The following is a 266,980-nucleotide window of genomic DNA, read 5'->3' as shown; positions in this document are numbered from 1 at the left end:
GGGTGCTGACGAGTTGATGGGTGCAGCACACCAACATGGCACATGTATACATATGTAACCTGCATGTTATGCACATGTACCCTAGAACTTAAAGTATAATAAAAAAAAAAAATTATATTATTTACAATTAAAGACAGTTTTACTATCTCCTTTTGAAAAAAAAAAAAAAAAAAAAAAAGGATATAGTTAGAAAATGAGAATTGCTGGATATGCTGTTTTCCAAGAACTGGTCATAGAATTTCCAGCAGAAAATGACAATATGTTTATTATTTATTCAATTGATATTTATTAAGTGTCTACAACTGTAACCTTTTATGTACAGTTTCTTCTTTGCTGTGATATAGGAGTGAGCAGTAGCTAAAACTCAAATTCAAACCCCTTGCCCTGGTGGAGTGGTTTATGAATGCTTCTTGTGACTTTTAGAATGTCCTCACTGAAGCCACATGTGGTTGTTTCTGTAATTCTGAATTCTCTAATTCATCTGAGGGCCCTGCTGCTGACACCACAACATCACGGTCACAGCTGTCCTATTGGTCCCATTTCCTCTGCCTATACACACACTGACTCCACACACTTTATCCCTCGGTCCCTCACGACACTCATACAAGCTGACTGCTATGGCTTGGATTTGTCATGTTCTCTTTGGTATCATGCCCGTATTCTCGTGCTTGTCAATACTTTCTCTTTTCCATCACTTTCATCTTCAGCTTAGGTAAGAAATAGCCTTCTTCTCTCCAATGAAGTAATTCCTAACCAGCTCCCAAATAGTATGCCTTGCAATTTTCCAGAGATAAAAACACTTTATTAGGCTTAGTTTTTAAAAATTCTTCACCCGAGGCTTCTAAAGGCATTGTTGAGTGCTGGTATTTTCACTATTGTTTGATTCCTTGAGTTCATCCCTGACATACTTCTGCTACTGCCCCAGTACAGTCCTAGTTCTTCCACACTGCTCACTCAGGTCCATCTCAAGACCTCACTCCCTACAGAGTGGGAGGTTTGTTTGATACTATATTTGTTCAAGGGTCTCAGAAACTTCTCTCAAGTGGGCTTTTTGAGTTTGCATGCAACTAGAATCTTCCAAGTTCTTGTCTTTTATTCCTTGATATGTTGGAAATTTACAGTGGATATACATTTTGGGCTTTGTCTGATGCCCATGCTGCATAGCTATAATATAAAACAGAATGAAATAAGATCAAAACCAAAAGAATACAGAGAAGGTCAAGGGAATGCAGGGTAAGGACTAACTGATTCCAACTGTGGAAATCAGATAACAATTTTAAGAAGAGTTGATACTTGAGCTGAGCTTTGAAGGGTGGGTTGGATTTTGATTGGGGGTATGGAAACACTTCAGACTGAGAGACTGACATAGATAGAGAGTTGTGACATCCATGGCCAGTTTGGGGAATAAAATTGCATGGTCACAGAACTTTTAGGGAACAAAGTGTATTCCTAAAGATCCTTTAAAATGTTCCCTTTCAAAGTGGCTCCTAATACTATTCAAAATGCTTTTTTGTTATAAAATGAATGAAAGGAAAAGATTATTGAATCCCATACATGAATACTGAAGAGTTCAGCCTTAATTGGGAGCAAGTAAGCAATATTTTCTTTTCTGGGTTTTATTGTTTGTTTGTTTGTTTTTGTTTTTGAGACGGAGTCTCACTTTTGTCACCCAGGCTGAAGCGCAGTGGTGTGATCATGGCTTACTGCAGCCTCGACATCCTGACCTCAGGGATTCTCCCACCTCAGCCTCCCGAGTAGCTGAGACTACAGGCCTGGCTAATTTTCTTTGAATTTTTGTACAGATGCATTTTTACCATGTTGCCCAGGCTGGTCTCGAACTCCTGGGTTCAACTCCTGCCCACCTTGGCCTCTCAATATGCTGGGATTACAGACGTGAGTCACCGTGCCTCACCTGGAGGCAATATTTTCCAAAAAAAATATTGACAGCAATGAAAATGTTGCATAAAGAGCTGCTAGACTGGGGATGAGGAGACCATCCAAGAAGCTACTGCAAATTAAGAGGAAAACAGTTGGTTAAACAGGCTGAATTCAAAGAGAACTGATCAGAAAATAATTTTGGAGGTCAGTGGGAGGAAAATGACTGCTGTTTGACGGAAGCTGCTGTTGTTATCTGGCTGCTGGGGCCTTCTGTAGGGCAGATGCCCAAATGCTGCTCTTTCTTTGATGCAGGCTCTTTTTGGACTATCTCTGAGACACACATCCAAAGGCTGTGGGGACTTCTACATTACCATTCTCTGTCATAGGTGATACTCTCTCTACCTTACTTTGCAGGGCAACCTTCAATTTTTCAGGCCTCTGTCTTGGAGGTAGACCCTACAAAACCTTTCTCTCTTGGCCCCCCCATTCAGACTGTTCCACGTGAGAGCCACATACCTAGACCGTCTGCTCTCCAAACTCCATGGATTTATTAGGTTCTCTCAAAGACCATCAAGCTTCATTCTTGAAATAGCCTTGGATGATCCAAATAGTTTATGAAGCTTAGAAAGAATCCAGCTAGAGAATGAGATGCCATCTGAATTTTCCAACCAATCTATCCAAAGATTCCCCTTTGCTCTCTATCACTGGAGATGCATCCTGCAAATTCCCTTAGAAGGAACTTCTCTCCAAAGAATCTTAGGTGATTGCTTGTCACGTAGTAACATTTTGCAACCACTACTTTTTCTGTGTTTAGTATTCTTTGCAGTTCTTCGTGTGTGGTGGTGTTTGCTCCTTATTCCTTTCATATTATAATATTGGGGAATAATGAAGAGTATTAAGAATTAATAATTTCTCCCAAATATCAGAGTTAAAAATATATTCTCTACCTAAGTGATATCTGCACTCTCATGTATATTGCATTGCTATTCACAATGGCCAAGATCTGGAAGCAACCTGTGTCCATCAACAGATGAATGGTTAAATAAAATGTTGCACTTATACACAATGGAGTACTATTCATCCATAAAAAGGAATGAGATTCAGTCATTTGCAACAACAGGGACAGAACTGGAGGTCATTATGTTACATGAAATAAATCATCCTTTTACTGACTGGATGTCTCTCTTTTTGCCCAAGACTAGTCCATTTACCACTTCACAGGTTACCATCCTTACTCCTGTTTCGTTTCTGAAACTTCAACTGCTCCCTCTCTACTTGTTCTATTCCATTGGCTTTTAAATATTCTCAAGACACTTTTATCTTTAAAAAGTTCTTCAACCATATGTCTCCCAGAGCTCATGCTCTCACCATAACTCAGTAACTGAAATATGTGTCTGTGCTCATTGTATCAACTGCGTAGCTTCCCGGTGCATAATCTACTCATTTCGCACTAAAGGGTCCACTAACGTCATGGATGACTCTCTTTTTGTGAAATCCAGTAGATATTATCACTCTTCATTTTATTTTACCTCTTCCCCATTATTAGTTGACTAATGTTGTCCTTTCAGAAATACTCTGGCTCTTAAGTAATCCAATTTTAACTCCTATTTTAACCTTTTCCCTGAGTTTTTAAAGATAGCATCTTAAAATGAACCATCCTAGCAGCTTTAATGAAACAACAAACTGGAAGAATTTTTTTTCCATATTCCGGTGTGATAAACCAATCCCACAGAGCTGGGTATATCCTCATACGTGTTCCCATATTTAAAACAAAGAGAGAGAGAGAAACAGGGAGAAAGAGCGGAAGGGGGGATCACAAATAGATATCCTCAATATGCTTCATTTAGGAGGTGCTCTGGAAAAAACAAAACCCTGACTACCGTATGAAATCAAAATAGAGACACAGTAAGAGAGAGAGGATTTAAGTAAATTCACATGTGGGATTTTGTAACAAAAATTGCAGAATCATGGCTGCTGATTCTTACTGACAGATGTGGTTTGGGCTCTCTACTCCTCCTACCTTCACTATAGCTTACATTAGATGAGAAAAAGCACAAATAAGAATAATCAGTAAATATTTTGATGCAGCGAGGTCTGATCCAGAATCATGGTGAGCCACTCTAAAATAGATGACTGAGCCTGCCGCTCCTTATCTTGTATTTATTCAAGGAAACGGGAATCTAGGTATTTTCAATGTTTACAAGTTTATACGGCCCAAGCTCAATGTGTCTGTGAAAACTTCTGTTTTCTTCTGGAAGAATCAAGAAAAGATAATTTGAGAGATGATAATATCTGGTCTGCGCTGAAGCAACATTTCTATGTTGTGTACAAACAATCGTTGTGTATTATTCGTAGCATCATCTCAAAGGACAGGGAAATTTACAATAGCACTTATTCATAAAAAACCATGAAAGTAGGCTTCCCTCAGGCCCGCCCCTCCCCCGCGCTTGGGCCCAGACGAGCCGACCCGCCTGGCTCCCCTCCCCGGCACCGAAGGGTCGAAGGGTGGGCGGAGTGCCCTGAGGAGGCGGGGATGGGAGGGCTGGGCCGGCCTGCCGGCGGGCTAAGATGCCAAACTTGGGCGCTGCCCTCAACTGCACGCGGAGGAGCACACAGTCCGACCTGGCCTTCTTCAGGTTCCGGCGGGACCCGGCCAGATGCCAGAAGTGGGTGGTGAGTTGTAGGAGTGCAGACTTAGAAGATAAAACACCTGATCAGCTTAATAAACATTATCGATGGTGTGCCAAACATTTTGCGACCTCTATGATCTGTAGAACGAGTCCTTATAGGACAGTTCTTTGAGATAATGCAATACCAACAATATTCGATCTTACCAGTCATTTGAACAACCCACATAGTAGACACAGAAAACAAATAAAAGAACTGAGTGAAGACGAAATCAGGACACTGAAACAGAAAAAAATTGATGAAACTTCTGAGCAGGAATAAAAACATAAAGAAACCAACAATAGCAATGCTCAGAACCCCAGTGAAGAAGGGGGTGAAGGGCAAGATGAGGACATTTTACCTCTAACCCTTGAAGAGAAGGAAAACAAAGAATACCTAAAATCTCTATTTGAAATCTTGATTCTGATGGGAAAGCAAAACATACTTCTGGATGGACATGAGGTTGGTGAAATCCCAGAAGGTCTCTTTACTCCAGAAAACTTTCAAGCACTGCTGGAGTGCCGGATAAATTCTGGTGAAGAGGTTCTGAGAAAGCAGTTTGAGACAACAGCAGTTAAAACGCTGTTTTGTTCAAAAACACAGCAGAGGCAGTTCCAGAGATCTGTGAGAGCTGTATTCGAGAAGAAACTCAGAGAAGTGAGAGACTCACACTTCTTTTCCATGATCATTGACGACGTAGTGGACATAGCAGGGGAAGAGCACCTACCTGTGTTGGTGAGGTTTGTTGATGAATCTCATAACCTAAGAGAGGAATTTGTAGGCTTCCTGCCTTATGAAGCTGAAGCAGACATTTTGGCTGTGAAATTTCACACTATGATAACTGAGAAGTGAGGATTAAATATGAAGTATTGCCGTAACCAGGCTTACATTGTGTCTAGTGGATTTTCTTCCAAAATGAAAATTGTTGCTTCCAGACTTTTAGAGAAATATCCCCAAGCTACCTACACAATCTGCGCTTCCTGTGCCAAATATGTGGTTGGCAAAATCAGTACCTGTTATGGGAGTATCTGTTGCATTAGGAACAATTGAGGAAGTGTGTTTTTTTCATCGATCACCACAATTACTTTTTTTTTTTTCCAGAGCAGTAAAGAAAGGGGTAAAGAACTGAAGGAAATCTGCCATTATCAGTGGACAGGCAGGCATGATGCTTTTGAAATTTTAGTGGAACTCCTGCAAGCACTTGTTTTAGGTTTAGATGGTATAAATAGTGACACAAATATTAGATGGAATAACTGTATAGCTGGCCGACCATTTGTACTCTGTAGTGCAGTAACAGATTTTGATTTCATTGTTACTATTGTTGTTCCTAAAAATGTCCTATTTTTTACAAGAGCCTTTGGGAAAAACCTCCAGGGGCAAACCTCCGATGTCTTCTTTGCAGCCGGTGGCTTGACTGCAGTATTGGATTCACTCAACGAAGTGATGGAAAATATTGAAGTTTATCATGAATTTTGGTTTGAGGAAGCCACAAGTTTGGCAACCAAACTTGATATTCAAATGAAACTCCCTGGGAAATTCTGCAGAGCTCACCAGGGTACTTGGAATCTCAGCTAACCTCTGAGAGTTACTATAAAGAAACCCTAAGTGTCCCAACAGTGGAGCACATTATTCAGGAACTTAAAGATATATTCTCAGAACAGCACCTTAAAGCTCTTAAATGCTTATCTCTGGTACCCTCAGTCATGTGACAACTCAAATTCAATACGTTGGAGGAACACCATGCTGACCTGTATAGTAGTGACTTACCCAATCCTGACACGCTCTCAGCCTAGCTTCGTTGCTGGAGAATCAAATGGAAACACAGGAGGCAAAATAGGTATGAAAATGAATGAAAGCGTCTTAAAGCCTATTTGGGGAACACTTTGACAGACTAAAGATCAAGTAACTTGGCTTTGCTTAACATAAATTTTGATATAAAACACGACCTGGATTTAATGGTGGACACATACGTTAAACTCTATACAAATAAGTCAGAGCTTCCCATAGATAATTCAGAAACCTTGGAAAATACCTGAGAGACTTTTAAAAATAGGTTTTCTTGGCTGGATGCGGTGGCCTCTGGATAATCTACCTGTTTAAATGGCCCCTGTTTGAACTCTCATGCTTTGAGGACCTATCTGTTCTTCCAGAAGAGAACATTGAAAGTCCCATGTTTCCTTCTGCGTGATCTCTGCTGGTGGCACTCTGGAATTGTTTTAGTTAAGTCATTTTAGACATAGCATTTATTATCATTGTGAATCTCTACTTGTTGGGTCTTATGAATTCTTTGAAGAAATATATTTTGAAGAGGTATGGGAGGTGGGAATACATTTTATAAAAGGTTGTAGTGAAGCCCACAATTGACCTTTGACTAATAGGAGTTTTAAGTATGTTAAAAATCTATACTGGACAGTTACAAGAAATTACCAGAGAAAAGCTTGTGAGCTCATCAAACAAGGACTTCAGTGTAGATTTTGTCTTTCTCAAATGAGCTTAAAGGAAAAAACAAAAATTAAAGTTTGAATGGAAGAGCCTGTTGTTTTTCCACATCTCATTGTTGCTGTTTACATTCCTTTGTGGAGCCTACATATTCCTAAGCTTTTTAGCAGGTATATGTTGAACACTTGTGTTTCATGCTGAAGACAGAATCGGAGGCCATGGATACTGACAATTGGTTTGTCTGGTTTTTTTTCCTGTCTTTTTCCATGACTCTTATCTACTGCCTCATCTTGATTTATAATCAAAACCTGGAAAACCTACAAAAATAAGTGTTGAAGTTTATCTAGAAAAATATGGAAAATATTGCTGTTGTTTTTGGTGAAGAAAATCTATTTTGTATGGTTTATTTCAATCTAAATAAAATGTGACTTTTGTTTAAAAACAAACAAACAAAAACCATGAAAGTAAAGAAATACTATGTAAGGCATCTCTTTGGCTGATATATTGTATTTTCAAAGTAATTCTTGTGAATTTGAATTTTTTTATCTCAATTTATTTATTGGAATTTATCTTATTTTAATTTTCTGTAAAAAGTACATTCCTTTACATAAAATGCAATTTTGGTCTCAATTTGTGTGGGTGAGAATATTCAGTAATAGAAACCCTGCACTTTGATAAGTTCATTTCAGTTTTTTAAATGACCTTAATACTTAAGTCTCTATATATGTGTGCAGTGTAAAATGTTGGAACAAAAGAAGTCAGTGTGCATAATCTACAAAATTTCTCAAAAGAAACCATGTAATGCACCCTTTTCTCTCTAAGCTGTTTGTAAAGCTTTATTGACTACATGTAATTCATTTGAGCTTAGTAGGCCTCTTTTGGATATGAAAATATTGATTTCAACTTTTTATTTCCACCTTACTTTGTCTCATCAATGAACAAGGTATTTCTTGAAGCTGCTATATCCCAAAGGGCAACATCTATTTTTAGCTACCCTCCCTTCATAATGAAGATTCAATATTCATATTGTCCTTCTTTAGCCTGCAACCTCTTCCCTTCCCGGGTGGTCTTGTATATTTTATACTTTATTCTAAATCATAAAATTATAGAAAAATAAAATGTTGGATGTGTAAATGGTCACAGAAATTACCCAGTTCAATCTTCTCATTTTATAGGTAAGAGAACAGAGACCTTAAAAGGAGAAGAGGTTTGACATACATGTTCTTTGGTGTGACAATGTCTTGAGCATCACTCTTACTAGGCCATATTGGTTATAAATAGTTATTATTTTGGAAAAAATGTGAAGTATACTGGAATGAAAAAGCCTGTATGAATTTTTGCTCAGAGTCAACAAATCCCTGCTCCTTAGTACAGGCATTTACTTTGCTCTTTGCAAACATATTAGAGAGTCTTATATTTAAACCATTCAATCATTATCATGTTAGCCTGATGGATTTCCAGGCACCTCCCCAGCTAGAACAGAGTTGCAGTTTTAGCTCCTCCCATTGCTTCCAGAGTTTTGTAATTTAAACTGGATAGGGAGAGAGCAGCTGCTTTCTTCTTCTATCCTTGGAACAATGCCTTCCCTTCCTTCATCGGCTTGCTAAAGTCTCCTTGCCTTTTTTTCTCCCTGTGCTGGTGGTGTTCCACCTTATCTGTCATTCAGTCAGGTCAGTGGGGCAAACTCCAAGACTGGCTCCTGTGTTCTCTCTAATCTTCTGCCATTTTTTTTCTTTCCTGGCAAAAGCCTCTACTGGTTAAATGCCACATAATGTCGATTTTTTGTTTAACACTTCCTTAAAATACAATTAGTTTTGCTTTTCCTCAATACAATATATCTTTGCCTTAGTGTAGAATTAAAAAATGTCTTAGTGGTAATAATTCTTTTAACCTTTTCTACCACTAACAGACTGCTAAAATTTTGTCTCATTAGCAAATTGAAATGCAGAATATACTACTTGAATACTTTGTGTAGAAGGAAGCACTTTACTTATATGACTCTTAAACCATAGATAACAAGAACTTATTTTCCAGAACATTTTGCCAAAAGACCAGTTTTCAGGAGCAAGACACATCAGTTCATTATGCTTTGTACAATTGCAATATAATGACCATTTAAGCAGAAACAATGTTATAATTGTTTAGAAAAACATATTTCCTTTAAAGCAGTTGACTGTTCCACTTACATTTCATGTTTCCTGGACTAGAAACATCACTCTATGTAGAAGTCAATTGATGTATTTTGTGTGAATCCATTGTGTCAGAAAAAATACTTCTACTAAATAATCCTATAATACTGTAAAACAGGATATAGACCTTAATATGCAAAATGGTATAAAAGGTCAAGAAGTTTCAAATAAAGTAGAAAATGATGATTAGACTCATCAGGAGTCTACATTCTCTTGAGTAAACTTAGCAGCACTACATATTTCAAAAGAAAACTAATGAATCATTCATGAATCCCTCAAAATCAAGGGAAAGTTATTAATTTCCATTTTTCTTTATTTTTCTTTCTTTATTTTTTAACTCATGAGTTAAGTGCCATGTCGTTGACAATGTATTTTAATTAAATGCAAATATGTTCTTTGGAGGAAATATAAAGAAAAGTTGAATATATTATTAAGTGACTCATAAATAGCAATAGATCATATTTTTGTCAGAATTTTCCTGATATTTTTGGCTTGTGAGAGTCTAGTTATAGGCTCCAAATTTGTTTTAAATTGTGTCTAGAAATAAATATTTACCCTCAAAGATTATTTTAATGTTCAATTACCTGAGGTTCCTTTAAGCTTTTCCCATATGGTAAAAAAAAGTGTTTTCAATATTAACATATTAAATAAAAATACAGTATTACATACCCACACAAAGAAAAATGAACGTAGGAGTGTAGACGTATAAACTTTCACAAAACAACCCACCTGTACAACTAAAGTCCAGATCAAGAAACAGAATGCTTCTACCATCTTAGAAATTCTCTCAATTTCACTCTAATCTCTATTCTTTGCATCCCAAGGGTTAGCCAGTACCTGGACTTCTAATGACATAGAATAGTTTTTTCTGTTCTTGCGTATTGTACAGATATGGAATCATGCAATATATATCCTTTTTTGTGGGGTCTGGGTCTCTCTCTAAACAGTTTCTTTGTGAATTCATTTATATTGTTGCATGTAACTGCAGATTTTGCGTTTTCATTCTGTCTAGTATTCCATTGTGCTCATATACCATAAAATTTGTTGATCTTTTCGACTGATGATTGGCTTTTGGGTAGTTTTTAGGTTTGAGCTAAACCTAAAAACTGTGGTTGTAGCAATTTGCATCCCCACTCAGCAGTGTCTGAGAGCTCCAGTTGCACCATGTCGTTGCCACCATTTGATATTATCCATCTTTTAAACTTATTCAGCCTGTGAGTATGTGCTTTTTTATTTGCATTATCTTGATTAATGATTTTGAGTAAATTTTCCAATGTTTATTTGCATTTTATATCCTGTTTGTGAAATGTCTTTTAGTCTTTTGACTATACTTATTGTTTGGTTGTCTTTTATTTAATGTAGAGTAGCCTTTACTAACATGTTCTGGATACAAATCTTTGTTAGATAAATGTGTCTCCCACACTTTTCACTCTCCTGACAGTGACTTAAATAGTTCTTAATTTTCTTATAATCCCATGTATTATTTTTGCTTTAGAAATCCCATGTCTTATTTTTTCCTTTGTTTCTCTATTTAGAAACAAGTTCTTTGTCATTTTATATAATTACAAATAATTTCTCCAACATACTTCTCTCTCTCTAAATGATATCTTTTGGATGCACAGAGGTTCTTAATTTTGCTGTAATCTAGTTTATCATTTTTGGTTGACAGTTTTGAATCTTTCTAAATAAATTTTTACCTATTCCAAAGGCCCATATGTTATCTTACATTTCCTTAAAAGCTCTATTGCTTTTTCTTTCACATATAAATCTGCAATCCATCTGGAATTGATTTCTGGGTATGCTGTGAAGTAGGGAATCATATCTTAATTTTTATTACATAAAGAATACATATTCATTGTAGAGAGAGCAGAAAATAGAGATTACTTATGTTCTACCACCCAAGACTATCACTCTGACACTGTGATTTGTATATTTCTACACACTGCTATTGTTATTACTTTTTAGTTTTGTTACATAATGATATTGATGTAAAAGATATTCTTTTTTTTCTCTCTCAGATATATAAACTAAGACTGAGAAGCCTAGTTCTTTTTCTTAAAAAGCCACCCTCATGGTCCATGATAAAAAACAAAATGAAAAGAAACAAAATGTCTCTAAGTTAATGTGAATGCCTTCTTATTTATATTTCACATTTTTTGTTTGTTTGTTTAAGACAGAGTGTCACTCTGTTGCCCAGGCTGGAGTACATTGGTGTGATCTTGGGTCACTGCAATCTCCATCTCCCGGGTTCAAACGATTCTCCTCCCTCAGCCTCCCTGAGTAGCTGGGATTACAGGCGTCCGCCACTATGCCCAGCTAAATTTTGTATTTTTACTAGAGATGGGGTTTTGCCATGTTGGCCAGGCTGGTCTTGAACTCCTGAACTCTGGTAATCCACCTGTCTTGGCCTCCCAAAGTGCTGGGATTACAGGTATGAGCCACTGCACCTGGCCTGTTTCACATATTACAGGCTAACTTCTCAAGCAGACTTTTGAGTTTTCCTTCTCCTATGGCAAATTTGCCCATCAAAATCAGTTAAACACATTATCTTCAGAATCATGAGGGCCTGTAGTTTATTTTCTAACTCTTTCATTTTTTGCTTGTGTCTTTATTAATTCCTGTATTCTGTTTTACATGATTTTTTAACCAACATTTTGGTTACTGGATGAATTCATTTTTCATTCCTTTTAAAAATTGATCTAAAAATTTAAGGTGATAAATTTTCTTTTGAGTCCGGTTGTATCTCTATCCCATTTGTTCTGATGTGTAGCTTTTCATTATTGCTGATATTTTTTTCTTTTCTTATTTTATTTTATTTTTTTGTGATGGACTTTTGCTCTTGTCGCCCAGGCTAGAGTACAGTAGCCTGATCTCGGCTCACTGCAACCTCCGCTTCCCAGGTTCAAGTGATTCTCCTGCCTCAGCCTCCTGAGTAGCTGAGATTACAGGTGCGTACCACCACGCCCAGCTAATTTTTGTATTTTTAGTAGAGATGGGGTTTCACCATGTTGGCCAGGGTGGTCTTGAACTCCTGACCTCAAGCAATCCATGTGCCTTGGCCTCCTAAAGTGCTGGAATTACAGGCATGAGCCACCGTGGCTGGCCTATTGATGATTTTCTAAAACAATGTTCAAAATATGCATCTAAACATGCACATAGATACAATGCAAATACAAATGCTTGCATTTTCTACTTGACTCAATTTGTTTTAAAACTCCCTCTGAGGCCGGGTGTCGTGGCTTATGCCTGTAATCCCAGAACTTTGGGAGGCCAAGGTGGGCGGATCATGAGGTCAGGAGTTTGAGACCAGCCTGACCAACATGGTGAAACCCTGTCTCCACTAAACACACAAAGATTAGTTGGGGGCGGTGGTACACACCTGTAATCACAGCTACTCAGGAGGCTGAGGCAGGAGAATCACTTGGACCCGGGAAGCAGAGGTTGCAGTGAGTCGAGATCGGGCCACTGCACTCTAGCCTGGGCGACAGAGCGAGACTCTGTCTCAAAAAACAAACAAACAAACAACAACAAAAAACTCCCTCTGAAGAAAACCTTTAGTTTTCCTGCTTTGTTTTTTTAGTTTATTACACTGTAATCAGAGAATGTTAGCTAAACTAGTTCTACTTTTTGGAGTTTATGAATGTTAAGCAAAAAGTCTAGACACAACTATTTTATTAGTTATACCATAAAGGTTATTTACATTCTCATTCATATTCTTGCCCTTTTACCCTGTCATGAAATGGTATGTATGAATTAAAAACTCCTACTACTAGTCTATTCTTTCCTATATTTCCTTATAATGCTTGCAATTTTTGCTGTATGGAGGTGGTTACTATGCTATGCACTTATATACATACTCATAACTGCCATATAGTTATGAATTTTTCATTTCGTTCTGTAACATTTGGATTGGTTCAGTACCCAACATTGATTTCAGTCTTAGCTCTAAGTTAAAATGTTTCAAAACTGTTTATCATTCCTTTTGCCCTCATTTACCCATTCTTTGGTTGGTTGCTTTTTGGCCTTCAGGAAAATATTCTCTGAGTTCTTGCAGATTCAAAACTGTTTGTCTATAGTCTGTATTTAAAAGACAGTTTTGCTGGATAGAATCCTCAACTCATATTTCTTTCCTTGATATACATTAAAGGTTGTACCCTTAATACACAATAAGAATCTTGTTTGGATGCTGAATGCCTTCCGATGTCTTCTGCTGTTGAATGTTGCTGTGAAGAAATATGAATATGACCTATGGTTTTTTTCCTCATAAATAACATTTATCTTTCCTGGCTAGGAAAAAAATTAATCTTTATTTTAAAGCCCAGTAGCTTTACTAGGAAATGCCTTAGCTTTACTAGGAAATGTCTTTATGTTAACCATTCTTAGTCAATTTCTTTCTACCCAGTGTGTTTGTCAAATATGAAAATTTAAGTCTTTCATTTTAACAAAAGAACTCTTGAATTATACCTTAAATTTGTTCTGTTAATTTCTTTTTTTTCTTCAGTGACTTCTCCCAACATGTATATGTGGATCTCCAATGTACATCTTTTATTTATATTTATCTCCCTATCTCCCTAGTCTGTCCCTCTCTCCCCCTCCCTTCTTCTCTCCCTTACCGTTCCCCTCCCCTCCCCTTCCTTTCCATTTCCTTGTTCCCTCCTCTGTTTATTTTCATTTCAATGTGGTCAGTTTCCCATTTTCTCCATATTCCTTGTTGTGTTTTTCATATTGCCTATTTTCCCTCGTGCAAGTTTCAATTTATTTTGTTAGGATACTTTCCCCTCTCTACTTCTTTTCTGAGTTGTTCCAGATCATATTTCATTTCTTTCTGTTGTCTCTCTATATCTTCCCAGAGTTCTTATGTTTCTACTTTGAGGTCTTTACTTCAAAAGTAGTCTCTTCATTAATTTTTAAAAAATCTGTGGCAAAATGTTTGGTGACGACTTTTATTTGCTCCATTGCAACATGTTTGCAGTGTTCTTTCATCTGTAGGTAAGTTTTGATGCTCTTTCCCATGTTTGTTTCTTATAATCCGTTTTTATTTATTAAATGCAATCCTTAAAAAATAAAGCATCCTTCTTTCAGCCAGAACCACCATCTTCCAGTAATTCACCAAAATGATGAACACAAAGGGAAAGGGGAGAGGCATCTGATACACATTCTCTAGACCTTTTAGAAAACATGGAGTTGTTCCTTTGGCCACATATATGCGAATCTATAAGAAAGGTGATATTGTCGACATCAACGGAATGGATACTGTTCAAAAAGGAATGCCCCACAAGGGTTACCATGGCAAAACTGGAAGAGTCTACAATGTCATGCAGCATGCTGTTGGCATTGCTGTGAACAAACAAGTCAAGGGCAAGATTCTTGCCAAGAGAATGAATGTGCGTATTGAATACATTAAGCACTCTAAGAGCTGAGATAGCTTCCCAAAATGCGTGAAGGAAAATGATCAGAAAAAGGAGGAAGTCAAGGAGAAATTTACCTGGGTTCAACTGAAGCGCCAGCCTGCTCCATTCAAAGAAGCACGCTTTGTGGGAACCAATGGAAAGGAGCCTGAGCTGCTGGAACCTATTCCCTTGATTAATGGTTCCCTATGAATTATTCCCTATGAATTCATGGCATAATAGGTGGTACAAAAATACCTCCGGACTGTAAAAATGTTTCTCTTCATTGAGTAAAAGTGTGGTGTCCTCCTTCCCTGAAAAAACATTTAAAGCAAAATTTAATTGTGTCCTAATTCATTGTGTAATGTCTTTACTATTCAAATTTAATGTACTTCTTGCTGAAAGATGTGAGGTGGCTTATTGTGCAACAAATTACTCAATTGGTTAGAAAACAGTCAGATACTATTTATGAAACATTTATACTGGTTTGAAGATAGTCCCTCTAAATCATCATAGAACAAATAAAATAATTTATAAAATAAAATAAAACATCCTTGATTTAACTGGATTTTCTTGGACTAGCCTTCTAGCCTCTGTAGTTCTCTGCTGTTACAGAGACAGATTGTTTCTTCCAGCTCTGGCTCCTCTTTGTTATTATTTGCATAGCTCACTTCCTCTGCTTTTCTGGACAAAATTTGGTCCAAGAGGACTTCTGCTGGCAGTGTGCTCGCGTGCTCAATCTCTGATATTCCACAGATAGAATATAGCTTTCACAAAACAAGGTTAACACTCACCTTCAGCAAATACATTTTTTTTTTTTTTTTTCTGGTGTAACTTGACATCTGTCTCTGCTAAGTCTCCTTGCTCCTCTGGATAGTTTACTTCTCAATATGATTTCTACCTCATTTGTTTATGGTAACTGTTATGTGATCTAGGAGTTATCCCTCTTCTTAAAAAAAAAAAAAAAAAAAAAAAAAAAAGCAGTTCCAGGAGGTGAAAGTGAACTATTCTGGTATATATAATAATATTCATCTTTTAAATTAATTTCTTTATATTTCATCTATATGAAGTATTACCATCTTAAAAAATAGTGCACATGCACATGAAGCAACTGTGGAAGAACAGGGAAAGAATCACCCAGAAGAATTAGAGGTAACAATGCCTCTGGCTCTTACAAAGCCAGAAACAGTCTGTTTTTGCTAACTACAATGGGAAGCCTTTTGATTCATGGGCATTGAATAGAGTACAAAGAGGGTCTTGCCTTAGTAGTAGAAGATAATTAGCCCTAGACTGAGCTCTACTTTACTCTTGCTTAACAAATGTTAAAAGTAAGACCAGAGGTGACTTGTTTCCAAGCAACTTAACTGCATCCAGAGAAAAGTTCAAGAATAATTATAGTAATTCAAAAATATCCAGTACCGCAAAATGCAAAATTAACTGTGTATGACATCCAATAAAACCATCATCAGGCATCCAGGAAGTAGGAAAATATGACCAATAATAAGGGAAAAATCAGTTCACTTAAATTCACCTAAACTGAGCACTGACCCTAATGTTAGAATGGACATCAAATGAATTATAACTGCATTTCATATGTTCAAAAAGTTAAGTAGAGGTATGTAAGATACAAAATAAGATTCAAGTTAAAGTTCTAGAGATATAAATGACAGCATGTGAAATGAAAGGTACATTGAATAGGATTAATGGCAGAATAGAGAAGGCAGAAAAAAAGATTAGTAAACTTGAAGATACGGCAATAAAATTATCAAAAATGAAACACAAAAAGAAAGATAATTTAAAAAAGTAAACGGAGCTTCAGAGAGTTGTGGGACTTCATGCAAACTGATATACGTTTAACTGGAGTCCTTGAAAGAAAAGAGAGAGAGGAAACAGAAAAAGTTTTGACCCTAAAGATTCTTCCAGAAAGCTCCTAGAACTGATAAAAGAATTAAGCAAAGTTTCCAGATACAAAATTAGCATACATGAATCAGTACCTCTTCTATATGCCAAAAGTGATCAAGCTGAGAATCAAAGCAAGAACTCAACCCCATTTACAACAGCTGCAAAAAAAAAAAAAAAAAAAAAATACTTAAACACAGAACTACAAAACATTGCTGGAAGAAATCATAGATGACACAAACAAATAGAAACATATCCCATACTCGTGGATGGGTCGAATCAATATTGTGAAAATGATCACACTGCCAAAAGTGATCTACAAATTCAGTGCAATTCCCATCAAAATAACACCATCATTCTTCACAGAATTAGAAAAAACCATTCTAAAATTCATACGGAACCAAAAAAGAGCCAGCATAGCCAAAGCAAGACTAAGCAAAAAGAACAAATATGGAGGCATCACATTACCTGATTTCAAACTATACTATAAGGCCATAGTCACCAAAACAGCATGGTACTGGCATAAAAATAGGCACATAGACCAATGGAACAGGATAGAGAATTCAGAAATAAACCCAAATACTTACAGCAACTGATATTCAACAAAGTAAACAAAAATAAAGTGGGGGAAAGGACACCCTTTTCAACAAATGGTGCTGGGATAATTGGCTAGCCACATGTAAGAGAATGAAACTGGATCTTCATCGCTCACCTTATACAAAAATCAACTCAAGATGGATTAAGGACTTAAATCTAAAACCTGAAACTATAAAAATTCTGGAAAACAACACTGGAAAAACCCTTCTAGACATTGGCTTAGGCAAGGATTTCATGACCAAGAACCCCAAAGCAAATGCAATAAAAACAAAAATAAATAGCTGGGACTTAATTAAACTGAAGAGCTTTTGCATGGCAAAAGGAACAGCCAGCAGAGTAAACAGACAACCCACAGAGTGGGAGAAAATCTTCACAATCTATACATCTGACAAAGGACTAATATCCAGGATTTACAATGAACTAGAACAAATCAGCAATAAAAAACCAAACAATCCCACCGAAAAGTGGGCGAAGGACATGAATAGATAATTCTCAAAAGAAGATATACAAATGGCCAATAAACATATAAAAAATGCTAACTATCACTAATAATCAGGGAAATGCAAATGAAAACCACAATGTGATACCACCTTATTCCTGCAAGAATGGCCATAATCAAAAAATTAAAAAATAATAGATGTTGGTATGGGTGTGGTAAACAGGGAACACTTCTACAGTGCTGGTGGGAATGTAAACTAGTACAACCACTATGGAAAACAGTGTGGAGATTCCTTAAAGATCTAAAAGTAGAACTACCATTTGATCCAGCAATTCCACTACTGTGTATCTACCCAGAGGAAAAGAACTCATTATATGAAAAAGATACTTGCATGCATATGTTTATAGCAGCACAATTCATAATTGCAAAAACATGAAACCAACCCAAATGCCCATCAATCAATGAGTTGATAAAGAAACTGTGGTATACGCATATGATGAAGAAATGTTTTCTTCAGCTATAAAAAATGAATTAATGACATTTATAGTGACCTGGACGAATTTGGAGGCTATTATTCTAAGTGAAGTAACTCAGGAATGGAAAACCAAACATCACATGTTCTCACTCATAAGTGGGAGCTAAGCTATGAGGATGCAAAGGCATAAGAATGAGAAAATGGACGTTGGGGACTCAGGGGGAAAGGGGGGGAAATTCTTGTGGGATAAAATACTACAATAGGGTGCAGTGTATACTGCTTGGGTGATGGGTGCACCAAAATCTCACAAATCAACACTAAAGAACTTATTCATGTAACAAAACACCACCTGTTCCACAATGAACTATGGAAATAAAAAAATCTAAATAATAATAGTTGTACTATAGTTATATATGTTATATGTGGACATTAGAGAACACAGGATTAAAGGTATACAGAAATTCTCTTTAAAAAAGAAAAAGTTTTGAAAAAATAATAACTTCAAATTATGCAAATTTGATGAAAATAAATTTGGGAACCCACAGTTCCCAAAAAACTCAATGAACTCCAAGCACAGGAAGCATTAAGAAAATCACATCAAGTCTTATTGTAATCAATTTGCACAAAACTAGTGACAGAAAAATCTTAAAAGGGTTCACAACAAAAAGATACCCTATTGCAGAAGATGAATATAACAGATTTTTCATTCATGACATATTTTTTGTCAGAAAAAAAACTAGAAAAAAGCAAGAAGACAATTAATCAATGTCTTCAAACTACTAAAAGGAAACCCACAGCTTTCAGCATGGAATTCCATACCCAGAAAAAAATAGGCTTAAAAAATAAAGATGAAATCAATACTTTTTAAGACATACAAAAGATGAGAGAATTTGTTATCAGCATCCTTACACTATAAGAAATGCTAAAGGAAGCTTTTCAGGGAAAAGAAAATTGATGTTAGATGAAAGCAACTGTTTAAATAAAAATTGCAACAATGCAATATGGGATTTATAATACATGAAAAAGTAAAAATTAAAAAGATTGGAAGAAAGAAATTGAATTGGCATACTATTACTTGAAGATAGAGATAAGCTAAATATGTATACTATAAATCCTGAAGTAATCACTTATATAACAAAACAAGGAGTGGAGTAGTAAAGGAGATTAAATAGAATAAAAAACATATTAATTTAACCCAAAAGGAGACAGATGATGAAGAAAAAAGGAATGAATAATGATAGTATGGATAGAAAACAATTAACAAGATGATAGACTTGAATGTAACTATATAAATTATTACATTAAATGTAAATGGTATAAATATTTCAATTAAAAGACAGAGATGATAAGATTGGCTGATAGTAGGCCCAACTGTCCCTAGGTTATATACATTTTATTATTTGTATTTATTCATTTAATGAATATTTAATTTATTTCTATTTCATAGGGGGAACAGAACTTGGTGCTGGTGATACATATGACACATAATTTAGTATTAAATGCAGGTAAGTAAATATGCAATTAATACAGAGTGTAATAAGTGGCTGGGTAGAAGAGTTTGATTTTTCTCTGCATTCCTGGAAACAATGACAATGTTTTAAAATTATTAACAAAATGACCACAGCTTGCACTGCTTTAATTACACTGCTGGATAATTTTCATACCCATTAGAATATATGAAGAGTTTCTACTAAGCAATTGGCTATTCATAATTACAAATGAAGCATTATCTGTGGAGTCTTCTACAAAACCCACTTTGCATTTACTATTTATCTGTTTTCTTCCTGTACTAGAGCAGAGGTTTTCAACTGGGGCCAATTTTGCCCTCGAGGGAGATTTGGCAATATCTGGAAATATTTTTGTTTGTACAACAAGGGTGGGGTACTACTGGCATCTAGTGGGTGGAGGCCAGGGATACTGCTAAACATACTACAAAGCACAGCATAGCCTCCAATAACAAAGAATTATCCAGCCCCAAAAGTCAATAGGGCTTTGCTTGAGAAACCTTGGACTTCAGTGGCCAACTAATCCTAGTTTTCAAAAGACTTCCCAGGTTTCAGCACTGAAAATCTTGCATCTTAGGAAATTCCCCAGTCTCAGGTAAATCATGAAGTTGACCACCCTAATTCCTACCTATTAATATTAGAAAAGCAGTATATATTCAAAGAGTTGTTCCTTTTAGTATGAACATTCAATATTCCATAATCAGCATGAATATGCATTGAGAACATAGTTTGTTCAGTATTATGTCAAGAATGTTACCCGTATTATCCTTTTAATCATCTTAACAATTGCATGAGATTATTATTATTAACTATTTTAGAACTGAGAAAAAGTAGGCTTACATTAGGTAAATTGTTCAACATTATACAGCTGCTTACAGTAGAATTAGGATTATAAAACAAGGTCTATTAACCCCTAAATACAGTGAGAATATATTTTCTCCACATTGTGCCAAAAACTGGTTGCATGGCTTCTGTTTATAATGATTAATGTCTCAATTATAAATCAAACTACATTTTATTAATTATTATATTATTATTTTTAGAGACGGGATCTCACTCTGTTGACCAGACTGGAGTGGTAGTGTGATGATAGCTCACTGTAACCTTGAGCTCCTGGGCTCAGGAATGATCCTTCTGCCTCAGTCTCTCAGTCTCCCCAGTAGCTAGTTCAACAAGCAAGTGCCCTATGCCTGATTAATGTTTTTTTTTTTTTTTTTTTTTTTTTTTTTTTTTTTTTTTTTTTTTTTTAGAAACGGAGGTCTCACTGTGTTGCCCAAGCTGGTCTCAAGCTCCTGGCCTACATGATTTTCCTACCTCTGGCTCTCAAAGCACTGGGATAAGGTACCACTTATGGAATTCCTCTGACGTACCATTTAACTTACCTATTACCTCCATGAAGCTCAGAGAGATTGCATAATTCACTCTGGATTAGCATCAAGTTAGACCCAAATCTCTGGTTTCAAATTTCATACAGTTCAAAGAATTCCATAAGTGATAGTTCTAATTATCAATGTGAGGAAATAGGTTGAATTAAATGGCATAGATTAGCTTATTCATGACATTTTCACTAGCAGAGTAGGAAGAAAAAAGAGAGATAATGTGAACATCATAACATTTATAGCTCATTATAACAAAAAAGTATTTGCAGTCAGAAAGGATTAGTAAAAATCCAGCTTAGATACTGTATGACAGTGTAGCGTCTATCTTCTATGAAATGAAGAAAACAATACTTTTTACTGAACATTGCAAAGATAATAATGATATAGAATACACATCCCACATACCTTTTCATTTATTTAAAAAATGGTGCCGGGCACGATGGCTCTCGTCTGTAATCCCAGCACTTTGGGAGGTTGAGGAGGGTGGATCCTCTGTGGTCAAGAGTGCGAGACCTGCCTGACCGATGTGGTGAAACCTTGTCTCTATTAAAAATACAAAAATTAGCCAGGCGTGGTGGTGAGTGCCTGTAGTTCCAGCTACTCGGGAGGCTGAGACAGGAGAATTGCTTAAACCCAGGAGGTGGTGGAGGGTGCAGTGAGCCGAAATCATGCCACTGCCCTCCAGCCTGGGCGACAGAGCGAGACTCTGCCTCAAACAAAAACAAAAATAAAAACAAAAACAAACAAACAAAATTCCCTCGCCCCATTCTTAGAGCAAGCTGAAAAGCAAACGCTTGATTGTAAATACTGCCCTGAGTTACAAACATTCAGTGATGGAAATGAAATATCAAATTTTCCCTGTAGTCAGCAATGAGATCGCCAATTAAACAGGTGCAGTTCTATTTTCTGGTATTTGTAGGAGAGAAGATATGGCTCCTAACGTGAAGACACATTCAGAACTGCCATGTAATTAAAATGACTCAATTATAATGTACTGAAGGTAACCACTAAATAGACAGGTGTGAGTAAAGTCCATTTTTGTTTTGTTGAGAATAATAGTATGTTTACCTTAGGAAAAACATCCCACCAGAAGTCTGTAATTCTTTGGTGAATGAAATATCACTTTGTGAGAAAAGAGTACAAAAGAAGGGGAATGATTACGAAAGAATTACTATCACCAAGCTGGGTGATTTCCCTGGGAGACGTAAGATTAAACCCTCTTTCAATGAACAAGATTGTTCCACATTTGTGGTGAACAACAGATGACCAAGTGTATGCCATAAAAGTGCACAGGCATGCCATCAGAGGTCAATTCAAACAGTGCAGCATTTTCATTGTTGAGAGCTCAGAGGAGGTACTAAATTAAAAGTGTTTTCCATTGTATGTGTGAAGATTTACTCACATACTCCTTTACTTTTTTTCTCATATTCTTTCTCTCCCCTGGTTGGATTTCAAGACAATCTGACTACTCCCTCCCGCTTTGCTTTCATACTGGGTATAGAGAAAAGTAATTATGTAACCAGCAAATCAAATAGGTGGATTTGAGAAATGAGAAATCGTACTAAAATAATTGATTTCGGCTACCACTGAGGTGTATTCAATTTAACAGACACCTGGGGACAACTGGATTCAGAGCCACAGTAATTGTTAAGGAGGATAGTTGTGAATACATGGGGTTATTTGTATGTTATAAACAAAGGGTATATGAATACTGTGGAACTAACAGCAAAAACTCTCGCAGGCAGGGCAGATCCAAGTTCTATGGGTCTTGACGTTTATAAAATTTTGGAGGGCTCTTGATACAAAATTAAGTACAAATACGAATATTAGAAAGCAGGAAAAAAACAACAACACAGTAAGTTACTAAAACTTTGGAGACTCAGATCCTTTTCTTGAATTTATTTCGGCAATTGCCAGAAGTGCTTGTGTGCAAACTCGGCTTCCTCGCCCCACCTATGGCACTCATCAACTCCCAGCAACTCCCAGCACACACAGGGGCCAATGCAAGTGAGGACCGGTCACTGAGCTTCATTGGTAGCATCCCCTGCCTACAAGAACTTCCGCTGTAGCTTATTTTATTTTGTTTGAGAAGCCTAAAAGTACCGTGAAACATATAAAACAGAAACTTTCTATCTGATGCTTGTCATTTCATCTAAGAGCTCAAAACCTCAGGCAACTTTCACGTACGCCGGTGCTTGCATCTCGCTGGGTTTCAGAGGTCCCGAGTTGGTGCCCAGCCGGGCCTTGGAGCTACTCAGCAAGTTGAGCGCCCGCTGGGGCAGCAGGAGGGGACCGCACTCCCCTTGCGGCTGGGTGGAGAAGGGAGGGGGCTGCGCGGGGGAGGGCGATTCGGGGCCGCGCCTCCAGTTGATTGGCCAGGAACAGCCCATAGGGGCGGGCTCTCCCCGGCGCTAGCCGGTCCGGGGTGGCTATATTGGCACCATTCCTGCTAGGTCGAGTTGCTTCCCCGCGCTGAGCTGAACCTGAGCAGAGAGTTTCTGAGGGCGGTGCGGGGGCAGGAAGGGGTGTGAGGCTGCAGTGCTATGAAACAGCGGCTCAGCGAGTGAGACAGGCGGTGTGGCTAGACGAGCCGGCCCAGGGCCCGCGCTGCTGTTCCCTAAGCTGCTGAAGCGCGGAGAGCGGCGGGCGAGAGGGAGGAGAGGGATCTGAGCGCGAGGGAAGCCCGCTCGGCGGCCGGCGGCTCTGGTGGGCCTCCCCGATCGGGGTCCCCTGGGTGGAACCATGTGGGTGGCCAAGTGGCTGACTGGGCTGCTCTGCCATCTCTCGCTCTTCATCACCAGGTCTTGGGAAGTTCACTTCCACCCCAGGCAAGGTAAAGTCACCGCGAGACGCCTTCAGCGGCGAAGTGGGGGCGCGGGGCCCGAGTGGGACATGCAGGTCGAGGGGACGAGAGGCTCATCCCGTTGGGTAACGCTGGCCCTGATGGGGTTCCCGGGACTCCCGGACCAGTCAACCCGAGAGGTCGCGACTGTGCCGGGTTTCGAGGAATTGCGCGCGCCGGAGTCGCATCGCACTCCCGGGACCACGCGGCGGGGGCGCAAGGGGCAGGGGGACGCGTGCACCCGGAGGGAAGGAGTTGGCGGCTGCGGGGAGGTTAGGAGGTACTGGGGAAGGAAGTGGGTTGCTTAGGGCCATTAGTAGGGCCTTTGCTTGGGGAGGGTAGGGCAAGTCGGGGGTGTGGGAAAGCAGAGCACTAACAGCCCCAGTGCACGTGTGTGTGTGTGTGTGCGTGCGCATCAGCATGTGTGCATTTGTCATGCCCCTGGCTGTACTGGGACCTGGGACCTTTAGCGGGGACGTTTGGTGGAAGAAGTTTAGAGTTGGACAAAGAAGAATGCCTGGGAGCTCACTGGTCCTGTCGCTGTGGTTGCAGAAGCCCTCGTGAGGACCCTGACCTCCTACGAAGTAGTGATCCCCGAGCGGGTCAATGAGTTTGGAGAAGTGTTCCCTCAGAGCCACCACTTCAGCCGGCAGAAACGCAGCTCCAAGGCGCTGGAACCCATGCCATTCAGAACCCACTATCGCGTCACTGCCTATGGACAGCTCTTCCAGCTGAACCTGACCGCCGATGCATCCTTTCTTGCCTCCGGCTACACCGAAGTGCACTTGGGAGCCCCGGAACGCGGGGCCTGGGAGAGCGACGCAGGGCCCTCAGACCTGCGCCACTGCTTCTACCGCGGCCAGGTTAACTCGCAGGAGGATTACAAGGCCGTCGTAAGCTTATGTGGAGGCCTGGTAAGCGTCCTCGGGTCCCTTGGCATTTTCTTGGGATCCAGGCAAGGGCTACATTCACGGAACGGGGCCTCGGGTTTTCCAGTTGGTGGCTGATGACCCTAGAGTTCAGGTTGAGCTACCAGAAGGATTAACACCAAGCCAGAGGCAACTCCTTAGGAAGGCTCTGGTGGCAGGATGAGCAGGTCTCTGCCTGCTGGGCAAAACCGACCCTCTGTGCAACGCTGATGAAAGATGCTCTTTCAAGCATTTTCCTGAAAGTGTCAGACGCTGGAGTGGTGCTCAGGGAGTGGCAGGTGGGACCGCTGTTACAAGCGGAGTGTGGCTTCCAACTGGAGGGCAGGCTGTTTGACTCAGATGTACCCTTTCGTGGTCCTATTGAGGCAGAATCCCCTGGATTTACTTAAATAAGTTTGTTTCTGGAATGTGATAGAAGGAAAGGAGAATGAATATACATAAAATGAAATGGCTCTCACTGGCAAGGCCTGAATAGGAAAAGTTTGTTTTGCTGATGGTATGGCGATGGCATGTGAAGTAGAGTAGGGAAGAGGTTGAATCTGTTCAAAATGCATCATACTTGAAAACAGTCTATCTACAAAGATCTGTTGGTTATGTCTATTATATTTTTGTGGTGGTAATCAGTTGACACATAGCTACACCAACCATAATGTGATATAAAAGTATCATCTTATTGGTAACAAAGCCACAATGTCTGTGGTTTCACCTACAATCATACTTGAAGGAAATGTTGCAGTATCAGAGGTTAGTGATAATAAAGATATAACTTTTTTCCATCCAAGTTTATGGAACCCCAGGGTAAGGACAGTTGTTTTAAAACATATATAGGCTCACTTCATCAGTAACTCCTCTGACAAATACATATTCAGGAAAAAACAAGAATTAGGAATTTGGTTACAGGATTCTACAGTTCCTAAGTATCTAGCTTTTGTTTAGCAGATACACACTTTTACAAAATATACTTCTGGAAAGGTTTTCAAAGATGTTTTTAGAACATCAACACTGTTTATTCTTTGATTAAATAAAAATCTGATAACATTTCTCTGCAGTTCAAATGTAATACTCCTTTGGCTTAATTGATTTAAGATGCCTTCCTGGATGTGAGCTCTTTTTCAAGTGTTTATCTTGAGTTGTTTTTTCATGAAATGGCTAGAACCTTTTCCTTTTTTATTCCATGTAAAATACTTGCAACATCACAATGACAGAATCACACTCTAATATTTACATAGCCACCTATACTTCAAGGGACAAAAAAAATCTCCTTTCTAAAACCTCACATAGCCACCTAAACTTCAAAGGACAAAAACATTCTCCTTTCTAAAACCTTTCTAAACTAATGTTTAGTTTGTCTGGAAAATCCCAGACTTGCTACCACAAATTTGTCATGGGCAATATGTTTTCTCATGGAAAAGCATTCCAGATGGGAAGGCATTATTGGGAATGCTGTTCCTGCTCATTTTGATTCGTAATGTTGATGTAGTTAAATGATTATTCAGTATCTTTTTTAAAACATTTTTAATTTTTGTGGGTACATAGTAGGTACATGTATTTATGATCAATATCCTCTTTTTGAATTCCGAAAGCAGTCAAAGATTTTTGAGTCATAACTTTCTAGTCACTGTGTCAGTTTGGATACAGTTGCCCAAGTCATCATCATACTTTTTTTGTTTTATTACCTAGTTCATTTTATTAACATATCTAAAAATTAATATTAATATTTTTATAATGTTAAGTGTGAAGATTTTTATTTCCTCATTTATGTGGATAATTTAATGTATTATATAATATATTATCTGAAAGTTAATCAGCAATGTTTACCTTCTTTAGCAATGTACTTATTAATCAAAAATGAAATCAATCATTTGTGTTATATTAATTTTATAATAAAACATTCAGAACAAAATTATTTAATTTAGTTGAGGGATTACTAGGAATTACAAACAAGTAAAATGATTTGTTCTGAATGTTCTTTTACTGAATTTTTGAAGAGGAAAAATCATCTATAGTAGTCATACTTTCGATGGCAAGTAAATAATCCCATATATGTACTCTGCTTTTGATTAATTTATTAATATTATCAGAAGTTGTTGATTAAACATTTAAACATTTCTTTTCATATCTCCATAAGTCAGCTTTATTTTACATAATTTCTCTGTATTGTCTAAGGCTTAGTTGCATACTTCAATCATTATAGAGAAAGAAATTTTTCAGTAACATTGGAAATAACTAGAGGTACCAATATCTCCATTTTTTTCAGTAGTGTGATCATAACCAATTGTAAGTCTAAATTAATGATGAGATTAGTGACTTTTTAAAAATTTTGCATTTTTTAATATTAGCACTAAAATGGATATTAGCTACGTATTTATGATTATATATATTTATTTCTACCTTGACTCTATGATTAAATTTCTTTGGATTAATAGTTTCAACAAACAGTAGAACCTGGTAGATTTTAGAATCCATTTGTAATTATACCAGATTCCTCCTTTTAGTCTCAGATCAGGCTTTAGTTTTTGTATCTAGGTAAACTGTAGTTTCTGAAGCCTGGACCAGCTGAGTTGTTTGCAGATCAATGTGGATACAAAGCTTGGGAATTCAATAATGCTAACCTGATGGCCCTGCTCCTACTTGCTTCCTAATTTATCTTTGTCACTTTGTGTACTTGATAATCTGGCTTTGGTCTCTCAGTCCATGAAACATTAAGGTTGAAGTTTGCTGAAGGATTCTCAGAGCCAGTCTTATTAGTTTAGAGATGTTCTATTCTTTTTCTAGTTGCTTTTTGCTTTACTTTAGTTTTGCTTTTAATCATGAATGGATGTTGTATTTTATTAAATGCTTTTCCTGAATATATTGAAATGAGCATTCAATCTCATTTTTTTTTTTTCTGCTAATGGGTATTGTTTTATATATTGGTGGATTCAAGAGTTCATTGAACATTGATGGAAACTGACTATATACAGGGTCATAACGTGTTATGAGGTCTTTGTATTGTTTGGGAGAGGGGTGAGGAAATTGTACCATCCTTCAGTTCCTCAAGTGACTGGTGATGTTCTTTGTGCTATAGTTTCATTGTACTTTTCTATTAACAGCAGCTGATTTCTGGGCCTGAGAACTTATGGCCTTTTTTCTCCTTGCTCAGTGGGAGCTCACTGGTCTTGACTCATCCTCCTCTGGACTCTCACTAGTGCTGTATATTCCTCTGAATTCAGGCTGTAATATCCATTTGATTTCTTGTCTCAGTAATTCATTGTGCAGCCTTCAAATACAAAGTCTTGCTGCATCACCTTCTCTAGGTAAACTGGTTTGGTGATGCTATTGCTATTCTTGCAGACTCCTCTAAAGGCCTTGAGTCTTCTATGGCATTTGAGAGTCAAGAGGGATTCAGTTCCTCTCTTTGTCAAACTCTTCTACACCTCTAAATTTGATGTGTATAGGGAACCCTTTCAGAGGGTTCCTTCCTTGAGTCCCACGTAGTCAGCACCCTGGAACACCTCTTTGAGCAGTCCCTTTAAACAATGCAATATGCCTTCTGTTTCTGGGATTTTAAACCCCCAGTGGAGAAGTTAATGCGCATACATCTTACCATCTGTTTTCTTTGCCGCCATTGCCCTTTTTTCCCCCCAGTATCTACTGAGTTTCCTTTTCACATCTCATTTAATTGACCTATTGCCTTCAATCTTCCCAACTGAGGTAGAGTCTCTCCTTCCCTTCTCTGGTGGCGGCTGGAGAATGTGGCTTTTAGAGAAAAAGAATGAAAAACAAATCAAATTAATATTTTCAAAATATCTCTGTACAACCGTTTGTTAAGTTGACACCCCAACGTATTTATTGATTCAGTTTAGTTTTCAGTGTTGAATTAACGCCAAACATGTGAACTAGTACTTTCTTCTAATTTCTATATGGTTAAATTTCATCCACTTTTAGAAGTTTTGGTATTTATGTTTTTCTCTGAACCATAACCAGTATTGTTTAATTTTTTTCCTAAGTGTTTTGAGCCCAAGAACCAGAAGAGTCTAAGAGTCTGGCAGAAATTTTCTTTGTTTAACATGTATATAATTCTTGCTTTTCTAATCTTTTCTTTGCTATAATTTTTATTTCCCATAAGCGTATTTATTCATTCCATGATTCAAACATTTCTGAATAGAGATTTATTTATACATTTCCAAGATCTATAAAAGGTATAAAAATGGAATGGAATCATAAAATTATCTATAAGTAATGTAACGGCTAATCAAACTCTCTGTTTTTAATCCATTGATAGGCTACCATAGCATGTATAGTTACCAGGACTTAATATCCCTATATTCAACTCTAAACTTCTTTTTTATGGTCATGTTATTTATCATCTCATAATGTTGATAAATAATCTTGCCAAAGTAGTTAGAGATCAGTATTTAATAAGCTGGCATATACTTCTCAGGGTAGAATGGACAAACTTTACACAGGCTGTTTCTGACAATCCCTTGTGCTTCTGGTAGCCCTTTTCTCATATTACCTAGGGTGTTCACGTCTTCCCAAGGTCCCCAGGAATTAACTCAACTGCCTAGACAGTTAACTTCACTATTTCCTGGTGGGATTTGAGGCAATGCTGTCTTTCTGGTTGAAGGAAACAGTTTCCAGATGTCATAACACCAGACATTGCATCTGACTTATACAGTATTCTCATGGAGTAGCTTGTCATGGCCGTGTGTACTTTTGAAGTTTCTCACATGAACCATTATGCAACACGTCAAGCACTACCTCCCTGATGACTGATTATTGAGTAACTTCTTGTTCAGACAGGAAATAAAAATATAGAAACCATCAATAGTGTTTTTATTGTTTTTTTGTGTGTATTCTGGCAAATTTTTAGTTTTTTTATTTCCAAACTTTCTATTTTCCCAGAACTAATATAGCCATGGATTATTACACATGCCATTCTGTATTCGTATTTTTTCTTATTGGGAAAACTAATAAGAACCTCTTTTGGTATTGACTGCAACACTAGTCAAACAGCAGTATAGAAAATTTCCTATGCTGTTCTTTTAACATTCTAGTGTGTGTTAGTCCAGGTCTTTCAAGAGGCAGATGCAAAGATGAGTGTTTATTTAGGGGAAGTGTCTGTGTTAGAGAAACTAAGGAGAAAGCTGGAGAAAGACTTACATAGGGGAAAAAAAAGGATGAGAATGTTGGATAGTAGCATTCTAGGCTGCTGCGCAGTCCAAGCAAAGTTGAGCAAAGCCATCCTTGAGCCAGACTTGGCCAGAATAAGAGTCCATGGCTCTCAAGAACAGGTCTGCCATGGTATCCCAGTTACTGACAGGGAGAAGCCCTTGGGAGCTATGGCCAGGGTGCAAACACTGTGATGGATTTCAAAGTGCCCTTGCTAAAGTGGATAGCATAAAAAGTGCTGTGTAAACCTTGAGGAATGGAATAATCAAGGAAGGAGTGATTAAGAGAGTTGTGAGAACTGTGCTGAGCAAGACTTCTCAACTGGACTTTGAGGAATGAATAAATGTGGATATGAAAATTCAAGGGCTTCCTGTGGATCTGTGCATCTGAAAAACAGGGTAGTTTGGGTAGTGAGGGTTTAAGGCCAAGGTTGGAATGGGATTATTAAGGTCCTGAAATGCATTGTAAAGGAATGAGGATTTGAACAGTATGTGGTAGGTTTGTTCAATGTGTAAGGAGGCACATCTCCTCTTATGCAACATTGTGCAGCGTACAGGGGAGGCAGTGAGTCACTGGGGGGAAGGAGAAGAGTGGGTACCTATGGAAGGTATGCTACTGCAGACCAGTGTTTCCTTACTGGGAGCAGTTTTGCCCCCCAGAAGATATTTGTCATAGACAATTTTAGTTGTCGCAATTGTGGGTCCATTGAGGTGAGCATGTTACTGGCAGAGCATGGGTAGAGGCCAGCAACATCCCACAATGCACAGCACAGCCCCCTACAACAAAGAATTGTCAAGCTGTCTGTAGTGCTAAAGTGGAGCAGCCTTGCAGGAGACCCCTTAGAATTTTGGAGCATTGGTGAAGGAGACCAGAAAGGTTTAAATGACTCTGGCTTAAATGACTGAATGATCTTGTGGCTGTTAACCAAAAAAGGCAATGACAGAAGTGGCAAGAAAGGTAATTATTCTGGAGACACTTGTTTGATTCTATCACAGATTTACTCTAATCTTCATAATTGCTTGAATTTGTATTTGCTCTTCTTTCTGTATAGAATGTCCTTTCCCTCAACCTCCTACTGATTCTTCCTGATCCATTTTGAGCTGCGTTCCTTTTTCCCTGATCTTCTCTTGGCAAAACTGACCAGGACTTCTTTGGTGTACCAGTTGACGTTTTATGCACGTGTACTCTCATCACATATTAAATTAAAGTTATTTTTCTGCATTTCTATTTCATTTATAGAATTAGAAGGTAGAAAATGATAGTCATATTTCTTTTAGCATATAATATATTTTATGGAATTTCTCAATACATGTATTATGAGTAAGATAAGCAGCTAACTTTTATTTATATATGCCAAATATTTAGCTAGCTCATCTTTACATCAGTCATTTGATTCAGGAAAATTATTTTACCAATTTTAGTTAAAGTGCTTGGGCATATTTGAGAAATTTTGTATTGACTAAACCTTTTCAGATGATACATAAGTTAATCATGTTCCATTTATTAGTCCATTCATTTAAACTCACATCACATCCTTGTTTTTTGTGGCTTTATTTCTGTTGCAATTATTGTAATTACTGTTTAATATGAAATATATTTAAGCTGTCCAACTCATACTAATATGCAGAGGAAGAAACACATTGTTAATTTGTCAATAAATACTTATCAGTCATTTATTATCTAACAGCCACTATTAGGTTTTGGTGGTACAGTTATGTGTTTTCTATTTGAAAAATTCTGTGTTTATTAATTACAAATATGTTTATGAGCTATATAATTTATAACTATAGTAAGAGCGTGGAGAAGGTATACTGGATCTTGACTTTCTCAGCCCAAAGGTGGCACAAACCAAATTTACGTATATTCTCTTGAGGAGAACTAGTTGCCTGGTTCTACCTAGAAGTAAAAGACTGGAAAATGAGGGGCATTGACTTTTCCTAGGAGAAAGAAAGGAACACCCATATTGGTGATCATCAATAGTCTTTACTACAGGCTGCCCTTCTGTTTGCCAAACAGATCATACATCAAACATACTTTTCTTGTCTATAAGGAGAAAACTCAAAGTTCCCACAGGGGCACTGACTCTGGCTCAATGTCCAGGATCTCTGGATAATGCAGTCTTCTCCATAAAGTCAAGTTGTGGCTCTCCGTAGCTTGTAAAAATATGAATTAAAAAGATAAATTATCTTCAGCTACCAGCCAAGTATACAGCATGAACAGCATGACTGCAACCCTAACCTCAACTTGCTACAGAAAGAAGAATAGGAGACACCTAATAATCACTGATATTTAGCAGTTTTTGACTCCTGAAGAGTTGTGGAGACTCACTACTCTGGAAGGAGAGAAGCTCCTCGATTACTTTTCTTTCTTTTTTTCTTTGAGACAAGACCTTGCTCTGTTGCCCAGAATGGAGTGCACTGGCATGATAATAATTTACTGCAGCCTTGAACTCTTGGGTTCAAATACTTCTGATTCAGCCTCCCAAGTGGCTGGGAACTACAGGCACAAGCCCCCACACCTGACCAGTTTTTTTTTTGTTTTGTTTTGTTTTTAATTTTTAGTAGAGATGGTGTTTCCTTATGTTGATCAGACTGGTCTTGAACTCCTGGCCTCAAGCAGCATTCCTGCCTCAGCCTCCCAAAGTGTCGGAATTACAGGCATGAGCTACAGTGCCCGGCCCTTGGTTTTGGCTGGGATTCTTGGACCTCAATTACCCAGGTCCTTGGTTCTGCCTTCTGGAATGGTCTTGTCCGTCTTCCTCCATGGCCTCATCTAAAATGGGGTCTCAGGGGGATTTTGTCTTGGGGGAGCTTCAAGAATGCTGGGTTAATTCTGAAAATTTATAGGTTATTTTACAATGAACTCCATCAAAAGGTTTTTCAGTCCAGGCTAGTGTTTTCTTTGACAGTGTAATCCCTTTAAAACTTTGTTGGCTTCTGACAGCAGATCAAGTTTTGATAATTGCTTCAAGTTAGTTTTCTGTGACAGTTGCCAAAACCTAAAAGGCATTTATTTTAAATCTTTTAATGCCAAGAACTTATTATAGGGAAAAACTAAATTTTGAATTCTCACTTTATTGGTAAACCAAATAAAATTTCAACTCTACTAAAGTAAAAGAAAATGACAGTATATTATAATTTTTAGGTAGGGAAAAATACCAGATATAACAAATGAAAAAAAAATCAATAGATTTGCCCAAATAATAATTGAAGAGTACCATGTCTAAATAATTGTAAAAAAATTTAAAAATAAACTAGGAAAATATATGCCACAAATATTACAGGTGGTCTGGCACATGTATGCCATATGTCCTTCTAGATATTATATGTATTTTTGTGTTTGTTTATAAGTAATATTGCTTTAGAATATTTTAACAATATATCATGAGTATGTTTCCATTATAGACCTACAAAATAGTTTTTAATGATTTCTTATTTTAAATTTCTCATTGTTATGATTTTTGATTTTATATTTTCATGGATATTTTGGAGACAGTTTGGGAGAAGCCATATGAGGGCCACTATGCAGACCCCGCAAGAACAAGGCCATTTCTTTGACAATTCTCTCCTCTTTTTAATTAGTTCATATGACTTCATAACACCTCAGTGCCCACAAGAATGAGAAATATTACAGAATTTACTCCATGTTATCAAGGCTGCTGGGACACACTCCTTGAACTTGTGTCTTTTGGCTACATAAATCTTGCATAGATGAGTCCAGAGTCTTTGTTTTATATTCCTGATTTGAATAGACCAGGACTTGGCAAGAGACCAACCAGTCCGTTTTAAAAAGGTAAGGTACCAGCAACGTATTTATTTCCCTTTTATTGTTTCACTTTTATACTAGAGATCTGGAATTGTCTCAGAATGGGGAAGGTAAATAATGCTTCTAGAGAAGAGAAGAACAACTAATCTTTTTTTTTTTTTTTTTAAAAAAAACAAACCCTTACTATGAATTTTCTGTTTTATGCATCTGGAGGTAATTCTTATGTTTTCTTCATATCATTGATTCATTCATTTATTCATTGTGTGTTTGTGTATGGTACACTATTTCCTAGGCATGATTAATGATGTTATAAGGAGAAACTGTCAGAGAGAGAAAGCTTTTTACATTTTTACTTATCACCAGATAAAAATTAATCTCAGAGTTCATATTTGTGGTCTTTTATTATATAACATTTATACTCTGCCAGTGGTAAAAAGAGTGGCTGTAACATTTGTGTTTTTAGTGGAGAATTTTTCATCTTGCTTCAAAATGCATTCAATTTCAAAACAACTATTGAGCTCCTATGATTAATATTACTTAAACACACATTAACTTTCCTAGGAAATTGGGTACATACAATTATCTCACTTTTGTTTCACAGGCAATGGAACTGAAGGTCAAAGATATAAAGTAACTTACCTAAGATTCTATGAGCACAAACCCAGAACTCAGGCTTTCTTCTTATATATCATCATACTGACTCTCACGATATGATTTGTGATTGAAGATGGAAAAACTAAGTATTTTAGTCAACACTTCAGCAGTACCTTATTTCCAAATGTTCTCCAGTTGACAGTGTTTAATGTGATGACTATAATTGATTTGGGAAAGGAATTCAAAGGATTTGTATTTTGTATTTGTTATTACCCTTTAATGAAATCTGAGAGTACCTTATTGGTTGTAGCAAAAGTACATGTATTTGCTATGTATTTTGAAAAAAATATGGATGAATGCCATGATACTGAAATAAGAACACGTTGGGAAAAAAAATTATATAAAATCTTCTAAACATAAATAATTTTGGCCTATGGGAATAAATTGGAGCCAGTTGTATAGTCACTAAACTGCCTTTCTTTTTTTTTTTTTTTTTTGAGACGGAGTCTCGCTCTGTCGCCCGGGCTGGAGTGCAGTGGCCGGATCTCAGCTCACTGCAAGCTCCGCCTCCCGGGTTTACGCCATTCTCCTGCCTCAGCCTCCCGAGTAGCTGGGACTACAGGCGCCCGCCACCTTGCCCGGCTAGATTTTTTTGTATTTTTTAGTAGAGACGGGGTTTCACCATGTTAGCCAGGATGGTCTCGATCTCCTGACCTCGTGATCCGCCCGTCTCGGCCTCCCAAAGTGCTGGGATTACAGGCTTGAGCCACCGCGCCCGGCCTAAATTGCCTTTCAAAACAGCTTGGCAAATAGAAGATCATTACTCTGAGTAATCAAGAAACTCCTAACCAAGTGAAAACTAGTTTTGCTGCTTTTAATAGTCATTGAAAGAAAGTGTTGGGAATTTGATTGACATTTATCATGAATCAAATTGCAGGGCCCATCTGTAGATAGGCAAGTTGCTAAAAATATTGCATGATCTAAATACAGTTCTATGAACCACCTGTTTTTTTTAGTCCGCTAATTCTTTGCTGGGTTCTTTCCAAGTTAAAAAAAAAAAAAAAAATTAAAGTGCTTCCTTAGGAGCCTTTAGGAAAAGCTCTAATATTTTAATTATTTGAACAAAAAGTCCACTGAAATGGGGTAAGTTATAGAAAAGTCAATGGGAGCAAAATGCTTCTAAGTCTTTCATTAATAAGTAAAAAGGATAAGTATTTATCCTCAGTTTGAGGACAAATATTTGCCAATGTTTTTTAACTTACTGTTTTCAAACATACAAGCTTTCATTTAAGTTTTAAAGGCAATATTTTTTAAAACCTAGAGTGTTCTAGCACAACTTAAAAGGAGGTGCCAATGGCTTCTGGATAGAACTATATTTTCTTCTTACATGGGAACACAGATTGGACCCATGTGCAGTTTTATTGGCACATTGTGATAGTACCTGCCTCCCAGAGTTTGAGCCAAAAGGAGGTTAAAAAAATTCTGTGGTTGGCTAGGCGCGGTGGCTCACGCCTGTAATCCCAGCACTTTGGGAGGCCGAGGCGGGCAGATCACGCGGTCAGGAGATCGAGACCAGCCTGGCCAACATGGTGAAACCCCGTCTCTACTAAAAATACAAAAATCAGCCAGGCATGGTGGTGCTTGCCTGTAGTCCCAGCTACTCGGGAGGCTGAGGCAGGAGAATCACTTGAAACCAGGAGGTGGAGGTTGCAGTGAGCTGAGATCCTGCCACTGCACTCCAGCCTGGCAACAGAGCAAGATTCGGTCTCAAAAAAAAAGAAAGAAAGAAAGAAAAAAAATTCTATGGTTAATAGAATTATTTTCCGTATTGCTTGAAGATAGTGTGATGCTATTTAAAGTGGCTTTGTAGGCACATTTAGTTGAGTAAAAAAGCTGCCTCATGTCTATTAGTATCTTTTGTCAAGATAGTATCACATTTCCCCTCTTCAGCATACTTTTTAAAAAAGGTAGAAAGGGATTTTCCATGGATCCATGTACTCAGGTTTCAAAAACAGTGTCTTTGTTACTTCTCATAAGTATGGGTAAAATTAGTTTTCTAGGAAGGCAGAGAATGCTAGAGTATTGGTGTTTGTTGACAGTAGGTGATTTGCAGTTATCTTTGGAAAATAGACACTGGTAGAATGAGTGAAATATGTTAGGGTATCGGCCCTAGAAAAGTATCCAAGAAATAGATAAGAATTCTTAATATTTATAGCTTTGCCTTTTATTTTATAGACTATAATTATGTCTGATGGAATTTCATTAATTTTTGAACTATTTATAAATGTGTAATCCTTTTTTTTTTTTTTTTTTTTTTTTGAGACGGAGTCTCCCTCTGTCGCCCGGGCTGGAGTGCAGTGGCCCGATCTCAGCTCACTGCAAGCTCCGCCTCCCGGGTTCACGCCATTCCCCTGCCTCAGCCTCCCGAGTAGCTGGGACTACAGGCGCCCGCCACGTCGCCCGGCTAGTTTTTTGTATTTTTTAGTAGAGACGGGGTTTCACAGTGTTAGCCAGGATGGTCTTGATCTCCTGACCTCGTGATCCACCCGTCTCGGCCTCCCAAAGTGCTGGGATTACAGGCTTGAGCCACCGCGCCCGGCATATAAATGTGTAATCCTAACATATTAGCAGACTATATAAGGGTGTCTAAACATTTTACTTTTCAGCATTTAAAGAAAACCATCACACAACTATATCCCATACATGTCTCAAGAGTACCCTAACTTAAGAATGTTCATTAAACGCCGGGTGTGGTGGCTCACGCCTGTAATCCCAGCACTTTGGGAGGCCCAGGCAGGTGAATCACGAGATCAGGAGTTCAAGATGGTGAAACCCCATCTCTACTAAAAATACAAAAATTAGCGCGGTGGCAGACGCCTGTAATCCCAGCTACTTGGGAGGCTGAGGCAGGAGAATTGCTTGAACCCAGGAGGTGGAGGTTGCAGTGAGCCAAGATCACGCCACTGTACTCTAGTCTGTGCGATAGAGTGAGACTCCATCTCAAAAAAAAAAAGGAATGTTCATTCAAAAAATTAAAGAATTACTTACTCAAGGGTATAGGAAGAGAAAAAAACAGGTACTTCACCAGATTTGTTACAAAAATGTTCATTTCTGCAGCTGTGTATGGAGTGCCTGCTGTGTTTCAGGCAATGTTTTAGATGTTGGAACTCTGAAAATAGTAAAGATGTTCTTACCTCTAAGGAGATTTCAATGTAATAATAAATATCAGTGGAAAGAGAACTTTATGGCTATAATTGCCATAATCATTTAAATGACTTTAAGTGTTCGGTTAAAATAGTATTTAAAATATATGTTACTTTAAACTATTAAACTACTACAAGAAAGCACTAGGGAAAATGTTCAGGACATTGGGCTGGGCAAAAATTTTTTGAGCAATACCCCGCAAGCACAGGCAACCGAAGCAAAAATGGACATATGAGATCACATCAAGTTAAAAAGCTTCTGCATAGCAAAGGATACAGTCAACAAAGTGAAGAGACAGTCCACAGAGTGGGAGAAAATATTTGCAAACTACCCATTTGAGAAAGGAGTAATAACCAGAATATATAAGGAGTTCAAACAACTCTATAGGAAAAAAATTGAATAATTTGATCAAAAACTGGGCAAAAGATTTGAACAGACTTTCTTAAAAGCAGACATACAAATGGCAAACAGGCATGTGAAAAGATGCTTAACATCATTGATCATCAGAGAAATGCAAATCAAAACTACAATGAGATATCATCTCACCCCAGCGAAAATGGCTTATATTCAAGACACAGGCAATAACAAATGCTGGTCAGAATGTGTAGAAAAGGGAATGCTTGTGCATTGTAGTGGGAATGTAAATTAGTGCAACCACTCTGGAGAATAGTTTGGAGGGTCCTCAGGAAACTAAAAGTAGAGCTACCATATGATCCAGCAATCCCACTGCTGGGTATACACCCAAATGAAAGGAAATCAGGATATTGAAGAGATATCTGTACTCCCACTGTTTGTTGCAGCAGTGTTCACAATAGCCAAGATTTGGAAGCAGCCTAAGTGTTCATCAACAGACGAATGGATAAAGAAAATGTGGTACATATACTCAATGGAGTACTATTCAGCCATAATAAAGAATGAGATCCAGTAATTTCTAACAACATGGATGGAATTGGAGATCATTATGTTAAATGAAATAAGCCAGGCACATAAAGACGTACACTGCATGTTATTTGTAGGATCTAAAACCCAAAACAGTTGAACTTATGGACATAGAGTGTAGAAGGGATAGTTCAGAGGCTGGGAAGGATAGTGAGAAGGCGGGTGGGGTGGGGAGAGGTGGGGATGGTTAATGGGTATAAAAACATAGAATGACTAAGACCTATTTGCTAGTACAACACGAGACTATAGTCAATAATAATTTAATTGTATATTTTAAAATAACTTAAATAATGTAATTGGATGTTTTGTAACTCGAAAAGCATTTATCAAAAGATAAATGCTTCAGGAGGTGGATATCCCATTCCCCATGATGTGCTTCTTTCACATTGTATGCCTGTATCACCATATCTCATGTACCCCATAAATGTATACACCTACTATGTACCCACAAAAATTAAAAATAAAAGCAAGGGCCGGGTGTGGTGGCTCACGCCTGTTATCCCAGCACTTTGGGAGGCTGAAGTGGGTGGACCACTTGAGCTCAGGAGTTTGGGACCAGCCTGGGCAACATGGTGAAACCCCATCTCTACCAAAAAAAAAAAAAAAAAAAAAAAAAAAAAAAAAAAAATTCCGCCAGTTATGGGAGGCTGAGGTGGGAGGATTGCTTGAGCCTGGAAGGTGGAGGTTGCAGTGAGCCAAGATCATGCCCCTGCACTCCAGCCTTGGTAACAAAAATAAATGAATAAATAAATAAATAAATGAAAAATAAAATAAAATATGCTTTTTATTTGCAGTGGAACTTAAAACAATGATTTCAAAGCATCCCTATATTAAGATATTTGTAATTGAGAAATGGAAATGAAGTCTCATTCACTAAAACTGCATTTATCATACTTCCTGTAATTCAGTAATTCATTTCTGAATTGGGTCTTCATAGAAAGATGCCTTTCTGTGTGGAAAAGTGCAAAGTTTTAAATGTAGGTAAATGTATTTGTGTGATTCTGTGGTGTGAGGAGTGCTTTTTTCTGTCAAGCATAAATAGTGCAACCGGCTTCTGCCTGCCTGGCATCATCTGCTACTCTATCTCCTGGTTGGCACAGCTGCAGCCTCACTGTTCTCTCTGTCACTTTACCTGCTAAGACTTTTTCATCTCTAGGCCTTTCAGTCACTGTTTGGAATATTCCCTTCTATGTGGAATGTCCTCCCAGAATTTTCCACGGCTACCTCCTGATTATTCTAGCCTCAGCCTTGCTGTCCCCTCCTGGAGTGCCTCCCCAGCCTCACCCTCTTTTATTCTCTCTCTCCTTATCTTATTTTTTATTGCACTTATTGCATATTCTATTATGTTTTTATTTATTGTCTGCCTTTTTTCCATAGAAGTATAAATTCTTTGAAGCCAGGAATTTGGTCACATTCACCTCTGTCTCTTTAGCCCCTAGAACGGTTCTTGGCACATAGTAGGTGCCCATTAAATATTTGTTGACTAGTTCATAGAGTCTGTCAAAATTTGCACATGATAATGGGTGCAGTGTAATCAGTTAAGGCGTGAATTGTGAAGCCAGAGTATTTGGGTTCACATCTTGATCCTGCTACCTACTTGGCGTGAGCCTTGGACAAGTGACTTAACCTCTCTGTTAAGTCACTTATGAGACACTTATGAGACAAATGAGACCTCATTTGTCTCACCTGTGAAGTGGGGATAATAATATAATTTACTTTAAATAATTATTATTAGGTTGAAATGAATTATACATTTATATAAAATATGTATATGGATGAATATATATAAATGAATAATGTCTGATCTGTATATTGGAATTAGCTATTAATATTATAAATGCCTCCCTTGGATGACTTACCCTCACCTGACTCAAGAGAGGGATCTATCTATATAAATTGACCATTTTAGGGCTTCTTTCCAACAGAGTGCAAGTTCTTTTATTTCATACCTTGATGGCTAAACATTTACCTTCACTAGTCTTTCCTTAGTTGTACAGTTGTTCAGTCTTTCAAAGTTATTGCTTTGACTCTGCTCCCCGCTCCCACTTTTATTTGAATTCTTCAATAATTCACAAATGAACCCTTCTCAGAATCTCAGTGCACCTAAAATATTAACAAAAATACAAAATAAAACATTTATATTGAAATATGGTTGTCAAGATATTCAAAGAAGTTATGTATATTTTATTAGCACCTTAAATAATAAGATGTATTGGCAGACTAATAACTACCTTAATTTTGAAGTGTTGATAAGCATAAACAATATTTTTAGATATTTCAGACATCATCATGTGATGAAAATTCTGTGCTTTCTATTGACAACCTTACTGGAATTTGTAGCGTACATTCAAATTTAGCATTTCTTTCATGAAGTAGTTTACAGGTTCATTATAATTAGGTTAATGACAATAAGGATGTAATTTTTTTTCTCACCGAAGTTTGTGGACTCTTCTGACAAAAATCCCTGCAAGCAAGAGTCTTTATATTCTAAGTCTAGCCTAAGTTTTCAAATTTATGCCCTACTTTTGCTTAACATAAACTGAGCTTGCAAAGGTAGGAAATAATAGTTTTCATGGTTTAACAAGTATTTACTGCTTACCACATGTGCCTAGATTTCAGATAGTCTATTCAGCAGCAGAAATTTAGGGATAGGTCTCTGCTTATTTAAAGACTTCTGTCTAGTGGGGAAGAATAGTTTTAAATTGCAAACAAACATGTACATGCAACATACAATAAATGTGCTAAAGAAATCAAGCAGATGTAATGTGTTTTCAGGAGTAGGGATGGGTATGTGGTTACCTAGAAAACTGGTCAAGGAAAAACTTTCTGGGTGATTCTTATTTGATCTGAGACTTGAAGGATGAAATAAAGCCAGCCAGACTGAATGTGATGATGCAGAGGTCGAGATGAAAGGTGGGAAGTAGGGAAACATAGAGGGACAGCATATAGGAAGCATGATGCCATACCTAGTTCATCCTACATGCACCCAGTTTCTCCCACTTCTGTCGGCACTGTTTCTAATAATCCTCCTAGAGTTTTTTCAGTAGTAACCAGGCAAATAGAAATATTTAGTTTTTGGGTTTCTTCCTTTATTATACAATAGTAGTGAAGTATACATTCTGTTTTGTAGTTTTTTTGTTTTGATGTAATGATATGTATTGGAGTTCTTTCTATATCACTACACAGAATGTTCATTCTTTTTTTTGTTTGTTTGTTTATAACCTCAAGGGATGCCATTACATAGTTGTGCCAAAGTTTATGTAAACAGACTCTATCAATGGACTTTTGAAGTAGTTCCAATATTTTGCTATTAAAAACAATGTTATGGTTAATAACCTTGTAAGTATATTATTTCACACATGCAAATGTATAGTATACATAGGATAAATTCTCAGAAGGGGAATTGCTGTGTTCAAGGGCAAATACATTGTTAATGTGTTAAACATTGCCAAATTGCTCTGCATACTGATTGTACTGATTTATATTTTCAACACTAATGTATTAAAGTACCCATTTTCCCACAGATCAAAATAGCACAGGCTTTATTATTTATAGACTATTCTAAACACTTTTTCCATTTTGATGCTTTTGTCTATGCTGTTCTTTGTGCCTGGAATGCCTGTCACTTAGCTTGGCCTGTTGGAATAGTATCCAGTCTTCATGATTTTATACATAGGAGTGGAGAGAGAAAAGTGACCCATGGAAGGGAAACTTTTTATGCTCAGATGGTGGTTCTTAGTGAACAGACTCCTTGCTGTTTTGCTTCTGTCTGCTCATTTAACCTGTGGCACTATGTGTTTTTTCTTCTTGGCGACTGTTAGGAAAATTTCATTTTTGTTTCCTTTATTTTCAGACGGGAACATTTAAAGGACATGATGGTGAATATTTCTTAGAACCTATAATGAAGGCAGATGGGAATGAGTATGAAGATGGTCACAACAAGCCACATCTTATATACAGACAAGAATTAAATAACTCTTTTCTGCAGACTCTGAAGTATTGCAATGTGTCAGGTAAACTGTGAAATAAAACTTTTTTCAGCTAAATAGTAATACTATTTAAATCTTTTTATAGGTTATAATTTACATATTCCCTTCAATATTTTATTTATTTTTAATTAATTTTTAAAATTGAGAAATAAAAATTGCATATGTTTAGCATGTACAGCATGTTGGTTTGAAGTATGTATACATTGTGGAATGGTTTAATCAAACTAATTAACATATGCATTAACTCACATCCTTATTTTTCTTTTTTTTTTTTTTGTAGTGAGAACACTTAAAACCTACTCTTAGCAGTTTTCAAGAATACAATACACTACATTGTTATTAAGTATAGTCACCATGCACAGTACAGTGGCCTATTCCTCTTATCTAACTGACGTTTTATGCCCTTTGACCAACATCTTTCCTTACCCCCTGCAACTGCAGCTCTGGTAACCAGCATTCCACTCTTTACATCTATGAGTTCAACTCTTTTAGATTCCACATATAAATGAGGTCATGTGATATTTCTTAAATATTGAAGGACATGGTCTTTTAAACAATATTTTCACCTGTGCAGATGCATTAGAGATTTTTCTGTCTGTAGATAACTTTTTTGTAGTGAACTAAATTTGAATCCCAAAAGTTTTTCAGTATATGAGATTTGTAGCAAATAATCATATAGAAAAATTTTTACTTCAATCTTTTAGTCACATTAGTATTATTTAATTTTTTTTCAGCAGGATTTCAGATGAAAAAATAATTCCTGAACCTAAGTAACAGTAAAAATACATTGCTCAATTTTGCATGGTTTAAACTTTATATGAAATGGAAACATATTGTATATAGTTTTCTGTGACTTATCCTTTTTGCTCAGTATTGTTTCTGGGGTTCATTTATTTTGGTGCATGTAGGAACAGTTCATTTATTTTTATTGTTGTACAACATTCCATTGTTTGAGGGTAACACAGTTCATATATCAATTTTCCTGTTGAGCTTTTGGGCTGTTTGCTGTTTTTTGGTGTTAGAAGCAATGTTTCTGTGAATATTCCTGCCCCCATCTCCTGTTTTTGAGAGTTTCTCCAGGATATATGCATGGATACTAGACAATTCCACACTGTTTTACAAAGTGATTTTTAAATCAATATTATAGTTTCACCAATCTATGAGAGAGGTATATTTTCATCATTTTTTTTCTGTAAAATTTAGACTACTGAAGATCTACAGTAGATTAGAATCTAAGAAGCATAGATTTCTACAGAGTATATCTGTGGATGGTAAAATACTTACATATTGTATAAAAGTTGTATTTATTAAGAGTTGTGTCCATATAGGTTCACGTATCTTCACTATTTGTAGAATGACATGCAATGATATGATGGAGAAAAGGCACCTGCAGTTACCATCAAAGTACAAAATTTAGACAAAAGAGTGGGATTAGCAAGGATTTATTTGAGATCGTAGGTGTCCATAAACTACAGTTCCAAACACTGTGATGCCATCTGTTTTAGGATATAATGATATGTAGGCCTTTGATGGTTTTCCCTGGGAATGCACTTCTTAACCTTTAGAGTGGTTCTCACTGTGTCTAAGGCCATGTTTTAAATCTATTGACATAATAGATGCCTTTCTTATGCTTTTAATATGAGCATAAGGGTTGCATTTTTATGGCTTCAAAGAAAACACAAATGGGTACAGCTTCACAATAGAATTCTGCAGAGGGAGCTTATACTTGTTCTGATCTACGATTCAAGAGCAGCTTGTTTAATGAATTGTTTAGCTTCTTAGGAAGAAAACCACAAAGTAACATTCTGAATACATAAATGCTTCACATAATTTGGAAGATTTTGCATTCACAAACAAGAATATAATTCAAGGAAAGCTAGCCTTTTTTTTGTTAAACTGTTTTATACTAAAGACTTATTAGAAAGCTACAAATAAAAAGCAAATGGAAAGCTATGTGATTTCATTTTCTTTTAATCATAAAATACTTTTTTCCTACAATATTTATCTAATAAAATGTAAAAGGTAGTATCCTTTTCAATTCTTAAATCACCTCCAATTTTAGGTACAATTAGCATATAGATTTTTAATCACTAATAAAGGCAATTAATTAGTGACCTAAAAATTAGCTAATAAATACTCATTTTTTTTTAGTAAAAGTGGAGCATTGCAAATGCAATTAAAATGATCTAAAGCATTTTTTTTCTTCCCTCAGTTCACACATTGTTGTTTAGAAATACTTCGAGGTTTTATATATTCTTTTTAAAAGTTTTAATAGCTTTTGGGGTACTAGTGGTTTTTGGTTACATGGATGATATTTTAGTGCAGTCATCACCCAGGTAGTGTACCTTGTACCTGATATGTAGATTTTTATTCCACACCCACCTTCTACCCTCCCACTTCTGAGTCTCCAAAGTCCATTATATCATCTGTATGCCTTTGCATACTCACAGCGTAGCTCCCACTTACAAGTGAGAACATATGGTATTTGGTTTGTCATTCCTGAATTACTTCACTTAGAATGATGGCCCCCAGCTCCATCCAACTTGCTGCAAAGGACATTATTTGATGCCTTTTTATGGCTGACTGGTATTCCATGGTGTATATATACCACATTTTCTTTATCCGCATGTTGGTTAGCGGGCACATAGGTTGATTTCATATCTTTGCGACTGTGAATTTGACTGCAATAAACATATGTGTGCATGTGTCTTTTTCATATAATGATTTCTTTTCCATTGGGTAGATGTCCAGTCATCATATTTGCTGGATCAATTGGTGGATCTACTTTTAGTTCTTTAAGGAATCTCCATACAGGTTTCTATAGAGGTTGTACTAATTTATATTCCCACCAGAAGTGTATCAGCATTCCCCTTTCACCACATCCATGCCAACATCTATTGTTTTTTGACTTTTTAATAATGGCCATTCTTACAGGAGCAAGGTAGTATCCCATTGTGGTTTTAATTTGCATTTCCCTGATGATTAGTGATGTTAAGCACTTTTCCATATGTTTGACCATTTATATATCTTCTTTTGAGAACTGTCTATTCATGTCCTTTGTACACTTTTTAATGGAAGTATTTGCTTTTTTCTTGCTGATTTATTTTAGTTTCTTGTAGATTTTGGATACCAGTCTTTTGTCAGATCCATAGTTTGCAAATATTTTCTCCCATTCTCTGAGTTGTCTGTTTACTCTGATGATTATTTCTTTTGCTGTGCAGAAGCTTTTAAATTATTAAAGTTCCATTTGTTTTTGTTTTTGTCATGTTTGCTTTTTGGGTCTTAGTCATAAATTCTTTGCCTAGGCTAATGTCCAGAAGAGTTTTCCCTAGGGTTTCTTCTAGGATTTTTATGGTTTCAGGTCTTAGATTTAAGACTTTAATCCAACTTGAGTTGATTTTTGTACGAGGTGAGAGATAGGGATCCAGTTTCATTCTTCTACAGGTGGCTATCCAAGTCTCCCACCATTTATTAAACAGGGTACCCATTTTCCAATTTATGTAGTATGCTTTGTCAAAGATCAGTTAGTTGTAAGTATTTGGCTTTATTTGTAGATTCTCTATTCTGTTCCATTGGTCTATGTGCCTACTTTTATACCAGTACCATACTGTTTTGGTTACTATAACCTTGTAGTATAATTTGAAGTTGGATATATATTGCCTCCAGATTTGTTTTTGTTTGTTTGTTTGTTTTGCTTAGGATTGACTTGGCTATTGGAGTCCTTTTTAGTTCCATATGAATTTTAGGATTTTTTCCTAATTCTTTGAAAAATGATTTTGGTATTTTGATAGGAATTGCATTGTATCTGTAGATTGCTTTTGGCAATATGGTCATTTTCAGGATATTTCCCAGTCCATGAGCATGGGATGTATTTCTGTTTGTTTTTTATTCATCTATGCTTTCTTTCAGCAGTGTTTTGTAGTACCTGTTGAGATCTTTCACCTCCTTGGTTAAGTGTATTTCTAGGTATTTTATTTTATTTTTTGCAGCTATTGTATAAGAGATTGAGTTCTTGATTTGGCTCTCAGCTTGACTGTTTTTGGTGTATAGCAGTACTACTGGTTTGTGTATGTTGATTTTATAACCTCAGACTTTACTGAATTTGTTTATTTTTTATTTTTATTTATTATTTTTTAAAATTTAGATTTCTTTTTTTCACTTTTTTTTTTTTAACACTTTGTGTTCTAGGGTACACGTGCACAATGTGCAAGTTTGTTACATATGTATACATGTGCCATGTTGGTGTGCTGCCCCCATTAATTCGTCATTTACATTAGGTATATCTCCTAATGCCGTCCCTCCCCCCCTCCCCTGACCCCACAACAGGCCCCGGTGTGTGATGTTCCCCTTCCTGTGTCCAAGTGTTCTCATTGTTCAATTCCCACCTATGAGTGAGAACATGCGGTGTTTGTTTTTCCGTTCTTGCGATAGTTTGCTGAGAATGATGGTTTCCAGCTGCATCCATGTCCCTACAAAGGACATGAACTCATCCTTTTTCATGGCTGCATAGTATTCCATGGTGTATATGTGCCACATTTTCTTAATCCAGTCTGTCATTGATGGACATTTATTTGGGTTGGTTCCAAGTCTTGAATTTGTTTATTAAATCTAGGAGTCTTTTGGAGTACTGTTTAGTCTTTTCTAGGTATATGATCATATCATTGGTAAAGAGAGATAGTTTCACTTCCTCTTCCAATTTGGATGCCTTTATTTCTTTCTCTTGCCTGATTGTTTTGCCTAGGATTTCCAGTATTATGTTGAGTAGAAGTGGTAAAAGTGGGCATCCTTGCCTTGTTCCTGTTCTCAGGGGGAATGCTTTCAACTTTTTCCCATTCAGTGTTAGGTTTGCTGTAAGTTTGTTAAATGTGGCTTTTATTATTTTGAGGTATGTTCCTTCTATGCCTAGTTTGTTGAGGGATTTTATCAAAAAGAGATGCTGGATTTTTTCCAAATCCTTTTTCTACATCTATTGAGATCACATGGTTTTTGTTTCTAATTCTGTTTATGTGATATATTACCTTTATTACCTGTGTACATTAAACCATCCCTGGATCGTTGTGATGAAACCCACTTGATTATGGTGTATTATCTTTTTGATGTCTTTTTAGATTTGGTTAGCTAGGACTTTGTTGAGGATTTTTGCTTCTATTTTTATCAGGGATATTGGTCTGTATTTTTTTTGTTGTTGTTGTTATGTCATTTCCTGGTTTTGGTATCAGAGTGATACTGACTTCACAGGATAATTAGGGAGGATTCTCTGTTTCTCAGTCTTTTGAAATAGTTTTAGTAGGATTGGTACCAGTTCTTCTGTGAATATTTGGTAGAATTCAACTGTGAATCTCTCTGGCCCTGGGCTTGTTGTTGTTGTTTGCAATTTTAAAAATTACTGATTCATTCTTTCTGCATGTTATTGGTCTGTGTAGGGTTTTTATTTCTTCCTGATTTACTCTCGGATGGTTGTATGGTTCCAGGAATTTATCTGTTTTCTCTGGGCTTTCTAGTTTGTGTGCATACAGGTATTCATAGTAATCTTGAATGATATTTGTATTTCTGTGGCATCAGTTGTAATGTCCCTAGTTTCATTTCTAATTGAGCTTGTTTGAATCTTCTCTCTTCTTTTCTTGGATAATCTCACTAATGGTCTATCAAGTTTGTTTATCTTTTCAAAGAACCAGCTTTTTGTTTCATTGATTTTTTTGGTATTGTTTTTGTGGTTTCAATTTCATTCGGTTCTGCTCTGAACTTTTTGTTTATTATCTTCTGCTAGCTTTGGATTTAGTTTGTTCTTATTTCTCTAGTTCCTTGAGGTGTATATTAGATTGTTAACTTGTGATCTCTCAGACTTTTTGATGTACAAATTTAGTGCAATAAACATTCCTCTTAGAACTACTTTTGCCCTGTCCCCAAAATTTTGATAACTGTGTCACTATTATCATTCATTTTAAATAGTTTATGAATTTCCGTCTTGATTTCATTGTTAACCTAAAAATCATTCAGGAACAGATTGTTTAATTTCCATGTATTTGTGTAGTTTTGGGGGTTCCTTTTGGAGTTGATTTCTTGTTTTACTTCACTGTGGTCTGAGATGGTATTTGATATGATTCCTTTTTTTTTTTTTTTTTTGAGACGGAGTCTTACTCTGTCACTCAGGCTGGAGTGCAGTAGCACGATCTTGGATCACTGCAAGCTCTGACTCCCGGGTTCATGCCATTCTCTGGCCTCAGCCTCCCAAGTAGCTGGGACTACAGGCACCCACCACCATGCCCAACTAATTTCTTTTTGTATTTTTAGTGGAGACGGGGTTTCACTGTGTTAGCCAGGATGGTCTCGATTTCCTGACCTCGTGATCCACCTGCCTCGGCCTCCCAAAGTGCTGGGATTACAGGCATGAGCCACCGTGCCCAGCCGATACGATTCCTGTTTTTAAAAATTTATTGAGATTTGTTTTGTGGCCTACCATATGGTCTATCTTAGAAAATGTTCCATGTGCTGATGAGAAGAATGTGTCTCCTGCAGTTTTGGGGTAGAATATTCTGTACATATATCTTAGATTCCTTTGTTCTAGAGTGTACTTTAAGCCTAGTGTTTCTGTGTTGACTTACTGTCTTGATGATCTGTCTAGTGCTGTCAGTGGAGTATTGAATTCCCCCATTATTATTATGTTGCTGTCTATCTCATTTCTCAGGTCTAGTAGTAATTGTTTTATGAGTCTGGGAGCTCCAGTGTTAGGTGCATATAATTCACGATTGTAATTTCTTCCTGTTAGATTGATCCTTTTATCATTATATAATGACCTTCTTTGACTTTTTTTCTTTTTTCACTGTTGCTGCTTTAAAATCTGTTTTATCTGATACAAGACTAACAACTGCTCACTTTTGGTTTCCATTTGCATTCAGTGTATTTTTCCACCTCTTTACCTTGAGTTTATATGAATCCTTAGGTGTTAGGTGACTGTCTTGAAGACAGTAGATATTTGGTTTGTGATTTGTAAAAATCCATTCTGTCCATGTGTTTCTTTTAAGTGGAGAATTTAGGCCGTTTACGTTCAGCCGTATTATAGAGATATGAGATACTGTTCCATTCATCATGTTAATTGTTACCTAGATATTTTTTTCATTGTGTAATTTTTTCATAGGCTCTGTGAGTATTATGCTTTCAAGAGATTCTATTTTGGTGCATATAAAGCTTTTGTTTCAAGATTTAGAACTTTCAGCATTCATTGTAAGGATGGTCTGGTAGTAAATTCCTTCAGCATTTGTTTGTCTGAAAATGATTTTATTTCCTCTTCATTTATGAAACTTAATTTTGCTGGATACGAAATTGTTAACTGACAGTTGTCCTGTTTAAAGAGGCTAAAGCTAAAACCTCAAATCCCTTCTTGCTTGCAAGGTTTCTGCTGAGAAGTCTACTGTTAGTCTGATAGGATTTCCTTTATAGGTTCCCAGATGCTTTTGTCTCATAGCTCTTAGAATTCTTTCTTTCATGTTTACTCTAGACAGCCTGATGACTATATGCCCTGATGATGACCTTTTTGCAATAAGTCAGGAGTGCTTTGAGTTTCTTGTATTTGGACATCCAAATCTCTAGTAAGGCCTGGGAAGTTTTCCTCAATTATTTTCTCAAATAAAATTTCAAAAGTTTTTGCTTTCTCTTCTCACTCATAAACACCAATTATTCTTAGGTTTGGCTGTTTTACATAATCCCAGACTTGGATTGTTTAATATAATCTTAGAAGCTTTGTTCATTTCTTTTAATTATTTTTTTGCTTCATTTTTGTCAGATTAGATTATTTTGAAAGCCTTGCCTTTGAGTTCTGAAATACTTCCTTGTAATTGTTCTAGTCGGTTGTTAAAAGTTTCTACTGCATTTTGTAATTCCCTAAGCATGTCTTTCATTTCTAGAAGTCTGATAGGATTTCCTTTATAGGTTCCCAGATGCTTTTGGTTGGTTTTTCTTTGATATCTATCTCTGTAGAATTTTTTCCACTCATATCTTGAATTGTTTTTTAAATTTCTTTATGTTCGTTTTCACCTTTCTCTGGTGTCTTCTTGAGTAGCTAAATAGTTAACATTTTGAATTCTTTATCTGGCGTTTCAAAGATTTTATCTTGATCCGGATCCATTGCTGGTTGGCTAGTGTGTTCTTTTGCGTGTTTTATAGAGCCTTGTTTTGTCATATTACCAGAATTATTTTTCTGGTTCCTTCTCATTTGGGTAGAATATTTCTTCTAATTATTCTTGAATTTATTTTTGATTTGATTGTGTTTTTTTTTTAATTTATTTTTTTCCATCTTAAGTGTGTGACTTCAATGTTTATAGTTTACTGTAGTGCAATTAGGCTCTTGTTGCTTTCAGGGGTGAAGCCTCTGTATGAGTTCCTTGACTATAGAGAGTGATAGCTTTCTCAGATGCTGGTTGTAGCAATGTGCTCAGTGTTTGAACAAGTTCACTGTGTCCTATAGGGTTGGAATGGCAGAGGTCTCTTGAAGCTTATCTTATTCCCCCATGGTGTTTACTTTATTTATTTTTTCCCAGAATTTTATTTACTAGGTTGAATATTCAAGCCAGTAAGGGAAGGGCCCATAAGTAAAAACCAGCTGTGGCTAAAGTAGGTGAGTAAATGCAATATCCAATGGTGGGCAGAGGGCCCATCCTTGACAGATGTGGCTGGGGAAGCTCTCAGTGAAATGCATTGAAGTTTTATCAGACAGAAAGGCCAGAGCCACTTCAGCTCCCCTGCCAGGTCAGCAGGAAAGCTATCCACTTCCCAGACACAATCCTGACCCAGTGTTCCAGCTGTTCAGATTAGGCAGGCAGCTCTTTAATCTGCAGGGATATTGATGTTCCAGGTAGAGAGGAATTTGGACTCTACCTCCCTTGTAAACCTGCACCTGGGGAGTATTCTTCCTCTGGGGATGCAGCCACCCTGAAGAGTTCCAGAAAGGCTGGTTATAGGTGTACTCATGCCAAACTCCTATGGGAAAAGCCTCAGTTGTGACTGCAGTGGTGGATAAGGGGGAAAAGAAATCTCTGTCTTCAAGACCTTTCACAAGCACTAGGGCTACCTGAGGGTTGGGGTAGAGCTGCAGACTTTCCCTGCTAAACCCAATACTGCAACTGTGCCTCTGCTAATATAAACTTGCCACCGGCAGAAAGGTCTGGAACTCAAGACCTGCTATCTGGGTTCTTTTGTCCCATGGGCTGTTCCCTTGATGTGGTGCATTCCCTCTTCCTCTAGGAGTAGGAATCCCTGAGAACCAGATTACTGGGAATGCTGTTGCACCTTTGAGTCTGGCTGCCAATGGGGCTGCAACACTCTCGGCTAGTGCTGGGGAACATCCGCAGTAAATCCAATGGTGTGACCTGTCCTCAAGTCTCCCAGCAGTGGGTACCAGCACCAGCTCTGATGGGAGTGGCAAGGGAGTGACATAGACTGTGAGATTCCTTGGTTGTCGATAGCTTTAATGTGCTGACTTGCTCAAAAGCCAGTTGTGGTAGTAATGAATTGATCCCATTAATTACTGGACTGTTTGGACAGGCTCAGGGCCTCCTGATTAGCCAAGGTACTGCAGACTATGGTGATTTTTGCAGTCATGTGCAAGTTAACTCCTTTCTGGGCACAATGTTTACTTGCAGATGCTGTAACAGACTGTGTCAGTTGGCCTCTAGCCAGGAGGTGGCGCTTGCAGGATAGCACCAGCTACAGTAGCAGTGGTGGGATTTATGCTTGCCTTAAGTTACCCAGGGGAGGTACTCTGGTTTCTCAGGCGATGTATGGGGCCATAAAGCTCCCCAAAGTGTCTGTCCTTTGTGTTAAGCTACCAGGGTGGTGGTGGGGGGAGGGGGATGCTGGGGCATGGGCAAAGCCAGCTGGGGGCTGGGTCAGGCAAGTCCTTGCTCTGACTCTCTGAGTGTGGGGCAAGGAACAACCCCTCTAGGGGTCAAGGGGTAGGTCTCTGGTCACTGAGGAGATGGTCTCATGTTCCAGAGGAGAGCATAGCTGCCTCTGCTGCACAGAAGTGTTCACCCAGGGAGCAGGGAGTAGCAGGCAGCAGTAAGCCCCACCCAGCTCCTGTGCACTTGGCAAAGTAGATCTCAAAGCCACATTTTTTTCTGCTAGCAGCAGCAAGCTAAATTCTAGGGCATCTGAGCTCAGAACTCAACAGCAGCTTTCAAGCCACATCCCTCCTAGGTTGCCTGCACAGCTGGGGTACCCAACTCCTGCACTCTTTCCATTTGCCCCCTATCCCCACCTGGTTCTGACCAAGGGAGTTCTTCCCCGCTTGAGGTTATATCACAAAACTCATTTGGGAACTTTTTTTAACCTATGACCACTGCCTGAGTTAATTGGCAGACTTCCATGAGGTCCCCTGGGAGACAAAATAAGGAATGGCTTCCGCCGTTCTGCATGGAGACTGGGAATGCATGCAAGAGTCTTTCCACTGCCTTTCCTACTTTCATATTCCTTTCCTTAAATCAGTTCCAGCTCTGGGTATGGTTAAGGCCTTGCCCTGTGACCTGGATTCCCAGGTTTCCTGGTGGGGGTGTATTTCCTGTGTCTCCCCCTCGCACACTCTCGGGACCGAATGTCTTATATATTCTAATGGATGAACCTTCAGGAGGTTCACCAGAGAATCCTTTAAATAGGTGGGCCTACAGATTTAGCACATGAGACAAAGTGATTAAATGGAAAAGGAAAAGTGATATCTTTTTCTGATACAGTATTTCTGTTGATAGTTTTAATTCATTATGACCCTAAAATATTACAATTCATGGTGGTTTCAGCCTTGAACAAAATTGTTTCCAAGGTCAAAGTTCACTGTGTGCCTCAAGGTCATACAACTTACATTTGGTAAACCTAGTCACTGTGGATGCCAGGCTCTCAAATGGATGTCAGATATATTCTAAATAAAGTCCTGTGGAAATGGTAAAGGAAGCAAATGAAAAACCCATGAAATGAACAAACACCAACAAAAAACCCCACAAACATCACCATCAAACAAAACTATACAAAATAAATAAACCCAAGTGAGGAAGGACCCTAAAAAGATTCACAGGAATGAAAAAAAGCCTCTGAATTCTGTTACGTGTAGTTCTGCTATGGCTTGTGTCTAAGGGCAGATCACAATCGGTCTGTGTTCCTCTGGAGACCTCATTAGTTTTGCTTCACTTCCTCTATCACCCACTCTGTCCCTCTAATCTCAGTGTCATGGGTTAGGATGCAAAGGATTTGTAGAGCAATAAAACAGATGACTGGATGGAAGTGAAAATGAAATGTCTTTAGATGGTGACATGCTTTGGCTCTGTGTCCCCACCCAAAGCTCACCTTGGCCTGTAATCCCCATAATACCTGTGGGTCAAGGGTGGGACCAGATGGGGGTAATTGGATCATGGAAGTGGTTTCTCTTATGCTGTTCTCATGATAATGAGTGGGTCTCATGAGAACTGATGGTTTTGTAAGTGTCTGGCATTTCCTGTTTGCACTTCTTCCTGCTGCCTTGTGATTAAGGTGCCTTGCTTCCCCACTTCACTTTCTGCCATGATCCTAAGTTTCCTGAGCCATGATGCACTGAGTCAATTAAACCTCTTTCCTTTATAAATTACCCAGCCTCAGGTATTTCTTCATAGCAGCGTGAGAGCAAACTAATACAGCTGGGTTTTAAGATGATGTCAGTCAGCTTTAAATTTCTGTGCTTTTCCTGAAAGTTTTCTAAATTTATTTATTCTTACAGTCTTTGAGTACCTAATGTTACAAAATTTATAAAGATTGGTTAGAACAGGGCTGTAGCCAAGACGGAATGTGGCATTTGTATCTTCTAAGTCCTGCTGCGTGTAGAAAGAGTAACCCATTTACTATATCAGGAGAGTAAGGTGCAGGTGTGTGTGTAGTCTGGGGAGGCTGGCAAGGTGCACAGAGACTAGTTATGAAAGAACTTTAAGGATTTTGTTGCTTATCCCATAGGCATTGGGGAAAGACAAAGAAAATTAAAGCAGAGATATTATCAAAAATATTTTAAAACAGATATTATATAAGTTGCTTTAAAAAATAGTTGTATTAGTTGCTATGGCAGCTTTTAAAAAATATGTAATTTTGGCTTTGAATGATAAGAGACTGAAGGTGGGGAGACTGAATTAAAGAAAAAAGCCACCTTATCAACAAAGGATTTAAGATAATTAAATCCTTTGCTTACATAAAGAAGTAAATTGAAGATAATTTCCTGAAAACATTTTTATCAACTTTGAAGAGACGTTTATATTATTTTTTGTGAGTAAGCTATTTGGAAAATATTTTTGTGAATGCATGAGAACTGCCTTTTTAATAAAATTATATACAGATTATTTCTCCTTACTTTAAATATAATAATTTAATCAATGTTGGTCTGGAGGAAGTCCAATGTTTTTAGTTTCAGCAGAGGTCAGAGTTTGCTTAGTAAGCGAGTTCTGGCTATGCTACTAACTGGCTTTGAGACCTAATGATCTCTGGGTCTTACTCAAAGTAGATAATGAATAGTTAATGAATTTAATTGGTTTCCTATTCAACTAAATGGGAAACTTGCGGATTTTTACCTTATTAACTTTTTAACCTTATAGCTAAAGGGATCAGGCAGTTACCAGAAAGGAGTAAGGTGAGGTGTCATGAAGGAACTGAGCTGTCCATTGGGCACTGGAATATACCTGCTTCTTGCAAAAGATGCTTTGGGAATGTGAGACCAGTATTACCAGATCATTTGTACTTTACAAAGAAGATGAAAATCTAGATTTTTTTTTTTTTATTATTATACTTTAAGTTCTAGGGTACATGTGCATAACATGCAGGTTTGTTATATATGTATATATGTGCCATGTTGGTGTGCTGCACCCATCAACTCGTCAGCACCCGTCAATTCATCATTTATATCAGGTATAACTCCCCAATGCAATCCCTCCCCACTCCCCCCTCCCCATGATAGGTCCCATTGTGTGATGTTCCCCTTCCCGAGTCCAAGTGAACTCATTGTTCAGTTCCCACCTATGAGTGAGAACATGCGGTGTTTGGTTTTCTCTTCTTGTGATAGTTTGCTAAGAATGATGGTTTCCAGCTGCATCCATGTCCCTACAAAGGATGCAAACTCATCGTTTTTTATGGCTGCATAGTATTCCATGGTGTATATGTGCCACATTTTCTTAATCCAGTCTGTCACTGATGGACATTTGGGTTGATTCCAAGTCTTTGCTATTGTGAATAGTGCCGCAATAAACATACAGATTGTACAATCAGATTTTGAAAGTCATAACCTTAATATCACCTTGGTCTTTCTACTTGCAGCCTTCCCATCTCCCAAATAAAAAATCTGAAGAGTGGTCATCAAATAATCCCAGTTTGATAGAATATACACAAAATTTTTAAATGCCATGGCAAAAAAAGAAATGATTTAACAAAAAACTGGGCAGTTTTGCACTGTTTTGCATGTGTCTTTGTAGTAGCATAATTTATAATCCTTTGGGTATATACCCAGTAGTGGGATGGCTGGGTCATATGGTACCTCTAGTTCTAGATCCTTGAGGAATTGCCATACTGTTTTCCATAATGGTTGAACTAGTTTACAATCCCACCAACAGTGTAAAAGTGTTCCTATTTCTCCACATCCTCTCCAACACCTGTTGTTTCCTGATTTTTTAATGATTGCCATTCTAACTGGTGTGAGATGGTATCTCATTGTGGTTTTGATTTGCATTTCTCTGATGGCGAGTGATGATGAGCATTTTTTTTTAAAGTGGAAAAAACCAAAAAGAAACATGAGAGCTGAATTTCATTAGCCATCATTTTGCAATCTTACTTGATTTCTGAAATCCCTACTATTTATAACATTTTATAAATTTGTGAGCAGAGAAGAAGGTGCCATTAATTAATGTAGGGACAGAGGATTTTAAATATGGCCATGCCCATGCCCATTATTGTGTACTATAACATGTTAATGATGTATTAAAGAGTCAGCTTAAGCTTCTAAATCTATGTAGAGATAACTATAGAGATATTATTCTCCTTTCCAACCTTTTACTGGAACTACTCTTTCAAAGATCACTTATGACCTTCTACCTGCCAAAAGCATTAATCTGTCTTGGTCTTACTGTTACAGTTTTGGGGAACCTGTCACACTATCCATCAGCTTATCCTAACTGCATTTTCTTATGTCTTTGGCTTAACTGGCACAGTTTGCTTTCAACTTTGCTTTCTTTCTTTCTTTCTTTCTTTTCTCCCACTTCCCTTGCTGGTTGTCACTGGTTACCCATCTTCTAAGTTAAGCATTAACTTAATGGACCACCATTTTAGATTATCTTTTAATATAGATCATGTATTTTTTCTGCTTTCTTAATTTTAACTATGAATTTAAATGATACATGATGTTAAAACGTTTAACTTAAGTGCTTGTTTTTAGACCAAAACTCAGGTCTATAAACTGCCTGACATGCATGTTTTCTTAGATGTACCAGTGATAGTGTAGATTCAACACAGTTAAGGCTGAAGCCATTCTCTGTCTTTCATCTCTCTCTTCACCTACACCCTCCAAAAGAAGCCTATTTTTTGGTGCCTAATTTATTTTTTACATTTAAAAAAATTTTAACTGAGGTATTAGCAAATATAATACAGGCTGTGGTAAAAGAACAAGAACTAGAAATAGTGCAAAACTGCCCAGTTTTTTGTTAAATCATTTCTTTTTTTGCCATGGCATTTAAAAATTTTGTGTATATTCTATCAAACTGGGATTATTTGATGACCACTCTTCAGATTTTTTATTTGGGAGATGGGAAGGCTGCAAGTAGAAAGACCAAGGTGATATTAAGGTTATGACTTTCAAAATCTGATTGTACAACAGCAAATAAGATAAATTTCTGAATTCGTTATCTGTCTCTTTTGTATACTGACTACTAACCCTGGAGGAATCAGTGCATAGCATTCAGCTGAAAAGAAAAAATGTAGCATAGAGTGAATAAATAAAAAGTTTCTTGCCATGGGGTAGGGATGTGCCAGGAGAAGTAATGAGAAGGAAAACCAGAAGAGCGCAGTGGTAAGACACATACAGGTTTTTCCTGCTCCATGTTAGAATATGAGAGTGGAGTTGGACATTGAATAAGTGAAGAAAAAAGTTGATTGCTAAGAGGAGACTCCTTTTCTTGTCCCACATAAGAACTCTGCAAGATGAGGTGTCACCCTTGCCCTAGCATGGTTTTTTTTTAAAAACTTTGTTCATTGATTCATAAAATATTTACTGAATACCTTCCTCACTGTTGCAGGACTATCCTGTGCAAGTGCAGTGAGGGAGGAAAGAGGGTTGTAGGAAATCAGTAGAAAGAATGGTAGTAGGAGGCCTGATCATGTAGTTATGGGTGGCTCCAGGTTGTGGGATCCTAAAGATTAGACAGTTGGAGGGCTCTTTAATAGAAAATTATGAATACATAATTTCTAGAGACCAAAAGTTTAAGCCTTTTTAGGTTCATGGTGAATCCATCTCTACAGTTAGGACATTTTAAGTCACAGTACTGAATTTGGCTATAACTTTAGCAATGGAAGCCACTGTCAGATATGGAGCATAGTAATGATATAATCAGTCCACATTGTAAAGAGATCACTCAGATGATGTGGGGAAAAAAAAAACTAGGGGAACAAGCAAAAGCAAGGAAACCAATAGGAGGTACTGCAGTATACCGCAATGATTGTGTTGAGAAGCGGTGAGGTGCTGAATTAGGGTGGTAACTATGAAGACAGCGAGAGGTGTCCAGATTTAATGGTCAAGCTGACAGGTAAGTTGTAGGTGAGGGCTGAGAGGAAGAGAGTTGTCAGATTATTCTTTTTGACAGTATTGTAAATGATATCATTTTAAAAATTTTATTTTCTAATTGCTATGTTTATTCTATAGAAAAATGTAGGCATTTAAAAATATTGGCCTTATATTCAGCAACCTTGCTACATTTATGTACTCTAGTGGTTTATTTGTTGATTCTTTTGGATTCTGTACCTTGATAATCATGTAGACAGTTTATTTCTTCCTTTCCAATCTTTCAATATTTTATTTTTCTTGTTTTGTTACATTGGCTAGATTTTCTAGAACTGCCCTTAGAAATAGCAGTAATGAAAATCCTTGCCTCATTGCAAGTTTTAGAATGAAAGCTTTCAACCTTTTCTAATACATACAATGTTTGTGGTAGGTTTTTCTTAGGTACTCTTTATCTGATTAGGGAAGTTCTCCTAAATTTCTAGTTTACTAAGAATTTTTATTATGAATGGATGTTGAATTTTATCAAGTGTTTTCCCTGCATGTACCAAGGTGATTATATAGATATATAAATATATATGTTTCTTTTTATTAAGTTAATGTGATGAATTTGATTAATTGATTCTCAAATGTCACGTCTACCTTATATTTTTGCCGGTCTTGGTTTGATAATGTTATCTTTAGAATTTTTCATCTATGTTCAAGAATAAATTTAGTTTGTAATTTTCTTGTGTTGGATAGAAGAAGAGCAAGGAAGATGAGAGCCTATTGAAGAGAATGATTAAAATAACGGACCATAGGATATAAACTCTGTGAGGACATCATTTTTATTTTATAAGTTGATACTCATTTAGATTTACTCACCAGGTAAAGAAGATAAGCAAAAATAAATAGATTTATAGACAGCAAGATATACAACTTTTTCTATCTAAAATATTAGATCACTAATCAGCATGTAGTTCCTTTTATAGTTTTCCTTTGGTCTAGCAAACACTTAATTGTAAATGCTTAGTGAAGTCAATTTGAATCTTTGGCTCTAGTAGAGAGCTGCTTAGCCACATGATGCTTTGCTTATGAAAAGGAAGCAATAATTCTAATTATCTGCAATTAGAATTGATTCAGAATTGCACTATTCAGAAGCAGCCCTATTTTTAAAGACATTGACACGTCTGACTGGGCTGCATTCACAGAGTATAAATGCAAGGGAAAACTGCAAAAGGAGGATGGTTCATGTTTTTGGCTGGCCCTAGCATGTGTTCAGTACTTTGTAAAGGTCATATGTTGGAGTGAGTTGGACCCATCACCAGGACAGGAAACAAATACACTGTTTCATGTGGAGAGCATTTCAGACTACTGGACCTCAGGACTAATGTTTTCTCCCTTGAAAGAGAGCCAGAAAACTGAAGACGGTGGGGCGGTGGGGTGGGGTGGGGTGGGGTTGGGGGGAACTACTAAAGAAGTTGTCTGCAACTTCTTTTGTACATATTCAGCTGTATCCAGATACTAGATTTTTCTTGGTGTTAAATAAGATCGACAAAACATTCATTTGAAAAATGGTGAATTATTAAATTCTGGGATGTAGCGTAAAATAAAATACCTGCTTGAAAATAAGTGTTCAATCTATAAATAATTTTATTTCATTTTTATTTATTTTTTATTTTTTGAGACGGAGTCTTGCTCTGTCGCCCAGGCTGGAGTGCAGTGGTCAGATCTCAGCTCACTGCAAGCTCCGCCTCCCGGGTTCACGCCATTCTCCTGCCTCAGCCTCCTGAGTAGCTGGGACTACAGGCGCCCGCCACCTCGCCCAGCTAGTTTTTTGTATTTTTAGTAGAGATGGGGTTTCACCGTGTTAGCCAGGATGGTCTCGAACTCCTGACCTCGTGATCCACCCGTCTCGGCCTCCCAAAGTGCTGGGATTACAGGCTTGTAAATAATTTTAAAGTTAGATTTTTTCCTACTTTTGTCAACATCTAAAAATAGTGAATGGGTTAGTAACAGCTGATAAAAAACATGTGAATAAAATTGATTCCATAATAAACATACTAAGTACTATTAATATATCACATAGAATTTTTGTTTCTAACATTTAGTATTCATTTAGTGACCATCTTTTAATTACATCTCTAAGTTTTTCAACATTAGATTTACTTTGGAAAATATCTTTAGTGTTTCTTATTTTACAAAATCTTTTAAGAAAATATAAAAGGTTAGATGGACATTTCATATGATAATTCTGTTGTTTTCAGTCAAAAGCTCTTTCAGAAATTACAGAGCCAGGAGGAGTAAATGTAGAGTAATAAAAAAATTTGCAAGAGTAGCATTAGAATAAAGAATGAGTTAAAGTGTAAACTTAGCTTATATCCTGGATATCTGAATTATGACTTTTTAACAAATATCCATCATAAATTACAGAGTTAATAACATAAAAGGAAAAGTTCATACTAATATTTCATCAAGTTATTTGAAAATGGTGTTGAAAATAGTATTATATCAATACTTGAATTGATGGAGTAAATAGAGAAATTAAAAATTATAAATGGTTACTTTGAATTACCTTTGTATTTTGGGAAGTATTTTAGAATTCTTAGTACTTAAAATTATCTCAAATTATTTCTAGAATGATTTTACACACATGCAGCAGATAGTTAGAGATTGCAGATGATCTAGCTCAGAAACAAGCCATATAAAAATCTGAAAAACAAAAGGGAGTTATTTGTTGTATGCTGTTAAATCATAGTCAGTGGAGATGGCTTGGAAATGGAGTGCCATGAAGGCTCATCTGAAAATAGGAAGATAAGATTAATGTAGTAGAATCATGTATTACTGTCAATTTTAATAGCGTTATGCCATATTCTAATTTCAGCAGCCTCACACATTTGCAAGAGTCACTTAGTAGATATCAATATTCAGCATGAATTCTGAACACATGGTTTTTCTTTGAAGAACAAAATGATACATTTCATTTACATGTTCAAATGCTAGAGTATATATTTAATTCACTGATTAAAAGATTTTCAAAAGCAAATCTTTTCAAGAAATAATAGAGGAAGAGTTTGGAATATCGCATTGTTATATATATAATCATCCATCTAAATTCTGATATTAGGATCCATTGGTTTATTTTAGTCTGACTTCTTTGCTTAGAATTTCTGGTAAATCGCATTTGAAGATGTGGAAAAAGCTTTTTTTTTTTTTTTTTCTTTGAGATAGAGTCTCATTCTGTCTCCAGGCTGGAGTGCAGCAGCAAGATCTTGGCTCATTGCAACCTCTGCCTCCCTGGTTCAAGCTGTTCTCCTGCCTCAGCCTCCTGAGTAACTGGGATTACAGGCATGTACCCCCACACCCAGCTAATTTTTGTAATTTTAGTAGAGATGAGGTTTCCCATGTTGGCAAGGATGGTCTCTATCTTCTGACCTCTTGATCTGCCTGCTTTGGCCTCCCAAAGTGCTGGGATTACAGGCGTGAGCCACCGCGCCTGGCCAGGAAAGCATTTTTTAAAATGAAAAAGGTGAGGCCAGGCATGGGGGCTCATGCCTTTAATACCAGAGCTTTGGGAGGCCGAGGTGGGAAGATTTCTTGAGCCCAGGATTTCGACACCAGCCTGAGCAATGCAGTAAAGAAAAAACAAAACAAAACAAAACAAAAAAACAAAAAACAAACAAAAAACATGCAGAGGGCTGCACAAATGTTCCCCTTGTTTTAATGCTCTTAAAGTGTAGAGGTTACGATGCCAAAAGCTGGAAAGAGGCAGTAGGTGTGCATGTTCCTTTCCATTAAAAAAAAAATCTTAAAGCCTTTGAGTTTGTGAAATTAACGTGTGCCTGTTTTCAGTTTCTGATGTATGCAGGAATCTTTGATGCAGCTTTTAAGGGAAGTGTGTCTTACACTTCTTTAGAACAAGTCTCATGGGTTGATTTCTTGAGAATGCAGAAGAATAAAAAATATTTACTCTGTGACGCTTGACCAGTGTGCTCCATTGTCCTGTTAGCACACATAGTGGGAGGAGGTAGGATTTTCTGCTATCTGTAGGATTAATGGGGGTAATTTGGAGGTTTCTAGTGCCTTCTTTTTTCCTTTAAGGCCACTAGATGAAAGGACATTATCAGATCTGTCTCAGGTTTTTATTCTAAATAGTGCCAAAAGCCTTTATATCCAAATCTTGGCTCAGTTCTATGCTTCTACAATGCAAGAGGGACCTCTGTAATGCATATTTTTGTGAATATGAGTAGCTAGTCTTTTAGGAATCAACATTTGCCAACATGACCCTGGTTACTACATTCTCAACAGTCTTCATATATTACCACATTCAACCTTTAGAAGAGTCATGTGATGTGGAGTTCAGCTGAAATAATTGATACTGAGAAATCTGAATTCATGTCTTTGTTATGCCACTTATTCAGTTGGTGGCTGTTGAAATTTCACCTAATCTGTGTCACATGTCTCTGTGTTTTAAAATGTGCACCATAATAGTAAGTGATTCAGGGATGCGAAGAAGACTGATGGTGTAATGATTTGTTTCAAGTTTCAGCTGGCCACTGATAAGTTCATAATCTTCTGCAAATTTATTATTAGTAGTTAGGGCTCCAGTTATTAACTCGTGAAACTCTTTGAAAAAAGTGCTATGAAATATTTTATAAGCTGCAAGCTATAATTCTAAAGTACTGGTTGAAATTTCTAATAATATTGAGAAATCACAGAGGACTGTAGATTTTCATACACTTTTGTGTTATGAAATACTACTAATTTTTAAAATAAATATATTTCAGGTTTATATTTTATTAGTTATATTACAATAGGCAGTTTAACCTTCCTGTTCCTCACTTTCCTCATATATAATAATAATAACCTCATATATAAAATTATGATGATTATTATCCTCACATAAAATTATTATCCTCATATATAAAATGAGGATATTTTATTTTATTAGTTATATTACAGTAGGCAGTTTAACCTTCCTGTTCCTCACTTTCCTCATATATAATAAAAATATTATCATATATAAAATTATGATTATTATCCTCATATAAAAATTATCCTCATATATAAAATGAGGATAATGATAGTACTTACATCATAGGGTTTTTGTTAATGCTAAATGAGATAACATATATGAAGTGTACTAGTACCTGATATGTAATAAGCACTCAGTATTGTATCTTTATTGTTGTTGATAGTAGTATTAATAAGAAAACGCAATAGTGTGGCAACACAGGACATATAATAGATCCAGAAAACAATTTAAATGATAAGAAAATGTGAGATTTTACAATACATCTGATATGGTCACACTTTATCTCAAGGACCACCCAGGTATTTGATATGTTGCACATTCAGCAAGGTGTTTGAGATGTTAAGTCTAGAATAGGCGTCATTTCATTTTATGTCCTCATTTAAAAAATGGATGGTTGCATGCTAGTGAAGAAGTGTAAAATGTGTTTCCTCATCTGGTCAAATATAGAGCATTACATCAATTCTAGCCTGTGTGTAGACATCAGAATGAATGTTGTACTTAATATTAGGCAAATCAAAGATCACATATCTGTCTTTTAATTGTTCCTATTGTACATCACAATTATTGTTCCTACCCTGAAGATCTGGCCTGATCAACTCTTTTGTCTTGCTTTTCAATATATTCTTTTCCTTCATTTCCCTCTCTCACTGCCTTTCTTCTATTTCCCTCCCCCATTATCCTTCCTTTCTTCATCCTAATCCTTTTTCTTTTTTTCCACGAACATTTACTGAGCACTTATAAAAGGCAGAACATATTGCCTAACAGTGTTCTCAGTCTTTAGGGAATTTATAGTTTGGTGGTGGTGACTGTATTTAGGGGTGGGCTAGTAGGGAGAGGCTTAGACTGTATCTTATGGGCAATGAGGATCCATTATATCTCTTCCTAAATAAGGATGAGATAAAAGGAATGTTTCTAAAAATGAATCGTTTTGGACATAAATGAAGGATGAATGGAAGGGACAAGAGATTGAAGATGGCAGGAACGTTTGGGAGACTCTGTGTCTAATTTTGTATTCATTATTCTAATAATGTTCTGAGGTGAGAAGGACCTGAATGAATGTGGAGGCAAGGACCCTGCAGGAGAAGCAATACAAGGAGCATTTTGAAGGAGAAATGGCCAAACTTCGTGACTAGATACAAAGGGTGAAGGAGGGATAGGAGGAGCCCAATGGTAATGTTCAGTTTTGAATATGAGTTATATGTATTGGGAGGCTATTTCTCACATTAATAGAAAGGGAAACTGTGTATGGGAGAAGAAAATGATGAATTCAGTTTTGTATGTTTAAATATGAGGTGCCAGTAGGACATCCAAGTAGAAATATGGGATTCTAATTATATTATTATTTGACACTAATTTTCTAGTAGTTTATATTCTTATTATTTTAACATCCTCCTTGCATTCTAGAATACACCATGCTGTTATAAGAGATATTCAGTGATTGTAATTTTCAAGTGTTTTATGCTCTAGTGGGCAGATTGTCATTGTTGCATGATAGCGTGATTTTGTATTTTGGTTTGGTTTAAATTAGTTTTGGGTCATAATACACTTGTTATTAATAAAAGGCAACATGTTATTTTAACATTTGACTCAATGAGACCTAAATAGAAAGGGATACATTACATAGAAATGATGTAATTGAACTGGCCAATGTGCTTTGAATAGTGGCCATTTATGTAGGGTATTTGGAAAGGTAATTATATCAACATTTGTAACACCACTTAGGTATAAATACAAAAAAGTAATGAGATTAGATATTTAACCAAGAAAATAGTAATATATGCATTTTTAAAATAATAATTTAAATTTAAAATTACAATAATAAAATAAGCTCATCGTAATAATTTAAAGGGCACTGAGATGTTAAAGAAAGCATGTAATAGTTTTACTGTCTCCCTCTTCTGTCTCACTTATTGTTAAATGTTTGGGGTGTATACCTCTTAGGCTCATTATATACATTTTATGAGTACTTGCATATTTGGAAAATAGTTTGTTTTTACAAAAGTAGGATTAAACTACACACACCATTTATATTTTTACTTAAAAATGCATTCTGGACATCCTTCCATATCAAAACTTATAGACCTAATTCATTCATTTAACAACTGCATAACATTCCATTATTCAACTATTCCTCTATTGAGGATTATTGTCTTAATTGGTTTCTTATTTTGTCTCCTGGGTTTTTCAGTTATGCAAGCCTTTCATCTACAAAATAAAATCAGAACAATAAACTTCTTAATATTCATACTGTTTATATCATTTTATTTTCTTATTGCTTTAGCTAGTATTACCAAAACGATTTTATATGATAGTGATGAGAGCCAGCATATTGCTTTAATAGCAGTCAGTTTGCTATATTACTATTTACTAAGAACTTAGTAATAATATAATACATATTGATGAATATATGACCCAATACAAAATATAGGACCTGGATAACAACCCAAATGCAACCACATAATTTCACTCCCCTCACCCATTTTGTTCACTTGCCCCCCCTTACCTGAAGCAACCAGCATTCTTAATTCCATGTTTGTCATCTCCTTGCTTTCTTCTTCTTATGTGATGCTATTATACCCATATATGGCATATATTTTTATTTTAGTTTTTAACTATATTTTAAAAACCATGTTGGATTTAATTTTCTCACTTTCCTTACTTATAGTGACAAGATTTATTAACACTGTTGTGTGTTCAAGTAAGAAATTATAGATTTCTTCTAAATTGTTCAATTACTTTGCCAAAGAGTTGTGTAGAATATTCTTTTATGGCTTATTCCATTGCTGATGAAATTAAACCCCTGAGATCTGTATTGATAACATTGTATTTATTGTTAAATTTTGATTCTCTTTCCTTTTGTCTTTAAACGTCATTGTCAAGCAGAGTCCTTGTGTCATTCTATTACAAGGATAAATGCACACATACGTTCATTGCAGCACTATTCCCAATAGCAAAGACATGGAATCAACAAATGCCAATCAATGATAGACTGGAAAGGGAAAATGTGGTACATATACACCATGGACTACTATGCAGCCATAAAAAGGAACGAGATCATGTCCTTTGCAGGAACATGGGTAGAGTTGGAAGCCATTATCCTCAGCAAACTAACTCAGGAAGAGAAAACCAAACACCTTATGTTCTCACTCTTTATAAGTGGGAGTTAAACAATGAGAACACATGGACCCAGGGAGGGGAACAACACACTTTGGGACATGTCAGGGTTGGGGGTGGGAGAACATCAGGGAAACTAGCTAATGCATGCTGGTCTTAATACCTAGTTAGATAGAATGAATAAAGTCTAGTACAACAAGGTGACTACAGTCAGCAATAATTTATTGTACATTTCAAAATAACTAAAAGTATAATTGGATTATTTACAACACAAGGAAAGGATAAATGCTTGAAATTATTTGTACCCCACTTACCCTGATGTTATTGTTAGGTAATATATGCCTCTATCAAAATATCTCATGTACCTCATAAATGTATATACCTACTATGTACTCACAAAATATTTTTTAATAGTAAAAAAAATTTTAACTAAAAATAAAACACTCTGAACCAGGTCCCCAGGATTTGAATCCCAGCCATGCTACTGATCAGTTAACATATGGCTAGATTTTGTTTATTAACTGAGTTCTATAAAGTTTTTGTTTTTTGATGGACAAATTCAACCCATTCAGTTTTATCACGATAAATGATCTATTTAGTTTTGTTCCTTTTATTTGTTTTTATTTCTACTTCCATTACTTAGCAAATGTGTATGTGAGTTTCTTAAGCTCTATATGTTGTAGATTCCTCATCTGTAAAATGAGATAAACAATGACACCTATCTTATGTGGTGTTATTAAATGTTTCAATGATAATAATAATAATCTTTAAAAATTTATCCTTTTTTATTGCAGACTTTTTTTCTGGGATCTAATTATCATCTCCTTCGGTGTTCTCATTCCAGATAGAAACTGTTTCTTTCATCATTTTATTTTATTTTATTTTTTAACTTTTATTTTAGGTTTGGGGTACATGTGCCAGTTTGTTATATAGGTAAATCTGTGTCACAGGTGTTCGTTGAACAGATTATTTCATCACCCAGGGACTAAGCCTGGTACCCAATAGTTATTTTTTTTTCTGCTCCTCTCCCTCCTCCCACCCTCCACTCTCAAGTAGGCCCTAGTGTGTGTTGTTCCATTCTTTGTGAACTTGAGTTCTCATCATTTAGCTCCCACTTGTAAGTGAGAACATGCAGTATTTGGTTTTCTGTTCCTGCATTAGATTGTTAAGGATGATGGCCTCCAGCTTCATCCATGTTCCCTAAAAGATATCTCGTTCTTTTTTATGGCTGCATAGAATTTCATGGTGTATATATACCATGTTTTCTTTATCTATTCTGTCATTGATGGGCATTTAGGATTATGAATAATGTGGCAATCTTTCATTATTTTAGTTTGCACTGAAACTATTTATATTCTAGTTTAGTCTCTGTCAGCCTGATTTCTTCAAACCATAGTGCTTTCTTAATTGAATTGTGTTATTTTTTACTTATTATTGTTGGCCAGTGAGATATATAATTTCTTAGCACTCAGGCTAGACAGACTTTTGGAGATTCTTCAGGCAGTGAGATAGTAACAGGCAGTAGAAGATAAGACAGGATTTCTTTTTCTGCTAGAGACAAGTGGTAAATTACTTGACAAGAGGGATGCTTTCTTTTGAGGAGTGTGGAGATGGTTTTTCTCTTCTGAGGTGAGGGCTGCTTGTTGTCCCACATTGCAAATCTTATGCAATGCTGCTACATCAGCTAGCATAGTCAGCCTTTCCCAGAATAGGATGCCATGTACGGATAAGGAAAGCATCTCTTGCTGAAGCTTTGTTCATTATCACTTCCCCCACCCCAGCTTTATTGATGTATAATGGATTGATTAAAAACTGTATATATTCAAGGTATACATCATGATGATTGATATATGTATACATGTGAAACGATTACCACAATTAAATTCATTAACACATCATCACCTCACAGAGTGATGTGTGTGGTGACAACACATAAAAGCTATTCTCTTAGCAAATTTCCATTAAATAAGACAGTATTATTAATTATAGTCACTATGCTGTACATTCAATTCCCAGACGTTATTCATCCTATAACTAAAAGTTTGTGTGTTTGACCAGCATCTCCTCATTTCCTTCACTCCCTAGCTCCTGACAACCACTGTTCTACCCTTTGTGAAGCTTAGTTCTTGTCCTTTCTAGTTTTCTCCTGTGGACAGACATTTGGGTTGTTTCTAGGTTTGATTATTGTGAATAAAAGTGTTATAAACATTCTTTGAAACATTTTTAAATTGTGGTTAAAAAAAAAAAAAAAAGGTCGCCGGGCATGGTGGCTCACGCCTATAATCCCAGCACTTTGGGAGGCCGAGGCAGGCAGATCACAAGGTCACGATATCGAGACCAGCCTGACCAACATGGTGAAATTCTGTCTCTCTAAAAATACAAAAATTAGCTGGGTGTGGTGGCATGCACCTGTAATCCCAACTACTTGGGAGGTTGAGGCAGAAGAATTGCTTGAACCCGAGAAGCAGAGGTTACAGTGAGCTGAGATTGCACCACTGCACTCCAGCCTGGTGATGGAGCGAAACCCCCCCAAAAAAAAAAAAAAAAAAAAAAAAAAGTAACATGAGATTTGCCATCTTAATCCTTTGTACGTGCATACTTCAGTGGTGTTAAGTATATTCACATTGTTATGCAACAGATCTCCACGACTTTTTCATCTTGCAAACTGAGACTATATCCATTCACAACTCCCCATTTTCCCTTTTCTCTATCCCCTGGTAACCACCAGTAGACTTTTTGTTTCAATGAATTTTACTATTTTAAGTATCTCATTTAAGTAATATCATACAGGATTTTTAAAAAACTGGCTTATTTCACTTAGCATAATGACTTCAAGGTTCTTTCATGTTGTCATATGCGACAGCATGTCCTTCCTTTTTGTTGTTGTTGTTGTTTTTGTTTGTTTGTTTTAGAGGTGGAGTCTCATTCTTACCCAAGCTGGAGTGCAGTGGTATATCATAGCTCACTGTAGCCTCAAACTTGGAGGCTCAAGTGATTCTCCCACCTCAGCCTCCAGAGTGCCTGGAACAACAGATGCATGTCACTACACATGCCTTCCTTCCTTTTTTATACTGAATAATATTTCACTGTATGTGTATACTACTACATTTTGTTTAGTCATTCCTTTGTCTTTGGACATTTGGGTTGCTTCTGCTTCTTAGCTATTGTAAATAATACTGCAAAGAACATGGGTGTATAAATAGCTCTTCAAGACCGTGCTTTCATTGCTTTTGGATATTTACCCCAGTAGGATTGCCGGATCATATGGTAGTTCTATTTTTATTTCTTTTTTTTTTTTTGAGACGGGGTCTCGCTCTGTCTCCCAAACTGGAGTGCAGTGGCCGGATCTCAGCTCACTGCAAGCTCCGCCTCCCGGGTTCACGCCATTCCCCTGCCTCAGCCTCCCGAGTAGCTGGGACTACAGGCGCCCGCCACCTCGCCTGGCTAGTTTTTTGTATTTTTTTAATAGAGACGGGGTTTCACCGTGTTAGCTAGGATGGTCTCGATCTCCTGACCTTGTGATCTGCCCATCTCGGCCTCCCAAAGTGCTGGGATTACAGGCTTGAGCCGCCGCGCCCGGCCTCTATTTTTATTTCTTAAGGAAGGTCCATATTGTTTTCCATAGTGATTATACCATTTTACAACCCTACCAACAGTGCATAAGGTTTCCAATTTCTCCACATACTTGCCAACATTTGTTATTCTCTCTTTCTCTCTGTTTCTGTGTGTGTGTTTAATAGTAGCCATTCTTATGAGTGTGATGTGATATTGTGGTTTTGATTTGCATTTATTTAATGATTAATTGTACTGAACATCATTTCATGTATGTGTTGATGATTTGTATAATGTATTTGGGAAAGTGTTTGTGCAAGTCTTTATTCATTTTTAATCAGATTGTTTTCCTGCTGTTGAGTTGTAGGAATTTTTAAAAATATTCTAGATATTAATTCCTTATCAGATACATAGTTTGTAAATATTTTCTCCTAATCCATAAGCTGCTTTTTTGCTTTATTGATTGTGTCCTTTGAATAATATTTTTTAAGTTTGATGTAGTCCCATTTGTCTATTTTTGCTTTTGTTGCCTGTGCTTTTGATGTCGTATCCAATAAATCACTGCCAAATCCAACGTTATGAAACACTTTCTTTATATGGTTTCTTCTAGGAGTTTTAATATTTTGGGTCGTTTAGATTTGTAACTCATTTTGAGTTAGTCTTTGTATATTGAGTGGTCTTGGTACTCTTGTCAAAAATCATTTGATCATATACACAAGGGTTTATATCTGGGGTCTCTATTGTAGTTCATCAGTTTATATATTTGTTTTGCTGTGAACTTATACCAGTTTTCTTGTGAACATATGTTTTCCTTCTCTTAGATAAATACCTAGGAGTGGAACTGCAGGGTCATAGGGCAGATGCATGTCTAATTTAAAATTTGCCAGATAGGTTTTTCAAGTGATTGTACCACTAGGTATTATAGCTCTTTGTAATTTTAGTCATTCTGGTAGTTAGAATCATATTTTTTTTTGTCTCTTGGTTGAATTGGTATTGAAGCACCTAAAGATACCTGAAATTTTATCTTTACTATGTTGTTTATTTTTTGCCTCTTTCAATTAGAGTGTAAGCTTTATGAGGTGCTATTTGCTCCTCAGTATCTAAATGTTTCCTGATATGCATTAGGCATGCAATAAATGTTTCCTTTAAATTAACAAATAAATCAAAGCATAAATATTTATCTTTTCCTTGATTGAGATATCTATATATCAGGTATATCTGGGATCTCCTCTAGGGTCCAGTAATTGATCAAGGATATTTTAGTGGGCAAGTCACTTCAGGAGAAAATGGCAGGAAAAAGTTTTAGGACTGCACAATTTGTCAAATTTCCAGAATTTCCCACTAGGATAAATTTTAAAACCTAGGAACATAGCAATATTAAAAGCTAGATGTTTTTAGGAATTAGAAAAAGAAGTTCATAGACACTTTTCAAAAGAACACATACATGTAGCCAACAAACATATGAAGAAATGCCCAACATCACTAATCATCAGAGAAATGCACATCAGAACCATGATGAGATACCATCTCACACCAGTCAGAATGGCCATTACCAAAAAATAAACAAATAATAGATGCTAATGAGGTTGTGGAGAAAGAGGAATGCTTACACACTGCTGGTGGGAGTGTAAATTAGCTCAGCCATTGTGCAAAGCAGTGTGGTAATTCCTCAAAGAACTAAAAACAGAATTACCATTCATCCCAGCAGTCCCATTATGGGGCATATACCTAAAGGAATATAAATTATTCTATAAACACACATGCATGTGTATGTTCACTGCAGCACTATTTAAAGTAACAAAGACATGGAACCAACCTAAATGCCCATTCGTGGTAGACTAGATAAAGAAAATGGTGGTACATATATACCATGGAATATTATGCAGTCATAAAAAGAACAAGATCATGTTCTTTTCAACAACATGGATGGAGCTAGAGACCATTATCCTTAGCAAACTAATGCAGGAACGGAAAACCAAATACTGCATGTTCTCACTTGCATGTGGGAGCTAAATAACAAGAGTACATAGACACAACAAGTAAAAGACACCTGGGCCTACTTGAGGGTGGAGGGTGGGAGGAGGGAGAGGATCAGAAAAAACAAATATTGGATAACATGCTTAGTACCTGGGTAACTAAATAATCTATGCGCCAAACTCCCATGACATGAGTTTATGTGCAGAACAAACCTGCACATGTACCCCGAACCTAAAATAAAAGTTAAATAGAAAAAAAAAAGAATAAGACAAATAAAATTTTTTATATTAATTAAAAAAAAATTCATCTGTGGAAACTTAATGTCTAAAGTGGTCCATTTCTTTCTTACAGCCATAAGATAACATTCGTGCTTAAAATGAATTATTTTAATAATAATGAAATATGTTTTTATATTTATACCTAATTCTTATAATACAGCCATGTCTTGGTTATTGATTACTTTGGTATTGATTATTTGGCTTATAAACTATCCAGGACCTTGATTTCTTCTCACTTGACTCCTTTGGTCCACTTTTCTATTGAAAATACCACCACTAAACAATTGGCAGAAAAATTAGCCAAGAAAAAGAGGAAGAAGTAAAGAGGAAAGGAGAGGAACAAAATGAAGGGGAGAGAAATAGGACAAGCACCTGTGCAGCCTATGAATTTTTTTCCATTAGGACAATTAATTAAGATTTAAATGCATAGGCATAAATGTGTAAGTTTCATAAGTGCATAGGACTCTAATGAATAGTACTGCACTGTAATAATCTTTAATGATCAATTATTTTTCATGCAGTATTTATATATAAGCAAACATAATAAATCAGGTATTTTATATAATCAAATGTTAAAAAATTTATAGCAACATTTGCCTTTCTGGAGTCAATAGATTCACCCACATATTGTTATTTTGCTTAATTTTCTGTTGTTCTTGGTGCTTTTCACATGTAAAGAAAGTTTGTTTTGTTCTATATTTTATAAAGTTTCACCCTACAAAATGTTACTACTCTGTAAGGAGATTAAATGTCATTGTTGACTTGAAAACCTAATTTACATACTGAGAAAAACATAAGAAGTCCTGGATATTTTTATTTTCTACTTGGTAGTTAATAAATACTTTTGAATTTATTAACTACTTGGTAGTTAATAAATACTTATGACTTAGATCCAATTTCTTGTTGGTAAAATCTAAGAAAATGTGAACTTTTGCAAACTTTTTATTACTATAGAAAGCAATCTTCATGGTAATGCTGTACAATACTATTTTAAATAATAATTTCTCTTTGTCCTTTTATTTTCATGTTGGGAACAGATATGTAAGTATTAAATAATTTTGGCTATTCTATTTTTTGCGATATTTTTGGTCACATCCAATTTAGTGGTTCTACATTATATCCTTTTTTTTCTCCCTAGAAAGTCAAATAAAGGAAACCAGTTTACCCTTTCATTACTACAGAAACATGAATGAAGATCTTAATGTAATGAAAGAAAGAGTTTTAGGACACCCATCAAAAAATGTACCATTGAAAGATGAAAGAAGTCAGTTACATTCCAGGAAAAAACGTCTTATATCATATCCAAGATACGTTGAAATTATGGTTACAGCTGATGCTAAAGTGGTTTCTGCTCATGGATCGAATTTGCAAAACTATATACTGACTCTAATGTCAATTGTAAGTAAACTTAATGTGACTTTTATATTTCCTAAAATGTTTAGCTTAATGAAATTTTAAATGTCTAATTAAAAAAATTTTTTCCAAACTTTTTTGTTTTGTATCTAAGTTTAAGCCAAAAATAAGATTTCATTGAAGTTTAGTTTAGATAGAAGTATAGCAAGTATCCTATTCTGTTACTTGGACACCTTTCTAAAACATTTAAAAATCCACAAAACCACTTATAGAAAATGCTTGAATTATTCTTTACTTCATCACATGAATGGCTTCTGCCCTCTAGTGACAGGAACTGTCCTAGTTCCATTGATCTTTTGCTCTTTGAATCTGAATTTTAAAACCTCACCCTATTTCTGCGCAGAGGGGAGAAGATACTTTTTTTATTATGACTATATTCTCCAAATCAGAAATCTGGACACCTAACATCTTAAGATATACATGTATTTATGGTGATAAAGGGATAGGCTATTACTTATAGAACTGTCCTAACAAATTTGGAATATAAGATCACAATAACTCTCAGGGTCCTTGATCTGATGTTAATACCTTTGTCAAGCAGTGGTAGTTTTAGTATCCATAGAACTGTATTCTAGAGCTGGTGAAGGGTGCCAATTCTGTGTGAGTGGAATCACCCTTCATCCTTACGTGTGTGTGTGTGTGAGAGTATGTGTGTGTGAGTGTGTGTGTGTGTGTGTGTATCTCCCGCCACCACCCTGGGACATTCCTGAATTAGACCTGTTATTTTAGAGTAATCACTAAGGGTAGCCATTTTCATGCTAGTTTAGTTGATGAATTATTGTCCAGGCGTGGTGGCTTACGCTCGTAATCCCACACTTTGGGAGGCTGAGGCGGGAGGATCACCTGAGGTCAGAAGTTCGAGACCAGCCTAGCCAACATAGTGAAACCTCATCTCTACTAAAAATACAAAAAATTAGCCAGGTGTGGTGGTGGGTGCTTATAATCCCAGCTACTCGGGAGGCTGTGGCAGGAGAATTGCTTGAACCTGGGAGGCAGAGGTTGCAGTGAGCTGAGATCATGCCATTGCACTCCAGCCTGGGCAACAAGAGTGAAACTACAATTAAAAAAAAAAAAAAAGAATTACATAGCCACCTATTTATAGATTCAGGGTATTTAGAACATATCTCATGACTGGAAGTACTTCTATTCACATATAGGGAATTCAGGCTCACTTAGTTGAAAAGACTTAGCCAGTGCATATCTATAGGACATTGTAAATTTCTGTTAGCTAGATATTCCCAGTTTATTGTGACACGAAGATCATAAGATACAATAATGTTTCTAAAATATGACATTTTACCTTAAATTCTTATTGTTATACCATAGTCTATGTTGCCTAAACACAGTATCTGATACTGTGGGTACTCAATAAATAGTTACTGAAAGTATGAATGGAAACATGGTTAAAGTATTACTAAAAGTAATATTGTTTTTCAGAATTCAGTGCATTGTGATAAATAAAAACAGAGATATATAAAATAATTTTTTGAAATTGTGTAAAATTGACCCTTATTTTGTTTACTTCAATTGAATTTTTGTAAATGATAACAGAAGTATAGATAGAAATTTATCCTAATTACTTTTTTTTTTTACTTCTGAATTTGAAGTAAAATTACCTACATGTATTACCTAGATGTATAATTATCTAAATGTTAGTATGACAAACTCTAAATTATGAAGGGATTCTAATGAAAACTATGATGTGGAGGATGTCAATTGTTATGTACAAGATTGTATCAGTTATATGGAACACTGGGATATACTTTGCAATAGAAAATGGTTAAAGGAGATGGCATTCATTAAGAAAGTTGGGGCTGGGCTTGGTGGCTCACGCCTGTAATCCCACCACTCTGAGGGGCCGAGGCAGGCAGATTACCTGAAGTTAGGAGTTCAAGACCAGCCTGGCCAACATGGTGAAACCATACCTCTACTAAAAATACAAAAATTAGCCAGGCCTGGTAGCACATGCCTGTAAGCCCAGCTACTCGGGAGGCTGAGGCCGGAGAATCACTTGAGCCCAGGAGACGGAGGTTGCAGTGAACTGAGATCGTGCCACTGTACTCCAGTCTGGCTGACAGAGTGAGACTCTGTCTCAAAATAAATAAATAAATAAATAAATAAATAAATAAATAAATAAGGAAAGAAAGTTGAGTGGGAGAGATACTGAAGGTAAATGTTAGATCTGATAGATTTTTAAAACATGGTAAATGACAGATAACTATTGTCAGTGCTTTGGGCATACTGACTAGAAGGAATAAAGGAATAAACACAGGACTAATTTTGGAATAGTTTCATGCATTTTTGGTGACATCACCACCCTCAGAAAGGTTTTGTTATCTACATTTTTCATAAAAATCAGTATTGGCCAGTCACCATGGCTCACGCCTGTTATCCCAGCACTTTGCGAAGCCAAGGCGAGTGGATCACGAGGTCAAGAGATCAAGACCATCCTGGTCAACATGGTGAACCCCATCTCTACTAAACGCACAAAAATTAGCTGGACATGGTGGCGTGTGCCTATAATTCCAGCTACTTGGGAGGCTGAGGCAGGAGAATCGCTTGAACCTGGGAGGCGGAGGTTGCAATGAGCTGAGATTGTGCCACTGCACTCTAGCCTGGTGACACAGCAAGACTCCATCTCAAAAACAAACAAACAAAAATCAGTATCATCACTGTTAGAAGATATTGTGACACACTTTGAGATAACTACAGTTGTCCATGGAAAGTTTAAAGCCGGAGTTAACTGAAGGGAATGCAGACAGACCTTTTGACTTCATGGAAAGCAAATCTTCATTGAAACAATGCTTGAAACAACAGATCAATGCATGTACTTCTCATTTTCTGGATTTTTAGGCCTACTAGAAGGAGAGCAGCTTTCTGTTGAAGACAGAATTTTTATAGACACAGTCATCTGGTTTGTGTTAAGCTTTTATTCTCAGGGAGATAGATGCAGCAGAATTGAGGAGGAGGTGTGCATTCCAAATAAAGTGGGGTAGGAGGAAAAATTAAGGAGGGTAAGTCTCCCTTTTGAGATACTTAGAGTTTTTGTATATGCTTTCTTTCTTCCTAAGTAACCAAATTTTAGATGACTTCTAAGCTACCTGGGTTTAGTGCTTTTCTTCTCTCTCACTGAAAGACTGTTCAAATGAGGACACGGGAAAATTAGTAGAGCCTATGGTTCTATATACAAATTGTTGCTTTTTTATTGGCTAAAAAACAGTGAGCACAACTATATTTATGGTTGCAAAAATATTAAAGGTGAAAGGGAACTTAAGAGAAAGAGTGACAAACTCTCCCTGTTTTACCTGGAACTAGCTCAGTTTTGGTATTGAGTCTCATGTTCTTGGAAACCCTTTAGTTCTGCGCAAACTGGGACTGTTGATCACACTATGTAGAGATCAAATCTAGTCCAACTTGTTTTATTGCTACTTGTTAAGTCCATTTCAAAAACCGCTTTAAAGAGGTAAGAGAAATGCTATTTGCACATAAGTGTCCACAGATATTTCCAGTTTAGGAAGGAGCTGTTCAGGTTTTGCCTATTTTTTCCAGTTTTTAGAAGGCACTAACTGCGTTTATTCAAACACACACGTGGATTATTGGTGATATTCTGATCACGGTAATTTAGGAAAAGGTCAAGACAATGTGACATAGGCTTGGTATACAATAAAGACAAGTTCAAAGTGATGAAAAAGATTTTTTGTCTGTTGAGCTCCAGATATAATGGGGGAAATAAGGAAATGCTTTCAGGATTAAGCAAATGGGTTATATACACAACTTACATTATCTATCCTTACTCATCCTGCACAAAGTAAACAACTGTGCTGTCTTCTTAAACTTTTTCTTTGCTTTCAACAATTTAACGAAATATCTGAGTGCAGTGATATTGAAATAAAGAATGTGACTTAATTCACTTTTTAGTTGCACTTAACGTTGTCAGAGTAGACTAGAGACCCTTCTTACTCAAAGGGTTTCTGGAATTAACATTAAAATTAGTGGGGAAGGCCGGGCGCGGTGGCTCACGCCTGTAATCCCAGCACTTTGGGAGGCCGAGGTGGGCAGATCACAAGGTCAGGAGATCGAGATCATCCTGACTAACACGGTGAAACCCCGTCTCTACTAAAAAATACAAAAAAATTAGCTGGGCGTGATGGCGGGTGCCTGTAGTCCCAGCTGCTCGGGAGGCTGAGGCAGGAGAATGGCGTGAACCCGGGAGGCGGAGCTTGCAGTGAGCTGAGATTGCGCCACTGCACTCCAGCCGGGGCGACAGAGGGAGACTCTGTCTCAAAAAACAAACAAACAAACAAAAAATTAGTGGGGAAGAACACACTTGTGATGTATAATATATCTAGTGAAATAGTGTTTGTGTTAAATGAGCAGAGATACTCAGCTGCCATTCTAAAATCTTTATCCTTAGGGAATTTGGGTGACAACACCAGGTTAAAATGGCATTTATATATGCATTATCAAGCTACTCAAATGTATGTAAACTAGAGCAACTTTTTCTTCAGTATATTTATTTTGATACTCAATTTATTATTTAATAGACCTTAAATATTTACTAAGTATTAAAAGACTTCCACACTTCATTGTGTTTCTAAAGGTTTTGACTCTATAATATTCACCCTCTTGCAGATTTAATAATGTAAATTTAAGGAGCATCACGTAATCCTCAATAATTAACCCTTTCATTAAAATATGGTTACTAGTATTAGAGGCATGTATCAACTAAAAACCCTCATTTGCATTACATTGACTTTATACCCTTACTTTCAATTTTGTTGGTTGTTTTTACTGATGTTATTAGGATGGGGAAGATTTTTAACTACATTACAATAAAAACTAATGATATGCTTTCATACTTGAGGTATAACCATTTATATTATTTTTCCATTCAATTTATTGCTTTGCATATTCTTAATTATTTGCACATATTTGCTCTGTATGTATGTAGAATTTCATCATTTTCAATTTAAAAATGAAAAGATCTTTCCGATGAAGTTAAGAGTAATGATCTTTGTAAACATTTGTTTGTCAAAATCAGTTTTTTATAGATGACTTTGTACTTCTTAATGAGAGTGGCCTATGAACATACCGTTTATGAATGTTTGCTAAAGCTCTATCTAGAAATTATTTTCAAAATGGTTGGTAAGTTAATGGTGATAGCAATTTGTTTCATGCTTTGTATGAACTATATTTTGCCTAGAATTTTCTTAAAGATTTCAACAATACAATTCATACCATTTCTTCTTCACCTTTCATTAAATATCCATGAAATAATAATATTTACTATTTTATGAAACCTATAAAGAAGTAAGAACTACTTATGCGAAGAAAACTAACATTTAAAGAATAAAAGATTAAATACATTTTAAGTAGGTCAATAAAAATTCTAATACATGGCACTCTAAAATGTAGTGATTAAGGTAATATATTAAAAATATTAAATGGCTTTTAGAATAGGATGATACATTAGAAATCTGGTCTGGTGTTTCCTAAAGTGTAGTCTATGGAATGGAATATTAGTCCTGTGATATGCTCCATGGGGGGCAGTGGGGAGCTAAGGACTGTGGTCATATAGTTGCATGAAATGCTGTATATAATATCTCTGTGTCACAGATTTAATATATATCTGTGTGTGTGTGTGTGTGTGTTAGCCTATTCAAGATTCCATGAAGGTATCTAATTATTTTAGCTCATTTTTCAAACTGTGGAATGATTTTGTTCTTTAAAACAAATGTCTTGCACAACTCTTCCCCAGCAGCACCTGGTTAATATTAATCCAATATGCAAGGGCATTGTGACCACAAGGGTACCCAGTGCCTCTACATGGATATTACGGACATTAAGACAAAAAAAAAAAAAAAAGAATAAACCCATTTTCCAGGGTTGAACAACTAACTTGTAGCTACTAATAGAGCTAGAACTAAAGCCCAGGTCTGCTGACTGCCTAGGGCTTCTCTGAGGCCATGGGCAAGTGACCATAACAGGATAATACCAGTGGCCAGGGGATGTGTTGCAGCAGGGTTTTGAAATGTCTTGAAATGTTTTTACCAAGAACTAATTGGTTCAGAATGCTGAATAAAGATCAGATAAAGTAGTCAGTGCTCTAAAGCCAGACTGTACAGTACAGAATGAAAATTGGGTTCTCTTTGCTACCAGCTGCCGGATCTTCAGTGTCTTACTTAACTTCTCTGTATCTTACTGTTCTTATCTGTAAAATGGACACTATAGTAGCTCCTATCTCATAAGATTTGTTGTGATAATTAAATGAATTAATACATTTAAACTTGAACACATCTGGCACACAATAAACATTGAATAAATATTTTATGTATCATTTAATATTTACTCATTTATTATTTATAGCAAACATAGTATTCTATCATCAAGGAAGTCTAATTTGGGGTGGTGGTTTTAGGAATGAGAGAAGTGCATTGTACACACTGCTTCAAAAATTCTCTGAGTACCAAATGGGCCTTGTGGCTATTCATTGCTTGAATCACAATTTAGCTTTATTGAATAGAGTCATTCAATAACAGTACCTTCAAACATCTAAATATAGTTAAAGGTATACATATATTCTACATGAGCACTTAAATTATAAAGGTCAGTAAAATAATAAGAGATACAATTAGAAAAAATGAGCATGATGACATTCTTAATTATTTAATGAAATATACTATTTTAGTGTAAAAGCAAAATATCATCTCCAGGACTTTCTTTGGGGGAAGTAAAAATTATGTAAATCAAACTGTCTGTTTTCGTATCTTTTACTCCCAGAGGACTGTGAATTAAGGGCAGAGATTATGCCTTGTTTAGCTCTGTATATTTAGTAAGCAACACAGGGTTTGATGGGCAGTAGATATTCAGTAAGTACTAAAAGAGATACTAAAACAATCATGCTTTTGGATACTTTGCTTCCAATTTAGACATACTGTGATAATTAACTTGAAACGTATGTACTAGAACTAATATTATGAATATCTATATCTATAGCTGTATTATGCCTTTTCTTCTGAAAAAGCTTTATAAGTAGCAATAAGAGTAATAGCCACTGTGATTGATCCCTATGATCCTGGCCCTAATCTAAATACTATTTGCATACCATCTCATTTAATCCTTATAGTAGCCTAGAAGTAGGTTTTATCAAATAGCTGTTAGAATTGGAACCTGTGTCTCTTTGCCTTAAATAACTATATTTTATAGCCACTATCCACCTTGCATAGCAATAGTTTGCATTATCTTTTCCCTAGTATTACATTTAAGGATATTTTGCTGTAGTAATATATTTTAAATTATACAGTCAGAATATTGGGACATTTTTTCCAAATTCTAGCTTGCAGATTTATCACTTTTAAATAAACGTGCAGCATCTGTTTCCTTCCAAAATTGGAAATATTTTTGTGGTTATGTATTTTATAGCTGATACTATAACATCCAGATTTTCATTCATAGTCAACATACTTGGGACAATGGATATAGTAGTTAGCCGTGTAGACACTTCATAGTGCATATGCTCTTTTTTCTTGGACTACTGGATATGCATATTATTCTGAGACACAGAAGCCTTCACAGCTGTTTTTCATTTATAGGGGAAAAAGAGCTTTTATAAATCCCTTTGAGGTGTATCTTTTACCTTGTAATTTGGCTTAGAAAAGCATCCATTTTTAAACTGACAGGATCAAGCATAACACCAAAATCATAATTACAGGTGTGCTTTTTTTCCCCCCATGGTAGATGTATTTTAAAACATTGCATGTAAAATGAATATTTATAAATTCAACTGTAAATTCACAGCTCCTATTTTAAAGTGAGAAATACTGCATTGCTAACAGACCTGCTTGAATTTGCCAATCAGCTGACCATCCCTGTCTTAACTTACTGTCAACCTCGCTGGGGCTACCTCCACTCTTGCCAAAACATGCTACTACCAGAGCCAAAGTCATCACTATAGGTTCAGATGACAAACCTGTAAATATTTGAGACTGCACAGCCATAACAGTAGTACAGATGCTGGACTATGTATTTATGCTCATGCTGACCCTACAGTGTCAGCAGCTCTAAAGATGCTTTTGGCTCTAGTTCTGGTAGTAGTCCATTTGGTACAAGAGGCATTGACAGCAGTCATGTTATATGTTGTGGTGAAGCAGCTTTGACTGATAGAGTGAGGGCTCCGGTAGTGATACTTCTAACAAACTGTAAGCTCCACAAGGTCAGGGCCTTTGTTCTCTTCCCCATATCTGCTTCTGTAGCCAACAAAGCAAGGAGTAGATACTGAACATTTATTTATTAAACAAATGAGGGAAGTAGCACACCCTGGAGCAATTGCTGCTTTGACTTAGGCAGTGGCCAACAAGAAGGTGATCTAGGGTTTAGAAGCAGTTTTCATTGCACAGGTAGCCCAGATCCAGAGTGGGATATGTCTCTAATTAACTACCAGGCAGTGGCATTGGCCATGAAAGATGCTCCTACTGCAGTGGCAACCTCTATAATAGCTACAAGGAGAGGATATGAATTAGCGAATGCAATGGCACCTTGATCATGAATCATCAGTGAGCCCATGCAGAGCCCATCCAGAGTGCCTAACATTCTCCAATCCTGGAAAACTGAGGACCAGGTTGCGACTCATGACCTCTTCTAGGGCTGTTTATATGATTCTAGATGGATTTGTCTCTATGGATTCTGGTAATGCTAAACTTTAAAAATAATAATCATATTTGGAGTTGGAAATATACAACTGTGGCTGAAAGATTAGGTGAACTATCAGAAAAGAATAGGTAAAACTTACATATTTTTATGGAATATTGTAGTCATGTCAATTGTGGATTATGACACAGAATGAAGTGAATTTCTTGCTGAATCATCCATAACAGCAGTTCCAAAGTCTAACGTGTTCAGAACACTTGAGATCTTGTTAAAGTGCAGACCGTGAATCATCAATCCAGGGTAGGGCCTGAGATTCTGTTTCATATCAGCTCTAGGTTATGTGAATGCTGCTGATCCATGGATCAGTCTCAGTAGCAAGGTTTAAGATACTCAAATTTTGAGAATCTTTAAGATGCCTAGGTCTCAGTCCTGCAGATTCTGATTTCTTTGGTAAGGGACGTGGTCTGAACGTGAGGATTTGTTAAAGCACTCTAAGAGATTCCAAGATTCCTACATGCAGTGCAATTGGAGAATTGATACTCTGTGACTGATTTCAACTTACTTTTGAGAAGAAATATTCATTTTAAACAACTAATCCTACATTTTTTTACATGCAGGTTGCAACAATCTACAAAGATCCAAGTATTGGAAGTTTTATACACATAGTAGTGGTAAAATTAGTTATGATTCACCATGAGGAGGTAAGAAACAGGTCTAAAATTAGTAACCTTAGTTGTAGTAAGTTTTTAGTGACAATACATAGAGATTATGGAACTCTTATTAGAAATGAGATATTTTTAAAGTTTGCTTTAAAGACTTGTTTTGAAAATGAATGAGATTACCCTTATGTGTTGTGATGGAAATAAAATAGAATGACAGCAGTGTTTAACTGAGCAAAGGAAGTAACAAAAATGAATAAACAAGTCAAAAATAAAAGATTAAAAACCTTAGTATTCATTTTTATAATCCTAATATCAGAGGATTTAAAATATAGTAGTTTTTAAAAGTTTTTCCTAAATATTGGATGGTTATATTAAGAAGATCTAATTAAATTCAGTTTTGATCACGTTTTAGATATTGCTAAAATATGTTGTAGTTAATATATGAAGAAAAGATGCTGTCACTCCTTCATTTGCCTGTGAGAATGCTATTTGATAAATTGTGCAGATGCTGATAAACTTGGAAGGAAAAGAGGACATTAATATTTTGATACAGTATTGCATTGCTTATTTTGCATAGGAAGGGCCAGTCATTAATTTTGATGGTGCTGCCACATTAAATAACTTTTGTTCATGGCAACAAACTCAGAATGACGTTGATGATGTTCACCCTTCCCACCATGACGCTGCTATTCTTATCACTAGGTATGATTATAGAAATAATCTTTCCCATACAATCCTTTATTCTTCCCTCCTGCATGACTGATACTTCTTCTTAATTCTTTGTTAATAATACACAGAAGTGTTCTATGAGAATTTGTACTACAAAAGAAACTATCAAATAAAAGCATTCTTTTGTTCTTTCAAACCAGAATACTAGTTAGTTCTCTAGGAAATTAGCAATGTCAGGTTGCTGAGTAATGGTTTGATCTAAACAAAACAATTTCCTAACGATATTAGTGACAGAATGAGAGAATTAAGAAATTAACAGTTATGGAACTGAGAGGAGGTTTTGTTCATTCCCTTCTTGGTATTTCAGTTGCTTGGAAAGAACAACTTTCTTCTTTCGTTTGTCCACTTTTTGGACTCCCTTTGCTTTTAAAAATCTATTTATCTGTTCCTTGTTTTGATGCTTAATGCCTGCCTTAATTGCCAAACTACCTTTGCTAGGGTTGTTCTCAAACCTACTTATTTATATGAAAAACAGTTTCTGCTATTATAAAATTATTATTCATTTTACAAGGAATACTATACATTGTTAATTCATACGTTTGTTTCAGCAACAGTGATACTACCAGAATATATAAATCCTAGGTTTGATATTTGTTTGACTAACCAAAGAAATCCTTTATTTAGGCATCAAACTCAAATAAATCTCAGCTTTCTGGAATTCTAAAACGAAAAGCTTTAGCCTATGTAAAATAGCTAACATGTAGTTCATGTACAGTTATGTGTTGCTTAATGATGGGGACACATTCCAAGAAATGCATCATTAGGTGATTTAGTCTTTATGCAAACATAATAGAGTGTACTTATGCAAACCTGGATGGTTTAGCCTATTAGACACCTAGGCAATATGGTATAGCCTAGTGGTCCTAGGCTACAAACCTATACAGCATGTTACTGTACTGAATACTACAGGAATTTGTAACACAATGGTAAGCATTTGTGTATCTAAACTTATCTAAACATAGAAAAGGTACAGTGTAAATATGGTATTATGATCTTATAGGACCGATGTCATATATGCAGTCTATTGTTGACTGAAACATGTTATGCAGTGCATGACTGTACTTTAATCTCTTTTCAAAACCAAAGCAGAATTGATTTAATTTTATGCATAGTATTATATTATATATAGTCCATGGTTCTTCCTTGGATTGTAGTTAGAAGCCAAGCAGGAGAGATTGGAAATAGCAGATTAACTATGGGAGGAAGAAAGGGCTATGAGAAAGAGGTGATTAGAAAGGAGACACAAGGACTGTCAAATTGAATGGCCATGGACTAAGTAACGCAGAAGCAAAAAAAATTAAGCAACTTGATAACATCTGAGAACACCATTATTTTGCATGAGAGAATGATAACTGAAGTTCGTGATGACATTGAATCATCATGAGGGTAAATTATATTACATATACTGTGTAAGTTAAAAGCAGAGACATTAAAAATAGAAAGTTTTTCACTGAACTTGGTTAATGATTCAACTATTTACAACACTCATTATATAGTACGTATTGCTTATTGATGTGGGCGAATGGTGTATTACTCTAGGTTTAGACTTTTTGAGAGGTTAATATGAACTAGATTTTAGAAGTTAGCTTGTGGTAGTAGTCATATCATAGTTAAAGCTTCTTTGTTTTTATTTTGGCTTGTTGTAAAAATATTTTCCAAAAATGCTTCAAAATAAATCTTTTATTTTAAGGGAAGACATTTGTTCATCTAAAGAGAAATGTAACATATTAGGTAAGTTATTTTGTCAATTAAGTTTAGCTTATGTAATTGTTTATTGAATTATTTAAAATAATGTTTAGGCTTTTTTCCATTTTCCATTTTAGTGATTTTGATTAAAATTGTCTTGATAAATTATTACACTTGTCACTTATTTCATTTCTGCTGCTGTAAATTTTACAAAATAATAAGAACTAACATTTATTTGCAAATTACTAAATATCAAATGTTGTGCATGAGAAATAATACATAATCACCTATATGCCAGTTTAAAGGGAAATAATAAAATGAATAGCCATGAATTCACCATTAGATTTAAGTTAGAACTTTGCCACTAGTATTGCGTGGTCTATGCTCAGTCATTTTCCATCTCTCTGCTTTTCCCCGTGAGGTAGCCAATAGCATGAATTTTGTATTTACCAATTCCTTCTGTCTCTTGAAAAATAGTTTTATTACATACATGTATGTTCCTAAACAAAAAGTATTTGCTTTTGTTACATATATATGTGTTCCTAAACAAAAATTACTTTGCCTATTTTTGAATTCTGTAGTTGAAGTTCATGCATTTTCACTGTTATATAATATTTCATCTACAGTTTATATATCTATATCATATTAGTGTGTATTTGGGCTGATTCTACTTTCTTGTGTCATGAACTTCACTGGAAGAGCTAGGGTATATCCCTAGGATTAAGATGCCTGTGACATTAAATGAGCTAATATTCACATTTATAAGATATAACAAATTATATTCTAAAGTAGTTATACCAATTTATACATTTATCAATAAATATTCCTTTTGATTATATCTTTATAAATACTGGGTATCTTCAGATTTCTCATTTTTTTTAGTCTAAATGTATATATTTCATTACCATTAGAATTTTCATTTCACTGATTGCTAATGAATTCAAGCATCTTTTCATATATTTGTATTTCTTTTTCTGTAAGGAATGAAATAAATGAAAGAAACATTGCCTATATTTGTGGTGTGGTATTTGTTGCTTTCTTAACTGCTTTTCAGGTATTCTTTATAACTTCCTGACACCAAACCCTTTTTGGTTTATACATATTACAAATACCTTTTAGCAGTTTGTTGTTTTGTTTTCATTCTTTTATGTGTGAAAATATAAAATGTAGCTGAATTTATAAACCTACTCTTTTAGCGTTAGCTTTTTTGTTTCTTCTTTAAGAAACCATTGTGTAACTCAAGGTCTAAACGTATTATCCTGTTTTCTTGTAAATATTTTAAAATTTGTCCTTTAACATTTAAATCTCTAATCCATCGGGGTAATTTTTTTTTGATATCGTATTAGGTATTTAGTTTTATTCCTTTTAAAAATTCAAATAAATATCCTTTATTAAAAAAAAAAAGGAATATTGTTAATCACCAAAATTGTATGCTGTTACTTTGCATGTACAATAAATGAAAGGTGATTGCAGTACTTGGTGTACTGGTACTTAGCTCTGAAGTTATGTATAACAAATAGGAAACACAAAGCAATGCAATATAGAAATTACAATTTAGAAAAGTTGCACTAAAGAGCCAAAGGCAACAGTCAAAACAATTATTGGAGATTTCATAGTATCGCTATAAATGCTTGTTTAGTTTTTTCTTTATACTTTTAATACATTAGAATGTTAAGTATATTTAAGTATTGTAAATTTGCAAGCGTTGGCACTTCCAATACACTATGCACATTATTTATTTAACGTAATGGTGTTAAAGCAATCCTTATAAGCCAAGCACAATGTGCTGCTATTTTGCTTCTACCTTTATAATATTGTACAAAGCTAGTAAATGGTGAATGCCAATAAAATTTTCATTTACCTGGAAATGCTACAAAACATGTCAGTCTTCTTAACTCTAATGGGTATTATTCATGCAAAATGATGTGTAGTGTTGAAGTTTTCCTGAACTCATTATTTCACACTTGGCAAGATATGCAATACACTGAGAAATTCAATAAGGCAGTGGAAATTCTATCAAAGAAGTTCGAAGTCACTGTGTGGGTTGCATCATCTACTCCCACAGATAAAGGGAAAATGCCACCTGTGATTATGGAGACTTCTTAAAACCAATATAATTAGTATTTGGAAAAGCTGGAATAACTTGTTATATCCCTTGATGGTTAACCATATAACACATAGGTTAAAAAAAAGCCAAAAATTTTCCTTGTTAAACCTGAACTCTATAACCACATTCATACCTTTTGTTTTCATCTAAACATTACTTTTTAACATCTTTCCTTCACTCTCTCAACCCCCCAAATTAAACCACTCTTAAAAATCAGTTGTACCTGATTTAAAAAACAACACAGAAACAAAAAAACCCTTCTTCTAACCCTCAAAATAAACAATTGCTTTGAAGTTCACTGTGAAATTATATTCATAATCTTTTTTTATTTGACTAACCAATTTTCCAAGCTATACATTGAAGAATTCCTCTCTTTTTCTGAGAATCTGCAATGTCATATATAAAATTTCAGTATGCACTTGAGTCTGCAACATCATGCCACAATTTTATGGGACCATACTTGCTATTTATCCATGCATCAGTTCTGTAATATTTTCATTTTTATAGTTCTATAATAAATATTAATTAATGGGGTATATACCATCAGCTTATTTTCTTCAAGAATATTTTGGCTATTTTTGGACTTTTGTTCATCTATGGAAGTTTTAGAATCAGCATGTTAAGTTCTCAAAACATTTATCTGTCTGTTTAAGTAAGACTTTTAAAATGTCATTCAATAATTATTTTCTGTCAATGTGTCATGTACAACTTTTGCTAGACTTTAATTTTTTAATTTATTAATTTTTTTATTTCAATAGCTTCAGAGGTGCAAGTGGTTTTTGGTTACATGGATTAATTATATCGTGGTAAAGTCTTAAGATTTTAGTGCACCCATCACTTGAGTAGTGTACATTGTACCTAATAGGCAGTTTTTCACTCAGTTTTTCACTCCTCACCCCCCTCCCACCCTTCCCTCTTGTGAGCTTCCAGTGTCCATTGTACCACTCTGTATGCCTTTGTATACCCATAGCTTAGCTTCCACTTATACGTGAGAACATGCAGTATTTGGTTTTTGATTCTTGAGTAACTTCACTTAGAATAATGCCTCCAGTTCCATCCAAATTGCTACAAAAGACACTATTTCATTCTTTTTGTTTGTGTCTGAGTAGTGGTGTACAATATCTGTTGTTGCCAATGGTATGCCAATATCCATGGTATGCCAATATCTGTTGTTGTTTGACTTTATAAATAATGGTCTTTCTGGTTGGGATAAGATCGTATCTCATTGTAGTTTTAATTTGCATTTTCCTGATGATCAGTAATGTTGAGCATTTTTTCATATATTTGTTGGCCAATTGTATATCTGCTTTGAGAAATATCTGCTCATGTCTTTGCTCACTTTTTAATGGGATTATTTGTTTTCTTGCCGATTTGCTTGAGTTTCTTGTAGATTCTGGATATTAGTCCTTTGTCACATGCATTGTTTGCAAATATTTTCTCCTACTCTGCATTGTCTTTTCACTCTGATGATTATCTCTTTTGCTTTGCAGAAGCTTTTTAATTTAATCAGGTTCAGTATTTATTTTTGTTTTTGTTGCATTTGCTTTTGGGTTCTTAGTCATAAATCTTTGCCTAGGCCAATGTCCTAAAGAGTTTTTCCTTGGTTTTCTTCTTGAATTTTTATGGGTTCAAATCTTAGATTTATGTATTTAATCCATCTTGAGTTGATTTTTGTATAAAGTGAAAGATAGGGATCCGGTTTCATTCTTCTACATGTGGCTATCCAACTTTCCCACCATCATTTATTAAATAGGGTATTCTTTCTCCAATTTATGTTTTTGTATGCTTTGTCAAAAATCAATTAGTTGTAAGTATTTGGCTTTTTTTGTGGGTTTTCTATTCTGTTCCATTGGTCTAGTGTCTGCTTTTATACCAGTACCACACCATTTTGGTTACTATACCCTTGTAGTATAGTTTGAAGTTGTGTATGTGTTGCTTCCAGGTTTGTTCTTTTTGCTTAGGATTGCCTTAGGATTGCCTTAGCTATTGGGCTCCTGTTTTGTTGTATATAAATTTTATAATTGTTGTTTTATAATTCTTTGAAAACTGATATTGATATTTTGATAGAAATGCATTGAATCTGTAGATTTCTTGGCAATATGGTCATTTTCAATGATATTGATTTTTCCAGTCCATGAGCATGGGATGTATGTTTGTTTCATTTATTATTCATCTATGTTTACTTTCAGCAGCGTTTTATAGTTCTACTTGTTGCAATTTTCCACCTCCTTGGTTAAGTATATTCCTAGGTATTTTATTTTTTGCAGTTGTTGTAAAGGATTTGAGTTCTTTTTTTTTTTTTTTTTTATACTTTAAGTTCTAGGGTACATGTGCATAACGTGCAGGTTTGTTACATATGTATACTTGTGCCATGTTGGTGTGCTGCACCCATGTTGGTGTGCTGCACCCATCAACTCGTCAGCACCCATCAATTCGTCATTTATATCAGGTATAACTCCCAATGCAATCCCTCCCCCCTTCCCCACCATAATAGGCCCCGATGTGTGATGTTCCCCTTCCCAAGTACAAGTGGTGTCATTGTTCAGTTCCCACCTATGAGTGAGAACATGCGGTGTTTGGTTTTCTGTTCTTGTGATAGTTTGCTAAGAATGATGGTTTCCAGCTGCATCCATGTCCCTACAAAGGACACAAACTCATCCTTTTTTATGGCTGCATAATATTCCATGGTGTATATGTGCCACATTTTCTTAATCCAGTCTGTCACAGATGGACATTTGGGTTGATTCCAAGTCTTTGCTATTGTGAATAGTGCTGCAATAAACATACATGTGCATGTGTCTTTATAGCAGCATGATTTATAATCCTTTGGGTATATACCCAGTAGTGGGATGGCTGGGTCATATGGTACATCTAGATCTAGATCCTTGAGGAATCGCCATTCTGTTTTCCATAATGGTTGAACTAGTTTACAATCCCACCAACAGTGTAAAAGTGTTCCTATTTCTCCACATCATCTCCAGCACCTGTTGTTTCCTGACTTTTGAATGATTGCCATTCTAACTGGTGTGAGATGGTATCTCATTGTGGTTTTGATTTGCATTTCTCTGATGGCCAGTGATAATGAGCATTTTTTCATGTGTCTGTTGGCTGTATGAATGTCTTCTTTTGAGAAATGTCTGTTCATATCCTTTGCCCACTTTTTGATGGGGTTGTTTGTTTTTTTCTTGTAAATTTGTTGGAGTTCTTTGTAGATTCTGGATATTAGCCCTTTGTCAGATGAGTAGATTGCAAAAATTTTCTCCCATTCTGTAGGTTGCCTGTTCACTCTGATGGTAGTTTCTTTTGCTGTGCAGAAGTTCTTTAGTTTAATTAGATCCCATTTGTCAATTTTGGCTTTTGCTGCTGTTGCTTTTGATGTTTTAGACATGAAGTCCTTGCCCATGCCTATGTCCTGAATGGTACCACCTAGGTTTTCTTCTAGGGTTTTTATGGTATTAGGTCTAACATTTAAGTCTCTAATCCATCTTGAATTAATTTTCGTATAAGGAGTAAGGAAAGGATCCAGTTTCAGCTTTCTACTTATGGCTAGCCAATTTTCCCAGCACCATTTATTAAATAGGGAGTCCTTTCCCCATTTCTTGTTTCTCTCAGGTTTGTCAAAGATCAGATGGCTGTAGATGTGTGGTATTATTTCTGAGGACTCTGTTCTGTTCCATTGGTCTATATCTCTGTTTTGGTACTGGTACCATGCTGTTTTGGTTACTGTAGCCTTGTAGTATAGTTTGAAGTCAGGTAGCGTGATGCCTCCAGCTTTGTTCTTTTGACTTAGGATTGTCTTGGCAATGCAGGCTCTTTTTTGGTTCCATATGAATTTAAAGCAGTTTTTTCCAATTCTGTGAAGAAACTCATTGGTAGCTTGATGGGGATGGCTTTGAATCTATAAATAACTTTGGGCAGTATGGCCATTTTCATGATATTGATTCTTCCTATCCATGAGCATGGTATGTTCTTCCATTTGTTAGTGTCCTCTTTTATTTCACTGAGCAGTGGTTTGTAGTTCTCCTTGAAGAGGTCCTTTACATCCCTTGTAAGTTAGATTCCTAGGTATTTTATTCTCTCTGAAGCAATTGTGAATGGAAGCTCATTCATGATTTGGCTCTCTGTTTGTCTGTTACTGGTGTATAAGAATGCTTGTGATTTTTGCACATTAATTTAGTATCCTGAGACTTTGCTGAGGTTGCTTATCAGCTTAAGGAGATTTTGGGCTGAGACAATGGGGTTTTCTAAATATACAATCATGTCATCTGCAAAGAGGGACAATTTGACTTCTTCTTTTCCTAACTGGATACCCTTGATTTCTTTCTCTTCCCTGATTACCCTAGGCAGAACTTCCAACACTATGTTGAATAGGAGTGGTGAGAGAGGGCATCCCTGTCTTTTCAAAGGGAATTTTTCCAGTTTTTGCCCATTCAGTATGATATTGGCTGTGGGTTTGTCATAAATAGCTCTTATTATTTTGAGGTACGTTCCATCAATACCGAATTTATTGAGCGTTTTTAGCATGAAGGGCTGTTGAAATTTGTCAAAAGCCTTTTCTGCATCTATTGAGATAATCATGTGGTTCTTGTCTTTGGTCCTGTTTATATGCTGGATTACGTTTATTGATTTGCGAATGTTGAACCAGCCTTGCATCCCAGGGATGAAGCCCACTTGATCATGGTGGATAAGTTTTTTGATGTGCTGCTGAATCCATTTTGCCAGTATTTTATTGAGGATTTTTGCATCGATGTTCATCAGGGATATTGGTCTAAAATTTTCTTTTTTTGTTGTGTCTCTGCCAGGCATTGGTATCAGGATGATGTTGGCCTCATAAAATGAGTTAGGGAGGATTCCCTCTTTTTCTATTGATTGGAATAGTTTCAGAAGGAATGGTACCAGCTCCTCTTTGTACCTCTGGTAGAATTCAGCTGTGAATCCATCTGGTCCTGGACTTTTTTTGATTGGTAGGATATTAATTATTGCCTCAATTTCAGAGCCTGCTATTGGTCTATTCAGGGATTCAACTTCTTCCTGGTTTAGTCTTGGAAGAGTGTAAGTGTCCAGGAAATTATCCATTTCTTCTAGATTTTCTAGTTTATTTGCGTAGAGGTGTTTATAGTATTCTCTGATGGTAGTTTGTATTTCTGTGGGGTCGGTGGTGATATCCCCTTTATCATTTTTAATTGCATCTATTTGATTCTTCTCTCTTTTCTTCTTTATTAGTCTTGCTAGCGGTCTGTCAATTTTGTTGATTTTTTCAAAAAACCAACTCCTGGATTCATTGATTTTTTGGAGGGTTTTTTATGTCTCTATCTCCTTCAGTTCTGCTCTGATCTTAGTTATTTCTTGCCTTCTGCTAGCTTTTGAATGTGTTTGCTCTTGCTTCTCTAGTTCTTTTAATTGTGATGTTAGAGTGTCAATTTTAGATCTTTCCTGCTTTCTCTTGTGGGCATTTAGTGCTATAAATTTCCCTCTACACACTGCTTTAAATGTGTCCCAGAGATTCTGGTATGTTGTATCTTTGTTCTCATTGGTTTCAAAGAACATCTTTATTTCTGCTTTCATTTCGTTATGTACCCAGTAGTCATTCAGGAGCAGGTTGTTCAGTTTCCATGTAGTTGAGTGGTTTTGATTGAGTTTCTTAGTCCTGAGTTCTAGTTTGATTGCACTGTGGTCAGAGAGACAGTTTGTTATAATTTCTGTTCTTTTACATTTGCTGAGGAGTGCTTTACTTCCAATTATGTGGTCAATTTTCGAATAAGTGCGATGTGGTGCTGAGAAGAATGTATATTCTGTTGATTTGGGGTGGAGAGTTCTATAGATGTCTATTAGGTCTGCTTGGTGCAGAGATAAGTTCAATTCCTGGATATCCTTGTTAACTTTCTGTCTCGTTGATCTGTCTCATGTTGACAGTGGAGTGTTGAAGTCTCCCATTATTATTGTATGGGAGTCTAAGTCTCTTTGTATGTCTCTAAGGACTTGCATTATGAATTTGGGTGCTCCTGTATTGGGTGCATATATATTTAGGATAGTTAGCTCTTCCTGTTGAATTGATCCCTTTACCATTATGTAATGGCCTTCTTTGTCTCTTTTGATCCTTTATGGTTTAAAGTCTATTTCATCAGAGACTAGGATTGCAACCCCTGCTTTTTTTTGTTGTCCATTTGCTTGGTAGATCTTCCTCCATCCCTTTATTTTGAGCCTATGTATGTCTCTGCACGTGAGATGGGTCTCCTGAATACAGCAGACTGATGGTCTTGACTCTTTATCCAGTTTGCCAGTCTGTGTCTTTTAATTGGAGCATTTAGTCTATTAACATTTAAGGTTAATATTGTTATGTGTGAACTTGCTCCTGCCATTATGATATTAACTGGTTATTTTGCTCATTAGTTGATGCAGTTTCTTCCTAGCCTCGATGGTCTTTACATTTTGTCATGTTTTTGCAATGGCTGGTACCGGTTGTTCCTTTCCATGGAACTGGAAAGGGCTTCCTTCAGGGTCTCTTGTAAGGCTGGCCTGGTGGTGACAAAATCTCTAAGCATTTGCTTATCTGTAAAGGATTTTATTTCTCCTTCACTGATGAAACTTAGTTTGGCTGGATATGAAATTCTGGGTTGAAAATTCTTTTCTTTAAGAACTTTGAATATTGGCCCCCACCCTCTTCTGGCTTGTAGAGTTTCTGCCGAGAGGTCTGCTGTTTGTCTGATGAGCTTCCCTTTGTGTGTAACCCGACCTTTCTCTCTGGCTGCCCTTAAGATTTTTTCCTTCATTTCAACTTTGGTGAATCTGGCAATTATGTGTCTTGGAGTTGCTCTTCTTGAGGAATATCTTTGTGTTGTTCTCTGTATTTCCTGAATTTGAATGTTGGCCTGCCCTACTAGGTTGGGGAAGTTCTCCTGGATGATATCCTGTAGAGTGTTTTCCAACTTGGTTCCATTTTCCCCCTCACTTTCAGGCACCCCCATCAGACGTAGATTTGATCTTTTTACATAATCCCATACTTCTTGCAGGCTTTGTTCATTTCTTTTTCTTCTTTTTTCTTTTGGTTTCTCTTCTCGCTTCATTTCATTTATTTGATCCTCAATTGCTGATACTCTTTCTTCCAGTTGATCAAGTCAGTTACTGAAGCTTCTGGATTTGTCACGTATTTCTCGTGTCATGGTTTTCATCTCTGTCATTTCATTTATGACCTTCTCTGCATTATTTAATCTAGCTATCAATTCTTCCACTCTTTTTTCAACATTTTTAGTTTCTTTGCGCTGGGTACGTAATTCCTCCTTTAGTTCTGAGAAGTTTGATGGACTGAAGCCTTCTTCTCTCATCTCGTCAAAGTCATTCTCTGACCAGCTTTGATCCACTGCTGGCGATGAGCTGCGCTCCTTTGCAGGGGGCATGCGCTCTTATTTTTTGAATTTTCAGCTTTTCTGCCCTGATTCTTCCCCATCTTTTTGGTTTTATCTGCTTCTGGTCTTTGATGATGGTGACATACTGATCGGGTTTTGGTATAGGTGTTCTTCCTGTTTGATAGTTTTCCTTCTAATAGTCAGGACCCTCAGCTGTAGGTCTGTTGGAGATTGCTTGAGGTCCACTCCAGACCCTGTTTGCCTGGGTATCAGCAGCAGAGGTTGCAGAAGATAGAATATTGCTGAACAGCGAGTGTACCTGTCTGATTCTTACTTTGGAAGCTTCCTCTCAGGGGTGAACTCCACCCTGCGAAGTGTGGAGTGTCAGACTGCCCCTAGTGGGGTATGTCTCCCAGTTAGGCTACTCAGGGGTCAGGGACCCACTTGAGCAGGCAGTCTTTCCGTTCTCAGATCTCAACCTCTGTGTTGGGAGATCCACTGCTCTCTTCAAAGCTGTCAGACAGAGTCGTTTGGGTCTGCACTGGCCTCTGCTACTTCCCCTGTTGTTTTTTAGCTGTGCCCTGTCCCCAGAGGTGGAGTCTACAGAGACAGGCAGGTTTCCTTGAGCTGCTGTGAGCTCCACCCAGTTCCAGCTTCCCAGCAGCTTTGTTTACCTACTTAAGCCTCAGCAATGGCGGGCGCCCCTTCCCCAGCCTGCTGCTGCCTTGTAGTTAGATCGCAGACTGCTGTGCTAGCAATGAGGGAGGCTCCGTGGCCGTGGGACCCTCCCTGCTAGGTGTGGGTATAGTATCCTGGTGTGCCCGTTTGCTTAAAGCGCAGTATTGGGGTGGGAATTACCCGATTTTCCAGGTGTTGTGTGTCTCATTTCGCCTGGCTAGGAAAAGGGATTCCCTTCCCCCTTGCGCTTCCCAGGTGAGGCAATGCCTCGCCCTGCTTCAGCTCTGGCTGGTCGGGCTGCAGCAACTGACCAGCACCGATTGTCCGGCACTCCCCAGTGAGATGACCCCAGTACCTCTGTTGAAAGTGCAGAAATCACCCATCTTCTGTGTCGCTCGCGCCGGGAGTTGGAGACTGGAGCTGTTCCTATTAGGCCATCTTGCTCTGCCCTCCGGGTTTGAGTTCTTGATTTGATTCTCTGCTTGGTTGTTTTTGGTGTATAGCAGTGATACCAATTTGTGCATGCTGATTTGGAAACCTAAGACTTTACTGATTTATCAGATCTAGGAGTCTTTTGAAGGAGTCTGTAAGATGGTCTAGGTATACGATCATATAATCAGTGAACAGAGATCGTTTGACTTCCTCTTTTCCAATTTGCATGCCCTTTATTTCTTTCTCTTGCCTGACTGCTCTGGCTAAGACTTCTAGTAATATGTTGAATAGAAGTGGTGAAAGTGGGCATCTTTGTCTTTTTCCACTTCTCAGGGAGATTGCTTTCAGCTTTTCCCTGTTCAATATGATTGAGGCTGTGGGTTTGTCATATATGGCTTTTATTATTTTGAGATATTTTATTTCTATGCCTAGTTTGTTGGGAATTTTTATCATAGAGGGATGCTGGATTTTATCAAGTTCTTTTTCTGAATCTATTGATATGATCATTTGGTTCTTATTTTTAATTCTGTTTATGTGATGAATCACATTTATTGACTTGTGTATGTTGAATCATCCCTGCATTCTTAGAATTAAACCTCTTTGAACATGGTGAGTTATTTTTTTGATACACTCTTCGGTTTGCTAGTATTTTGTTGAGGATTTTCCTACCTATATTTATCAGGGATATTGTTCAGTAGTGGTTTTGTTGTTGTTGTTGTTGTTGTTTTTTGGCTATGTCCTTTCTTGACTGGTATCTGGGCAATACTGGCTTTATGAAATAAGTTAAGGAGGATTTCCTCCTCCATCTTTTGGAATAGTTTTAGTAGAATTGATACTAATTCTTGTTTGAATGTCTGATCGAATTCAGTGGTGAATCTGTCTGGTCTTGGGGTTCTTTCCTATGTGTTGACTTTAGATAGCCTGATGACGGTAAGCCTTGGTGATATCCTTTTTGCAATGATTTTCTCAGGAGTTCTTTGACTTTCTGAATGTCTGAATGTGTCTGAATGCCTAAATCTCTAGCAAGGCCAGGGAAATTTTCCTCAGTTATTCCCAAAATAGATTTTACAAACTTTTTGATTTTTCTTCTCCCTTAGGAACACCTGTAATTCCTAGGTTTGGCCATTTTACATAATCTCATATTTCTTGGAGACTTTGTTCATTTATTTTCATTCTTTTAAAAAAATTTGTCTGATTTGGTTAATTTGAAAGTCTTGTCGTTGAGCTCTGATATTATCCCTTCTAGTCTATTGTTAGACTCCTTCTAGTCTATTGTTAAAATTTGCACTGCATTTTCGAGTTTCCTAAATGTGTCTTTCATTTCCAGAAGTTGATTTTTTTTTATTTAAAATATCTCTTTAGAACATTTTTTATTTATATACTGAATTTTTGAAAAATCCTATGTTGTTTTTCACCTTTCTATTGTATCTCCTTGAGTTACTTAATAATCAACCTTTTGGATTCTTTATCTAGTATTTCAAAGATTTCATTTTGGCTTACACCCACTTCTGGAGAGTTAGTGTGATCCTTTGGGGATGTTATACAACCCTGTTTTTGATATTGCCAGAATTATTTTTCTGGTTCCTTCTCATTTGGGTAGACTATTTCTTCTAATTAATTTTGTATTTATTTTTGATTCAACTGGGTTTTTTTTTTTTTAGAATTTCACTTTTCCCCCATTGAGGATGTGCCCTTAATGTTCATAGTTTATTGTCACCTAACTTTAGTTTTGGGTGCTTTCAGTGGTGGATTCAGTATGAGTTCTTCGGTTACAGAAAATCCATGCAATGGGTTTCTCAGATGCTGGTTGTCATAGTGATCTTGTCGGTCTGTGGGTTCACTGTCTTCTGTGTGGCTGGAATGGAAGAGGTCTTATGACACTTATTTTGTTGCCCCACGGTGTGCACTGTAAAAAGTGTTTTATCCCAATATTTTATTTACTGGATTGAATAGTTCATGCTTCAGGCCAGTAAGAAGTACCAATGGGTAAAAACTGGCTGTGGCTAAAGCAGTTGAGTAAATGCAAGACCCCAGTGTTGGGCAGACATCTCAGCCTTGACAGAGCAGGCTGGAGAAGCTGCCATGAGGTCTTTTCAAGGGGAAGAGAAGGAGCCACCATGACTCTCCTTCCAAGCCAGCAGGAAAGCGATCCACCACCCAGTCACATTCCCGACCCAATGTTCTGGCTATTTAGATCAGACAAACACCTCATTTCATTTTTAGGAATGCTCATGTTCCATTTAGAGAGGGGTTGTGACTCTACTTCTTGTGCAAACCTGGACCTGGAGGGTGCTCCTCCCGATGTTGTCACCCTGAAGCACTTCAGAAAGGCTGTCTACAGATGGCAAGGGGGAGAAGTCCCCTTCTCTAAGACGCTTCATGAGCTCCAGGGCTGCTTGACTCTTGGGGTTGGGCTACAGATTTTCCCCACTGAGCTCAGAACTGTACCTATGCCTCTGCTGAAACTCCCCACAGGTGGAAAATTCAGGGACTCATGGCCTCCAGTCTGGTTTCTTTTGTCCCACGGGGTGCTTCCTTAATATAGTAAACTCCCCTTCCCCCTAGAAGTAGCAGTCCCTGAGAGCCAGGCTTCTGTGAATCCTGCTGCTCCTTTGGGTGTAGCTGCCCAGTGATGCTGCCACACCCCAAGTTGGTGCTGGAGAATGTCTTCAACGGATCCAGAGATGTGGCCTGTCCTCTAGTTTTCCAGTAGCAGGTACCAGTACCAGCTCTGATGGAGGTGGGAGGGGAGTGATGCAGACTCTGAGATTTCCTTCATTATAAGTAGCCTTAGTGTGTTGGGTTTCTCAAATGTCAGCTGTAGTAGTGATGTACTGGCTCATGGACAGACTCAAGATCTCCTGGTTAGCCAGGGTGATGCAGGCACCTTCCTGAGCCAGGAAGGAGAAAATTGGACTTACAGATGTTGTAACTGGCTGTTCAGTTGCACACCAGCTAGGAGATGGTGCTTTCAAAAGTACACCAGTTATGGTGGTAGCAGTGGAATTTGTACTTGCCTTATGTTACCTAGGGGAGGTACTGTGATATCTCAGGCAATGGATGGAGCCATGGAACTCGCAAATGTCCTTGTCTTTTGTGTTATGCTACCAGGGCAGGTGGAGGGGCAAAGCTAGGTTGGGGATGGGTCAGGCAAGTCTGTGCTCTGGCTCCCCACGTGTAGGCACAAGCAGCAGCCCCAGTGGGAAGCAGAGGGCAGTTTCCTGGCTGCTAGAATAATGTTCCAGGGAGGAGCACAGCTGCCTCTGCTACACAAAAGAATCTACACTGGGAGGTGGCAGTAAGCCCCACTCAGCTCCCACACTCTTGCAAGGCAGGTCTTACACCCACAGTGATCTGCTAACAGCAGCTAACTGGGGTTCAGGCAGCTTGTTTCAGAACTCAAAACTGCCCCAGACCATAAGCCTTCCCTATGGAGACAGAGTGGCTTTCAGGCCACATCCTTTCCTGTCTGCCCATGAAGCAAAGGTGTCCAGCTCTTGCCCCTGTGGTGTTAACACACTTCAGGCTTGCTCCTCGGGTCTGGCCAATGAGGTTCGTTCCCACTTGAGATTATATTGCAAACCTCAGTTGGGAGCTTCTCTCAACCTGTTACCACTGCCTGAATTAGCTGGCCAACTTTTGTGAGGTTCCCTGTGAGAAAGGATCAGAAATGGCTTTCTTCCATCCCTGCTGGAGACTGGGAGTACACACATTGATGCTGCTCCTTCTCGTTTATTCCCCACTGCTCACTAAATCAGCTGCAGCACTGGGTAGGGTTAATGCCTTCTCCCCATGGTCTGGATTTCCTGGCTCCTCTGTGGGAGTGTGTCTCACGGTGGCAGGCTCTCCCCTATTCATACTTGGGAGGCTCCATTTTCCGTCTGCTCACAATGTAGGCTGTTGCTCATTGCTTCCTTCAGAGGGTCTGTGGTTTCTTTCCATTTTTCGGTTAAGTTTCTGGGTTGCTCCTCGGAAAAAAGTTCACAGTGTCAGTTCCACACACTATTTTGTCTTTCCAGGTGTGAGAGACATGCCAAAAATACCTCCAGTTAGCCATCTTGGAGGGAAAAAAAAAAAAAGACTTTTATTTTCTATAGTTAAAGTAAATGTTTTATGGTGCTGGTTCATAGAAATGTAACAGATTATTTGGCTTGTTGATTTTTAAATGCAGCCACCTGATTCATCACTTTAATTAATTCTCATATTTTCACTTGTAGGTTCTTTTGGATTGTTATGTGAATAATTATGTTTGTGAATTATGGCAATATATTTCCTGTTTTTAAACCTTATAACGCTTTTCTTGTCTTACTGCAAGATACAAACCTCTTATAGAAAGATGAAGAGACCTTTCTGGATTTTAAAAGGAATATTTTAAGGTTTCACCATTAAGAAAAATATTTGCTATAGGTTCTTAGCAGATAAATTTATTATCCTTGTTTTCTGAGTCTTTTAAACAATGATATATGTTTTATTTTCTTAAGTGTTTTTTCTGCGGATAGTGAAATAATCACATGATTATTTCATCTTAACCCATTTATGTCTAGTGTTCCATTATTGGAACGCTAATTTTGTGGAAGTTATTTATATCCCACTGCTCAAGTTCATCACCAAGGTCTGATTTTTCACACAAAAAAATGTGCAACCTCTTGTATAAATGGGTTAATCTGGTGAATTCCCTCGATTTTTAAAATTAATACTATTTTTAATTGACAAATCATAGTTATATACATTTCTGGGGTAAAATGTGGTGTTTTGATATACGTAGATAATGTGGAATGATTAAATCAAGCTAATTAACATACCTATTATTCTTTTTTTTTGGTGAGACATCTGAAATGTACTTTCTTAGTTATTATAATATATTTTTATAACTATCGTCACCTTCCTGTGGCAATAGATCTCAAAAACGTATTTCTCCTGTCTAACTGTCCTCCTGTCTAACTGAAACGATGTACTTTTTGACTAAGAACTTCTCCATTCCCTACCTTCAATATCTGCCCACACTCCCTCGGCATCCGGAAACCACCATTCTTCTCTCTACCTATCAGAGTTTGACTTTTTTAGATTCCATGTAACTGAGATCATGTGATATTTGTCTTTCTATGCCTGGCTTAATTCACTGAGCATAATGCCCTACAGGTTCATCCATCCTGTTGCAAATGATAGAATGTTCTTTTTTAAAGGCTCAATTGTGTTCCATTATGTGTATATACCACATTTTCTTTATCTACTTATGCAGTGATGTATACTTATGTTGTATACTGTTGCTGGTAAATTATTACAGCCATTATGGAAAAGAGTATGAAGATTTCTCAAAAAGCTGAAAATAGAACTACCATATGATATAGCAATCCCACTCCTGGGTATATAGCGAAAGGAATTGAAATTAGTATGATGAAGAAACATTTGCATTTCCATGTTTATTGCAGCATGGATTTTTCTAATGGTAAACCAACCTTGAACAAGACTTTTCCTTCTCTACGCCCCCCACACTGCTAGATTCCACTTGCTAACTTCATGCATACATTTTCAGGAGTGAAAATGACCTGTAATTTTCCTTTATTTTAGTGTAGTTTTCTAATTTTGATTATAAGGTTTCATTCACCTTATAAAATGAGTTAGGATGTATTACTTTTTTCCCCAAGGTTAGAAGATTTTATGTGCTATTGGAATGATACATCCTTTCAACATTTGAACAGTTGGTATGCCCCACATAGAAAACCATTTGCGTTTACTTGCCATCATATTTATTTGCGGAAGGTTAACCATTTATGGAGATTCTCCAGTGGAAATCAGATTTTATTTATGTCTTCTTAAATATATTTGAGAAGTTATTCTTTCTAGATATTTGACTATGTCTTTTACTAGTAACATTTATTAGCTTAAGTTATTTTCATAACATTTTCTTATTGTTTTAAACTTTCTCCCTCTAGTTGTGTCTCAATTTATTTCTGATATTGTTTGTGCCCCCTTTTTAATAGATCAATTCACTGAAATAGTGTTTATTTCATTTGTCTTTTTAATGAACCAACTATTTGCTTTTTATGTCTTATTTTTATTTCATGAATGTCTGCTCTTTGTTATTTTTCTTGTAGTTTTGTTTTTCAATTTACTCCTGCTGTTCTATTTGTAAGTTGATTGCTTAACTGATTAATGTCCAGGATTTCTTCTTTTATAATTTTGCTATTTAAGTCTATCAACTTACTTCGAAGTATCACTTTTTTGGGTCTCATAAGTTTTTATTAGTATTTTCCATGTCATTAAAAATTCTAAATGTATGTAAAACATATTTAAATTCCATCATGATTTATTTGCTGTTTCATGAATTATTTAAAAATGAATTTAAACATTTCTGAATGTGTGGAGACTTGTTATTTTTGTTTATTGACTTGCAATTTAATTTTATTGTAGCTGGAGAATGTGATCTAGTGATATTCTTTGAAATCTTGATATTTCCTTAATGATCTATTATGTAGCCAATTTAAGAATATACTCCATGTATACTTAAAAAAATGTATATTCTCTGAGCTCTGCATTTGTCTGTTAAATCAAATTTGCTAATTGTGTAATTCAGATCAACTGTGTATTTACTAATTACATTACTAATTGAAACATGAAGTAAATCTCTATCACTTTCTTCACATAATATTACAGTTAGTTACTTCATCTAGCTGAAGACTAACTTATTAGATATATAGTTTAGTGAATAGAACCTTCTACAACTGTGTAGTGACTCTCTTTATCTCTGATAATGTTTTTTAAAGAAAAAATAGAGTTGGTGTGTCTGAGCTGTTGTCACTCACAATAAACATATATGGGTTATTTCCGCACCAACAAGCAGTTCTTCAACTCTCCAGACACTGAGTACTCTACAGTTCAATTCATTTCTGATATTGAATACCTTCAGTTTGCGTCAGATTCTGCAGGTTTAAGCACTCAGTCCTATAAAACTGTCTTTAATTCAGGCACCAGTTGCAAGTATTAGGTGCCCAGGGTACCTACATATCTGTCTGAGTTGGCTGCAACGTCGGGGGTTCTCACAACCCACTCTTTCTGATTCAACAATTTACTAAAATAACTCATAAGTTTCAGTTGTTTCCTGATTTAACAGGCAAATACTCTTATTTTTGAAATATAGGTTTCTAGTTACCAATTCTAGGTTGACAGTTATTTTCTCTCAATATTTTGAATATATGATTGTGTTGTGTCTGCCTTTTGCTATTGAGAAATCTATAGTGGGTTTAGTTGTAGATTTTTTTGGTGATCTGTCTTTTATAAGATCCTCTCTTTGTCTTGAATATAGAGCAGTTTCATTAAAACTTCATCCTAATATAGATATGTTTCTTTTTATTTATCCTGCTTGGGCTATGTTGTGAGTCCTGTATCTACTGTTTATCTTTCAGCAATTTTGGAAAATTTTCATTTTTTTCTTTTGAATTTCATCCTATGATTTTATCTGTTTTCACTGTGGGATTCTACTCCATCTGTATTAGGTCTTCTTATTGTGTTTTCTATGCTTTCACTTCTTTTTCTCTTCCTGCCTCATTCAAGCAGCTTTAATTTCCATTTTACTAATATAAATTAGTATATTTGGCTCTCTCTTTTGCTGTGTCTAATCTGATATTTCACCCAACCTTCATATTTTATATTTTAAAATGTATATATTTTTCAATGTAAAAGATACTACTTAATTCTTATTAAAAACCTACCTGTTCATTTTGTTTACATTTAAAAAATATTTGTTCATGTTTTTAATCGAATTTCATTTTCTTAAACATCTTATGTGGAATAATTTTTATATTATATATCTGAAAATTCACACATCTGAAATACTTGATAGCCATACATCTTATTTCTGCTTTTCCATATGTTCTCTTCTTTATTTATTTGATGGTCTTTGATTTTGAGCTTATATTTATTTAATATTAAGCCATGGGATTGAAAAATTGCTAGCTCAAGAAGTGTGTGCTTTCTTCCAGAGAAGATTTTTATTTCTTGTTGAAATCCAAAGTTCATAACTGGAGTCCCTGGCTTAATGAAGAAAACTCAACATCCACATCCACCTTGAAGCTTCCTCTAGCAAGCTCTTACTCTTTGGATAATATTACTTTTATCAGTATTTGCCCTCAGAATAGCATCTATCCTTATTATTTATTGCTTGCCACTTAGAATTTGAAAAGTATGAATGTGTGTGTATGTGTGTACATATGCCTGCATGCTTGCATATTGAGAGAGAGAGAGAGAGAAAGAGAGAGACAGACATATGTGTGCTAAATCACTGAGGTTTGGACTTGATAGTCCTCACTAGTCATGTGAGCTAGGCATAAATCGAACCTAGTTTTTATTAAATATCTAGTTTATGTTAAGGGATTCTTTAGAAATGCCCGTCTTCCACACTTGTAGAAATAGACACTTGTTGCTCTAATTTTTACAACAGACTGAATTTCTTCCTCCCTACAAACTATTCTCTGACTTTGTTAAGTGTATTTTATGAGATCACTTAACAAGAATCTATTGAATATATTTTTTGCATTATCTATATCCTGTTGTCTCATCTTTATACTTAAGTAGTACAAACTTTTACTGAGTGTCTGTCTTTTCTTACCTTTTTTTTAGTGATTGAATGCTAGACATTCTGGACTATTCCTATAGAAATGGTTGGTCTTCTAGTCCCCAATTATGATTTTATAGCTTTCTGCTACTCCTATGTACATCAATTATAATGACATTCAGAAACATATGATGATGAAAGCATTATTATTCCTTAAGTCAAGAGTAATGATGATAACGACAGTTAAGGTATTTGAATGCTTCCTATTAGATACTATATTAGAACAACTGTTACTTTAATTTTATAGATGAGGATGAATAATTTGCACAAGACCACACAGCTTATATTAATGCAAGTATTAGTATTTTATTTTCTCATCTGAAATATGTAAAAATAACAAACTAAGGAGAGTTCTTAACGATAAACACAAAATGTTGGTAGTAATTACTAGATTTTCCATTATATTTCCATTTACATTTATTGTTGTCTCAGTCCCTGACCATGTTTTGCAAAATACATTGCAGAATGATTTTCATTCTTCAGGATGGCTAGATTGGGTGACTGTATGCAGCTTCTTTTATTTCCAAACACAGGGAACCTGTATCAAGCTTGGGCCCATGCTGCTTTATTCTATCTTTAGACTTTTAGAGAATCCAGAATTAACTGGAACGAGTCTAGACACAAACCATCAACCAGCGGCATGTTTCCATAATATTAACCATTTACTTTGAGTTTTGTTGGTGTTGCCTGCTTACAGGAATATTTGAGCTTGGTCTCTAATCACATTTGATACACATTTTTACAAATCTCTTATTTGACTAAAATGTTCAGTTTAAAATGTATATACCTTTAAGCATGAAACATAAAGTTTGGTTGGTAATGGACTCATTACTGTGTTCCAAATATCTGCACAGCGCTAAAAATGAAAATATTGGAATTGTACAATTTGGCAAATTGAAAATACTAATAAATCCTACTGTAAAATGTCCATGAAAGAAATGTGTTTCCCTTGAACTTATCCTGACAAAAGAAACATATAAAAAGATGATGATTCACTAAAAAACTGAACATGCAAGCATCAATTGTAGAATCTTAAGGAAGCCGGTAATTCCCTCACACTCTACAGAGGAAATAATTTCTCTACAGAGAAATAATTTTTTTGTCCTTTTAATTTTTTTTCCTTGCTTAATTTTAGTCTTCATTGTAAGGAAAAAGCTCGTTTTCTAGAGGGACCTTGCCGAAGCAAGACCTTTTGACGGTGTGGTCAGAAAGAGAGCAAATCTTTCCTTTTTGTTAAAAACTATTGGCTAATGAACTTCATCTTTTGACTTTTCCGCAGCCTATTTGGATTCCTCAGTTTAACTTCCATTTCTCTTAAAGCACAACGAAAAGATTCTAGTTGTTAGGACATCTACCTTAAATGCTAAGAAGATGTTCAAGTTTTTAACTCCTAAGAATAAAAACGACATAGCAGGGAAGAGCTAAACTAGGAGCTAATGGAAGTCGGTTTATTCTATATTAAGAAATTTCTAAATGCAAAAGCTTTATAGCAAGAAACTAATGATCTTATATATGAAAAAATCTTTTTTTTTTTTTGTGAAAGAAGAGTTCTACGAAAGCAGGTAAATTTACAACCACATTGTAGGGTAGTAATAGCAAAATCATGGGATTATGTTAATCTAAAAAATAAGTAAATGAACAAGTAACATGATTGGTGATGAAATATGGATTGTTGTAATGAATATTTATTTTGAGTTTCTTATTCTATACTATTTTTAGAGGACTGCATAAACTATAATTATTGCTGTCTTTGGTGTCCAGCCAGTTCATACCTTCATCTTTCAACAGCACATTTGAGTTGCATGTTATTCTTTATACAGGACTAAACAGATCCTGATTTGCAATACATTTCCTGTTGCGGAAATGTTACAAAATTATTCAGTGACTGCAGTAATGCTTATATTATAAATTCATTTTATTGTATTTAACATATATTAAATGCCAGACACTATTCTGACCACTTACCATATTTTTCACTCATGTCATGTGATAATTGAATATTAGTATACTGCTTTAAACCTTAAAAAATTAAAGAAACTCCATTGATTTGTAGAGTTCTGTACCATTTTCTTCTCTTATTAGCTTTTCTATTACCAATCAACACATTTAATCTCTTTCCTGCTACCCACACTAATGTGTTAAAACACTTCATACTTCCTGCAAATATTCTTTTCTTTTTAAAAAGTTTTTAAAAAAATTTTAAAAAGTTGTTTGCTCACTCTACATTTTTGGATTATTTACTTCAGTAAAAGATTCCAAAAATTTGCAAAGATGACTTCAACTGCAGATAAATCATTCCATTCTCTTTTTTTCACTTTCTAAAATATTCATTCAATATTAACAGCCAATTCTGCATTCTTTTCTAAGTAATAACGTCAATGGTTAAATGCTTCAAAATTAAGTTCTTACTTTATGATTTTGGTAGTGTTTTCCATTTTGATGAAATACAAATGTGAAATTTTTCAGGTTTATCATACTTAGGTACCATATGTGATCCTTTACAAAGCTGCTTTATTAATGAAGAAAAAGGACTCATTTCTGCTTTTACTATAGCCCATGAACTTGGGCACACGTAAGTACCTTCTGTCACCTCCTTAATGTGCATTCTATTTATCTTTGCACAGAATGCCTGAAATTCCATCTTCAGTTGAGTAATTAGCACCTTTTTTTCTTCATAAAATGTTGTTAGTGTAATTTTCTTCCCTGAAATGCTAACTCTGGCTCTTTTGTGATCTATGTTAGGTCAGACAGGCTGCACAGATCAACAGACTAAGCAAAGAACTAGAACTTGGGAATTCTTTTATTTCCTTTACTGTATTGGATACATGACAAGCACTTCTGGCCTCTGTCTCTTGTTATCCTATATATGACCAGGTACTGTCCTCTACCATTTTATGGGAGGGCCTGCATGGGCTCCTGGTTCTGGGGGACTCCCCCAAATATTTGTAATACCAACTCATTTCTTGCTCTCAGTAATGTGCCCCAACAGAGGATATTGCCCATGGGAATTTCTTAGTTACTAAAAGATTTTTTTTTTAAGTTTTCACTTTTTCCATAGTTGCTCATAAAACTTGGGGATTCTCTTACATTTTCCTGCATTACTGAAAAATATGCTGGGGTTCTATGTTGTAAGAATAGAGGCCGTGATTTCTCATGATACCCTTGGAGCTCCCGTGGAAAATCAGAAACCCCTACAAATGTATCCTCTGAAAAAAGATTCTAAATGTACCCCTCAGAACTCCTGGTGTTTCTTTGTTATCTGCTAATAAGGACCTGAGTCTACAGTTGCCTCTGTTAGTTTGACCACATTTAATTTCCTAGTCATGCCTTGAGATATCATTAGAACATTCAAGGGGAATAATAACTTCAAATGGAGATAATTTTTAGTAAACGATCATCTCTTCGGTTCCTTTTTTGCATGGTTATATCTCATAATCATCAACAAGCTACACACTTTATTTTGTAAGTTGTTTATGAAGTGGGGGGATAGGATGAGCAGAATATCTGAGGACAGTAGAAGTAGTGCAGCAACATCTGGGTAGCACTGTGTGCTGGTTTTCAAGGCTGCTGACCAGTAGAAGACTATTTTTGCAGAGAGTACCATCTTAGATATTTGTTTTCTTCCTGAGAAACTCTTTAGGTGTCTCTAGTATATGGGTAAGTTGTCTAATTTAAAAAATGGTTTAAATACAAATTTTAGCAGGCAAGGATCTGAATTAAGTGGTTTCAGTGTTCCTTCTAAACTTGAGCTTATACTTGAGCTCCCCCCAAGATTGTACAGGATCTGCTGCCGACCTGCTAATTACTTAATAATTAAGTCATGAAGATTTGACAGCCCTTTAGGGATGTTTTTATTATTGTAGTTCTGTTGGGCATCACTTAGGAAGTATGGACCTGAAATAGTATTTAGGGTCTTTCAGATAAAATAGATGGATACTGTAGAATGATGAGAATTGGGGATTCACAAAGTTCTTGTGATATTGTAGCCATAGTCAATGGTCTAGAATTTAGTGTGGTATTACCTTTACCTGATCTCTATCCACACACATCTCTATCCACAACATGGGATATCCATGTTGAACCTGCAGGCACTTTTTAAATCAATGCTGTGGTCCATATTGTGATGAGGTGCAACAGAGTCCAAATATTTTGATTGTGTAGATTCAGATGCCAGATCACCAGCCTATAATATTTCTCAGCCATCAGGTACTTCTAAACATGAACATTGTAAGGCCTTATGGATAGATGGAGTTCAAATTATGATATATGCATATTTATCTATATTTTATATTGTATTATAATGTGACTATAAAGGATCTGTTACTAATATTGTATGCATCTTTTGATATTCCTTTTAAGTGTTTATTTTTATTTTTAGACTTGGTGTTGAACATGATGATAGTCCTAGATGTAGAGAAATGAATGTTATGCAATATCATGTAATGGCCCCTGTTTTAAGTTTTCACATGAGTCCTTGGAGCTGGTCAAACTGTAGTCGGAAATACATTACTGAATTCCTAGAGTAAGTAAATTTATGTTACATAATTGAACATGTATTCGATTATAAGATTTGAAATCGATATTTTTAAAGGTAGTCCAATTTCTGTTTAACTTTTTCTTGTTTAAATTTATGTTTACTTTCACTGTACAAATGGATGTTTAAGAACAAAAAGAGTTGTGTGTGTGTGTACATATATATATATAATTTCACTCTTTAAAATTAATATTTTTATTGTAGTTCAGACCTAGCTATTTTTTTTTATTCTGGATTCTTTCTTGTGATGAAAACTATGTTTGATGGGAGACTTATGGGAATTCCAGTTTCCTTATGTGTTTTTGAGGTTTTTCGAAGTGACTAGGCAATATTTTGAGAGAAATTTTTGTGGCTGAAGTTTGAAGTGCCCCTGAAGGACAGAGAATAGCTAAAGTCAAACTATGAATTATTCTGATAGTTCTCTAAAGTCACAGAGATGTCGAGTCTCTAACTTTACATAGTCTTTCGGGAGCTCTTTCTAGCTCTGAAGAGAGGTAGTAGATCCAGGTTTTTCTTGCCTCATTTCTCCACCTTCCTTCAGGTTTCTCTGCTTCCCAATTTCTTTTGTCCAAATGGTGTTTCTTTCTCAGTCACTGAAACTTTTCCAAAAGGCAAGCCTGAGCTCCTTCCCAATAATCTTTTTGTGTAAATGTAACACTACTTCACTTCTTCTACTGATATATTCTAACCATCAATTTAACAGCGTTAGTATTTTCTAGTTCCCTCTCTCTTTATGAAACCTAAGGGAACAAATAAAATCATGCTTTGGAATATATATTTATAAATATATCCTTGAATTATAACCAACAGTGATAATACATACTTCTATGGGAGCTTGACTTAAAAGCACAATTTATACTTGCTGATCTGTACAGAATTGTATATAGCTTTGTTCAGTAGTTAAAAATACTGATATGACATGTAAAAATACCAATGGTATGCTTTTCTTTTTAGAAGAGGGTAGTATTTTGATTTTCTTCAAAGGAAATTTTTAAGGTTACATGTTCATTTAATTGGAAAAGTTATATTTTTCCTTTTAACCAGTAAAATTTTTCAAAAAAAGATTTATTTCAATTATTGCAGTGGGACAAATTGTTGCTCTTAGCCCAATTGGAATAGCTGTATATTTCCACAGAGTTTTCTAAATACTGGACATTGCATGGTAAATTAGGAGTAATATATATATTTCTCATGCTTTTTCCTAAGTCATTCAAACCTATCATGTATTCTGATAGCATGTTAAAAAGATATTACCACTCTCAATTTACAGATGAGGAGACTGTGGTTCAGGGAGATAGGGAGATTAAAAAATTTGTCCATGGCCATGCATCTTGGGAATTGATGGAACCAAAAGATAAGCTCCCAAAACCAGTGATCCATTCTGCTATATTCCCTCCTCGAAAGACCTCTTGAGGTGGAGACAGCATACAACTTTTTGAAGCTTCTTTGTTGTTGTTGTTTAGTACTAGGAATATACTTTCTCAAGTGATTTTAAAACTTGTTTTTCCAACATTTTAACAGTTAGTCATTACACTTGAGGCATTACTATTGGATAGCAAAGTAGACCAAAAGTGTGATATGGATGTATGTTTCATAAATAATGTTCTGATGAATTTCTGTTTATTGCTTATCATTTTTTAAAATTGCCACCTTCAAGGTGGTTGTGGGGATCAAGTGCAAACATGCATATTAAAGGTCCTTTGTAAGCTGTGAGGTCATCCTTATGTGTAGGAACATTGCTATACTGATAGTGATGTGAGTTGGTTTTTTAAGTTATGAATAAATACTGATATTCTCTTTGAAAGTAAAGAACTACAGAAAATGTGATAAAGAATCATACTGGAATGCATCCATTGTATTCGTAATATTTTATTTTCTGTCATTGATACAGTACTGGCTACGGGGAATGTCTTCTTGACAAACCAGATGAAGAAATATATAATCTGCCTTCAGAACTTCCTGGATCACGATATGATGGAAACAAGCAGTGTGAGCTTGCGTTTGGTCCTGGGTCACAAATGTGTCCCCATATAGTAAGAAAAGAAAATTCCTTTATTTTGTTTGAAAGTTACCATAAAGTTATGCTTAGAGTATATTTCAAAATGTGTTTATTCTCTTGAACTAAATATAGCTTTTAAGTCTGATAATTTAGTATTCGTCAAAAAGAGGTTAAGAAAAGGAAAATTAAAACTTATTGACTACTTATTATGTGTCAGGTACTGTTTGGGGTACTTAAAAATTATCTTTGTTAACTCTCACAAATCCCTATGCAGTATTCTCATTTAGAAAATAGGGAAGTTATATAATTTGAAAATTAAAAGCATTGAAATATTAATTTTCAAATGATATTATTTCGAGTTTAAGGAGAAAATACAGGTGTTTTGAATCTGAATTGTTTTAAAGGCACCAGGAATCTAACTAATAGAGTACATTTTCCTTTACATATATTTGAATCCAAAAGAATTAAATTTGGGGCATATTGTTTAGTTTTCATTGAGCTATTATTTTATAATATTTTGAGGATTTTTCATAGACGAGATACTTTTTTCATTGAAATAGTTGATCCTAACACTTTTATTGGATCTATAATTATGATTTTATTTTATATGGGTGTAAATTTAAGATTTAGTTTAGAATAAATGTCACTGCTTTGGTGAATCCATGCTTTACTTTTCCATGTAGAGTACTCATTCAGTTTTCCTTATTCCCTATACATTTTTGCCTAATTGCTTCCCTCCCTACTCGGTTGTGAGGATCATTGGACCAGGAATGTAGACTTACTCAGTCATTAAAATAAATATCTATGTCTATTCCTAGGGTCCAGTTTAGGATTTGTCACACAGTATATGCCACAAAATAAATGCTTATTGAATGTTGAATGAATGGATTGATTAGAGAATGCAGGACAGGCAAAGCTCATTTCACATAGTGACTATTCTTCCTAAAACCTTAAATTTCAATAAGCCTTTAAACATTCATGGTGACGTGGGGAAGATTTACCTTAAAATATCATTATAAAAGATACGTTTCTTTCCAATCTGATTTAAACACTAAATAAATTTTTAATTTAAATTCAAAAAAAGAAATGAATCATATTGGGTATAGCTCGTAAGACCCTCTGTGGACTTTTGTTTTTTTTCGAAAAATTCAGAGTCCTTTGTTCAAATGTTGAAAGTATGCATTATATTCACAAAATAGGAAACTTCAGTATACATTATACATTATTTCAATGTAGATTATTCATACATTCCACCATTGTTTCAAAAGCGGCTTCTGGCAACTTCTTATGAATAACATTTAACAATAAAAAGTTCTTTAGAAAAATATCTTGTAAAGAGAGAAAACTATCTCAAATAATTTTGAAAATTTCCACTCCAATTTATAACTCCTATTCTATGTATGGATAAAGTTTTTTAAAAAAAAAGTTTTAAAGAAAATGTCACAATTTTATGTATTTAGAAGAAAATTAATGACTAGAACTTACTTATTAAAAAAATGTGCTGATTAGTTTCAGCTTCTACCATAGAACCAGTAAATAGATCAATTTATAAACCAACGTGTAGTACTGAATTGAACTAGTGTTGTAGTGTTATCCTTACACTGGCTTGCCTGCCTTTTGTTACTCAGGAGAATATATGCATGCATCTGTGGTGCACAAGTGCAGAAAAGCTTCACAAAGGCTGTTTCACTCAACACGTGCCACCAGCAGATGGAACAGACTGTGGTCCTGGAATGGTAGGTTTTCTTGAAGGGTGAGTTGTATAAAGATATTATCCAAGGATGTGATTGCTCTGCATTTTCACACCCTGTTTGTTATTTGCTGTCAACTTTTCTTCAGCTAGTTGAATTATTATTGCCATGTTTGTTTGATATAGTACATTGTCAACTGAATTAAATTTTTAATTTTACCCTATTTCTAAGCTATGGCAGATGAATAAGTTTTGTATAGTTAGCATATAAATAATTACATGGATATATAGTTGTCTCTGTATATTATAGCATTGTTATTAAAATTGAGGACAGATATAACAGTCCTAATATTTTGGCAAATTCTACAAATTCAGGGATGTTTCTATTTCATGTTTTCTCCCTTGAAACTCAGTTAATACAATTGAAAGTTTTAAGTGGCTTCTTTAGACCTTTATTGTTTCTAAGTGTATTAAGATACATTATACTGCTAAAATCAACCACCTACTGTGCTGCGTCTTTATTATTCCAACAGTCATGAACTTATTTAAAACTGTAAACATGACGTTGAATGATAACGCTTACCATGATAATGAAAAGTGTCTTGTGAGAGGATGAAGTCAGAGTGTACTTTGTGCTCCAGGACCTCAGTGGCCAGGTTGACTACATTAAGTGTTTAGTCTGTCAGCATCTCTGAGCTCCCTCAGTGTAAAAGGAACACTTCTTTGGCAATGGATTGGCTAATTCTGCCTCTTTGTTATCTTCACATTAGCCAAAAAAGATAAACTTCTTAAAAATAAGGTCAATTCAGTAGCTGAACTTGTGCCTTTACCCCCCTTGCTTCATTGAAATATTTATACTAGTTATTGCTTTTCTCGAGTCACTTACATCAAAAGGTGTGTGTTTCCTATGAATATTGCTCACATCACAGATTAATTGGTTACTAATATTGTATTTGAAACGTCAAGTTTTGTAGCAGCTGAAGTACTCATTGAAATCGTCTAACACACTAATAACCTTTTTGCAATTTTAGGATGAATGTTCTAGTGGGCTTTTTCAGTTCAGCTGGCTTTGAATTTTAAAATTTGATCTTTATATTTCTATTTGTTGGATAAGAATTATTTAAACGACTTTATTTTTTTCTCAGTTCTTGTGACTAGTATTAGTAGATAGCTTTTTGAGTAAAAGGTGGCATTTGTGAGAGTAACTACCTGAGGCTGAGCAGAGGAAAAAAAATCTTTTCGAAGTATGAATGCTGGCCTGCTGATATTGGCAAATTTGATGATGTGCTCCAAGATGTTCACCTGATTAAAATCCAGGACTGGCATCTTCCTCTGTTCCTCAGCAAATTTTCAAGTTACTGTATGCCATGAACCTTCAGGATTGATTGCCTGTGGCAAAAGTAGTAATTGATATATTTACAAATATTAAGAGATTTACTATTTATAGCTAATTTATTAATATTCTAAATCCAGTTAGGGCATAAACATGATTTTTTGAAATTAAGGTATATATGTAAGTATAATGCATAGATCTTAGGTATACAATTTGATGAATTTTAACAAATGTGGATGCACATATAGCCAACATCCCAATAAAAATTTCTATCACTTTAAAAAGTTCAGTTGTGGCTGGGTGCGGTGACTCAGGCCTGTAATCCCAGCACTTTGGGAGACCAAGGCAGGCAGATCACCTGAGATCAAGAGTTCAAGACCAACTGGGCCAACATGGCGAAACCCTGTCTCTACAAAAAATACAAAAATTAGCCAGGCATGATGGCAGGCACCTGTAATTCCAGCTACTCAGCAGACTGATTCAGGAGAATCGCTTGTACCTGGGAGGCAGAGGTTGCAGTGAGCCGAGATCACGCCCTTGTACTACTAGGGGACAAGAGTGAGACTTCGTCTCAAAAAAAAAAAAAAAAAAAAAAAAAGAAAACCAACGGCAAAAATTCAGTTGTGCCTCTATCGAGACAACTTCCCTTCCTTCCAGAGAAAACTCCTCTTCTGATTTTTATTTCCAGAGATTCGTTTTTTCTTGTTTTTGTCAAAAAAGAGCATCCTCTTTTTTGAAGGAGTGGAATGGAACAGGCATCTTTTGTTCAACAAATTTTTAAACTTCATCCATATTATCGTGTGCATTAGCAGTTCATTCCTTTATACCACAGTATAATTCAGCTATACAGATGTACTGTAATTTATCAATTCTCCTGTCAATAGATGTTAAATCATTTCTGGTGTTTGGTTATTATGAATAAAACTGCCATGAACATCCCTGTACAAGTATTCTTGTAGACATATGTTTGTGTTTCTCTTGGCATAGAATTGCTGGATGATAGGGTAAGTGTATGTTTAACATCATAAGAAAGTGCCAAACAATTTTCTAAAGTGTGTGCACCATTTTAGACTCCCCCGAGCAATGGAGGAAAGTTCAAATTACTCTGTATTTCTTGCCGACTTTTGATACTGTTAGTCTTTTAAAAATATTTGGCCATTCTACTAGGTATAAAATGGAATCTCATTGTGGTTTTAACTTGTATTTCCATGATTATTATAAACCTTGTGCATTTTTTTCATGTGCTTATTAGCCATTTGAATATTTTCCCATTGAGATGGTAGGATAGGCATGGATTTATTGAGATTCAAGGTAAATGTGATGAAATGCTAAGATTTACTTTACAGCCAATGCAAATTAAAAGCAAAGGTTGTATTTGGGGTAGTATCATGTGGATTATAATAGGTATAAATTCTCTTTCTAAAATTAATAAAACACAGTGAACCCCTATACATTTAGCTGTATTCAGTATTAAATAAACCTTTTATTGAAGGGACATTTGAAACAAATATTCTATAATTTTGCCTTAACATTCTTCTTTATTCTGTTTATCTTGTGACTGCCTAATGAGTCTGTGTGCTGAACACTTTTGCTAGTAAATCAATTTGTGTGAAGCCATGGTGAACCCTTCTGATAATGAGTTAATTTTACTACATGGTGAATAGTAAAATATTATAACATTTTCATGCTCTAGTCTCTCAAATTATTTTTTAAAAAGAGTAAGGATTACTTAAATTGTTCATGCAAGATGCTTACAAAATGCACATGCACATAGCACATTATGATTTTTTTTTCCACTTCTAATACGGCTTTCTTATATTGAATGACTTTTTCTAATGGAGAACACAAAGCATTTTTACTACTATAAGCTTGGCTATAGGATTCATTCAATCAGCAAAGATTTATCAAGGGCCTACTATGTCAGGCACTATTTTAGGTACACTGTTTCTCATTTTCTTCTGTTGCTGTAGGATACATGAGTTAACAAACCGACAATGTTACGGCGAGTCCTTGCTCCCAGAGCCCCCAAGATGGTGGTGGGCCACTTCCAAAATGGTAGCAGGCAGCTTCCAAGATGGTGGCAAGCCTCGTTTTCTCTGACCTGGGGTTCTTGGCCTCATGGATTCCAAGGAATGGAATCTTGGGCCATGCGGTGAGTGTTACAGCTCTATTAGAAGACATGGGTCATGGAAAAGAACCGTGGAACCCAGTGACTAGTGTTCAGCTCGATTGGGATGAACCCAGGCACTTAGCCATGCAGGAACAATGGCAAGCCTTTAGCCCAATCAGGAGTGGCAATGGGCGTCTGGCTGAATCAGGAGCACAGCAGACACCCTGTTGGAGCTGGAGGGATGGAAGTCAGTGGCAGGTCTGAGAGGGCAGCAAACAGCATTGGTAGATGGCCAGTGAAAGCTCAGCTCTAGCCATAACAAACATGGACCAGAAGAGAGTGCAGCTGCAAGATTTAATAGAGTGTAAACAGAGCTCCCATACAAAGGGAGGGGACCCAAAGAGGGTAGCCGTTGCAGGCGCAAATGTCTAGGTTTATATCCGGATCATTGTCCCTCCTGCTGTGCTCTCAGGCGATAGATGATTGGCTATTTCTTTACCTCCTGTGTTTGCCTAATTAGCATTTTAGTGAGCTCTCTTTACTACCTGATTGGTTGGGTGTGAGCTAAGTTGCAAGCCCTGTGTTTAAAGGTGGATGCAGTCACCTTCCCAGATAGGCTTAGGGATTCTTAGTCGGCCTAGGAAATCCAGCTAGTCCTGTCTCTCAACAAGATCTCTGCCCTCATGTAGTTTAAGTTCTAGAGGGAGACTAGAATATTATAAATAATTAATATAATAGTACCATCAAACTGGTTGGTGCCATGGATCAGAAAAATAGAGCAGAAAGCTGATTAGAAGTTTTATGGTAGGAGAGGGCAGACTGCAATTTAAAATATGATGGTTAGGACAGACATTATATGTCTCTTACCAAATTAACTGTCTTAAAGGAGGTGAGAGGGTTAGCTATGAGGATATCTGGGGTAAATGAATTCCCAAGAAAGGGAATAGCTGAGCTCCTAAGTCTGGAGTGTGCCTGGAGTGTTCAAAGAAGAACAAGGAGGACATTTTAGCTAGAGTGAAGTGAAGAGAGAAAGAGACTTATAAGGAGAAGCTGAAGGAAGATTTCATAGGGCACTGCAGGTGTGAAAGAAAAATATCTTAGGACCCTTCAAGCTGGGAAGGTCTCAGGACAAACTTGCTTTCTATTCTATTCAAGTCATCACTTTGCTCACAGAGATAGGTGGATATTCTAATTGCCTCCTTTGGAAATACTTATCAGAAACCCAAAAGAATGCAACCATCTGTCTCTCACTTACCCGTGACCTAGAAGTCCCCAGTGAGGAGTGGGGAGGGGCTTGCTTTGAGCTGTCTCCGCCTTTTTGGAGAGAACTAATGTACTTCTTATGTATTGACTGATGTCTCATCTCTCCCTAAAATGTATAAAAACAAGCTGTGCCCTGACCACCTTTGGTGCATGTCGTCAGAACTTCCTGAGGCTATGTCATGGGCATGTCCTCAACCTTAGCAAAATAAACTTTCTAAATTAACTGGGACCTGTCTTAAATTTTTGGTGTTCGCAAAGGCCATTGTGAGAACTGCGTATTTACTCAAAGTAAAATAATGAAGGATTTGAATGGATTCATACCTGATTTGACTTAGTTTAAAAAGAGATCATTCTAGCAACTGTGTTAAGGCTAACCTATCAGGCACAAGAGTAGAAACGGACATCTACTTAGCTATTTCAGTGATAGAAGCAAGGGATGCTAGTGCTCAAACCAGAGTGATAGTAGTGAGATAATGAAAGGTCAATTTTTGATACATTTTAAAAGGAAGTAGAACATTTATTCTAGCTAATGTATCAGATGTGGAGTGTTCAAAGAAGAAGAAGAGAAATGATGACTAGGCTTTTGGCTGAACAACTTAGATAACTCAGTAGAAGTGGGTTTTGAGTTGGGAGGGCAGGAATTCTCTTTTGGATATGCTGTGCTTGAAATGTCTATTAGACATTCCAGTAAATAGTCATAAGTAAGTAGGCATATATATGAGTCTGGAGTTTAGGAGAGAGATCTGGACTAGAAGTATCTGTTAATAGTAAAGAATTAAAAAACCAAGATATGAGCCAGGAGAGACATTCCAACATTAAGTTGTCACAAAGAAGAAGATAATTTAAGAGAGAGATCTGGACTAGAAGTGACTGTTAACAGAAAAGAATAAAAAAACTGAGATGTGAGCCTGGAGACAACACTAAGTTGTCACACAATAAAGAAGAAACAACAGAAGAAAATGAGAACAATTAATTATGAAGAAAGGAAGAAAACCAAGAGCCCTGGAAATGAAGAGAAAAAAAGTATGTCAAAGAAGAAAAGTGATTAATCGTGCACATGTTGCTGATAAGGAAGACAGAGAATGAGAACTGGCCATTGTTGTCCTATACATTGTTAAATATAGTGAACCCCAAGTTTCTCTTCAAAGAATCAGTATGTCAGTATGTTCAGCTCTCTTATTCTTTGAATCTCCATTTTAAAGTTTAACTTCCTGGCTCTCTTTGCCTCCTTGCCTCTAATTTCAGTAAAGAACTTTCCTGCCATTCCTAAACAGTAGTTCACATCTGTTCCCTTGGTCACCTGTTCTGACCCTAAGTCATCTTTAGTTACCTGTTCCTAATCATCTTTCCTGCCAAACTACTCACCCCTCCATTTCGGCTCATACTCCTGCTCTTTTTAAAATAGCCAGTTGGAATTAGCTTAGACTGTGTGGTCCAACCCTAGCCAGTAGGGGAATGACACAGCAGTAGGGGCTCTCTGTGTCAAGAGTAAGAACTCCTGCCCCTGCCCTGTCTAGATGTGCTCTTGCCATTGTTCCATCTGCGAGGAGTACCCTTTTTGCAGAAAGGGAAAATTTGCCTTGCTGAGAAAATTAATGTTCAAGTGCTATTTCTTTGCAGCACCAGGGAAAAAGCATTTTGCATTTCTAGCAATTTGAACAGATTCATGGAGGAATAGGATATAAAAACCTGGCTGGGGCAGGGTTATGAGAGAATAAACAAGGAGTTAAAGAATGAACATGGCCAGCTCTTTCAAGGAGAAGCAGGGCAGTAACTGGTAAGGGCAGTGAGATATAAGAAAGGTTTTGTTGTTGCTATTGTTTTCTGAAAGTGAGAGAAATAAGAGCTGTGTTCGTATGTTAATGAGAATAATCTAAGGAACTACTTTGCAAATTATCTGTAGTAACAGATTGTCTTCGTTCTTTTGTAAAATTTCTGATTATAAACTGATACTTTTGTACAAAGTAATAAAAATTATTGACTAGGAAAATTAAATGGAAAAAAAAACATTCAAAATATAAGCCAAATTTTTCTATGGGAAACAGTATGGGAAACAGCCATTCCTCATAAGATTAGTAATCGAATTATCATATGATCCGGCTATTCTACTTCTGGATATATACCCAAATAATTGAAAGCAAGATCTCAAAGAGATATTTGTACACTCATGCTCATAGCAGCATTATTCACAATATCTAAAGGTGAAAGCAGGGGTTGAGACCATCCTGGCCAACATGGCAAAACCCTGTCTCTACTAAAAGTACAAAAATTAGCTGGGTGTGGTGGTGTGCACCTGTAGTCACAGCTACTCGGGAGGCTGAGGTAGGAGAATCACATGAACGTGGGAGGTGGAGGTTGCAGTAAGCTGTGATCATGCCACTACTCTCCAGCCTGGGTGACAGAGAGGGACTCTACTTCCAAAAAAAAAAAAAAGATGAAAACAACCCAGTGTCCATTGATGGATGAAAGGATAAATAAAATGTGGTAAATGCATATGCTATGGCTTGAATGTTTGCCCCCTCCCAAACTCATATTGAAATTTAATTGCCCATGTAACAGTATTGGGAGATGGGGCCTGTTTGATAATACTAGGGCATAATGGCTCTTCCTTCCTGGGTGGGTTTAATGCCTTATAAAAGAGCCTTCAGGAGTGAGCTGTCTCGGTCCTTCTGCATTGTGCCCTGTGAGGATCCAGCATTCTCTGCCTCCAGAGGATGCAGTGTGCAAGGTGCTATCTTGGAAGAAGAGAATGGCCTCATCAGACACCAAACCTGCCGGTACCTTGACGTTAGATTTCCCAGATCTCAGACCTGTGGGAAATGAATTTCTGTTATTTATAAATTATCCAATCTTGGGTATTCTTATATAGCGTCACAAAATGGACTGAGACAGCATACAATGGAATATTATTCATTTTTAAAAATGAAGTTCTGACACATGGATGAAGCTTGGGCATATTATGCTAAGTGAAATAAGCCAGTCACATGAAGACTAGTTCTATAGGATTTCAATTATATGAAGTATCTGGAGTAGTCAAATTCATAGAAACAGAAAGTAGAATGGTGGTTACCAGGAGGTAGCAGGGAGGACAAAATGGGAGTTATCGCTTAATGAGCATAGCGCTTCAGTTTTACAAGATGGAAAAGTTCTGGAGATTGGTTGCACAACAATGAATATACACAACACTATTGAACTATATACTTAAACATGGCTAAGATGGTAAATTTTATGTTATGCGTGTTTTGCCGCAATTAAAAATAAACATAAGACAATTTTTAAATTATTTGCTTAGACATAAAATTTCTCTGTAAAAATCTTACAAAAATTTTGAAATGCTTACTCTCAAGTTGTGTTATCTTCTCTCAGTCTGGTAACTAATTCATAGACTGGCATGACTGCATGGTCATACTTGATTAGCTGTCACTGAAATGATGATGTAGAAGAGATGAGAAAATTGTTGGAGTGATGTTTGGTGTAGTGAGAAGGGATGGGATTAAGTGCACAAGCAGAGGGGTTGACTTTGTCTGGGACAGTGAATTTTCCATGTATGCTAACAGGTAGCAGGTCTGAATGTATGAGTACAGATGCTGTTGAATGAGTAGAACAGGTGATGAGAGACTGTGGGTAGATTATTCTGTAAGTTTCCATTTTCTTAATGAAAGTAAAGAAAGAAGGTTGTCATTTGAGACTTTGGATAGGATAAAGTAGAAAGCTTTTTATGAGTGGAAGAGTGAATAGATACTTTGAGTAAAAAAATGGAAGGGTGGAAATATACCATATTAACCTAGTATTTGGTTCTTCTATTCAAAAAATACCCCCCATATTCCATTTTACTATTTAATTTTTCCTTCCTTCCCAGTGACACTAAATCTTAAAGCCAAGAGAAATATTACACTCCTTTTGTATTCCACAGATCTTACTCAGTAGGTAGGAAATATTCATAAAATGGTTTCAAATGTAATCTGAATTAATAACAACTTGCTTCAAATTGTTTAGTTTATTCTTCTATTGATCTTTATGCTGCTATTACAATTTTTGTGATGTTCTAATTAGAGGCACACATCATTTCTTTTTGTGCTTATTATTTTTATAGCATTGCCGTCGTGGGCTATGTGTAAACAAAGAAATGGAAACACGTCCTGTAAATGGTGGATGGGGACCATGGGAACCTTACAGTTCTTGTTCAAGAACATGTGGAGGTGGAATCGAAAGCTCAACCAGGCACTGTAATCGTCCTGAGTATGTCTTTTTTATGTCACTATAAATTAAGATTATCTCAAGGCACCAGAAAGTACACATCAGTTTCACTCACTTCTAAAACTGGAGGTCAGTCCGTAAGTTTCTGAGATTCAGAAAACTTCTGGAACACTTTAAGCCATATTGATTTATATTTTGGTAGATTCAGATATTTAAAAAAAAACCCTAAATAGATTAAATTTTATAATCTGAACTGAGGTCCATGTTCTTCATTTTTTTCTTTTTTAATTTAGTACAAATTTTGAGACATACTTTTAAATATGAATGACAGTTATATAACGGCATTTTCACATTTACCGTATGCCTAGTGAAACATCCTGGCTCCTTTCATTTATGTTTTGGATCTTCTGGACAACATGTATAGTTTGGTTACCGATATTTTTACTGTTTTGTGCAATGTGACGTGTGATATTTTCTTTTCTCTGCTTCTTGTGTTATAGACGCATCATTGTCTTTAGCTGAATAAGTACTAAAGCATATATCCCCCTCATCAAACTATTTAAAAGAGCTTAGATATTGCATTAAGATTTTAAATTAATGTTTCTGTTGTATATATGATATAGAAGTTGGTAAGCAATATGATTCTCTTTACTTAAAGTATTATTAATAAGCATTTTTATTGCAGAAATGTGACTTACTCTGAATAAAATCTTGGTTCATTTAAATTTTAGGACAAATTATACTAGAAGTCTTTATATTCCAAAAATTCTGCAAAAAAATTTTATTTTCTGGCATAAGCCAAAATAACATGGATGTAGATTGATACCATAAAACTCCTTAAATTGAGTGATAAATAAGATATACATGACAAAGATGTGTATGTATTTTCTTTTTATTTAACAAGGCATCTGCCTTTGTTACTGTCTTTGGCTCACGACATGTCTTTTTTTCTTTCCAGAAAATGAGCAAACCCTTTTTTGGAAGTTTAAGAACAAACTTCCATTGCTGGTTTCTTACTGGTTAACCTAGTCAAGAATAAGATATCATTTCTGCCCTCTAGGCTCACTGTCCACGCTAAGGTGGATATTTTAGTGGTTCATTATCCGTAGAATTGCTTAAAACTCATGTTACATACTTCTGTTAAAAAGTGTTAGTGGGACTTCACTGGTTTTCTAGATCCTAGAAAAGATTGGAACTTTTAGAAGTAAGTGGCACAAATAATGTTGTACTGATATGCTTTAAAATGTAATGAATTTGACTAGGCCAAGAAACGGAGGAAATTACTGTGTGGGCCGCAGGATGAAATTTCGATCATGTAATACTGATTCATGTCCAAAAGGCACACAAGACTTTCGAGAGAAGCAATGCTCTGATTTTAATGGCAAACATTTGGACATCAATGGCATTCCCTCTAATGTGAGGTGGCTTCCAAGATACAGTGGCAGTAAGTAAATTATACTGTTTCTTTGATGTAAATTTTTCTGAGACATAAGAACACATAGCTTTATTATTATACATTAAAAAATGTGACCTTTTTCTTTTTTACAGTTGGCACAAAAGATCGTTGTAAACTCTATTGTCAGGTTGCTGGAACCAATGATTTCTACCTATTGAAGTATATGGTTGAAGATGGTACTCCTTGTGGAAATGAAACTCATGACATCTGTGTTCAAGGCCGGTGTATGGTAAGTAAACTGTAAGTTTCTGTTATATTTAAAGTGACTTTAAGAATAATGTTTTTTCTATTTATATAACCAAATATTACTTTTACTATCTCAGTATATGTTCTTATGCATTCCAACAAAGCAACCTTTGTTATCATGCTATCTATAGAAGTATAGTTAGCCTGGTTACTGGGAATTCTCTGTCATCAAAAATGCCTCAACAAAGCATTAAGTTAAATTTTCTGACTTCCTATGGTCTGTTGTACTCATAATCAAAATAGAAATGAGGTCAGCTTCCTAAAAAGATAGAAATTAATAGGATACAAGGATTGTAAAGTGATTTTGCTACTTTAAATGTAACCTTCTACAGTGACGTTTTCCTTGTCCGTTAAAACCATTGATATTCTCCCTTCCTCTTTCCAGCTCTCTGTCACTTACTTTTATGTGCATTCAACAAACATTGATTGAGTAGCTACTAGATGTCAGATACTGTTCAAGTCACCAGGATAAAAGATTGGAGCAGAGAATCCCACTTCCAAGATGATCACAGATTTGTGGGGGAAATAGGCATGTAAACAATTACAATGTAGTGCTATGGGTCATCTGCAAGGTAGCATGGAGTTATTGAGGAAGGAGTGTCTTATTTTATGGGGAGGTGGGTAAAGGATTCAGAGAACCTTTCATGGAGCGCATGAGACTTGTGCCAAGTATCGAAATGAGTAGGTTTTAGGAAGGCGAGGAATTATGGGAGCAGAGTTGGAGTTAGGGACCAGCAGACGGTTGTCAAAAGCACTTTTTTTTTCTTAACTCCTTGGAAACACATAGAAGCATTTGAAGTCAAGGGAGAGATGTGATTCAGTTTGCATATTGGAATCTTCAAAATATTGGGTTTAGAAGATTGGAGACAGGTGGTCCATTTAACAGGGTTCTAGGTCAGAGCTGATGAGATGCTGAGTTAAAGCACAAACATTGCAATGGCAATCTTGAGAATGGATGGCAAGTTTGAGAACTAGGCTAGTGAATGTGGTCTAAAGAATATAGTAAGTGTACTTCTATGAGATCAACTTTTTTAGATTCCACATATAAATGAGATCGTATGGTATTTGTTTTTTGGTGCTTGGCTTCTTTCATTTAACATAATGTCCTCCAGATTGATCCATGTTGTCACAAATGGCAGGGTTTCCTCTTCTTTATGGCTGAATAATATACCATTTTGTATATAAACCACATCATCTAAATCCATGCATCCACTGATGGACACTTAGGTTGATTTCATATTTTGGCTATTGTGAATAGAGCTGTGATAAACATGGGAGTGTAGATCTCTCTTTAATATACTAATATCATTTCCTTTGTATATGTACCCAGTAGTGAGATTGCTGGATCATATGGTAGTTCTATTTTTAGTGGATATGTGCTGTCACCACAAAAATGATAACTACGTGAGGTTATGCATTTGTTAATTAGCTAGATTTAACCATTCCTTAATGTATTGATATTCTTCAGAACATCATGTTGTACATGATAAAAACATACAATGTTATCTGTCAATTTAAAAATAAACAATAAAAAATAATTAAACATATAAGTATAATCTTATGAACTTATTCTTTTGGTTAAAGTGGAACTCTATAGGGCAAACTTAATCTCCCCGTAAACAAGTCTCTATTACCTTATCTGGGTGATAGAGGCCCTTCAGCCAAAGAGCTAATGAGATGTTCAAAGAGAGTTAAAATAATTTAAGTTGGAAACAGCTTAAATACTGAAAAGGTTATTCAGTGGCCTGAAAAAAATTGTGCTTTAAATTAGCAGCTTAAAGTCATATCAAAATGCAAAAGTTATGATGAAGATTATCTGAACATATAGAGACATACTACTTTCAGAAAATATATACTTAAAATTTTGATTTTGAAAACATCTGCCTTGTATATAAAAAAATTCACGAGGCTTAAGAAATTTTCTTTACTGATCACTAAATTTAGAGGGCCATTCCAAATAATGGAAAGAGTTATTGCAATGTATGCAGAGGACAGCTTCTTCATGGAGAGGAGCTGCGTTTGTTTTTTTGAAATTTGTGGAACAAGCCATCTATTTGCATATTCATTCAGTTTTTAAAATAAGCACTGTTATGCTGAGTATTAGTTTTAGAGAAAATGTTGCTTTTAAATATTTATTTGAAACTAAGATTATTTGCAGAGTTCTAAGGTCATGAGTTAAAATAATAACTATGAAAGACATCTTTTTGGAGTATTCTAATGTGTTACTTACATACTCATTCTTTAGTCTCTTTGAATTACATTTATTTTAAGAGCAGTTTTCAAATGACAGTGCCTATTGGAATCAATGTCAGTGTTACAATGCAGATTCCTAGATTTTATTTCCAAGTATAATAATTCAGAAGATCTGGGAATCTGTCTTTTTAAATACCACCCCATGTGATGTTGATGCAGGAGGTCTGTGGATGACCCTTTAATAAACATGACTTTTTAAACCATGTAAATAGATATGTGAAAATATTGACATACAACAAGATGAGTACATATTTTGAAACAATTCTGTTGTACTGAATCTCCTGGTAATTGAAAGGATATTTGTGAAAAGAACTTTGTAAACTTTAAAGTGCCATTCTTATAGTTGGTCATTCTTTTTTTTTTTTTTTTTTTTTTTTAACTTTTATTTTAGGTTCAGGGGTCTATATGCAAGATTTTATACAGGTAAATTCGTGTAATAGGGTTTTGTTGTACAGATTATTTCATCATCTAGATACTAAGCTTAGTATCCAATAGTTACTTTCTCTGATCCTCTCCCTCCTCCCACCCTCCACCCTCAACAGGCCGCAGTGTGTGTTGTTCCCCTCTTTGTGCCCATGTGTTCTCATCGTTTAGCTCCCACTTATAAGTGAGAACATGTAATATTTGGCTTTCTGTTCCTGTATTGGTTTGCTAAGGAGGATGACCTCCAGCTCCATCCATGTTCCTATAAAGGACATAATTTTATTCTTTTCTATGGCTGCATAGTATTCCTTTGTGTATATGTGTCACATTTTCTTTATCCAGGCTACCATTAGTAGACACTTAGGTTCATTTCATTTCTTTGCTATTGTAAATAGTGCTGCAATGAACATATACCTGCATGTGTCTTTATGGTAGAACAAATTATATTCCTTTGGGTGTATATCCAGTAATGGGATTGCTGAGTTGAATAGTAGTTCAGTTTTTAGCTCTTTAAGGAATCTCCACACTGCTTTCCACAGTGGTTGAACCAATTTACACTCCCACCAACAGTGTATAACCGTTATCTTTTCTGTAGTCTTTCCAGCATCTGTTATTTTTTGACTTTTTAATAATAGTCATTCTGACTGGCGTGAGATGCTATCTTATTTTGGTTTTGATTTGCATTTCTCTAATGATCATTGATATTGCACTTTTTCCATATGCTTGTTGGCTGCATGTATGTCTTCTCTTAAAAGATGTTTGTTCATGTTCTTTGATCACTTTTTAATGGGTTTTTTTTTTCCTTGTAAATTTATTTAAGTTCCTTATAGATGCTGGATAAGAGACCTTTGTCAGATGTGTAGTTTGAAGATATTTCCCCCCATTCTGTAGAGTGCCTATTTACTCTGTTGATAGTTTCTTTTGCTGTTCAGAAGCTCTTAAATTTAACTAAATCTCATTTTCCAATTTTTGCTGTTGCAATTGCTTTTGGTGTCTTCATCATGAAATCTTTGCCAGTTCTTATGTCCAGAATGGTATGGCCTAGGTTGTCTTCCAGGGTTTTTATAGTTTGGGGTTTTGCATTGAAGTCTTTAATCCATCATGAGTTGATTTCTTTATACAATGTAAGGAAGGTTTCCAGTTTCAATCTTTTCTGCATATGGTTAACGATTTATCTCAGTACCATTTATTGAATAGGGAGTCCTTTTTCCATTGCTTGTTTTGATCAGCTTTGTTGAAGATCAGATGGTCGTTACTTCTGGTCTCTCTATTCTGCCCCATTGGTATGTGTGTCTGTTTTTGTACCAGTACCATGCTGTTTTGGTTACTGTAGCCCTGTAGTATAGTTTGAAGTTGGATAGCATGATGCCTTCAGCTTCATTCTTTTTGGTTAGGATTGCTTTGGCTATTTAGGCTGTTTTTTTGGTTCCATATGAATTTTAAAATAGTTTTTTCTAGTTCTGTAAAAAATATCAATGGTAGTTTTATAGAAATGGCATTGGATGTATACGTTGCTTTGGGCAGTATGGCCATTTTAATGATATTGATTCTTCGCATCTGTAAGCATAGAATATTTAGAATATTTTCATTTGTTTGTGTCATCTCTATTTCTTTGAGCAGTGTTTTATAATTCTCATTGTAGAGATCTTTCACCTCCCTTGTTAGCTGTATTCCTAGGTATTGTATTCTTTTGGTGGCCATTGTGAAGGGATTGTCTTCCTTATTTGGGTCTCAAGTTGGTTATTATTGGTGTGTAGGAATGGTACTAATTTTTGTACATTGATTTTGTATCTTGCAAATTTGCTGAAGTTGTTTGTCAGGTTAAGGAGTTTTTGGGTCGAGACTGTGGAGTTTCTAGATATATAATCATGTCATCAACCAGCAGGGATTGTTTGATTTCCTCTTTTTCTATTTGGATGCCCTTTCTTTCTTTCTTTTCCCTGATTGTACTGGCCAGGACTTTCAGTACATGTTAAATAGGAGTGGTGAGAGAGTCATCCTTGTCTTGTGCCAGTTTTCAAGGGAAACTCTTCCTGCTTTTCCCAATTCAGTATAATAGCCTTTGTGGGTTTGTCATAGACCACTCTTATTATTTTGAGGTATGTTGCTTCAATGCCTCTTCATGAAGAGCTCTTAACATGAAGGGGTGTTGAATTTTATTGAAAGCGTTTTCTGCATCTGTTGAGATAATAATGTGATTTCTGTATTTTGTTCTGTTTATGTGATGAATTGCATTTGTTGATTTGCGTATGTTGAACCAACTTTGCACCCTGGGGATGAAGTCTACTTGATGGTGGTGGATAAGCTTTTGATTTGCTGCTGGATTTGGTTTGCAAGTATTTTGTTGAAGATTTTTGTATCAGTATTCATCAAGGATAGTAGCCTAAAGTTTGATTTTTTTGTCGTGTGTCTGCCAGGATTTGGTATCAGGATGATGCTGACCTCATAGAACAAGTTAGGGAGGGGTCCCTCCTCCTCAATTTTTAAAATAGTGTCAGTAGGAATGGTACCAGCTCTTGTTTGTACACCTAGTTGAATTCAGCTGGGAATCGTGTGGTCCTGGGCTTTTTTTTGGATGATAGACTACTTATTACTGATTCCATTTCAGAGCTCATTATTGGTCTGTCCAGGGATTCTCTTTCTTCCACCTTCAGTCTTGGGAGGGTGTATGTGTCCAGGAGTTTATCCATTTCTTCTAGGTTTTCTAGTTCATGTGCATAGAGGTGTTCATAGTAGTCTCTGAGAGTTATTTGTATTTCTGTGGGGTCAGTGGTAAATCCCCTTTGTCATTTCTGATTATATGTATTTGGATCTTCTCTCTTTTCTTCATAATTAGTCATTCTTATAATATTGATTGTAATTGTGTCTTGAAGGCAGCTGGTTGTGATCACGTGTTAAACTCCAGTGCCAAGATAGACAAATGTGGAGTGTGTGGTGGGGACAACTCTTCATGCAAGACAATAACAGGTGTCTTCAACAGTTCTCATTATGGTAAGTTGTGTATTTGTTTCTAGTTTTCCCTTTTATTTAGTATAATAATGGAATCTGTAAAGAATGTGTAATAGTAATCCTTTGTTACTGTTTTGTCTACTCTATACCATTAGTCCAAAATGATTGTTAAGGAAAAATTTCCTAAATATAAAAAAATTAAATACTGTATTAGACCAGATGTATCCTTGATTAATGAATTCACCTGCCCCAGGCAAATCTGATTCTTAAAAATGTATTAGGTGCATTTATTAGAGTAAATTCAGTGCTGTTTGACTATGATGTGTGATATGTGAATAATCCTCCCATAATGAAATGCTTTCTTTCCCTATAACCTAAAATGTATATATTTGTGATTTTTTTTTTCCAGGAAACTTGCTTTCAAATATTTTCATTACCTGAATCACTTTCTTTTTTTGGTATGACTTGGCCTGTTACATTTCTTATTAATAGTACATAGAAAATGTTGATTGAAGGTGAAGGTTGAAACCATTAACTTAAATCTTTTTCTGAATTAAATGTTTCAGAATTATTGTCACATTTGATTTTCCAGGCAGTATCTCGATCACATATTGGCCATCATTTAATTTTTCTCCAAAAAATCATGAGAATATGCAAGATATTTTCCATTGTAATGTTTTCTGGGCAAGATTTTTTGTTTTTATGATAATAAAAGCAGATCTTTAAAACCTTCTTTGCAAATTAAATTTATTTCTTACAACCTTATTTATTCATTTATTTATTTAGAGACAGGGTGTTACTCTGTTGGCCAGGCTGCAGTACAGTGGCACAATCATAGCTCATTGCAGCTCTGAACTCCCGGGCTCCAGCAATCTTTCCACCTCCTCATCCCCAGTACCTAGAACTACAGGTGCTCACCACCATACCTAGTTAATTAGTGTGTGTGTGTGTAGAGATGGGTCTCAATGTGTTGCTAGGTTGGTCTCAACTCCTAGCTTCAAGGGATCCTCCCATCCCGGCCTCCCAAAGTCCTGAAATTACAGGCATGAACAACCACACCTAGCCTATTTTTTTTTAACAAGATTTTTTTTTTTTTTTTTTTTTTTGAGATGGTGTCTCACTCTGTCGCCCAGGCTGGAGTGCAGTGGCCAGATCTCAGCTCACTGCAAGCTCCGCCTCCCAGGTTTACGCCATTCTCTTGCCTCAGCCTCCCGAGTAGCTGGGACTACAGGTGCCCACCAGTGCACCCGGCTAATCTTTTATATTTTTTAGTAGAGACGGGGTTACACCATGGTAGCCAGGATGGTCTCGATATCCTGACCTCGTGATCCGCCCGTCTCAAGATATTATTTTTAATTAAATCAATTGACAAAGATTTTGAAGTATCATAATACCTAATATTGGCAAGGATGTACATAACAAGGCACTCTCAAACATTCCTGGAAAGAGTTTGTCTTTGTACCCTTTGACCCGTCAATTCCATTCACCTTTGTCTTCTGTGTTTTCTTCTACATCTTGTAGTTAAAATTGCATTGTAGAATTTTTCCAGTGTTAGCTGTCACTGTAGGATCACTGTTGCTATATTCAAGACATCAGAAAATATCTCTCAGTGAAGTGAGAGCAGTTTATCAACAAAGACCACGCCGTGGCCACTTTATGGGTGCAGATCTTGACAAAACGATTCTCAAGTTCTAGCCTATTTTTTACAGTCTTACTGTTCAGCTTTAAATTGTGTTTATGTGTGCTCAAATGGTTACTTCCATTAAAACAGTGTAATTTATAACTTAATATTTATGTTTTTATGTATATGTAAAACAGTACATTTTATACTCTGATATTTATGAATCTCGGTTACTAGATGATTTGATATATGATTTTTCTAGTTATTTATTGAGAGCTACACACATTTGATTCCCTTATATAATGCATGGCGCATACTTATTACAGTCTGTATTTACTGAAAAATGTTTTTTCCAGGATAAAGCCACATGAACCAAATTAAGATCAAATATGTAATCTTGTGAAAATTGTACTGTGCATTAATCAGTTTGCAAATAGAACAGTGTGTTAAACTTATTTGCAAGGTCTGATTAGCATTTGTCACATTTCTGCCCCCTGGTGGTAGCCTTCATCTTACCACCTTTGCAATGCCTTAGGCTTGCTTTCTCGAAAAAAAAAAAAAAAAAAAAAAAAAATAAGTAGTAAAGACATAAATAGTAAAAGTAGTGGGTGAAAATATTTTATAGTGAAAAGGTGGTTAATTAAAATTATTCTTGTAGGTCTAACCTACAACCAGTATGCAATTAGTGTATACCGAATCATGAAACTATTTACCATCTTACACTAAAAATGTGATGCCTTAGATATAAATAAGGCTGCTCTAAAACACATGCAAGATGGTCTGACATTAGGGTTGTAAATTTAAACTCTTTTTAAATTGTCTTCTTAAGTCAATTCCATATTTATCAAAGGTAGTGTATGAGAAAAATTACTTCTTTTACTCATTAAATAGGGGGAAATCCTAATAAATAAGGAAAAGGAAAAACTTAGAATAATATCCTTAGAGTATAACTAACTGTATATTTAAAAACCTGAGTATTTGGACAACTATGGAATGTGTTTTTAGTTTCATGAAAAACGATTTTTCTTAATATATGTTAGATAAAATGTTTCCTCTTTTGAGCAGTGCCAATGTTGCCAAATTTGGCCTCATAAAATGGAAATACTACATTCGTTTCACTTGAGTAAACTTTTTACTTTTCTCATAACAAATTTATTAGTAGTCTTGTAAAAATAATGTAAAATTTGGGGAATAGATAAAGGGATTCCTGCTTATACTATAAATAAAAGCTCAAGAAAAACTTGAGCTTTAAACTTTTTCTTTTTTATGATTTTTCAATAATGGAACTGAAAAATTTTATTATTTTGCTATTTACTGAGGCTGTGTGAACATATCATAGCAATTACCAATTATTTTAATATCTCCTGGACTTGTGAATTATATTTGAAATTCTCTATTTTTTTCCCAGTATAAAATACAAAAGCATTAACCAAGCTTAAAAGTGAATATGTGAACTAAGTGTCTCAAGAGCTAAAATACTAGCTTTATTCCATTCTATATTAAGAATATTAGAAGTAGGAAAAGATTAGGAAAAGTTAAGAATCTTAAACTCTGTTTCTAGACAACAACCACTTTTTCTCAATCTTCAGCAATTTGTGTAATGTACTGACTCAAAAGGAATAACCACTGTGAAATTTTGTAAAGACACAACAAAATTAAGTCTGACTATGGTATTCATATTTTTCATTAATTCAGCAGTAATAACCTCTGGGTCATCTGCTTTTTGTGAAATTTAACATATGTAAAATTATATTGCAGGTTATAATGTTGTTGTAAAGATTCCCGCAGGAGCAACAAACATTGACATTCGTCAGTACAGCTATTCTGGACAACCAGATGACAGTTACCTTGGTAAACATTTCTCATAAACAACAGCCAGTATGTGGCTCATTGCAATTTCATGGATGTCTGTAGTTTATGTAAATTCTTGGAAGGCAACAAGAGTCCCTTTAGCAAACATGCAATTTCATTTCATACTGAGCTTAGGGCTCCCTATACATATGTTCTTAAGCAGTCCAAAATGTATTACTTAAAAAAAAAACTTAATGAAATTCTGAACAATAATTTGTCTTCAGTTTTTTTCTCATGTAAGTAGTTTAGATAACCAGAAGTTATATTCAATTAGTTGCATGTGTATTTAGAATAAAATACTCTTCTATCATTTTGTCTAACATTAGTTATAGAATTCTTTGGGGTTAAGTGTTTTAAATAATTTTCTTAATTTTTTTTTTTTTTTTTTTTACTATGTAGCTAAAGTATTTAAATACAGTTTTTTAAAAGCTCTTGCATTTAGAAAAGTTAGAAAAAGAACTGTGGTTTCACATTTTTATATGTTAATGAATATAGTCACAGTATATTTTCTGTTAGCTATTTCTAAAGTATAAACTTAATTTATGTTATTTATTTTTAGAAATTAGCTTTCAGGCTTAAAGAATTTCACTTTAGACACAAATAGGAAAAGGATGCTTTAAAAATCTTTTCCTTCTGCCTTGAAATATCTTAATAGTGAGTTATCTATAATTCACCAAGCTGGAGTAGGTAGGTAATGGTGCAGAGCTGATATTGAGAAAGCAGCTGCTGTACATTAATAAGATGCAGACTATTGACTCAAATAATTAACCTATGTAACTGGCAATCTGAATCTATAATGAACAGCCTATCTCAGGAATTGCATTTGGAACTATAAAGTCAAATGTAAAGGGAACAACTCCTTAATGGGTACAAGGTTTCCTTTTGGGGTGAACAGGTTTTGAAACTAGATAGAGGTGATGGTTGTACGTCATTGTGAATACACTAAATGCCATTGAATTGTTCATTTAACGATGGTTAATTTTGTATCAGTTTCACTTCAATAAAAAATGCAAAATATTTTATTAAAATCAAGTGTAAATAGTTAGAATTATTAGCCTTTTACATGTAGTTGAAATTCTTTTCCTCATGCTAAAAATATTACTTCAGTACATATACATAGATATATGCTACCATATTGGAAATAAATAATTTAATAGATATCTCTTAGATTCCAAATGTAGACAAATATATCAATCTGGGACTGGATCACAGGTTCTTCTCAACTTTAAAAGTTAGAAATGTTGGCCGTGCATGGTGGCTCACGCCTGTAATCCCAGCACTTTGGGAGGTCAAGGCAGGCGGATTACCTGAGGTCAGGAGTTTGAGACCAGCCTGACCAACATGGCAAAACACCGTCTCTACTAAAAGTACAAAAATTAGCTGGGCATGGTGGCAGGTGCTTGTAACCCCAGCTACTCGGGAGGCTGAGGCAGGAGAATCGCTTGAATCCAGGGGGTGGAGGTTGCAGTGAGCTGAAATTGTGCCATTACACTCCAGCCTGGGCAACAAGAGCAAAACTCTATCTCAAAAAAAAAAAAAAAAAAAAAAAGAAAGAAATGCTCACCAATAAAGTATCAGTATACTTTTTGAGAGCATTATAAATGGAAATACCTAAGTCGAAGTGAGTAAAATAGACGTGTGATGTGAATAGAAGGAATTTTAAAAACATTTATATTTATGAAGTTTGGTAACTAAAAGTAGGGAAATGTGTAGTTTTTTTTTTTTCTAAGCCAGTAAGGTTTTGTTTATTTCCCTTAGGTTTAACAGAACCAATAATCCCTTAAATAGACCTAGCCACATCTGATAAAGCACAGATTCTTAAATAGAGGAATTTCTATGTCACAGACTAAATATAGAACTTTGTTTGTTCCTCACTGAATTCAGTGTAATTCATAAAGACAGTTATACTAGTCCACATATACACAGAAATACCAAATTTATTTTACAATAATACCTTAAATATTGCTTTTTCAGAGGGGTGTTGTATTTATATTAGGAAGTTTAGCCATAGATAATTGTGTGCTTTCGGTGAGGTTTCCTGGAATGCCAAACAAATGTTTTCTGAAAAGGTTATTCTTCCACTGAAAAGTATAACTTAAGTAAAGCAAACAAAAAAGTATTTGATTAATATGGGGGTTCTTGTAGTGTAAAATTTTAGATATTACACATCCTCTTGAAAATTAAAAATAAATAGCACAGTACTTTACAATTCACATGCCTACAAACATTTTTCAAACTCTATCCTGACTAAAAGACTGAAATAGAAATTTTTATTATTTCTATTACGCAGTTTAGGAAACTGAGTATGAGGTTTGTCCAAGATTACATAGACATTAATTGCAACAACTTAAACTTAAATCCATTGTTTTAACCCCACATTCATTTCTTTTTACTACTGCATGATTGTGGGTGACATGTAATTTTATATTTAAAAAGTAACATTTCTAATACATACTATATAATTGTCTTATTTATTTGTATATATAATACATAAATAAATACACACATATACATATTCTATAGGCATATATTAATGTCTGTCACTGGGAAAAAGAGAACAAGAAGGGGACATGAACAGAGAGGGAAATAGAAGTATTATTCTGAAAAGCAGATATCCACGTAGGTATTAACAGGGATACAGGGCTTTTCTATGAAAGATCTAGACGATTGTGTAGAGAATGGCATAGTCATTGCATGGCCTTCTAGAATGTTGACCCTAGAGTTTTAAAGCTTTGTACCTTTTTTCTAAGATAGGCATAAATGGAATGATGCAGCAGTCTGGCTGCTCCTTCTTTCCCTACCATTGATGACCAGGATGATTGAACTAATCTGTCTGCTGGGATCATGACTTCTTTCTGCTTTCCCACTTCTTGTTCTGAAGCTACATGCCTCATGAAAGAAGATGACCATCTGAGATATAAACGTATAGAGTGAACTTATTTTAATATCTTTGGCTGATATGCTGAAGTTACCCAACTTATTGATAAAATCCCACATTACAGTAAAATAAAGTTTATTTCCTCAACATTAATTTACATTTGCATTCTTTAATTTCAAAAAAGGATTTGAACTTTAAAAGTTAAACAAGTCCAGACTCGGTTGCTCACGCCTGTAATCCTAGCACTTGACAGGCCGAGGCGGGTGGATCACTTGAGGTCAGGAGTTCGAGACCAGCCTGGCCAACATGGCGAAACCCCATCTCTACTAAAAATACAAAAATTAGCTGGGCGTGGTGGTGCATGCCTGTAATCCCAGCTACTGAGGAGGCTGAGGCAAGAGAATTGCTTGAACCCAAGAAGCGGAGGTTGCAGTGAGCCGATATCGTGCCACTGCACTCTAGCCTGGGAGATAGAGCAAGACTCCATCTCAAAAAAAAAAAAAAAGTTAAACAAGTATTTTCTGTATTGTTGATTGGTGTCACTATTTCATTATTCTTTTACAGCATTATCTGACGCTGAAGGGAATTTTCTTTTCAATGGAAATTTTGTTCTAAGTAGATCAAAGAAAGAAGTCAATGTGCAAGGAACAAGAACTATTATTGAATACAGTGGATCAAACAACTCAGTTGAAAGAATTAATAGTACTAATCGACAAGAGAAAGAACTTATTTTGCAGGTAAATTCTCAGTTATCAATAATAACACTTAAATTTAATTATATTAGTAAACTACTGGTTAAATGCTTAACGTTATCAAATACAAAATGATGTCTTAAGAATATTTTTTATGAATTAATTGTACGTTCTTTTGTGTTCTTATTGAGGTGTTATGTGTGGGTAATTTATACAACCCTGATGTACGTTATTCCTTCAATATCCCTTTGGAAGAGAGGAGCGACCTGTTCACATGGGACCCCTATGGACCATGGGAAGGCTGTACCAAAATGTGTCAAGGTACGCTGGCATTCAATAAGGGACAAAAGATTGACTGTGCATTCTGTCGTCATTTTGGGTACTTTTGAGTCTTTGCTGCCTATGGACTCCTCCCCACTGTCCATATGCATATCCCACACTGACATATAAAGGTTTTCAGTCTTGTTTTCCTTTCTACTTTTTTCACTAATTCTTTCTGTTTCTTACACTTAACAGCACTATTTAATGTTACTGTTTTCACCCTTCTCTGTCTATTACTGTTCTTTTACTTTCCCATTCTTGTTCTCTTTTTCACAGCCACAGAAAGTTTCTCTAACTTATATATATCCTGCTTCCTGGTGAAATAGTTGTGTTTTCTTCCACTCCTCTCCACACAGTCTTTCTCAACAACTTGGCTTCCTCTTTTATTGTTGAGATAACAAACATTCTTTCATCTTTTTATTTTCTTTCCCTGACCAGTAGAAAGTATAATTATGTAGATGACATGAAAAATGAAAAGAAAAAGAGTGAGAAAAGGAGCAGAGTGGGAACAGCAGGGCAATTTGTAGAGGGAAAAAAAGTGGGAAGACTAGAGTCTGCAGTCTGTAATTATGAATATTTAATTGTGTAATATTGTGTTCAATGCAGTAAGTATTTATTGAGGGAATACATTCAGATTATCCCAATTCTGCATTCAAGTTTTATTCTAGTGCTTGAAACAGGTGCATGAATATATATGTTAATTTATTAATAAAATGGTAAATATAGTACTATAAATATGCACAGTGTGGACCTAAGAAAAGGTGGAGGGAACAGTTTTTGAGGAGATTGCAGCTGACGAGAGAGAATTTTGTGTAGAATGGAAGAAAAGTCTTCATGAAGAATAGAGAAACAGTTTGGGAATTAGGGCATGAGTGGGTCAGGGCAAAGGAAGCTCAGAACCATGTGGAGATGAGCTTATCATAGAAAGTAGACAGCCAGAGCCGATGACAAAAGATGGTGAGAATGTAAAGAACAGTCTACCATCTGACCTGACGAGGTGCCAAAGGAACTGTGGTGCCCTATTCAAGAAGAGGCACAGTCTTGGTCCTGTGGCATCTAGACAGTGCTTCCCAGAATGATTTCATGGGAACAATTGTTTCTGTTTTAGCAGTGTCTCAGTCGAGGGATACAAGAATATGATGCGACATAGACTGGTATAAATGCTAGAGTAGAAAACACAGAGCTTTGGTTAACATAGAAGGAAGAATTTTCGACAGAAAGGTCCTGCATATCCTTTTAGAAGATAATTGGAATTTGGGGAGCTGGGATCAGCATTCCAACTTGAGTGGGTAAGCTCGTCTGTGACCAAGGATATGGGGAGTTAGAAGGAGAAATTCCAGCAACAGGAGAATGAAAGAACATTTTAAAATGCAGTGAACACACCAAGAATAACAAGATTCAAAATGGAAGTTTGGACAAACGTGGTGAGAGATGATTTGGGAGTCCAAAGCAGGAGAGTTCTCTTAAACAATCATGTGCAGGGGAAAAGCAACTTACTTCTTTTACCACATAGTGAACTATGATTATGTTCCCCTTTTTTGTGTAATTTTTTTAGTTTCTCTGAAGTTAAAGTTAAATTCCCTCCATTTTGTTTGTTTCTGTGTACTGAAAGTTATCGGTCCTTAAACTTTTTGTCAGAACTATACATTTTGTCTTAATATTTTCAAGCATATTATAGAATCTATCAATTTGATTTTTCCTTCACTTTTTCTTTACCTCTGGCTACTGTGGCCCTCTTTTCTCTAATTTGTTCATGTTGCTTTTTAGGCTTGTTTAATGACTGTCATCTTGAGATTTCCCTTCGTTATTGTCCTGGGAATTCTCTTCAGTATTCTGTGTAGATTCCCTATTTTCTAAATCCTATCAATCCCTCTTTTTGATTTACTTCTTTCATTGGGTGGAACATATCCCTCAGTATTTTCTTGAGAAGAAAAGTAGATTTTTGAGACCTTTCATGTCTGAAAATGGCGTAACTATATTCTCATACTCGATCAGTAGTTCAACTGGTATAAATAGAGATTGTTTTTCTTTAGAATTTTGAAAGCCTTGTTTTCTGGCTTGTTTTCCAATTTCCTGTGCTTATACATGGCATGTTGTATTCTGAAAGTTTTGTGGATCCTCTCTTTAATTCTAGTGGTATGAAATTTCAGGACAATGTGCATTGATTTGTTTTTTTTTTTCATCTATTTTTCTAGGTAATTAAGATGCCATTCCAATTTAGAAACATAAATCTTTGTCTTGATAAATTTTATCATGTTCTTAGATGACTTCCTCACATTAATTTTCTCTTTTATCTTTGGGAAACTAGTATTATTTGGGTGTTCACATTCCTAAACTGCTATTAATTTTCTAATTTTTTCTCTCAATTTCATTGTTTTCTTAATGTTTCTTCTCATAACGTCTTGCTTTTGTTTTATGAATGTACTGCCTTCTATCATATCTATGAGTGTATTAATCATAGTCCTTAAGTTTTCTTCTGCTCCCTCACTTACACGCGTTTCATCCTAGTTCTATTTTGTTTTTGTTCATTTTACTTTTTTCGTGTGTGTTAGAGGCTTTCCTAAAATGTCTACTGATCTTGTGCTGTTTGTTCATATTTTAAAAGTACTAAAATTCTGATTGAAAGTCCTCTGTGGGTCACACAAGTTAACTAGAAGTTTCATTATAGAGTAACTTGGTCATTAAGTAGCCCTCTCTTATGTCATTGGAGAGAAATCTCAAATGTTATTGTCAGTTGATCTTTTTTCTTGAGTTAAACAGTCCTGCAAGAGAGGAATTCTCTCATCTTCTGATTGTCATGAGGGTGCTATGGGATAACAGAAGTTGGCATGGTGCCAGCAGGAGATTGCGAACTGAATGGGCTGGGATCACATCATTAAGTGTGGGGAACTTTACTTAGCCACCTTGTTTCAGTAGAGTGTGTTCCCACCTTTTCTCAGCTGTGTCTTATGCCCTCAAATTTGCTTTTTGTAGAGCTATGCTGTGCAATATGGTAGCCAGTAGCCACATGTGGCTAATCTATTGAAATGTGCTTTAAGTGTTAAATACATATTAAATCTGGAAATCTTAGAATGAAAAAAGAATGTAAAATATATTATTAATAATTTTATATTGATATGTTCAAATGATCATATTTTAAATATTTGGGGCTAAACATGAAGGTTACGAAAAATAATTTAGCTTTTTTTTTTTTTTAACATGACTACTAGAAAATATACAGTTCCAGATGTGATTCACATTCTGCTTTCGTTGAACAGTGCTGCTCTCAACTAGGAAGCTAGTAGTCTAACTGTTCTTTTTAAATACTTTTCAATTAATTCTTTATTATTTCAAGCCTACCCCTCACACATTAACCCTGTCAGAGGAACCTGCTATTTTCCATTCCTGGGCCTTTCTTGGGTTCTGTGTCATGAATGATTTGTTTGTTATTTACTTTTCCACTTTGCAGGCTTAGGTTTCATCTTCCTTGGTTCTGTTAAATAGTTATTTCCATCTACTTTTCATATTCAAAATTTCCTTTTCTTGCTGTTTTTTTTCTTTTCTTTTTTTGTTCTTTTAGGTTTGCGCCTTTTCAGAATTTCTCATAGTTATTTCAAAAGATATTTAGGAAGGAGCAGAGATAACATATATGATCATATTTAGTTAAGTGGAAGCACAAAGTTGAACTTTGATAAAACAGAAATTTGTTCATGTCACTGACTGCTTAAACTCTTTACTGTCTCCTCATTGCAGAAAGCATAAAGTTCAAATGAGTCTGGTCAGTTATGACTGCTTCTCTTAGTTTGCTTTTGCTGTAGTTATCCTGCGTGCAAACAACCACCAAATCTTAATGACTTGGAACAATAAAGGTTTATTTATTGCTCATATCATGTTTTGGCTGCTAATTTGCTATGGCTCTACTCCAACTCGGTATCTGTGCCCATGTTTTTTTTTTTTTTTTAAATAGACTTTATTTTTTTAGAGAAGTTATAGGTTTACTGAAAAATTGAGTAGAAAGTACAGAAAGTTTGCATATTTATCCATCTTCCCTCCGCCATTCTCCTCCACACTCCTCTATTATTAACATCTTGCATTAGTGTGGCACATTTGTGCAATTGATGAGCCAATTTTGATGCATTATTATTAACTAAACTCCATAGTTTACATTAAAGTTTACTATTTGTGTAAAAATTCTCTGGGTTTGACAAATGTATAATGACATGTATTCACCAATATAATATCATACATAGTAGTTTCACTGCCCTAAAAATCTCTTGTGCTTCATCTATTTATTCTTCCTTCCTTCCCCCACAACCAGTGACAAACACTGATCTTTTTGTCGTCTATGCCTTTTTCTTTCATGATTCCAGGCAGAAAGATCAGCTCTATCTGGGAAATGGGAGGCAGAGGGTAAAAGGAAAGAGAGCTGGGTGGGACTGGAATAGGTCATATTCCTTTTCAGTCAGTTGATAAAAAGCCTGATGCCGATGGACAGGAAAGAGTTCTTCCCCTACAGGAAGCTACTATAACATTGTAGCAATAGAGATGTGTAATCCTCTTGCAGGGAAAGGGGAGGTAGCTGAGGAAGCTGATGGATGACAGTACTATAGTGTACTGTATAGCAACAGCATTGTCCTCGGCTACTCAATCACCAACAACCACTCTATCCCACTGTAGTGAATTTCTTTTTACTCCAATGCCTGTCCCATCTTCTGTACATCTCTTCATTAAGCAAACTCCTCAGTCATTCAGGATTCAGCTTACTTATTATAAAAAGTCATTCCTCACTAGATTAATATACTGGTATATCCTGTATGTTGCATTGGAGATTTTTACTTGCTTAGCTGACTCCTTTAAGCTATTAGCAGAATTACATAACTATGGAACATCTAACTGTGAATTTTTCTTTCGTTTTTTATTTTCATTTGACTTTGGCCAAGGTCTTCAGCGAAGAAAAATAACTTGCATACATAAGAGTGATCATAGTGTTGTGTCTGATCAAAAATGTGACCAATTGCCACTTCCATCATTTGTTACTCAAAGTTGCAATACAGACTGTGAACTAAGGTAAAAAAGAAATAATATGTAATATAACCAGATTAATAAGTGAGCTAAGATTAAAATGTCTAACACAGTGACTGACACAGAGTGGACATATAATTATTACTCATCATCTGCCCTGCCATGAAAAAATTTCAGGCTCACTAATTTATAGTAAAACTCAGTACATGATGATTTGAATTTTCATTCATAGTATTTTCTGAATACCGGTATATAGGCCTCAACATTTTGTGTAGAAAAAGATTGCAATGTTGTCTGCAAAATAAATACAAGTAAATTGTAATCTGAAAATGGATGATTTAAAGGTCTGAAACAATAAATTTTGTAGCATGATTCGTTATTTTCCACTGAATTAATGAACCAGTAAACTTCTGAAGTTTGGGAATTGGAGAAATCAAATTGATTGATTTCCTTGATATTCTATCAGTATTTTGTCCATTAAACTTCAGGGAAATTGATCCTAGATCATGACAGGAAGCTTATACTTCTAATTTAAATTTCTTGTTATTTGGGTTTTGTGTGTGTGTGTGTGCATGTGTGTGTGTGCATGATTGGTCTTGGAGTGACATGGTATACAATGAGTCCATCTATCATATTTATACATTTATTTTCAGCATTGTAGCAGGTACCTTTTAACATTCAGGTATGGCCAGAACCTCTTTCACTTGATGAGAATTTCTATATATTTATGGTGTTGTTTGACGACATAGCAAAAGCACAGTAGTAGAACTGCCTGTGTAAGTTGGATCCACTACATAGTAGTAAAAGGAAGTACAGTGAAATTCTTGAAATGCAATTAGGGATGGAAATGAATTTCATGAATTCTGTGCTTTGTTATTCGGGTGCCCTCACATTGATGAATGCTAGACTACAATTGGGATAATTTGGCTATAACTAACATTTTTACTTGTGGAAAACATGTTTTCCCTGGAACCATGTCTAAATATAGATTACATGAATTATTGAGAAAGTGTGGTGTACTTTACAAAAATTAGTTAACTTTTTAAATGCTTTATTTTTATCGATGTAGTCAAATTCCTAGACATTCCCTGGTCATAAAATCAAAATACTTATAGAGGTATTTCATAGGGAGAAACTACCTGATTGGGAGTCAGATATATGCAGTTATTGTCTTAAATCTGCTGCTAAGTAATTGGGTAATCAGGATCTAAACCAGTTGTTTTCAAAGGTTTTTGAGGAAGCCTGGGGTTCCTTAGATGCACCTCCAAAGCTGCCACCAAATGCTGGCATGAGGTCAGTAGTATAATGCTGGCTTCCTGGCTCCAGACTGGTTTTGTTTTTTTGGTGGTTTGTCCATCAACTCTCAGAATTTTAAAAACTGAATGCATGAGTGTCTCTGAACCTGTTTTTAATTACATAATATACCTCCTAAGTATAATAATATATTTTTTCAAGGTGGCATATTATTGGCAAAAGTGAATGTTCAACCCAATGTGGTCAAGGATATAGAACCTTGGACATCCATTGCATGAAGTATTCCATTCATAAAGGACAGACTGTTCAAGTGGATGACCACTACTGTGGTGACCAACTTAAACCTCCTACCCGAGAACTATGCCGTGGTAACTGTGTCTTCACAAGATGGCATTTTTCAGAATGGTCTCAGGTACAATAAAAATGATTGCTTAAAAAAAGTTGCCCTTTTTTTCTAATTACATATTTATGTTACTCTAAAGTACAATTTTGTTGAAAATCTGATTTTTTTCCATTAGTTACCACTTTCTTTTTCTAAAATCAGTGTTCCAGGAGTTGTGGAGGAGGGGAAAGGTCTCGAGAATCTTATTGTATGAATAACTTTGGCCATCGTCTTGCTGACAATAAATGCCAAGAACTGTCCCGAGTGACAAGAGAGAATTGCAATGAATTTTCCTGTCCCAGTTGGGCTGCCAGTGAATGGAGTGAGGTACATTAAACACATGAGGCTTGGAACTATTAAAATATGGTGTTAGTACAGCTTTGTAATCTAAGACTTTACAAAATTTAAAAGTGCTTAAATTTATTTCATCATTTTGTAAATAACTATTATCAAAGCAATCAGAAATTTACAAGACAGACCAGGCACACACTACCTCATGCCTGTAATACCAGCACTTTGGGAAGCTGAGGTGGGAAGATTGCTTGAGCTCAGATGTTCGAGACCAGCCTGAGCAACATAGTGAAACTTAGTGGGGTGTGGCAACACCTGTGGTCCCAGCTACTCGGGAGGCTAAGGTGGGAGGATTGCTTGAGTCTGGGAAGTGGAGGTATCAGTGAGCAGAGACCACAGTAAGCTGAAGTAAGCTGAGATTGGCCACTGCACTCCAGCATGGGTGACAGGGGGGAACTATTGAACAAAAAAAAAAAAAAAAAAAAAAAAAAGGAAATGTACAAGATAGTTTGTCATTATACTATTTACTTATACTATTTACAATATCTGACTAACAATAACACTAACTGATATTTAATCTATAACCCTTTGCATAAGAAAGTGCCAGGGTCCACAGCAGCCTGGAATGAATACTTATTGTAAGGTTAGTTTTGCACCTTTGTTTCTAGGATAAATGGATGTTTCAGTGGGAATTAGCAGCAGAAGTTAGGAGCAGGCTGATTTTACCCAATGAATATTTCTGGAGGAGTGAGGGAAAATGCATTTGGGAATGGTTTTTCAACTGTGTTTTCCTATGCAAATTGATCGTTGCATCATTTTAAGGCATTTGTGTTGACTAATGCTACAAATAAATAATGATCAGTTGTCTTCTTAACAGTGCCTTGTTACATGTGGTAAAGGAATAAAGCAGCGGCAGGTATGGTGTCAGCTGAATGAAGATCACTTGAGTGATGGCTTCTGTAACTCAAGTACCAAACCTGAATCTCTGAGTCCATGTGAACTTCATACATGTGCTTCCTGGCAAGTAGGACCATGGGGACCTGTGAGTATATGATACGGGTTTTTCTAATTTGGTCTATCTTTACAGAATAACACAAAAGTTGTGTTATATTTACTCCTCCCTTAGTGGATGCAATGGAATTTGGCTTGATTTATTAAAAAAACAACAACACTGAAATGTGAACCTTTATGTGTAACATGTTGACAGTACTGCTAATTTTGCTGTAATAAATATTTCAGCTTTGCTTATGAACTCCCTTTTGTTAATCAAAATGCTACAGACTTTATGCTTTTATCAGCTTTATTTAGATTATAAATATTTTCATCTCTATGTCTGCATTGATATCTTTATTGTTTTTAGGATAGGCATTGTTTAGATGTTTTGCTGAACAGGCAGCTAGGAGTCTGCAGGATGAGCAATGATCAGGCTGGATGAGGATGGAGTAGCTTATTATTCTGCAGAGGTTGCCACAATTGACAGGAAGCCTTCTCTCATTTTCCCTTTAACTTTATCATATGCTGTTCCTTCTTTGTCTCTTTAAAATTTACTTAGTATATTAAATGACATGCATACACTAGGTGGTGTTTGAAAAGTATTTAGTTTCCTTAAATCATATTGACTGTTTCTAAAAAATCAGGCCTATATTTATATTTTTATATGACAACTTTTTAGGATGCATTAATTGTTGTACAGTTTGGTTAACTTCAATATTTGACTGGCATTTAATAAATTTGAATAAATATGCATATTTATTGACTTTGCTCTTTTTAAGTCTTAAATCTAAAATAAAGGACTGATAAAAAGATTATTGGAAGTATATTATTAACAGGGTATTCGTTAAGAAAATAGAAGTTTATGTAACTTTTGGAAAACAATGTTTTTTAAATATCTATTTATATTCTTTCAGTGCACAACGACATGTGGACATGGGTATCAGATGCGAGATGTTAAATGTGTCAATGAGCTGGTTAGTGCAGTGTTAGAAGACACAGAATGCCATGAAGCTAGTCGCCCCAGCGACAGACAGGTAAAAAGAATCATGGTTTACAAACAAAAAGATTTACGAGACAGAAAGATTGTTGATGTGTTAAACATCAACATTTTAACTTTATACACCATGATTACTGATTTTTTCCCACTTAAACTTGTATGCCTTAAAAATGTGTATGTGAGAGAGAGAGGGAAAAAAATAGAATTTATTGTTCTTGGTTTTGCCAGCTTTGTAGCTTTATTAATGAAATTATTTTTTTACTCTTTATCTGCTGAGGGCTCACTCATTTAACTTGTGAATTTCAATTATTTGAACTAAAGAAGGAGTATATCTAGTATTATAAATATCATAAATTCTTAAAGTATATTGTGCTTTTTAAGGTAGAGTTCTGTGTCCATTCAGAATGTTTCAGCTGAGCAGTATTTTTAAAGGACTGATGCTCTTTTCCTTTTCAGCAATCAGACAGAATGGTCCAAACTTTAGGATTCAGTCATTATCCACTACGGACACTTGACAATACTGTAGTTAGTGCTTTTGAAGATGAAAACATTCATATTACCAATTTGTAATTTAGTATAGAACTGTTCTTGAGACATACAGAAGAAATGCAGTATTAGATTTTATACAAATCAGTCATTAATTAATGTTTTACGATATCCATTTTTCTTCTGAACAGAACTGTGTACTTACACCTTGCCCATTTATTTCTAAACTTAAGACCACTTCATTACCAACTGCTCTCATAGAAAAGATGGCACAATGGCGACATGGTTCTTGGACCCCAGTAAGTGAATTTCTTTAGTAGATACAGTGTTTCTATTATGGAGGCTTTTAGACATCAACAAAATGGTTGCTAGAGATTTCACAAATTAATGTATACATTTATTCTCAGGTATTTTGATGGTAGCAAAGAAGTATAGGGTTTAGAATTAGGAATTAATGGCTAAGTCCTTTGCCTTTCAAGAACTCTGTGTCTCTGGACAAGAAATTGAAGTTTTCTGAGTCTATTTTCTTTTTTTTTTTAAATTATTATACTATAAGTTCTAGGGTACATGTGCACAACGTGCAGGTTTGTTACACATGTATACTTGTGCCATGTTGGTGTGCTGCACCCATCAACTCGTCAGCACCCATCAACTTGTCATTTACATCAGGTATAACTCCCAATGCCATCCCTCCCTCCTTCCCCCTCCACACAATAGGCCCCGGTGTGTGATGTTCCCCTTCCTGTGTCCAAGTGATCTCATTGTTCAATTCCCACCTATGAGTGAGAACATGCGATCTTTGGTTTTCTGTTCTTGCAACAGTTTGCTGAGAATGATGGTTTCCAGCTGCATCCATGTGCCTACAAAGGACACAAACTCATCCTTTTTTATGGCTGCATAGTATTCCATGGTGTATATGTGCCACATTTTCTTTATCCAATCTGTCACTGGTGGACATTTGGATTGATTCCAAGTGTTTGCTATTGTGAGTAGTGCCATACGTGTGCATGTGTCTTTATAGCAGCATGATTTATAATCCTTTGGGTATATACCCAGTAATGGGGTGGCTGGGTCATACAGTATTTCTAGTTCTAGATCCTTGAGGAATCGCCATACTGTTTTCCAGAATGGTTGAACTAGTTTACGTTCCCACCAACAGTGTAAAACTGTTCCTATTTCTCCACATCCTCTCCAGCACCTGTTGTTTCCTGACTTTTTAATGATCACCATTATAACTGGTGTGAGATGGTATCTTGTTGTGGTTTTGATTTGCATTTCTCTGATGGTCAGTGATAATGAGCATTTTTTCATGTGTCTGTTGGCTGTGTGAATGTCTTCTTTTGAGAAATGTCTGTTCATATTATTTGCCCACTTTTTGATGGGGTTGTTTGTTTTTCTCTTGTAAATTTGTTTGAGTTCTTTGTAGGTTCTGGATATTAGCCCTTTGTCAGATGAGTAGATTGCAAAAATTTTCTCCCATTCTGTAGGTTGCCTGTTCACTCTGATGGTAGTTTCTTTTGCTGTGCAGAAGCTCTTCAGTTTAATCATATCCCATTTGTCAATTTTGGCTTTTGCTGCCATTGCTTTTGGTGTTTTAGACATGAAGTCCTTGCCCATGCCTATGTCCTGAATGGTATTACCTAGGTTTTCTTCTAGGGTTTTTATGGTATTAAGTCTCTAATCCATCTTGAATTAATTTTCATATAAGGAGTAAGGAAAGTATCCAGTTTCAGCTTTCTACTTATGGCTAGCCAATTTTCCCAGCACCATTTATTAAATAGGGAATCCTTTCCCCATTTCTTGTTTTTGTCAGGTTTGTCAAAGATCAGATGGCTGTAGATGTGTGGTATTATTTCTGAGGACTCTATTCTGTTCCATTGGTCTATATCTCTGTTTTGGTACCAGTCCCATGCTGTTTTGGTTACTGTAGCCTTGTAGTATAGTTTGAAGTCAGGTAGCGTGATGCCTCCAGCTTTGTTCTTTTGACTTAGGATTGTCTTGGCAATGTGGGCGCTTTTTTGGTTCCATACAAACTTTAAAGCAGTTTTTTCCAATTCTGTGAAGAAAGTCTTTGGTAGGTTGATGGGGATGGCATTGAATTTATAAATTACCTTGGACAGTATGGCCATTTTCACAATATTGATTCTTCCTATCCATGAGCATGGTATGTTCTTCCATTTGTTTGTGTCCTCTTTTATTTCAGTGAGCAGTGGTTTGTAGTTCTCCTTGAAGAGGTCTTTTATATCCTTTGTAAGTTGGATTCCTAGGTATTTTATTCCCTTTGAAGCTATTGTGAATGGGAGTTCATTTATGATTTGGCTCTCTGTCTGTTACTGGTTGGTATATAAGAATGCTTGTGATTTTTGCCCATTGATTTTGTATCCTGAGACTTCGCTGAAGTTGCTTATCACGTTAAGGAGATTCTGGGCTGAGACAATGGGGTTTTCTAAATATACAATCATGTCATCTGCAAACAGGGACAATTTGACTTCTTCTTTTCCTAACTGAATACCCTTGATTTCTTTTTCTTGACTGATTTCCCTGGCCAGAACTTCCAACGCTATGTTGAATAGGAGTGGTGAGAGAGGGCATCCCTGTCTTGTGCCAGTTTTCAAAGGGAATGCTTCCAGTTTTTGCCCATTCAGTATGATATTGGCTGTGGGTTTGTCATAAATAGCTCTTATTATTTTGAGATGCGTTCCATCAATACCGAATTTATTGAGAGTTTTTAGCATGAAGGGCTGTTGAATTTTGTCAAAGACCTTTTCTGCATCTATTGAGATAATCATGTGGTTTTTGTCTTTGGTTCTTGTTTAGATGCTGGATTACATTTATTGATTTGCATGTGTTGAGCCAGCCTTGCATCCCAGGGATGAAGCCCACTTGATCATGGTGGATAAGCTTTTTGATGTGCTGCTGGATCCTGTTTGCCAGTATTTTATTGAGGATTTTTACATCGATGTTTATCAGGGATATTGGTCTAAAATTCTCTTTTTTAGTTGTGTCTCTTCCAGGCTTTGGTATCAGGGTGATGTCGGCCTCATAAAATGAGTTAGGGAGGATTCCCTCTTTTTCTATTGATTGGAATAGTTTCAGAAGGAATGGTACCAGCTCCTCTTTGTACCTCTGGTAGAATTCGACTGTGAATTCATCTTGTCCTGGACTCTTTTTGGTTGATAGGCTATTAATTATTGCCTCAATTTCAGAGCCTGCTATTGGTCTATTCAGGGATTCAATTTCTTCCTGGTTTAGTCTTGGGAGAGTGTAAGTGTCCAGGAAATTATCCATTTCTTCTAGGTTTTCTAATTTATTTGCATAGAGGTGTTTATAGTATTCTCTGATGGTAGTTTGTATTTCTGTGGGGTCGGGGTGATATCCCCTTCATCATTTTTTATTGCGTCTATTTGATTCTTCTCTCTTTTCTTCTTTATTAGTCTTGCTAGCGGTCTATCAGTTTTGTTGATCTTTCCAAAAAACCAGCTCCTGGATTCACTGATTTTTTGGAGAGTTTTTTATGTCTCTGTCTCCTTCAGTTCAGCTCTGATCTTAGTTATTTCTTGCCTTCTGCTAGCTTTTGAATGTGCTTGCTCTTGCTTCTCTAGTTCTTTTAATTGTGATGTTAGGGTGTCAATTTTAGATCTTTCCAGTTTTCTCTTGTGGGCATTTAGTGTTATAAATTTCCCTCTACACACTGCTTTAAATGTGTCCCAGAGATTCTGGTATGTTGTATCTTTGTTCTCATTGGTTTCAAAGAACATCTTTATTTCTGCTCTCATTTCGTTGTGTACCCAGTAGTCATTCAGGAGTGGGTTGTTCAGTTTCCATGTAGTTGAGTGGTTCTGATTGAGTTTCTTAGTCCTGAGTTCCAGTTTGATTGCACTGTGGTCTGAGAGATAGTTTGTTATAATTTTTGCTCTTTTCCATTTGCTGAGGAGTGCTTTACTTCCAACTATGTGGTCAATTTTGGAATAAGTGTGATGTGGTGCTGAGAAGAATGTATATTCTGTTGATTTGGGGTGGAGAGTTCTGTAGATGTCTATTAGGTCCGCTTGGTGCAGAGTTGAGTTCAATTCCTGGATATTCTTGTTAACTTTCTGTCTCGTTGATCTAATGTTGACAGTGGAGTGTTGAAGTCTCCCATTATTATTGTATGGGAGTCTAAGTCTCTTTGTATGTCTCTAAGGACTTGCTTTATGAATCTGGGTGCTCCTGTATTGGGTGCATATATATTGAGGATAGTTAGCTCTTCCTGTTGAATTGATCCCTTTACCATTATGTAATGGCCTTCTTTGTCTCTTTTGATCTTTGATGGTTTAAAGTCTGTTTTATTAGAGACTAGGATTGCAACCCCTGCTTTATTTTGTTTTCCATTTGCTTGGTAGATCTTCCTCCATCCCTTTATTTTGAGCCTATGCGTGTCTCTGCATGTGAGATGGGTCTCCTGAATACAGCAAATTGATGGGTCTTGACTCTATCCAGTTTGCCAGTCTGTGTCTTTTAATTGGACCATTTAGTCCATTTACATTTAAGGTTAATATTGTTATGTGTGAACTTGATCCTGTCATTGTGATATTAGCTGGTTATTTTGCTCGTTAGTTGATGCAGTTTCTTCCTAGCATCGATGGTCTTTACATTTTGGCATGTTTTTGCAATGGCTGGTACCTGTTGTTCCTTTCCATGTTTGGTGATTCCTTCAGGGTCTGTTGTAGAGCAGTCCTGGTGGTGACAAAATCTCTAAGCATTTGCTTCTCTGTAAAGGATTTTATTTCTCCTTCACTTATGAAACTTAGTTTGGCTGGATATGAAATTCTGGGTTGAAAATTCTTTTCTTTAAGAATGTTGAATATTGGCCCCCACTCTCTTCTGGCTGTAGAGTTTCTGCCAAGAGATCTGCTGTTAGTCTGATGGGCTTCCCTTTGTGGGTAACCCAACCTTTCTCTCTGGCTGCCCTTAATATTTTTTCCTTCATTTCAACTTTGGTGAATCTGACAATTATGTGTCTTGGAGTTGCTCTTCTCGAGGAGTATCTTTGTGGTGTTCTCTGTACTTCCTGAATTTAAATGTTGGCCTGCCTTGCTAGGTTGGAGAAGTTCTCTGGATGATATCCTGAAGAGTGTTTTCCAACTTAGTTGCATTTTCCCCCTCACTTTCAGGCACATCAATCAAACGTAGATTTGGTCTTTTCACATAATCCCATATTTCTTGGAGGCTTTGTTCATTTCTTTTTCCTCTTTTTTCTCTAGACTTCTCTTCTCGCTTCATTTCATTCATTCGATCTTCAATCATTGATACTCTTTCTTCCAGTTGATCAAGTTGATTACTGAAGCTTGTGCAGTTGTCATGTAATTCTCGTGTCATGGTTTTTATCTCTATCAGTTCGTTTATGTCCTTCTCTAGTTATCCATTCTTCCACTCTTTATTCAAGATTTTTAGTTTCTTTGCACTGGGTATGTAGTTCCTCCTTTAGCTCTGAGAAGTTTGATCAACCAAAGCCTTATTCTCTCAACTCATCAAAGTCATTCTCCGTCCATCTTTGATCCGTTGCTGGCGATGAGCTGCATTCCTTTGGAGGGGGAGATGTGCTCTGATTTTTTGAATTTCCAGCTTTTCTGCACTGCTTTTTCCCCATCTTTGTGGTTTTATCTGCCTTTGGTCTTTGATGATGGTGACATACTGATGGGGTTTTGGTGTGGGTGTCCTTTCTGTTTGTTAGCTTTCCTTCTAACAGTCAGGACCCTCAGCTGTAGGTCTGTTGGAGTTTGCTTGAGGTCCACTCCAGACCCTGTTTGCCTGGGTATTAGCAGTGGAGGCTGCAGAAGATAGAATATTGCTGAACAGCGAGTGTTGCTGTCTGATTCTTGCTCTGGAAACTTCGTTTCAGAGGTGTGCCCAGCCATGTGAGGTGTGAAGTGTGGGTCTGCACCTTTTGGGGGATGTCTCCCAGTTAGGTTACTCAAGGGTCAGGGACCCACTTGAGCATGCAGTCTGTCCATTCTCAGATCTCAACCTCGATGCTGGGAGACCCACTGCTCTCTTCAAAGCTGTCAGACAGGGTCATTTGCATCTGCAGAGGTTTCTGCTGCTTTTTGTTTAGCTATGCCCTGTCCCCAGAGGTGGAGTCTACAGAGGCAGGCAGGCCTCTTTGAGCTGCGGTGGGCTCCACCCAGTTTGAGCTTCCTGGTGGCTTTGTTTACCTACTTAAGCCTCAGCAATAGAGGGCGCCCCTCCCCCAGCCTTGCTGCTGCCTTGCAGGTAGATCTCAGACTGCTGTGCTAGCAATGAGGAAGGCTCCGTGGGCATGAGACCCTCCGGGCCAGGTGTGGGATATAATATCCTAGTGTGCCATTTGCTAAGACCCTTGGTAAAGCACAGTATTAGGTTGGGAGTTACCCGATTTTCCACGTGTTGTGTGTCTCAGTTTCCCTTGGTTAGGAAAAAGGATTCCCTTCCCCCTTGCACTTCCCAGGTGAGGGGATGCCTCGCCCTGCTTCAGCTCTCGCTGGTCAGGCTGCACCAGCTGTCCGGCACTCCCCAGTGAGATGAACCTGGTACCTCAGTTGAAAATGCAGAAATTGCCCGTCTTCTGTGTCGCTTACTCTGGGAGCTGGAGGCTGGAGCTGTTCCTATTTGGCCAACTTGCTCAGGGACCCATCTGAGTCTATTTTCTAATCTTCAAAATGGGAATAATAATAATAATTATGTCACAGGTTGTTATGAGAAGCAGATATAGTATTAGGCTTTATCAGTTTTTATTTAAACTACAAACATTTTCATGTTGTTTTTCTACATGGAAAGCTTTCATATATGTGGAGTATACGTTGCTAAAATCTTATAGAATATGTATTTTTAAGCTTCACATGTTCTCTGAGTATTTTAATTATGGAATTATATCTATCTGTTACTTAGTAATAGATGTTAGATATCAAAATTATTTTTATTGATATTGTAAGATTCTCGTACCTAAAATATTTTCAGTATCTTAATTTTAGCAAATAACTAAGCATCATTTTAAATCATTATATTTATGTATTATTGAATTATTATACATTATTTGTGAAATTTGTGATCTAAACTGATTGGAATATTCAGTATCCCATCTTTATTTGACTCAGAAGTGATGTCAGGTGATACTATCTATAATAATTTAAATTTTCTCAAGAAATTGAATGTTTTAGAAATGTGAGTAACAGCTATGTATAAGGGACATGGGTGATGTACTACTGTGTAATGCCTGGATACAATTTGATTTCTTAAAAAGTGCTCCGTATCTTGTGGAAGAGGTACTCAAGCCCGCTATGTAAGCTGTCGTGATGCTCTTGATAGAATAGCAGATGAATCATATTGTGCCCACTTGCCCCAACCTGCTGAAATATGGGACTGTTTTACCCCTTGTGGAGAGTGGCAAGCAGGGGATTGGTCACCCGTAAGTATTCTTATGAGAACAAAAGAAAATGAAAAATTTAAATATATTTGATACTAAATATAAATTAATGTTGTATATTACCCTTGGCTAAATTTTTGATCAGTGTTCAGCTTCCTGTGGCCATGGAAAAACAACACGACAAGTTTTATGCATGAACTACCATCAGCCAATTGATGAGAATTACTGTGATCCTGAAGTTCGCCCTTTGATGGAACAGGAATGTAGCCTAGCAGCCTGCCCGCCTGCACACAGCCACTTTCCTAGTTCTGCTGTGCAACCAAGCTATTATCTAAGCACGAATTTGCCATTAACTCACAAACTTGAAGATAATGAAAATCAGGTGGTCCATCCATCAGTCAGAGGAAACCAGTGGAGAACTGGACCATGGGGATCAGTAAGCCATTTTTATTGAATTATATTAGTTCTATAATTTTGTTATATTACATCCTTTTAACAGGTATGTATATGATGCCATCAGTACTTTAAATGCTAAATTTATTTGAAGATCAATAGTTTAAATATTAAAAGGATTAAGCATTTTTGATGCTCATTACAAATGCTAGAGTTCTTATTGAATTATGCACTAAAATGTTATTATGATTACAAAGGAATGTACTGTAAAACAATCTGATTAGAATTCATTATAATAAAAACAAAAGAAAACCCTTTAAGGAATATGACTATAAATGTTTATGAATAAGCCTAAACCCCAAAATTATTATGATAGCAATACAATAAGCTAGTATAAAATCGTGACAAATTACACATGGTATAATTATAGTTCGTATTGTACATGAGATTAATAATACAAAATGAAGAAACACACCAGTGTAAAGTTAAATAATTTAATGCTGTCTTTTATTCATTCCTAGTGAGACCTCAAAACTTCAATTTTTTACTTAACACTTATGATAAAAGTGAAAATTGTTTCCTAATGCAAACTTGAAAGTCCCACCTTTTCATCAACAAATTCTAATGAAGCTCCCAGTAAAACTCAAGTGTTTTGACAGATTTCTCAATTCAAATTGTGATTCCGATGAAGGAGATTCTAATGTAGAGTTTGATTTTGATTGAGTCAGTGCTGATTTTTTTTTTTACCATGTAAATTAATGATGTGGAATCTGCAGTTTGTGCATATTTTGTGTTTTATTCTTGTCAGTGCTCTAGCAGTTGTTCTGGAGGACTTCAGCGTAGGGCTGTGGTCTGCCAGGATGAAAATGGACAAAGTGCTAGTTACTGCGATGCAGCCTCCAAGCCTCCAGAGTTACAGCACTGTGGTCCAGGGCCTTGTCCACAGTGGAATTACGGAAATTGGGGAGAAGTAAGTCATAGTATTTTCTAAACTTGTGAGATTATTACATCTCCGAAGACCAAAAGTAAAAAGCATCCTATACTGTTCGATCATCTTATTTCACTATACTTTGTAGAAAAAGATTTTTTTTTTTTTTTTGAGACAGAGTCTCACTCTGTTGCCCAGGCTGGAATGCAGTGTCGTGATCTCGACTCACTGCAACCTCCCTATCCCGGGCTCAAGTACTCTTCCCACCTCAGCCTCCCAAGTAGCTAAGGCTACAGGTGTGTGCCACCATGCCTGGCTATTTTTTTTTTATTTTTAATAGAGATGGGAATTTCACCATGTTGCCCAGGCTGGTCTCGAACTCCTGGCCTCAAGTGATTCTGCTGACTAGATTTTTTTTTAATTGAGTAATTAAGCCATGTTCTGTTAATAGATGTTCTGTTATGGTTTAGGTCACTCATTCACGATTTAAAAAATGCATATTCTAGATTTTTCAACAGAATCTAATATGCTAGGCAATATGTCTTTGAACTACTAGTATCTTTCTAAAATTGGTTTATTCTCTTAATTTCTTAGACAGTTAGGTTGATATAAAAATAGAAAACTAGAATAAAATATAAACCATGTTTAATCCTATTACTAAGTTATGCATTTGGCAAATCTCTTTCTTTAAGCCAGATAGTTGTCAGTTATTGAGCACTTGCTTCATTCACTTGCACTCTGTAGGCACTGGAAATAAAAAGATAATTTTTTAAAGTCACTTTTAATACTAACCTCCTTCATAATGTGGAATGGGAACAAATAAGAAGACAGTTTTTCTATTAGCTTTGGAAAATTAAAATGAATGACTTAATTAAATTAATCAAATATTTTTGCTTAATGATTTTTAGCACATAATTTCTGTTGACTGGGAGTTTGAAGCCATGTTTTTAAAGTACACTCAGACCAGGTGCTAATACATATCAAGCACATTTTTAACATACACTTTTATTATTTTCCAAAACTAAAGTAACCTCTGTTTCTGAGTTTGCATACACTAGTTTTGAAAATTCAAATTATATGTCCAAATATAAATACAACCTTTTAACAAAATTTGGTATATTTCCTGCCAGGCTTTTGTTCTACATGAGTTTTAGAAATTGGTTCATATTATACAGCTGTTTTATTACTTTCTGTTTTTATATTATATATACTGAACATTTCCTGTTTATAAAATTAGACATACCCTTATTATTAATAGCTTTCATGGTTATTTAGTAACCTGTTGATTGGATATTGTACATTATGTACTTAATGCTCATTACTTAGATAAATAAATTTTTATTCTGGCTTGACCTGCCAACATTTTCTTACAGGTCCTGGATATCTTATTGAAATATATTATGATACTAATCCTCAAAATCTAGTCAACTTTTAAAGTCGTGGAATTGAAACTTTGATTTATTTTTTTTATCTAGGGAGAAATGTTGATAATTATGAAGTAATTATAAACTTAAACTCTACCATTACTAGAGTAACATTACTAGAGTAAACATAATTACTGATTATGTTTAAACATTGAATGAAGCAATACATTATTCTCTTTAAAACCACATAGTTTTGAATTTTCCTATTCTTGTTTTTAGTGTTCACAAACATGTGGAGGAGGAATAAAATCAAGACTTGTAATATGTCAATTTCCCAATGGCCAAATATTAGAAGATCACAACTGTGAAATCGTAAACAAGCCACCTAGTGTAATACAGTGTCATATGCATGCTTGCCCTGCTGATGTGTCATGGCATCAGGAACCATGGACATCGGTATGATAGTATTCTTGCTTGTTAATATGTCATACTTTAAAGTTTGAGTCTGAGTGAGGGAGAGTTCATTTTTTTTCTTTTCCTCAACTTTTATTTTACATTCAGGGGTACATGTGCAGGATGTGCAAGTTTGTTACATAGGTAAATGTGGGCCATGGTGGTTTGCTGCACAGATTATCCTATCACCTAGGTATTAAGCCCAGCATCCATTAGCTATTCTTTCTGATGTTCTCCTTGGCCCTCACACTCCTTCCCCAGCAGGCCTCAGCATGTTGTTCCCCATCATGTGGCCATGTGTTCTCATCATTCAGCTCCCACTTATAAGTGAGAACATGCAGTGTTTGGCTTTCTGTTCCTGTCTTAGTTTGCTGAGGACAATGGCGTCCAATTCTATCCATGTCCCTGCAAAGGACATGATATCATTCCTTATTACAGCTGCATGGTATTCCATGCTGTGTATGATATGATAATATTCTTATTCTTTTTTGTTTTGTTTTGCTTTATTTTGTCTCTTTTGCTTTAATTTATTCTCTTTATAAATTGTGGAATGCATACACTTTATCTTCTCTGATTTCTTTGTAGAGTAAATCATTGACCCTCTTGGTTTGTGTTTTGAAATTTGATATTTGGAAGAAGAATCCATTTAATTTCAAGTAGTGTAACATATATAATGGTATTTTATATATTTATTTTTTAATATGTGAACTTTGGACCATACCACTGTTCTAATGGAAATATTTTTCTCCATTTTATCTTTGGTTTGCTGTCAATTAATCAGGAATATTATATTATTTACATTTATATATAATGTTGACGTTGTGCTTGTAAAAATGGCAAATTAAGGCTGTGTCTTGTTTAAGCATATAATTATGTGTGGCTTTCATCTGTTGATATCCATAATTGATCCAAAAGCCAAATAGTATTCTTTAAAACTTGTTTTTTGTCATTATCTGACTTACTATTTTGTTTGGAAATGTGAAAATATTATGTTTAAAAAAGTAGAGAAATTTACTTCCATAACGTAACTTGTTTACAGTTTTTTACATATGTCATGCAAAAGTTTAATTATGTAATAATTTATATGATTATGCATTTCTCCCACTTTGTGGACTTACTGTGGTTTGGGAATATTTTAATTTTCTGAGTTTTTATTGGAGCCATAGACAAAACTCATAAGCTTTGTTCGTGAATGATTCTTTAGTGGTCTTCAAATATCTTTTTTTTGAGGAGTAATTAATATATAACTATATTGAAATAGACATTTTGATTACCATTGATCTTTTAAATTGTGAATGACCAAGTACATTTCCGTTAACTGAAAAACTGATTTGAGTTTATAATCTATTTGTAATTAAATTTATAAAGCTAAGTGATTCTTTATTTGAAAATTAGTTATAACTCCAGTTTTGTAACCAACACTTGATGCCTGCACTTGTTTTGTTTTGCCCTACTCAAACATCTTTATAATAAGATGCAAACCCAAGTTTCAAGTCATGTTATTTGAAGAGTAGGTCAAGCTCTGGTTCAGGCTGAAATTCATCTTTATAGTCAAAGTGTGACTGGTGATGTTAAACAACAGAACATTTTAACTTTATAGGAGGATCTTAAAGTAAAATTGCTGCCTCAAAGGACCATCATCTTGTGGGATATAATGAAAAACATATTTTACCATGGAAAGCACTCACATATGTGTTTAATAAATGTCATTACCGACCATCTCATATATCCTAGGCACTGTGATCCAGAGATAATTGAAACATATTTCTTATTCTTATGGAGTTTACAGTTTACTTTGGGAGATTTGAAATACTGTAAGAACTCACCATAAAAAGATATTTTTTATTAGCTATGTTAGACCGGAAATCCACTTTCTGCTTACTATGTCTCTGTTGCATCTTCTTTCATTTTATTGGTTATAGTTTAAAGCCTAGTTCTTAAGAAGGCTATGGATTACTTTCTTGGAATTTTTTCCCAATTAGGAAAGCAGAATCCTAACCACTAATGAGACTGAGTTGTAATGGCATTTGTTTCTGAGCACAGATATTTTATTTTCCCTACCCATTCATGCTTTTAATTCACCAAGCATTAAACATTTACTCAGGTCTCATGCTTTATACTAGGTATTGAAACAATGAAAATTAAGTGTTTTTGAGTCAGATTCTCTGTTTTAGAGGTCAGCAAACTGGTCCATGGACCAAATCTGGCTTGTTGCCTATTTTTGTAAATAAGTTCTATTGGAACACAGTCATGCTCATTTGTTTATGTGTTATCTATGGCTGGTTTTGCACTACAGCAGTAGCATCAATTAGTTGCAATAGAAACTCTGTAACCCACAAAGCCTGAACTATTTACTATCTGGCTTTTTCTGGGAAGAGTTTGCTGACTCCTGTTCTATTTAATAAACATTATAATGCTTTTAAGTTTAACATAAAAATCTACTTAGATTTATAGAATATTAAAATTACAAATAATTCATTCCAGGTCAGTTTTAGATGTTTTTGATCCTTTGATATTTTACATTTTAAGGTTTATCAACCTTCTCTACATATCCACTGTGATATTCATGCAATGTTTATGTAAATGTATCTAATACTATATTCCAGTATATTTTTGTTATGCTATTTTTTGTATGTAAATTATGTCACAAGTGAAAAATATGAATGTTCATTAAAGTCCAGTATATAGATGACTTTTCAACCTCACAAAAACAAATGACCAAGAAAACAATAATCACAGATTGCCAAATAGTAAGGCAGATGTGCAGAATTCTTTAGTGTTTATTACATGTATATCCCAAAAGGAGTTCATTGAATAATTCAGTCTTTGCGCTATGAAGAAATGTAATATTTTTATTTTTTTGATAAGTTGAATATATTGAAGTTTTAAAAATCACAATAAATGTTTGTATAGAATTTTTACAAACATAGTTATTTACTTTTTTATATGTATGAAGTACTTACATATCATTAGAATGACTGGATTTCTTTTATTATATGAAGCATATTTATTTGTTAAATTAGCCTTTTATATTAAATGGGTTTAGGAGATCTGAAGTTTTGTTGTCAATACCAAATATAACATTTTACCTCTTTCAGTGTTGATGCATATTAGACAAACTTCAGAATACCTTATTAGCATACCAGAGTAATGTTCTTTCATGGATAACTTTAACTTCAGCAGATCCTATTGACTAAGTAGAAAATGAGGAGTGTGTATGCACGCATGTGTGTGTGTATGAGTGAGTGACATTAAATCTCAGAAACATTTTTCATTTTAAAGCAAATGAAATGTGAAATGTAAAATTATTTAAATTATTATTAGAAAGTTTTAAGATACATTTAAATTTTCTTCATGTTGTAGAAAGTCTTGTGCTGTAATAAAAAAAGGAATAAATAAATTTAACCTTTGTTAATTCAATGGCTACATTTCTGGTGATTAGTCAGCGTGAAATGATTGTGTTTTAACCTGTTTATTAATGAGTATTGTGGCTTTGCGCTTTATGTCATTCATATGTATGTTGTATTTTTACTTCTTGCACTTAAAATGTTCTAAGTCACTGAACAGATCTTGTATTATTAATATAAGGAATGCCTCCTTTCTTTTGATGGTGTTTTCCTTAAATAACAAACTGTTAATTTCTCTTATTAAACATTTAATTGTTGAATAGTATATGTTTTCATAATTGTATTTAGTTTATGTATAAGCTACTGTATTTTTTACATAATATTCCTGTTAGAAACTAACACTGAGATTTAAAAGTATAAGACTTATTTGTTAGCTGTCAATTTTTAAATACTGTGAAGTTTTTATAAATTTTCTTTTTATATATTATAAACAATGAATACAAATTAATAATGTAAGCAAATTTATTTAATAAGTTAAAAATAGATATGCTTATGACCAAAGTAGTCTTTAAAGGGTGAGTAAAAGTTTTACTTTTCTCATTCATATATAGTAAGCGACATTACGTGTAACATAATTCAACTAGCAAATGCTCTTTAAGTAAATTTATATTAATCAACTTATATTTTCTCACTAAGTTTCATTTTAGAAGTTATTTATTTTCTTGGAATGTTTTTATTCCTGACGTAGAATGAAATAATATTTGGTAAACAAATAGAGTGTATTCCAGTGTGCTTTGGGAATGAGGACTGTCCAACAGTAGTGAATAGAATATATATTTTTTTCCTTTTTGCCTTAAAGATTGTTTCTCCTCACACAAAAACATGAGAAAGTTTTTTTTTTTTTTTTTTAAATGAAAGCTTGCTACTTGAACCCTAAATTCTGGTGCATTCACTTGGTGTTTCTTAAAAAAAGTCCTTCTGAAACATTGTGCAGAAAAAAATATATACTGTACTAAATCTATTATATGATATAATGGAATGCAACAAATAGAAGCACTGTCAGAAACGATCGTGTAAACTGGGCGTGGTAGCTCATGCCTGTAATCTCAGCACTTTGGGAAGCTGAGATGGGTGGATCACTTGAGGCCGGGAGTTCGAGACCAGCCCGACCAACATGGTGAAACCCCCGTCTCTACTAAAAATATAAAAATTACCTGGGCCTGTAATCCCAGCTACTCTGGAGGCTGAGGCAGAAGAATCACTTGAACCCGGGAGGTGGAAGTTGCAGTGAACCGAGATGGTGCCACTGCACTCCACCCTGGGTGACAGAACGAGACCCTGTCTCAAAAAAAAAAAAAAAAAAAAGAAGAAGAAGAAGAAGAAGAAGAAGGAGAAGAAATGAGCATGTAGTAACAGCAAACACCAGTAAATCTGATGTTTGTCCGTTTGAAAAGAGCACTGAGGGTCTGAGCAAAGGGTGTTGTGCTCTGACTCCCCCTGTAGCTCCCATTTAAGAGAGATGCACTCAGCAAGAAACTGCCTCTACTGCTCCTAAGGCCAGCAGGAGCCAGGTAATGTGTAGGCAAATAGTTTCAAGAAATTGCCACTTCTTTATGTTGACTTTGTAAAGTGTTTAGTGAAAACATTTATAGGAATTGTTTTCTTAAATTTAAAAAAGATACATAAGTGTAGTAAACAGGTTAGAAATCTATTTTAAAAATAAATTTTATAATACACTTCCCATAACAATATTAAGTATTTAGTATTTCTCCATTTATTATGTTTTCTACTGTATCTTTCTAAAATACATTCCTTGATTCTCCCCAAAAGTGTGAGTATCTACTACATATTAGACATTGTATTGGTCACTAGAAATGAACCAGGCACTGTGGACTAGGTGTTTGCAGTTTAGTAATGCATGTAATTAATAAACAGATGGTCAGAATGCAGGGTGAGGTTCCTAACACATTTCAGTAACAGTCATGTGATTTATCATACTGAAGACCCATAATATTTGGGGCTTACTAGGTTGAGATAACCCAATAATTAGTAATGAAGATTGTATTTAACAATAAAATAATCCGGCAATTGTTCCTTCTACAAAGCCTAAACTAGTAGGCTATTCTATCATAACCTGACAAGAGAGAAGCAGTGTTCTAATTCCCTACCATAAAAGAATAATGTTTTGCATAATTGCAGCATTTACCTTTTCTGCACATATGGATTTCATATGTCACCAAAGAAGGGGATGTAGATGGATGTATAGTTTGTCCTAGATATGATGTTCTGAAAATAATTTTGAAGACAAAATTGGGCCCTGCAGATTTGAAATGTATGGCCTGGGAAAAATTTAAGTGGATACTCTAATTAATGGTGAGATCATAAAAGGGGAGACTGTGTGTACGTGTGTGTGTGTGTGTGTGTGTGTGTGTGTGTGTTATAATGTTGAGTGAAGTTGGAATGTACAGTATAAAATAACCCTAAAAACTCTCAATATGAAATGATTATAGGCCATATTTTTTTTCTGTATGTTTCCATGTTAAAGAAAGTGAAAGTGTCCATGTTTCCACGGCAGTTCTCCTATTTTTCAGGCATAATGCTTCAGGAATGTTTAAGAATCTCAAGAAATTGTTCTTAGTGTTCTACAATATCTATGTGCTATATATTGAGGCTGTTTATAGAAAATATATAAGCATTCTTAATATTAGTGCATTTAGATATCCCAAATTTTTGTTATAGAACCTTTGTGTGTTACCTTCCAATAGTTTGAGAAAATCATATTTTAATTTCTACATTATCACATCACTCAGACATTAACTTTCGTACGTTTATTCCTTATTAGGAATAAACATTTTTAAGTCATTTGATTTTTAATTGTTTGATCATATGTATCATTCTCAGTAGAAAATTTTGAGCATATGCCCTTATATATATGTATTATATAGGCATACATTGCACACATAAACTAACATATGATTATGTGACTTATAGAAGATATACAAGTGTAAATTTAAAAGGGTAAGTTGAATAATTAATGTTAAATATAATTTTTATTTTGTGAATGGTAACTTTTCTCTCACAACTGTTCTAACCATTTAATTTTTTTAAAAGTAGTAGAATATTTTGTTAATTTTGAAAATGTGGGTTCAACACTGTGCTATAGCAGTTTTAAAATATGGTTTATTTCAATATGTGGTTTCAATAACTTCTTTAGCTGAAAAATATAGCTCACAAAATATCTCCAAATAACAAAGTTTATCACTGAATACTCCTGATATATACCAGTAATTGACTTCAAATCCAGTATAAATAATTATTGGGAAAAAATTGAAATTTGTCACTCAAGTTTCTGTTTTCCATGTCGTTCAGTTCTTGAAGTACTACTAAAAGAAGCTGTAGCTTAATATTTTAACAAGAAGCTTTAAAACTCAATGAAACTTTGAAATATTTGGAAGTCATTTAAACAGATTAGAAATTTTTGTTTCAACATTTTAAAAATATACAAGTGGCATATTGTTTCTGAAATTTTTGCTTCAAAGTTTTAAAAATATGCACTAGGCGAGGCCGGGCGCAGTGGCTCATGCCTGTAATCCTAGCATTTTGGGAGACCGAGGAGGGCGGATCACGAGGTCAGTAGACTGAGACCATCCGGGCCAACATGGTGAAACCCTGTTTCTACTAAAAATACAAACATTAGCTGGGCGTGGTGGCGTATGCCTGTAATCCCAGCTACTGGGGAGGCTGAGAGGAGAATCGCTTGAACCCGGGAGGCGGAGGTTGCAGTGAGACAAGATCGCGCCATTGCACTCCAGCCTAGCGACATAACAGGACTCCATTTAAAAAAGAAGAGAAGAGAAGAGAAGAGAGAAAGAGAAGAGAAGAGACTAGAAGAGAAGAGAAGAGAAGAGAAGAGAAGAGAAGAGAAGAGAATGCACTTGGCAAAATCACCTAGCAGGAGAAACGTTTCAAAACATTTCAAAATGTTATCTCCTGAGTAGAAGGCGTTTCCAAAAGTAGTTGCTTTCTCAACTACTGCTAAATGTTTTCTTCATCTTAAAGACTAAATATTAGGTATCACATTTTTCTCATAGGAAAAAATTCAGCAAATTTGGAACAAGCCTCTTTTTGGTAATATAAAAATTGGTAATCCATCTTTATGAGCCCATTCATCATTATGACTTTGAATGTAACCAGCAAAAGTCTGTGTGCTTAAAACTAAAACATAAACCAACCAGCAGCAGCAGTAGTTGCAGTTCCTCCTGGCACTCCTCATCTCACTACAGAGGATTATGAGTTTTTACATATCATAGAGTTCATATATCTTCCTCAGTGGGCATGTATGAGCTGCAGTGAATACACCGAAAGTGGATGACAGAGTGATGGTCTCCTTCTTCTGTCAGGAAACCTAATGAGTTATAAATGTTGTCTGTCAGACTGATATATAGCCCCATGTAGTAAATCTTGCTAATTTTCCTGGAATGTTAGATAAAACAAATATGAGTATATGTCCTAAAAAATAATATTTTGCGCACTCCAGTGAATCACCCTTGCCTCTGAGCAATATATCCTTTTGAAAAGACTGTGACTTAGAAACTTAGATACCTATGGGGAATATATGTTTAATAATATATCTCAAACCTTATAAATTGGAGTCAGTATTGGAATTATGTAATTTGTTTTCATAGCCACTATTGACTGCTTCCTGGTTGTAATCCTCACCCCCTAGATTGTACTTAACCTCATACACTAATTTACCCAAGTCCTAACTACTAGTAGGACATACCTAGGAAGGTACTTTGTTATCACATTATGTTGTAATATGGCCGTTTATGTATTAAAACTCTTCTACATTATTATATGTTTTATATATACTTGTAAGAATTAAGTGAAATATTGCAAAGTTTTTGATAGTTCAGTTATTAGGTCACATAGTAAATCCTTCTGTGTCGGTTAACTGAGCTGAAAAGTGATCCTATTAAACAGCTTTTGATGTTTTGCAGCTGTGACTCAGGGAAACCCAGAGGTCTTAGAAGTAATTATGAAGGGAATCATGGCCATTGCACTGCCAGAATTGCATGTACCTTTCCACTCAAGATTATTGAGATCCCTTATCTACCAGGCACTGGGTTAAGAATTGTGGAAAACAAGATAAATAAGAATGGCATACTCTCCTCAAAGGACTCACAGTCTAGGGAAAATTAAATATACATGCAGATAACTCTAACAAGCCAGAAAGGGATATCATAGGAAGTCAGAAAATATGCGTCTGATTGGAGAAACATGAAAGGATTTATGGGGGAGAAGGTATATGTCTAAGGATTGATGGGCAGATAGGATTTTGAGTGAGAAAAGAGGTATCAGGTAGGAGACCACCTAGAGCAAAACTATAGAGACCAGAAAAAAAGTAGTTCAGTGTGACTTGTTTGTGATGACAAGCCAGTTTGTGAAACTGGTTTGTGAGAACAAGGGGTGGGCATACAATTAGAAATATGAATTAGGGCCATGTCAAAGAGGACCAATGAGGATCATGCCTAAGAAATTTTTAAAATTCTATAGGTATAGAAAAACTTGATTTTTTTTTTGGACTGGGTGTCAGAACTGTATCTTGAGAAGTTTAGTGGACAATTCTTATCATAAAATATCAGCAAACTGAAAAGTGACAGACTGGAGATGAAAAGTCAAGGAGGGAATGTTCCAAAAGCTGAGGATGATTTAGGGGCCATTCGTGCGGCTAGTCATCAGGTGTTTATGGATTACTCACCCATAACACTCAAGTGTCTGTAGGTAGAGAAGAAACCAGTGGAGGAGTGATTGATGGGACACTTTTTGATCCAAGGGTGGGGTGGCATCTGAAGGTGGGAGTAAAAGAAGTATAAGTAAACATCTGAACACAATAAACTTGATAAAAGCCAAGATGGGTAATTTTGAGATCAGGGAAGTTTGGACTTGAGGAGAGTAAAAGTTTTGGCAATGAGTGAAAAAGTCAATTTGAGAGCACTAGGATTACACGTTGCAGTGTGAAGGGCCCTTGTGATGATGCATAACAAGATTTTGTATTAGATAGTCTCATGTAAGAGAATATAATCTGGACTTTACCAAGAGAAATGTGAACTTTCATTTATCAAAAAAGTTTGAAGACATATTATTCCTAAGCCTTGAAATATTAAATATTGAGTCTATCTGAGATCTTGTAAGTAAGAATAAGAGCTGTGGTATTAGAATGCCTCGATTTGACTTCTGTTTTACTCAGTGACCTTTGCCAAGTTACTTAGCATTTCTAACATTTGATTTTCTTAGAATGAAAATAGTAGCTAATTAAGGAGGGTATTTTTTAAGGATAAAATGGAATAGGAAAAGTGGTTGAAATAGGGCCTGTTACATAAAGGCCCGATATATTTTGCTTATTGTTATCACTTATCAAGTAAGTATGTATTATTTTTTCTCAAGGAGTTAAATATCCAAATATGGTAGAAAAGGCTAATTAATAATATATCAAACAACTTGAAACAAGTCTACTTGAGGAAGTTGTACTCTAGTATAAGAGAGGAATCAATTTGGACCATTATTTTGTTCTTTAAAGTAAACTTTTATGGAAATAAGACATCCAGCAAAACTTCAAATCATAATGGTCCAGTTCAATGAATTTTCCAAAGTGAACACACTTATGTAGACAATGCTCAAATGGAGAGCATCAGCACCACAGAAATTCCCCAACATTCCCCCTTGCAGTTACTGTCTTCCCAAAAGGTAAACCCTTTTCTGACATCAAACATAATAGATTCATTTGCCTGCCTTTGAACCTTATACGAATGGAACTTAGAACATTTGTGAGAGTTAGGATATTGTACTTGAGACTCATTTATGTTGCATGTAATTGTAGTTTCTCATTGCAATCTAGTACTGTGTCATATAAGCATATAACTTCTATGACTTTTATGTAACTGGTATGACTTCTATGAATAGATGAATTAATATGATTTGTATTAATATTTATCCTTCAGTTGACAAATATTTGGGATTTTTTTAGTGTGGGACCTATAAACAATGCTGTGATGAACATTTCTCAGACATGTCTTTTGGTGAACATGTATGTCCGTCTCTTTTGGCTAGGTAGCCAGGAGTTGAATTGCAGGATCTTAGTGTATATAGTGTAAACTAGTTTAGTTTTAGTAAATACTATATGACAGTTTTCTAAAGTGGCTGTATGAGAATTCCGGTTGCCCCAAATCCTTGCCAACACTTGATATTATCAGACTTTTAAATTTTAGTAATTCTAGTGAGTATGTAGTGGTATTTCTTTGTGGTTGTAGCTGGCATTTCTCTGATGGCTAAATTGTTTATTCCCAGGGGATATCCTATTTTCTGAAGCACCTATGGAAGTCTTTTGTCCACTTTTCTGTTGGATTTTCTGCATTATCTTATTGATATATGGGAGTTATTTTTGGTTCTGGGTATAAGTACCTTGTTAAATATATGTATTGAAGGACATATCACCTCTTCATTTCAGTCTTTTATGGTCATCCAATCCCAGGAATAGCTACTGAGAAGTAGCAACAGTAAATGAGTTTCTACTTCTTTGCATTAAGTAGATAGACGGGAGGTTCTGAGAGGATTAAAATGAACAAATATGGAGAGAAGAGCAAACTGTTCTGTTTAGAGAATGGATGGCTTGTGTGTATAGCAAAGATTTATTTTAAAATTATTTGAAAGGCAAACTTTTTAGGAGGGAAAACTTGCTACTTTACTCTGCCAGTTTAATTAAGAGAAGAAAGATTAGTCTCCCTGCACTATTTCTCCTTTTTTAAAAAAGCTAAATCCCTAATTTTTAATCTTTATGAATTTCTATTAAGTTTATTTATTCAGTAGATATTTACCTAGCAGTTACTATGTGTTAGATACTAACAGATGTGGAGGATAAAAATACAATTAGATCAGGACATAGGAGAGTTTGTATTACAGCACAATAAGAAATGTTAAAACGAAAGAATATACATATGGTTAGTTCTGTGCACACAATCATGTGAGTGCAGAGGAAAGTGTTTAGGAATGTGGTGGGATATGGGATGGGAAAGATTCCTCAAGGGCTGAAAAGGGAAGAAATGAATTTTCTTCTCCCTGAGTCAAGTTTCATTATTGTTAGCTTTTTCAGGTGTTTTGAATATCAGTTTAATATTTGGTAAAGTATTCTATCTCTGGAAGTTAGAACCCATTCAAAATCAGTAGAAACTTGCAATGAAATTAAATTTGCAGGAAAAAGAGTTTTATAAAATCAATTTGATATGCTTAATCATTAAGTTTAGATAATTGAAATACTTAAACATATGATTGTCAAATTATTTTGAGACAAATATTTCTTTTAAAGTGGTATTTATTAATAGTAAGAATTACTCTAAATTAAAATAGCTCTAAAATATGAATAACAACATACCTAAAATACCAAAGCAAGCAGTCAGATTTCTAGTTTGTTATAATCATTAAAATTGTCAGAAAAAGACTTGCCCGCAGTAGAACTATTTCTATTTCTTTCCTATAACATTTTTCAAGGTGTAAACACAGATTTAGGAAAGTTCATGTCTTTTATTATAGCAGATTTTGCCCATCAGACACAAACCCTATAATATTTGATAGAAAAAAAATCAGAAGACATTTTGTGTCACTGATGTAATCATTCTGTTTGTAATGTCATTAAATATAGTGTGATAATTAAAATGTGTGAATGATAAAGTATAAATGATAATGTGTAAATGATGTGACTATGTTCTCTTTAGGAGAAGGTAAGAAAAAAAGAATTTATACTGATACACTAATAAAAAAATTATTACTGGCTGGGCAAAGTGGCTCATGCCTGTAATCCCAGCACTTTGGGAGGCTGAGGAGGGCAGATCACGAGGTCAGAAGATCGAGACCATCTTGGTCAACATGGTGAAACCCCGTCTAAAATACAAAATACAAAAAATACAAAAAATTAGTGGGAGTGGTGGCGTGCGCCTGTAGTCCCAGCTGCTTGGGAGGCTGAGGCAGGAGAATGGCTTGAACCTGGGAGGCGAAGCTTGCAGTGAGCCGAGATCGTGCCACTGAACTCCAGCCTGGGTGGCACAGCCAGAAACTCTGTCTCAAAAGAAAAAAAAAAGAAAGTTGTCTATTCTATCAACTAGAGAATGTTCATTGTTCTATCTGAGGGCAACCTCTTTATTGTTTATTCGTGGGCCTTAGGAGAGTTTTCACATCTAGAAATCGGGAAGATAATCAGACATGACATATCCCTCACTCCTGGACATTTCTTCTGTGGCAGGGAGCTGGCTCACGGATAGTGGCTCAAATGGGATCCTGTCTCCTTGTCAGCGTTTCTCGTCTAAAATTGGCAAGGTGTCAATCAGTTGAAATCAGGAGAACTTTCTTGTCTCTGTTGATCCACAGGGTATCCCTTAGAGTCAGAACAAAACAACAGAAATCTTGAAAAAGAGATCTATTACGTGCAGCTTTCCTTTCAGGGTTATTTTTGTGGGACTAAAGATCATTCAACCCTGCGCCATTCAGATAAAGTAGATTGCATATTTAAAAGGTCTTTGCTGTACGTATACATTTCAACTTTGTAAAACCGCACCCTTTAAATAAAAATGCTCAGGCGACTGAGTTTTCTCTCTACTGAAGAGTAGCTGTAGAATAGTACATCAGATCTTAACGTTTCTGGAGCAAAAATGTTAGACAATTTGAAGCTTTGTAATGTAAAAAAAGTATAAAAATAATTTGAGTAGAAATACAGAAAGCATATGTAAGCCTGATTATCTCTATATATACAAGCTTGTTCCTATGGCTTTTTTCTACATAGCATCAGTTCATTTTATTCAGTAAACATTTATGGAACTGGTTTCTGCCCTTATTGAGTTTAGAATTCTCATTTATAATGTCAGCATTTTATTCAAATTTCTAGTGCGTTAATAAGGTATTCCATGTATTCATATATGGTAAAGTAGGCGATTTAATATTATGGTATACACTGAGGAGGTACCTTAAGAGATTTCTTTGTATTTTATTAAATGCTCTCTCTAAAGTTTTCTGTGTCACTCTGAAGCTCTGTAAATTTTACATAGTTATTTTTAAAGTCAAAATATGGAGAAAACTGTGATGAATAGTTGCTTATTCTTACAGATTGGAGAAATGTTTTTTATATTTATTTATTTTTCATGCTTAGAAGAATTCTATAAAGGTTTTTAAAAGAGACGTTACTTGGAAAGATGTTTAGCTTATGGTATTAAAAAGCAGATGCTGGGCTGGGCGTGGTGGCACATGCCTGTAATACCAGCACTTTGGGAGGCTGAGGTGGGTGGATCACCTGATGTCAGAAATTCAAGACCAGCCTGGTCAACACGGTGAAACCCCATCTCTACTAAATATACAAAAATTACCCAGGCATGGTGGCAGGTGCCTGTAATCCCAGCTACTTTGGAGGCTGAGGCAGGAGACTTGCTTGAACCGGGGAGGCACAGGTCGCAGTGAGCCAAGATCGTGCCATTGCACTCCAGCCTGGGCAACAAGAGCAAAACTTCATCTGGAAAAAAAAAAAAAAAAGAAAACAAAAAACAGATGCTTTTTGAAAACCGATTTTATCAGAAGCTAAAATTTAAAAGTCTGGGGAAAACTTAAAGGTTTTATTTAGACACCTGATGTCATAGTAAAAGAGGCAATATAAAACTTTGACACTGATTTGATAATTTTGAAGACTAAACGATGGCAGAATCCCTTTCTGTCAAAGGATGCCCCGTAATTCAGGTAGAATTTGCATTTTTCTCATTTGAGTAAACAACAATAATGCAATATGTTTTCATTTGTCCATAAATAATGCATATATCTAAAGAGTTAAATTATTGTGATTCTTGAAATATTTTTAAGATATAATTTTCCCTCTCTTTTTATCATATCTTTAAAATTGGGAAAGGCTTCCAGTTTTCTCTTTCTTATCCCTTCTTATCTACAGAAAGCATAAATTCTTTGAAGACAATTTTCAATTGAAGTGCGTAAAGCTTCAGTTGTGTCCTAGTGAAACTTCCTAAAGTTGGAGGCCATACATAATACAATATAGCCCATTTCTTCTTAGGAAAACTAAACAAACATTTGCTTCCAATTCTCATTCTGCACCCTGAAGTAAGAATCAATCAAATTCCTCCCCTATAGGGCAAATATTTGAAGACAATTGTTTCTCTCTGCTTTCTGTTTTCCAGAAATCCAAGTCTTTCCTCCACTAGAAGTAATCTCTAATCCTTTCATCTGTGTCTTGATATTTACCCTCCATATTGCCAAATAATAGGCTTATTCAGCTGTTTCTAGATATATCCAAACAAATGTACCTGTTGACTCCCTTTTATAGAGGTTGAGAATTCCAAATTAATTCCAAATCGATTTTGATTAAGTCAGCAGTGCTGCTATGTCAGTGTGGAGCCAAGTAGTGTACTGTCCTTTCTTACACAACTCTTAATTTTTCCTGCGGTGGATTGCCTTATTTTAAAATTTGCTTAGTTTTGTTATGTTTTAATCACTGTTTTTTTTTTTTTTTCAAGGGCTTGAACAGGTATGTAAAATATCTATAAATGGTTTTTCTAAACGCTCAGATATTTCCTGTATTTTGGACTCCTTCTAGAGACCCCTCCGCCCTCAATCTGCCTCCTCTGATCTGGCACAGATGACCTTAACCCTGCTTTACCAGTCTCTCATCCTGTGAAGTGTTTTCACTGGTCTTTGGTTTTGATAACTTTTTCTTACATCACATATATTTCTCTTTTTCTGGTTTACCCTCTCATACTAAAACACTTCTTCCTGCCAGTACCTTCCTTAAAAATGAAAAAAATGAGAGGTACAATTTTCCTTCTGTGCAAACCTGGAACTCTCTTTAGTCAATCCTTATATTGGAATAATTGACTACCTATAAAATTCTAGCTTGAAAATAATTTCCCTCAAAAATTTTAAAGCATTGCCTATTTTACTTTAGCATTCTGAGCTATTATTGCAAAGTCCGAATGCATTCTGATTCCTTCCCTGTTGTTATGTGCCCTTGTTTCCATGCCTGTTCCACTGAAGCTTTGGTATTTCCTTTCTGTTTATCCCTGTCATTCTTACAGTTTCTGGTGAAGTGACTTAGTGTTTATGAATGTGCTTAAAATTTAGTTTGCTAGACATTCTTTCTGTAAGCTCTTTCATTAAAAAGATTTGTATTGGGAAAATTGGTTGTATTACACTTTGATAATTGCTATGCAACCTTTTTTTTTTTTTTTTAACTCTTTCTGGTTGAATATTGGGATTCTTGGATTGGTCTTCTAATTTTCTTGTTTTTATCTTCCTATTTCTACTTCTGTCTTTTGATTTTACTTGATGGGAAACTTTATCAATATTTAAACTTTATATTGAATTCTTTATTTTAGTTATATTTTTTAATTATCAAAAGGTTTGTCTGCATTCTTATTGTTTTAGTGTCATAGTATTCGATTTTTGTTTTGTCCATATAGGATTTACATTTCTGTCATAACTACAGTATATTTTTTTGGGGGGATAGTTTATCTTTATTGTCTTTTGATAAACACACACTCAGGATTTGAGAAAGGAAGTAAAAAAAAGGGAATAGAGGTTTAGTATGCTTTTAGATTATTGTGTCAAGAACTATTTCAGGTTTATTCATACATTATCTAATTTAATCTCACAACCACCTTGAGATGTAGGTGTTATTATTATCATAGCTTCTGACAACTGAGATTCAATTGTAGGCCTCTGACACCAAATCTCATCTACTACTAGATTATTATTCCATCTGCTACTCTCCACTAGTGAAAATGATGAAACCCCGACTTAAATATTGATACAAATAATTTTGTGTGATTAAAGGGAAAATCTTAGAAATTAACTTAAATTCATTGAAATATGAAATTAATCTCTAAAACATTCTCCCTCAACTTTTTTACATATGGAAAACAGACATTAATATGTGCAGTGGGTGTGGTCTTTTAATCTCAACTCTGACGTTTCTCTTTTCAAAGCGTGCATAGAACTCATTTATTTCTCATCTCAGAGTACTCTGTGCATATACCTTTTTAGGCCTTTATAACCCTACTTAAAAGCAAACTTCTTGGCTTTATGTCTGTTAACTCCCACAGCTAGCACATAAAACATTTGTGGAAACTTGAAATGGTAAATCCTGCTATTTTGTTGGCACTCGATTTTAAGAATTTGTAAATGTTACCATAGTAAGTAATGCCTTAAAAGACAAAATTTTTTTAAAAGGTATGCTTTAGATATTTTTCTGATCTCTTTATCTTTTTATGGTCTACTCACATTCAATAGTTTTCTACATTTGTCAGTCCAGGAAGGCAGACGGTCATGCTTCTGGATGTAGGCTCCCAGGGGTAAGATGGGAGTGGACTTTCTATAATGGAATGTGGCGCACATTCTTGCAAAAGCAGTGTTTCAGTTGATTTGTGTAAAAACATTAAGAAAAAGTAAATTCGCAATAATGGCCCCAAAGAAATTGTTAAAAATAGACAAGACTTGCATTATTCTCATATTAACCATACCATTTTTCTCCATGTCACCCTATACTTGTAAAGGTTCATGTTACTGGATGAGTCAATCAAAACTCCAAACAGGAACTCTTTAGGTGAGTTCCACTTGCTAAACAGATTTTATAGAGGAGTCCAAAATGTTCATTTCCCCTTTGTAGTGCACACAAACAATATTATTAGAAAGTTAAAAGTATAAATTACAAGTTTTTTTTTTTTTTTTTTTTTGAGGCGGAGTCTCGCTCTGTCGCCCGGACTGGAGTGCAGTGGCCAGATCTCAGCTCACTGCAAGCTCCGCCTCCCGGGTTTACGCCATTCTCCTGCCTCAGCCTCCCGAGTAGGTGGGACTACAGGCACCCGCCACCTCGCCCGGCTAGTTTTTGTATTTTTAGTAGAGACGGGGTTTCACCGTGGTAGCCAGGATGGTCTAGATCTCCTGACCTCGTGATCCACCCGTCTCGGCCTCCCAAAGTGCTGGGATTACAGGCTTGAGCCACCGCGCCCAGCCAAATTACAAGCTTTAAATGAATGGCAGTTTTTCTTGACTATTTTTGCTACAGATAGTACTCACATCTTGAGTTAGACTTACATTTACTCTTGCTTGTACCAAAATAAACTCAAGTTCAAGAACTAATGTTTGTAGGTTTGAAATGATTCTTTATCAAAACTTACTATTGAAGAAAATTAATCCAATCGAGTCCTTTAATTCCCACTCACTAGGATGATTTCTTGTTCTGATTTTCCAATAGTTATTTGTGGAAAATAATATTATAAAATGAGATAAGTGAATATTTCTGTACAAGATACTTGCATAAGTTACTGCAGTTTTCCCTCAGGTTTTATATTTGAAAGGGAAAATAATCACAAAACTTTTCCAAAGTTATAATATAGAAAATATTAATAATTATAGTAAATTATCTTTATTACTTCCAATTGAGTTAGATGAATTTCATGTAAGTTCTCTCATAGTGCATGGATTAGCCAAGAACTGTAAATTCATTATGAGTGTATGTACATATACATATATGCTCAAAATAATATAAAATTACATATGATTATTACAATGATATTAATTTGATGAAAGTCTGCTGGATATATTTGTTGTAAATCATTTGGTTTTTTCCTTTGAGAGTCAAATATATTTGCAAATTAATCTGATTTTTAAATTTTTAAAAGTCTGGAGCTACAAATTTTAAATATGATTAGATGCAATGCAATGGAGTGAAATATTTCAGCGATAAATATTTTTAAAACCAAATGCTGTCTTGGCTTATTAGAGCTGAATAGTCAAAGAACGCCTGTAACAAGTTAAAAAGGACATTTGCAAACTCCATTAAACTTTAAAACTATACGTATAATCTTTCAGGAAGCACTATGAATGGGGTCCCTGTTGATGGATTTAGTGTCTTACTCCCTAGAGCACATGTGCATTGAATTAAAGGAACAGTAGCAGTACTATTTTAGAGTTGACACTCTACTCTTAATATGCATATTTTGTCAATTTTTTTTTTTACTTTAAGCAGAAATACATCCTACTACTCTATTATAGCTACTTTAATGTTTTACTTTGCTACTAACTGAGACACTCAATTTAAAAAATGTTTCTTCATTCTAGGGAATTCCCTTAATTACAAAGTAGTTGTATGAACTCTTATCTAAGATTTTCCTATAGTGGGCTTTTCTCTTGGATCTACAAGTATCATTGGCTTCTGGATTTAGATATCGCCTCTTTGTTTTATTTAAAGAATGTTATTATAGGCTTCTAAAAAAATGAAAGACATATACATGGATGCATACACATGATAGTGTTTTATTTCTCAAAATATCTAATTTGTGGTCTGTTTAGACCTGAAATTCTATCATTTCCTGATTTAATATGTTGTTTCATACACTAATCTTTTATTTCATAATAGTGTTCTAAAGACATTTAATATAATCAAACATCATTTAAAAAATTCTTTAGCAAAAATAGCTATAATGTGTTTTTTACTAAAATATTTTAATTTAACTTTGCTGCAGATGCATAAAATATTTTAATTTTGAAAATAGATAAAAACAGGATAAATAACACATATTCTAATGTTGAAAAGTTCATCGATACATTTGGAATTGCCAAAGACTAAGGAAAACACAACTAATCATCTCAAATTGTTCCAAGAGAGACACTCCAACATCTGATTATCTTCAGCTATTATAATATGTGGATGTTTAAATGAAAACCACTCTATTTTATGTATTGTATGATATATCTTATGAAGTTGCACCTATCTTGATGGAAATGATTTCTGGTTTGTAATGAGAAAGTGGATTTGAATTTGTAATGTATAATATGTGAGTTTCCTTAAGTTTACCTTTACCTAAACAAAAAGGTTGCATGAACCCTCAGCATGCTTTATTTGGTTGTCTGCAGAAATTAGCTAACACCTGGCATAAAATGAGCAATAGGATAGACATGATACCCAGCCATACGGTTATAAGCGCTTACACTTTCAACAATGACTTACGTACCTTGCTGTCAGAAAACAGACAAAGAAAAGTGACATATCTAGTAATAAAGTAAAAATTTGTTTTTATCTGATCATTTGATGACTTCCTAAGGATTGTGTTTTTAAAAAAAATCAGAAAATTTCAAAAGCCAAAGTGAAATTGAATAATGCCACCTCATTTATTTTTATTCAGTTTTGTCTTTTCTTATTGTCATTTTTTGTTTAATAACAACAATAGAGGACTAAAATAAAATGGTTGAGGGAGAAAAATGATAATTATGAAGTTTACGTCTAGTTAGGTTATTTATGGTAGCTTAAAAAATTAAGTGCCATAATTTTTAACCATCCCTAAAGTGGTTTTTGAAAAAGCATATGAAATGTTTACAATTATATTATCAAATTTTGGAATGTTTAATTGAATTTATTTATTGATTATTATTTTAATTTTTATTAGAGAAGAGGTCTCGCTCTATTGCCCGGGCTGCAGTGCAGTGGGGTGATCCTGGCTCACTGCAACCTCCGTCCCCTGGGCTCCAAGGATCATCACACCTCAGTCTCCCAAGTAGCTGGGACCACAGATGTGCATCACCATCACCATGCATGGCTAATTTTTCTTTTGTAGAAATGAAGTCTCATTTTGTTGCCAGGCTGGTCTCAAACTCCTGGGTTCAAGCAATCCTCTGGCCTCAGCCTCCCAAAGTGCTGGGATTACAGGCATGAGCCACCTCACCTGGCCTCTATTTAATTTAAAATATTTTTCTTATCAGCAAATGTGGAGGCATGTTTAAGGAGCAGTAGTTTAGCTGTTGTAAGATACTTCTAGCTCTTACTGATTGACCTGGAATAACTAAACAATCTCTGCTTCAGCAACAGAGTCATTGTCAAATTCACTCATTGAAAGTTTTTTCAGCTGGCAATAATTTAGGCTATGTACAGATTTAGAAAATTTTAAATTATAACACAATAATTTATATGAAGGAAACATGTATGAAGGTAAACTAGGTTTTCTTTGAAGTCTCTCTCAGTAATCAACTTTATCTTAATACTCACTAAAATATTTAGCATAAAACTTACAGTTGATGTCAAAGCCTTTTTCTAATATTGCGTTTCAAAGACTAATTTTTAGCATATTAAAAATTAGTTTTGATACTCTTTTAGAAGTTTAACCAAAGTTTAGATGATTAACATAAAAACAAATATATATATACCTTCATCCATAGATGAAGCTATGCAGTAGCAAATGAAATGGATATTTGCTACTTTTCTAGCCAAGCTTAATTAAAAGATCCAATGGATAAATAATGCTTACTCTTAATTTTAATTTCACTTGATTTTTTATACACCAAACTTCAGGTCTTTTTTTCAAATAGCCAACTAAGGATTTTTGTAGCTAAAATTGAGGATGATCATTACTATGTAAAATAACTATTACATTGGAAATGTACCATCTAAATCAGTTCATGTGGTGCCAGAGGAGTATCTACTATTTCAGATAAACATTGGTCAGTAAATTGATGCAAGATCCTATGGTTCATGCTGCATTGGTATTATTTCCTCCTTGTAAAAGAAAGGTAGAATGATTCGTGACACACTAAATTAAAAACGAGTGATTCTGGGTGCTATTTGTGTGTGCGTGTGCGTGTGCGCGTGTGTGTTGTGCGTGCGTGTGTGCTTCCCTACAATATGTCTGTTCTCAGCAGATTTTATAGTCTGGAAAGGGAAAGAGACATAGAACAGACAATTACAGGTGTACTGAGTATAGCAAAGGAGAAAGTGTGCTAAAAAAAAGTCTGTAAGAACCCTACCTAATCTCGTCTAAATTGGATATCAGACATCCTCCATCAGAGAAGGGAGTTCTGAGAAGGAAATGAGATTTAAACTCACCACTGAAAAGTACGTAGGGATGAAATGGGTGAACGTGTTGGAGTGGGAGAAAATGATATGATGCATGTGCAATGATATGATAACTTGAGCTGTGAATGAACAGAGTATTTTCCAGGAAACAACATTCATAGGTCAACTCTCCATCTCTTCTCTATCTGTTGCATCTTCACTATTCCATTTGCTTTATGGGAGACATTTTCAATCTTGTCCTGAATCTAATCAATGTGATGTTCTGCACTACTCTTTTAGTTCTTTATTGATTTTATTTTATTTTATTTTGCATTTTGCTATAGCATTACAGATGTCTTTAGAGTTTTCTTAGTTTGGCTATTTCTCTCTGTAAAAAAAATGCCTTTCATCTTACCTTTACCCAGAGATGTATATGAAATAAGTATTATTTTACCAATATTACATATGAAAAATGAAGGTCTAGTGAGGTTAAATAACTTACTTATAGTTATCCAGCTTGTAAAATCTATAAAGGGCACAGTTTATGCATGACTACTGTAACAGTTACTTTTCAGGGGTATATAATTACTAGTTAGGGTACATATTAATTCTAACCAGTACCTGTATGTTTCCCCGTACTGTCAGAAAGGATACAGTGCCAGATCAATATAATAGTTTAGGGAAGCCGAAAAAAACAAGACTTCCATCCTAGAACTAAAGCTAAATTAATTTTATTTCCTTATTTTATTTTGTTTTACAATTTAAGTTTCCAGAATTAATCGACAAGACTCCCACAAATTAAGTCAATGCACTCATTCTTCTGTAGTATCCTATATATAAACAAAAAAATCCACAGCTAAAAATGAGAAGTAATCTTATTCTATAATTATGTACAGTTTTCTCTAAAAATAAAAATATACTTGTTCCAAAGTTATCATGTTAGAGGGGACTACATTTTCAGCGCTTGCAAAATTTGCATTTGTTTCAGATTCCCTGTTTTATCTTAGACATCTGTCTTCACCTAATTTATAAGAATTATCAGTTTGGGGCACTTGTATGTTTATTTAGTATCACTACTTCTGAAATGGGTTGTATTGTATCTACTGTTCCATAGTAGTCGTTGGAAAAAAAAAAATCTCAGCAAGAGTTTAAGACTAATTAAGGGAACTAGGGCTGATTGTCAAGAAAAATTCTTTTGATGAGAATGCTAGAAATGAATTACACAGCATTAAATAAAACCTCAGAAGACTATGATGGTGTCAGGGTTATAAAACAGAGGGGAAAAAAACAACAGATTGCTGGGATACCAGAAGAAAACACTGCATCTTTGAATATTCCTACCAAATGGGCTATTTTGTGGAATTCTTACAACTCAGAATGTATTGTGGATTGAAAGGAAGGTATCACTAGTTGTTTACTCTATGGATGCCTCATTCCAACTAAAACATAACTCTTTGCATAACATGTCCTGTTTTACTTTAGAGAAATCCCCAGATGGAATTTCATCAAATATGATAAAATGCTGGGCTTATTCCTCTTTAAATCTCGAGGATAGAATCTGTACTTACCCTCCTCAGATCTTGGAGAAAAAGAGCTTTACTTAAGTATATCTAAAGCATAATTTATTTTGTAATTCTTTGATTTTGTATTTTTTTCTATCATTCCTAGAGGACTTTTGGTTTTTTAACCAATGAATATATTTCATGGAATTTAAAATTTTTAAGTAAATTATTTTAGAGTTTATTAAAAGCAAATTAAAAATTGCTTATACCATTAATCAACGTCCATCAGCTGATAGTTATTACACATGCCACTTTGTATGTGATGTGGGTGATCTATAAGGGCTTGACCTCCAGGAAGCTGGGTAGATGAGGCATGTGACTAAAGTTGAAAATGTAGAAAATGATGAAGTGCTAAAAACAGGGTGGGACTCAGAACAGTTCAGGGAAGTGAAAGATTGATGTGTATTTACTCTAGACATGGGATTGAATTAGGGCTTTAAGGATAATTATTAGAGGAAGTGATTAGTCTAGGTAAATGAAATAATGAGTTAGGCCCCGTGTTTCAGCGAATATGTCACATTAAAGAGAAAGCAATTATGCTTAAAGGGAGCAAAGGTTTGCATGGCAAAAAGCAGCAAAATATAAAGTTGGGAAGGCATGTTGACTAAAATTTGGTGGATCAAGAAAGCAAGGAGTATAAGTTTGACTTGCTATTAAGACAATAAGAGAGCCATTGTCAGCTCTTGAGCAAAAAAAGCATAAAAATATGCTTATAAATTATAAAATAGAAAGGTTGATAAAAATAGATTCATGTTGATTTAAATAACAAAGAAGAGAGAGAAGCAAAGATGACCTAAAGTTATGGAGTAGAAGACTATTCAGTTTCTTGAAAAATAATTCTTAACTTTGGCAGTGTACTATATGTGTGAGTTTGCATTCCACTCATAGATAATGCTTATAGAGGAAATGTATTGCTGAATTCTTAATTAGAATTTGGAATTTAACTTGTCCCCTCTTATGTTACATAACTTGGTAAGTGAATTGGCAATTCTTATCAGAAATATCAACAAGTTACTGTATATTTACTGGCTGATTCTTGGATTCTTGGCATTGTTAAAAGAACTCTGGGAATTTTACAAAACAGACACACCTGGACAATGTCTAGATAAGTCATATCAAACATAGATATAAGACCATTCACCTTTGTCTGTCAACAAACTTACCTCTCCTTCAAGAATGAATTTAAATATTACCTTCTCTTTGAGCACTTACAAATATCCTAGAAAGAAATGGCTACATTTCATGAATGTTTAAATTCCATCACATTTTGTATTGTATCCTTTTAATGGTATTTAGTGTCGTGTAGTGCTTTTGTTTTTCTGATCTTCACTGAGTGCAATATTAAGACCTACACTGGTATAATTCACTTTATAGATGATGTGTATCATTTAGATTATAAGCACTTTGAGGATACATCAAGAGCAAAAGCAAGAGATGCTGTTTAATGAATCTTTGCGTGACTATTCACAATAATTACTACCTTTTAATAAAGTGACTAGCCGAGGGGGTAATCAATGTTTCCTTTGTTCAAAAGGTCACAGTTTAAAAGTATTATTTTGGGGAAAATTATTCTTCCATGTGTGAACATATACATACTCAAAGTAGTCAGCACACTCCCTAGTATATATTTGACACTCAATAATATTTGATTTTTTTTAGTATGTGATAGGTTATACTCTGAAAAGTAAACAATGAAGAAAAGAAACAGGCAAGGAAAGTGTCCAAGATACGTGGTCAGGAACGATAAAGCATATAGGTAGGTCTAGATCAATAGGAGGAAAGAATGTATCTTAATACAACATACAAAGATCCATTAGAGATTTTCACAGAACCAAGTGTGTTCTAAGTGGCATGGAATGACTGTAAGTATTAATGAGGTGGAGGAGAGGTAGAGAACATCTAAGATATGATAATAGTTCTTAATAATCAATGCATTATTGCAGCATATTGCTGCTAATATAAAAAGGTAAATTATCTCCAGACTGTTCATTTTTAAAAAGTTTAAACTATTTGAGTATCAAACAGTCCATATAGTCTAATATTCTAGGAATTCACAATATGCATAAAATGCATAATGTAGTTTCTAAATGAAACCATATGCCAACTGTTGGAATGAGAAAGGTTGTCTGGACTCCATGACTTCTTTGCTTAGCTTTCCCCTGGTACATATACCATGCTAAAATTGTCAATATCTTCTCTGAGACTATATGAAGGAAAATGGTAGAAGAGGAAGCTAAATGTTTACTGAGGATTTACCAAGTGTAATAGGGTCTGGGTTAGACATTTCATATTCTTTATCTCATGTTAAGCTTCATAGCAAGTTTGTAAGGTTGATGTTACTACTCATGTTTTATAAATGAAAAATAAAAATCAAGGCTTGGACAGCTTATGAAATGGGCCTAACGTTACCCAGCTGTAAGTGGCAGAAGTGGTACTCAATGCCAGAGCCCAAGTGCTTTCTACCACATTGCACTGTCCTCACTCATAAAATGAAAACTGACTGACAAACGAAGTGAAATCGTTATTTTACCTATATTTTTAAAAATATTTCAGTTATTTTTTGTTTACTAAATAAATTAGAGGGCCGATGGTAGGGAAAGACATCTTCCAGACTGATGCAAAAAACAACCTGAATTGAAATGATGCTAAAAAAAAATAAATTTTCTGCTTTCTCAATCACAGTTTCCTGCACTGAGAGATTACTAACATGTTTTAATATAGAAAACATACTTTACAGTATAGAAAAGCATATGGAGATAAAAATAAAATGGGTATTGATTCTACAAAATTGAATGCAAGTTTTATTGGATGATAAAAGGAGTTAGTTGAGGATAGTCTAACCTTAAAAGATTTAAAGCATTGGTGTGTCAAAAGAGTACCTGGTATATTGTAGACAATCAACACATTTTTTGTAGAATAAATTATAAAAATGTAATCGTATTACCTTGTAATATTCACATTAATTGATAGTCCAGAGCAGATTGATAAATTTTAACTTTTTGCTAATTAGAAATACCAGAGTATATCTTAATAAAAATATCAAAGCAATTATGTATGGATTGTTACATTTTGTACTTCTTTAAGATAAGCTTAAATTAATCAAGAAGAAAATGAATCAAGTGCATTCATATTTCTTTTCTAGTGCTCAGCTTCTTGTGGTAAAGGTAGAAAGTACCGTGAAGTGTTTTGCATTGACCAATTCCAAAGGAAATTAGAAGACACAAATTGCAGTCAAGTACAGAAACCTCCAACTCACAAAGCCTGTAGATCTGTCAGATGCCCTTCATGGAAAGCCAATAGCTGGAATGAGGTATATGATGTATATTTTATAATTATATATGTATTTTTTGTATTTAAAAAGAAAATCTTAATTCATTCTTATTTTTCATAACCTTTAATGTTTTACTTCTCTAAAATGTATTGTTATGTACTTTTTTGCACTATGCTTTGTTAGTATTAATACTAAACAGTGTTAACACACTTGCTAAGTTTATAGTTAAATAATAAATTAGTCATTTGATTTTTAAAAAAATTAATACAGGGTCTTGCTATGTTGCCCAGGCTATTGTTAAACTCCTGGACTCAAGCAGTCCTCCCATCTTGTCCTCCCAAAGTGCTGGGATTACAGACATGAGCTATTGTGCCCAGATTAGTCATTTGATTTTTTGTGACTATAAACTTAACAAGAAATTGTGTTACTGAATACTAGCAGGGGCTACTGATAATCATAATACTATTCTCTGCAGTCTAACAGAAAAATATATATGATGATACATTTTGTAACTGCCTTGTTTCTACCCCCATAGCTAAGATTGGATCCTGGAGAAGGGACTGGTAAATTCCAGATGGGATTGTAATCAGAGATTGAGAGTTAGGGAGTTGCCAGAGATAGATAGCCTAGGCTGTGCTAGAATGAAAAGACTCACCAAAAATGAAAAGACTCACCAAAAATGAAGTTGATAAATAAATGAGACCCAGGCTGACAATTTAGCCTGCAAAAGAAGGGTAATTGATACCACTTGGCATACTCAGAGAAAAGAGATCAAAATTTAAATTCGGGTAGGCATGCATTTGAAAATGACTGTCAAATACCACCAGCTTGGGAAATATTGAGAAGACAAAAGCCATGAAAGAAGTCAGAAAAGATAGCTGGAATAATTTCCTGAGGACTGATTTCAATGGGGCTAGACTTTCAACGTAGCCATCTGGCTGCTCTCAGCAGTACCTCAGAGAGCTTATCTATTTCTTAAAGGGCCTAGTCCTGCAAAGGGAAAAAGAAAGCTATCTTCTCATCATGGAACTTCCTTATCTCTGTCAGATGTTTGAGTTATGTCTATTGGGGAGCTAGAAGGAAATGGAGTTTCCCCTGGGGTCCAAAGTCATCATCACTCTCTCTTTGCGCTCAGCATGTCAATTCAGGGCACGCAGCTTTGGAGTTCAATTATGTCAGTGCCTCACTGATGCTGAATAAAAGCCTCCAAAATTGAGTAAAAATCTCAAATGTCTTTGTAGAAGAGGCAGCCTCTGTCAAGTGTTAATGTGCTGGGGCTTATGGTCAAGAAAACTAGAGGCTAATGTGTCTGTTTTTTATCCCACAAAAAAAAGATGTATTATTGGGCATTTGCTTCTATATTGAATGTTCATCAAATCAATCAATTATTTTTCATGCTTTACCAGATGTCATGATTTAAAAGATTTCTCTATTAACTTGTTTAATTTAGTAAATGTCACTACTCCCTACTAAGTTGTTCAAGAAAGAAATACTGGATCCATCCTTATCCTTTTTCCTTGCCTCCATAGTTAGTCACTCAACAGATTCTCTGATTTCTCATTCAAGTAGCTCTTGAATCTCCGTTGCACCCACCCCAGTCTAGTTTAATAGCTCATCGTCATCTGTTCCCGAGACTATAATGGCCTCTCTACATACATTTTGACCATTATTTACATTCATATAGTGTGAGCTCAGAACTCAGATATACTTGTGTTGCTTAATATCATCTTGGGTCACTTAATAGCATCTGTGGGTAAGCATTATCTTTAGGGAGTAAGACTAAAACCTAACTCATGCTCACTTGTTCAGAATTATCTCAGACCAGTATCTCTTTTTCTCTTGGCGACAATGGATATTTTGTTTCCTAAGCACCTATCTAAGCTTAATACTTCTTGCTTTGAATACTGTGATCTAATTGCAAAAATACTCACCATCTCTTAAATTATTATGTTTCTCATATTATGGTTTTACTTAAAGTGGAGGTTTGCCTTACTTGATCTGGATAGAGGTGTGGCAGGATAATGGCAAAGTAGCTTTCCCCTAAGAATGTGAAACATTCTAAAGGCACTGAACATGAACGGCCAGAGATCTGTCCAGCAGTTAACTCCCAGTTCCTACATCAGGCAGGAGCCACAGGGGCATGGGAGTGGAAGTGGGAGAGACTTTTTATGTCTTGGCCACCAATGTTCCTGTTGGCCCCAAAGCTTCTGTTGCTGCTGTGCAGCTGCTGTAGCTGCTGTGGCTGGTATTCATGAGAGACACTTTCTGTCTCTGAACCTCCAGCTCCACAATAGTGAATCCATCATCCGTGGTAACAAATTGGCCTTGGCTTACCACCAAATATGAAATTACGTAAGATCTGCTAAAGGAATGTATTTCAGGGCCTTCAAAAATACAAATATGAATGTTTAAGGACTATAAAAAATAGATGCTTTTTTTTTAAACATAATTTGCTTTCTTCTCTTTGAATTGGTTTTCCTTGTCGTAGAAATTAGTTGCATTCACCCACACAGTCCTCAAATCTCTGCCAGAAACAGATGACCACTTGTGAAGTCATTGCCCTTTGATTTATTCTATAAAAAACATCCAGACGAAGTTAACAATTGCAAGCTGTCATTGCACTACATATAATAATGTATTAAACAGAAGTGTACTTTCAGAGGTAGTTACAAGATAATCAGTGGTTGCTGCTTTATTCCAGTTGTATAAATTGTAACATTGCTTTAATATAATCACTTTTAAAATAATTCCATTTTATTACTATTTTACATGATGCCTCAAATGGAAAGACTCATTTGGTAAATTTTGACCACAGAGATGCTCAAATGAGTTTTGAAGGAACACTCTTCATTTGATACTTGTATCTTTTTGTTTAATGAAAGGATTTAGTAATGCATTTTAATGACTGTTGCTAAACAGGAACAAACGTTGCTATGCAGGACCATTTGTCCTCTATGTTCAGATGTATATCCTTAGATGCAAATTAAATAATTGAATCATTTAAAACACACACACACACACACAACCCACCCTCACTTCCTGGAAGCAAGGGGATTTTTTAAATTTAATTTTATCTATTTGGGAATAGCAGCTTCACTTGTAAATTCAAGTTTTTAAAGCTAGTATGGTTCTAGATTCTTCATTGTCTCACGTCCCATCTTCTTACTTAAGTGCCATCCAAATGCACAATCTCTATTTAGGAAAAAAAAATATTCCGAATTCTCACCTCCCCTTAATCATGACAAACCTGCTGGACCATTTAGATACCTAAAGAATCTCACACAACAATATTCAATATAGAATCAGGTCAAATCAACCTCTTGGCTGCTTACACCTTCTTTGAGACCCATCATTTTCTTTTTTTTTTTTAATCTTGAAATTTTTTTTTATTATTATACTTTAAGTTCTAGGGTATATGTGCATAATGTGCAGGTTTGTTACATATGTATACTTGTGCCATGTTGGTGTGCTGCACCCATCAACTCGTCAGCACCCATCAACTCATCATTTACATCAGGTATAACTCCCAATGCAATCCTTCCTCCCTTCCCCCTCCCCATAATAGGCCCCGTTGTGTGATGTTCCCCTTCCCGAGTCCAAGTGATCTCATTGTTCAGTTCCCACCTATGAGTGAGAACATGCGGTGTTTGGTTTTCTGTTCTTGCGATAGTTTGCTGAGAATGATGAAGGATCTAGAACTAGAAGTACCATATGACCCAGCCATCCCATTACTGGGGATATACACAAAGGATTATAAATCATGCTGCTATAAAGACACATGCACATGTATGTTCATTGCAGCACTATTCACAATAGCAAAGACTTGGAATCAACCCAAATGTCCATAAGTGACAGACTGGATTAAGAAAATGTGACACATATACACCATATAATACTATGCAGCCATAAAAAAGGATGAGTTTGTGTCCTTTGTAGAGACATGGATGCAGCTGAGACCCATCATTTTCTTACTTGCATTTTAAGATCAGAGCTGGGACCAAAGGTGATATAAATTCCAAAATCCCACAAATCTGCTGCCCAGTGCTCCCCACCTAAAGCCCCTAATTTGGAAAAAAAAAAAAAAAAAACAAAACAAAACAAAACAAAACAAAACAAAACAAAAAACTGTATGCTAAATGCTAGATGTTTAAGAGATTTTGTATTTCTGTAATTCCATATTGTGTAATTTCAAAAATACGTAAGTATAAATCTTTATTTCTGTATTTTCAGAATTTCTGACATATAAGTATATGTTTTATAATTTGAAAAATAGTAAATGTTAATTTTTTAAGTCCCTAAAGCTCCTAAGAATCTGTGATCCCTTCATTTGTAATGTCAGTGACATTTCTACTAGTGAAGGTAGTCTAGAGTTCAGGGACAGGGAGGATGTCTTCCTGCTTCCGGCACTGGGTAAACTTTGCTTCCTAATTTTTTCTAGCTAGTGAAATTCTGTTTTTCATTTCAATGCTGTCTGTTAATGCTCCTCCTTTATCATCTTTCTTAATATTTAAAGTGGCCTTTCTTGGGGTAGGCTGAAGTGACAAGCACTCTAACGTAAGGCATTTATCGAACTTTTCAAGGCATAAATAGTTGAATCTCCATAACAAAAGTAAAAAAATGAGAAGAAGAAGGGAGCAGCAAGGGACACTTCCTGACACCATATAAGAGTTTTTATTCCCCACAAATGCAGGTATTAATATGCGCATTAGGCAGATGAAGAAACAGCAGCTTATAGAAAGGTTAAGAAGCTTCCATGGAATATTATGCAGCCATAAAAAAGGATGAGTTCATGTCCTTTGTAGGGACATGGATGAAACTGGAAACCATCATTCTCAGCAAACTATCACAAGAACAAAAGACCAAATACCGCATGTTCTCACACATAGGTGGGAATTGAACAATGAGATCACTTGGACATAGGAAGGGGATCATCACATACCAGGTCCTTTTGTGGTGAGGGGGTAGGGGGGAGGGATAGCATTAGGAGATATACCTAATGTAAATGATGAGTAAATGGGTGCAGCACACCAACATGACACATGTATACATATGTAACAAACCTGCACGTTGTGCACATGTACCCTAGAACTTAAAGTATAATAAAAAAAAAGAAAAAAAAAGAAGCTTGTGTAGGTCATAATGCAGGAAATGCTGGGGGCAGGGATTTGAACACAGGTCTATCTGAGCTTTCTCCATTATACTAGTTATCATTATTCCATTATTATCATTATACATTAGCTCATCCTTATATTTCCTTAGCAAATTACTGCCCCTTTGGCCAAGAAGGACACATGAAGTTCACAATTTCAGGCCATCACTGCACTACACATAATAATGTAGTCAATAGAAATGTAATTTCGAAGTTGTGCTGAATTCATTGCAAGTTTTTAATGTAAAAATATCTGTTGCATATATATTTATTTATTTATTTTACAGGTTAAAGGGTAAATAACTGAGGATATAGTTGATCACATATTAAATATAGAGTTGCTTAAATCACTAACATATTAGGTTACATTAACAGAAGGATGATGTTCAAAATGTTGGGCACTAATATATCCTGATCAGATATTTGGAGTAGTGCCTATTCTGGAATACAGATTATAAGAAAAATCTTGACAATTTTCCAGAGAAAAACAATTAAATGGTAGCACCTATACTATGTTGGTTGTCTAGTGTTCTGCTGCTAGTAGTAAGAGTCCTGATTTTATTAGTGGTTTAAACTACAAAGACTTTTCTTGTTTACATAACAAAATCAGAGAGTTGCTGGTTTTAATTTTAATTCAGCAGCTCTACAACATTAGAGTGCTGGATTGGCATTTCTGTGATTCTGTTGTTCAATTCGTAATGGTCATAAAATAGCTGCTACAGTTCCAGTCCTCATGTCTTCATACTTTCTCACATGAAAGTAGGTATATATTTGTTCTACATTTAAAAGGCAGACAGATTCTGGACAGTGCATTAAAGTTTAAAAAATATTCTAGTTTAATGTAAGAGAATATTTGCTAACATTGGAGATTAAAAAAATGCCATGGCTGCTTTCACAATACAGTGAACCTACCCACAATGAAGTTATTTAAGTATGAGTAGGTTTTATGGTCACTTATTCATTATTGTTGTAGAAGGATTTCATAATGAAAGAGAAATTAGGATTACTTATTCCTAGAGTCTCTTTACCTTAAAATACTATACTACTGCTAATTGTACTACTATATTATTGATTCCCTTGAAATAAACCATAGTTGCAAATAAGTGACTGTAATGAAATCAAAACCTTATCCATAATAAAAAAATTATAAACAAAGCATCCAAAGAGAAGACTTCTCTATTTTCATTTTAAATAATTATTTATTAAACAGCAGAGTGAGTCAGCTTTGAACCCGTTTTTGCAATGCACAATCTAATGTTTCCCTATCTCTGCTCTACAATAGCTATAATGGCTACAGTACCTGTGGATTTGCTAAAATTTACCTAATCCATTTCCACTCTCAAGTCTTTAAAGCACTAATGTATGCAGTGCTACATTTGTTCATAAATATGATATTTATGAACTGTCTGGATTGAGTTATGTAATATAGATGAAGTAGTGCGTCCCAATCAGTTAGTTGGTGTTATAATTGCACTTATAGCTTCACAATGCCTTTACATTCATTACCTGGATTTTTTTAAAAGACAAAATTTGACATGCTTATAAATATTAGTTCTATAAAACTGTTAAGGCCGGGTGCAGTGGCTCAGGCCTGTAATCCCAGCACTTTGGGAGGCTGAGGCGGGCGGATCATGAGGTCAGGAGATCGAGACCATCCTGGCTAACACGGTGAAACCCCGTCTGTACTAAAAATGCAAAAAATTAGCTGAGGGTGGTGGTGAGCACCTATAGTCCCAGCTACTCGGGAGGCGGAGGCAGGAGAATGGCGTGAACCTGGGAGGTGGAGCTTGCAGTGAGCCGAGATCGCGCCACTACACTCCAGCCTGGGCAACAAAGCGAGATTCTGTCTAAAAAAAAAAAAAAAAAAAAAAAAAAAAGTTAAAATAATGGGAGTTATAATGTACCTTGGGAAGCCATTCTAGTAAGCCACTTAAGAGTGGATGATAGTGTTTTCCCTGTATTTGCAACCATAGAAGGAAATGGCTTTGGGAAAAGGGAAAGAGTTTTGCCATGGAAATGTTAAATTTTAGGTGCCTTTGACGTATCTAAGTAGAAAACATACAAAAAATCTTATAAATACATGAGACAGTTCTTATAAATACATGAAAATATAAATGCAGAACTCAGAATTGTGATCAAAGCTGGAGACAGCATTTAGAAATTACTCAAGTATAGAAAAAATTGCTCAGAAAGAGCTTTTTAATAGAATCCAGTTATAAATGGAACCCTGGGATATGCTGACATTTAAAGAATATGCAGAGAAAGTAGTAAAAGACCCTAAGAAGGAGCAATTCAAGAGGTAAGAGGAGACCACCTAAAACTAAAGGAGTTTCAATTACAGAACCAGAATGATTCAACAGAAAGTGATCAATGGTGCCAAATGTGTTCGGGAGATTAACTAAGAAAAGATTTGAAAACTTTCTGTTGAATTTGGCAATTGGGGTTATTGATGACAGCAGGCTAAGGAATATTCGATTTTAAGCAATGAATTCTTCTAAGTTAAAATCTAAAACCATACTGATTTACGCTATTGTACTTTTATTCCTAAAAACTGAAAAACAAGTTACTTTTTTCTTCCAAGTAGTAGTCCCTTCTTTTTCTTTTTAGAGAAGAGGTTCATATCAAAAATATAGTAGCTAGCTGTTCTCTTAGTGGATTTTTAAAAACTCATGCTAGGATCAAAGGAACAATAATCAAGTGTGGTTTATCTAATTGTAGGAAATTATATTTGCCTAATAGAACTTCTTGCTAAACTGTGTTTTATAAACTATTTTTTTCCAGGAATTCTTTTTCAGGCTTAGAGGCAGGATGTTTTCCAAATATAGTTTATATTTCTGAAATTAGCTGTGAAAAATATTTTCAGGGGCTTTATTTTATAGGCTAGACATTTTCAGAAGAGATTCATTTAAGTTAAACTACATCCAGACATTTTAGTCTATTTAATGTTGTGCCATACACAAAGTGCAGATGAAATTTGTAGATATGCATAAGATTTTATACATTTAGATATGCCTTATCTTTTACTTCATAAGTAAAACAACAAAAATCCTCTTTGAAGTCAGTGGTTGCTGCTTATACTCACAAGAGAGAAAACTACATTTTAAAGTGCTTTTCCAGTAAAAATGTTGGCACAGTTTATGAGAGGAATTTTAGTCTACTGGGTAAACTAAATTCTTAGCTTTTGTGGGCTTTTAACTTTCTTTCAGAAATACCCTGTATTTCTTCAAAATACAGGGTAAAACTGTGTTTTGCAGATATATATTTACTGTTGTGAAAAGGAAATTAGTTACTCTGGAACTCCTGCAGAAATAATGAACTTGGTGAATAACCTGATTTTTTCCCCTTATAATATTACAGTTGGGAATACTAATGGATCCCCAAACAATATTACTCATTATGACCTGCAATTCCTACTGGAATGACAAGGAATATAAACAATGAAACTCACAAATTAAATATCATTAGACATACTCTACACTTTATTAACATTGGCATCACAACTCTTGTAGTCAAGCTCTGTTATTACATGGTTTTACTACTTAATTTTGGAACACCTGACATCCTAGAGTTGAAAGATTGCCAAGTCCTTCTTCATCCCCAGGAGGCAACACAGTAAGAACTCAGTCTGGAGTAAAAAAGAACTGAACTTCAACTATTTTTCACTGCTGCTGTGATCTGAGTATTTGCCAACTCCACACCTGAAAAAAATGCATGTGTTGAAATCCTAACCCTTGAGGTGATGGTATTAGGAGGTAGGGACTTTGGGAGTTGACTAATTCATGAGGGTAGAGCCCTCATTGTTGGAATTAGTTCTCTTATAAAAGACACTCCAGAGACCTAGCTTGTTCCTTCACCCATGTGAGGACACAGTGAGAAGGCACCCTTTTATAAATCAGAAAGCAGGCCCTCACCAGACACTGACACCGCTAGCACCTTGATCTTAAAATTCCCAGCCTACAGAACAGTGAGAAATAAATTTCTGTTGTTTATAAGCCATGAGTTTATGGTATTTTGTTATAGCAGCCCTAATAGACTAAGATAAAAAAATTGGTACTGATAATGAGGTACTACTATAATAAATATCTCAACTACCTCAAGTGTGTCTCCAGTGGTCCCAACTATAGCAATGGCTGTGATGGCCAGCCCTGCAGAGTGCACGGGTGATAAACTTTAGCAGTGTCCAATGGGACTATCTCCACTGACAAACAGAGTAAATAAGTCATGGTTGTGTGGCAACTTCCACCTAAATTTCAAAGGATAGAGCTACAGACTTGGGCACATGAGCTAGGAAGAAGGCCTTTGCAAGGGCAGAGCTATGTTCATGGAAATATGGATAGTAAAGGCCATGAGGTCTCAGATGGAAACCACAACATGTTATCATATTATTGGACAGTGGAGGAAAGTTCATCCTTGTTCTAAAGTGGCAAAAAAGAAAAGATTGTCCCCACTAAGGTGATGCTTAGTGGAGCCATGGTGTCCCTGTGACCCCGGACCACTAGAGCCACTGGCATGCAACTTCAGTCTGGAAGGGCCATAGGCACCAAACTACAATCCATGAGAACTGTGGCGTGGGCTGAATCCAACAAAGCCATGGAGCAATGCCACCTAGAGCCCTGAGGACCCGATCCCTGCCCCAGTGTGTCCAAAAGGTGGAACATTACATCAAAGATTATTCTCAAGACTTAAGATTTACTGTTGTTAGCTCTGCTAGGTTTTTGACTTACTCAAGTCCTATTACCCTTTCCTTCTTTTCTACTTTTATTTTTTGAAATGAGAATGTCTATCCTATGACTTGCCTATACCACCATTGTATTGTGTAAGCACATAATTTTCTTGATTTCACAGGTTCACAGCTGAAGAGATATTTGCCTCAGGATGAATCAATTATACCTTGAATCTCACTCATATCTGATTGAGTCAATACTGAGATAAGAGTCTGGACTTTATAGACCTTTGAATTGATGATAGAATGAACTAAGACTTTGGTGTTATTGAGATGGAATGAATATATTTTTCATGTGAGAAGGACATGAATTTGAGGAGTGGGGCAGGGAAAGAATGGGATGATCTGAATGACTGTGTTTCCTCAAAATTTATATGATGAAGTTCTATACCCCAAGGTGATGGTATTATGAGGTGGGGCCTTTTCTAGTCCCTTTTAAAGGACACCCCAGAAAGCTAGCTCATCCCTTCCTCCATGTGAGAACACAGTGAGAGGGTGCCCTGTAGGAACCAGAAAGTGGACTCTCACTGGATGTAGAATCTGCCAGCACCTTGATCTTGAAATTCCAGCCTCCAAAACTGTGGGAAAGAAATTTCTAGTGTGTGAGACATTCAGTTTATGGTATTTTGTTATAGCAGCCTGAACAGACTAAGACAATCACTAACTATAACAGCACTTCAGGCAAGGGACTTTAACTTCTCCAAGTCCCAGTGTCCTCAGCCATAGTGCCTCTTTTATAGAGGTATTGACAGGAATAAATGTATGGAAAGTGTTCTGTGACATTTCACAAATAACACAAAATTGTACACATAAGAAAAACAAGACTTGGAGAGGTTAAGACAAGGTTGTCTATGTTTACAATTTACACAACCAGCTTTCCAAAACTCCTATCCATTGAAATATAATCATGACTCTACGAATTAGCCAAGATGGCCAAATAGGAACAGTTCCTATCAGCAGCTTCCAGGGAGACCAATGCAGAAGGCAGGTGATTTCTGCATTTCCAACTGAGGTACCCAGTTCATCTCACTGGGACTGGTTAGACAGTGGGTGCAGCCCATGGAGGGTGAACAGAAGCAGGCAGGAGGGACATCACCTCACTTGGGAAGCACAAGGGGTCAGGGAACTCCCTCCCCTAGCCAAGGGAAGCCATGAGGGACTGTACCTTGAGGGATGGTGCTATCCGGCCCGGATACAATGCTTTTCCCCTGCTCTTTGCAACCCACAGAGCCCTTCAGGTGCCTATACCACCAGGGTCCTGGGTTTCAAGCATAAAACTGGGCGACTGTTTGGGTAGACACTGAGCTAGCTGCAGGAGATTTTTTTTTCTACGCGGCACCTGGAATGTCAGCAAGACAGAATCATTCACTCCCACAGAAAGGGGGCTGAAGCCAGAGAGCCACATCATCTTGCTCAGCAGATCACACTCCCATGGAGTCCAGCAAGCTGAGATCCACTGGCTTGAAATTCTTGTTGCCAGCACAGCAGTCTGATGTCAACCTGGGATGCTGGAGCTTGGTGGGGGGAGGGGCATCAGCCATTACTGAGGCTTGAGTATGCAGTTTTTCCCTCACAGTGTAAACAAAGCCACAGGGAAGTTCAAATTGGATGGAGCCCACCACAACTCATTTTTTCAAATTTGGTGGAGCCCTCCACAACTTTAGCCAAGTTGCCTCTCTAGATTCCTCCTCTCTGGCCAGAGTATCTCTGAAAGAAAGGCAGCAGCCCCATTCAGGAGCTTATAGATAAAACTCCCAGCTCCCTGAGACAGAGCATCTGGGGGAAGGGGCAACTGTGGGTGCAGCTTCAGCAGACTTAAATGTTCCTGCCTGCCGGCTCTGAAGAGAGCAGTGGATCTCCCAGCACAGCACTCGAGCTCTGCTAAGGGACAGAATACCTCCTCATGTGGGTACCTGACCTCCGTGTCTCCTGACTGGGAGAATCCTCCCAGCAGGAGGAGTCTCCTCATACAGGAGAGCGCCAGCTGGCATCTGATGGGTGCCCCTCTGGGACAAAACTTCCAGAGGATGGAAAAGGCAGCAATCTTTGCTGTTCTGCAGCCTCTGCTGATGATACCCAAGCAAACAGGGTCTGGCATGGACCCCCAGCAAATTCCAGCAGACCTGCAACAGAGGGTTCCGACTATTGGAAGGAAAATTAACAAACAAAGGAATGCCTTGAACACCAACAAAAAGGATGTCCATGCCAAAGCTCCATCCAAGATCACCAACATCAAAGATCAAAGGTAGATAAATCCACAAAGATGAGGAAAAACCAGCACAAAAAGGCTGAAAATTCCAAAAACCAGAATGCCTCTTCTCCTGCAAAGGATCACAACTCCTCACCAGCAAGAGAGCAAAACTGGACAGAGAATGAGTTTGGCGATTTGACAGAAGTAGGCTTCAGAAGGAGGGTAATAACAAACTCCTTTGAGCTAAAGGAGCATGTTCTAACACAGTGCAAGGAAGCCAAGAACCCTGAGAAAAGGTTAGAGGAATTGCTAACTAGAATAACCAGTGTAGAGAAGAATGTAAATGACCTGATGGAGCTGAAAAACACAGCATGAGAACTTCATGAAGTATACACAAGTATCAATAACTGAATCAATGAAGCGAAAGAAGATTGAAGATCAACTTAGTGAAATAAAGTGTGAAGACAAGATTAGACATAAAAGAATGAAAATGAGTGAACAAAGTCTCTGATAAATATGGGACAATGTGTAAAGACTAAACCTACGTTTGATTGGTGTACCTGAAAGTGACAGGGAGAATGAAACCAAGCTGGAAAACACTCTTCAGGGTATTATTCAGGAGAACGTCCCCAACCTAGCAAGACAGGCCAACATTCAAATTCAGGAAATATAGAGAACACCACAAAGATAGTCCTGGAGAAGAGCAACCCAAGACACATGATTGACAGATTCACCAAGGTTGAAATGGGGGGAAAAAATGTTAAGGACATCCAGAGAGAATGGTCTGATTACCCACAAAGGGAAGCCCATCAGACTAATAGCGAATCTCTCTGCAGAAATCCTACAAGCCAGAAGAGAGTGGGGGCCGATATTCAACATTCTTAAAGAAAAGAATTTTCAACCCAGAATTTCATATCCAGCCAAACTAAGCTTCATAAGCGAAGGAGAACTAGAGAAGCAAGAGCAAACATATATGAAAACTAGCAGAAGACGAGAAATAACTAAGATCAGAGCAGAACCAAAGAAAATAGAGACATGAAAAACCCTTCAAAAAATCAATGAATCCAGGACGTGTTTTTTTGAAAAGATTAACAAAATAGACTACTAGCCAGACTAATAAAGAAGAAAAGAGAGAAGAATCAAGTAAACACAATAAAAATGATAAAGAAGATATCACCACTGATGCCACAGAAATACAAACTACCATAAAAGAATAATATAAACACCTCTATGCAAATAAATTAGAAAATCTTGAAGACATGGATAAATTCCTGGACATGTACACCCTCACAAGACTAAAGCAGGAAGAAGCCAAATCCCTGAATAGACCAATAACAAATTCCGAAATTGAGGCAGTAATTAATAGCCAATGAAACAGAACAGAGGCCTCAGAAATAACATCACAAAACTACAACCCTCTGATCTTTGATCAAAACAAGCAATGGGGAAAGGATTCCATATTTAATAAATGGTGTTGGGAAAACTGAATAGCCATATGCAGAAAACTGAAACTGGAACCCCTCCTTACACCTTATACACAAATTAACTCAAGATGGATTAAAGACTTAAACATAAGACCTAAAACCATAACAACTCTAAAAGAAAACCTAGGAAATACCATTCAGGACATAGGCATGGGCAAAGACTTCATGATTAAAACACCAAAAGCAATGGCAACAAAAGCCAAAATTGACAAATGGGATCTAATTAAACTAAAGAGCTTCTGGACAGCAAAAGAAACTATCAGCAGAGTGAACAGGCAATTTACAGAACAGGAGAAAATTTTTGCAATCTATCCATGTGACAAAGATAATATCCAGAATCTACAAAGAACTTAAACAAATTTACAAGAAAAATACAACCCCATTAAAAAGTGGGTGAAGGATATGAACAGACCCTTTTCAAAAGAAGACATTTATGAGGCCAACAAACATATGAAAAAAAGTTCATCATCACTGGTCATTAAAGAAATGTGAATCAAAACCACAATGAGATACCATCTCACGCCAGTTAGAATGGTGATCATTAAAAAGTCAGGAAACAATAGATACTGGAGAGGATGTGGAGAAATCAGAATACTTTTACACTGTTGGTGGGAGAGTAAATTAGTTCAACCATGTGGAAGACGGTGTGGTGATTCCTCAGATCTAGAACCAGAAATACCATTTGACCCAGCAATCCCATTTTGGGTATATATGCAGAGGATTATAAAACATTCTACTATAAAAATCATGTGCACATATACGTTTATTGCAGCACTGTTCACAATAGCAAATAATTTGAACCAACCCAAATGCCCATCAAGGATAGACTGGACAAAGAAAATGTGGCACATATATACCATGGAGTACTATGCAGCTATAAAAAAGGATGAGTTCATGTCCTTTGCAGGGACATGGATGAAGCTGGAAGCCATCATTCTCAGCAAACTAACACAGGAACAGAAAACCAAACACTGCATGTTTTCACTCATAAGTGGGCGTTGAACAATGAGAACACATGGACACGGGAAGGGGAACATCAAACACCAGGGCCTGTTGGGGTGCAGGGGGCTAGGGGAGTGAAAGCATTAGGAGAAATACCTAATGTAGATTATGGTTTGATAGGTGTAGCAAAACACCATGGCATGTGTATACCTGTGTAACAAACCTGCATGTTCTACAAATGTATCCCAAAATATAAAGTATAATTAAAAAAATCAATAAACTAGGAGCTGGGTTTTTGAAAAGATTAACAAAATAGACCACTGGCCAGACTAATAAACAAGAAAAGAGAGAAAAATCAAATAGACACAATAAAAAATGATAAAAGGGATATCATCACTGATCCCACAGAAATACTAACTACCATCAGAGAATACTATAAACACCTCTATACAAATAAACTAGAAAATCTAGAAGAAATGCATACATTCCTGGACACATACACCCTCCCAAGACTAAACCAGGAAGAAATCAAACCCCTGAATAGACCAATAACAGGTTCTGAAATTGAGGCAGTAATTAATAGCCTACCAACCAAAAGCACAGGACCAGATGGATTTACAGACGAATTCTACCAGAGGTACAAAAAGGAGCTGGTACCATTCGTTCTGAAACTATTCCAAACAATAGAAAAAGAGGGACTCCTCCCAAACTCATTTTATGAGGCCAGCATCATCCTGATACCAAAACCTGGCAGAAACACAACAAAAAAAGAAAATTTCAGGCCAATATCCCTGATGAATATCGATGCAGAAATCCTCAATAAAATACTGGCCAACTGAATCCAGCAGCACATCAAAAAGCTTATGCACCACAGTCAAGTTGGCTTCATCTCTAGCATGCAAGACTAGTTCAACATACACAAATCAATAAATGTAATCCATCACATAAACAGAACCAATGACAAAAACCACATGATTACATCAATAGATGCAGAAAATGCCTTAAAAAAAGTCAACACCCATTCGTGCTAAAAACTCTCAATAAACTAGGTACTGATGGAACGTATCTCAAAATAATAAGAGATATTTATGACAAACGCACAGCCCATATCATATTGAATGGGCAAAAACTGGAAGCATTCTCTTTGAAAACTGGCACAAGACAAGGATACCCTCTCACCACTCCTACTTAACATAGTGTTGGAAGTTGTGGCCAGGGCATAGGCAAGAGAAAAAAAACAAAGGTATTCAAATAGGAAGAGAGGAGGTCTAATTGTCTCTGTTTGCAGATAACATGATTGTATATTTAGAAAACCCCATCGTCTCAGCCCAGAAACTCCTTAATTAAGCTCATAAGCAACTTCAGCAAAATCTCAGGATACAAAATCAATGTGCAAAAGTCACAAGCATTCCTATACACCAATATTAGGCAAACAGAGAACCAAATCATGATTGAACTCACAATCACAATTGCTACAAAGAGAACAAAATACCTAGGAATACAACTTACAAGGGATGTGACAGACCTCTTCAAGGGCAGCTACAAACCACTGCTCAAGGAAATAAGAGAGGACACAAACAAATGGGAAAACATAGAAAGAATAATTATTGTGAAAATGGCCATTCTGCCCAAAGTAATTTATAGATTCAGTGCTATTCCCATCAAACTACCATTGACTTTCTTCATACAATTAGTAAAAACTCCTTTAAATTTTATATAGAACCAAAAAAGAGCCCGTATACCCAAGACAATACTAAGCAAAAGAACAAAACTGGAGGCATCACGCTACCTGACTTTAAACTATACCACAAGGCTACAGTAATCAAAACAGCACGGTACTTGTACCAAAACAGATACATAGACCAATGGAACAGAATAGAGGCCTCAGAAATAACACCACACATCTACAACCATGTGATCTTTTACAACCTGACAAAAACAAGCAATGGGGAAAGGATTCCATACTTAATAAATGGTGTTGGGAAACCTGGATAGCCATATGCAGAAAACTGAAACTGGACCCCCTCCTTACACATTAAACAAAAATTTGAATTAAAGACTTAAACATATGACCTAAAACCATAAAAAGCCTAGAAGAAAACCTAGGCAATACCATTCAGGACACAGGCATGGGCAAAGACTTTATAACTAAAACACTAAAAGCAATGGAAACAAAATCCAAAATTGACAAATGGGATCTAATTAAACTAAAGAGCTTCTGCAAAAAAGCTATCATGAGAATTAACATACAACCTACAGAATGGGTGAACATTTTTGCAATCTGTGTGACAAGGGGCTAATATCCAGAATCTACAAAAAAACAAATTTGCAAGAAAAAAACAAACTACCCCATCAAAAAGTGGGTGAATAATATGTATAGACACTTTTCAAAAGAAGACATTTATGTGGCTAACATATGAAAAAAAGCTTATCATCACAGGTCATTAGAGAAATGTAAATCAAAACCACAATGAATACCATCTCATGCCAATTAGAATGGTGATCATGAAAAAGTCAGGAAACAACAGACGCTGGAGAGGATGTGGAGAAATAGGAATGCTTTTACACTGTTGGTGGGAGTGAAAATTAGTTCAACCATTGTGGAAGACAGTGTGGCAATTCCTCGAAGATCTAGAACCAGAAATACCATTTGACCCAGCATTCCCATTACTGGGTATATACCCAAAGGATTATAAATCATTCTTTTATAAAGACATGCACATGTATGTTTATTGCAGCGCTATTCACAATAGCAAAGACTTGAAACCAACCCAAATGCCCATCAATGATAGACTGGATAAAGAAAATGTGGCACATATACACCATGGCATAATATGCAGCCATAAAAAACATGAGTTCATGTCCTTTGCAGGGGCATGGATGAAGCTGAAAACCATCATTCTTAGGAAAACAGGAACAGAAAACCAAACACCACATGTTCTCACTCATAAGTGGGAGTTGAACAATGAGAACACATGGACACATGGAGGGGAATATCACACACTGGGGCCTGTTGAGGGGTTTGGGGGCAAGGGGAGGGATAGCATTAAGAGAAATACCTAATGAAGATGATGGGTTGATGGGTGCAGCAAACTACCACCACACATGTATACCTATGTAACAAACCTGCATGTTCTGCACATGTATCCCAGAACTTAAAGTATAAAAAAAGTTAGCAAGTATTTGGATTCCACAACAGGTAAAAACTATAGTAGGTACTGTAGATAAAAAGATGAATATATCACAATCTTAGAAATTATTGTCTCTTTGAGAGAGATAATGAGTATAATCTAAGAATTTAATTGACATTTAAAAGCAATGTTGTGGAATAATTCATGATTAATTGTGTGGTAATTTTTGTAGACATTATACTCATTTAAGTCAGGAGACAGAGTCATTGATTGGGATTCTGTCTACTATAACTTGATTCACTTGTCAGAGTTTCTATAAAGCTGAAGTACCTTATGCCAAACAGAGAAAATATACATTTACAGAGATAATGGTCAAAACACTTATTGTATGTATTTTTATCTAATTCATGTTATAATACCAGGCTATATTTAAAATAAACAATATGTGATGGCTCCATTGGCTACTTTTATATAATTTGGTATTTCTTAGCTAATTGTTCAAATCAACGGGACTCCTTTGTAGTGCTCTGTGACCTGCGGCTCTGGAGTTCAGCAGAGGGATATATACTGCAGACTGAAAGGTGTTGGTCCGGTGGTTGAAGAAATGTGTGATCAGTCCACCCGACCTTGTTCTCAGAGGCGATGTTGGAGTCAGGACTGTGTGCAGCACAAGGGGATGGAAAGAGAGAGGCTGAATGTGAGTATCAACAAGTAAATTTTCAAAGACACTGCATATAAGAATGTGTTATTCATTTGGTTATTGCATTTCTAGTGTTCAACATCATGTAAGAGAAAAGATTCACATCAACGAACGGAGTGCACAGATAATCAAATTGGACAAGTGAATGAAATAGTCTATAATTCTTCAACCATATTTCTTACATCCAAGAATTGCAGGAACCCTCCTTGCAATTACATTGTGGTAACAGCAGACTCATCACAGGTAAGGTAAAGAAAGGAAGTTGAGAATTTTTGCTCCTTGATAAAGCAGCTGGATCTACAATTTGACACAGCTGAAACTGGGTATAAAATTTGAATATGAGGGCAGATAATGGTATGCATATTAATCTAAGGAATGAGACCACTGACAGTTGGATGGTGCAAATAGAGTAATAGTGACAATGTGTTAAACTCTAGTGCAAGTCTGAAGTGTTAGTAGGTGCCAACTGTGAAACCAACCACCAGGAACGATTTGGCAAACTGGCCCTGTACAGTTGTCCACTTTTGAGAAATGGCTTTATTGAGGTGTAATTGATGAACCATAAACTACATATATTCAAAATATATAGCTTAATAAGTTTGAACACATGTACACAGCCATAAAACCAGTACCATTTTCAAAATAAAGAGCATCTCCATCACTCCCAAAAGTTTCCTTGTGCTGCTTTATAATGTCTTCCCCCACCTCCTTTTTCGCTCCCCACCCAATAAGTGACCTCACCTGTTTTCTAGCAGTGATCTATCACTATACTTGTTTGCATTTTATAGAGTTTTATATAAGTGGATCATACAGTGTATACTTTTTTATCTACTGTAATGTAAGTATTTTGAGATTTGATCAGGTTGTAGTATGTATCAATAGTTTTTTCTTTTATTGTTGAATAATATTCCACTATATGGATGTCTTTATGTTTGCTTTTCTTTTCTTTCTGATGTCTGATCCCCATCCAGTCTGTTTCTTATCTAAGCAATTATCATCTTCATCCTTAGAGGTTTAATTTCAACTTTTTTATATCTTCCATATCTCTACTTAACATGTTGAACATAAGAAACATAGTTACTAATTTTTGTTTTTGCAGGTAAAATTTTCCAATTTTCATTTTTTTCTTGTTTTTTTTAAGTTATAATTTTAACATCCTCTTCTGGACATCTAATCCTAACATCTATGTGCATGTTTATAATTTAGCGAATTTTAGTATAATCACCTGTATGTGCAAGCATCACCATGATCTAATCCCAAACCTTTTTATCACTCCCAAAAAAATATCTGCACCCATAAGTAGTAATTCCTTATTCTCGCATTTTCTCCTAGTCTCAGACAACCACTAATCTGTTTCCGTATCTATGGATTTGTCTGTTCTGCACATTTGGTATAAATGTAATCATACCATATGTGGTCTTTTGTGTCTAGCTTCTTTCACTTAGCATGATATTTTAAAACTTTATACAAATTTTACCATACATCATTGCTTCATTCCTTTTTATGATAAATAATATTCCATTGTAGGAATATACTATATTTTGTCTATTTATTTGTCAGTTGATGGACATTTGGATTGATTCCAGTTTTGACGTTTGAATAATGCTGTTAGAAACATTTGCATACAAGTTTTTGTGTAGACATATGTTTTCAATTTTCTTGGGCATATGCCTAGGAATAGAATAGCTGGGTATTGTAATTCTATTTAACTTTTTGAGGAACTGCCAAACTGTTTTCCACAGTGGGCATACTATTTTTCTTTCCTATCAGCAATGTATAAAGGTTCCTATTTCTCTCTCCATATTATCATCAGCACTTGTTATAATCCATCTTTTTTTTTTAACATAACCATCCTAGTACGTATGAAATGGTATCTATTTTATGTTTAAGTTGCATTTCTCTAATGACTAATGATGTTGTGTATCTTTTTGTGTGTATGTTAGTTATTTGTGTATCTTTAGATAAATGTCTGTTCAAATCTCCTGCCCCTTTGCCCCCAACCTTTTTTTTTTGAGATGCTCTCTTACTCTGTTGCCCAAGCTGGAGTGCAGTCGTATAATTACAGCTCACTGAAGTTTTGACCTCCAGGGCTCAAGCAATCCTCCCACCTAAACTTCCTGAGTAACTGCGACTATAGCCATGTGTCACCATTTCTGGCTTTTCTTTTCCTTTCCTTCTTTCTTTCTTCCTTTCTTCCTTTCTTCCTTTCTTTCCCTTCCTTCCTTCCTTCCTTCCTTCCTTCCTTCCTTCCTTCCTTCCTTCCTTCCTTCCTTCCTTTCTTTCTTTTCTTTCTTTCTCTCTCTTTCTTTCTTTCTTTTTTTTTTTTTTTTTTTTTAGAAATGGGGTCTCGCTGTGTTGCCCAAGCTAGTTTCTTACTCCTGGGCTCAAGGGATCATCCCTCCTGGGCCTCCAAAAGTCTCAGACTACAGCATAAGCCACCATACCTGGCTGCTCATTTTTTCACTGGGTGAGTTGTAAATGATTTATATATTCTGGGTACCAACTTTTATCAGTTAGATGATTTGCAAATATTTTCTCCAATTCCGTGGGTTATCTTTTCTCTTTCTTAATAGTATGCTTTGATGAAGTGAATTTTTTTTTTTTTTTTTTTTTTTTTTTTTTTAGTTCTTTGTGCTTTGAGTATCATATCTAAGAAACTTTTGCCTACTTCATGGTCACAAAGATTTATATCTATGTTTTCTTCTTAGACTTTTAAAATTTTAGCTCAATTAGGAGTTTGATATATTTTGAGTTAATTTTTGTATGTGATGTGAGGTAGGGGTCTAACTTCATCCTTCTGCATGAAAAAATTATTCTTTTCCCCATTGAATTAGTTTGGCATCCTTGTCAAAAATCAATTGACAATTGACCATAAATGTATTGGTTTATTTCTGAACTCTCAATTCTATTTTCTTGATCTATATGCCTATCAATATATTATTACAATATCAATATTATATTGATAGTAATCAAGTAGTCTTGATTGCTATAATTTTATAGTAAGTTTTGAAGTCAGGAAGTATGAGTGAACCAATTGTTTTCCTTCCTCCTTAAGATTACTGGGCTATTCTGAGTCTTTTACATTTCCATATGAATTTTAGGACCAGTTTGTCAAGTTCTATGTAAGAGCCAGCTGAGATTTTGTTAGAGGTTGCAACGACTCTTGATTAATTTGGTAAATATTATTATCTTAGTAATATTGTCTTCTTATCTCTGAATGTGGGATGAATTTCCATTAATTTAGGTTTTGACTTATTTCAAGTATGTCATATAGTGTACAAATCTTGCACTTCTTTTGTTTAATTTATTCCTGAGTATTTTGTATTCTTCTGTAAATGGAATTGTTCTATTAGTTTCATTTTCTGATTATTCATTGCTAGTGTATAGAAATAGAATTGTTTTTTGTGTATTAAAAATTTTGGCAGGGGGGATTTAATTATTTAGTGTGTGGATTAAATGGGATTTTCTGCTTACAATGTCATCTTCTCTACAAATATAGTTTTACTTCTTGCTTTAAAGTTGGATGCCTTTTGTTTCTTTTCCTTGTCTAATTTCCCTGCCTAGAAATTACAGAATAATGTTAAATAGAAGTGGTAAAAACAGACATTTCAATCTTGTTCCTGCTGTTTGTAGGAAAACTTTAAATTTTCCTAATTCAGTATGCTAACTATGGATTTTCTGTAGATTCTCTTTATCAGATTGAAGAAGTACCCTTCTAGTCCTAGTTTGCTTCGTGTGTATATTATGAAAGTGTGTTAGATTTTGTCAAATGTTTTGTCTGCATCTACTGAAATTATCATACTTTTTGTTCATTCTTCTATTAGTATGGTGTATTACATAGATTGACTTTCATATGTTACAATAACCTTGCATTCCTGGGATAAATCTTACTTCGTCATGGTGTATAATCCTTTTTATGTGTTGCTGGAATTGTTTTGCTAGTGTTTTGTTGAAGAATTTTACATCTGTATTCTTTTTTAATTTTATTTTTTATTTTTATTTTTATTTTATTATACTTTAAGTTCTAGGGTACATGTGCATAACGTGCAGGTTTGTTACATATGTATACTTGTGCCATGTTGGTGTGCTGCACCCATCAACTCGTCAGCACCCATGAACTTGTCATTTACATCAGGTATAACTCCCAATGCAATCCCTTCTCCCTCCCCTCCCGCCCCCGTGATAGGCCCCGGTGTGTGATGTTCCCCTTCCTGAGTCCAAGTGATCTCACTGTTCAATTCCCACCTATGAGTGAGAACATGCGGTGTTTGGTTTTCTGTTCTTGCGATAGTTTGCTGAGAATGATGGTTTCCAGTTTCATCCATGTCCCTACAAAGGACTCAAACTCATCCTTTTTTATTGATGCATAGTATTCTATGGTGTATATGTGCCACATTCTCTTAATCCAATCTGTCACTGATGGACATTTGGGTTGATTCCAAGCCTTTGCTATTGTGAATAGTGCCGCAATAAACATACGTGTGCATGTGTCTTTATAGCAGCATGATTTGTAATCCTTTGTGTATATCCCCAGTAATGGGATGGCTGGGTCATATGGCACTTCTAGTTCTAGATCCTTGAGGAATCGCCATACTGTTTTCCATAATGGTTGAACTAGTTTACAATCCCACCAACAGTGTAAAAGTGTTCCTATTTCTCCACATCCTCTCCAGCACCTGTGGTTTCCTGACTTTTTAATGATTGCCATTCTAACTGGTGTGAGATAGTATCTTGTTGTGGTTTTGATTTGCATTTCTCTGATGGCCAGTGATGATGAACATTTTTTCATGTGTCTATTGGCTGTATGAATGTCTTCTTTTGAGAAATGTCTGTTCATATCCTTTGCCCACTTTTTGATGGGGTTGTTTTTTTCTTGTAAATTTGTTTGAGTTCTTCGTAAGTTCTGGATATTAGCCCTTTGTCAGATGAGTAGATTGCAAAAATTTTCTCCCATTCTGTAGGTTGCCTGTTCACTCTGATGGTAGTTTCTTTTGCTGTGCAGAAGCTCTTTAGTTTAATTAGATCCCATTTGTCAATTTTGGCTTTTGTTGACGTTGCTTTTGTTGTTTTAGACATGAAGTCCTTGCCCATGCCTATGTCCTGAATGGTATTACCTAGGTTTTCTTCAAGGGTTTTTATGGTATTAGGTCTAATATCTAATCCATCTTGAATTAATTTTTGTGTAAGGAGTAAGGAAAGGATCCAGTTTCAGCTTTCTACTTATGGCTAGCCAATTTTCCCAGCACCATTTATTAAATAGGGAATCCTTTCCCCATTTCTTGTTTTTCTCAGGTTTATCAAAGATCAGATGGCTGTAGATGTGAGGTATTATTTCTGAGGGCTCTGTTCTGTTCCATTGGTCTATATCTCTGTTTTGGTACCAGTACCATGCTGTTTTGGATACTGTAGCTTTGTAGTATAATTTGAAGTCAGGTAGCATGATGCCTCCAGCTTTGTTCTTTTGGCTTAGGATCGTCTTGGAAATGCGGGCTCTTTTTTGGTTCCATATGAACTTTAAAGCAGTTTTTTCCAATTCTGTGAAGAAAGTCATTGGTAGCTTGATGGGGATGGCATTGAATCTATAAATTACCTTGGGCAGTATGGCCATTTTCACAATATTGATTCTTCCTATCCATGAGTATGGTATGTTCTTCCATTTGTTTGTGTCCTCTTTTATTTCACCGAGCAGTGGTTTGTAGTTCTCCTTGAAGACGTCCTTTATATCCCTTGTAAGTTGGATTCCTAGGTATTTTATTCTCTTTGAAGCTATTGTGAATGGAAGTTCATTCCTGATTTGGCTCTCTGTTTGTCTGTTACTGGTGTATAAGAATGCTTGTGATCTTTGCACATTAATTTTGTATCCTGAGACTTTGCTGAAGTTTCCTATCAGCTTAAGGAGATTTTGGGCTGAGATGATGGGGTTTTCTAAATATACAATCATGTCATCTGCAAACAGGGACAATTTGACTTCTTTTCCTAACTGAATACTCTTTATTTCTTTCTCTTGCCTGATTGCCCTAGCCAGAACTTCCAACACTATGTTGAATAGGAGTGGTGAGAGAGAGAGCACCCCTGTCTTGTGCCAGTTTTCAAAGGGAATGCTTCCAGTTTTTGCCCATTCAGTATGATATTGGCTGTGGGTTTGTCATAAATAGCTCTTATTATTTTGAGATAAGTTCCATCAATACCGAATTTATTGAGAGTTTTTCGCATGAAAGGCTGTTGAATTTTGTCAAAGGCCTTTTCTGCATCTTTTGAGATAATCATGTAGTTTTTGTCTTTGGTTCTGTTTATATGCTGGATTACGTTTATTGATTTGCGTATGTTGAACCAGCCTTGCATCCCAGGGATGAAGCCCACTTGATCATGGTGGATAAGCTTTTTGATGTGCTGCTGGATCTGGTTTGCCAGTATTTTATTGAGGATTTTTGCATCAATGTTCATCAAGGATATTGGTCTAAAATTCTCTTTTTTTGTTGTGTCTCTGCCAGGCTTTGGTATCAGGATGATGCTGGCCTCATAAAATGAGTTAGGGAGGATTCCCTCTTTTTCTATTGATTGGAATAGTTTCAGAAGGAATGGTACCAGCTCCTCCTTGTACCTCTGGTAGAATTCAGCTGTGAATCCATCTGGTCCTGGACTTTTTTTGGTGGGTAGGCTATTAATTACTGCCTCAATTTCAGAGCCTGCTATTGGTCTATTCAGGGATTCAGCTTCTTCCTGGTTTAGTCCTGGGAGAGTGTAAGTGTCCAGGAAATTATCTATTTCTTCTAGATTTTCTAGTTTATTTTCATAGAGGTGTTTATAGTATTCTCTGATGGTAGTTTGTATTTCTGTGGGGTCGGTGGTGATATCCCCTTTATCATTTTTTATTGCGTCTATTTGATTCTTCTCTCTTTTCTTCTTTATTAGTCTTGCTAGCGGTCGATCAATTTTGTTGATCTTGTCAAAAAACGAACTCCTGGATTCATTGATTTTTTGGAGGGTTTTTTGTGTCTCTATCTCCTTCAGTTCTGCTCTGATCTTAGTTATTTCTTGCCTTCTGCTAGCTTTTCAATGTGTTTGCTCTTGCTTCTCTAGTTCTTTTAATTGTAATGTTAGAGTGTCAATTTTAGATCTTTCCTGCTTTCTCTTGTGGGCATTTAGTGCTATGAATTTCCCTCTACACACTGCTTTAAATGTGTCCCAGAGATTCTGGTATGTTGTATCTTTGTTCTCATTGGTTTCAAAGAACATCTTTATTTCTGCCTTCATTTCGTTATGTACCCAGTAGTCATTCAGGAGCAGGTTATTCAGTTTCCATGTAGTTGAGTGGTTTTGACTGAGTTTTTTAGTCCTGAGTTCTAGTTTGATTACACTGTGGTCTGAGACATTTTGTTATAATGTCTGTTTTTGTACATTTGTTGAGGAGTGCTTTACTTCCAATTATGTGGTCAATTTTGGAATAAGTGCGATGTGGTGCTGAGAAGAATGTATATTCTGTTGATTTGGGGTGGAGAGTTCTATAGATGTCTATTAGGTCCGCTTGGTGCAGAGTTGAGTTCAATTCCTGGATATCCTTGTTAACTTTCTGTCTCGTTGATCTGTCTAATGTTGACAGTGGAGTGTTGAAGTCTCCCATTATTATTGTATGGGAGTCCAAGTCTCTTTGTATGTCTCTAAGGACTTGCTTTATGAATTTCGGTGCTCCTGTATTGGGTGCATATATATTTAGGATAGTTAGCTCTTCCTGTTGAATTGATCCCTTTACCATTATGTAATGGCCTTCTTTGTCTCTTTTGATCTTTGATGGTTTGAAGTCTGTTTTGTCAGAGACTAGGATTGCAACCCTTGCTTTTTTTTGTTCTCCATTTGCTTGGTAGATCTTCCTGCATCCCTTTATTTTGAGCCTATGTATGTCTCTGCATGTGAGTTGGGTCTCCTGAATACAGCAGACTGATGGGCCTTGACTCTTTATCCAGTTTGCCAGTCTGTGTCTTTTAATTGGAGCATTTAGTCCATTTACATTTAAGGTTAATATTGTTATGTGTGAACTTGATCCTGCCATTATGATATTAACTGGTTATTTTGCTTGTTAGTTGATGCAGTTTCTTCCTAGCCTCAATGGTCTTTACATTTTGGCATGTTTTTGCAATGGCTCATACTGGTTGTTCCTTTCCATGTTTAGGCATTCCTTCAGGTCTCTTGTAAGGCAGGTCTGGTGGTGACAAAAATCTCTAAGTATTTGCTTATCTGTAAAGGATTTTATTTCTCCTTCACTTACGAAACTTAGATTGGCTGGATATGAAATTCTGGGTTGAAAATTCTTTTCTTTAAGAACGTTGAATATTGGCCCCCACTCTCTTCTGGCTTGTAGAGTTTCTGCTGAGAGATCTGCTGTTAGTCTGATGGGCTTCCCTTTGTGGGTTACCCGACCTTTCTCTCTGGCTGCCCTTAAGATTTTTTCTTTCATTTCAACTTTGGTGAATCTGGCAATTATGTGTCTTGGAGTTGCTCTTCTGGAGGAATATCTTTATGATGTTCTCTGTATTTCCTGAATTTGAATGTTGGCCTGCCCTACTAGTTTGGGGAAGTTCTCCTGGATGATATCCTGAAGAGTGTTTTCCAACTTGGTTCCATTTTTCCCCCTCACTTTCAGGCACCCCAATCAGATGTAGATTTGGTCTTTTTACATAATCCCATACTTCTTGCAGGCTTTGTTCATTTCTTTTTCTTCTTTTGGTTTCTCTTCTCACTTCAATTCATTCATTTGATCCTCAATTGCTGATACTCTTTCTTGCAGTTGATCAAGTCGGTTACTGAAGCTTGTGCATTTGTCACATATTTCTTGTGTCATGGTTTTCATCTTTGTCATTTCGTTTATGACCTTCTCTTCATTAATTAGTCTAGCTGTCAATTCTTCCACTCTTTTTTCAAGATTTTTAGTTTCTTTGCGCTGGGTACGTAATTCTTCCTTTAGCTCTGAGAAGTTTCATGGACTGAAGCCTTCTTCTCTCATCTCGTCAAAGTCATTCTCTGACCAGCTTTGATCCGTTGCTGGCGATGAGCTGCGTTCCTTTGGAGGGGGATATGTGCTCTTATTCTTTGAATTTCCAGCTTTTCTGCCCTGCTTTTTCCCCATCTTTGTGGTTTTATCTGCCTCTGGTCTTGGTGATGGTGACGTATTGATGGGGTTTTGGTGTGGGTGTCCTTCCTGTTTGTTAGTTTTCCTTCTAACAGTCAGGACCCTCAGCTGTAGGTCTGTTGGAGTTTGCTTGAGGTCCACTCCAGACGCTGTTTGCCTGGGTGTCAGCAGCAGAGGCTGCAGAAGATAGAATACTGCTGAACAGCGAGTGTACCTGTCTGATTCTTGCTTTGGAAGCTTCCTCTCAGGGGTGTACTCCACCATGTGAGGTGTGGGGTGTTGGTCTGCCCCTAGTGGAGGATGTCTCCCAGTTAGGCTACTCAGGGGTCAGGGACCCATTTGAGCAGGCACTCTGTCCCTTCTCAGATCTCAACCTCCGTGTTGGGAGATCCACTGCTCTCTTCAAAGCTGTCAGACAGAGTCTTTTGCATCTGCAGAGGTTTCTGCTGCTTTGTTGTTGTTGTTGTTGTTTAGCTGTGCCCTGTCCCCAGAGGTGGAGTCTACAGAGACTGGCAGGCCTCCTTGAACTGCTGTGAGCTCCACCCAGTTCGATCTTCCAGGGCTTTGTTTACCTACTTAAGCCTCAGCAATGGCTGGCGCCCCTCCCCCAGCCTCGCTGCTGCCTTGCAGTTAGATCGCAGACTGCTGTGCTAGCAATGAGGAAGGCTCCGTGGGCATGGGACCCTCCCGGCCAGGTGTGGGATATAATCTCCTGGTGTGCCCGTTTGCTTAAAGCATAGTATTGGGGTGGGAGTTACCCGATTTTCCAGATGTTGTGTGTCTCAGTTTCCCTGGCTAGGTAAAGGGATTCCCTTTCCCCTTGTGCTTCCCAGGTGAAGCGATGCCTCGCCCTGCTTCAGCTCTCACTGGTTGGGCTGCAACAGCTGACCAGCATGGATTGTCCGGCACTCCCTAGTGAGATAAACCCAGTACCTCAGTTGAAAATGCAGAAATCACCTGTCTTCTGTGTCGCTTGCGCTGGGAGCTGGAGACTGGAGCTGTTCCTATTCAGCCATCTTGCTCCGCCCCCTACATCTATATTTTTAAGGAATGTCGGTCTATAGTTTTATTTTTTTGTGATGTCTGTCTGGTTTTGGAAAATACTGGCTTCATAGGATGAGTTAGGCAGTACTCCTTTTTCTTCTATCTTGTGGAAGAATTTTGGCAGGCTTGTTGCTAATTCTTTAAGCATTTGGTCCTGGGCTTTTCTTATGTGAAGTGTTTTGGTTACACATTTAATCTCCTTACTTGTGATAAGTCTATTCAGCGTCTCCCTCCTCCCCAGGGTTTGTTGTTGCTGCTGTTTGTTGTTGTTTGTTTCTTTAGTGACTTTTCTGAGCTAACTGTAAAGTCTGTGTTATTTGTCATACATGGCCACTGAAGTCTCTGCTCACTTAGTTTAGTTGTCAGCTATGACTGAAAAGTAGTTTCCTTAATCTCTGGAACCAATAATTTTGGTTCCCTAGACTTTGCCAAGTACTGTGTTTTGGGGAGTTGGGAGTAGGGGTGTGGCCTTCAACACCCATCAGGTAGATGACAACTGTTCCTAAATCCTAACTTTCTGTTTGTGTAGAGCCTTGAGGTCAGCTGGAGGAGAGGCTGCAGGCCCTCCTCAGATGCTTCCTGAGCTTGCAGACAGACCTGGACATGTGTACAATCTGATGCATGTTCACAGCCATCTAGATCTCATTAATACAGTAGAGCTTTTCAAAGCTCTGATGAACATCTTATTCCCTAGTTTTTCCTTTTAAGCTTTTTTGGCTAGCCTGTTGTTGCTCCAACTGTTATTCGGCATCCTGGAAACTGCAAAGTTAGACAATGGTTTTTTCATTGAGCGCAACAAATGTCCCTAGATTTTTAGGACTGAGCAAGTCAGGTCAAACAAAGAGATTCTTGCAAGTGGGGTCTTCCAGAAAATCACTAAACAGTTCAAATAATGACAGTTCTCTAAGAATGTGGCTTTGAATGATGCCCAAACCTGTTCTGCTCCCCTCCAGTGGCTGCCAGAATTCTGGTTTCACAATAATTACAGGGCTGTTGATTTTAAAGATTTCCATGGAGCTAGAAAGAAGAGGATGGAAATAGAGAAAGTTAAACCATCACAAAACTTGCTCTTCTTACCAAGAGTAAGCCATGTTTATTGAATAAATGCCTTCTGGATTGCTGCAAGTCTTTGGTCAGTTTCCAGAGTTGGGAAAAAACTGATCTGGAAAATTTTGCCCATTTTCTCACTGCTGTTATAGAAGAGAGAATTTTTAGATGTCCTTACTCTTCCATTTTCACAGATGTCACCCCTCTAGGGATATTTTGATAGATGGGTTTTTTTCTTCATTATGAGTCTTATTTTTCAGGTTCTTTGCATGCCAATTAATTTTCTGTTGCATGTCAGCCATGAATTTTACCTTTTTGGTGACTAGATATTTTTTATTCGTATACATATATTTTGAGTTTTGTTCTGGGTTGCATTTATTTTGTTGGAGAGCAGTTTGACCCTCTCTTGCCTTGCACTTAAGATTTGTTAGGCAGACCAGTATATTGTTTAATCTAGGTTAACTGATCCTCTCTACTGTGGCAAGACTCTTTTGAGTACTTTACCTATTTCCTCATGTATTTAAGTTTGCCAGTCTAGCTGGAGGAAATAGGCACTATATTTGGTTCTGTGTGATCATTAGAAAAAGTAACTTCTTTTGGTTGGTTAATTGCCTCACTTTGGTTGGTGTCCTCACAGGTATGGACACACTACTGGTCAGAACTCTGCTGTCTTCCTTTCATTGTGCCAAGACCTGGAAAGTTTTTCAAAGTAGTAGGCTGGAATGATTTTATAGTGTCACTTTGTTTCTCATCTGTCATGGATTACTATTCTTTATTATCTAAGGTTGAGTGTCTTAAAAGCCGTTGCTTTATATATTTTGTCCAGATGTTTTGGTTGTTTTAAGTTACAAGGTAAATCTATTCCTTGTTACTCCACTTTTGCTAAAAGCAGAAATCTATTTGCCCATTTTTGGATTGGGGCTTTAATTTACACCTAAATCGCTTACCTATTTTAGTCAAATGTTATTAGACTTTACATTATATCTATGAAGATACATGTGTGCTAACTTATACATTGTTACCAGTGATCTAAGGCTAATAGATACCCTTTATTTCCAGTAAGGACCCTCAATATGTTTTATTCCTCCAAAGCTGTGCCTATTTGGAGATATAGTTTCATACAGTTAAGATGGTAATGTAATTAAAACACACGCGCGTGCACGCACACACACACACACACACACACAGAGGCACTACAGGTAGAAAATCTAGCCTGAATCTGAGTTTCTTTCATTTGTTGGTACAACTCTGAGAAACTTGTCTGATGTCTGAACCTATGCTTGCTTATCTATAAATGAAACTAATTAAATAGGATTATTGTGGAAATGACACAGCATAATATATATTAAGCATCTGACAAATATTAAGCCCTGGCTAAAGTTAATGACATTTTCTTCTCTTTTAATTATGTATTTTTCAGTGTGCAAACAACTGTGGATTTAGTTACAGACAAAGGATTACATATTGCACCGGGATCCCATCTACTAAGAAACATAAGCTCCATCGACTTCGGCCTATAGTCTATCAGGAATGCCCTGTGGTGCCTTCCTCTCAGGTTTACAAATGCATTAACAGCTGTTTGCATTTGGCCACTTGGAAAGTTGGAAAATGGAGTAAGGTCGGTGTATAATTATGAATTTTAAAACTTCTGAATAAGACTTTCTAGGTATGGGAAATCTGGTAATGTGTACGTCTAATTAGATCCTCAGAGTTGCCCCAGACCACGATTGTCTAAAAATCACTTTATCAGTTATTTATATAAATATCTTATCTCTTGTTTGATGCGTGCTATAACTTGCTTAAAGCAGAGACCATAACTCATACTTATTTCTGTTCCTTAGAGGACTTAGCACAGTGGCTTGCACTTTGAGTAAGTGCTTAAGAAATATTTATTGGTTAAGTGAAGAAGTAAAGAAATATAACATATGAGTAATAAAGGTTACATCATATTCTGTTTCCAATTTAATTGATAGAAAGCAACTAAATATCACTTTGCAAACTTAGCACATAACTTAATGAGATAGTCTTAATTACCATCACTGACTAATGTTTATGAAGTATTTACAATGTATTGTTGCAAACTGCACAAAATGAATGCAAAGAAGCCAGTAACTGAGAAATAATAGATTCAGGCTCATGCCTAAGGATTTCTACCACCTGTGACTCTCCAGCCCCCAGCATAGTTTTGTGTCTTCTGTGGATCTGCCACTACTGACCCTCAGTGTGCTCCAGAAATACCTGGTCTAAGAAAAGGAGACTTGGATTTTCTGGCCTTGTGATTCATGATATAGTTTATCTTCAAATTTTACTCTGTTCACAGTGCTCAGTGACTTGTGGAATTGGGATAATGAAGAGACAAGTGAAATGCGTTACCAAACATGGTTTGTCCAGTGACTTATGTTTAAACCATTTAAAACCAGGTGCTCAAAAGAAATGTTATGCCAATGACTGTAAGTAGTAGACTTCAAAACTCTACCTAATACCTAAGGGTTTCTAATAAGTTTCAGTTAAACTAAATATCTGTAGTAGTTGCACACTCCACAAAACAAAGTGTCAGATATTCAGAGTGTAGCAATATTTCTATGATTAGGTTCATGCTGTGTTTGTAATTTGCTCTGTGTTAAGTTGTGTTAATTTGTCTTTGAAGGTAAATCATTTACCACCTGCAAAGAAATTCAAGTGAAAAACCACATTAGAAAGGATGGTGACTATTACCTTAACATTAAGGGAAGAATAATAAAGGTATTGAAAACAGTTCCTATTTTATTTTAACGTTGATCATTGACTTTGGAAAAATTTTTCTAGGTGTTTACATTTTTTCTTTAGATTCATTGTGCAGACATGCACTTGGAGAACCCTAAGGAATATTTAACACTGGTCCAAGGTGAAGAAAACTTTTCTGAAGTGTATGGCTTTAGGTATGAGATGTGTGTTGGTCTATCTGAGCATTTTCATGATCTTCCGAGAGAATTGGAACTTCTAGCCTTTAGAGTGATACTTGAATAGCTTACATGTGAGACAAATAATGTAGGAGCAGGTAGACATGTTAGGACCTAAACCAGATGTTGTTAATGCCTGTTCAGAAATAAAGGCTTGAATATTAACCTGTACTGTTAATACTGACTATTGACAGAGAGATTGACTAAGAATACTGTGGCTGAGAAGTCAGACATGGAGAAGGGAAGAATTTAAGAACTATGTGCATTTTCATAAAATCAAACTAATTCCAGTAATAAAAGCTAGAAGAATTGCAGTTGAATTATTTTTCTACAAACTCTTCTTAGATGTCTCATTGAGAATTTTGTAGGTTCACCTAAAGTGATTTTTACTTCTTTCTTAACTTGTTGACATTATAATATCGAAGAGCAGGAGTGTGTTTTATTTTTCTATTCCCAAAGATAATCTACATTATGGCCTAGTAACTGCATCTAATACTAAAATATTCCAATGTTGTTATAGACTAAAAAATCCATATCAATGTCCTTTTAATGGGAGTAGGAGGGAAGACTGTGAATGTGACAGTGGACACCTAGCTGCTGGATACACTGTTTTCAGCAAAATAAGAATTGATCTCACTTCCATGCAAATTAAAAGTAAGTGCTCAATCTACATTTTAAAATCAAAAAGCCTCCATTTGCTTATGCATGTCTAACAATATGTTGGTATATATAGTAGCCAGGGTACAGAGAAGGACCTGGCATTGTGCAAAAATAGCTTACTTTTTAAAAAACAGTTAGCTACATACTTCCTCTGCAATGACATGCACCATGAGGACTTTTTTTTTTTGAGACAGAGTTTCACTTTTACTGCCCAGGCTGGAGTGCAATGGTGCAATCTTGGCTCACTGCAGCCTCCGCCTCCTGGGTTCAAGCAATTCTCCTGCCTCAGCCTCCCGAGTAGCTGGGATTACAGGCACATGCCACCATGCTTGGCTAACTTTTTTTGTATTTTTAATAGAGATGGGGTTTCACCATGTTGGTCAGGCTGGTCTCGACCTCCTGATCTCAGGTGATCCACCCACCTTGGCCTCCCAAAGTGCTGGGATTACAGGCGTCAGCCACCGCTCCCAGCTGGAGACTCTTAATAAAAATGTAATGACAGTGACAAGTAAGATATTACCCTTCCAAGATAAAATCCTCTACCTTAAAATTCTCAGGTACATTAAGGATAAGAAAGTTGATATCCTCAGTCTACTTGTGGAACCTTTTTGCAGGGTTTAAAGTAATCATGTAAATTAGTTTCAAATGATAATTTATCAGGTATTTTCCCATACATTACCTCATTTGACCTTTTTAACACTCTTATATTAGTTAAGGCAGATAGTACATCACAATGTTATAAGTAATATGGAAGTTAAGCAACTTGTTCCATTCATACAATTAGTAACTGGCATTAAGGAAAACAAAGTCCTACTCACAGACCTTGGGTTATAGATCATATTGCTTGTCTAGAAAATAATTTATAATACAATCAAGTCAAAACATCTTTATTGAACTTAATATACACCAGGCAAATGCAGCCTGCCATCCTGAAAGTTACATATCTACATGAAGAGGCAAAAAAGTGCATTTCACTAGCAGAGGCTCCATCTTAATTGCCATTGAATCATCAGTGCCTAGCATGGTGCATAAGTCATAGAAAGCAATGAAAAAAATTTAAGACAGCATATGCATGAATACATAATATATAAATTATAGTCATACAATTAGGAACCATTATTATTAATACTAATGGCTATGATTTACTGAATATCCACCATCTACTACAGTGTGGAAGTATTATATTACCATGGTTACAATAATAAATTCTAGACTGTCTGGGTATAATTCTTCATCTTCGTTTATCAGCTGTGTGATGTTGAGCATATGTCTTTAAGCCTCGGTTCCCTCATGTGTAAAATGAGAAACTACCACTAAGGTTTTTTCTTCATTTCCTTTTTCTTTCCTTCTTTTTTTTTTTTTTTTTTGTTCTTATTTGGTGATGATTAAGAGATGATATTTGTAACGTATCTAGTCATTGTTTTACATATAATACAAGGTTGTCAAACCCACAGCCTGCAGTCCTCATGCAGCCCAGGGCGGCTTTGAATGTGGCCCAACACAAATTTGTAAACTTTCTTAAAACATTTTGAGACTTTTTTTGTGATTTTTTTTTTTTTAGCTCATAAGCTATTCTTAGTGTTAATGTATTTTATGTGTGGCCCAAGACAATTATTCTTCCAGTGTGGCCCAGGGAAGCCAAAAGATTGATCATCCCTGATAGAGTACATGCTGTATAAATATTGGTTATCATTTAATAATGTGTATGGTTGTAAGCATGTTATTAGCACTCTAAGTTTCTAATAGGCACCCAGTAGCTTATTTGCTGTTAACTAGGCTGCTTTTTAACAAAGCTGCCATTTTGCCAGGCATTGGTCTGGGCCTGGAGCATACAATGTCAAATATATACAGTTCCAGCTCCTCTCTTCTTCTTCCTCAAACTTGTATGGTAAAAATCCAGCCTTGATTAAATTAAACCTCCTACCCATTCTGTGTTTGTAGCATAAAACTGAATTTGGCAAGTAATACTAGCCCTTCTGACTGATACCATTTTAAACCCATGAGTACTAAGCTTACAGGGATCCATGGCACTGCCAAGTAACTCTATTGCATTTCCCTAGTCCATTCTCTCTCCTGCTTTTCTAACTTATACCTTCTCCTCCAGCTTCGAATTTCCACATTTTTAGTACCTCCATTCTACTAACTCACTGCTGGTGATCTTGCTCGCTGTTTCACTGAGAAAATAAGAACAACCAGAAGGGAATTGCTCAAGTTACCACTGCCACATCTACCCGCCTACCTGAATCTTTACCTATCTCCTTTGCTTTCTCCTGTTTACTCTGGATGAACTCTTCATGCTCCCATCCAAGGCAAATCCTGCTCCTTGTCCTTTAAACTCAGTGCCTTGTACCTACTCAAGAACATTATTTCTGGCTGGGCGCGGTGGCTCAAGCCTGTAATCCCAGCACTTTGGGAGGCCGAGACGGGCGGATCACAAGGTCAGGAGATCGAGACCATCCTGGCTAATAGGGTGAAACGCCGTCTCTACTAAAAAATACAAAAAACTAGCCGGGCGAGGTGGTGGGCGCCTGGAGTCCCAGCTACTTGGGAGGCTGAGGCAGGAGAATGGCGTAAACCCGGGAGGCGGAGCTTGCAGTGAGCTGAGATCCGGTCACTGCACTCCAGCCTGGGCGACAGAGCGAGACTCCGTCTCAAAAAAAAAAAAAAAACAAGAACATTATTTCAGCATATTTCATGATCTCCCTCACATCCTCAATTCTGCTGCTGAATCATTTAAATTCTTCATAGAGAAACACGTTATTTCTTTCATCATAATCATGAGCAAATAATCTTGACCTTTACCCTTCCAGCCACTGTCCAGTTTCTCTGTGTTCATTTATAGTAAAATTTCTGAAATGAGTTATAATTTGCACTCTCCAATTTCTCTTTCCCCTTGCTGTACTCTAATCAATCTCTTATTCATATCACTTCCAGGAAACAGTCCTTATCAAAGTCGTCAATAACCTGTTTCCCTAAATTCAATGATAAAGTCTTGTTTTTCATCTTACATGATTCATCAGCAGCATTTGTTTACCAGGATACCATCCTCTAATGGTTTTGCGCCTTTCTTGACCCCTCTTTCTCCTGTCTTTCTCACTGTTTCTCGACTTGGCAAGTTATTCTTCATCTTCTACAACTCTGAATGTTGAGGAGCTGTAGGATTCAATTGTTATTTGGGAATCTCATTAAATTTATAGATTTCAAGTACCACTTGTTAAATGACAGTCCCAAATGCACATTTCCAACCTGGACTGCTACCCTAAACTCCAAAATCCAACTGTCTACTCAGCATATTCATATGAATGTTTAATAGGCATGTCACACTCAATGTATCCAAAACTGAACTTCTAATATTTCCTGCCAAACCTGCTCCTCAAACCCAAATGTTTACCACTGCAGTAAATGCCACCAATAATAGTCTACTTAGTCTAGCTAAAACCTAGCAACACCTTCATCTTCTACCTTTCTTCCACACCCACATGTAATTCAGCATCAACTTCTGTCAGGTGAATTTTCAATGTGCATGCTGTTATGGACAGAATTGTGCCTTTCACTGGTCAACACAAGTCAACATGACCTTCCCACCTCTATCCCCTCTCAGTTTTCTGCTGCCCCGAGCCCCCTCATCACTCCTACTATAGACACAGTGGCCTGTTTGCTGTTCCTTGAACAAACCAGGATGGTATAAGATGTTCCTTGAACAAACCAGGATAGTATAACAAACCCATAAGATGGGTATGCCCCCATCTTAAGGCCTTTGCATTTACTGTTGCATCTGCCAGGAACATTCATCTGTAGCTATCTGTATGTTTTACCCCTTCATTTCTTTTGGGTCTCTGCTGAAATTCGTCTTCTAAATAAGGCCATCCAGAACCACTCTCCACCACTAAATTCTCTTCCTCCCCATTCTATTCTCTGCTTTATTTTCTTTCCATAGCAAGTATCACCCCTAACATACTGTAATATTTGTTTTATAACTTGTCTCTTCCTGGTAAGACTCAGGTTCCACTGGCCTCTGTTTCACCCACTGCTGTGTTCACAATATCTATAATACTGCCCAATGCAAAATATATTGTAAATAAGTATCTGTTGCATTGAAAGTCCTTGCTTTTCTCAAGAGGTTTATAGGAACAGATAGTTTGAACAATCTCAAGACAACTTTGAGTTAACAAAAGTGGCAAAAAATGAGTTTTAGGAGGAGGGAAAAGCATGAACAAAAGTATGGAAGGGAGAAGCATTTTGGTGGTATCAGAGAATAAAAAACAGTCCAGTTTTGTCTAAACATAAATCAAATGTAGGTTGGGGGATGGTAGCTTATTAGAGAAGTTCGCAGGGAACAGATCATGAAGAACAGTGTATACTAAACTATCCATTTGAATTTTATCTTGCAAGTTATAGGAGCCATTGGAATAAAAGCGTAAAGGCATATGCAGGGGAAGGAATATAGTTGGTTGGAGGCAGAACAAATTGTATCCATGAAAAATGATTAGGAAGCTAATGTAACAATTCAAATAAAAAGTGATGAGTACTGGAAACATGGGTCAGGATACCCATCTGAGAAATATTAAAGAGGTAGACACTACAGGATTTTCTGATAGAAGGGGTGTGGGAATTAGTGACATGGAATGTTTAGAAAGGTTTCTCAAATAACAAGACAGATGGTAATATAGTTTAGTGAAATCGGAAATAGAGCAGGGCAATTAAATTTGGAGAAAAAGGTAATTCATTTAGCTTTGAACATGTTAAATGACAGATATCTGTGGGTCATCCAAGTAATGATGCCCAATAGGAGTTTGATATATGTGCTGTAACTCATCAGAGTCAAATGAACTGCATATATACTTATGAGTCATCATTGTGTAATTGGCTGATGAAACTGGCTGTTGACTGACATGCTTTTGGAGATAGTAACAATAGATGGTTTGAAAGTTGTGTCTCTGATCTTTCCCAGCCTAATCCACAAATGCCATAAATAAATAGTGGTGTGCAAATGAATGACCACCAGTTATCCAGGGAAGAAAAAGTCCGATTTGTGGTGTTAGGCACTAATATATACATGGTGTATATATTCCTGCCATGACCAATCATAAGCTACCAACATGACCTCATTGTACATGGGCTTGGGAAGAGATGCACACACTTGGCTGTCACTATTTGTTACAAGCTGGCTCTGGTAAACCATGGAAAACTTCCTGGTTTCCTGTGGAGAGATTTTTCTCTGTGGAGAGATTTTGAATTACCTAATTGAATTACCTAAATGAATTTTTATATATGCTGTCTATAAGCTTTCAATTTTATTGTTTTGTCATTTATGTTTACATAACCTTTTTTTCTCCAGTGATTTTGCTTCTGACCCCACTTTATCTATTTCAGATATTCTGTGACTTCAAATGTAATAATGCATTTATTTAGTTTTAAATCTTCTATTTAATTACTAATATGCTTGCCATTTGTTAGGGCAATTTATGATATGAACATTTTTGTATTAAACAAAATTTATTCATTGAGAGCCTAGTCTGTGTTATACACTAGAATTGTGGCATTTGTGCTTAAAACTTTAAAATTAATATATAAATATGTATGTTTACTAAATAAGTAATATGAAAACTCTGTGTTTGATGACAAAGATTGCATTACTGTCTCCATGCTAAAGAGTTTCATTTATTATTTTCTATTTATTATTTTCTAGCTACAGACCTTTGTTTTTCCAAAACAATATTTGGAAATGCAGTTCCATTTGCCACAGCTGGAGATTGCTACAGTGCTGTCAGATGCCCACAGGTATCTCATATTTGTTTGATTAATTTTCTTTCATTGTGAAAAAAATTATAGCTTCTCTTCATTTATTTATTTTTGACCAGTATGTTGCAATAAACATAAGTAAATAGAAATGCAAAGCTTCATATATGCACTTTGTTTCAAAGGTTATAGATAACCTTTGGAGGAAAAGCATCTTTGCCAATTTTGGGTTTGTTTAAAAGGTATAACAATAATTTTAAACAGATTCTATTTCTTCTTCCATAATATGTTATCAGTTTCTTCATCTTTCCATTTAGTCCATGGAAATGAATAGATATTTGTCAAAAGGCAAAGGAATGGATCACAAGCATGTGACTTTCATACACTTCTGCTGACATCAGTTCTAATAGCTTCCTAGGTCTGTAACATCCTCCAAATGACAGTCTATTATTGGTAAAATTTATATTGAATACATTTTCATATTTTTATTCTTGCTTTTATCCTTTATTTCCAGAGTTCTCTTCACATGCTCTTATGTCATTTCCATGATTTCCAATATAGAGCATGCTTCTTAGAAGAAAATTTACTTTCACATTTTTAACTAGAGATTTTACATAGATAATGAAAACAATATTTTTATGATAAGATGAAGGATTGTAAGCTAGATGAATATAGCACTTTTAGGTGACTCATTGGTAATGGAATATATGAATCAAATCTACTACCTAAGACAAGTGGTAATTACTATATTGATATGATTTTGAAGAGAAGTAGTTAATAGTTTGTCATAGGCCTCTCTTCTTAGACTATTCCATTTATATTTTTCATCATATGACATTGATGTTATGCTTGTATTAGGAAGAGAGGACATTTTCTGTTAGAGAACTTAAAGGAGATCAAGAGACACTGGAACTACAGGCTGAAATGAATAAAAGCCTGAATAAATCTATACATCTTAACTCAGGTCCAGAAACTCAAACAGAATGTGGTGATGTTACATGAAAAAGACAGGTGTTTTATTCACCCAGCATGAGTTCAGTATGACTCCTTTAGAGCAGGGAGTGATTTATAAACAACCTAATATAATCATAAGGTTACAAAACAAAATAGCAAGATGGAAGGATTTATTTTTATTTGATACTGAAACATTACAGTTATTTTTAAATTTCTATCTGTAAAAGATCATTTTCAATCTACTTAGGAGTAGGAGGGGATCATAGGAAAGAAAGAAGGGTTTAAATCATGTCAACTAAGGAAAATGGAGAAAGTAGCCAGGAAAAGAGTGGGAGATAATGGTAACGATCTTTACATATTTAAAGAACTACCATACCATGAAAGAGGAATGAGGTCATGTGTGTTCCTCCAGGAGGCATTAATAGGGCAGTAGATTCCAGCTCAACAGTAAGAAGGCTTTGACAGGTAGAGTTGTTGGTAAGGAGAACCCAAATCTGGGGCCCAAATAAAGCGTTAATTTTTGCCTTTATTTGTATGGATTGATCTTGTATTCTGCAACTTTGCTGAACTCATTTATTAGTTGTAACAGTAGATTACTTAGGATTTTCTTTGTACACAGTGATGTCATCTGTGAATAAAAAGAATTTTACTTCTTCTTCAATCTAGATATCTTTTATTTCTTTATCTTGTTTTGTTGCCCTGACTACAGCTTCTAGTACAATACTGGATAAAAGTGGCAAGAGTGAACATCCTTGTGTTCTGATATTAGGCAAAAAGCATTCAGTCCTTCAGCAATAAGTATGTTAGTTTCATGTATATGTTAAGTATGTCAGCTAGGAGTATTTTCTAGATATCCTTGCTCAGGTTGAGGACATGTCCTTCTGTTTCTAGCTTAAGTGTTATTGTAAAAGGATGTTAGATTTTCTGTGGAGAAGATCCTGTGGTTTTTGTCCATTTTGTCCTGGATAGAGTGTTACCACACTGATTTATTTTTGTATGTTGAAACACAATCTTGCATTCATGTGATAAATCCCACTTAGTCATGGTGTATAATTATTTTCATATATCGCTAAATTTGGTTTGCTAGTATTTTTCGAGAATATTTCATATTTGTAGGAGAGATTGTTGTATCTTTGTTTTTCTTGTGGTATCTGTCTCGTTTTGGTATCACAGAAGTCGTGGCCTTATAGAATGTAGTGGGACATGTTTTTTCCTATTGTACTGTTTGGAAAGAGTTTGTGAAAAATGTATTCTTTATATGTTTGGTAGAATTTACCAGGAAAGTCATCTGAGCCTGGGCTTTTTGTGAAAGTTGTTTTAATTGTCAATTTACTTTATTTATTTATTATAGATGTATTCAAATTTTTGCTGTTCTTGAATTTGTTTTGGTAGTTATGTCTTTTTAGGAATTTGTTTGTTTTATCTAAGTTAACTAATTGGTTGTCACACATTGTTCATAGTATTCCATTATAATCCTCTGCTCTTCTTTTTCCAGTGTTTTAAGGTAAAAGGGTATATTATTGATTTGAGATTATTTTTCCTTTTTAATATAGGCATTTATAGTTATAAATTTCCTTTAATCAATTCTTTTGTTGCATCCCAAACTATTTGATATGTTGTGTGTTTCCTTTAATTTATTTTGTTTTCTATTATCTATAGTTATGTGTTGGATATATTGGTTATTTAAGAGTGTGGAGTTTGATTTCTACATATTTGTAAATTTGCCAAATTTTCTTCTTTGGATTTCAACCTTTATTGTGACTGGAAAACACGCTCTGTGTTATTTTATTTACTTAAATTTATTGAGGCTTATTTTATGGTATAGCATACAGTTTGTCCTGGAAAATCTTCAATGCATTCTTGGGAAGAATGTGCATTCTGTTGTTGTTGGATGAAGTGTTCTATAGACTATAGACCTTATTGGTTTACAGTGTTGTTCAACTCTTCCTTTCTTGTTGATCTTCCGCTTAGTTGTTCTATCTGCTGAAATTCTACAACTATAATTTTTAAATTGTCTATTTCTCAATCCAATCTTTTATGTACTTTGCTTTGCTTCATTTATTTTGAGATTGTGTTGTACATGAATATATAATTGTCATAACTTCCTTACATATTGACCTTTTTATTATAAAATATTCGTCTTTATCTACAGTAATGTTTTTGTTTTAAAGTCGAATTTATCTGATATTAGTGTGGCCACTTCGGCTCTGTTAGAATTGCTATATATATTTTCATCCCTTTACTTTCAACTTATTTATATCTTTGGCTCTTAAGAATGTCTCTTACAGAGTGTTTTGTTGGATTACTGCCTTTGATTGGATTTCTTGAACATTACTATTGCTATGTCTGGATTTACATCTGCCATTTTACTTTTTGTTTTCTATATGTCTCATGTTGTCTCTGTTCAACTGTTCCTCCTTACTGCTTTCTTTTTTATTCAGTGAATGTTTTCTAGTGTAACATTTTAATTTCCTCAATTTTTTCATTATTTTTGAATTGTTTTCTTAGTGGTTATTCAAAGGCTTACAGTATATGTCTTATCAGAATGTACTTTACATTTTACTATTGAACATTCTTATCTTTCCAGTGAAATATAAAGACAGTACTACTATAAATGACCTATTTCTTCTCTTTTTCTGCTATATTTGTTATACATATACCATTTATAAAGGCAACAAACTTGCAACATATTGTTATTATATTAACTTAAATAATTTTATGTCTTTTACATAATATGAGAGAAGATAGAGCAATTATATATTCATAGAGTTGGTTACGTAAACCTTCTCATTTAGTATTTCTGATTCTCTTTATTTCTCCCTGTGGATTTGACTTATTGTCTTGTGTCGTTTCCTAACTCTAAAACAGCTTTGCTTCCACCTGTCTTATTTGTCCCCTTATCATCAAATATGTTACACGTCTATATATTACAGGTCAATAATAGAATTATATACACCTTGGTTTATACGACTGCCTTTAAATCAGTTAAAATAAGAAAAGTGAAGACATAAGCAATTATAGCGTATTTTATAATTATCTACATAATTATCAGTACTCTTGATTGTTTTGTGTTGATTTGTTTTAATGTCTGGTGTTACTTGATTTCAGCCTGAAGAACTTCCTTTAGTATGTCTTGTAAAGTAGATCTGCTAGCAAGAAGTCCTCCCATTTTTTTTTTTTTTTTTTATCTAGGAGTGTCTTTATTTTGCCTTCCTTTTTGAATGATAGGTTTGCTTATTGAAAAATTATTGATGCACAGTTTTTATTTTCAGTACTTTGAATATATCATCACACTGCCTTCTGACTTCTAAGTAGATAATAGATGTCAGCTTTTATCTTATCGGGTTCCATGGATGTGGTCATTTTTCTCTTGGTGTTTTTGGGGATTTTCTCTTTGTATTTGTCTTTCAATATCTTTACTGTGTCATATTTGATGTGCCTCTCTTTGTGTCTACTTGGCTTGGAGTCCACTAAGCTTCTTGGATGGGTAAATTAATATGTTTCACTGATTTTGGAAAATTTTCAGTCATTATTTCTTCAAATATATTCTCTGCTCTTTTTAATTCTTCTCTCCTTTTGGTACTTCCGTTGTGCATATGTTGGTGCATCTAATGGTGTCCTTTCATTCCTCTGAGGCCCTGTTCGTTTTTCTTCTTCTTTTTTCCTCTCTGTTCTTCATACTGCATCATTAACATCCCTTTAAGTTTGCCAATTCTACTGAATCCAGTAGACAATTTCAGTCCCCTTTGTGAATTTTTTAATCTTGATTATTATATTTTTCATCTTCAGAGTTTTCCTCTGACTCTTTGTGAAATATGATATCTTCATCTTTATTGATATTCTCTATTTGATGAGACACAGTTATCATACCTCCTTTTACTTTTTTAAACGTGGTTTCTTTAGTCCTTTGAACATATTTGTATTAGCTGCTTTGAAGTCTTTGTCTGCTTAGTCTGACATCTGATACATCTCAAAGGGAGTTTTTCTTGACTTTTTTCTTGTGTATGCATCATGCTTTCCAGTTTCTTTGTATGCCTCATAAATTGTGTTGAAAACTGGACATTTTAGGTAACTATATTTTAGCAACAGTGATTACTGATTTCACCCTCTCTTCTGAGGCTTCTTGTTATGGTTGTTGTTTGCTTCTTTGTTTGTGTGCTTTTTTAATTACCTGACTGAAATACGTTACACGTCTATATATTACAGGTCAATAATAGAATTATATACACCTTGGTTTATACGACTGCCTTTAAATCAGTTAAAATAAGAAAAGTGAAGATATAAGCAATTATAGCGTGTTTTATAATTATCTACATAATTATCAGTGAATTCTATTTCTCTTGTAGTGTGCAGCCTTTGATGTTGCTCCTCAGTGGGCACAGTCTTGGGCATGCACAGTGACCGTGATGCTCCTCTCCTTCAGGGATAACAATGGTCTTAGCTGGGCTTTCTTCAGTTCTCATTCCCTGAAACTATTTTGAGTTTATCCATGGTCTGTCTCTACTGATAGGATGCTTAGCAAGAGCTCCGCTCATTGCTAGATAATTTCCCTATTCTTTCAACAATATTTTGGGGACACAAATAACTCCATAATCTGATCCAATTAAATTGAGACCCCATGGCCTCAATTAGTCTTATAGTCTGTCTCTGAGATCAGGAAAGTCCCCAAGAAGAGCCTTTGTTAGCTGCCTCATTCTCTGGTTCTCTCTGTTAAACTTCAATCTTATCTACCATTTGCCTTCATTGAGCTACTACCGTCCTCTTAACAACACACCACTAAAATATTCTTTTCCGTAGAGTACCTTGAACTTGAACTTCTCCAGGTTCTATTCCAAATAAGCTCAGTCACAATAGGAAAAGCTAGTGAATTTCCTATTTTTACAACTTGATTCTCTCCCTGGGAAGAAGCTCTGCAATACTGTGTATCTGGGGACAGGGACAGTGGCCCATTCCTCAGAGTAACACCTCTGCTGTATAAATGGAGTGGTAATCCCTGGTCTTCTTGACTTTTGACCTTTTCAGCATGGCGTGTCTGCCTTACCAATGATTTTTTGTGGGGACATTTCAGGCCTAGTGTGCTTGATCTACCATGCCTGGGGTGGACTGACTGCTCTGTGAGTAGGGACTGGGTGGAAGAAGGGAGCTTCAGACTCTCAGCTACTCTTGCCTATAATTCAACTTCTGCAGTACAGAGCTGGGTGGAATTAGAAATACTGGTGGCCTGCCCCTCTCGAAGAGAAACCATAGCCTTAACAGGGAGCTGGGGGGGAATGGAGTCCTATATCCTTAACTGCATTCACCATGATTAGAACGATCATCTTGCTGAGGTGGGAGGAAAAGAGGGTGAGCCATGCTTCAGATGCCACAGATTCTCACTGTTCTTACCTAGATTTAATACATTTTCTTGAATAAATGTTTCTCCCTTTTCCATATAACCATAGAACAAATTTCAGAGACTTTAAGTGGTGGTTATAGTTATAATTTTCACCAGTGGTGTTTGTTTCACTGGAGAGAGTGTCCATGGGCTCCTCACATCACCATTCTAGAAGTGCTTCCTCACATGATTGTATTTTTAAAGGCAGGCAACTTTGCAGAGGAATCCTATGTTCTCATTCAATCTTTGAGGCTGGTTAGCTCTATTTATGTCCATTCTTCTTTCCAATTCCCTATTTCACCCATATTGGTGATGAATACCTATCTCTAACATGGTGACTCTGACCTACTACTTTACATTCAGTTCCCTTCCCAGGACTGTCCTTTCCCTGCTGAGCCCCTCCTCTCCTGAAGTCCTGCACTGTCTCTTTTTATTCCTGTTCTTAAGTCAAGGATGTGTAATCTAAAACTTTTAACATTCTAAACAGTTTTTTCCTTGATATGTGGATGTCTTTTGTTGGTGACACATCCATTCCAACCCTCTTAAATGGAGATTATACATTCTACAATGGTTAACCTATCTCAAGACTGGTCAACTTGTCCAACAACCCATCCTCCTTTTAAGCTATGCCGTCTGGTCATATATTTGATGTAATTAGAGATAAGTAAATTGACAATGGAACCTAGTCTGCTAATACAAGGCCTAACAAATGTTGTTACTTTGGAAAGGTCACCCAGTTCTGGAAATCTGGTCCTTGTCATTACATGTTGAATTGGGAAAGGTCTGGTCAATGAGACATCAAGAAAATCACAGGAGATGCATATACAAGTAAATCATATAACTGTCAAATGGAATCAAATTTTATTTTATTTTATTAATGAACTTTCCTTATAGGAAATATCTGAACAGAAACCCAATTATTACAAATAAAATATTTCTTCATGTACATGAAATTTGAATGAGATATTTGCACAATCAGGTTTTTAAATAATAAGATAGCTATTTCCATTTCTTTCTAACTCTGTTTCTCCAATTTCTCTGTAATCCTTTTTTCCCTATAAGATCTTGAAAAAGTTATGTAGCTGTAAACTGAGATTACCCAGTTTATAACTGAAGAAACAGACATTCCATGTTAACAGTCTGTCCAAGATCCTTAAGAAAGTCATAGGCAGAACCAGTAATAAAATGCTCTTCCTGCCCACTGGGGCGAGATGTCTCCCTTGCATGGTTTTCTAGGCATTTCTGAAATGCAAATTTCAGAAACGCTCCATTTCCAAAATTAGATGTTATTGGGCATAGACACATGCCGTCAAAAGGAGCTGTGTCCTTCTATATTCAGCCTGTATTTATCTGCTTGAGGCTACTGTTACCAAAAATACAAACTGCCCAATATTTTTGGAGATGTTCTGTCAATATATGAGCTAGATTCTGTGTTATGTTACACAGCATCTGCATGAATACTCTCCAGATGTTTGATGTCACAGAACTTATACTGTTGTTTGGGATTCATCAAACCCACATCCTCTGTGTTTGCATGTGACAGGATAATCTGGGATAGAAATGCTAAAATGAGTATGGACACATATGGCGCTTTTTAGGGAAAATAAACTTTGCCACATTGCAATATGAGATGAAATTAAGGAGTGTGGTGTGACTTTAGAATGCATATGTCAAAAGTAAAGTAAATGTTTTGTACTTTTTGCAAAGCCACAAAAACTTTTAAAAACAAAAGTAATGTGTATCTCTTTAACTGGTTGGTAATTACATAAAAGTAGGAGAAAAATCATATTTGGCTAATGTCAGTGGGTTATGGCCAGCATCCAGTTTGAATGTTAAAAGTCAGTTGTTAGATATTTGGAATGTGTATTCATTATTATCAAGTTGTAGAGTTTAATATATATCCATAAGATCTACCCTTTCAATTACATTGTTTAAATCATGTCCTTTTGTTCACTTGATCTCTCTTGTTACTGGAAGTGGTATATTGATTTTTCCTATTATTAGGGTGTGTCTGTGTAGCAGGACAAGCCGCAGACAAAACTCCTCAGACACTGGATTAAAGAAGGAAGAGGTTTATTCAACCGGGAGCATCGGCAAGACTCCTGTCTCAAGAGCTGAGCTCCCCAAGTGAGCCATTCCTGTCCGGTTTAAGGGCTCGCAACTCTAAGGGGGTCCACGTGAGAGGGTCGTGATTTATTGAGCAAGCATGGGGTACGTGACTGGGGACTGCATGCAATGGTAATTAGATTGGAACAAGACAGGATAGGGATTTTCACAGTGCTTTTCTCTACAATGTCTGTAATCTATAGATAACATAACCGATTAGGGCAGGAGTCGATCTTTAACTACCAGGCCCAGGGTGTGGCGCGGGGCTGTCTGCCTGTGGATTTCATTTCTGCCTTTTAGTTTTTACTTCTTCTTTCTTTGGAGGCAGAAATTGGGCACAAGACAATATGAGGGGCAGTCTCCTCCCTTATCTGTGTCTCCATGCATATCTCATAGATTTTGTTTCATAAAAGTTGTTGTTGTATGATTTGATACATAATATTTACTATGTGTTATGTCTTCTTTGTGGATTATTACTTTCAGCACTTCCTTGTCATGGTTTCATGACTGGGGACTCAAATTCTCCTTTGTCGTTTATCAACATTGCTACCCCTGCTCTCTTTTTATGTCCTTTGTCTTTTTATGCTCACTTTTAAGTATTTATTTATTTATTTTTATTTTTTTTTGAGACAGAGTCATGCTCTGTCACCCAGGCAGGTGTGCAGCAGCACAATCTCAGCTCACTGCAACCTCTGCCTTGCAGGTTCAAGAAATTCTCCTCCCTCAGTTTCCTGAGTGGCTAGGATTACAAGCGACTGCCACCACGCCTGGCTAATTTTTATATTTTTAGTAGAGACAGGGTTTTACCCTGTTGGCCAGGCTGGTCTTGAACTCCTGACCTCAGGTGATACACCTACCTCGGCCTCCCAAAATGCAGGGATTACAGTTGTGAGCCACCGCACCTGGCTGGTGATATGCATTTTCAAGTCTTACTCATTTTAAAACCTAAGATGTTGATTTCCTTACTGTTGAGTTTTGAGAGCTCTTTATATGTTCTGGATACAAGTCTTTTGTTGGATACGGCATTCTAGTCCAAACCTTGTCTTTTCTTTCTTTTAAGTATCTCTCACCAAGCAATTTTCAATTTTAATAAAGTCAAATTTTTCTTTTATGGACTGTACATTTACACTCATTTCTGAGAAATCATTAAATAAACTCAAATTACTGAGATTTTTCTCCTTTTGGAAGTTTTCTTCAAAAACTTTTTATAGTTTTATGCTTTACACCTAGACCTACAATTTATTTTGAATTAAATTTTGTACTAAGTCTGGGGGATTTATAGATGTAATTTTTCATCTGAGTCCAAAACATATAGATACCCAATTTTTCTAACACCACATGTTGAAAAGACAATGTTTTCTCCACTTATTTGCCTTTCTACCTTTGTCAAAAGTACTGGCCATATTTATGTGGGTCTTTTTTTCCTTTGATTTACATGTGTCTGTCTTCACCAACACCATATGTCTTGATTAGGATAGCTTTATGATAAGTGTTAAAGTAGTATGGGTCCTCCAGCTTCATTCTTCTTTTGAAAGCTTATCTCGACTATTTATATCCATAGCCTTTCTTTATAAATTTTAGAATCAACTCTCTGTATCTCCAAAGATTCTGGATGGAAAATTTGTATTGGTGTTATATTAGATCTATAGAATACATACATAATAAAATGTGTACAGTACATTTAAAAATTATAAAACATAATTATTTAATGAGCACACATGAACCAACCAGTCAATCCAAGAAGTGAAACATTAAAACTTGCAACTATCTATATGCTTCTCCTCCATCTTATACCCATACCTACCTTTTTCTTTGACACAGCCAGTTACTCAAGAATAAACATTCCAATTTATTGAATTCCTAGGTCTTCTGAATCATATTACCTTCCATTTGTGATTTGGCTACTGAAATTTTAATTTGTGTAGTGACTGCTTCTTCAAAATATCAGGAGAGTAGAAGAGGAGATAAGTTTCATACTGCGTATCTACTCTCCTGACATTTCATACTACATATGCATGTATGGAGCGAGAGACAGTGAGAGAGAGAGAGAGAGGAGACCTCATATGTTGAACAATTTTTAGGTTAAAGATTAGGTTTGAGGTTTAAATGTTAATCTTAAATGAAGTATTGGAATTAATTAACACATTTATTCACTTATTTATTACTTCTAAAATCCTATAGGAATGTATAAGTACCTTTTTATGGCACTTATAGTTCTCTCGTTGAATTACTTTTTTTAGGTACATATGCTATTTCACTTGACAGATTTAGAGTGAGATCTGTCTGATCTCATGGTACTTGACACCATCTCTGCCAGTCAGTTAATTTTGAACAAATGAGTGAGATGTATTTTCAGCTCCGTCAACATCATACCAAATTTCAGATAATTGTTTTACCATTTTTTTTTTTTGAGATCGTATTATGTAGGTTTTTAAGTGAGGACTAAGAACAGAAATAAAGCTCATGAAAATTAGTCCAGAGAAATGGAACAATCAATAGTTCTAGGCTCAACTAATTGTGTTGATGACCACCTAAGGCTGTTAGTAGTCCATCAGATTCATTCCTTTGAATATTTTTAAGGCATATTGATCAGGGAGCTAGAGAACAAATGGAAGAATGGAAAAACGGTATTAGGTTGCATGGCCCAATCCGGGCACTCAAGGAGCATCTGGTTACAAGAAATTTACATGATAGAATATATTTTCATTTTTAAATAACTTTATTTGGTGAAAAGCCTATCTGAGAAGGAATGTGAGATTGGAGGTATACAGTGCCAAAAACCTGTATCAGGTTGATTAAGTATCAAATGGAATAATATATCCTAAGAATCAATTCTTTTTATTCAAGTATTTGTGAACATAAAATACTACTTTGTCTAGTTTTAGTGTCATTCATTATCATAGAGTGTGAAGAGTTTTATATATGTATTTGTGTATTTACTTTTATAATACTACTATTTAATGTTTTTAAAGCTGCACTTAATTCATCCATTTGAAAACACTTATTGAGAACTTAGGCCCTGTTCTGTGCTCTGGGAATACAGCAATGAAGCTGACATAGAGTTAATATTCTAAATTTCATAACCAAGTGATGTTGTATATGATAAATTGTCTTTGAAATTTATCTAAAACTAATTATTTCTGCAATGGAAAATTCTCCATTTATTGTCACTGTTTTATGCAAATATTTGATCTTTATTTGTTTTTAAATGAGAAATATACAATATAAGATTGCTAAGAAATCCAAGTTAATGACTAAATTGATATCTAATTGTTTTAGCAATATTAATAATTCACATTATATAGAGAGAGTTTATTTAGACTTTGCTTTTATGACAAGATTATATTTTCATTCATATAATATAAAATCCAGTGTTTTGTCACAGTCTTGCTAAAGATTCATGAGTCTTAAGCCATTGAGATATTGTGATGTAATTGAAGAATGTCTTAATATTGTTCTGAATCTATATGCATACTGAACATTGTCAGTAGACTGAACTTGTTTATAGTTCTACTTTTCAATGTTTAAATCTGTACTGTAAAATTATATAAATATGACACAAGTGTTACCTATTTTAATCACACATTTTCTCAGTTAACATTGCAATTTAATAGTTAACAAAGACAGTCTGAAATATTTTGACATAAAAATGGTCCTGTACTTGGAAAGAATTAGATCATAAAACTCATAGGGGACCCACACACCATAATGTGTTTAAACCATGTGGCATCACACATCTAAACACCGTTTTTGGTGTTTAAAATAGATATAATTGCCAGGACAATAATATTATGTTAGATAGTTCTGTGTGGTGAGTTAAGAAGTAATATTCTTGTCACAAAAGGAATGGGGCAATAACAGAGATTCTGGAAAACACGTCAAATAGGTGAAACATCATAGAAGTTAGCAATGAAGGGTCAAGAATAGAAAGTGTAGAAATGTTAAAGTGCAGCAAATATTGGTCCCCATGAATGCTATTTCTGTCAGGATTTACTAATTTCTACAGGACCATTAGCTCTAGTTGTCAAATCATAGAGTCCTGGAGTTGGGCAGAGTTACTTCTCCACAAATAGCATTATATGGTATTAATTCAGTTGTCACTTGCAATTGAGAAGACTTATTTGTAATCAATTTTCAAAGTCCTTAACTGGTTCATTTTCTTTACAGTAAGGTTATATCGATATTCTTTCATTTTATAAAAGACCCTTGAAGAGTATTTTGAGTCCATCCTTATATAATTCCTATTCAGATGTTGTTAGCCAAGAGCATTCTTAAATATTTATAAATTCCATCTATTTTTGTTTGTTTTATTTACAATCCAGGGACAGTTTAGCATTAATTTAGCAGGAACTGGGATGAAGATATCCAGCACAGCTAAGTGGCTTGCTCAGGGGAGTTATACCTCTGTCAGCATACGAAGATCAGAGGTAAGTCCTGCAGGGCCAAAAAGCCTGTTTGAAATACTTCTGTGCTGTGAACTACCTTTAAAGGCTCTCTACCTTAAATGTAAACTTGTATGAAATTGATGGCTAAAGAGTTATTGCATATAATGGGTAGATTATATATAATGGAGCACAACATCAATTTATGAAATGAAATGGGATTCATTTGTATTAATGTGCATGTGTAGGTTTTGTATACTTATGAATCCATATATGGGCTATAGATGTCTGGACATAAATTGCCAAATGCCAGGACATATAGGCTTTGTCTATCTCAAGTTTGGAGCTAATGACTTGAAATACAGGTCTTCAAAAAAAGGTATGTTTTTTACTATACTTGAATTACTGAAAGTTTACAGGTTTTAATATTTCAAAATGAGTGTTAAGTTTTGTTTTATTCCCTCACTGTTTTAGTGATGGGGGTGGTGTTGGTGACCCTTGTCATTTAACAAATATTCTTCACAGTTTTTTCAAGAATTAGGATTATGTATTTATGTTATAGTCATGTCTTCCTGTCTTTATCTAGATAACATTGTTATTTTATTTGTAAAAATATAGACTGTTATGTAGTATTTATATATATAGTTATAACTATTTTTATAGTTTATTTATATAATTATTTTAACTATAGCACAAGTCGTATTATCCAAATAGAATCCACTTAATTTTCTGCAGGTATGATGTTCCAACATGTACACTTCAAGAAATGCTTTCTATTACTCACGGTTATTGTGTCTTAGATAATAGCCCTGCCCATAGTAAATCTGGATCTAGGTTATATTTGTTCTCACTTATATTACACATAAATTAGCACCAGCAACAACCCCTGTATACTCTAATGTTTTATGATTTTTATTTCTTATGATAAAAGTGATTTTTGTTATACTCCTATTTATATAAATATTTCTCATAAATGAAACTTCGTATTCTGATAGTCATAGCCTTTAAAACATTCTGTTTCTGAAGATGATAAAATTGGGCTTTACTTAATAAAAGATTTGTGTTTTTATTAACTTCTATTCTAAAGATTAATTCATTATTTATTTCATTGAGAACTTCTATCTCAATCAAAAAAGTTGCACTTAACTATTTCTTGAGATCTGATGCCCGGTGTGAAACTGATTGGTAAAATCCAGATATACTTACAGAAATGCAAACATATTTTCCTTTGCCAATAAGTTTAATGAAGATCAAGTTCTTACTACAACAGAGGGAATAGGGAATTATTCAACTCTGAGATTTTACTGCCATTCCCTTCTCTGTGTATTCAGGTTCTCCAGAGCTAAAATTGCTTTAGAAAGAAAAGGTAACTTCAAAAGCTTCCATTCTCAAAACATTCTTCCATCTCAAAATGTCCCCAGAACCTACAGTTTTCTCCTCTATCTTTACTCCCTTAGATTTTAAAAAATTACCTTTTCCAGATATGATAGGAGTTCAACCTGTTTTTGTGTCATATTCTAGAAATGTCTTCAGTCTTCACTTTTAGACCTAAAGATGTGAGGCATCTCGAGAGTGCATCTATCATGTCCTGACCAACCCGCTTCAGCCCACCTCTGTCACCTGTTCCTCAGTGAACTGCTCTGCTTATGGAACAATCTCCCATTTTAGTTCTTTTCTAATTCTAGTGACTACTTTCAGCCCAGTTTTAATTTTTTTTCTCCATTTTACCACCTTCTATACTTTTCTCCAGAGTGTGTTTCTAATGCCTCCACAAGATGTTTGAAATAAATGGGATAGAATATGAATTATATACCTTTGAAGTCAAGTTTATACAATATCCTTCTTTTATTTGGTCTAAGAGAACATTATATAAATTTATGTAAATACTGGATAGCAAATTGGGAGAGGTTTTAATAGACTCACTGAAGCAAATAGAGACCTAGATGAAAAATATGTGGATTGAGATTGAAATATGTGGACTGGATTTAAAACTTAATTGAGATTTAAATTGTCTAAATTATAGTATGGCATATAATATTCAATTAGCTAAAATGAATATCAGGTTATCTAATATCCTTTAACTTTCCCATGTCCACCAGTTTGAACTAATATCAAAAGGTTATGATCTTTGACCTCAAATGCAATTCTTATAGGAAACCTCTGCTAATGATTTTAGCCATATGATTCAAAGCATTTGCTTTTTCTGCTATTTGCATGCAGACATGAGCTTGTATAAGATTCTTCTATATTTCTTCTTCCAATTTTCAGGATGGAACCAGATTTTTCGGCAAATGTGGAGGGTACTGTGGAAAGTGTCTTCCTCACATGACTACTGGTCTCCCAATTCAAGTCATATGAACATTTAGAAAGGGGATGTATGCCCTAAAGAGGAAATATTCTCTGAAACATTCAAATAACGGGTGCTCATTTCTTTATTTCTGCCTTCCCGAGATTTCCAGGTCTAATATGTCTCTGCGTTTTTTTCAGGGTGCTCATCAGGGATTCAAATAACTGCTTAATAAGGTTCTATTAATCAGGATTTTTTTTAAAGAACATAATAATTTATAACAGAGAATACCAGGATTGAATGAATTATACCAAGACAGTGCTGCTCTTAACATCTTGGACTGGATCACACTTATCTTATACCTATAAACACGTGTAAATCTCTGCTCAGCTTTGTACTGTACAATGAAATTTATTCTACTAGCTAAAATGAAGCAAGTAACTATTAGGATAATAAACATTCAAAATTACTATAAGCATTATTTAATCTTTCTGACAAATAGCAAATCAATAGTTACATAAAAAAGCAAAGAGCCATTATACTTTCTACTCATACAGTTTAGATACCTTGTTTTATTTTTCCTTTAATTTTTACTTGTGGATTATGGTGCTTCAATTAAAAAAATAGTCCTCAAATGAGGTACAAATTGTGTATTAAAAATGTATGTTTGGGTTAAATAGTAAATAAAAAATTTTGTGGGTATAATAAAGATATGATATAATTTAATTTTTAAGATCTACCTCAAATTTGATTGTACTTATAAGAACAATACATTGTTTTTATAATGTTTATATTCTGTTTTGCCTTTATAATTCTTGTGTGTGTATATATATTCTTTAAAAATCTATTTTCTCAAAGTCATGTACTGTATTCTATTAATTAAATATGTGAGAATTCTTTTAATTTTGAAGATCTTATTTTGGTAAACATAAAAATATATTTACATATGTAAAAGTTTTATTAGAGATGTTTAAGTTATTTTATATCAGAGGTTTCTCAAAGTCAGAACATAAAGGAGTATAAAAATTAACTATTAATTGGCAAATTCTCAGGTATTAAGAGTTTTTACATGCAAATAATTTAACCATGTATTATATAATAATATGCTTTTGAAAGACATGTAGACAAATAATATTTTAATATGGAGACCTACTCTGAAAACAAAAACAAAACAACAACAACAACAAAAAAAAAACAGTGGAATCTACTAATAGATTTTTGCCAGTGAATACTAGTGTACTTGTTTTACCCACAAGTGTTGTTCTCCCAACCAAACATTTATTACAGATGTATTGTGCCATATAAAGCTCTAATGCAATTTTGTTCCAATGTGGTTAAATAAACATTTGAAGATGTCTGTATCAAAAGAAGTATTTTGTATTATGTGTCTTAAGCCAGTTACAAACATTAATACAAAATGTGTGACATTTTCCAGGAATCTTTTCATGCATATTTAGAATCTTACAATTTATAAACATTTAAATAAACATATTTTTATGATTCATTAGCACTTTGTCTTTATTGTCTTTACATGTTAAAAAAAGAACTTTCACTGCAAAGGTCTGTAACTCTAAACACTTTAGACATTCCATTCTAATTTTTTTTTTTTTTTTTTTTTTTTTTAGACAAGAGTTTCGTTCTTGTCGCCCAGGCTGGAGTACAATGGCACAATCTCGGCTCACTGCAACCTCTACCTCCTGAGTTCAAGCGATTCTCCTGCCTCAGCCTCCTTAGTAGAGGGGATTACAAGCACCTGCCACCATGCCCAGCTAATTTTTTGTATTTTCAGTAGAGACGTGGTTTCACTATGTTGGCCAGATTGATCTTGAACTCCTGATCTCAGGCAGTCCACCTGCCTTGGCCTCCCAAAGCGCTGGGATTACAGGCATTAGCGACCGTGCCCAGCCAATTCTAAGAAATTTTTAATCAAATTTGTGCAGTTAGGACGAAGCACATCTCCTATCTCTGTCCTTCTCATGGCAGAGGAAACCTGGCAGGAAAGCTGGCAACAGCTTGCAATACCTCTGAAAGCTTGTATATACAAGGACTGTTGGTGTCTACTCTGATTCAAGTGACCAAACCAGATCACAGGACCAAGTCCTATGCAGTGGGGCAGAGAAATGTGCTCCTGCAGGGCAGGATGGCCAGATCTATGGAAATGGGTGGGGACTTAACAATCTCTCCCAAGGCAAGAAGCAGGTCCTTGTGATACATCATCTTCAGCTTCCCTAGAATTTGCCCAAGTACTTCTAAAGTGGTTGAGTAAATTAAATTACCACTGGAAGAGAATAAAAATTTTAGTTGATCCACATTCTCATTGACACCTGAATTTCTGTTTTTTTTTTTTTTTTTTTTTCTAATATGATGGGACTTAGCATGGTATTTCATTGTCTGAATTTATATTTATCTGAATACCAGAGTAGATGGGGATCTCTCATGTGTTTTTACATTTGGTTTCTTTTTCTGAGAATCACTTGTTTGTTACCTTTGTCAGTTTTGGTTTAGGATTTTTTTTTTTTTTTTTTCAAATTAAAGGACTTTTTAAAAGTTACCATCAGAGTGGGAACAAGAAAAATATAAGTTTACAGTTTGGGACTGCTATTTTAAGTTCATTTTCTTTGTCCTCACAGTGTCTATGTCAAAGTGTTGCTGTTTTGCTCAAATATTTTGTCTCCTTTCTAACCCCAAATTCTCAGAAGGTAGCATTACTTTCTATTTTACAAGAAAGAAAACCATTGAAAGTAAATTCTTTCAACTTCCTGCCACTTACACATCTCCTCTCCACCTCCTCTGCCCCAAAAAAGAGAAAGAAAAAAAAGTCATATTTCTGAATAAAAGCCAAGCAGCTTTATGTGGATATAATTTAAAACATTTAAGAATCTCTTGCCAAAAAGCATGCTTTTGTATCGTACCTTAAATTAGTTGCAAATATTAATATACAACTTATAACAATTTACTTGTTTAACATTTAAGATGGCATGCTCCCTGCATCTATTTTCTCTTTTTTTTCATGCCCTGATGGAGAAACAATTACCCTGCTCATTTGTGAGGATAATCACTCAACCTCTGCCTTTGATTTCCCCTACTCTGAATTCTCTAGGACTTCTTTCCATTGATTATTCTGTCTCCCTTTCGTTTCTCTCACCACTGGTTCCTTTTCTTCACTCAAAAACCATGTTTGCCTCTCTTCTATATTAAAACAAAAATATCTCATTTTCCTGTCCAATCAGGAATTATGTCAAGTTAGTTTATCATAGTGTTTAAATCTTTTCTATATATTTATTGATTTTTCTAATTGTAGTATTGATATTGAAAGAATGTAATCAATAAAGTCAGTACTGCAATTTTAAAAATTGTAAAACAGGTAATTCTCTCTCTATTTTTGGTGTTTGCTCTAGGAATTCCAGTACAGATCCTTAACTTATCATAATCTACCTTCGGTGTTATAAACCTCAAATACAATTTTACATAAATTCTTGTTTTAAACATGTCTTTTAAAATAAATAGGATACTATAAATTATCCTTTATATATTAGCTGGGCATGGTGGTGTGCATCTGTAATTCCACCTACTCTGAAAACTGACGTGGGAGGATTGCTCAAGCCCCGGAGGTCAAGTTTGCAGTCAGTTCTGATAGTGCCACTGCACTGCAGCCTGGGCAACAGAACCAGACTGTCTCTTAAAACAAACAAACATACAAACAAACAAACAAACAAACCCCCTAACATCATGTACAAACATTGATAGAAATAGAAGATAGTAATATAATAAATTTTGCAAAAACAACTTGTTCACAACTGTGTACAGAATGGAAAAATATAAAGCTGTTTTATGATGCTATAACAACAAAAAGGAACAGAATTAATTCATTTTATTCTCCCTCAATGTCACTCATCAGGATAAAATATATCTTGGCTACTAAATGTAGCTATCAGTCAACATTGGCCATTGCATGAACTTCTAATTTTTAAAAATGAGTACTATTTTCAAACGTAGAGAACTCATTCTTTCCCGTTAAGTTTTTTCTTATAATTTTAGAATGTCTTTATTTGCTAAGTGTTTACTATTTTGCTAAAAGGTAAACAATAGGATTCAATTATACAGTACTTGCACTACTTAATCTTTAAAAGATAACATGATTACTTTTGCTGCATTTCACTTACCCCTTTTTCTAGTAATTTTCCGTATTTGAAACTTGAAAGAATAGTTACACTGACAACAGTGGCATCTGCTGGCCATAACAATTCCTCAGAAGAATCAATAAATTTGCCAACCCAATTTCTTCCATACTTTCCTGGAAATCTTGAGGCACACCTATTGCAATGCATTAGGCAAGCTATCTTTGAGACGTCTTTAACCCAATTTAACATTGATATTGACATCTATATTAATATCCTACATTCATACATACATGTATTCTTTTTGCAACTTCAATCTGAGAACATTCTTAACAATATAAAATCTTCCTTGACTTCCAGGAGAAAATAAAGAAGCTTTTCATGTAATAATTTTTTTTCAGGAATTTTTATTCTATACAGGGGGGAAATGTGGAATGTGAACAGAGGCTTTCTGGACCAAGATATAGCAGTAACGAATAAGGCAACATTGAATAATTTCACCACTTGGGTTTTTTTTTTCCCTCAGCTATAAAATGAGAAATTCAAAACAAATAACTTCTAAGGTACTTTTCAGCTGTGAAAGTTTATATGTATAAATTGTGTCTGGTGCACTAGTTAGGAGTTACTATTTGTTAAATGTGTAAAGCTACTTGGTATTTAGTAAGAGTAAAAACTGTTCAGGGGTAGTTTATCAATCTACTGTTCACTTTTGTGATACAGAAAACTGTTCAATTTACATATGTGAAAGCAAAAATATACTCCTGTCACAGTTTTATACCCAGTGTTTTATAATTAAGACAACCCGAGTTTTTGATGTGCTCTGCCACTTTTTGGATGTGTGGTCTCACAGCAAAACACTGATACAATCTGAGCTTCAGTATTCTCAGTTGCAAAATGAATAGAAGAAAAAATGTCTTGCTTACCTTCCCAGCATAAAAATTGTGAAATTAAATGAGCTATTCTTCATAAAAATGTTTTGAGGAGTACAAATGACCCAGTTAGCAAAATCTCTTTATTTTAAATATTGAAAGCAGTTTTGAAAGCATTATAGTTAGTAGAAGACTGGTTCTGGGGTCAAAACTCCAGCTCTACTGCTATGTATGCCCTGTGATCTTGGGAAAATCACTTGATTTCTTTGAGTTTCATGGGAATGTTAATAGTACCTGTCTCATTTTGTTGCAGATATTAATATGTAAAATGTTGCACTAGGTCAGGCACATAATAAGTTTTCATAAACGTTAGCTCTCAGTACTATTGTCATGATGACCTGTAGGGTCAATACTTTTGTGAACTAATCCTAAAGCATACAAACATTTTGTGTATGTAGTGAGGAGTAGAGGAAGTGTTGCCTCTTGGAAACACAAGTCCCAGGGAAAGTGAAGAGGCTTTCTGCTTTTCCATACATTATTTGCAGTATAGATCATCTTGGACCATCTGACTTAAATCTGATGCTCTCACCATCCATCTCTACAGAACACCACTGCTGTGCTTCTGACCTGTTCTGAATTAGCAGTCACCCCCCACCTTGGAAAAAATTAGCCACAGCCTAATGTGTGAATTAGATCTCTCAACATTGGTCTCATTTAGAGCTTGCCATTTCTGCCCCTTCTGACTCCTTTTTTCTCTGATCTTCCTCCTAATTCTCTGCTCTTTTCCTTTGCCCGATTTCTCTTCTGTTTCAACATATCATATAATGAATACTTCGGCATGACCTATCATAAAACCATCTTGGAAGGTAATGTCGAGTGCTTTCTAAGCAGCTTCATCAAATGTATAACCCAGATGGTTGAAAAAGATGATCTCAGTATGAGGTATCTGTGAAGGTGCCAACCAAGCCAGAGTGTAGCCAACTTCAGTTACATTAGCACAAAGACTCTCTTTACAGGGAAACACTTATCTATTCCATCAGCTACTATCTGACTTTTGGTTCTGTCTTTCCATCATTTCATAAAAGTATTTTTTTTTTTTAAAAAACTCTTTTGCTTTTTTTTAAAACCAAAATTTTAAGAGATAATAATAATGTATCTGTATCTACACCAGAGATAGTAGATACCAGGAAATGTGCCAATAGTCTCCCATTTGGCACCCAGAGTAGGCATTAATCATTCCAGACATTTCCTACTGCTAATCAATCTGGCTATATCCTCAAGACTCTTAGTATAGTTTCCTGAGTAACCACCACCAATATATCAAATTTGACAGGTGATGGGATATCTCTCTGCTTTCTCTGAACAAGGTCTGGATAGCCAAGAGGAATCAACTTTCCCAGAGCTTTGCCTAATGGCCTAATTCGATAGAGGCGAATTTCCTAAAGCCATTCCGCATGTGTTCATTGAAAAAAACTCTAACCAAGACACTAGACTAAGAACAATTGAGCAAGTCAACACAGTCCCTGTCATCACACAGTATATAATTAGTTTGGTATGTAGTTTTTAGAATTTTCTCAAGTAGCAAGTGTTGGAGTTTTGCTTTTGTTTTGTTTTTAGTTAGGACTAGCCAGAAAAAAAAGAGGTATAGTGTCATTGAGGTATAAAAAATCCCAGACTTGGGATTTAGGGAGGGGTGTGAGAAAAAGTAACTGAAAAGGAAAGTTACACGGAATCTAGGGCAAAGATAGTTTAAAATCTTGCTGGAGACATTCCCTGGAGAAAAGTCATCATTTACTTTGTGTTCAGTATCTACATCATTTTCCTTATGTTTCATGAATGCCCCACTTTATCAGGTGAATCACGTTTCCCAGTGTAGAGGCTGAAAATACCAGACACTGCTTTCCTGACCTCCCTTGCAACTAAGATCCAGACATATGACCTCAGCTCCAACAGTCGGATGCACCATCACTGATTTTCATCAGAAGTTAGTGACTCTGAGAAGTAGAAGCAGCGCAGTACACACCAGTGACAGATGGCACATTGGTGATGGCTAGATCCAGGGCCCAGAGGCAGCAGCAGGAGCTCTTGTGGCAGCATCATGCATCAGTAGAGCAAGCTGACAAGTTCAATGCACAGCTGCTATGTCAGCAAATCTTCAATGCACCAACCAGGGGAGTGACTTTGGCCTTTCTTCCTGGCTGCAACTGGATATGCTTTAATAATTTATTTTGTGTTGAATTAACCAGACAGTTTCTGAAGCAAAGAGCAGGGAAGAAAAGAAAAAAAGATCACTATGCAATCTCTACTTAATATCAGTCTGTGTTTAATGCTGCCAGAGGCAGTTCTTTCAAAAATGTAGAGATAGAGGTCACTTTCTAATTCTAACCATAAGCCAAATCGTAACCCACATAGAATTATTAACTTTCTTTTCTAGGCTCGCATGGCTTCTTTGAATCTTTTAGTCTATGTTTGTAAATAAAATTTTGGGATCAAGACATGAGTTTTACAACCATGCAAAATAAAAGCCCTGGTTCTTTAAGGTCTAATAGGTTTTAGCAAAGGTAAAAACATATGAAGTATTGTTTGAAAGTAAAAACATATCTGATTGTACATTTCTGGTGAGACGTACCTACCTCTAGTCTTTTCTGTTCCAAGGATAACTGTTCTGCAAATGCCTTTAAGGATGCACATCAAATTCAAATATAAGTGCTCCTCATTAAGTGGTACAATGTTATTATTATTATAAAGAAGCTTATGAGTGACTTTACTGAAATAAAGGTGTACTCTTTAATGGCAAAGCCCCAGCTTATTGAGATTCTACATGACTCACCTAGTTGAGATTCTAGACAATTCGTCTTAGTAAGGAAGTCCGGGAAATATTTGAACCACTACTGATATGGTTTGGCTGTGCCCCCAACCAAATCTCATCTTGAGTTGTAGTTCCCATAATCTCCAATGTGTCATGAAAGGAACCTGTTGGGAGGTAATTGAATCAAGGGGGAGGTTATACCCATGCTGCTGTTCACATGATAGTGAGTGAGTCGTCATAAATCTGATGATTTTATAAGGGGCCTTTTCCTCATTGCTTGGCACTTCTCCTTCCTGTCTTCATGTGAAGAAGGATGTATTTTCTTCCCCTTGATTGTAAGTTTCTTGAGGCTTCCCCAGCCATGTGGTCAATTGAAACTCTTTCCTGTATAAAGTACCCATTCTCAGGCAGTTCTTTATAGCAGGTTGAGAATGGACTAAGACAGTAAATTGGTACTGAGAGTGGCACACTGCTGTAAAGATACCCAAAAATGTGGGAGTGACTTTAGCACAGGGTAACAGGCAGGAGTTGGAACAGTTTGGAGGGATCAGAAGAAGATAGAAAGAAGTGGAAAAGTTTGGAACTTCCTAGAATCTTGTTGAATGCTTTGACCAAAATGCTGAAACTTATATGGACAGTGAAGTCTAGGCTGAGGTGGTCTCAGATGGAGATGATGAACTTGTTGGGAACTGGAATGAAGGTCACTCTTGCTGTTTTAGCAAAGAGCCTGGTGGCATTTTGCCCCTGCCCTAGATATCTGTGGAGATTTGAACTTGGGAGAGATGATTTAGGGTATCTGTCAGAAGGAATTTCTAAGCAGTAAAGTTTTTCAGATGTGATGTGGGTGCTGTTAAAATAATTCAATTATATGTATTTGCAAAGATATGCTTTGGGATTGAAATTTAAGTTTAAAAAGGAAGCAGAGCATAAAAGTTTGGAAAATTTGCAGGCTGAAAATGTAACAGAAAAGAAATACCCATTTTCTGAGGAGAAATTAAAACCTGCTGTAGAAATTTGCCTAAGTAACAAGGAATCAAATGTTAATTGCCAAGACAGTGGGGAAAATGTCTCCAGGGCATGTCAGAGGTCTTCATGGCAACCCCTCCCATCACAAACCCAGAGGCCTAGGAGGAAAAAATGGTTTTATTAGCTGGGCACAGGGCCTTGCTTCTTTGTGCAGTCTTGGGACTTGGTGCCCTGCATCCTGGCCATAGCTAAAAGGGGCCAGCATACAGCTCAGGCCATGTCTTCAAAGGGTGCAAGACCAAAGCCTTGGCAGCTTTCATGTGGTGTTGAGCCTAGGGGTACACAGAAGTCAAGAATTAAGGCTTGGGAACCTCAGCCTAGATTTCAAAGGGCGTATAGAAAGTCCTGGATGTCCAGGTAGAAGTTTATTGCAGAGGTGAAGCCCTCATGGAGCACATTTGCTAGGGAAGTGTGGAAAGAAAATGTGGGATTGAAGCCCCCACATATAGTCCCCACTGGGGCACTGCCCAGTGGAGCTGTGAGAAGAGGGCCACCATCATCCGGACTCCAGAATGGTAAATCCACTGACAGCTTGCACTATGTACCTGGAAAAGCCATAGACACTCAATGCCAGCCCACGAAGGCAGCTGGGAGGGGGGTTGTACCCTGCAAAGCCATGGGGGTGGAACTGCTCAAGGCCTTGGCAACCCACCTGTTGCATCAGTATGATCTAGATGTGAGATGGAATCAAAAGAGGTCATTTTGGAGCTTTAAGATTTACTGATTGCTCCACTGGATTTCAGACTTGCATGGGTCCTGTAGCCTCTTTGTTTTGGCCAATTTCTCCCATTTGGAACAGGTATATTTATCCAATACCTGTACCCTTATTGTATCTAGGAAATACCTAACTTGCTTTTGATTTTACAGGTTCATAGGCAGAAGGGACTTGCCTTGTCTCAGATGGGACTTTGGATTTGGACTTTTGGGTTAATGCTAGAATGAATTAAGACATTGGAGGAATGTTGGGAAGGCATAATTGTGTTTTAAAATGTGAGGACATGAGATTTGGGAGGGGCTGGGATGAAATGATATCATTTGGCTGTGTACCCACCCAAATCTCATCTTGAATTGTAGTTCCCATAATCCCCACATGTTGTGGGAGGGATCCAGTGGGAGGTAATTGAATCATTGAAGCAGTTACCTCCATCCTGCTATTCTTGATAATGAGTCAGTTCTCAAAAGACCTGATGGTTTTATAAGGAGTTTTTCACTCTTCGCTTGGTACTTCTCCTTCTCATCATCATGTGAGGAAGGGCATGTTTGCTTTTCTTTCCACCATGATTGTAAGTTTACGGAGGCTTCCCCAGCTATGAAGAACTGTGAATCAATTAAATCTCTTTCTTTTATAAAGTAAGAGTTGCCAGTATCAGTCAACTCTTTATAGCAGCATGAGAATGGACTAATACAGTCACTGAAATTCAGAAGTAGGTCTAAGATTTCCCACTTTTGAAAACATCAATGGCTAGGTGCAGTGGCTTACACCTATAATCCCAACACGTTGGGATGCCGAGGCAGGAGGCTCACTTGAGTTCAGGAGTTCAAGACCAGCCTGGGCAACATAGTGAGACCCCATCTCTACTAAAAGTTTTTTTTAATTAGCAGGGCATGGTGGAGTATGCCTGCAGTCTCAGCTACTTGGGAGGTTGAGGCAGGAGGATTGCTTGAGCCTGGGAGCTTGAGGCTGTAGTGAGCCATGATTGTGCCACTGCACTGCAGCATAGAAGAATGAGACCCTAACTATGAAAAAAAAAAAAAAAGAAAAGAAAGAAAATATAACTTATTCATCCATTGCCTCATTTAAGAAACATTGTTTATATATGTACCCTGTGAAGAGCTAGGGATACAATTCTAAGTACACACCTTTTCAACCTTCATCATGCTTACATTCTAGTGTGGGAGCTAGGCATACGCAAAGTAAGTGAATTTGGTTGTGACAGTGCTATAATTCAAGTCAATGCAGGGTACAATGGGACAAAAAGGAAAAACTTATCTGGTTCATTTAGACTTGGACTGTGAAGTGGGAAAGTATTTTAAAAACCCTGCTCATATACTCAACACATGAGTAGACAAAGCCAGGTTTATAAATCAGAATTTTTTTTTTGAAATGAAAGGAAATCCCAACTTGAAGGGGCTCTACTTGAAAGCTTTTCTTAGAGAGACCTTCTGGCTATGGCCACTCTGTGAGCTGGGGTAACATAGGTCTCCACTCACTGTAGAGATGCTGGATAAGATAGAGCAACAGCAACCACAATATGCATAGCCAAGCTCAAAGTGCAGAGGGAAATGAACAGTCATTCCATTGTTGTATACTCAGACAAAGAGTAATAAACGTGGAATAAAGTTATTTTCATACAAAGACTGTGTTTCCTACTCACAGACCCTTGCTCAATTACCTACTCATGGACCCTTTACTGACCATTAAAAATTTTACATCAATAGTAAAGACATTGATCTCAGAATGTAAATGCAAAGGATTTAGTTAACATTTGTGTAAATCTGAATAAGCCCTGACTGCAAAAACTAACAATAAAAATGTCTTGTTTTTGAAATTAAAATGCTGACCTACAATGAGTTTGAAAGAGGTAGGAGGGTGATTTGTAATTAAAACTTTCTGAAGATCTAATTTTGTTTGGGAAGAAAGTAGAAAGATAAAATTTAGACTTTAGTTAAATAAGCATGTTTAAAATTATAAAGGTGACTATTAAAAGTTCTAACTCCTAAACAAGGATAGGAGAAAGAGAATATAAACAAAATTTCATCAAGGAGGAGATATGGAGGAAAATAAAGTAAACAAAGGAAAAGCATGGCAAAAAATAGCACAAAACAGATGGTAAAACTGAATCAAGACATATCAGTAATTTTGGTTTTGTTTTCATTTTTCAAGTCCAGCTTATATGCTTTAAAGAAATGCATACAAAATGTAGTGATTGCAAAAGTTGAAAATAAGGGGCTGAGGAGGAGATATTTTAGGTAAGTATGAACCTTGTGGAATTATTAAAATTTGCAAAATATTATTTAAGTCTAAAGCATTGCAAAAGGTAAAGACAGTTATTACAAACAACTATTACTGAAAAGTCTTCATCCAGACCCCAAGAGAGGGTTCTTGGACCTCATCCAAGGAAGAATTTGGGGCAAGTCCATAGAGTAAAGTGAAAGCGAACTTATTAGGAAAGTAAAGGAATAAAAAATGGCTACTCCATAGACAGAGCAGCAGCATGGGCTGCTTGTCTAAGAATACTTTATTTTTTCATTACATGCTGAACAAGGGGTGGATTATTCACAAGTTTTCTAGGAAAAGGGTGGGCAAATCCTGGAACTGAGGGTTCTTCCCCTTTTTAGACCATATAGGGTAACTTCCTGATGTTTCCATGGCTTTGTAAACTGTCATGGTGCTGATGGGAGTGTCTTTTTGCATGCTAATGCATTATAATTAGTGTATAATGAGGAATGAGGATGACCAGAGGTTACTTTCCTTGCCCTCTTGGTTTTGGGGGATTTTGGCTGGCTTCTTCATCACAACCTGTTTTATCAGCAAGATCTTTGTGACCTGTATCTTGTGGCAACTTCCTATCTCATCCTGTAACTAAGAATGCCTAGCCTCCTGGGAATGCAGCCCAATAGGTCTCAGCCTTATTTTACACAGCCCCTATTCAAGATGGAGTCACTCTGGTTCAAATGCCTCTGACACAACCAGAGAAAATATTTATCAGAAAGATGTTGCAATCCTGAACCCATGCACCAAAACTCATAGCTTCAAAATATAAGCAGTAAATTTGACAGACTACAAGAAGAAATGTGAAAATGGAATAGTGTCAGAAAATGCAATTTGGATATTAAAAACAAAACATCCAAACAACTTGTAGGTTAAAGAAAGACCCAGAATATTTTGTAATTTTAAATAAAAGCAAAACACAATCACAGCTTGTAAGATCAATGTTAGCAACATAAGGAAACAAAAAGAAGATAAACCAAGGGTAGGACCTGTTTGGGAAACCCTGGGACACATGAAGAGAATCACTTGGCCTGATACCTCTGAATGTTTTGAACTGAAAGACTTCTGAACTTTCTGACCCTGCAGAAATGGCCAGCCTCTCCCTAATACGAACCAGTACTCCCTCCATTCTGGAAGATGATGCAGAGGTCCCTCTTCCACAAGGCTTTAGGTACCTCTTTCTGTATCTGCCCTTCCTTCTCCTCCTGGGCACTAAGCCACTGAACCTATAAGTAGGATTAAGTCACAGCATAACCCAGCTGGGAACTTACTGGGCTTTATAACAGAGGAAAAGAGATATTTCCCAAAGGAGCTGCGAGACCTAGCCAATATGTACTGGCAGAAGTTGGAGAAGTGGCATTTGAGGGTGCCTGCCCTGCTGAGAGTTATGGAGATAGTCAGTGGAACACATCATCTCAAGGGGCAAAATATGAGGGGAGTCAACAAAGGCACTACTCAGTGTGTACCAGTAGAAGACATCAAAGGAGACCAAGCACTGTTATTCTTTGCCAAATTTTTGGACTTGCAGTTTTCAGACCCAACACCCATTGATTGAAGAGTCGCTTGGTACCCAGGAGGAAAGACTGCCAAACCCTGGTGTTTATATGCTAATTGTTTCCCCAGTCCTTCCCCTGAAACATCTGTGGACATTTACTCAGATACTGTGCACTAGGGAAAGGGGAATGACTGCATTTCAGAGACCATTAAATACTGGGTCTGAGCTGACACTTACATCTGGAGACCTGAAGTGTCATCATAACCATTAGGATGAAGTCCAGATAATAAATGGAATCCTGGCTGTGTTCTGATTTATAGAGAGTTCACTAGGTCCATAGATCCACAGGTCCCGATGGTGATTATTCCTCCAGTCTGAAGGTACAACTGGGATTGAAACACATGGCAGTTGGTACAACTTCACGTTGGGTCCTTGGCCTGTGGGGTGAGATTTGTCATAGTGGGGAAGATGGAGGTCTCCAAATCTCACACCCAGTCTGGAAGTCTTATCACATTATAGAGGTAGTGATATTGTGGGAGGATGGCAGAGATTATTGCCACCCCTAAGGATCTAACGAAGCCAGGTTCTGGGGGTAGTCTTTCCCATCTTATTTCCATTTAATTCACCAGTTTGTATGCTGAAGAAACTGGACAAATCCTAGAAGATGACTATAGACTACCACAAACTCAACCAAATAGTAATTCCCAACACGATCTTGGTGGCAGAAGTGGTATCTTTGCTAGAACAGTTTAATATGGCCTCAGACACATGGTCTGTAGCCACCAATGTACCAAATGTGTTCTTTTCTATCCCCCAAAGGAAAGATTAGAAATGGTTAATAATCACATGGATTGGACCCAAAAAGTTACATTTACAATTACGCTTTACCTCAAGACTGTATTAATTTTCTCATTTTCTGTGACAGTCATACTCCAAAGAAATATGGATCATGTGGTCATCTTTGATCATCACATTGATCCATTACATTGATGGTTATATGTAGACTGGATTAGATGAGCAAGAAGTGGCTGACACGATGGAGGTCTTGTTAAGTAAGATATACCCACTCCAGAGGAGGGGAGACAGACCCCATAAAAAATGTCAGAAACCTGACAGAAACCTATGAATTAAGGGATTTTAGTGATCAGAGTTCTGCTGGGACATCTCATCCTGATAAAAATCAAAGTATTGTATCTTACAGCTGTTACCATGAAAAAGAGAACAAAATAGCTGCAAGACTTCTTCGGGTTCTGAGGCAGCATGTTCCACAACTGAAAACACTGCTTTGGCTCTTCTACTGAATTATGGGACAGTGTGTGAGTTCTACGAATTGGGTCTAGAGTGGGAAAGGGCTTATAGCTCATTCAGGTTGGGATCCAAGCAGCCCTGCCACTTGAACCATGTGATCTGACAGGTCCTATGGTGCTGGAAGTATCAACGGTGGGAAAAATGCCATGTGGAATTTGTGACAAGAGTTAGGCAAAGAATCACAATGCAGGCCCTGGAAGTTCTGAAACAAGGCCATGCCATATGCAGAGAATTATATGTTTTTTGAAACAACACCTGGTGTACTATTCTGCTGAAAGCCATTTTATTTCACTACTCAAAATTAGTTCACACACCAATGTTTCATTTTAATATGAAAGTCAGCATAAAATAAGGACATAAAAAAATCCCTGATAAGGGTACTAAAGCAGAAGTAACACAAATCATGCTCAAATGCCAGAGTTGGTACCCCTTTGACATTATAAGTCACGGTCAGTAGAGGATGCTGTTGCCTTTTATAAAGCTTTTCCAAAGAACCTTCAATGACTGTAACCTCTAATAAGGGCAGGAAGGAAAAATGAAAGTGAGTAGCAGGGATGGTGACTTCCTGCTGAGCAAAATAGCAAGGACTGAAATAGCTCTCAGAAGGCAAAGGAAATTGTAAGCAGATGGAGGCTTTGGGGTCATAACTGCCCTGAGAGCAATCTCTAAGGTGATTTTAAAGATGAGGAAACTAGATAATTGAGGTCCTTTTACACTGCTATCTCCTCCAGCATGTGATATAGTCATCATAAAAGTTGACTATTGCTGGATTTTTTGAAGCTTAATCTTCATTAAAAAAAATTGCCCTAACATAGGATATTGATCAGGATAACTTTAGATTTACTCCATTGCTTTTTGATGTTTTGGAAAGGTCAAGTGTGTGTACTGACGTTTGCAACATTTTTCCTATTGGCCCAGATTGTAGGTTTCTTTCATTTGTGCATAGAGATGTGTCTCGGAATATGTTCACGAATCATGATAGAAGTCATCAACACAGACATTTGAACAGGGCTGGGGCCTTTAAGAGGGCAGAAGTAGATAATATGAGCCAAGAATGAATACCAGTTCTGCCCTTCTCTGCCTGAATTCAAACAAGTTGTTCCAGTACTCCGAATTTCTTTGTCAGTTGCTTGATTCTTTGTTTGTAAATTATTCACAGCAGTGGCTTGGCTATCAGTATGTGTTAACTATTATTCACCAATTGTTTCCATTGTCTCATTCCACTTTCACAACAAGGTTATGATGTGGGTGGATAAAGTATTTTTGTCGTCACTTTAAAGAGGAAAAAGAGGATGTTAGGGAGAGCTTGAATTGCATGCTGCGTTCTTACATCTGACAAATAAGAGTGGGATTCCAATGCAGCTTTGTCAGAAGTCAAAAACCATGCTCTGTTTTATAGATGACACCAGTGTTTCCGGTGTAACCATTCACTGGCATGAGGATTACCTGTGCTTCCTGGTGAAAGGCACCTGCCAAGTCAGTGGGCATGCCCTCAGGCCCAAGGTTCTGCATTTCAAACCTGCTCTCAGGTGGCCAGCAGCTCAGCAGCATTTCCTGGGAGCTTATTAGAAATAAGAATCTTGGCCCCAGATCCACTGAATCAGAAGCTACATTTTAACAAGATCCCTAGAAGATTTATTTGTTTGTTAAAGCTTAGAAAGCATTGATCTAGACCAAGAGGTAGGCAAATCTTGTGTAAATAACCAGATAGTAAATATTTTAAGTTTTGCAATCTCTAGTGATTCTTTTGCATGTTAGTCTTAGAAGTGCAGGTTTGACTCATACTTTCCTCTTTCAGGAGAGTAGAGTGGTTCTCTGATGAATTAAGGTCTCACTAGGGACCTGCAAGTTCTTCTTATCTTTGGACAGACTCATCAACTTTAGGTTCTAAATGTCTACCTGATAACAAGATATCTTCTAGTGGAAAAGCACCTAAGTCTGTGAGAACTGAAATTACAACTGAGCAAAAGTTTTTGACTCCGTGTAAGTCTTAACCACCATTTTTTGGTGATTCTTTGTAAACTCTTAAGTACAGCACAAATATACTAAAACAAGAATCTTAATGTCAGTGTTGATAGGAACACTGTGGGGTTCTTGATGGAATGCAGATGGGCTGCATCACAAGGGACTCTGATTGAAAGTTCTAGATAAGGCCCAGGAATCTTCCTTGTAAGCCTATCTCACAGGTGATTCTGAAGCAGGTAGGTGGTCCAGGGATATCTTGGAAAACCGTAGCCCTAGCCACTGTGCTTGAAACTAGATTTGGTACCTGTGGTAGAAGATCATGACAGAATTCTCTAGAAGAAATGACAGTGAGATTTCAAATGATTTTTTTTCTTTTAAATTTGGTGACTGAATCTGAAGTCCTCAAATTTACAAAATGGCTGGATGTATCCACTAGAGGTCATGATTGAATCTGTATCAACACCAGATTACTGTTAGGGTTCTCACATATTTTGGTCTCAGAATCACTTTAAACTCTTAAAAATAATAAAGACAGCAAAGAGCTTTTGTTTAGGTAGGTTATATATTTTTATTTGGTTGAGGAATAAAAATTGAGAACCTCTAAAAATATGAATTTATTTTCAAATACCTATAATGCACCATTACATGTTAATATAAATAATGTATTTTTATGAAAAATAAACATTTTCCAAAACAAAAACATGATTATTGAGAAAAATGGCATATGTTTATGCTTTTATAAATCTCTTTAATGTCTTGCTTAAGAGAAGACACCTGGATTACTTCACACATCTTGGAAAACTATACTGCAAGCTCTGAGGCAGTGAGAGTGACAACTGCTATTACTGTCGTAGTATTAGGAAAATAGTTTTGACCTCATAAAACCCCTCATGAGACTCATTGGAGGACCCCAGGATTCCTAAGACCGTACTTTGGAAACCACTGCTTAGAATAAAGATAAAACCAGCATTTCACAACCTGTGGAATAAAAGTCTAAACTTTTTATTCTGGCATTTCAGACTTTCTCAATCTGCCACGAACCATTTTTTCTAATGTTTATCTCCTATTTCTCTACTACTTGAAATTTGTAGTTATACCAGTTGGTATTAATCTTCTTATTATTTTCCTATTTTTGGGTCTCTGCTCTTGTGTTTTTGTTTCTCTGCTCATTTTAGTTTTTCTCATTGAATCACTCTCTGTTAAGTCTTCTATATTACGACTGTATCAGATATAAGGTTTTTAATTATAAACTTTTAGTTTGAACTTTCTGTGTTCAGCATAAACTACCTTTTCAGAAATATTTTTCTTACTTTGAGCCCACTGCCCTTGTATTAAATGACATCCTTAAATATTAATGTCTACGATGGTCATTTCAGTATGAATTCTGTTTCCTTTTGCTAATTTGAAAGTTCTCTGAGGATGCCTTTCTATACCAGTCAGACTTTGCACAGGTTTTTTTTTTTTTTCTTTCTGAACAGATAGCCAGTATTATTTTAATGAATAAATGACAGAAACATTAATTTTTTACATAAAAATGCTGCTACTGATGTATGTTAAATGAGATTTTCCAAAAGAATTGTCAAACCCTTTACATAATTTCTTCAAAATGTCAGAATGTCAAAAATCAAAGAGAATGACTCTTAAGATATGAAGGAGTTTATCATACTAATATAGAATCAAAGCCGAATATGTTACTTAAAGTGCTACTTCATTCTCAGGATCACCTTCATTGTATGGCAAATGGAGATGAGCTAAAAAGTGGAACTAAATTAAACTGTGATTTAGAAGAAATTTGGGGATTTTTTCATAAGTCTTTTATATACAAATGGTAATTTTAGGTGAATATTTCATAACCTACAAAGTGTCACTTGGAAATAGGTTCACACAGATAAGCTGTATAGTTTATAATGATTTTCTTTTTATTCAAACCATATAAATAACATGGTTTGTACCTAACGTTATGTTTATGTATTTTTCATGTTGATACATATTTCTCCAAAGTCATGCAAAGAGTTTATCTGTTTTCTACCACCATTTATTAGGCTGTCCATCTGAAAAGTACCAGTTCTAAACAGATTTGAAACAGCAAAATATTCCCTTAATGTTTAATAGACAAGAAGAATGAATTTCTCGTCTTCCATAAGGTTTTCATCCCTCCCTTGCTGTATCCAGTTTAAGATTTTCAATAGTAAACTTCCAAATTTGAATTTTCTGTGTTCAGAATATTTTTACTACAACATTTGAATGACTTGAGAGATTTTCCCATGGTTAAACTACAGGAAAAGAACAGGATTTATACCAAACTGTTCATTCAATCCAGCCAAACTTCCTAAAGAGGGTCCACATTGTAATTTTCTATTTCAGTGAAGAAAACTTTGACATTCAACAGATCAGGATTTAAAGCTCAGCTTTAAACCTTTGGCAAGTTAGTACAATCAGCCCTTCACATCCATGGATTCAACTAATGGCAGATCAAAAATATTTTTTTAAAAAATTGCATCTGTACTAAGCATGTACAGACTGTTCTTGTCATTATTCCCTAAGCAATACAGTGTAACAACTATTCACACAGCATTTGCATTGTATTAGACATTGTAAGGAATCTAGAGGTGATTTCAAGTATATGGGAGGTTGCAAATACTACACAATTTTATGTCAAGGACTTGAGTATCTGTTAATTTTAGTATTCATAGGAGGTCCTGGAATGAATCTCCCATGGATACCGAAGGATGACTGTATACATTTTTAAGACTATGCGTCCTCTTTAATTATTTATTTATTTATTTATTTATTTATTTATTTATTTATTTATGAGACGGAGTCTCACTCTGTTGCCCAGGCTGCAGTGCAGTGGCATGATCTTGGCCCCTGCAAACTCTGCCTCCCAGGTTCAAGCAATTCTCCTGCCTCAGCCTCCAGAGTAGCTGGGATTACAGGCGTGTGCCACCACTCCTGGCAAATTTTTGTATTTTTAATAGAGACGGGGTTTTACCACATTGGCCAGGCTGGTCTCAAACTCCTGATCTCAAGTGATCCACCTGCCTTGGTCTCCCAAAGTTCTCGGATTACAGGCATGAGCCATCCTACCCAGCCCTATTATCATTATTATTTTGAGAGAGGGTTTCACTTTGTCACCCAGATTGGAGTGCAGTGGCACCATTACAACTCACCATAGCCTAGACCTCCTGGGCTCAAGTGATCCACCCACTTCAGTCTCCAGAAGTGCTGGGATTACAGGCATGAAGCACTGCTCCAGGCCTCCTCATTAATTTAAAACAAATAAACAAAAAGGATAGTAATATTTACCTTGCAAAATTTTGGTCCCTTACTCAAATAATTATAAATTGTAGGGTACTTTATATGTGTTATCTTTTTCTTTTTCTTTTGTAGATTATACTAAACTGACAGCAATGCTACTGGGCTATATGTGTTATCTTATTTAATCCCTACAACAAACATACATGATAACTACTGGGTTTTTTTTTTTTTGTCTTCATATAAGAATGCTATTTTTTAAATATATTTTTCTGTTTTACTGCATGTGGCTTATATAAAATTGAGTGCACAGATCTTAAGTGTTTAGTTACATGAGTATTGACAAATGTATATAACCAGTAACTGATACTGCAATCACGGTTAGTGGTATACAGGCTAATAGTATACCTTGAGCAATTACAATCAGCCTGCTCAAGGCTGTATAGCTAATTGTTGAGCTGGAGATCTGACCCTAGGCAGTCTGGTTTTAGGGGTTACACTCTTCCTCCTCTGTTACACTCCTCCTCTGGGACTTTTTAATCTGCTCCTGGAGTTCAGAGACAGGGAACATTTGGTTTAAAATTATGCAAATCACTATATTTATGATATTTATTTACACTGTATTTATTTACATGACTTACACTTATTAGCTTGTACATTTTTAAACCAGGTTTACTGAATTAAATAGTTATTTTATTAAATGTAGATACAACCCAAATAGCTTATAACAGATTATCCAATGACAAGAAAGAATCTTCCTTTTATAATCTCTTTCAACTATGTTATTAATCATTTCAGGCTTGAGACCCTTATGCTCCTTTTCTCCACGCTCGGAGTCCACATCGGCTGATGATAGACAGTGAAAAGTGCTTGTTGGAACTGTATGACTCACAGCGTTTTACAGAACATGACAGTTGATACTTTGCAGGCAACAGAGTTTAGCTGATGCACAAATAAATGTTTCTCTGCTTCACTCATAAAGTTTCTCATTGATGCTCTTTGGTTCCAAATGGGCAACAGATCATTTTATCCAGTTTTATCATTTATTTATTTTTACTTTAAAACTAAGAATCTTCACTTTGAACAGTTTTGTTTAGGGTGGGACTGTTTCTGGGAAGGATTTGTAGAAATGTAAAGTATTCCACTACATGAGTAATAAATATGACCTCATAAACTGAGAGCTGAAGATAACAACATAATGGCACTTTGTATTTGAATTATGTTATTCTTCTGAGGTGCTGAAAGCACTTTGTTGACAAATACTGAATATTTAAACTTCAAGATGAATTATAAACTAAGACAATATGCTGCTTGGAGCAATATTTTGTACTTGCTCCAAATCATCTCTATACAAAGGCTTTGAAGGTGAAAAAGCTGAAACAGACAGCCAACCAAGAGGTTTACTTTGCTCCAACCATTTATTAGAGGCAATATGAATAGCTCCTACTTCTAGTATGGCAGAAATTTGCTGAGAAACAAAGCAGAAAAGGGAGAGAATAGGTTCCCACATCAGAAAATATCCATGTACAATTAGACAGATTATGTGGTTCATTGTTTTGTTCCTTCACAAATATTCTTCTTTGCTGCCCAAAATGGTTTAATAGGTGTATGTTTTACCAGATTGTACAAGTAGGTCCCTGACTTCAAAATTTTATGCTTTAGTAATGGAGATTGAAAAGTCAATATAAGGTAGGACAGAATTTTTAGTAAGTGCCAAAAGACAAGTAAAAACTACATACCAGAAAGATTTAGAATCAGGCAAAGTCATGAGATCCTGTTGAAGCATAAATGAAGATGTAGGCAGCATTTAAACAGTGACTTGAATCATGGGTAGGATTCTGTAAGCAGATATTTAGGGGTAAATGAATACATACTTGTCAATTTGTCAAGTAGAACAACACGAACAAAGGACAAATAGTGGCAATGTATGGAGTATGTTAAGGGAGCACTAAGTAGTCTTGTTTGGATGAAGTGTAAGCAATATGAATCATAAAACAAGAGATAACGTGGGACAAAAATTTGACATTAAATTGGGAACAAAATTTGACATTATACCTTGTCAGAAAGCCATGGAAATATTTTAGCTGGAGACCAACATCACTGGAGCTGCACTTACCAATGATTAGTTTACAGAAATGTCTAGAGCATTGGTTGTACAGGACAGAAACTAGAGATGGGGAAATTAGATGTCACTGTAGTTTAGATGTCAGTGTAGTCACTAGGAAGATAATCCAATGACTAACCAAAGTGGTGGCTGTGAATAAGAAAAGATGGAACCAAATTCAAGCAACTTGGCAGAAACAGTCAATGAGACTTGGCAACTGAATGGATGTAGAGGGAGACAAATGAAATGAGAAAGATTAATAGATAAGTGGGATTTCCATTTCAAGGAGGATGTAGGAGGTCACAGCAAACCAGCACTTCTACTTTGACCTAGAAAAGCTAAATTTTTAAAAAAATCGAGCCTATTTTTAAAAGACATCACAAAGCCTGCCAACCAAAAACAAAAACAAACAAACAAACAAAAAATCCCAGGACCAAATGGATTCACAGCTGAATTCTACCAGATGTATCAAGAAGAGCTGGTACCATTCCTGGTGAAACTGTTCAAAGAAATTGAAGATTAACTACTCCTCCTCAACTCACTCATCTATATAAGCAAGGATTACCAGGATAACTAAAATCCCAAAGAGGAAGAAACTTTCTGAGGTGAGCTAATGATCTCCATGTGTTTTTCCTTATTCTAATTCTTTCCTTATTCTTTTTTCCTTATTCTCTGCCAGGCGAAGGAGAGATCAGCCATGCTTGGACTGGTATAGGGGTGTGTTGTGACACCTTAGAAAACTGATATAATTCAAATTCACTGGGGGTTTCTCCACAGCATATTTGCTGAATTCTGCTTTGTGCAGAACTTCCCTGATATGATTTTTGCCATTCCATTATTTTCATTTATTCATCATGAGAGTTTTAGCATGTTTCACCTAAAAAAAAAAAATGTGGATTTTAAAAAATGTAATCTTCCAGTCTGTGTCTTTTAAGAGGGGAGTTCATCTTGGCTACTTCTAGTTTTTCAAGTATATATTTTTTATGCCCTTTTTATATTACTACATATTTGACTTTTATATTTTTAAAAAATTTCCCCTTGCTAATTTAGAAGTTAGTTCTGCTATCCCTTTCTACGAGTAGTTAAACTTCATCATGTTGGTTACAATGGTGTGATGGTATTTTTGAAGAAAATATCCCAACAGAAAAGGGTCCAAAGTTTATTTAATGACAGAGGATGTAAAATGTGAAGGATGTCACCAATGAGGAGTGAGGATGCCACCAGACGTGAGATGCTCCTTCGGCCATTTTCATGAAGGGCTTTATATCTACATCTCCCTCACCTTGGCTGTTTTGAAGGCCAGCCCACTCACCAGAAGCAACTGATATAAATAATTCCCACACATTCCAGAGTGTTTACTGAGGTATTCAACAAAACAAAGATAGATTTCCTAAAAGCCCACAGCACTCCTCAGCAGACTCAGGTTTCAGGTTGTCTGAAGTATGCTCTTGCTACACAGTCCAGAACCCCAAATTTAATCTGTCTCATTTCAGCAAGCCTTATCTTTTTCCATTTTTCCCTTTTCAATTTTCTTCTTTGATTGGCTGTTTTCATAATATTTGTCACTTCTTGATTTGGTGGCAAGATGTCCAATTAGATGCAGTGGAACAGCTCTCACTGAGGGACTGAGATGACTGGCTTGCTTCTGACAGATCTTTAGAGGGAAGGCACTGAGAGTGGATGAAGGGAAGACAGAGAAGCTGGGCTGAAGGGGGAGAAAGCTAGAAACCCTGCATGGGCTACAATGCACTGGGACTTATTCCTGGCCCCCAGTAGCTCCCGAGGAACAGGTGAGTTGAACTAGCAAAGAGTAACCCGCTCTCAACATGGGTCTCTAGAACCCATGTAGGAGGAGACCCCTTGACCACCATGGGCACTCGAATTGGCATGGAGAGCTGCTTAGAGAAGTAATAGAGGCAGCACACCAACTGATGTGGAGCCCGGAGGGTTTGGTGTGGGAGCATCTATAGCAGAACACAGCCAGGGACAGCCATCTCCCTAGTCTCTACTTGTTCCCATAGGAGATGTTAGCTCTAAGGGAACTTTCAGATCTGAACTTTGCAGGGCAATGTTGCCCATCAGATGAAGCTGATCTGACTAGAGCACCTTTTGGTCTGATGGCTTCTCCCAGGTCCCAGAATGGCCACACCTGCTGGCAGGCAGTCTTGCATGCCCAGGGGGCCAGCACCATAGCTTCTGCACTGGCAGACTGTTCCTGATAAGCAGAGAGCTCCAGCATGGCAACTCCTACAGCCACACAACAGCCTCCATACCCCCTCCCCATACGGCAGCTTCCCCAGGGCCACCAACAACTCCCACACATTGCTTTGCTGGTGCTTGTCTGTGTGGGAGGGTTTTGCTTTCCTTGTCCCTCCAAGTGCCTGGGAGTCAGTAATAAATAGCCTACAATCAAAAAAATCCCAGGACCAAATGGATTCACAGTTGAATTCTTCCAGGTGTACAAAGAAGATTTGGTACCATTCCTGCTGAAACTATTCAAAGAAATTGAAGAGAAGCAACTCCTCCTCAACTCATTCTATGAGGCCAGCATCATCCTGATACCAAAACCTGGCAGAGACATAACAACAATAACACAAAGAAAACGTCAGGCCAATATCCTTGATGAACATCAATGTAAAAATCCTCAACAAAATACTGGCAAACTAAATCCAGAAGCACATCAAAAAAGCTTATCCACTATGATCAAGTAGGCTTCATCTCTGGGATACAAGGTTGGTTCAACACACGCAAATCATTCAATGTGATTCATCACATAAACAGAACTAAAGCCAAAAAGCACATTATTATCTCAAGAAACGGAGAAAATATTTTCAATAAAATTTAACACCACTTAATGTTAAAGACTCTCCATAAACTAGGTTTTGAACGAATATACCTCAAAATAAAAAAAGTCATCTATGACAAACCCATAGGCAACATTCTACTGAATGAGCAAAAGCTAGAAGCATTCTTCTTGAAAACTGACACAAGACAAAGATGCCCTCTCTCACCCCTTCTATTCAACAAAGTATTGGAAGCCTGGCCAGGGCAATCGGGCAAGAGAAAGAAATGAAGGGCACCCAGATAGGAAGAGAGGAAGCTAAACCATCCCTGTGTGTAGATCACATGATCCTATATCTAGAAAACCTTGTAGTCTCAGCCGAAAACTCCTTAAGCTGATAAACAACTTCAGCAAAGTCTCAGGATATGAAATCAATGTGGAAAAATCATTAATATTCCTATACACCAACAGCAGTCAAGTTGAGAGTCAAATCACGATCATAGTTAACTAGGGGGGGGTGAAAGATCTTTACAGGGAGAACTACAAACCACTGCTTAAAAGAAATAAGAGATGACACAAACAAATGAAAAACCATCCCATGCTCATGGATAGGAAGACTCAATATTATTAAAATTGTCATACTGCCCAAATAAATTTACAGACTGAAATATATTCCTATCAAACTATTACTGACATTCTTTACAGAACTAGAAAAATCATTTTAAAATTCATATGGCACCAAAAAAGAGCTCAAACAACCAAGACAATCTTAAGCAAAAAGAACACAGATGGAGGCATCACACTACCCTACTTTAAAGTATACTACAGGGCTACAGTAACCAAAACAGCATGGTAGTGGTACAAAAACAGACACATAGAACAATGTTACAGAATAGAAAACCAAGAAATAAGCCCATACACCTACAACTATCTGACCTTCAACAAATCTGACAAAAACAAGCAATGGGGAAATGATTCCCCTATTTAATAAATGGTGCTGTGATATGGCTAGCCATATGCAGAAGCTTGAAACTGGACCTCTTCCTTACACCATACGCGAAACTTAATTCAAGATGAATTAAAAACTTAAATGAAAGACCCAAAACTGTGAAAACCATGTAAGACAAACTAGGCGATACCATTCTGAACATAGGAACAGGCAATGATTTCATGACAAAGATGCTAAAAGCAATTACAACGAAAGCAAAAAATTGAAAAATGGGATCTAATTAAACTAAAGAGCCCCTGCACACCAAAGGAAACTATCAACAGAGTAAACAGACAACTTGAAGAATGTGAGCAAATTTTTGCAAACTATGGATCTGACAAAGGTCTAATATCCAGCAGCTCTAATCAACTTAAACAAATTTACAAGAAGAAAACAAGCAACTCCATTAAAAAGTGGGCAAAAGACATGGACAGACACTTTTCAAAAGAAGACATATGTGGCCAAAACTCGTATTTAAAAAAAGCTCAACATCATTGATCATTAGATAAATGCAAATCAAAACCATGATGAGATACCATTTCACACCAGTCAGAATGTTATTACTAAAAAGTCAAAAAATAACATATGCTGGCAAGGTTGCAAAGAAAAAGAAATGCTTATACATTGTTGATGGGAGTGGAAATTAGTTCATTCATTGTGGAAGACAGTGTGGGAATTCCTCAGACCTAGAAACAGAAATACCATTTGACCCAGCAATCCCATTACTGGATATATACCGCAAGAAATATAAAGTATTCAATTGTAAAGACACATGCAGATGCATGTTCATCGCAGTGCTATTCCCAATAGCAAAGACATGGAAGGAACCTAAATGCTCATCAGTGGTAGACTGGATAAAGAAAATGTGGTGCATATATACCATGGAATACTATGCAGCCATAAAAAGAATGAGATGTCCTTTGCAGGAACGTGAATGGAGCTGGAGGCCATCATCCTTAGAAAACTAACACAAGAACAGAAAATCAAATACTGCATGTTCTCATTTATAAGTGGGAGCTAAACGAGGAGAACACATGGACACTTAGAGGAGAATAACAGATACTGAGGCCTATTGGAGGGCAGAGGGTGAAAGGAAGGAGAGGATCAAGAAAAATAACTAATGGCTACTAGGCTTAATATGTGGGTGATTAAGTAATGTGTACAACAAACCCCCATGACACAAGTTTACCTATATAACAAACCTGCACATGTACCCCTGAACTTAAAAGTTTAAAAAACCTGTCAATTCTCAACCAGGCTATAGGGAGGAGAATATAATCTCTCAACTAAACATTTTAAAGTATTTGATGATTGCTATTACTGGAATGATTTGTCTTTTCCTAACCTCTTCCAATTTTCAGTAGATATTGGGCTCTGGTCACTGGACTCCCATCAATTGGTATGACTTTTCTCTAGCATACTTTGCATTTTTTTTGTCCTTTTCAAGTATCCTCAACTTTGAGTCTGTCGCAGATTCAACTGATTCTATTTAGCCTTCTTCTCCCAGAGGGTCATAAGTTATACCATTATTTCCAGTTCAAGTAACTTTCTTATTAATGGATTTCCTCCTTCCTGCTAAATTTAATATACTATGCTAAAATGGCCATATTAAACAATGTGTGCAAATTACAGTGTTTTCTACAATTTTCAAGTTTTATTTCCCTTTTCAGTAACACTGGAGTTGTATCTAAGTTTGCTGTGTCCCAGTAAGTATGCTAACTATGTAGTAAAAAGGAAATTCCAACCTTTTCCAAAGATAATCTAAATACTACACAAGTATTGAGCATATGCTAACTCAGAGAGCATCCTGTTCAATAGAGAAGGGAAATGAAATGGAAAACAGAAATAAATATGGCTCTTAAGATTTTACCCAAAACTTGCCTCTAACTATTCATTTTCAAGAACATTATAATCATTTAAAAGCTTTTTTCTCAAGTAGTCTTAGTTGTATGTTCTGGTTTCTTAAAGACATTTGGACATAGATGTAATTATTAAGAATACTGTAATTATGAGTATATGTCAGTCTAGTCAAAAGCAATGAAGAAAGAATGCTAGAAAGTACAATTAAGTTGACATCAAGAAATGTCAGCAATGTTTACAACTTTGCCCAACAGTACAAATTCAGACAGTTTTTTTAGGTCACAATATTTTTACATTGTTGTATTTTCCTAGAGGCAGCTCATAAAGGCACTTGCATATTTAGGTTCTCTACCACTGTGGATGATACCTCCGACAGAGAAAGAAGCTTTGACCGGGTTTGAGAAATTTCATTTGCCATTCGCAAAAGGGGAAGCCCCCTCCCTGACCTGCCTGCTCTGCAGAGCCTGCGACATGCCTGCCATGAAGAGCAGCTTCCCGGGAGCAACCTTCCTTGTTCTGATGCTGTAATCAACACACGTTTCTCCACCATTCTACAAAAAGAAAATGCTGACCCACGGCCCACCGCACCAAGGCATTCTTGTTCCTAGCTCTGCCTTTCTTCACTAACATGAGACTTTCAGTACATTTTTATTCCCTCGCGCTTGCTCCCACATTGACAGAAAAGACCTTTAAGAATATGTAACTTGAGGCCGGGCGCGGTGGCTCACACCTGTAATCCCAGCACTTTGGGAGGCCTAGGCAGGGCGGATCACGAGGTCAGGAGATCGAGACCACCCCGGCTAACATGGTGAAATCCCATCTCTACTAAAAATGCAAAAATTAGCCAAGCGTGGTGACGGGCGCCTGTAGTCCCAGCTACTCGGGAGGCTGAGGCAGGAGAATGGCGTGAACCCGAGGGGTGGAGCTTGCAGTGAGGGGAGATCTCACCACTGCACTCCAGCCTGGGCGACAGAGCAAGACCCCTGTCTTAAAAAAAAAAAAAAAAAAATGTAACTTCAGCCATCTCACCCAACCACATCTTACTAATTCCTAGACCTCGCTAAACCAGCTAATGCTTTTAATTCCAAGCTACTAGTAGATTTTCCCTTTGAGCATCTATTTTAAGTATCCTGGTTTAATATTAGACTGAATCATTCGAAATTGTTGATATTCAGTCGTTTTTGATATACAAAAATGGCAATTTCCTATGGTTCAGTCGAATATATGATGTGCTCCCTTTCGCTTTATTACCATTTGTTTTTAACTGTAGATTCTAAGTTTCTTTGGAGCATTTTCTTTTATCCTAGCATCTCTAGTCTCCATTTATTGTTGGATTTGAGTCCTTTCATGGAGTCCTCTTCTCTATTAAGGATATAAGTGACATATATTAAGATAGCAGGTTTTGGGGTTGGGTGAGGGGACAAACTCTAGAACTAAATCCCAGGGCACAAACCCCAGCTCTGTCACACTCTAAGTGTATGATCTTATATATGTTCTTGAACTTAGCAGAAAGAGAATAGAACCTATTGCAGTTGGGTTAATATGCATGACATATTTTGTCAAAACATACAGTGTTTGACACAGAGTAAGTACTGCAAAACTATTTCAGATCCACAGAGATTAGCAGTTATCTTCCTTTCAACCTACAGGAAAATAATATTTTTTAAAAAATCATTACTGACAGTTGATTTATATATTGCCTGACCTCTCTGATTAGATGTCAGTGTCTGTGGGCTTTTAGAGACCCCTGGATGATGGCCCTGCTCAGTGACCTGCTTCACTCTGAAACTGTTGGGAAATCTAGAGTATGTCTATGAGGCAAATTCCATTTACCACACATACATGTCATTCAGTTTTCCCAATGCGATAAAGAAATACCTGAAGTGGGCTAATTTATAAAGAAAAGAGGTTTAATTGGCTCACAGTTCTGTAGGCTGTATAAGCACAGCTCCAGCATCTGCTTCTGATGAGGGTCTCCGGATGCTTACAATCATGGTGGAAGGCAACGAGAGAGCAGGTGATGTCACATGGTGAGAGCGGGGGCACGAGACAGAAGGGAAGTGCCATAATCTTTTAAACAACCAGGTCTCATGTGAACTCACAGTGAGAATGGACTCATTACCATGAGGAGGTCACCAAGCCATTCATGAGGGAATCTATCCTTATGAACCAAACACCTCCCACCAGGCCTCACTTCCACCATCAGGGATTACATTTCAACATGAGATTTGGAGGGGATAAATATCCAAACCATATCATCATATTCAAGGGAAAATGACTTTTCTGCTGATATCTAGCCAAGAATTCAAGATGTCCTTAACACAAAAGAAATGGAAACGTGCAAATAAGCACCCTGAGAAATTCAGTGTTGTTTAAGACTGAAAATTAGACAGATATAAAATTTAATTAAATAAAGATCCCTTTTAGTCACTAAGTTGTAGAGTGTAGAAAGTTCTCTGTGACATTTCCCTGCTGTTTCATTAGCACTGATGTCTCACTGAGTGGGGTATTAGGATAAAATCCTAAGCAAATATTTTCAGTATTGCAAGAAGAATGCTAAGTCTGCTGTTAGAAGAAAATGAAGAAAGTCAAAGAAGGAAAGACATTGAAGCTTTTGTGACCTGTCTCTGCCATGAATCTTTAGGGATTTGAGAATGAAAGAGGGATTCAAGAACAGCTCAATTAAAAAGTTATATTAAGAATGTTTGGTAAGCTAGAGTCTTGGTGGGTGGTAAATTAAAAGGGAAAAAGTCATGGGAAATGAAGATAAGTGCCAGAGAAAAACAGAATTGGGAGGGAGAGGTAAACATTTAGAAAATAAATACTTAATTAGTAAATTGGTAAATCCACTAAAGTTTTTTAAAAAAGAGAGATTAAAATCAGTTTCAAGAGGACAGTTTGAAGAGCAGGCTGTATCAGTAGTCACACCTAAAACAGGGACCAAAGTCAAAAAAGGCATGGGAAAACAAATCCTGTGGAACTTCCCAAATATCATTTCAGTTGAAACTGTCCATTTTCTCTTTTACTTTTTTTTTTTTTTTAATCTTTTGAAAACAATGACCAGGGGTTTGTCACTTTCAGCTTTACCATTTGATGTTATAGGCTAATGTCCATACTGATGAAGGAAAGACTGTGGTGTAATAGATAAAGAATTTCTAGAATCTAGATGTTCAAGAGTGACCAGCCCTGAATTGAAAGGGTCTAGCCATGTTGGACTCACCAGTAATTAAGGAAGTTGTCTCTAGTGGGGTAAAGAGAGTATTTCCAAAAAGTCTAAGTTTAATTCACAGGTTCAATGTTATCTTAGCAATTTGGTGGACTAATTTCTTAGGTAGAGAGTTCTATTTAATAGGCTAAGGGATAATAGACTAAGACCCTATGGGACAAGTCA

The 266,980-nt window shown here is 36.1% G+C and overlaps 1 protein-coding gene and 1 pseudogene across 1 annotated transcript; both read left to right on the top strand.

Annotated features, from left to right (window-relative positions):
* Positions 1-4,446: 4,446 nt before the first annotated feature.
* On the top strand, positions 4,447-6,581 carry LOC111520207 (annotated as a pseudogene).
* Positions 6,582-23,596: 17,015 nt separating this feature from the next.
* On the top strand, positions 23,597-236,261 carry ADAMTS20 (ADAM metallopeptidase with thrombospondin type 1 motif 20). The gene is made up of 39 exons (XM_023182839.2): positions 23,597-23,687; positions 24,249-24,610; positions 42,135-42,294; positions 73,095-73,354; positions 82,633-82,716; positions 83,255-83,379; positions 85,097-85,137; positions 106,730-106,835; positions 108,642-108,785; positions 110,689-110,830; positions 112,428-112,532; positions 121,286-121,431; positions 122,652-122,833; positions 122,938-123,074; positions 128,641-128,758; positions 132,096-132,188; positions 135,631-135,803; positions 135,950-136,079; positions 140,999-141,125; positions 142,536-142,746; positions 142,879-143,043; positions 143,885-144,049; positions 144,915-145,034; positions 145,675-145,782; positions 152,742-152,906; positions 153,010-153,300; positions 154,066-154,227; positions 155,829-156,005; positions 181,914-182,081; positions 200,186-200,359; positions 200,435-200,605; positions 212,998-213,195; positions 213,898-214,027; positions 214,225-214,319; positions 214,404-214,495; positions 215,037-215,170; positions 220,866-220,957; positions 233,672-233,776; positions 236,000-236,261. The coding sequence occupies exons 1-39, from the start codon at positions 23,597-23,599 to the stop codon at positions 236,087-236,089; spliced, it is 5,739 nt and encodes a 1,912-aa protein (XP_023038607.1). The 3' UTR covers positions 236,090-236,261.
* Positions 236,262-266,980: the final 30,719 nt, after the last annotated feature.

Source organism: Piliocolobus tephrosceles, chromosome 10 (genome assembly GCF_002776525.5).
Source record: "Piliocolobus tephrosceles isolate RC106 chromosome 10, ASM277652v3, whole genome shotgun sequence".
NCBI classification, from domain to species: domain Eukaryota; kingdom Metazoa; phylum Chordata; class Mammalia; order Primates; family Cercopithecidae; genus Piliocolobus; species Piliocolobus tephrosceles.
The sequence above is the reverse complement of the archived record's forward strand: the minus strand, read 5'-3'. Positions and strand labels throughout refer to the sequence as shown.

Bases quoted from the DNA above. Each gene is read 5' to 3' on its own strand.
- ADAMTS20 (XM_023182839.2), top strand. From the start codon at position 23,597: ATGTGGGTGGCCAAGTGGCTGACTGGGCTGCTCTGCCATCTCTCGCTC. The intron at 132,189-135,630 runs GTAAACATTTCT...ATTCTTTTACAG, and splicing joins ACCAGATGACAGTTACCTTG to CATTATCTGACGCTGAAGGG. The intron at 215,171-220,865 runs GTAAGTGCTCAA...ATTATTTTCTAG, and splicing joins CACTTCCATGCAAATTAAAA to CTACAGACCTTTGTTTTTCC.